This window comes from Mustela putorius, unplaced genomic scaffold (genome assembly GCF_011764305.1).
Source record: "Mustela putorius furo isolate JIRA1106 unplaced genomic scaffold, ASM1176430v1.1 tig00003909_pilon_pilon_pilon, whole genome shotgun sequence".
Taxonomy (NCBI): Eukaryota; Metazoa; Chordata; class Mammalia; order Carnivora; family Mustelidae; genus Mustela; species Mustela putorius.
Genome location: NW_025422057.1, coordinates 10,539,788 through 10,828,145, shown reverse-complemented (window position 1 = coordinate 10,828,145; position 288,358 = coordinate 10,539,788). Strand labels below are relative to the sequence as shown.

Genomic DNA, 288,358 nt, shown 5'->3' with positions numbered 1-288,358 from the left:
TTTGACCACTGCATGATCGAGTAGGCTATTCCAGGCCAAACAGACTTTCCAGCCTGCTAGGACTAGTGCTGAGTGGTATCCATCATTAATACCCATTTACCCTGTCTTTCTCTCTGAACCATCAGTATGAGGTCCCTGATACTTTTCAAATCTCAACAACATATCTTTGACCCGAGTTTCCATGATAAGGCCAAATGAATTACTCTTTCTTCCCAGAATTACCCTCATGCCTTCCCTTCATCGCCTGGCCCAGCCCAGCTGTCCGTTTCCTTACTGGCTTCATTTCTGTCCCTGCTCAGCTACTTCTTCCACATCTACTTAAATTTGACCTAAATCATTGGTGGGTTTTGTGTGTTCCTCTATGCTCTGTGTAATGTCCAGGTTTTTTCCACTAAGTGCTTTTAAAAAAAAAAGTTATATTTATTCATTTGACAGAGAGTGAAAGAGAGAGAGAGAGTGAGAGAGGGAACACAAGCAGGGGGAGCGGGAGAGGGAGAAGCAGGCTTCCCGTGGAGCAGGGAGCCCAATATGGGACTCGATCCAAGGACCCTGGGATCAGGACCCAAGTCGAAGGCAGACGCTTTAACGACTGAGCCACCTAGGAGCCCTCCAATAAGTGCTTTAATAATTAGAAACTCCTTTAACAGACTCCCCGAATAGTAACCCGCAGGGGTGTCCTCCCTGTCTTCTGGGACTTGACTCTCCGGTAGGGGCTGTGCTTCTTCTCGGGGCCCCGCTGTCTCTCGCATCCCACTCTGCTGTCCCACCCACTCATTGCTCCATGTGCGGCAGATACAGGAGCGCCTGCTGTGAGCGAGGCCTGGCTGTCACCCTGCAGAACGTAGGTAGCTGACACTTCTGTCTCCCCTTTGTAGGCTGAGTTCCACGTGGCGTGTATGTTTACACAGACGGAATCTCTCAAAGCAGTGCTGATACGCGGATGCCCAGTTGACTACCATGCAGGAGGAGACACATTTTCTGGGAGAAAGGCAGGTTTTCTAGCTGTTCCACGTTGGCGTGCTGTTTTGCTGCCTAATGGCTTGACTACATAGTAGCCTCGTGGCTGGTGTGAAGGGTTGGGCTCGCGAGATCTCCATCTTAAGATCTCCATCTTAAGATCTCCAGTCTGGTTTCTTGGCCGAGGTATTTTCAGATCCTTTTCTGAGGTGAGAACGGCCAGAGTGACCTTGAGCCCCTGGTCAAAGGCCAGGTGATGAGACATTGATGTCGCTCTAGCGGTGGAAGTCAAGCTTATAAATTCAGTCAGGGGTCTACCCAGTCTTGGCTCCAGCCCTGCCCTCCCCTGGGATGGCCCTTCGGACAGTGTGTAGGAAGGTGGGGTCCAACGACTCACATGAGGGGACACAGGAGCCTTCTTGGCCACTTGGACCATTTGGAATTTAGACCTGTCACTAGAGCCCCACTCAGTTGGGACTGGTTAAGGTTTAAGACTCCCAATCTGCGACAGCTGTTGTGTCTCTGGCTTTGTCCTTTCTTTATTCTACGTGCCTCACCCTCTCCAGATCTACCAGTTGGGTTCTTGAACTGTCTGTGGCTCTCATCAACCAGCACACTACTTGTCTTTTGTCCCTTCCCCGCATCCCTGTCTTTCCTCATCTCACTGTTCTTCCTCTCCCTCAGACATTTACTCCTGTGTCAGGCAGGCGATTGGCCAGGCAGAGAGTGGTCTGGTAAGGAGCTGACGGATTCACGTCTTATCAAATATGGGTATCAAAGAGTTGCCAATGTCAAGTTGCCTTGACATTGGGACTGGCCCGTCCAGATGATAGGAGATGAGAGACGATGGCAGAACTGAGGAACTGGAACAGGTCCAGCCTGACTAAGCACAGAGTAGGAAGGGGGGGCAGTCTGGGGAGTGATGCAGGAGGGGGAGGCCGCCGCTAGGACGTGCAGGGTCCTGAGGGCCATTTTGGACACTGGCTTAAGAGCAGTGGGGAAACCATGGTGACATTTGGGCTGAGAAGAGACATGGCCAGATGTGCGTTTTAGAAAGATTGCTTTGCCTGGAGTGTGGGCCACAGATGGTGGAAGGGCAGGAGTTGAGCCCAAGATACCTCAGAAGAGCTGCGGGCCCCTGAGCCAAGGGCTGGGCTCACGTATGGCGGGGCAGTGGGAATAGAAAGGAATGCAAAGATTCATGACATGAACAGATATTCAGGAGTGGAGCCCAGCACCCCTGGGGGTCAATCAAATGTGGGGCCCGTGGGAGTGGAGGAGGGTGCCTGCCTCGGAGGAGCTTGTGGCCTAACACAAGTGACTCCCAGGCTCTGGGATGGAATGCAGGTGCTAGGCGAGCCGGTAAGAACCTCTGCGGAGGGGTGTGTGGTTTTAAAAAATGCTTGCAAATGCTGATTTTATTTTTAAAAAATATTTTATTTATTTATTGGACACCCAGAGAGTGGTCACAAGTAGACAGAGAGGTAGGGGGAAGCAGGCTCCCCGCGGAGCAGAGAGCCTGATGCGGGGCTCGATCCCAGGACCTGAGATCATAACCTGAGCCAAAAGCAGAAGCTTAACCCACTGAGCCACCCAGGCACCCCACAAATGCTGATTTTAAATATAAACTATAGAAAGGGAAGTTTTACAAAACTGGGTTGAGATCCGTAGAGAAGCGTGCAGGAGTCACGGGTTCTAAAACGTATCAAAATCCTGGCGTAGTAGGAAGCCGAACCTTGGAACGGATTACAAGGCGGTGGGATCCATGTGTGGTGGGGACAAGGGGAAATGCTATTTTGAAAACCTCAGATGTTTCTTTATTCCATGATGGTAACAAAGCAGTGTTTGGGGGAAGAGAGCCCTTTGTTTTGGGAGACCCATTTGGCGAGACCCTTCCATGTGATGGAGGTCAAGGACCTCCTTGGTGTTACTGGGGGCACCTTTCTTCCTGGGATTGTACTTGGGATTCTTGTAACCTTGGGAGGAAGATATTCAAAGTTTTCATATTCCTTGTGTAGCCAGAGATGGAGGCATGACTTCTCTTAGGGCTCAGGGCTCCCTGCTTTGGGGGGAATTACTATTTGATGCATCCAGCTGTAGAGAAGATGAAACAGAAGCTGATCCTGGAATCGGCAATGAGGCATCCTTTGCTTAAGGACAGTGACTGCAGAGGGGACAAGTGACTGCAGTGATTACATGGCAAAGGGACCTGAACTTCGAGGTTATTTGTGAGGGTGATGAGTGAACCCCCTGCAACCTGACAGCTGGGGCTGGGGGAAAGGGGTCACTGAGCAGGCCTCATGAAATATTTGGTCCACGAGGTTGTGACAGAAGTCCCTTCCCCAGCCCCACCCCTACATTGAATTATGTCATGTGCTGCTTAAACTTTGGTAACAGGTCCGTGTGGTTTCTGAGGCTGTGTTCACGATTAGAGATGGAGCAGATCGCAGAGAGCTGGGGCAGGTGGCAAAATGGGTGGGAGGCAGCCAGGTGTGCCGGGTGAGAAGCTGGGGGCGAGTGGAATGAAGGGCCTGGCGTGACCTTCTGGAATGTTCTTGGGAGCACTGATAAGGGGGCCTTTTGTAGTGGTATGGGAGGGAGTTGAGGTTATTATGACTTGGTTATTAAAGGAAAAGTGGTCTCTGGAGGGCTTTAAACTCTGGTCTCACATGTTGTCACAGAGGACGGATTCCCAGGTGACAAGAGGAAGGAGTCACCAGCTCTGCCTTAGGAGGCAGTACAGAAGAAGCAACATTTTGGTTCCCAGAATATTTATGAGTTTTCTGGCCATGCCCACCCGTGTGTTTTTCACTGGAATAGAGACCCTCAGGACTGACTCAGTCTTTCAGTCTTTGAAGGTTATAAGTCAAAGGGGTCAGAATCTCGTTCAGAAGCTGTAAGAAGGGGTAATAAAATACAGAGAACATACCGGCATTGAGTGCTTCTGTGCCAGGCACTGTGCTGTGGGTTCTCATAACTTTTCTGCAGGGCTGGTGCTGCGAGCCCCCGACACTGGGGGCCAGTGGAGGCTCAGGGGAGGCGAAGGCTGCCTGGCTGCTGAGCAGGGGCCGTCTCCCTTGGACATCAGGTTCGGGTGGGGTGGGTTGACTGTGATTAAATGCTCAGTGTTTGGAGAAGTGAACCCAGGCAAGGAAGCTTCTGGCCCCAAACCTGGGGCCAAATCACCCACGTGTGAGAACTGACTTCCAGCCCCAGGGCCCTCTGCCGGGAGCCCTGCGATCCCCGCCTTCTGTCTCCACCACTGACCAATGGCCTGTCTGTCTAGGGGAGACCGAGGTCAAGACCAAGGTTTCCTTGGGTGGGCTTCCTGCCTGCTATCCAGGAATCCCGATGCACTCGTCCGCCTTGATGCCACCTCCAGCCTCTGGAGCCACAGGGGCGCTGTGCTGGGCCCAATGCAGGCGAATGTTCCTCCTGCGGGGAGGGAGCTCTTCAGAGAGCTTTCCAGCTTCTGCGCGAAAACAACAAATCACAGCCCTCCTTAAGGATGTTGTAAATTAGATCCCTTTGGCGCCTTTGGGAAATAGACCAGTTGGCAAATCAAGCCGCACAGGAGCACAGGAGCTGATCTGCAGTTAGAATGCTTACTGCAGAATTAATGGGCCTAGTTAAGAGATCTCCATAAAACAGGGATGACCCAGGTCCCAGGGGTGGAGATGGAGAGGGATCCCCGCGGTCGCGGTGGGGGAATTTCCTGAAGGCTGTGAGCTCACGAGACGATTTACAGAAATGTGTGAAGAGCTGGGGCTCCTGGCCACAAGGACCGCAGGCCTCACTAAGACAGATGTCGTTGAGGATGGAAGTTCAAATACACTGTCAGGCTTGTGAGATCGTTACCAGAAATACTTCGGGCAGTAAGGCTAAAGACAGCTGTTGGCTTTGAGGAAGTGTTTAAAGGAGATTAAGAATGATGAGCTTCGAAGAAAGGCAAAATGTTAACTTAGAGGAAACAGGAAACGTCTGTATGTCTTGAATGCCTCAGAGACAAGGAGCTGTATTAAATGTCAAATTAAAAGCCAAGTAATCAATGATAATAAATGCCAGTGTCTTTAAAATGCAGCAGAAGTCTGCCATGGGCTCAGTGAGACATGGATCATTTCTGTTCTACTGATCAAATTACCTTGGTTCTATCTTCTCAGGGACAAAAGCTGCCACATGTGGAAATATTGTGGTGAATGTCCTGGCCTGAGGTAAGAATTTGAGACCTGGGAAGGAGAGTGCTTAACATGCACACCCTTGTAGGGAACACACACACAGAACTGAGCTGCTTTGCGAAGTCTGATAACTTACAGAATGCCCCACTGCCCCTCCTTCCTTCCACACCATTTCCCTTCTCGAAGTTCTGAAAAATAGCACTTGATCATGCATCATCTGATAGATAGGACACATCTCTAAATAATGTTACAGAACCTCAGGATATATTAGTTGTGCTTCCTTTTATCCCCTGAGGTCCAGGTTTCTGTTTTGAAAGCTGCAATTTTCCAACAAATGCATATTCTAAAGCACAGTCTGGACTGATATTCTAAAGCACAGTCTGGACTGACGGCTCACGACCTCCCTCCAGCTGAGCGCTCCAGTACGTGCGAAGGAGGAAAACAAGAAAAGCTTCGCTTAGGGCTCATTAGCCTAGGGAAGATGCACGTTCTGTTTTCCGTGCACAGGGTTTTATGCGTCACCCGCATACTACCATGTTGAGCTTCGTGCTTCCAAATGAGTCCTTTGGAACTGGAATCCTATGTTTCCAAAGTTCTGCGTGGAGCGAAAACATGCCGGCAAGCTGTACCTGTGCTGTATGCTCCCTTCAGTGCACGTGCTCCTGGCTCAGACATTAGGAGGGGTAGTGCTGGGTCTTCCCTCGACACCCCAACAGTCCTGAAGGCCATTCAGACCTTGCTGGGAGGCCAACTGGCTGCGGGTCAGAAGCGAATGCCCATCCTTCCTCCTCTCTCTTTCTTGTTTCTCAAATCTTTCCCGTTTCCCTCTTGTTCAAACATCACAATCTGCAGGGCAGGTTGGATGGCTTTGGGCAGTGGTTGTGGCTTTGGGACTCCTCTAAATTGGCCTTGGCCCCAGTGTGCCCCCTCCCTTGCTTTCCAGAGGGAAACACACAGCACAATGGCAGAGAGAACCCTGCCTGGTAGCTGATTTTCTGTGTTCCCTGGACTGGGCTGAGTGGTGCGGGGCCCAGAGAGCCCCCAAAATACTTCCAGGTGTGTGTGTAAGGGTGTTTCCAGGAAAGATTAGCATTTGAATTGGTGAGCTGAGTAAATGGGGCAGCCCATCACATCTGGGCGGGGCAAAGAGAACAAAAGTCTGGAGGGAGTGGATTCACTCTCTGCTTGAACCAATGGTCCCATCTCCTCTGGCCGCGGACACTGGCATTCCTGGTTCACGGCCGTCCGACTCCAGCTGAACGACACCACCAGCTTCCCAGGCTCTGGCGGATGGGGGGTCGTCGCCATCTCTACAGTCGTGTGAGCTCATTCCTACAATACATCTCCTCTTATATATCCCTGTACATACTCTACTGGTTCTGTCTGTCAAGCTCTGCCTAGTCTACCCCTCTGACACTTGATTGTTCATTGGTCTTCGGACCTGAGACCCAGCTCAGATCTCCCTGGCAAGGTAGGTTTCACCTTACCTAAACCTGAACGGCTTCAGAGGAAAGATACGCAGCATTGCCCCGTGAGCCTCATACACAGAATCCAATGGCAAGAGAGCACCCAGTGTAGTCCCCATGCCCAGGGAAGTCATGGCCCGGCTGCTGTGTGGGCAGAGCACACTGGCCCTTCAGCTTAGAAGACACAGGAGTCCTTTTACTCCTGCAGCACTCGCCTCACCAGTAAGCGTGGCTCAGCCTTGCCCTGGAGGCTGACCAGTTGGCCCTAACAGAGCCTCCTCTCCACCATGGGCAGACAGGGATGGATGGAGTGTGATGGACAACCCTTGGGCTTCTTTCTCTAGAGGCCACTGAAAATCACCTGTCCCGTTTCTATTCTTTTAATACAATAACTGCCCGTTTTTTGAGGCTGTCACTTCCAGAATGGTGCCAAAGTCAGGGTTTACACAAACAACAACAACAACAACAAAAAACCTCGAATATTGTGTATTTTAGACACTGTTACAACATCTAATTAGCTATTGAAGTCAAAATATTCCCAACAAAATAGGGAATTCTTAAAATATTAAATGCCAGCTTCCATTTTTCCTTTCGTACATTAAAAACAACTTTACTAGTCCCATAATGTCATGTTGAGACATTATCTGAAGATGAGGTTGCCTTGTGAAGATTGTTCTGAAGAGGGAAAAGCACACAGCTTCATTTCAGAATCAGATCTGTTTTATGCAATCAATATTGAGGGCGCTGACCTTATTTCTTTGAATTTGCACCAGTGTAGTGTTGGTGAGACCTCAGGACATGGACTAATGGTTAGAAACAAGGTATTTGTTTTCCTCTCTGCTTCCTTGCCACTTCTCCCAGCCGGCCGGGCAGTGGCCGTTCCCATCCAGCCCGGAGACCCAGCGTCCTGCCAAGCCCGCAGGGGCCCCTGCGCAGAGGCCCCGCCCCCTGCGCAGAGGCCCCGCCCCCTCAGCACTTGCTGGTGTGAACTTCCCATCTGCGGTGACGAGGGACCGCTGCTGAGCCACTTAAAACAGCAAACGCGGCAGGTACAGGAGCTCACTGTAGGTCATTGGTCCCCATGTGGGGCTCCCTGGGCTAAGGTCAAGAGGTCAGCGGGGCGGCCTTCCTCTCTGAGGCCCTGGGGGAATCTAGTTCCTCGCCTTTCCGCTTCGGGATATTGCCTGCCTTTTCCTTCTGCTGGCTTCCAAGCCGGCAGCAGTAGGTCGAGGCCTGGCCACAGGAAAACTCCCGGGCCCTGTCTTCTGCTTCTCCTCTTTCTACCTTGAAGGACTCGGGTGATGAGGTGGATCCCACTGGGCCAGCCAGGATAAGCTCCTCTCCACAGGTCAGCTGGCCGACCGCCCTCGTGATGGCCTCTGAGCCCTCTGTCCCTTTGCCCTGTCATGTTCGCAGGTTCCAAGAGCAGGAAGTGGGTGTCTTGGGGAGGTACTGGGTCGCCGGCCGCACTGCCTCCAGGCATGTGTTTCTGTGTCCAACCTGCTGCTCCATCTAACTGTGTGGCCTTCCCAGATTCAGTGCTTTTCAAATGTGGGTCAGCTTCTCTACCAGGAGACCCCATAGCTGCAGCCTGGGGGAGCAGGGCCAACTGGAACAGGACCCTGAGATTCTGGGGATGGGGTGGTGGCTCAGGGCCTTTATAGGGAAGGAGGGAGAACCTGTAGGCCTGTCTGGTCTGGGAACTGACGGAGGCCATGGTCGGGGGAGTAGAAGTCTGGGCCCGTGCAAACTACCTTGGGTCATCTGCAGTGCCAAGAGGCCACTTGCCAAGGAGTGAGGCTTCTGCTGTGCTGGCCACCCGTCCCCACCGCCAGACTCCCCATCTGTTCCCCAGACCCCAGCCCCAGCTTAGGCAAATCATCGCAACAACACAGCAAACGCTGGGGTTCCTCAGTGCAGCCTGACAGTGGCTTAACTCAGGAGAATAATTTACTTAAGTCTGGAGGGCCAGGGGCTGGGTCTCCTCTTTCACACTTACGGGAAAATCTATTCTTGCCTGGAATCGATGTTTGATTTTTCCTTCTATACATTTACATTCCTGAAGGCGACAAATAGCCTTTCCGCAAACCCTGAATCTCTCTGGAATCCTGCTGGCCGCAGCCTTGTTTTCTTCTTCTTGAGCATTGACGAGACTCCGGCAGGAGAGATTGATCCGGCTTGTGTACAGTGGGGATCAGCAATTGATTTTAATTAAATCCTCTTTTCAGAAATCAGCAGAATGTGTCCATTTGGGGCCCCGCCCCTTTTCTCAGAACATTAATCAACTTGTTAAATAATTTCTTCTAATTTATGGGCCCCAATTAGCCTCTCTCTGGAGACCCGGAGAACTAAGTGAGACATACCGTTCATTTCCAATAACCTTGAGTCATTAATTTTGAATCCTCACATCCGGAGTTCGGGGAAATTATTCAGTAAGACTTTAGACCACTTTCCAGTTTTTTCATTTTGCATTTCATATGTCAGGGATTGGCTTTCAGTGAGTGGGTAAAGTGCTGCGAACTAGAAGCCCTTCGTTGAAAGGGGTCCTGCCTCTGGCCGATCTGTCCATGCTGGAGTTCTCTCTGGTGGTTTCTCTGTCAGGGAGCCTCAGGCTTGAATGTACACTAGAGCCACATGGGAATCTTGTTAAAACACGGTGTTACAGGCCCCTGATTCTTCTCGAGTGGGTGGAAGCCTGAGAATTTGCATTTCTTTGTTATTATTATTATTTTTTAAAATAAAAATTGTGTATATTTAAGACATACAATGTGATTTGATACAAATTGTGGGATGATTACTGCAACAAAGCCCGTTAACGGGTCCATCCACAGTTAAGCACGCTTTCTGGTTTTGCCACGGAAGGAATCTGAAATCCACGCAGAAAATTTTCAGTGCCGCCTCTCCACCCCTGGTATCTGCTGTTTGGATCTCTGGTTCTGTCAAATCAACTTTTTTAGATTCCACGTATAAATGAGATCATGCATTAAAAATTTTATTTTTAATGATTTTATTTATAAGAGAGAGAGAGAGAGCATGAGCCAACAGGGTGGGGAGGAGCAGAGAGAGAGGGACAGGCAACTCCATGCTCAGCCCAACACAGGGCTTCGTCTCAGGACCCTGAGATCATGACCTGAGCTGAAACCAAGAGCCGTGTGCTCAAACAGCTGAGCCACCCAGGTGCCGCGCCCCCCACCCCACCTCGTCATTTTATTTTGTTCGTTCCTGTCTGGCTTCTTCCATTTAACATGGTGTCCGCCAGGTTCATCCACACTATTGCAAATGGCAGGACCTCCTTTTCTTTAAGGCTGAAGCACCCATTATGTACACACCACAATCTCTTTGTACATGCATCCGTTTACGTAGGTTGTCTCTGTGTGTCTGTCGGGTGTCGTGCGTAAAGCTGCGATGGACGCGGAGCGCTGGTATCTCTTTGAGCAACTGATTTCAGTACCTTGAGAATTTGCATTTCCAACCAGCATCCGGTGATGCCATGCTGCTGGTCCATGGACCGCACTTCCAGCAATGCTGCTCAGTGTCACAGAATGTTTCTGGAGAGCTGCATGAAGACGGACTTGGATAGCTATGGGGAAGGAGGGTGAGGGGATTCTGGGTCATCAGACATTTTAATGCCCCAGATGGTTTGCCTAGAGGGCTACTTGTGGGGGACTCTAGGCAGAAACGTAAGACTTCAGGTCCCCAAAAGGGTAGAAACAGAGTAATGGAGGCGAGCTAAAAAAACAAATTCCTTTGGTAGTCTAGTTTTCTTTCTTTGTGATAGTATGTGATGAGGGAGCAGGAGGCTGCCTGAGGACAAAGCAGAAGCTGGCACCTTGTACCCCCTCTCCACCCGCTCCCCTCCGTAATGTGTGTGACATTCCTCAGGCACCCCTGACTGCCCTAAAAGAAAAACAAATAGTTAACTTACAGAGATCACAATCCTGCAAGACAGGAGTCTCCTTTGGTTTACCAATATCCTAGAGATACACAACAAAGAAGTTACCTTATCAATAGCACAATTTCCAGAGGCAAATAACTCAGTTCTTCAAGCCCTGAATAAAGTTAAAATTCTTCTAAACCCAGATCTCACTAACAAGGACACTTGATAGGAGAAAGGTGAAACTTTATCTCTAGATCTCCAAGATAGTGTCGAGAATCATTCCCAAGCATATTGCCCATTGATATACATCTAAAGGGTCTCACAAGAAGATTTTTACTACTAGTAATAAATAACCTTTCTCCCAACAATAGCTAGCCCCTCAAGGTCCTGGAGACCTTGCTTCCAAAATTCCTTAGAGACTAACATCACCCCTTTGTTCTCACCTACCCAACTCCTGTGTATATAATCAGCCACTCCTCAGGATAACAGGGCAGCAGCTCTTCCTGCCCAGGGGTCCTGTTCCCGTGCTTAAATAAACCACCATTTTGCACCAAACATGTCTCAAGAATTCTTTCTTGGTCATTGGCTCCGGACCTCAGCCCACCGAACCTCACCTACGTTCTGGAACTTAATCAGTATGCATGAAGAGTTTCTGTGTCTTATCCCTGGTTACTTCTTAAAGTTTCTTTTTACCTAACAGTTGCCCTTGCTCAGAACTTTCCCTGGTAATTCAGATTCGTTGAAGTTCATCTGTGTGTATTGCCTTTTTTTTTTCCCCTAGACTTTTTCAGCAAGCAGACTTTGGGGGAAGAAATAGAACTTCATTTGCGAATATAAATATCTTACAAAATCGCCTCCAAGGTAGGTAAAAATTTAATTGCCTTAATTTTCAGAGGTGCCTGAAAAAAAATCACTCTATCACCAGTTGATGTCAGTGATCAGGAAACCTTTTTGAGTTTGAGATTTCCTGCCTACACTTGCCACTTATTTTAAAAGTGTGGAAGCTGAAGTTTTGTCATGTTTGTGAAGGAGCAATAATTTGATGGAATGAAGCTCTTTTTAAGGCTTAATATTAATGATGATTATCAATGACTATGTATAATAGGCACATGCAAAATCTATAGAAGTTAGAGAGGGTAGTATCATGGTTTTTTCATACACTTAAAATATGACATATAAAATGGATTTGCAAGTATGCAAATGTAAGGGCCTATTCAGCCAGAGTGGCCCCACCCTGGCTGAACTGCCATTTTGTTGTAAAACTTAAATTGACTCCCCCTGCCCCCCCCCCCACCTAGAGGAAATTACTTAAAAGCAAGTCCCGGAAACCAGTCCCAGGTAACAAAGCCCAAGTACAAGGGTGGGTCAGGCCAGGTGGAGGTATTCAATCAGTGGGGGCGCATACTGTCTCCTAGCTACCAAGGAGTATGGGCCCCCACCCTTTGGGCACCTTTTGGGCACCCACCAATTCTGAACTAGGTAATAGGCTGGTTCAAATATCTGCTAGGGTAAATTGTAATTCAATTGGTCACCTAGCATCACTGTGGAGTTTCCCGTGTGTGTTACAGTCTCATTGGCCACCTGTGCATGGCCAGGCCGGACCGCATGGCCTTTGCTCTATAAAAGTTAGTCTGGAAAGCAGGGAGGGGTCGTCCTCTCTGTAGAGGCGGCCCTGACCGGTCTGTTTGACGGTCGGTTTGATTCCTGATGCTTGGCGCGAAATAAAGCTTTGCTTGACTTTCGCTTTGCATCAGTTTCGCTCCTTTATTCACGGACCCATTATTGGGGGACCCAATTTTGGGGAGACCCAACACAAATATTTATAGGACATTCTGTTTAGTCTGTAAACTATTGTAGTTAAGGGTTTTCCTTAAGCAGAAGGATGGCCATCTATAACATAGGATCTTGATTTACTTTTCAAAAGTTGGATAACAATATTTTTGGAACAAAGCCATTGTGAAATACAAGGTAAAAGTGTGCCAGGCAATCCCGGAGAGGGAGTAAAACAGATAGTCTTCATTAGGAATTTGTCGAATGTCAAGGATTTCTGTTCTTCAGTTACACTGACTGCAACTAAACACTAGTCTTTCTCCTAGAAACAAATTTGAAGGAAGAGGTAAAATTTAAAGAAAGGCTCTGGGCGGCTCCGGTGGAAAGAGCTGGGAAAATCTGTAGATGATCTGGGGCCGTGATGAGGAAGGAACTCCAGGAACAGTCAGAAGGGAGAAGAAGTGGAAGAGGGTATGGCCGGATGCATGCTGGCAAATTAGAGATCCACACGGTGAACGAAGCTGCTGTTCTCCTGCGTTTGCAACCCAGTTGTGGCTTTCTTTCCATATGTCCTCTTAATAGGCATAGTTGGTTATCTATAAGTATAATTCCAGATTCTTTTTTTTTAATTTTTTTTAAGATTTTATTTATTATTTATTTGACAGAAAGAGATCACAAGTAGGCAGAGAGGCAGGCAGAGAGAGAGAGAGAGAGGAGGAAGCAGGCTCCCTGCTGAGCAGAGAGCCCAATGTGGGACTCGATCCCCGGACCCTGAGATCATGACCTGAGCCGAAGGCAGAGGCTTAACCCACTGAGCCACCCAGGCACCCATAATTCCAGATTCTTAAAGCCGCCTCTACAAGGCTTTGTATAAACGTCAGGAGAGCCGGGCGGAGGGGAACCCAGGAGGATTCTTCAGTTCTCAGAGTGACGTCCTCAACCCCCAATGGCTCACTTCCAGGTTTCTTTAGTTTCTTTTTAAAAAAATTTTTAAGCATCTCTATCAGGAGCAGGAAGCTGCTTCTGGGCTCTAAACACAGAATGATTGAGCCAGTTCCTGTTAGAATGTTAAATGCTCACTGACCCCTTTCTTCTGGACTCTGGAAGAATAAAATATGACTGCCCACATGTTCGGGGGACCACGTGGGTTTTGGCTCGCAGCTCGATGACAGAAAAGCTGTTATCCACGCTCCATCCATTTCACGAGCGGGCAGAGCCTCTGGTGCCTCACCTCCAGATTGCTAATTCAAACCACACCACGGAGGGGGAGATCCAGGGTCAGCCTTGCTTATTAGAGAGAACTGGAGCATTCCTGACAGGAGCCCAGGGGCAGTGGCTTCAGACACTTAGAAAGCAAGGGGGGCTGAGTCTGGGGCTCTCAGACTTCTCTTCATTTTCTCAGCTTTACCCCTTCTTCCTTCCTTCAGTGATGACCTCCTACTGGGCTTTGAAGCTCATTTCAGAGGCATTCTCGGAGAAGACTCAGCAATCCACGCAAGCACAGTTTAGCCCTGTCAGTCTGGGTCACCCTCGAATTTTCACCCATGTCTTCTAGGGCAGCAGTGGCCTCATTGTTTTAGGCTGTTTGCTCTTCTGTGTTACAGCTCCTAACATCGTGCCAGGCATGTAGCATTTATTCAGGACATGTGACCGAATGTGCTCCCTCATCCATGTTCAACTTGTGTAACACAGATCTCAACACACCCTTCAACCTGACCAAGGCCGATGTCCAAGGGCACGAGTACTCACACTGAAACTTCATCCAGCTGTGTTTGGTCCTCTCTAGGAGGAGTCCAATTCTCTTTCTTTATAAAGGCCAGTGTAAATAGAAGAACGGCGGTGTCTGGAGTTAGGCTCAGATTCAAGTCCAGACTCTTCTCTTAGCCCTGGGAATTTGGACAAGCATTTCCCCCTGTCTGTGGCTGTCTTCATCTGTGGAATGGGGCAGAAATAGCATCCATCATGAGCTTAATGTGAGGATTACGTGAGATAATGCGTGTCATGTGCTTGGTCTAGTGACTGGCATTTCTTAGCATTTGGCAGTAGCTATTCTTAAATGGGAGCCATGGTGTGTGAATGCTTCCCCATCTTAAAAACTCTCCACAGAACTCACAGACACACACAGATACACACAGGGTTTTTTTTTTTTTTGTTTTTTTTTCTTTGTTTTTGGTTTTTTTTGGTAATGTGTAGCTCGATCTACTTGCTTTAAAACCATTTTGCTTTTCACTCCTAAATATGGTTGTCAAGGACATGTCCTTTCATCTTATTCAGTCTGCAGAGTTTGCTCTGGTCTTAAGAATGCTTTTCCAGTACTATCTTTCTGAGAAATGAATCTGTCTCCCTGATGCAGGAAGGGTTTGGGGCAACAGGTTTCCACTGGGGATCGTGCCCTCTTGGTTCTGTCCTGCAGCACAGATGGACTTGTGAGTTTAGCCATCTGGTGGCCTTGTGGGAAAATGACAGAATAATGGTGGATCCAGATGAATCTACCACTGAGACTGAAGAAAATGACAGAATAAAAATCAGCTGGAGCCACGGCAGTGGCAACAGCCTCGCTTTGCGTCATGCGTGTAACTTCCTGAGGAGGCTTAAGACATTCCTCTTCGTGCAACTGTCTAGTGTCCTAGAATGCCAAATTTAGAACTAGAAAGAAAATCTGTTGTCCTGAAGACCCCCCCCCACCACTTCTTCCATTTTACAGACAGTAAGACTGAGGCCTAGAGAAGAAAGGAAGTGGGCCACCCCGCAAGTAAGTGGAAAAAACAGGAAAAGAGGACCCAGGTCTCATGACTCCCTTGGATGTCATCTTTTCCATGGAATTTAAGGCTCTTTGGCCTCCAAGGTTAAACATGTGTTGAGATCCCCCAATAGATCTGGATTTCTACGAATGCCAAAAATGAAGAGGAGAGAAATCAGACTTAGATGACATTTCTCTTCCACCACTAAACTCCTGTTCATTCTCTCAGATGCTCCGTCTGCCTTGGGTGCTGGTTTCTAAGAGGGAAACCGCCACATCCCCTCTCTGGATGCTTCACCTCTCCTTATGGACTCAACCTTCTCAGTAGGTCTTAGTTTATGCCCCATAACCTCTTACTCAGACAGTGCTCTGAGCAAATATTAGCTAAAGGCATGGACGAACGTGTGAACATGCATTTCTCTTACCTCGTTTTTATAACACCTCATCTGATTACTTTAAATTGCTCTCGTATCCTATACGAGCTGAATATAAATACTTTGATATCATAGTGCTTTTGAAACGAGTAATAGAATCTTATGCTTGTCTGGGGATTTGAAGCAACTTATGGTACCCCTCAATTAGTATAAGTGTGTAAATTTAGATTTTTATAATTACACATATTCTTTAAATTGTTCCCTTAAAAACTGAATTCATAGAGTCTATGCTTTCCATTTGTGAATGATTTAAGATATTTGAATCTTGCTTGACGTTATGGATATTACAGCTTAGTGGCTAAGGGAAAGGACAAGGGAGTCAGACTGACTCTGTTTGGATGCCTGCCCGGCTTCTTATGCTCTATACAGGTGTGGAAACCTATGTAACCTCTCCCCAGGCTTCCATCTCCTCATTTGTAAAATGGAGACATAATAAGACCTACCCCATAAGATGATTGTGAGAATTAAGTGAACTAAAGATGCAAAATATTTGGCTAATATCTGCCATATCATAAATGTGTGATAAGGATGAGCTGTGATGATGATCATAATCAAACATGATAATTGCCGTCAAATGTATATGAATGTCAAAGGAGAAAAAGTGACACTGAGTAGGAAATTTATTCCTGGAAAACTGTTCCTGGAGATTCCCAGCAATCTGAGAAATGATTTCCATCCTTGTATTGGGTTTATATCATGTCACTGGCGGTGGAACTGTGTTTCCCAGAATTCCTTGCCATGTCTGATTCTAGTTTGGGGTTGGCCATCAAAGGATATTGTGCAAAATTTAGCAGCGGAAGTGAAGTGGCAGCCACAGTCCTCTGAAGGTCAGTGTTGAGTGCCCCTGGTGGTCCCTCGTCTTGTTGCTGAGTCACTGTATGGTGCTGGTGAGCTCAGAGCTCCTGTAGCTTTTGCTGGACCTCTTCTACCAGCTTCTCCAGGTCCTGGGGCAGGTGTATGTACAACTCTGTGGCAAAAGGAAAGTCAGCTTCTGCCAGTTACCATGTCATCAGTGTCAGTGTGGTGAGACAGACACATGTTCCAATTTTTGTGTGGGTTCCAGTTTGTCATTGTGTGTTCTAGGTGATCTTTGCATTTCCCAATGTATCATTTTCTCTCTCTCTTCATTTTTCTTCCTGACTTACATCCCTGTCACCCTACGGTGACTTCAGACCCATCGCAGATGGGGAGTCAGCCACCTTCCATAGATTTCTTTATCTGCTCCCATAGTTCTGGGGATAACCAAGTAATTGCTGCCATCAAATATGTTAGTGAAAGTAAGGAGTATAGTGGTTTGGCTGGTTGTTTCTAAGTGTACTGGATAACTTGAGGCAAGTGTTTCTTGTGTGTGTGTGTGTGTGTGTGTGTGTGTGTTTTGTTTTGGTTTTAAATCACAGAAATCTGCAGGTGCAACTGGGCAACACCAGATACATAACCACAGGCCATTAAGTGACCAAGTGACCTGAGCCACCTATCATAAATTAGGTGTCATCCAAGTTATAGATGTCATCCAAAGTCGTCCATGTTATGCTCAGCCATAAGGTTGGTTGTGCCGTGTAGCATTCCATCATCCCACGTAAGCAGTATATGTGAGACCGGGCTGGAGTGGATAAGGCGTCAGTAGATACCTCCTCATGGCATTTACTGGTTAACCATATCCGCTTTGTCCTGAAGCAGCTAACCTGGTAAGCCCTGAGTTGCCTTTTAGAGTATCTGTTTACAGTGCTGGTTGGGCAAAAACACCTTGTAGGCCTGGAATCATTTGCTCTAAATTCGGAGCCAATATATGGTGCTGTTTTCACCATAACCTTCTTGGGACTGGGAGTCAAGGAAAGAATATCAGGGTGGCTCTTCTTCTTCTTCTCCCTGGTGACCCAAAAGTGAATCTTACTTTCCATGTCTGAGACTTTTGTTTTGCTTGTCTAGAGGTCTTAGTTCCCAAGGGATGATTGCTTCCACCAGGAGACACAGCAGGGGTTCTATTAAATGGGAAGTGGAGACCGCCAACTGGCCACTTCACGCTCTTCATCACAGCAACTCAACAGGCAAAGAAGAGTTTCTGTACTGGCTGGGCTGAGTGTTCCTGACCATCAAGGGTTGCTTCTCTGCAGCAGAGGTAAGTACCTCTTGGTACCTCTTAGACTGCCCATGGCCTGTGATTAAAGTCAATGGAAAACCACAATGATAAAATTCAGCCAGGGCTTCTAATAGCCTAGACCCTTTAGAATCAAAGGTTGGGGTCATCTCACCAGCCAAGGAATCATGACTGGCTGACATGCTTGCTGGCGGCAAAATGCATATGGAGTAAATAGTGAAAGAAGGAAGTTCTACCAGCTATGGCAGAAATAAGTTACAGAAGCTATAATAGTTATGCACGTTTCTCCTCTGTGTTGACGTGTCCGTACTTGTGAACGTACGGTTTTATTCTCCTCTTCCTCTCCCCCCACCATTCTACATAAGATGTGTTAAATAGCAGTTAACTTTATATCTCAGTATTTAAGTTCCAGGAGATCAAAAGGAAAGTGTGACTCAAAAGAGGAATGAAAATGACCCAAAGTTGAATAGAAAGACCTGTGGCCTCTTTTTGGGAGTGTGTTTTTGATTGTTCCAGGAAGAGTAGCATGAAGGCAGGTGGAAACATGGTTTTGCTACTGTCTTTATTTGGAAGTTAAGGATGGTTAGAGGTGGTACATATAATGCTCAGGGGACAAGGGGTATACCATTGTGGCTTTATCCTCTGTCAGTTGGCCGAAGTTAAAGCCCTCAGTGAGCTTTCAGAAGATGAGATGAAGTTACTACACATTAAGCTGCTATAGATAGTTTTTGCAAGGAGACAGAATTTAAATAATTAAAATAACCCATTAAAAAGAACATCAGAATTTACTTTGCCAGAGTCTCCCAGATGTTCAGAAATGGGGAAAATCGTAATTCTGATTAATAAGTGATGTGGAAATATTGAGGTTTGGAGCAAATGGTCAGGAAAGAAACCTTGAGATGTCTTTGGGTAAAAAAAGGTGGTTTTACCAAAGCACAGGTGTAGGACCCATGGGTGGAAAGAGCTTCACCAGGCTTGTGATGAGTGGCTGATTTTATCTTTACAAGTTGGGATAAAACTTTGTTTCCAGAATACTATGTATTCTGGATTGTTTCCAGAATACTATGTATGGGTGAGGGATAAAGCAAACCTCCATAGTATTCTGGAAACAATGCTTCCAGGACCCTCAGTGGGGCTATCTATTGTTAGGAAAATGTCATTTATTACTGTTTAGTAAAAACTCAGTCTTGAGACCCTTCAGATGTATCTCAGCGGGCCATATGCTTGCAGGATGACTGCTGACATATATCTTGGGGGGGGGTCAAGACAAAGGAAGTTTCCAAAGGAATTTCTGTTTAAAGTAAACAAACAGGATCCTGGGGGTCGGGCTGAGATTTGCCCTTAGCAAAGTGTCAATATTGAGGCAGCTGAGCTCCCAGAGGAAGGTCACTCTGCATGGTTCAAAGACTTATCAATGGACTGTAAGTAGGAAGGAGATTCAATTTTTCCTTTTGCCTCTGTTTCCCACATCAATAAGCACTCAGGAGATGAAACAAAACCTGGTGAGTTAAGTTTTGGCAAAAGAAATTAGCTTCACGGGGTTGGGTATTGAATATAGGATTGTTTCAGAAGTCTAGAGAAACAGATGAAGCAAAGCAGACTCCCCACGGTCAGAAGCCGAGCTGAAAATGTGGAATATCCAGTGAGTGGAAGCAAAGTCAGGGCTGGGTCTACAAGTGCAAGGTGAACAAGGACCGTGAAGTCAGCTCCCGGGAGGGAGGTGTGAATTCAGCTCCTCTCTTCCTTGGCTGGGTGGGGGCATCTGGAGTCTGTAAGGAGGGCAGCAGCAGCCCTACGGATCCTCTGTTGTAACGTGAACGTTGAAAGAAGGCAAAAGAATCTCTTCGACAAATTGTGCTGGGAAAACAGAATTTCCTAAGGCTAAAGAATGAAGTTGGACCTTTGTCTTATACCACTGACAAACATTAACTCAAAATGCAAAGGGGACCTAAATGTAAGACATCAAAAATGCAAGAAGACATAGAGAAAATCTTCACAACATTGGACCTGGCAATGTTTCATAGATACAACATCAAAAGCACAAGCCAACAAAACCAAATAGATGAATGGGACGACATCCAGCTCAAAATCTTTGTGTATCAAAAGACATAATCTATAGAGTGAAAAGGCAACCTATGAAGTATGAGAAAATATTTGCAAAGCTCTTATCTGATAAGGGGTTAATCACCAGAATGTATAAAGCACTCCCTTAAGCCGACAGTAAAAAATCAAATAACCCAATTAACAAAATGGTTTTAAAACCGAATAGATATTTCTCCAAAGATTATATACAAATGGCTAATAAGCCTATGGAAAGATGTTCAACATCACAAATCATCAGAAAAATGCAAATCAAAACCACAATGGGATATTACTTCGCACTCATTAGGATGGTGACTACAACCCCCCAAGCCCCCCGCAGAAAATAACAGGATTGGCAAGGATGTGGAGACATCAGAACCCTTGTGCAGTCAGTTGGAGGGAATGTAAAATGCTGCAGTGTGGAGCTTCCCTGCAAAGTTAAAATATGATCCAGGGACGCCAGGGTGACTCAGTCGGTTAAGCATCTGCCTTCGGCTCAGTCATGATCTCATGGTGGGGGCATGCGGTCCCGCATCAGGCTCCCTGCTCGGCGTCCGCATCAGGCTCCCTGCTCGGCATCCGCGTCTTCCTATTCCTAGGCCCAGCCCACTGCTTGTGCACAGGCACACATGCTCACACGGTCTCTCTTTCTCTATCTCAGATAAATAAAAATTTAAAAAAACTTTAAAAAAACACATATATAATTAATAAAAATACATTATATATATGTATGCAGATACATATCTATATCTCCTAAGGAACTGGAAGTAGGGTTTGAAGAGACATTTGCCCACCCATGTTCACAGTAGTGCTATTCACAGCAGTGAAGAGGTGGAAGCAACCTGGGGCACCACCTAGCTCAGTTGGTAAAGCAAGGCTCTTGATTTTGGGGTCGTGAGTTCAAGACCCATGTTGGGCATGAAGCCGACTTAAAGACAAAAATAGTGGGCACACACGAGAGAGGTGAAAACAACCAAAATATCCGGTGATAGATGGATGGCTAAGCAAAATGTAGTATACACATACAATGACATATTACTTGTAAGGACCTATTTTAGCCAGAGCACTTCCATCCAGGTTAAATAATAACCTTGTTGTTTAACCCTTAAACTGTCCCTGCCTCTCTTCCCCCAGGGGACTTTCTCAAAAACAAGTCCCAGAAACCAGTCCCAGGTAACAAAGCCCAAATACAAGGGTGGGTCAGGTTAGGTGGAGACATCTGATCAGTGGGGGAGGTGCATACTGTCTCCCCAGTTACCAAGGAGTATGGGCCCTGCCCTTTGGGCACGTTTGGGCACCAATTCTGACCAAGGTGATAGGCTATTTCAAATATCTGCTAGGGTAAATTGTAATTCAATTGGTCACCTATGTATGACCTAACACGACTGTGCAGCTTTCTCTGTGTTACAATTTCATTGGCCACCTGTGCGTGGCCAGGCCCAACCACATGGCCTTTGTCCTTAAAAGCTAGTCTGTGGGGCGCCTGGGTGGCTCAGTGGGTTAAGCCACTGCCTTCAGCTCAGGTCATGATCTCAGGGTCCTGGGATCGAGTCCCGCATTGGGCTCTCTGCTCAGCAGGGAGCCTGCTTCCCTCTCTCTCTCTCTGCCTGCCTCTCTGTCTACTTGTGATCTCTGTCTGTCAAATAAACAAATAAAATCTTAAAAAAAAAAAAAAAAAAGCTAGTCTGTGAAGCAGAGAGAGGTCGCCCTCTCTTGTAAGAGGTGCGGCCCCAAACGTTTGGTCTGATCCTTGATGCTTGGCATGGAATAAAGCTTTGCTTGACCTTCGCTTTATATCAGTCTCGCTCCTTTAATCACAGACCCATTATTGGGGGACCTAACATTACTCAGCCTCAGAAAGGAAGGAAGTACTGTCATGTGTTATAAAATGGAAGAATCTTGAGGACATTCTGCCGCATGAAATGAAGCAATCACAAAAAACAAATACTGTATGATTCTGTTTATATGAGGCATCTAAAGGAATGAAATTTATAGAAACAAAGTAGACAGGACCCTGGGTGGCTCAGTCGGTTAAGCATCCAAATTCTTGCCACTCAGGTTGTGACCTCAGGGTTCTGGGGTGGGGCCCTGCCAGGATCTGCCCTCAGCCCTCAGCGGGGAGTCTGTTGGAGATGCTCCCTCACCTCTCCCTTTGCCCCTCCCAGGACCTTTCGAGTTCTCTCTCTCTCTCTCTCAAAAAAAAAAAAAAAAAAAAAAAAAAAAAGGAAAGTGGAATGGTGGCTGCTGGTGGGCTGGGGAAACGAGATATATAGAGGATAAATTTTGCTATGTGTTTACAACAATTTTTTAAAAAGGGAAAGATGGTGTTGCTTAGAGTTTTGTCTTCCCTGCAGTATCTCCTAAAGAGAAAGCTTTACAGAAGTCTTCCTTCTGCTAAGCCTCGGGGGAAACTGATTAGAAATGCAGCAATTCGTATGCAAAACACTTTGCCTCAGGGCATCTCACCTTCCTCCTCCAGCTGTTGCTCTTCTTGAAGGGCCCCGGTACCAGGTGCCATCTGCCAGCTCCCAGAACCCTTTTGTCATCGGTGCCCTAATAAGACTTTTGTCGCCTCAAAGTCAACTTGAAGTAGCTGTCGCTTCTTTGTACTGAGGCCAGGAAAACAGCTGGACCCCAGCAGTTCCCAATGATCAAAGCGTTTCGTGATTTGGGGTCCATACAAGAGCCTGTGAGCTCACCTCCCATCTGGTTGAGTAGATCTGGATGAACACGGGTCTAAGTCTTCTGTAATCTAAATTTGAAAAGCAATCAAATGGTGACCTCAGAAATAAAATGGAGTAAGCCTCATCTAACTGGTCTCCTTACCAAGACAGAATGTCTGGAAACCAATTAACGGGATATACTAAGTTACCCGAAGTTCCCCCTGCATTCTGTGTCATGTATGTAACAGATTTAAGTAGTATTACAGTGTATAGGTACCACTCTGCTTTGCAAATACAAATTCATTTACTCTTTACAACAGCCCAAGAGTTCGCTACAAATATGATCACATTTTACCGATGAGGAAATGTAGTACAGAGAGGTGAAGAAACTTGCCCAAGGGTCGCTCACCTACTCAGTGGTGAATCTGAACTCAAATCCAGGGAGTCTAATTCTAGAATCAGGTCTTATAGGGGAAGAAAAACAGAAGATCTCAAGGAAAGCAAATATCAAGGAAACAGATGTAATTTAAAAGTACATTTCTGCTTTGGGATTCATTTATTTTCATCTATTTCCTTTGTGAGCTATGGTATCCATAATAATGATTATTAAATCTTATTTTAGCTCATATTTCTTGGAGCCCTGCTATGGGCCAAGCATTTTGCTGTTTTTTCCATGCATTTGTTCCCATCTTACATTACAGCGGTTGAATCACTTGCTTTCATGCTCCTTTCACAGGCTGTAAAACTGAGGCTTAGAGAAAGAGAGTCACTAGCCCAGAGTCACATGGGGGACTGTGGAGAATCATGGAGCCTGACCTGCCTGCTCTGGGACCCCACACCACTTACACAAACTCTTAAACATCAAAGAGAAATGAGAAGTCCTGTACTTTTATACAGAATGAATGCATTCTTGAAAAATGGGGTAAGTGTGAGAGAGGGGCCACTGGTCCCTGCAGGGAACATCAACTGGAGTGGTGGCCCCATGAGAGGAACAGGCTGTGGACAGGGCTGGGCACGTACAGGGCCTGCAGTCGTCAGTGGAACACAGCTTTGAGAGGTGGCTGCCACTCCCCGCCATCTTGGCTGAAATGGTTGGCAGTGGTACCATAATTCATTCATCCATGCATTCATTCTTTCATTTGACATTTTTGGAGCACTTGCCATGCTCCAGGCAACGGCTCACACTCAGGAGGTACCTGTTTCCTGAGTCTCTTTGGAAGATTAAATGGGATAATACAAGTTAAAGGCTTCATGAGGTGTTTGACTCCTTGAAAGTACTCAGTAAATCTACTGATTAAAAGAGCCAATCCTCATTCCAAATTATGTATATTTTAGGTCCGCTCAGACAACAGTTGGAACTGCAGGACAGATCAACAGCAGCTGCTTCGGGAGCGGTGCACAGTTGAGGAGACTGAGGCACATAGAGGTTATGTAACCTGCCCAGTTTGCACAGTTTAGTGGAAGACATACCCGCATAGCTGACTGATCCAGGAGTGGAGATACCTTTCTCCATCAGGCCAGTCCAGCAGCTCATTTCTCTGCTAGGCTGGGAAAGTGGGGGAGACAGAGGTGAGCCGCCCGGAAGCACTCAGAATGATCTGGAACAGTGGCTGTGCTCCTGCACTTCCTACAGTTCCTGCCTCTTCTGCCTTTCCCAAGCCCTGGCTGTTCATTTCTGCCTTTGTTTCTGTAAGCGCTCTACTATCCTTCTAGAAAGAGCTCCCCTTTTGTTTTTCAGTTAGCTGTAACCAGATTCGTAGTTTTTGGGGTTTTTTTTAAGTTTGTTCTCCACCTCCCAGTGTGGAGCCCAATGCTGGGCTTGAACTCACCATCCCGAGGTCAAGACCTGAGATGAGATCAAGAGTGAGAGAGGCTTAACCAACTGAGCTACCCAGGCAACCCTGTAATCAAATTCTTTATTTGTATCTTCAATAATCTTAATACACTTCCCTTGAATTAAAAATGTCAGCCTGGACATTTATTTTTAGAAAAGGCCATGGTAAAGAAACACTGCCCAAAATGATTGAGAAACTACTTCATGCATATTTAAAGATTTCTAACTGCATGATGGCTTCTCTACACAGAGGGACTCCAGCTAACTATTTCCTGTGAAAATAGATTGGTCTTGCTTGTGAGTGCTCTGCATCAGGTACGGGTATAATTTCATTTATGTGACTTTGTCCTTTTTGGGAGGAAATGCTCTTTGAATCAGTGGAATTTTGCTGGTTGTGTTCTGCCTACTGCAGTCATAGCTCAATCACCACCCAGCCAAACAGACCTCAAGGACACTTACTTGGAGATAAGCATTATTGCCTGCAGTAGGGGCTACTATTGTAAGGTAATTCTTCGAGGTTAAAGCACAAGAAAATGAAAAACATCTAGGTGCTGGGAGATCATCCACTGCACAGGAGATGATCGGATAACTAGCTGTGTAACTTGGTCACGGAGCAGGTAGATTTCCGCATCTAGGGTCACTGGGCCATGTGGGTGACGCAACAGAACTGTTTACTCTCCAATATCGATGCATTCCCCCACCCCCAACTCCTGGCAGTTAGGCTTCCTGTTCTGGCCGGCGTGAGTCATGAGTTGAAGTGACAGATGTCACCCCTCGGCTGGGGTATTTAAGAGATGGCACGTCACTCTCCCGCTCTGGCTTCCCGTACCGTAGCAACTTGGTGGCGTCACATAACGGGAAGGTTCGGGTTGCCAGGTCATTACAGAAAGGACAGTCACCAGCCCGACAGCACTCTGCGAACCTTGAAAAAGTGTCAAGCCACTGAAAACTTCAGTTCATTCTCCCCCCTCTTATTTCTTTCCTTCCCTTCCTCCTTTTTTTGTGTTACTGCCTGGTGTTACCCTAATATGGTAGAAAATTCAATTTTCTCCAAAATTGTTATTCTGGGCCAGATATTTCCTTGTTATTGGGGGACTGTCTTGTGCACTGTAGGATGTCCAATAGGCCAGTAGTACCCATCCTCCCGCTACCTTTGTGACAACCAGAAATGTCGCCAGACATCACTGCATGTCCCGTGGGGGGCAAAATCGCCCCGAGTTAAGAACCACTGCCCTGGATAATGAACTACCTTTATATTTCTTGTATTAGCCCTACCGTCTCCTCTCTGCTGGGCAGGAGACCGGGACCATTATATCCGACTGCAGGGCACAGCACCGAGAACACCAGTGATCTTATTCAAGACTGAGAGCTCGGGCAGATCGCAAACATATTGTTAAGTTCGTGGTCGTAAGCAACGATAACGATGATTAACTGAACGCAGGAAAAACAGATCTGTTGGGAACAGACTGGAAGGGTTACAGAAGGAAGGGGGATTGAGGCGGTGAGGCCTCTGGAAGGATCTCAGCAGTAGGCGTGTGGGCTGTCCCTCGGTTCCAACAGCCTTCTGCCTTGAGTTCTCTGCTTGGTTCAAAGTTGTGGGGGACAGAAGGTCTGATTGGCTCTTGTTTTTTAGCGATGACCCTCTCTTAACTTAGGCGGGTGATGGCAGCACAGATGGCAGCAGCAATGTCCAGTGATTCCCAGCCTCACGGAAACCAAACGTGAGGTGCGTGGAGGTTTTTCCTAAGTGAGTGGGAGATGCCAGAATCTGGGAAGGAAGGGGAGGCTGGACAAGCAGAAAAAGGTGTCTACTTAGAGCCCTAGTTTGTTTCCTTCCTTCCTTTCTTTTTTAAGATTTTATTTATTTAAGAGCAAGAGCGCTTGAATGAGGGGAGGGGCAGAGGAATATAGGGACTCCCTCCTAAGCGAGGAGCCCCAACTCCAGGCTTGATCCTAGGACCCCAAGTTCATGACCTGAGCCAAAGTCAGATGCTTAACTGACTGAGCCCCCTGGGGTGTCCCAAGAGCCTTAGTTTCTCTCTCTCTAAGATGCAGGTGGTAAAACCTGTGCTTCTTGCTTCGCAACATCTTAAGGATCTAATGAGATGAATGTGAAGCGGTCAGTATCAGAGAGAAAACTTGGCATGTCAGAAATGAACATGACCCAGAGATCTGTGTTAGCAGGAGGCTGCCATGCCATGATAAGGCAGGACTCTGGGACATACTAGAACCTTCTCCTTCCAATGCTTGGGTATAGTCAGAAGCTTTGGTTTCCGGTGAAGTTGTGTGAGATTTAGGGCTTCCTAGGACATCTCTGGGAGAAGGGAGGAGCAGGCAGCACTTGCATCTGTTCTTTCCCTTCTTCGGGCTCCAACATCAGACCCGGAAACCAGGCTGTGCGGAGGACATACCGCACAAAGCAATTCTGTTGTCTCTTCTGTTTGGAAAAAAACACTATCCTGCCCTGTTCTCCATCCGTCCTTTCTGTGGACAAAGTATACACATGGTGTTAGAGGAAAAACCAGAGATTTCTAGAGATATACAGTCTAATCCCTTGGGGGTTTAAAAAAAAAAAAAGGTAAAAACAAACACAAAGCCGATAGGAGAAAGTTAATTTATATCCAACTCCAAATCCTGAATGCTATTGAAATCCAATGAATTCATGAGAACCAGGAGAAAGGGCTGGGGAGGTTGAGGATTGGAAAGCTGTGGCCTCTGCAGGCTGATTGTGGGTCAGTGCAGAGCAGAGCATGTTCACCTGAAATCTGTTTGGCTCAGGACTTAACAGGGAGTTCTGTTATTTCTTGACAATGATAAAATTAAATAAATGAAAAGTCCCTATTGTTGTCTCCAAGGTAGGAGAGGCGTAAATAAAACTAGCATCAGCTTTTCCCAAATCCTAAATGTATTTACATTCATTTGGAATGACCACTTTGATTCAATTTTGCTCTGTCACTCATTTGTAATCCCATCAGCCTAATTTCATGTACAGAAACCTCAGGCTCCAGGGAGGATTGCTTTGTAAAAATCCATTTAAGCCACAGAAGCAGACAGGAGACCAAGACAGTAAAACTAAATGCATGGAACGGTGGCAAATACCACAGCATGGGCATTTGATCAATTTGTTGGGGAGCCAAAGAGTAATCGTTAAAAGACATCATGGCTAAAATACATCAGGCACTGGGCCCTTCTGAGCACTAGGACTGAAGACAATTTCCCAGCACTTTGATGCCTCAGGTGGGAAGCTTCTTCTTCTTCTTCTTCTTTTTTTAAAAGATTTTGTTTATTTATTTGACAGAGAGATCACAAGTAGTCAGAGAGGTGGGCAGAGAGAGAGGGGGAAGTAGGTTCCCTGCTGAGCAGAGAGCCCGATCCCAGGACCCTGAGATCATGATGTGAGCCAAAGGCAGAGGCCCAACCCACTGAGCCACCCAGGCGCCCCAGGTGGGAAGCTTCTTGAGGAAGGGAGAGTAACATGTCCGATGAGAGATGAGAAAGCTAATATTGTCCATTTTACAATCTGTCCATATTGTTGTATCATCCCTGTGTTACCAGGCTAATTTTGTCACCCATCAAGTAAATGCCTATTGAGGGCCAACTATAAGCTAGATGCCGAAGACGCAAAATGGTCTGAGTACCTGTCCTCAAGGAGCTTATAGTCTAGTGGAGATCGATGCTAACCTCCCAAATCGTACAGTGAATGCAATACTGTCATTGTGACGGGGCTATGGAAGGACAGGCACGTTTTGCTCTTGGAAATTATAATGGCTCATTGACAGGTCAGCAGGGGTGACCTCCCTGAGAAAGAGAGAATTTAACTGAAATCCAAAGGAAGCGTTGGAATTCACTAGGAGTAGTGATTTGGAGTTGGGGGTGGAGAGAAAGGCCAGTAGGGCTGGGTTTCAGAGAGTCATGCTTATGTTGAGAGATTGGGCTTAGAGGTTGGTACTGTTAGGCTATGTAGAGCCCTGTAGGCCAAGTATGGAATTTTGGTCTTTATCTTATTGAAGGGTGTTAAGCTAGAAATTACATCAGATTTGCATTTTGAAAAGGTCACTTTGTGACATGGTGAGTGCCACAGCAGGAGGGGGATGCAGGAGCCAGGGTTATGCTCTGCAGAACCTTAGGTCTATAGGTGGACAAGAGAAATGCCCGGAACAAGCAGGCAGGCCCAGCCTGGTTGGGCAGGCGAGCACTAGGAAAGAGGGAGCTGTAAGTGACCGACTTCTGAGGCAGTGGTTATGCTGTCTGGCCATGGACAATACATCTGCCCAGGAAATGACCACAGGTGAGACTAGGAAAGTAACTTTACCTAGTGGGAAAGGAGATTTAAAAAGGACTGCCGGTTTTGTCAACCTCCCTGTTCTGATTTCTGACTCAGAAACCACGGCCTGCCTCTCCTCTGCTTTTCTTCTGATGGGCTTTGAATTTCTATTGCAGATCTAACTCGTCTTGGTTTACCATAGAAATCATAGAAAAAAAACTCTGCCCGTTACCGAGTGCTTCAGTTTAGAAAAGGAATTATGTTATTCCTGTAGGGAGCAGAGAACTCTTATTGAATAAAATTTGAGATGGCTTTTGAGTTGGAAATCGAGAGATGCTTAAAGGAAGAGGGTGAGTAGAGACCATGTCTGACCCCCAAGAAAACATGGAAAGCGCATGTCTTGAAAAGGGAAAAGGCAGAGCAAAGATAAAAAGGAGGAAGAGCTGTTTTTGAAATGGCCAGTGGTCAGATATGGGATTGAAAGAGCAGACAGTAGTACCTAAGGGCACAGACTATGGACCCAGACTGCCTCAGTGCCAGTCTCAGCTAGAACACTCCTAGACCTTGTGACTTCAAAGAGATTCCATTACTGCCCTGTGGCTCAATTTCTTTACTTATAAAATAGGAATAAAACCATTCGCTTTATAGAATCATTATGAGTACCAATTATCCACAGAAAGTGCTGTGTAAGTTTTAGCTGTTATTATAGGAGCGAGCGACAATATAATAAACAGTGGTCGAGTCTGTATCATGAAGGGGTCAAAGACCAGACTGGACAGTTTGCAAATAGCAAGGATATCCCAGATACTCTGTTATTTCTAATTTAATTCCCGACTGATAAGAGAATATACTTTGAATGACTTGAATCTGTTTAAAATTATTGAGGCTTTTATGACTGAGGATAATAGAAAATATTCCAATTTCATTTGAGAATGATGCGTTTTCTATGATTGTTGGGTAGAGTGTTCCATAAATCTTGATCAGGTCAAGTTGGTTGATAATGTTGTTCAGACCTTCTTTATCCATACTAATCTTCTGTCTACGTGTTCAGCCAGTGGTTGAGAGGGGAATTGAAACCTCCAACTATAATTATGGACATGTCTCTTTCTCCTTTTGTTTCTATCAGTTTTTGCTTTATGTATTTTAAATCTCCACTAATATGGGCATGAATATCTGTAATTGTTATATTCTCTTGATGAATTGATTCCTTTATCATTGTTAAATGACTTTATCACTGGCACTATTCTTTGCTCTAAAATTTATGTTAAATATGCCACTCCAGCATTTCTTAGTGTTAGCATTGTATATATTTTTTTCATGCTTTTAGTCCTTTTTAAGATTAACTTTTAATATTTAAAGCATGTTTCTTGTATATAACATATAGTTTGGTCTTATTTTTAAAAAAATCCAGTGTGATATTTGATTTTAGTATTTAGACAATTTGCATGTAATGTGATTATTCATATGATTAAGTTTAAATCATCTTGCTCTCTTTTTTTCTATTTGTTTGAACTGTTCACTGTTCTTTTTCCTCTTTTCCTGTCTTCCTTCAGATTAGCTGAATTTTTTTTTTACTATATAGTCTTCTCTGTTGGCTTATTAACTATACTTTATTTTGTTTTCTTGGTGGTTACTTTAAGGTTTATGGTATGCATTGTAACTTAACATAATCTATCCATATTAAAGTGGTATTATGTCATATAAGAACTTGACAATAGTATATTTCTATTTCTTTTGTTCTGATGCTTTTGCTGTTTTGTCATATGCTTTTGTTTAATGTATGTTATAAACCCCATAGTGCATTATTGCTTTTGTTTTAATAATCAGTTATCTGTTAAAGAAATTCAGCAATAAGAAAAAAAATCATATGTTTGCCCAGGAAGTTAACATTTCCAGTGCTCTTCATTCTTATATGTAGATCTGTATTAACAACGGGTATGTTTTTTTCTTCTGCTTGAAGGACTTTCTGTAACATTTCTTGTAGTGTGATTTTGCTGGTTATATATTCTTCCTATCTTTGTATGTCTTAAAAAGTATTTCACTTTTGTTTTAAAAGCTATTTTTTGCTAGTTGACATTATTTTCTTTCAGTATTTCAGGGATGTTTTTGTATGGTTTACTTGCTTGCACTGTTTCCTACAAAAAATTTGTAGTCAAAAGGATCTTTGATCCTTTACATTTAACATGTCTTTTTTTCCTCGGAATGCTTTTAAGTTTATCATTGGCTTTGAGCAATTTGATTATGATGTGGTTTTCTTCATGTTGTGTGTTTGTGTGCACAAGTGCTTGGGGTTTGTCGAGATTCTTGGATCTGTGGGCTCTAGTTTTCATCAAATTTAGAAATTTTTAACCATTATTTTTCAAATAGTTTTTCAGTCTCCCCTTCTTTCCTCTCTTTAGGAGTCTCCAAATACCACATATATTGGGCCACTTGAACTTTTCTCCAGTTTACTATGTTCTTTTAATTGTTTAAGTTCTGTTTCATTTTGGAGAGTTTCTACTGTGATATCTTTGAGTTCACTAATATGTATTTCTGCCATGTCTAATCTGCTATTAATCTCATCCTGTGTATTTTTCACCTAAGACATCATAGCCTCTAGAAGTTTAATTTTGGTCCTTTTTTAAAAAATATATTCCAGGTCTCTACATAGCGTTTAAACATATGAATTATCATTGTAATAACTCTTTCAATGTCTTTGCCAACTCTAACATTCATGTCAGTTGTGTGTCAATTTTGATTCCTTTTTCTCCCCCTTAGGGTTTATATGTTTCTGCTTCTTTGCATGCCTGGTAATGTTTGAATGTATGCTAGGCATTGTAAATTTTATTTTGTTGAGTGTAAGATTTTTTTTTTTAAATTTCTGTACATTTTATTGAGCTTTGTTTTTGACAAATTTAGGTTCCTTGAAAGCAGTTGGGCCCTTTGGGTCTTGCTTTTGATGTTTTTAGGTGGGACCAGAGCTATGTTCAGTCGAGTTTTAATTATTTCTCATCAGTAAGGTAGCCCCTTCTGTGTACTCTACTGAAGGTTTCATGAATCATGGGGTTTTACAGTCTGACTAGAAGAGACCTATTCTCAGTCTCAGTGAGTACTAGGCACTATTACCTCTGATCCTTTCAGGTGGTTCCCTGGCCTCAGGAAGTTTCTGTAAGCACATGTGCTGACCAGGACTCAGCTGGTACACAAAGAGAAGGAACACTCTGCAAATCCAGAGTTCTCTCTCTGTGCAGCGTTTTCCTCCCTGGAAGCTGAAGAGCTTCCATGTCATTCTATAGATGATATGGAAGCATCACTCTGTCCTGTGAACTATAGTTGCCTTGGTTTCTCTGGACACTGAGCTCTGGCTCCTCAGTTCAGGGGCTCTGCCGGGCTCTGTCTGGTATCCCTGGCCTGTGCCATAGACTGGAAACTCTCTACAGTATAAAAGAACAATTGTAGGGCTCACCCTATTTGTTTCCTGTCCCTCACTGTTCTTCATTGGCTGATGTCCAGTTTTTGGAAACCATTATTTCCTACATTCTGTGTATTTTTTGTTAGTTTGGTTGGGAGGGTGAATCCCCCTGTTACTTTAGCTAGGCCAGGAGTGCAGTAAGCCCCTTGCTGAAGAGCTTCCATGTCATTCTATAGATGATATGGAAGCATCAAAGTTGGAGAATGATGATCAGACCTGGATGTCCAGAAAGTAATTCTAGTAATGTTTGGAGGAGGGACGGGAGAAGAAAGTCAGAGGTGGGGAGGCTTTTGCAAACCCTAATGACGGGCAGTGAATACCCAGAGAAGGTATGAATTCAGGAGCCCCTAAAATTCTATATGGGAAATATCTATCCTAAAATAAAGTGCGAATGTCTAAGCTTTCATAACAGAAACAGCACATGAAGTATTTTGTTAAGAATTTATAGCATTTTGTGTGCCCTGCCAACACATATTGAAGGCTGGATTAAGGCAGAAATTGTTTTTTCCACAGTGCCTCCCAAACGCTAGGTACTTAAAACCCTTAGAATTGGAGAGTGAGGGGACTCATTGGAAGCAGCCCCAAAGGCCTCTGCCGATTCTGATGGCAGGAGAATCTATGGGCTTATGTAACCTCAAAGGACTTCCACGTGGGCCTTCTTGTTTGGACAACATTTTGGGCTATTTCCCATGAGAAATCATGATCTTTTATTCATGGGCATTTGTAAACTTTGTGAATAGCAGAGAATGTTTTCATATTTTAGAAGGCAAATCTCCACATGTGCTTATCACAAAGCCTTTGAGTGTTCAAGTCACATTGGAATGGTAATATTTTTCTTCCAAAGCACAGTCTAAATCCAGATGGGATCTTTCCATTTGAACATTGTGTTTCTCCAAGTGACTGGAGTGTTTAATGCTGAAATAATATATTTAAGATAATAAAATGGGGAATAAAAAAGCAAAAGCCATAGTCCAATATAATCAGTTTTGAGAAAATGTGCCTGTCCCACTTTGAGAAAGCTGGGCTTACATGGTTTGTCTTTAAACTTGGAGTGGAGAATGCTTGTCCAAGAAACAAGGATATAGAGAACATTAAGAAATTAGTGTTGGAGAAAGACCATTAACAATATCTCAGCATTCATTGCTCTCTGGAAGCAGTTCTAGTCTGAAAGATGCTCTCTCTGTGTCCTCAGGAATGAGGACAGGAAAGAACAGTGGGTGCCAGCAGCCTGTGGCTCTCTGCTGGCTTCCTTTCACTGTAGGAGACTGGGGCCAAAGCCACACGTTCACCTTGAATTCCCATAGCTTTCAGAATGACTTACAGTCCATCCCCCAAGATTCTTAAGGTCCCGTAAGGGGACCTCCAGGAAACAGAAACATCCTTATCCACAAACCCTTAACAAAGGGAATGTCAAACACCAGCAAAAATAGTTACCTTTCCAGAAGCTTAAATTCAGGAAAGAGGATCTGCTGTTTCTCAAACATTTATTTTTTTATTTAAAAAAAATTTAAAAAAAAAGATTTTATTTATTTATTTGAGAGTGAGAGCACAAGCAAGGAGAGAGGCAGAGGAGGGCAAGAAGCAGATTCCCCACCCAGCAGGGAGCCCGACATATGGCTCCATCCCAGGACCTGGGATCATGACCTGAGCTGAAGGCAGAGCCTAACTGACTGAGCTACTCAGGTGCCCCTCAGCGAAAGTTTATTTACTTACTTATTTATTTGTTTATATTTTATTTTCAGTTAGCCATCATATTTGTTGTAGTGTTCAACAATTCGTTTGTTGTGTATAACAGCTTGTGCTCATCTCAAACATTTAAATATGGTATCGCCTCTGACTGCCTGTTTTTATTATGAAGAGGGAAATGGGTGGACAAGGTGGCAGGAGAGAGAAGGAAGAATAACAGAGAACCTGGATACATCGGTAGAAAAGAAAATCCCAAAACTGCCTTTAGTGTGGTTACTGATAATATACGTTTGATGACCACAAGACGACGAAGACATTGTTAGTTTTTTGACAAGATTGCTATGACACCATTATCCCCTGGGTGGTACTTTTTGATGCTGGGATGGTGGAAATATCCCTGCCCCCCCCCCTTAAGCTCTTGACTTTGTTTCCCATCCTTGCGGATGCCCTCGGGGCATCTTGTGTGAAGGCTGGAATGATTATGGCAGCTACGGGTCCCCCCGCCCCCGCCCCTCCACCAAAGGTTACAGAGCTGGCAGGATCTAGGACTCCAGTTGCTGGCTGAATACAGGGGAGGAGAAGGAAGAGGCCACCAGGGAAATGGAAATAGGGGACTCCCAACCTGTTCTGTCATTTTGTTAAACACCCAAATGAAGCCTATCTCATAACAGATGGAGGGTTTTAAGAATTAATGCTTTTTTAAGAAGGCTTTGTAATTGCAGACACTTATTTCTGAGACAAATATGCTTTCTATCGCATGGGTTAAAACTATCACTCAGTAGCTTTCCCGTCCTCCTGTCAAGATGACAAATGACCCATATCAGAAAAGTACCAGCTGGCAGGGGCTGTCAGCTCATCATTTCGCCACTACAGAAAGGGCGGTGGCAGCGGCTGCCGCTGGCGGGCCTTGGTCCCTCCAGGAATTGGATTTCTCTGTGGAAAATTATCCCCGAACATCCAGTGTACATGGGTAGTTGGAACAAGAGCAATCCTCTTACATAATTGGTGAGGTTTACTAGAAATTGGCTGCCCTTGCTGTGGTTGGCTGTTCTACGTGGATTGTGTTAGCTAAGAAGAAAATGGAAATCTACAATTTCTGAGAAGCTGGAATTTAAATCATCCTGTAAACATGGGATTGGCCAAATCTATTACTGAATGAAGCAGTGAGATTGTTTGCTGTTGGTTTCGGTTTTGAGTTTGTGCGAGGATGCAGTGACGGTGGGCTGGGTTTCGGATACTTGAGGAAAAGAGAACCTTGTTCTCTATCATCTGTCAGGCTGATGCAGGGTGAAAGACACAGATTCATTCTCTTTGAGGGCCCTTCAAAGTCTGTGAAATTTGCTCTGTCCCCCAGGAATCTTCCTTTTCTTGGTTGGCTGAGAAATCCCGTGGCCCCCCCCCCCCCCAACCCATTATCTATCACGGTCACGAATGAGAAAGGTGAATCTTTTTCTTTCTCAGGCACACACACATACCCTTTGGAAGCACATTCTTACTATGTGGCCACATGGCAGAATAGTCAGAGAATTTGGAAAATGTCATAGAAAGGAGTTAGAAAGTTTGGCTAACTTTTTCTGTAAAAAGCCAGATAGTAAAGAAATTATGCAGCCGTGTTCCAATAAAACTTTATTTATAAAAACAGATGGCAGCTGGATTTGGCCCATGGGGCTTCATTTTCTTAGCCCTGGCTCGTCCTCTGCCCTAAATAAGGAACCTGAAAGTCAACATGATCTACCCTGCTGCACTGCTAGTAGAAGTCCATATTTCAGAACCCTGAGGCCCAATTCCCACTGTCTTCATAGCAACTTTTGTTCATAAGTCCAAGCAGGTGAGTTATCTAGGTCCTCCCCTCTCTGGAGAGCTAAATACAGGTGCAAGAGATGAATGTGCTGCCACCTGAGTATTTAGGACTGTTCCCACGTGTGTCCATGTGCTTAACGTTGGGCTATGTCAGGTCCCAGCCTTCAGGGGGGACCCAAGAGCCAGAGGGCAATGCAACATTGCCCCTTTCTGCTGAGTGAGAACTAAACTAGGCTCTAGTACACATCTCGTACCTGCTTATACAGGCCAACCTCGGAAACTGCACAGTTAATTCTAAAGATAATCCTGCAAATTCCTGCAGAGGGATAATTCTGCCTTCTAATGGAATATTCAGGACATGTTTTAGAGTCTCCCTCCTGTCTTCTTACTTAATATGCCTCAACACTACCCCAACCACATCACTCCGTTGTTTATCCTTTTAGGTAGTCAGACTTGCTTATCTCTACACCTTTACTTTTTATTTAGCTTGGCTGTGGCATTTATTATTTTAATCTTATCTCATGAATCACACTCCCCTGATTAGGAATCACTAGCCTAACTTTGCCCCAAATATTCTGTGTGTTCACTTTTATTCCAGAAGTGGAATCTGAGCTATGAATGGAAAGCCCATATCTTCTTTCCTCAACCTGGAATTTTATCTTAGGAAAGACTGAAACATATTTTATTAATTTAAGAATTTGCAGATAAAATGAATGTCAGGATCCATTTGGCCCATTTGATGTCTCTTTCAGCATGAATTGAAAGAGAATGAAATGCCATTAAACCTAATTCTGCTGATTTGTTTAGGGATCGTTTGGTCATAAGGAACAAATACAAAGCCAAGCAAACTTTTTTTTTTAATTTTTAATTTTTTTATTTTTTATAAACATATAATATATTTTTATCCCCAGGGGTACAGGTCTGTGAATCGCCAGGTTTACACCCTTCACAGCACTCACCAAAGCACATACCCTCCCCAATGTCCATAACCCTACTCCCCTTCTCCCAACCCCATTCCCCCCAGCAACCCTCAGTTTGTTTTGTGAGATTAAGAGTCACTTATGGTTTGTCTCCCTCCCAATCCCATCTTGTTTCATTTATTCCTCTCCTACCCACTTAAGCCCCCATGTTGCATCACCACTTCCTCATATTAGGGAGATCATATGATAGTTGTCTTTCTCAAAGCCAAGCTTTGTTTTAAAGCTTTGCTTAAAAAAGCAAAGATCAAGATGAAATTTATTGGAAGAAAATGGTGCAGACCACAGCAGACCAGCTAGGTGTCCATAGGGCCCTAACTAGAATGGGGCATGTTGGGGCCAGGATCACATCCTGCATCTTTCTGTGGTTTACAAAGAAACTGGAGGCAGCCTGGTCTAGAGCTCAGGTCTCTAACTCTCAGCCGCATCTTCTATGCTCTTTACCAGTGCTCCCCACACTGGGGTCTTCAGGAGTGCCATAGGCCCCTCTAAATAACTCCAGAATATCCAGACCAGTGAAGACATGGACCACCTGGAGAGCTCCTTCATCAATTCCTTAGCTTTGTATGTCTGGGTTCTCTGTAAGAGAGGCATTGGAAAAAGGGGTTCTGTTATCTATTTCATGCTTCCACTGAATCAGTACTGGGAAGAACTGTCAAAACAAACAACAAAACATCAAGAACTATAATTTATGGGGCAAATTTTTGGGTAAGGATGCTTTATTATATATATATAATATATATATTATTATATATATTATTATATAGCAAATGAGCTAGCTGTCTTTTTAACCTTTAGAATGTGTTTCCTTTTAGTTTCTTAGGACAAGAGTCCATTAGTTTACTGGCTCTAAATGTGGTGCAAACATGACTAAAGTGGGAGCCAGCAACTCTGGTCCTTGTACTAAATCCAAAGGCTGTCAATAAAGTTTTATCAGAAGACAGACATGGCCATTCATTTACATATTGTCTATGTCTACTTTGGGGTGACAATGGCAGAGTTGAATATTTGTGACAAAGAGTGTCTGGCTCACAAAGTCCAAGATATTTACTACCTGGCCCTTTACAGGAAGTTCATTGATCTCTGAACTGAAGAGATAAAACAAGGGCAATTTTTACTTCAGTATATCAGAGCTGTCTCAGATGGAGCCAAAAGAAAAATGGTGCCAAGAGTCTATAGGGAGGAAATCATAGGCCCAACTTCCCAACTTTTTGGTAAAATCTGGCCATGTGACTTGTTTCAAGAATATTAGTAAACCAGGGGCTGCCCAGGTGATGTGCTAGATCAGATGTTTTCAGGTACAGGCTGCAGTTCAAATAGTTTGACAAGAAATAAATAAGCTACAGGGAAGTGTAAATTATGGCCGGATTCCGGGTGTGGATTACTAGAACATTGCAAACTGTAGATTGACGTCTCCTCTCCTCTCTGCTGGAACTGGTGCATGTTCTCAGGTAAAAAAGATCTGACAGAAGGCCAAAAGAAAGTATGTACTTGACGGGTAATGAGAATACAACTTTTGGGTGGCACACTGGATGATTCAGACAGGAATTTTGTTATTTTTACTTCAGATACTAAGGAACCAATTTCGCTTGAGGCTGGCAAGGAAAGACTATATTGGTTTCCATGACAAAGTATAGCCACTGTTGGGTTTCTACATTGTTCTTTGGAGATGCTGTCAGAGCAAAGTGGGATCCCCAGGAGCACAGCCAGGGGAAAATGTTGTCTGAGTCCCCTCTTGCTTCTGGCACCTAGTTAGCGCCCCTAGTCTCTGACCTAAGGGGACACTTCCTCCTCATCCAATTTACATCTCTGTGCCTTCATTTTAATCTGAGAGACTGCCCATGATATTAAGCATTTCCCAAATGTCTCTTTATCGTGCGGTTTACCTTTTTAACAGTGTTCCTGTTGTTATTTTAATATTTGAATAAATGAGCTCTTTATGTCTATGATATCAATGCTAATGATACTAGTTATAAGCTGGTATTCATCTGTCAAGCACCTGCTCATAAGCCAAACAGTTGAAATACTTTATCTCATTTGACCCTCCTATTGGTCCTTGGGAAGTGAATATAACTATAATTTTTATTTTACAAGTGACACGGAGGCTTACGGAGTTTAATTTAATTAATGTATCCGAACGTTCAACAAATATATACTTGCCCTCTATGGGTGCCTGATACAGCACAGGGTGTACTGCAGTGAGCAAATAGTCACGGAGCCTGACGTTCTGGTCGAGTCAGGCAGACACTGAAGAAACAAACACGTAATTCCAAAGTAGGTTGAGGGATCAGTAGGAAAGGACGAGGTGGCAGGGCGGCAAGAGGTCACACCGGGTAGCTTGCGGCTGCCCGGCTCCCATGTTTGTTCAGACTCAAGCCTCTCTCCCATGTTTGTTCAGACTCAAGCCTCTCTCTGAGATCCGCATTCTTTTTCTTCTTCTTTTTTAAAAAGATTTATTTATTTGAGAGAGCAAGAGCGGGCATGGGGGTTGGCAGAGAGAGGGGGAGAGAGAGACTATCAAGCAGATTCCCTACTGACTGTGGACCCGGATGTGGGGCTCACTCTCATAACCCTGAGATGATGACCAGAGCTGAAATCAAGAGCTGGATGCTTAACTGACTGAGCCACCCAGGCGCCCCTTTGAGATTTCTGTTTTTGTACACCTGCCTGTCCTTCCTCCCTCAGTGGAACGTTCTAGCCTAGAGCTGGATGGGATTTTGAGATTTCCCTGGTCCTGCCCAATTATCTTACAAGGTGAGTTTCTCCATTATCTGTTTTTGTCTCTGTCTTTTGTAACCATGTTTTCCTTTCTCATTTTTAAACAAATGAATAAGTTCCTTCCTTCCATACATTATTTTATTTCTACCAGGGAGCATAAGGTATTTAATTCAATTCAGCAGCTATTAAAGATGCCTGGGGCTTCGTGGAGTGTTCTCCATAAATATTTATTGAATAAGTGAATGTACTAGGCTTAAAACAAATTTAAACCAGCTGGGTATCCCTGTCCTCAGGGACCACTGGCGGAGCAGACTGACCTGTAAGGAGCTCCTCAGAGTCTAACGCTGGGAGCAGCAGGTGTCGATGGGGTTCAGTTAGAGTGGCTCTCCAAAAATTCTGCAAAATTCCAAGAGTTTGGGTTTGTTTTATGATTCCATTAATAGCGCTTGTCGTTTGTCCCTGCATTGTGTCTAATGATCTTTTGACTCAAAAGGAGGACTTTTTTTCGAAACTCAGATCAGGCTCTGCTGGTCATTGTCTGGGATGAATTTAATTGCCCTGTTGCCGGCGGCATAAATGTGTCTGGGTGACGTTGCTGGCGGCGGTGAGCAGAGGGGTGACAAAGGGGAAGGGGAGTCTGGACGTGTGAGACTCACTCAGCCATGGGCAATCGATTTGGTCACATGATCAGTGTCCCCGAAGGCAGGGACGGCCGGTGGCGTGGTCAGCGCTCCAAGGAAGGGGAAGGAGAGCCGCAGTTGGGTGGCGGTTCATGGCCACAGGAAGCTCATTCCACCGTTAGAATATGCGTTCCCTCTCCTCCAGCTCCGCACAACTCCGGGCCTTTCTCAGAGATCAGGCTCTTCTCTCCTACCACCTTGTGTTGGTTTCCCAGGACTGCCTGAGCAAAGGACTAAAACTGACTTGGAACGAAAGACACTTAGTCTCTGACAGCCTGGGACCAGAGTCTGAGACCAAAGTGTCACAGGCCCCTGCTTCCCTGGAGGCTCTCGCGGACAGCCTTCCTTGCTTCTCGCAGCTTCCAGGGCTTGCTGGCATTCCTTGGCCTGCCTTGTCTCGGGGCTGCACCTGCCCAGCCTCCCTCCCCGCGTGTCTCTGGGTCTTCCATCTGTCTCCTGGTGAGGACCCCTGGTCGTGGAATTTAGGGCCCATCCTTAGCCTCTGTGACCTCATTTTGGTTGTATCTCAAGGACTCTATTTCCAAAAACAATCCTATTTGCAGGTATGGTGGGTTCGTCCTTGAACATCTCTTTCTGGGGGTCACAGTACAGCCCACCCAGCCCTTCCTCCTCTGAAATGTGTCTGGACTCTGAGCAGTAGTCATCATCTCTAGTATGACTGCCCTGGTCCCCACCACCGTCTTCCCTCTGTCAGGTGACTTCAAGCCTCCTGTAGGCTTCCCTGCTTTCTCCTGCCCCCCGCAGTCCACTCTGCCCCGCGGCCAGTGCAGCCTCTCTAAAGACAGAGCACGGGCTGAAAGCCAAACCAGAACCACCCCCACCAATAACCCTGCGGTGGCTTCCTGCCGATACTGGGGGGACACCAAGTCCTTCTGTGGACTCCCATTGCTCACTGCTGCCGGCCGTGGCCGCCTTCTGCTCAAATGCCCCGACCTGCTTCCCGTCTTCGGTCTTGGCACTTGCTGTGGCCTCTGCCGGAGACTCTCGGCATGACTTCTGCAAGTCAGGCTCCATCTTCCAGGTCTCCTGTCACATGTCACCTTCAGAGAGATCTAGAACACCTGTCCTGCCCCTGATTCCCAGCGGCTCCTCTCATCCCTCCATCACTTGCCTTTCTTCACAGCACTTAAAACCACTGCATCATCTTCTTGATCTAATTAGATGTTGTCATCTGTGCTTTCCACCAGAATGTCAATCCCATCAGGCAGGAGCCTGGTCTCTGGGGCCCTTTGTGTCCCCAGCACCTGGACAACGTCTAGCACAAGCAGGTACTGGAAATTATTATTGAGGGCAGAACAGAGGAATGAAGTGTGCCTTTGTTTCACTCACAAAACAGCTTTCCAAGTAGTTGGTGACATTGGGTTTTCTGATTTCCTAGATTCCTAGCTGAGAAGATCAAAGAGGGCTGTGAGGGAACAGGTCTGGGGGGTTGGGTTGGGGGGATGTGGAGCTGTGAGGGGGGAGCAGATGGACCCTATTGGTGAGGTGGGAGTCCAGGAATGGTCCGAAAGTGCCTCCAGAGCTCACGCGGGTGGTTTGATGGGGGAACATTTCATGGGGAGGGGACAGAACTGACCTCCCAACAGCTCACAGAAACACACGCACAGTGAAGTTGCAGGAGCAGCGGGGACATGATTCACAGGCTCCTGCCACCACCTCACTCCTGCTGTGACCCCCTCCCATGGCCCGCCGGCACCATGCCTTCCTGGTTTCCACTGGAGTTGCTCTGTGTGGCTGCTTTCTCTGTGCTGGGGGCTCCCTTTCCTCACGGTCCAAACCACTGGTCACTGAGGGGCCCTCTGTCCTGGGTCCCAACAGCAGCTGGAGGGAAAGGCCCTTCCTTTACCTCTATGGACCACGTCAGGCATGCCCATGACTCCTTCTCTGCACCAGGCACTTTATAAACTCTCCACATTTCACCAAGTCAAAGAGCCTCTCTTCCCATTCCACACATTCTAACTTCCTGCAGTCCGTGACATGGTCGAGCCAGTGACATCCAGCCTTCGGTCCTTCTGTCTAGGAGGGCACTATTCCTGCCTCGTCTAGGGAAGGGGCCCGGAGAGTTTATGTAACGTCTCATTTGTGGTGAGCTGCGATCGGGCCAGGGCCCAGAGCCCCGGCTCCTCATGGTCGCACTTTCTGCCACACCTGGACACCGAGCCACAGCATTATCTTCCCCTTCCTCCCGTCCGTCACGTTTGCGAGGCAGAAGCCTGGGAGTGCGCGCTGGCAAACAAGCTCTTTCATCCTTCTTAGTGCAACCAAAGAGCACCTTGTACCTCAACTCGTGCAGTTACTTGGAATATGGTCGCTGGGTCACCTGTTCCACAAATAGTCTGGCTCTGAACCCCAGTTTAACCTTTCCTGGAGACCTTGCCTATCAGCTAAGCACTTTTAGATGCAAGAAAAGGATCCTCTTGACCGCACTGACTTCTCAAGAGGATGTTCATTTTTTTTTTAAAAGATTTTATTTATTTATTTGACAGATCACAAGTAGGCAGAGAGGCAGGCAGAGAGAGAGAGAAGGAAGCAGGCTCCCTGCCGAGCAGAGAGCCCGATGCGGGGCTCAATCCCAGGACCCTGGGATCATGACGTGAGCCGAAGGCAGAGGTCTTAACCCACTGAGCCACCCAGGCGCCCCGAGGATGTTCATTTTTTCATCTATCTTGAAACCCTGGGTCCTAGCTAAGCTTAACTCAGCGGCTTAGTGATGCCTCTGAGCACACAGGTATCTGCCATTGTCAGGGTGCTGTCCGGGCTCTCCTTACTGGGGATCGCAACTATGTACAGAAAGGAGTCTTTATTTCCTTCTCGTCACTTTTCATTTGAACCCCAAACAGTAAAACTCCCAGTTACCCCACCTTTTCCTAATGTGCCCCAGAGTGTTCCATCAGCCAAGTTTGGGTCACATGTTCAGGCTGCAGTTACCAGGCAGGGAAAGCTAGTGCTTGGCCTTATCAGTCTGGACAGCGGATATTCAATGATGCTGAAGCTGATTGCCCAAAAAGCTTTAATTCAGCTCATTATTCCAAAGATAAGCAGACAGGGAAATAGTCTATATATTTTGAGAAGCATTCAGTCCTTCGTGCTTAAAAACAAAGTTTTCATCTTTATTAGTTTTCTGGAAAATTCATTATGTAGAATCCCTCATCTTCTGGTAATTTCATATCTGTTAGGTATTACTTACTGTAAGTGAGTGAGTTTCTCTTCCAAATCAGCCAATCATTCCAAAGAAATCCTAGTAAGCGATGGCAGATTTCTGAGCTCTGACAAATTTATGTAGTCCGGTCGATTCTTAAACAGACTTCATGGACTGCTTGTAAGGCCTCTCCACTTTCTCCTTTCTTTTGATTTTTCTAGCAGAGTAGCAATAAGTGGGTAAAAACTGAAATTTGAGTAATACCCAGACGTTTTTGCTTTGGCTGGAGTGTCGGTGGAATGGAACACTTGAGACTCATGGTTTCAGAGAGTTTGGGGCTTATTCTCCGTGGTTGAGTAAAACATGGCCTTGTGATTCTCAGATGACTATTACCAAGTTTATAGAACCATTATGTTTTATTTTTTCGAACCATTGTGTTTTCAAGAACGCCAATCACAAGTTCAGAAATTATTGCATTTTTTTAGATGAATGATTAAAAGTACACAAAAATGTTTGCTATTTATATAATCTTGAATATTTTTCTTGCTGTTAAGGAAACAGGCGTAGAGGACTCGTTGGAAGTGGCAGGTGGTTGCTGGTAGATCATGAACTTAACCAAAGCCCATTGCCACGCCCCCGCCGGGCTGGAACACCTAAGGAGCATTGTTGTATGACGACTTTTTCTTTGCCCTTTCTCTCATTTCCTTCCTGTGTTCTATCTGGAAATTCATCTGAGAAACAGAAACGCTATAAGCCAAATAATATTAATTATGAATAAGAGTCACTGTGGCCTCCTTATCAGTAAATTTGCTTCTAACCTTTATAAATGTACTGCCCAGAATGAATGAAGCTCTGGGTGGGTCTGTACAATCAGATTTAGTACCTCTTGTGACCTTATACTGGAAAACCTTATAGAGGCAGGTTTTCTAAGTATTGTGTATAGGAAACTGTGTAGAATATAAGATTTCTGTCAAAAGGCACTCAAATGATCTTTAAACAATTGATGTTCAAATATGAACCATTTAGGATCATAAATATTTACAAGGCTGACATTTGATTGTTTTTTATGAAAGTTGAGGAAGCACTTTGGTTGCCACCTAAGCTTTTGGAGAGAAATTTACCTTTGCATTTTGGAGATAAATGTGTTTATGGTAGCCTTTGTTATTGATTGTCTCATTGGTAACCTTCTTCTGTCCTAAGGCAGACACAAATGTCATTAACATTGTGGAAAAATGTACCAGTAGGTACATTTTGAGAGGACTTAGTAGGACTTCAGTAGAAGTCCACTAAGGTCACTGGACTATCTTTTTCATTCCTGTGAATCCTGCAGCACTTAGTGCTGTATTTAGTTAGCAAAAATTTGTATTAAGCCACTTCTATGGGCCAGACCCTATGCTATACTCTGGAAATAGGGATGGGGAGACACGTTCTCAAGCTCTCAGACTTCCTGGGCCTCAGCATCCAGCATAGTGTTGACCATGTCCATTGAGTTCCTTATCAAAGTCAGGATAGGAATGAAAGCCCTTTTTCCTCTGGTTATAATTTCATTAGCATACACAGCTTCAATGAGTAAGATGGAGTTCTCATTATCATCAGGTGCACTGAGTATTTACTCGTCACCAAGTACTCTCTTACCTTATTCTACTCATCCACTCAATAAATCTGAGAAGAAAATACTGCCAGTTACATCCCCATTTTGGAGATCACAGTTAGAGGCACAGAGTAGTTATATACCTGGGCTTAAGGCACAGAGCTAGCAAGTGGAGGAACTAAATTGAAACTCAAGTGGTCTGACTTTGTACCCTACCACCTCCCATTTTATGGGCTGTGTTCTCTTTTCACTCATTGGCTAGCTAATCTTGTCAGTGTTTGGCCATGTATTTGCATACCCATGTTTTCTTATTTGTGTTGTGGTTGGATGTTCAATTGCTGAAGAGGCCTGGAGAAGGTTGGACAGGAGAGGTATATGAGCAACAGATCCCTAGTCCTGCTGGGGAAACCTTGATCTGGGGACCCGGCTGTCCATTGAATGGGACATGGTGATGTTAGAGGAGCATCATGATGAGGAATGAGAAGCCAGGGTGTGCTGAGCTGACTGCTCCTGGTTGGTTTCCCATCTCCACATCTAGTGGCTTCCTGTGGTTTGAAACTGGCCATAATAGGAGTACTTACACCATGGAAATTAGTAAACTGTATAGATCAGTCCCTCCCCCAAACCAGAACCAGTCGTTAAATGTTTACTAGCATACCCCTGAAAAAGACTGAAAGTCCCCCCAAATCAGTTTAGATTTAATTCCATCCCAACAAGCAGGATGTCCTTCCTGTGGAGGCAGATGCCCAGATTCCAGCCACAGTTAACCTCTCGGACTCCTTCTTCATCAGCTCTGATCTCCTCTGCCTTCTGAAATTCCATTCTGAAGGTGCCTCTATCCTTTCCATCTCCATCCCAATGCTTCAGCCCACTTCTCGGTTCCCCTCTAGACAGAGGTAACAGCTTCCTAACTTTTGCCTATGGACCAAGTCTTGCTCTGTCTAGCAGCTGTCGATCTAAAGCTTAAACAAGGTGGGGGGGGCTTCCATCTACTGCCAGTCATCACCTATTTTATTTTTTTAAAGATTTTATTTATTTATTTGACAGAGATCACAAGTAGGCAGAGAGGCAGGCAGAGAGAGTGGAGAAAGCAGGCTCCCTGCTTGCGGAGAGCCCGATGCAGGGCTCCATCCCAGGACCCTGCGATCATGACCTGAACCGAAGGCAGAGGCTTTAACCCACTGAGCCACCCAGGCGCCCCCATCACCTATTTTAGAAGATCTTAGCTGCCCTGCTTTCTGTCCAGCTTCATCTTGGACTGGTCCTTTACTCCACCTTACATTTCAGCCTCACCAAGCTCTGCTGATGGAAGGGGTCCTCCAAGTCCCCATAGGATTTTGTGCAGACTCATCTCATTATTTTGAAATCCATGCATTGCTGTATCTTCCTCTGGTCTGTGTGGTCCTTGTGCCCCAGGAAAATTTCTTACTCAACTTGGTCAACCTGTTTACTCATTACCACTCCTTCATCTTTTGGGGGGAGCTGCTTATCTCACCCCTACTCAGTACCATTTCTGTGGCTCTATGTGGCAGCCTCTTTGAACCTCCAGCCAAGACATTGGTTCAAGATGGACCAAGCAGCATTGTCTTTGATATCTTGGAACTAGAAGAGAGTAAAAGCAAGGTAGATAGCAAGCTCCCTTTCTTGATGCCTGGGATATACGAGGTAACATTCCATGAACTGCGGGCAGCCATATTCTGAAGTGTGCATTCAGGATAAAGGAGCCCAGTCTTCAGCAGAAGACACAACCTGCTGTTGTAGATCAAAGCATAGGTGAGAGGCTGGGGAAGAGGGATCCCTGGCTGGGTTCTGTTTTTGAGGCTGGGTAGCCCTTGAAGTGTTACGATATTATGGCATCTTTCCAATAAAGAGACCTGTTTGCTTTAGCTAATTTGAGTTAGAATTCTTTTGCAACCTTGATGAGGTAGACAGAATAATGCCTGCCTCATGATAGCCACATCCTAATCCCCGAACTCTGTGAATATCTTAGTTACATAGCAAAGGGGACTATGGGAGCAGATGGCATGCAGTCAAAGTTGCTAATCAATTGATTGTAAGATAGGGAGATTATCCTGTGTTGTATGGATGAACGCAGTGTAATCATAGGGGTCCTTCAGAGTGGAAGAGGGAGGCAGCAAGGGGGGTCAGAGTGATGTGATGTGAATAGGATTCTACTGGGTGCTGCTGACTTTGAAGTTGGAAAAAGGGACCAGAAGGACACAGGCACCCTCTACAAATTGGAAAAGGCAAGGAAACAGGTTCTCCCCGAGAGCCTCCAGAAGGAACACAGCCCTGCATTCCTTGATTTTAGCTTAGAAGACCCATTTGGACTTGTCACCCACAGAACAGTCAGACAATAAATACATTCATGTTCTAGCAAGCTGCTAAGTTTGTTATGCAACACTAGAAAACCCATACTCTCTAGTCCCCTTATAATCACTGAGAACATCTCTACTCTCCATATCCCTAACTCTAAAATTCCTTTCTCTGAACCCTTGCCTCCATTTGTTTGCTGCGTGGTCTTAACAAGTTCCTTAACTACTCCTTATGTTCTTCAGTCTCTGCCTCTACACGCACATACATTTCATTTTCCTTCTACTTGTGCACATCTTCTAGCAGAGCTGCTGACACACGGAGAGGTCTCCAACAGAGTAGCAATAGTAATAGTGGTTTTTACTGTTATTACACCAAAGGGACTTACCTCTATAGAACCTAGAAAAATGCTTCTCTTATAAAGAATTCTTTTGGAAACTTTTGTGAAATTGAATTGAAAGTGTGTTGACAAAAAAACAAAGCAAAACAAAACCACGCAGAACCACTTCCTCAAGATTATGCTGAGTGAAATAAGTCATGCGGAGAGAGTCAGTTATTATATGGTTTCACTTACTTGTGGAGCATAAGGAGTAACATGGAGGGCATTAGGAGAAGGGAAGGAAAAGTGAATTGGGGGAAATGCGAGGGGGAGATGGCCCATGAGAGACTGTGGACTCTGAGAAACAAACCAAGGGTTTTGGAGGGGAGGGGGATGGGGGGTTTGGGTGAGCTGGTGGTGGGTATTAAGGAGGGCACGTATTGCATGGAGCTCTGGGTGTGGTGCATATACAATGACTCTTGGAACAGTGAAAAAATAAAATAAAACAAAACAAAACATTCCCTCATAATTTCTGGCAAGTTTTAATGAAAAAAACTTAAAAATATTAATTAAACCTGGTCAATCCCCTTTTTAAGTGTATATTATAAAATGGTGTCGCCATAAATGCCTTACATCTCTGGTTGATTTCCTTTTGAGAACTCAGATGTTTGACCTTTATCCTTCTTCTCTGGCTTTTTGTCTTTAAATACAAACTACATTGGTTTCAGTCTCATGATGTTTCAGTGACAAAGTGAAAACTATGTTTCTTAAAGGATGATGTGAATCCGTCAACACATATACAAATTGTTTAATTAAGAACAGCTCCTAATTTACATTCAGCTGACCAAGCTGTATGTCTTTAAGACCTTCATATTGATTTTAATTTTATTTTCTTCAACATTTTAAGAGAACAAGAGGCCCCTTGGCTCAAAAGATTTACTAACCTTTCCCTCTATAGGGTTTTTATTGCCTCCTGAAGCCCATCTCTAAGATCTTTGTCATTCGTGTGGGACCGTCACATTAAGAGCTTGTGAGAACTCAGAATATAATTAAATGTTGTAAACAGCAAATAAAGTCTTAATGTGAAATGAGCATTTTATTTAAATTTAATTCGGAGCTCTGCATGAGCATACTATAGATGGGATTAGGTTAATTTGCCTGGGTTTTAATTAAGAGGTCACTGAAATGAAAAGACATATGGTGAAATTTGTAGCCAGGCTTGGGGGCTGGGGCTCATATCTCAGTTCAATGTAATTTGTGATCTTAACCAAATTACTCGACCCTTCAGTTTTATGTTATTATTACTCTAATCTTTTTATTATGGGATGCGGCATATATAGCAAATATGCGGATAATATAGCAAACTCACTCTCCAGTTTTAACGAATCTTCTTTGCCATATTTGCTATAGATTTTTTTTTTTGTAAGAAATAAAACATTACCGATCTCTATAAACCCCTGCCTCTTCCCCTCCCCCACCCTAGTTTTTTCCTTCTTTCTAATGAATAACTTTTGTCATGAAGCTGGTGTCATTCTTATGCGTTAGATAATCTTACATGTTTTTAAACTTTGCATAAATGGTATTCTACTGTGCATAGAATTTTTCAAAACTTCCCTCTTTTATATAGTATTTTGAGACTTATCCATGTCGATGTAGTTCTTATTTATTCAGTTGAAATGCTTTGCTATTTACAGTGCCATGCTATCTACAAATATATCACAGTTTGTTTTTCCATCCTCCTTTCAATGGATTTTTGAAATTGCTTCCAGTTGTTCACTTTAAGGAAAAAAGTGCTGTAGCAAACATTTTTCTACATGACCCGAGGGAGACTTTTCCTAGACTAGAAACATAGATACACAGTTGTTAGGAGTTGGCACACGTACATCTTAAACTTCCCTGATCTCGTCACGTTGCTCTCCAGAATGATTCACACACAGCAGCTGTGTGTGAAAGTCCCGTTTCTCCACATTCTCACTGCTCCAATGGTACCCAAGATCACCCCTTGGTTCACTGATTTCCTAGAAAGACTCACAGAACTCAGAAATAGTTCTTACTATGGCTATTGCTTACTATAGTAAAAGAATACAAAGCAGGATCAGTAAAGGAAAAGAGCACGTGGAATCAAGTCTGGGAAGACCTGGCATGAGATTCAGAAGTCCTCTCCCAGTGAGTTGTATAGGACAGGCTTATTCGTTTGGCAACTAACTGCAGCAGTACCTGTGAAACATAGTCTGTCCTGGGAAAGCTCACTTGAGCCTAAGGGTCTGGAGATTTTATTTTATTTTTTAATATTTAATTTAAAAAATTTTAATAAACATATAATGTATTTTTATCCCCAGGGGTACAGGTCTGTGAATTTGCCAGGTTTACACACTTCACAGCACTCACCATAGCACATACCCTCCCCAATGTCCATAACCCCACCCCCCCTCTCCCAACCCCCTCCCCCCAGCAACGCTCAGTTTGTTCTGTGAGATTAAGAGTCACTTATGGTTTGTCTCCCTCCTGACCCCATCTTGTTTCATTTATTCTTTTCCTACCCCCAAAACCCCCATGTTACATCTCCACTTCCTCATATCAGGGAGATGATGTGATAGTTGTCTTTCTCTGGTTGACTTTCTTTGCTAAGCATAAGACCCTCTAGTTACATCCACATTGTTGCAAATGGCAAGATTTCGTTTCTTTTGATGGCTGCATAGTATTCCATTGTATATATATACCACTTCTTCTTTATCCATTCATCTGTTGATGGACAGCTAGGTTCTTTCCACAGTTTGGCTATTGTGGACATTGCTGCTATAAATATTTGGGTGCACGTGCTCCTTCGGAAGACTACGTTTGTATCTTTACAAAGATAAAAACAAGATGCAGTTGCTGGGTCATAGGGTAGCTTTATTTTCAACATTTTGTGGAACCTCCATGCTGTTTTCCAGAGTGGTTGCACCAGCTTGCATTCCCACCAACAGTGTAGGAGGGTTTCCCTTTCTCCACATCCTCGCCAGGATCTGTCATTTCCTGACTTGTTGATTTTAGCCATTCTGACTGTTGTGAGGTGGTATCTCATTGTGGTTTTGATTTGTATTTCCCTGATGCCGAGTGATGTGGAGCATTTTTTCATGTGTCTGTTGGCCATTTGGATGTCCTCTTTGCAGAGATGTCTGTTCATGTCCTCTGCCCATTTCTTGATTGGATTATTTGTTCTTTGGGTGTTGAGTTTGATAAACTCTTTATAGATTTTGGATACTAGCCCTTTATCTGATATGTTATTTGAAAATATCTTCTCCCATTCTATCAGCTGTCTTTTGGTTTTGTTAACTGTTTCCTTTGCTGTGCAAAAGCTTTTGATCATGATGAAATCCCAATAGTTCATCTTTGCCCTGGCTTCCCTTGCCTTTGGCAATGTTCCTAGGAAGAAGTTGCTGGGGCTGAGGTGGAAGAGGTTGCTGCTGTGTTCTCCTCAAGGATTTTGATGGATTCCTTTCTCACATTGAGGTCCTTCATCCATTTTGAGTCTATTCGTGTAAGGAAATGGTCCAATTTCATTTTTCTGCATGTGGCTGTCCAATTTTCCCAACACCATTTATTGAAGAGGCTGTCTTCTTTCCATTGGACATTCTTTCCTGCTTTGTCAAAGATTAGTTGACCATAGAGTTGAGGATCAATTTCTGGGCTCTCTATTCTGTTCCACTGATCTATGTGTCTATTTTTTTGCCAGTACCATACTGTCTTGATGATGACAGCTTTGTAATAGAGCTTGAAGTCTGGAATTATGATGCCACCAACTTTGGCTTTCTTTTTCAATATTCCTTTGGCTATTTGAGGTCTTTTCTGGTTCCATATAAATTTTAGGATTATTTGTTCTATTTCTTTGAAAAAAAAATGGGTGGGATTTTGATAGGGATTGCATTAGATGTGCAGATTGCTTTAGGTAGCATAGGCATTTTCACAATATTTGCTCTTCCAATCCAGGAGCATGGAACATTTTTCCATTTCTTTGTGTCTTCCTCAGTTTCTTTCATGAGTACTTTATAGTTTTCTGAGTATAGATTCTTTGCCTCTTTGGTTAGGTTTTATTCCTAGGTATCTTATGCTTTTGGGTGCAATTGTAAATGGGATTGACCCCTTAATTTCTCTTTCTTCTGTCTTGTTGTTGGTGTAGAGAAATGCAATCAATTTCTGTGCATTGATTTTATATCCTGACACTTTACTGAATTCCTGTACAAGTTCTAGCAGATTTGGAGAGCAGTCTTTTGGGTTTTCCACATATAGTATCCTATCATCTGCAAAGAGTGATAGTTTGACTTCTTCTTTGCCAATTTGGATGTCCTAATTTCTTTTTGTTGTCTGATTGTTGAGGCTAGGACTTCTAGTACTATGTAGAATAGCAGTGGCGATAATGGACATCCCTGCCATGTTCCTGACCTTAGCAGAAAAGCTTTCAGTTTTTCTCCATTGAGAATGACATTTGTGGTGGGTTTTTCATAGATGGCTTTGATAATATTGAGGTATGTGCCCTCTATCCCTACATTTTGAAGAGTTTTGATCAAGAAAGTATACTATACTTTGTCAAATGCTTTTTCAGCATTTATTGAGAGTATCATATGGTTCTTGTTCTTTCTTTTATTAATGTATTGTATCACATTGATTGATTTGTGGATGTTGAACCAGACTTGCATCCCTGGAATAAATCACACTTGGTCGTGGTGAATAATCTTTTTAATGTACTATTGGATCCTATTGGCTAGCATTTTGGTGAGAATTTTCACATCTGTGCTCATCAAGGATATTGGTCTGGAATTCTCTTTTTTGATGGGATCCTCATCTGGTTTTGGGATCAAGGTGATGCTGGCCTCATAAATGAGTTTGGAAGTTTTCCTTCCATTTCTGTTTTCTGGAACAGTCTCAGGAGAATAAGAATTCTTCTTTAAATGTTTGGTAGAATTCCCCTGGGAAGCTGTCTGGCCCTGGGCTTTTGTTTGTTTGGAGATTATTGATTGTTTCAATCTCCTTACTGGTTATGGGTCTGTTCAGTTTTTCTATTTCTTCCTGGTTCAGTTGTGGTAATTTATGTGTCTCTAGGAATGCATCCATTTCTTCCAGATTGTCAAATTTGCTGGTGTAGAGTTGCTCATAGTATGTTCTTATAATTGTTTGTATTTCTTTGGTGTCACTTGTGATCTCTCCTCTTTCATTCATGATTTTATTTATTTGGTTCCTTTCTCTTTTCTTTTTGATAAGTCTGGCCAGGGGTTTATCAATCTTATTAATTCTTTCAAAGAACCAGCTCCTAGTTTCCTTGATTTGTTCTTTTTTTTTTTTTTTTTTTTGGTTTCTATTTCATTGATTTCTGCTCTGATCTTTATGATTTCTCTTCTCCTGCTGGGTTTAGGCTTTCTTTGTTGTTCTCTCTCCAGCTCCTTTAGGTGTAGGGTTAGGTTGTGTATTTGAGACGTTTTTTGTTTCTTGAAAAAGACTTGTACCGCTATATATTTTCCTCTCATGACTGCCTTTGCTGTGTCCCACATATTTTGAACAGTTGTGTTTTCATTCATTTATTTCCATGATTTTTTTCAATTCTTCTTTAATTTCCTGGTTGACCCATTCATTCTTTAGAAGGATGCTGTTTAGTCTCCATGTATTTGGGTTATTTCCAACTTTCCTCTTGTGATTGAGTTCTAGCTTCAGAGCATTGTGGTCTGAAAATATGCAGGGAATGATCCCAATCTTTTGATATCGGTTGAGACCTGATTTATGACCCAGGATGTGATCTATTCTGGAGAATGTTCCATGTGCACTGGAGAAGAATGTGTATTCTGTTGCTTTGGGATGAAATGTTCTGAATATATCTGTGATGTCCATCTGGTTGAGTGTGTCATTTAAGGCCTTTATTTCCTTGTTGATCTTTTGCTTGGATGATCTGTCCATTTCAGTGAGGGGAGTGTTAAAGTCCCCTACTATTATTATGTAATTGTCAATGTGTTTCTTTGATTTTGTTATTAATTGGTTTATATAGTTGGTGCTCCCATTTAGGGGCATGGATATTTAAAACTGTTAGAGCTTCTTGTTGGACAGACCCTTTGAGCATGATATAGTGTCCTTCCTCATCTCTTATTATAGTCTTTGGCTTAAAATCTAATTGATGTGATATAAGGATTGACACCTCAGCTTTCTTCTGATGTCCATTAGCATGGTAAATTGTTTTCCACCCCCTCACTTAAAATCTGGAGGTGTCTTCAGGTCTAAAATGAGTTTCTTGTAGGCAGCATATTGATGGGCTTTGTTTTTTTATCCATTCTGATACCCTGTGTCTTTTGATTGGGGCATTTAGCCCATTTACATTCAGGGTAACTATTGAGAGATATGAATTTAGTGCCATTGTATTGCCTGCAAGGTGACTGTATATTGTCTCTGTTCCTTTCTGATCTACTACTCTTAGGGTCTCTCTTTGCTTAGAGGACCCCTTTCAATATTTCCTGTAGAGCTGGTTTGGTGTTTGCAAATTCTTTCAGTTTTTGTTTGTCCTGGAAGCTTTTTATCTCTCCTTCTATTTTTTGATGGTAGCCTAGCTGGATATAGTATTCTTGGCCGCATGTTTTTCTCGTTTAGAGCTCTGAATATATCATGCCAGTTCTTTCTGGCCTGCCAGGTCTCTGTGGATAAGTCTGCTGCCAATCTAATATTTTTACCATTGTATTTTACAGACTTCTTTTCCCAGGCTGCTTTCAGGATTTTCTCTTTGTTGCTAAAACTTGTAAATTTTACTATTAGGTGACGGGGTGTGGACCTATTCTTGTTGATTTTGAGGGGGGTTCTCTGCACCTCCTGGATTTTGATGCTCATTCCCTTTGCCATATTAGGGAAATTCTCTACAACAATTCTCTCCAATAAACCTTCTGCTCCCCTCTCTCTTTCTTCTTCTTCTGGAATCCCAGTTATTCTAATGTTGTCTTGTCTTATGGTGTCACTTATCCCTCGAATTCTCCCCTCATGGTTCAGTAGTTGTTTGTCTCTCTTTTGCTCAGCTTCTTTATTCTCTGTCATTTGGTCTTCTATATCACTAATTCTTTCTTCTGCCTCATTTATCCTAGCAGTAAGAGCCTCCATTTTTTATTGCATCTCATTAATAGTTTTTTTTATTTCAACTTGGTTAGATTTTAGTTCTTTTATTTCTCCAGAAAGGGCTTTTATATCTCCAGAGAGGGTTTCTCTAATATCTGCCATGCCTTTTTTGAGCCTGGCTAGAACCTTGAGAATCGTCATTCTGAACTCTAAATCTGACATATTACTAATGTCTGTATTGATTAGGTCCCTAGCCTTTGGTACTGCCTCTTGTTCTTTTTTTTTTGTGGTAAGTTTTTCCAGCCTTGTCATTTTGTCCAGATAAGAATATATGGAGGAGAAAATAAAATACTAAAAGGGTGGCAAAGACCCCAGGAAAATATGCTTTAACCAAATCAGAAGAGACCCCAAATCGTGGGGGGCGGGGGGGAAGGGGATAAAAAGAAGTTCAGAAAAAAAATAAAAATAAAAAAAACCCCAACAAACAAATAAAGAAAAAAATATATATATATTAGACTGGTGACTAGAACCAGGTTACCCACTTAATTTGGGGAGTATTTTGGTCTCTTAGAAGAAACTACCTCCCAAAATTTTAAAGAATGAAAAACATACATAAGGATAAACACAATGAAGGGATGGAATATGCCTATAAATATGAAAAAAAATTTTTTTTTAATTTCTAAAAAAGGAGTTGATAAAGTAAGTTGGTTGGGAGAATAAAGAAAAAGAAAATGGAGAGAATTTGCTTAGGCTGGAGACTAGAACAAGGCCAGAGTTAGAATTAGGGTGTATTTTGATCTATTAGAAGAAGTTGTACCCCAAATTTTTTTAGAGGAAAAAACCCTGTGTGTATACAAAAAATAAATTCAGATACAATGAAGCATAAAATATGACTATAATAATGAAGTTTCAAAAAAGATCATTTTTTTTTAATGAAAGGTATTGTTAAGATAAACTAGTTAAAAAACGTTAAAAAAGGAAAGGGTAAAAGTTTAAAAAAATTTAGCAGAAGAAAAGAAATAAAATTTTAAAAAAATTAAATTAACTGCAAGACTAAAGAATCATGGAGAGAAAGCCATGAGTTTCATGCTTTGCTTTCTCCTCCTCTGGAATTCCGCTGTTCTTGGTAAGTGAACTTGGTCTTGGCTGGATTTCTTGTTGATCTTCTGGGGGAGGGGCCTGTTGTAGTGATTCTCAAGTGTCTTTGCCCGAGGCAGAATTGTACCACCCTTATCAGGGACTGGGCTGAGTAATCTGCTTGGGTTCGCTTTTGGGAGCTTTTGTTCCCTGAACGCTTTCCATAGAGTTCCGGAGGAAGGGAATGAAAATGGCGGCCTCCCAATCTCTGGCCTGGAGGAACTGAGAGCTAGGGGCCCCACTCCTCAGTGCGCCCTCAGAGAAAAGCACTCAATCACTCCCGTCTCCCTGGCCTCCGGCCTCGCTCCGAGCTCACCGTGACTGGTTCAAGGTAACCCCGACTTGGGAGCTCAGTCCTGGCTCTGTCTCTGCAGCCGGCTTCCGGGCTGTAACACCTGTGAGCTCTGCGACTCAGACACCCACGATCATTCTGTGACCCTGTGGGACCTGGGGTTATGCAGAGCCTGCGTGGGCTTCACCCTGGTTTCTCCTCTGGAGCCATGTCCTCCATGGAGCGGACTTTTAAAAGTCCTGATTTTGTGCTCCGTTGCTCCGCCGCTTGCCGGGAGCCAGCCCCTTCCCCGCCATGGTCTATCTTCCCATCGCTTTGGATTCACTTCTCCGCCGGTCTTATCTTTCAGAAAGTGGTCGATTTTCTGTTTCTAGAATTGCTGTTCTTCTTCTCTTCAATCTCCCATTGGATCTGTAGGTGTTTGCAGTGGTTTGATAAGCTATCTAGCTCATCTCCTGCTACCTGATGTCGTCTCAGCCTGCTACTTCTCCGCCATCTTGACTCCTCTCTCCAGGTCTGGAGATTTGAATGAGGGCTGGCGATGTAGGCACATATTGTCTTTATAACTAGCTATAGTTCCTGAAACTCCTGACCTGCAGAAGGAAAGTGGACTTGCATCAAAATTCACACTGTGTGCACAAATTACCTAGAAAGCTGGTATATAGCACGTCTAGAGTATGTAAAATGCCATCTCACTTAAAGCATAAAGAAGAGAGGCCCCTGGGTGGCTCAGTTGGTTAAGTGTCTGCCTTCAGCTCAGGTCATGATCCCTGCCTCCTGGGATCAAGTCCCACATGGGTCTCCCTGCTCAGTGGGGAGCCTGCTTCTCCCTCTGCCCCGGCCTCTCTCTGTCTCCCTCTGTCTCTCATGAATAAATAAATAAAATCTTTAAGAAGAAATGTAAAGAAGATTCCATTGGCCCCGTTCTCAGAAGCCAGGTCATGTTAAGCAGATCCTCATAAGAATGTATAAGAGTTGAGCAGTCAGGCCGGCTAAGTTAATTTTCTGCACACTTGCCAACTTGATATTTTCATTCAAAATTTTTAGCCAATTTGATGAGTGTGAAATAGAATCTCATTAGTATTTTAATTTGCATTTTCTTGATTGCAGGTGAGACTGAGTGGGTTGTCTGTTCTGTGAATCGTTCATTTTTGTACCTTTTTTTCAATAGGATTTTGGTCTTTTCCTTATTGACTTGCAATTCTTTCCACATTGTGAGTATTAATTCTACAGCAGATATGTGTTTTGAGTGTCTTTACCCCATCTGTAACTTGACTTTCCCTTATATTCCTAGTTTTCTGAAAGTTATTTTCTACAAACTCATGTTGAATACTATTGAATGTATTTCTTCCTTGGGGCTGTTGTGACCCAAACCTGATGACTCAGAGCAACAGAAATTCATTCTCCTCCTTCAGTTATGGTGGTCAGAAATCTGAAAGCATCAGCAGGTGTGTTCCTTCTGCAGGCTGTAAGGGAGAATCCATTTCATGCCACTCTCGTATCTGCAGTAGTTGTCAGTGGACTTGGCAGCCTGGGCTAGGAGCTGCATTTCTTTAATCACAGAATCGATTTTACCATCACCATCTCCTCTGCTCTTTCTTCTCCTTGTGTTTTTTAATAAGGATGCATCATTGGTAATGCAGGATGATCTCCTCATCTCGAAATCTGATAATTGTGTATGCAAGGACTTTTTCCAAATAAAGGAACATTCACAGGCTTGGGGTTAGGGCAAGGACCTGTCTTTTGGGGGATCACCATATAGCCCAGTACGATTGAGAGGATCCTTTCATTTTCTTCTTTAATCAGACAATGCAATGTATTTCTAGATATTGTAACATTGAACCATCCTTGCTTTCACAGGACAGATCCTATCTGGCCCTAATGTTTTCATAGTCTCTCTCTCTTTCTCTGTGTGTGGTAGAGTCAGATTCAATCCTCCTTTATTTAGCATTTTTGCCTCTGTGTTCATAAATGAGATTAGACTGTAACTTATTTCTCAACCAGTTTTGGTTTCATGGCCTTATAAAACAATTCAGAGCACCTTCATTTTTGCCCCTTAGCATATAGAATAGTTTGTGTGAGGCAAGGAAACTTGCTGTCAAAGTCACTTGACCATCCTGAGGCTCTGTTTCCTTTTAGGTCAAAGGAGAATACATGCTGGTACCAGCTCTGGGGGTGGTTGAGGAGGTTTAATGAGGCTTTTGGTGAAGGGGCTGACACTCAGGGGATGTTGGTACTGAAGGTGACACCTGTTGGTACTGTCGGTACTGAAGGTAACACCTGTTCTGAAGAATGCCTGACTTGGCAGTTGTCGATGCCTCCCCAAACTGTCCTCTCTGGAGATTTCTCCAAGGTTAGCCCAAATTTGAAGGGAGAAGTGACTGGTGGTGAGGAAAGAACACGGACCAGAAGACAGAAAGTTCGATGTGGCTGTTTACTGCCTGGGCAGCCCTGATCATGGCTCTTGTCCTGCACTTTTCTGCTTTGGGACAGTTTTCTTTTCTGTTTTCGAGCAGTTTGAGTTCTGTCTATGCTGCTTCCAGGAGTCAGCATGAGTAGGTGACTCGGGGAGATAGTCTTTTACAAAAATAGCTCTAAATCCCACAAAATGTTCCCAAGAGGCTTTGCTGCTATCTACATCTTCGTGCATTGTCTCCCTGCCCGAAGAGCCAGCCTTGCTGGTCACTTTGTCCCCATCCCCTCCATTCCTTCCACTCAAGGAGGACTTTCCTCATCCCAAGGGGACAAGAAACATTGTCTGTTCATGGACCAAGCAGATTTGTCTTTCAAAAGTGTTCAAGTGTGATTAGGAATGATATTTAATGAATAATAAGAACTAACATTTGTTGAGACCCTGTTCTGCTCAATGTACCCTGAGCTCATTAGAAAAATCCCACCAACCCCCAGAGTCCTCATTTTATCAATTGGGACACTGGTACTTGGAGAGATGAAACAACTTGGCTAAGGTCACAGAAATGCATACATTTATTTAATTCTTACATTTATTCCCCTAATCTCTCCAAACCACAGACTTGCCCAAAAGTAGCTGGTGGAGATCCCAGAAGGTCTCATTCAGAGAAGAAGAGTCTGGGTGCTTCAGGCATCTGAGCAGCCAATGGAGTGAGTGGGGGTCTAACCGAAGGCAGCTGGAACATCATGGAATCCGCCAGGTGAGTGACCTGCTTACTGATCTCTAGTTCCTCCATGCTGCTTGCGATGCAGAAGCTCCATGTACATTAACTCGCTTGATCTAAGCATCAGTGCTAAAGAAATAGAGACAATTGGGATCATCCAGTAGAATCCAAAACAATAACTAGTTCAGGCTAGTAAAGCACGAGTTAACATCCTAACCACACCTAGCGTCATCAGAAACATGACACACGAAATAGGACAGTGATGGTTCAGCCTGCTCCGAAGGTCAACAGACCCTTCGCTGGTGTCCCCAGAGCTCTGAGGCCTGATTAATGTACCTCATTAGCCAGTGTAATTGAGTCTTGTGAAAGGCACAGCCTCAGCCACAATGGGAACAGGAGGCACCCAGTTAAACGTGGGCATTGACCCTGTTATTAATGAGGCTCCCAAAAGTTTTCAGGCATTTTCCAAAATTGCAACCTAACTTCTGTTTGGGTTGGTTTAAGGAGAAATGAAAACAAATCAGACTGTCAGACTAGCTCCTTACAACTGGTAGAAAGGATTCAGAAGAAGTCATTACCCAGTCGCAGAAGCTTTTCCTGTTCCGTCTCTTAACAATGGTAATGAGGGAAACAGATGCAGAAGGAATGGCTTAGTCATGATGTATGTCATCCTGAAGCCTTTTTATCACTGAGTGACAGGATGCCTGAGAGCCTGGCAGTATTACTTCTGGAAGGCAATTCTTCAAGGAACCAGGTCGCTTTAATTGCTATTTGTTTAAAATAGCATCTTCTACTTACCTAACCCAATTTGGGGGGGCCACGTCTCCAGGCTTTCAGAGTGACCCACACAGCGTTTCTTTGGGATCGTCTCCCAAAGATGATCTCCGCTGTCATCAGAGCTAAGATGATCTCCGCTGTCATCAGAGCTGGTTTCCTTAAGTGTTGATTGAATGACTCTAAGATTCCAGAGGTTGTAGCCCACATCTGATTTGGTTCTGTGTCCCCCACACATGGGGGAAGTTTGCTGAGCGTGGCTTAAAGTTCTGGAAGAGAAACTTAGTCTAGATTGCTTTCTGTCTCTGAGATGGGGGCTCGGTACCATCTGGGCTGCAGAGATGCCGAAGACATGGTTCTGCCCTTCCAACGGCTGAGCGTTCGAGTCAGGCTGAGAGATAGGCTCTGCGTCGCATGCTGCCAACGTCTGGTTGGTTGGCAGGTTGTGGGTGTCTGGGGTGCAGCGTTGAGCAAATGTTGAGATCTGGTCTGGGCTCCATGGGGGAAGACACTGTGCTCAAATGTGACCTCTATCATGAGCAAGCGGGTGGCAGATGTCCGAGTGCAACCTATTTCTCATGCCGGGTTCAAGGAGCATAAAAAAAGGCAGGGCGATGCGGCAGGTGTCCAGGAGCGCAGGAACCCTGTAAACACTGCTCAGTGGGCATTCCATCGAGGGTGGGAAGACCTTCCCCCTCGAGGGCCCGTGGTTATTCTGGCCTCTCCAGACAGACAGCCTGCCCGTCTGGAGGCAGGACATAGCCACCTACACAGCTCGGGCACACGTGACGGCCGCTGGCCCACGGAGATGCCCCCGCCGTCCAGGCAGAATGGCTCTTTGGTCACCTTGCAGCGACTCCCACACCTGCTTCCCACTGCTGGCAAGCCCTGGACGCTGCTTGCTCTTTGTCACCTTGTAGGATCTGTCACACAGCAGAGCTTGCCAATTCAGACCTGATGAGGGGTGTTGTTTCTTACATCCAGATTCAGCTTTGAGGAGCCCTCCGAGTTTGTTGAAGGGGCTGGATTCTTATGGGGACTGTGTACACCGAAAACCTTACCATACTGTCCAGCGTATGGAATTCAGAATAAGACTGGCATTAAACCATAGAATAATTCATTTTTTTGAAATGACATGAAGCTTGCCCACCTGCTGGAATGTAAGCAGTTTTTTGTGGAATTGTAAAATTTCCTTTCTGCCTCCCTGCTCTGCCGGAGATGTATTTGTTTTGCTCTTTGGCTGTTTAGTCCTGGCTGTGGTCCTCCCTCTCAGACAGGTTTGGGTGTGACAGACAAAGAACAGCGCTTTCTCTCATTCTTCTGGTCTTGCCCATAATCACTCCGCACTTTGGCTGTTCTCACTCATCTCTGAAGAACATGCTTTCTGGAATCTCTTATCCATGTTGTTCCCAGTGGCTTTTTTGCTCCGCCCCCCAGAGACAGCTGGGGAGGAGGCTAGGGAGGGAGGGAGTGGGGCAGGGGCCATCAGCAGCACAGACAGACCAAGATCAGCGATGTGCTTGACACCCAGAAAGAGCGGGACTCATCCCCACTGCTCTGCTGCCAGGAGACCCGAGGCTGCCAGAGTAGGGCCTCTCCGGCTGGTCCGGTAGCTTCTCAAGCTGTCCCCACACTGCATGAAAGCCGTCTTGAGTCCTCCTATGGCCCAAAGCAGTGTGTCTGCTCAGCTGAAAAGAGGGGTTGGGGAAATTCCTTGGCACGAAATAATTCCTGTTGTAACACTCTGAAAAGACAGATTTCTCCCCTTCTGTTTCAACAAATACAAGAAGTCAGTTCCATCTGCCACCCTGCCCTTGAATAAAGAGTTCATTGGTAGCCAGCACTTCTGATGTCTACCTGTGGAAGCCGAGAATGTTCATGGTGTCACCTGAGTTCTTACCCAGAGAGGTGAAGCTAGAGGGCTGGGTGGAGGTGCTCTCCTGGCCTCTGACTTATTTTTTCCCCAAGTGATGTCAAAAAGCTTGTCTCTGCCTTCGTGTTTGTTAGTAAAACGCATGACTGAGACACGCTCATGCCAGCCATGAGACTCAACACACAGTTCTTGTCCATGGGTCCTGGCCTGGGTGGCACATTGGGAATCCAGAGGCGGCTTCTGTCCTGGGCATCTCGCAGTCCAGTAAGCGGGGGAGAGACATATGCATGTGTGCACCAGTGCGGTAAGGAGGGATGGGCCCTGAGCCATCCTTCACTTCTTTCTCGGATGTTTCCCTGTTTCACTCATTGTCAAACCCAGTGTCTTGCGAATGGCCAGCCAGGCTCTGCATCCTTCCCCCCGTGGGGTCTCTGGAGCTGGTGTCTTGCTCACTCTCTCTGCTCCAGCTCAGTGTGCCTCCTGCCCTAAGCCATGTCACCATCTGTTGCTCAGCTTGGAATGGAAGGAGCATGGTTGCTCCTTCCCTCCCTCAACTTTGTGCTCACATGTTACCTGCTCACTGAGATCTCCCCTGTCCCCCTATTTTAAATTGGGCGCCTCCTCCACACTCCCCTGCTCTGGACCCAACTTTCCCTGCTCTGTTTCCCTCATTGCTCAAATCACTGTCTGGCGTACTCTGTTTCCTTCACGTGTTTGTGTTTTGTCTGTTGTCCCCAGCTGAAGTGTCCCCTCTGCACGGCAGGCACTTTTGTCCATCGGTTGCTGGGGTGCCCGGTATGCGGTAGGTCCTCTGCGAGGATTTGCCAGAGGAACAAGTGACTGGAATGACTGCAGGAGGGCGACGTCGTGTGGGAACAGGGAGCGGCTATCATGAGGGACAGGTGGGCATGTCGGAAAGGTTTTGGTCGTGAAGACATGACTTCTGAGCTGGGGGCTTTCCAGGCGATGGCAGATGAGGACAGGGAGCAGCTGGGTTGCTCCCAGAAAGGCCCAGGGGCCTGGAAGAGAAAATGTAAGAGCGCATACTTGTTACGGTGACCATTTCAGGACCTCTATGTAGTGTGTCCCCAGACTTTTTATTTTAAATGACTCATCATCATCTTATAAAGTCTGATGTTTTTTGTAGGCTTAGCTTAAACTGTATCGAATACTGCTCTGTAAACCAAACTTTATATCAGAAGTTTAAAATTTGAGGGACACCTGGATGGCTCAGTGGGTTAAAGCCTCTGCCTTCGGCTCAGGTCATGATCCCAGGTTCCTGGGATGGAGCCCCACATCGGGCTCTCTGCTCAGCAGGGAGCCTGCTTCCCTTCCTCTCTCTCTGCCTGCCTCTCTGCCTACCTGTGATCTCTGTCTGTCAAATAAATAAATAAAAATCTTTATAAAAAAAAAGATTAAAATTTGTAACTTGAAAATGTAGGGTATTCTCATCCATTCTAGACTGATTCCTCAGATACCCAAAGGCATAAATCTCCACACATAAAACTGTAGAGCTGGAGACCAGAGACTCAGATTTGTTGGGTATTGATTCTCACAGGGAAAGGGAATGAAACTGTCAGTGTTGAGGCAGCTGGCTGGGCGGGGGTTGGTGGAGGGGTTCTCTGGCGACTGTCAACCTGACGCCTCTCAGAGGGGAAGCTGGCTGACACAGCGTCTGGGCTGTGTCTCTGAGTAATGGGACGAGGTGCTGTACGAAATGTTGGCTTGGCCTCTCACTCCTCGGGAGCTCAAACATCACGGATGCAGTGATTGCAAATTCCTTTAGGATTCTCAAGAAAATTAAATAAAATGTCAGGAATTCAATGTCTGCTATTTCAAAAACAACAAAACTTTGCAAACTTGTCACGTAGTGCAGGAGACAGGGCACTAGATTTTGAGGTCTACACCCGGGGTTAAAATTCTGATTCCATCCCAACTAGAGGATATTATGCTGAGCGAAATAAGTCAATCAGAGAAAGATAATTATCATATGATCTCCCTAAAGTTGAGAGGCAACATGGGGGGATTTGGGCGGTAGGAAAGGAATAAATGAAACAAGATGGGATCGGGAGGGAGACAAACCATAAGAGACTCTTAATCTCATGAAACAAACTGAGGGTTGCTGGGGCGGGGGAGGGGGCTGGGAGAAGGTGGTGGGGTTATCGACACTGGGGAAGGGATATGTTATGGTGAGTGCTGTGAAGTGTGTAAACCTGATGATTCACAGACCTGTGCCCCTGGGGCTAATAATACATTACATGTTAATAAAAAAATAAAAAATTTAAGAAAAAATTCTTAAAAAATTCCATCCTTCAGACTTTTGACCAAATGACTTTTCTGAGTCTGGCTTACCTCCGATCCAAACAGTAGGCCTGGTGTGTGACAAGGCCCGACACAGGCGCTTGAAAACCATTCGTGAAATCGCAACCTGGAAGTTATAATTCAGGCAGACACGCATGAGCATTTTGTAAATAAAAAGGCAGCTAAATCTAGAAAATATTAGTCAAAATGATGGAGTGCAAAGATTACAGAAAGAGATGCCAATGACTGGAGAACAGCATTTTATATTCTCTAATGTTATTGATGAAGTTGGTGTTCATTACTACAGCACTGATTCACTTGGGATTGAAAAGGGATTCCATATGCCATGCTACCGGAGTGAAGTCATCATTCATTACTGTTAAAATAAAATCATTAGGATGACATATTGCCAACAGAAGGAACACAGTCACAAAGATCCAGAAAAATAAAGAGTTCGTGAGCGAGCTCCCATTGGTGGGAATGCCTGACTGATTGTGATCCCGCGGCCCATTCTTTACCCCAGACTCAGCACCAGACACTGGAAGGAGAGAACAAGAAGGGGAAAGGTAATGTTTGGGGAGAAAAGACAGGAGCCCTGTGTCCTTGAGTGCCCTGCTGTCTTTAACCTCTGTGCTGGACAATATGTCCTAATTTTTGGCTGACAAGTATCCAAACCCCTTTCCATGTTTCAAAAATCCCCGACTTTTGGTGGCTGGGGAGGAGGCAGGGTCCCTTGGGAGAGGATGACAGGGCCATGTCCTGTTCTTGAAGATCCCGATGACAGAGCTCGATCTCTGGTCTCATCGCTTCCTGGGAGTATGAGATAAAGACCAGCTCATGACTGAACAGGGTTTAGGGAATTTGTGGGACGGGGTACTTGCTGTTGGCAAGACACCTGTATTTACATGGAAGTGTGATGCAGCATGTCGAATTTAGAGAATGAAGTACGCTGGCTTGGAGTGTGGTTTGCAAGGGAATCAGTGATGGGATTTGGCCATAAAATGAGGTAGGTCATACAGAGGAGAGCGCTTCCCGAATTGTAAAGTACTAGAAACATGCTGGCTCATTTTCATCTTCTACTTTCCATGATTATTTACAGACTAAAGGAGATGGTATCTACCTAGGGTTGCCTTGATGATGACGTCCAGTGCTGGCAAAAACATGCAGGAGAATGAATGGGGGCCTTTGATAACTTGTAGGAGGATGGGAAATTGGTGCTGCTATTCTTAGAGGGCATTTTGTCAGCCTTTAAGGAAATGGAATATGCACGTACTCAAAGACCCAGCAGTTCCACTCAGGGGTATTTCTTCCCAAACCAAGACCCGTGTACAGAGATGTCTAGCACAGCATTGCTTGAAATAACAAAGGGTTGGAAATAAGCTATATAGCTAGCAGCAAGAGGGACTAATACATGTGGCAAATGTGTAAAATCTCCAGAGTCTCTACAAGAGTTAAAAACAATCATCTATTTACTAATCAAGCCCAAAAAGAGCCCACAGGAAAAAAAAAGATTAAGACTTGAACAGTCACTTCATTCAGTGGCTGAAAAATGTATACGAAGATTGTCAAGTTCATTGGTTATCAAGGAAATTTAAAGTAAAACCATATTTTACAATTATGACATTGACACAAGTTTAAGTCCGACCATATCAAGCCTTTGAGAAGCTGGGAGCCACTGGGACGCTCATCGTGTTCTGGGGGGACTGCCAGTTGCCTCAGCCCCTTTGGACGTCAGTGTGGCATCAAGTGTAAGTCGGAGATGTGTACTTCTAACCCAGCCATTCTGTTTTGTGGCATAGAGATGCTCCTGCGTGTTTGCTTAGGAACGTCCCTATAGCTTTGTTTGTCAAACACTGGACACAGTCCAAGTGTCTGAGGATGAAGAATGGATAAATAATGATGCAGGGTTACGAAAATTAATACATGGCAGTTATAAGCATCTGCGGGAAAGAATTATGCATAGACTATCGAATTCTTTTTTTTTTTTTTAAAGATTTATTTACTTGACAGAGAGAAAGAGATCACAAGTAGGCAGAGAAGCAGGCAGAGAGAGGGGGGGGGGTAGCCGGCTCCCTGCTGAGCAGAGCCTGCTGCAGGGCTTGAACCCAAGACCCTGAGATCATGACCTGAGCCAAAGGCAAAGGCTTAACCCACTGAGCCACCCAGGTGCCCCTAGACTATCGAATTCTTAAAAGTTGTGTAAAAATGCATGTAATTGCCTTTACGTAAAGTTGAAAACCATGAGAAACCAGACCATAGATTATCAGGAATATATGATGTGTCTGGCAAAAACTAATAAAGATAAGGAAAGGATAAGCAAGAATTTAGGATACAGTTACTTACAGAGGAAGAAAGGTTGGTTGAATTGGGGAGTCACCCTGGGTTTCTGTGATACTAGCTATCTAATGGCCGGTGGGGGACTGCTCTGTGTTCATTTTCTTGTCAACTTCAATACTCCTTATATATAATAGAAAAAAAATTTATAAAGCTCAAACATGTAATATTTAATGAAAAAAGTAAAAAGTCAAATGAGATACCCAGCATAATCTTGTTTGTGGGGGAAAAACCCACACTAGTAAATAATTGTTAAGGATGCCTTTAGATGTAAATAAGGTCATTCAGGAAAGTTATATATTCGATCGGAGTGTGAACATGTAGTGGAGTGGGAATGGAATTAGGAGTTGGGTAAAGGGGATCAAAATAAATTTTGAAATATTAAGGATAAAAATGGGGATGTTGATGCTAATATGCGAGAAACTGATGAAAGGGGCTCAGAGAAGCACATCACAGTGATTCTGTGCATCCGAGATTCCAAAGGATAGAAAGATAGCTTTGCAAACTGCAATCACCAAAATCAAACTTTAATTCTTAAAATGAGTTGTGCTTGTTGTTAGGTGGAAGTGTTACACCATCGATTAAAAGTAGAAAGTATATGGACCACATTTTCCTTATCCATTCGTCTGTTGAAGGGCATCTTGGTTCTTTCCACAGTTTGGCGACCGTGGCCATTGCTGCTATAAACATTGGGGTACAGATGGCCTTTCTTTTCACTACATCTGTATCTTTGGGGTAAATACCCAGTAGTGCAATGGCAGGGTCATAGGGAAGTTCTATGTTTAATTTCTTGAGGAATCTCCACACTGTTCTCCAGAGAGGCTGTACCAACTTGCATTCCCACCAACAGTGGAAGAGGGTTCCCCTTTCTCCACATCCCCTCCAACACATGTTGTTTCCTGTCTTGTTGATTTTGGCCATTCTAACTGGTATAAGGTGATATCTCAATGTGGTTTTAATTTGAATCTCCCTGATGGCTAGGGATGATGAACATTTTTTCATGTGTCTGATAGCCATTTGTATGTCTTCATTGGAGAAGTCTCTGTTCATATCTTCTGCCCATTTTTTGATATGATTGCCTGTTTTGTGTGTGTTGAGTTTGAGGAGTTCATTATAGATCCTGGATATCAACCTTTTGTCTGTACTGTCATTTGCAAATATCTTCTCCCATTCCATGGATTGCCTCTTTGTTTTTTTTGACTGTTTCCTTTGCTGTGCAGAAGCTTTTGATTTTGATGAAGTCCCAAAAGTTTATTTTCACTTTTTCCTTTGCCTTTGGAGACATATCTTGAAAGAAGTTGCTGTGGCTGATATTGAAGAGATTACTGCCTATGTTCTCCTCGAGGATTCTGATGGATTCCTGTCTGACATTGAGGTCTTTTATCCATTTTGAGTTTATCTTTGTGTACGGTGTAAGAGAATGGTAGAGTTTCATTATTCTATATATAGCTGTCCAGTTTTCCCAGCACTATTTATTGAAGAGACTGTCTTTTTTCCACTGTATATTTTTTCCTGTTTTGTCGAAGATTATTTGACCATAGAGTTGAGGGTCCATATCTGGGCTCTCTACTCTGTTCCACTGGTTTATGTGTCTGTTTTTATGCCAGTACCATGCTGTCTTGGTGACCACAGCTTTGTAGTAAAGCTTGAAATCAGGTAACGTGGTGCCCTCAGTTTTATTTTTGTTTTTCAACATTTCCTTAGTGATTCAGGGTCTCTTCTGATTCCATACAAATTTCTGGATTATTTGCTCCAGCTCTTTGAAGAATACTGGTGGAATTTTGATTGGAATGGCATTAAAAGTATAGATTGCTCTAGGCAGTATAGACATTTTAACAATGTTTATTCTTCCAATCCAAGAGCATGGAATGGTCTTCCATCTTTTTGTGGCTTCTTCAATTTCCTTCATGAGTGTTCTGTAGTTCCTCAAGTACAGATCCTTTACTTCTTTGGTTAGGTTTATTCCCAGGTATCTTATAGTTCTTGGTGCTATAGTAAATGGAATCGATTCTCTAGTTTCCCTTTCTGTATTTTCATTGTTAGTGTATAAGAAAGCCACTGATTTCTGCCAAGATGTCCTTCAACAGACAAATGGATAAGGAAAATGTGGTCCATATACACTATGGAGTATTATGCCTCCATCAGAAAGGATGAATAGCCAACTTTTGTAGGAACATGGACGGGACTGGAAGAGATTATGTGGAGTGAAATAAGTCAAACAGAGAGAGTCAATTATCATATGGTTTCACTTATTTGTGGAGCATAACAAATAGCATGGAGGACATGGGGAGTTAGAGAGGAGAAGGGAGTTGGGGGAAATTGGAAGGGGAGGTGAATCATGAGAGACTATGGACTCTGAAAAACAATCTGAGGGGTTTGAAGTGGCGGAGGGGTGGGAAGTTGGGGTACCAGGTGGTGGGTATTACAGAGGGCACGGATTGCATGGAGCACTGGGTGTGGTGAAAAAATAATGAATACTGTTATGCTGAAAATAAACAAATTAAAAAACAAAACCAAAAACAAACAAAAAACCCTCCTTAGATTGTTGGTGGAAATGCAAGCTGGTGCAACCACTCTGAAAAACAGCATGGAGGTTTCTCAAAAAGTTGAAAATAGAGCTACCGTATGGCCCAGCAATTGCACTACTGGATATTTACCCTAAAGATACAAATGTAGTGATCTGAAGGGTCACGTGCACCTGCATGTTTATAGCAGCAATGTCCACAATAGCCAAACTATGGAAAGAACCTAGATGTCCATCAACAGACGAATGGATAAAGAAGATGTGGTATATATATACAATGGAATACTTGCAGCCATCAAAAGAAATGAAATCTTGCCATTTGCTACGATGTGGATGGAACTAGAGTATATTATGCTTAGCAAAATAAGTCAATCAGAGAAAGACAATTATTGTATGATCTCCCTGATATGAGGAAGTAGAGAGGCAACATGGGGTATTTGGGGGGTAGGAAAAGAATAAATGAAACAAGATGGGATCAGGAGGAAGACAAAGCATAAGAGACTCTTAATCTCACAAAACAAACTGAGGGTTGCTGGGAGGAGAGGGGAGGGAGAGAGTGGTGGGGTAAGTGGGGACATTGAGGAAGGTAAGTGCTATGAAGTGTGTAAACCTGGTGATTCACAGACCTGTACCCCTGGGGCTAATAATACATTTTATGTTAATAAAAAAAGATCCTCATCATGAAAAAAAAAAAAAAGTAAAAAGTAAAGCTCTTTGCCACTTTGCCTTGACTCCTTAGTCACAGATCTGTCATAGACTGAAATGGGTGCTCAATTTCCTTCTCCCCTCTTTTTAAGATACTAGGATTGAGTCAAAACAGAGCTCTTCTCATGGCTTTGTGGTCAATGACACCACCAGCATTCAGAGCCGGGGTTTCTGTTGGCTCTGCCTTCTCTTGCCATAGTCCAACTTTTGCTCACCTAGACTCTGTCTCGGGATTCTTCTGCTTCTCAGTTACCAACAGCCGTTGTCCCATCACACCCAAACTAGATGTGGCTTCTGCTGTTTACTCTGTGGATAGCTGCTCAGTTCCTAATTGATTCATTTTCAGCCTGGCCTCAAATTCAACACCAATATATTCTTTCTAAAGAACATTAAAATAATTTAATAATTACCAAAGTGATAAGGCAGAAGGAAAACCCGTTATAATAATTAGGAAAAATGAAAGTGTCCTTATTTTCAGGAGATAGATATTTAGAGAACCCTGGAAAATTAAGTGGACAGCTATTAGAACTAATAAGACAATTTGTTCAATGGGGCGAGGCAGATCAAAATAAATGTATAGATATCAAAATCATCTGTAAATGCCAGCACAAGGTTAGTTAGGAAGCTTGATGGGGAAAGTGCCATTCTTTTATTTTATTTTTTTATTTTTGACTGCTTTAAGAATAATAGCAATAACATTAAAAATTGTTTATGTCTCCTGAAAATAATGTAAATATATGGGAAGCACTTCACTTATATTACCCCACTTAATCCTAACATCAACATCATGTGGTTATTATCCCCATTTACAGATGAGAGAAACCAAAGCTCAATGAAGATAAGTCACTTGCCCAAGGCCACACAAGTAATGAGGACCAGAGCCAGCCCACGGGGCCACACTGTCTTACTCAGGACACTCTGTCCTTTGTTTTTCCCCAAATAGTATTTTTTTCCCTTGACTTTTTAAATTTAAATTCAATTTAGTTAACAGTTAGGGTATTATTCGTTTCAGGGGTAGAATTTTGTGATTCATCAGTTTCAGATAACACCCCAGGGCTCCTTCCATCAAGTGCCCTCCCTAATGCCCATCCCCCAGTTATCCCATTCCGCGCCCCCTTAACTGCCACCTTTCCTGAGCATGCTTGTCTGAGTCCAGACTGTCCCAAGGTCCCTCATGAAAATAATCCCATCTACTTTGGGCCCCTCAGCCCCTAACCCCGGGCTGGACCCTTTCCAAAAGGCTTGGGGGGGACCCTCCACTGTCCTTGACACTTTTTTTTCCTGCACTGCCTGAGAGCTGCTCTCCTGCTTCCAGCAGAAAGCTTTAGCATTCTCCCGGGGCAGTTCCAGCCCCTTGGAGTCACATTTCCAGCCACATTGCCAATGCAGATGGCCCTGTATTTACATTGCTAAAAGGCCCCTTTGGCTGGCTTTCCTAGGGAAAGGGATCAGTCTTCACAGATGGACCATTGAACCCCTCTCCCCTGCCATGCAGAGATGGCTTATTTAGAGCTCTCGAATGACAGATAAAATTTTTTTTAGCCTAAATGTTTCAAAAGCAATAGTTCTGGGAAGAATTCTATAGGATCATAGAAACTCAATAGTCTTGGCTTTTGGGGGTGGGGTTGATTGAAAAGGAACAAGAGAGGATTTTCTGGGGTGACAGAAATGTTCTTGTTTAAGGAGGTGCTCTCACAGGTGTCCACACCTGTCAAAAATTACTGAATGGAACACTTAGAATCTGCACATTTTGTTGTATGTAAACCATCCGTTGATTAAAAAATAGAAATCGCTCTAAAAAACTAGGATGCAGGGCACCTGGGTGGCTCAGTGGGTCAAAGCCTCTGCCTTCGGCTCAGGTCATGGTCCCAGGGTCCTGGGATGGAGCCCCACATAGGGCTCTCTACTCAGCAGGGAGCCTGCTTCCCTTCCTCTCTCTCTGCCTGCTTCTCTGCCTATTTGTCATCTCTGTCAAATAAATAAGCAAAATCTTAAAAAAAAAAAAAAAAAAAAAAAAAAAAACAAAAATCTAGGGTGCATCAGAATTGGCCAGTGGGCCATGGATAGGGTGGAAGCAGTTGTGCTTTTCAATGGGTACTTCTGGTGATTCATGGGAAACACCGTCTTAGGCTCTGAGTTTCATTCAGGGCACCCTCGATATGGTTCTTGGAATTGATAGGCTCCAGGGCAGTATCTAAGCATCCGGTGGGCTGGCTTCATTCCCCCCACTGTACCCTGACCTTGCTGGGCACCCATCCACATGGAGGAGTCTATAGGCACATTCTAGTGACAAAGGCCTAGAGTCATTGGCCACCTCTACTCGGGACAGAAGAGAAGTCATAGTCACAGCTAAGTCAGAGGGATTGGGTTACCTGCAGGAACGATCATGTCAATTTGCTCTAACTTTCCAGAAAATAGTGACGTCTCAGCAGATGTCCTCACCATTCTTCTGAGTGGCTTTTGAGAAGTTTGCCCCAAATCAGGTCTTCCTAACCTTTCCTTCACCCACGATGATGTACAGCAGGAAGTTTCTACTCTTGAAGTCAGTGCTACAGGGTGAGATGCAGTCTCTTTCCAGTAGACCCCTGTTCAAATGCGAACAGGAAAATGGCAAAGAGCCAGACAAGGCTATGGGCATCAGATGCATAAAGAGATGTCAGGTTGTCTAAGTAGAAAATAATCAGCACAGGCGAGGAAGAGGGTGGCCACACAGTGGACCAGAATCAGTAACAGGCCCAAAGCATAGGATAAAAAGAGCCCACTCCTGTTGGAGAATCACACATGTCTTGGGAAGAAGGAAAGGCTGTAAACTAAAACGGGTAGCCCCAGAAGCCCCAGCCGTTGCGCTCAGGGTTTCTATTAGTTGTGCCGTGCTATATAAAAAAAATCACACGAGCATGGTGGTTGTTTTTTTGTCCTAAAAACATTCAAATATCACTTCATTGTCATTTTCCCTGTGTGTAGGGATTATTGAGCAGCTTACTGGATGGTTCTAGCGAGATATCTTATGAGTCTTAAGGCTATGGTCACCACGTCAGCTGCATTATCTGCAGACATGACTGGGCTGGGCAAGAGGATCTACTCCCACGATGGTACAGGATTTATTGGGAGGGGGTCTTCGTTCTAGGTAGACTTCTCCCTAGGGTGCTTAGTTCTTGGTAGACAACATGGCAACTGGGCTTCCCCCTGAGCCAGTGACCTAGAGAAAACAGCAAGGAGGAAGCCATGGTGTCTTTCGTGACACAGTATTGGGAATCACATCTCCTCATGTCTCCTACGCTCTATCTGTTAGAGGTGTGTCCCTCAGCAGAGCCCACAGTCAAGGCGAGGGGAATTGGGCTTCACTATTTTGAAGGGAGGAATAGCAGAAAATTTATGGATATAATTTACCACTGGCACAGGCTCTCCCTCCCTCCTCCATCCCCCACCGAGCAAGGCAGAGAGGAATATAAATGAGGAGGAAGTTATCTACAGTTTAGAGAGGTAGGCATCTGAATTAACCCTAGGTGCTACCCTTGTCATGAATGAATCTGTAAACTCTCCCCATCATTAAAGACCTCTTGGGCTGGCCACACAGCTGGAAAACATGCTAATGAAACAGAATGCGACAAATTAGGACTCATCACACAAGTGGGCAGGTAGGGTAGGGGTCAGCAAGGGAAGGCCCTTGTGCTCCAGAGAGGTGGCTCTGCTCCCAGCCCACGGGAATGGATCAACGGTGGTCATTACACCCCCCTTGTCAGTTCCTTGACTGAGATCAGTGGTTCTTGAACTGGAACAACAGAATCCGCCTCACCCTGAGCTTCTGAGTCAGCAGGTCGAGGATGGGCTGAGAGATTGCATTTCTGAGGTCCACATTTTGAGAACCACCAAATTAGACCCCTGAGAGGGTAGAGGGAGCAGTCTTCTAGGGGTGTCCTGGAGAAACTTACTACATTTTAAAGAAATCAAAGAAAAAGCAGGGTTTTGTTTGATTTTTGCTTTGGGATGTTAGTGTGTGAAAACATGCTGCAGGAGACATCCTGTGACCGATCATGGTAGAAGTGAGCCAACAAGCTGATGGGGGCAGAGCAGGAGGGTGGTGAGGACCTGGGCCTGGGAGGACATTATGGGGTTTCTGAAGGGACCAGCCTAAAGCTGGTCAGAAACCTTCTACAACTGGACCCGTGTTGTGACATAATGAGTTTTCTTATTGATCAGGTCATTAGGGATTGTGTTTTCTGGTTTCTCAGCTGGAAAAAAAGATCTCAAGTTCATACATATGTAAAATTTTAAGTTCATAAAGTGTGCTGACACAGTGTCTTACAAAAAACTGTATTCATTTACACTGCCTGCATTGGAGGGTCAGAGTGCTTGCTTCCCTATACCCTTGTCAACTCCTGGGTAATAATAACATTTAAAAAAATTTGTACTCTCTGGAGCGCCTGGGTGGTATAGTGGTTGGGTCTGACTCTTGGTTTTAGCTCAGGTCATGATCTCAGGGTTGTGCGATCGAGCCCCTCATTGGACTCCACCCTCAGCAGAGTCTGCTTGAAATTCCCTCTCCCTCTGCCCCTCCCATTCTTGCTTTCTCTCTCTAAAATAAATAAATAAATATTTTAAAAAAATTCATACTTTTATGGGTGAAAAATGACATCTCAGTGTTAATTTGCATTTCCATGTTTACTACTGAGCTTGAGGATTTTTTTTAATACTCATTCTTCTTGAAGTGGATGCGTTGTAGACAAGAGACTATAAGCATAATATCTCCATGATAATCACCATTCATTACTTCTGCTTACTCAGGTGGGACCAAAAAAAATGTGGCTTAGGCTATTAACTCTGATGCAATCTGGGATCCACTGTTGCACTTGGCAATCACTGTGTTTGGGCAGAGGCTTCAAATCTGTCTGGATAACTGCCAAAAAGAAGTGTCTCATCCCTGAGTTTCATCTTCTCCCTTTGGGTCTTTTTAGCCTAAGATATGGGCTTCTGTGGATACTATTTCTCTCTTCATGAAGGTGGCAAAATATAAACTGTGCCAACAAAGACTTCCTTTCTGACCACTTAAAAATTCATTCTAAAAGCAAAGAGGAAATCCTCAGACATTTTACTGCTTTGTAAAGAAACGCCAGCAGATGACTAAGAGCAGACATGTATATGGTGGGAAATCATTACTCACAGCAGGCTCCTAGTGTCCAACTTGTTCTCTAGTATTACACATTAGAGTGATCAAGCTCGAGAAATAATGTTTCTGACCAGGATGGGTGGGAGCCTGGAGGTTGGACAGTTTCTGCCTGTTCCCTGAAACAAAGCTTTGTCAGGAATCTTGTTCACCATCTGTTCCTGTTGCTCCCCAACCCCCATATGGGTTTGCAACTGGCAGCAGCTTGCTGACTAAAGACTAAGAAGTGTCTTCATTGAAGAAGCCAAGGTGTTGGGTTGAATAAGACACAATGAGGGCAGAAGTTGTATTTTCTTTATTAATATGACACCCACATGCACATGTGTGCACGCGCGCGCGCGCACACACACACACACATACACTCTGCTTGGAAGACACCCCGTGCCCCAAACTCTACTTAGAGTGAAGGAATGAAAAGTACATGGACTTATCGTTCAACACGGCCATTCTCTCACTGACCTGTCATATGGTGAGAGTTCCATTACTGGCACAGCTGGTGTGAAGCTCCCCGGCTCATCGAATGATTGAATTACTGAGTTCTCCATGATGACAGTGGAAAGGTGAGGCTCCAGCCTGGCTAAAAGAATGAAAGTGGGGTGGTTTACTGCCCAGGGATGAAGGCTAATTGGTGGGCTGGTTCAGAAGGGCTCATAAGATGATGATATTTACTGCTTTTGCTGTGATGGAGAAACTGGGCATCAGCTGTATGAGTGAGAAATTTCTAATGTGCAGAGACTGCTGGTATGACTGTCTGTCTGGGGTGACTCAAGGTGACCAAGCATACAAAAGGTGATTTATTTATTTATTTGACAAACAGATCACAAGTAGGGAGAGAGAGAGAAGCAGGCTCCCCGTTGAGCAGAGAGCCCGATGCGGGGGTTGATCCTAAGACCCTGAGATCATGATCTGAGCTGAAGGCAGAGGCTTAATCCACTGAACCACTTGGGCACCCCCAAAAGGTGCTTTATAAAAGCAAAGTCTTTACTCATTTACATGGAGGAATGCAATTGAATTACATGGCCAGAATGATCTCTCCGTCCATAAAGGCCCATTGGGAAGCCAAATTATCATCTGAAAAGTTGTTCTCCAAAGTTAAAGAAGGATATGTTGGGCAGAGACAGAAGCACTTGGGAAACAAAGCCATGAGAGAGCTTCTCCTGTTGAAAAAGCTACAGTCACTCAAGCACTGTTGGTAGGTGAAGGACCAGGCTCGACATGGCAGGGGATGAAACTGAGGGGGATAAGGAGGAACCAGATCCTGAATGATATATACAGTGTTCAAAAAGCTGGAGTTCCCAGCTCCCCTTCTCACAGAAAGAAATTCCTTTATTTATATCTATCTACTATAAAAGCAATACATGTTCATGACAAGAAACAACAGTAAGAAGCAAAAAGAACACAAAAATGGCCAACCATGTCTTCCAACCATGTCTTCCAACCCAGGAAGACTAATCTTACACCTTGATACTTGTTCTTCAATGATGAATGATAAAATAGTACTTTCTGATTAGCATTTGTACTTAACAATATATCCCATAAAAATATATTTTTATGTCAGTTTATATATTTCTGTAACATTTTGTAAAATGAGACAATGTATTCTATTGTATGTATGACTCAGCATGAGTGGAGATCATTTAAACCATGACAGCTTTTTCCTAATATAAGTAATGCTGAGAGGAATCACCTTTTGCATAGGTTTTCAGCAAATGATTGTGATTTCCATTGGATTAATTTCCATGAACAAAGCTTGTGTGTCACAAGGCATGAACAGAGTTTGGACTTTTTGTCTTATCCGTATCTCTTCAGTGTTTTCTCTAAAATATCCTCATCATCCATTCTGAAAGCTGAGTCCAAAGTGGCTATCCAGGTATAACATTATTTTAAAGTCTTGGGTTTCCACTTAAAGTTTTATGTAACTTACATGTAAACTCCATGTTATATACACAATTAAAATGTTTTCCCTCCCAAATCTTTGACCAAATTGTAGCTTCTGGAAGACATTTGGTGTTTGTTCCTTGGCTTCCTGTAGTCTTGGCACAACTCTGTATGCACTGGGGAAGTGTACCCCAATATTAGAAGCTTGGTGGGGACACTGAGCAGACCCCAAAGCATGTCCATTGGACAGTGATGTGATCAGGTGGTTGGACTGGCCAGCAGAGAGAGGAACAAGAAGGCCCTGGGATGGGAGGCTTGGACAGAGGGTTCCCACAAGAGTGAAGGAGTTGAAGTGGCCACATGGGAGTTGAGAAGACAGATGGGAAGAAAGAGGGAGATGCCATTGTCAGGCTTTACCTAACTGGTCACTAAGAACAAGGGACAGTGAGGAATGTGAGATGACAGGTGTGTTTCCTTCCTTTAATTTGACAAATGACCAAATGAGAATTATGTTCCCATCATGTTTCTAGTTTTGCTTTGACCAAAAGAAAGCTCCTAGGTCAGTTCATGGTCAGTACCAGTATTTGTATTGTTTGTTGTGGTGGTTGATGTCGCTGGTTTTAATTTTTTGTTTCTGGAAGACATCTCTGATACATAGTTGAAACTAGGCAGCTCTCAGTATGTAGGTAAATAACAAATGAGTACAAACTGGGTGTTAATCTGGACAAGTCCTTCACGCATGACTTGAACCCAAAGGGAGAGGAACAACCAAGCATTTGGAGTAAAGCCAAGTTTAATGAAGGGTGGGGGTTGTTGTGATGGAGTGAGTGGACAGACCCCTAATCTCAGATAAACTAGTTTGGCTTTTTTTTTTTTAAGATGTATTTATTTATTTTAGAGCGAGTGTGAGCAGGTCAAGGGGGTGTGGGCAGAAAGAGAGTGATCTCCAGCAGGCTGCATGCTGGATCCCATGAACTTGAGATCGGCACCTGAGGGAAAACCAAGAGTCAGATGCTTAACCGACTGTGCCACCCAGGCAGTGCTGGTTTGAAGCTTTTAAAGTTTTGAAACCTGATCAGCCCTGCAACTCTTTCTTCTTTCCTCCCTGCTAACCAAATAGCCAGTTTCGCTAATTTTTGACACTTCAAAATATATCAGCTAAGCTCTCTGGAAATCTGCCTTTAATCATGATCTTAGCTTATTTTAAATAGAAACTGTAAATTAGTGACTGGAAATGTGCAGATTTCCTTTTATTTGATTTGATTCTCATGGGGGCAGCCCTCTCATTTACTTGTGTTTTTGTAATCTTCATCTTTTTATTTTCTCTTCTCTTTCCTTATGTCTGGAGACGGAAAGCAAGGCTCCCGCTTGACGCCAGGGCACTTGAAGCCTGGGACATGGGGAAGCAGCTGCTTGTCCTGAGGCGGGCATTGGATCTTCCTTCTTTATTTCCTTTTATTAAAAAAAAATGTTTTTCCCCTTCCTTAATGTTATCCTGGATTTTATTTTCAAAATTGCAAAAAGTAAATTGGATTTCCTCCAGTGAGCATGCGAAAGATGATTGCGTGGTTCCCCCCCTCCCTCCTTCCCCAATTTCTTATGATGTTTGCCCTGCTTTCCCTTTGATATTTCAATTTCTGTTTTGTTTTGTTTTGTTTTGTTTTTCCTGAGGAGGAGATGGGCCATGCAATTTTTAAGAACTCTGCATTTAACCCTAAAGAAAAGTCGATCCCAGTCACTCTGGCTTCTATGTGTTTCCCCTTCACCTGTTTTGGATTTGCTGGGCTCCTTTGGGCAGAATTGTTGTGATACCTGATACTTGCCTTTAGTCATGTCTATTGGTTCAACTGGGGAAAATCAGCAGCTTATTGGTTCTAAATAGGATGTCTGTGCCTTGTCCCTGAGTATTAAAGAGATTATTCTAGAAAGGGTTGAAGTCACTGCTCAGATGATCTATATCCTGATGATCACGTGATCTATGTATGGATATACTGATACCTACAAATGAAGAACTCCTTATGTCTTTCAAAGGCTTCCAGGAGAGTGGGCAGCTCATTAGCTACCAAAGTGAAATATCTTAATTATAGCCTTCGACCAGCCCAAGACAGTGTCAACATTTTGTGAGAAAATATTTGGAAATTCTGTTATCTTTTGAGTCTGTCATAAAACTTTGTTCCCTGGTATTTTGCTTCTGTTCATTTGGTCATGTCTCTCTCCGGGGTGAAGGGACTAAACTTATAATAAATATAACAAATTTAAAAATATAAGGGAGGCAATTTGTCCTGGTTAGGGTGGTATATACTTACTACAAAGATCTCTGTGGGGCTCTGTTTTTAAATTCATCTTTCAGTTATTTAATTTCTTAAGACCATGGATAAACACTGCATGAATCACTAAATCTAAATATTGCCTTGTTACAAAGGCTTTCATTAGGAGGATTCCAGATCGCATGGAAAGAATTAAACATAATTCCAAATTATTACAAAAAAAAAAAAAAAAACCCACCCACAAGCCTCCAGTCATCTGGAGCATTCCCTGACCAAGCAAAAAAGCATTCCAAGCTCCTTCTTGAGAGCTGAAGCACACACACTGGTTGGTCTCCTTCAAGGTCAATCACAGGTAAATACAGGTTTAGGTTGTGTCTGCACCAGTGAATGTTGGATGTTGATTCAAAGGACCTCTAGAGATACCAGTTCAAAGGAGAGAAACAGGTTTTGGAAAATCTAAGGAAGTCCTGTTTTTTTCTGAGACAGCGTCAGCGTGTGGAATATTGGCTAGACCCAAAGAGGGTGTCCCCGTCACCAGGTGGGAGGATGAGGAACAGTAATCAACTGGAAGGTGAAGACGGAAAAGGCTGTGAGATTTCTTTGGCTTTATGAGGGTCCAGAGGTGAGCGCTGTCACCAGGCTTTCCCGATGGCAAGTGTTTGGCAATTGATGCCCTAATGTTGCAATGAATCTCCAGTACTAAGCAAGGCCAAGTGTTATTATTAAAGCTAATTAAATCACTCTGGATTACAGTTTGTCCAGGGTGTTACCTACCAGAATGATCGGCATAAAGCCTGGAGAAAACAAACAGATGAAGATTGGTTAGGCAAGGAGTTTTACTGAATTTTTTTTTCACTTTAAAAACAAGCTTTCCCCCAATATCAGAAATTATTATTAAGTCTCACTGTGCTTTGAATCTTACTAGTACTGCACACCGGCAGACGGACCCATGTTTGCTGTGGGGAAGCAGGGATGGATTTCCTTGTCTCGTGGTTTTTTTTTTTTTTTTTTCTTGAATCGCAATTGCCAAAGTAATTAAGCAAGAGGTTAATGGCCATCAAATGTCCTGCTGCATTATAGTCACAGCTTCGATACAAAATAGCTTTTCTCTTTTGCATCTCAATATGGCAAAATCATTGGAGGGATGGGCAGAGGGCAGATTGGTTTTCCAGGCTCTAAACAATAACTACATAATGGTCTGAAATGAAAATGCAAGTTAAATATCATCATTTGAACAAAAAAGGGAGATGTAATGAACCCAGAGGCATCATCCAGAGAAAAAGTAATTTAAAATGTTCACTTAAAATATACCCAGTTTGGGGAGGAAATGAGCAGAAAAAGGCTTATGGAGCAAACACATTTGAAAGTTATGTTGTATTAGATTTTATATATGTGTGTGTGTGTGTGTGTGTGTGTGTATATATATATATGTATATATATTTATATGTAATAGGTCTATATAGATAGATATAATGTGTTGTAAAATGACAAGTTGGCAAAATGAATGAAATGGAGAATGGGATTAATCAAATTAATTTTTATGATCTGTGCAGCTTGCCGTATAATTCACTTTGCGGGATTATGGCATGGGGGAAAGGTTTGAAACGAATTGTTGTGTTCTGCAAAGCCTGTGATGATGGTTAATTTTATGTGTTAACCTGGCTAAGCCATAGCACCCAGTTACTGAATCAAATGCTAGCCTAAGCGTTGCTATGAAGGAGTTTTTTGGACATTGCTAATATCTACAGTTAAGTGACTTTAAGTAAAGATTACCCTTGATAGTGTGGGTGGACCTCATCCAATCAGTTGAAGGTCTCAAAATCTGAGGTTCCCCAGAGATGAAATTTTGCCTCAAAAGTTGAGCATCAGTTCCTTCCAGAGTTTCCAGCCTGCTGGCCCTATGGATTTCAGACTTGCCAGACCTCGCAACTGCTTGAGCCAATTTCTTAAAATAAATCTCTGTAAATTCTGTACATACATATATTTATGTCTACCTTCTGTTTCCTTAGAAAACCCTGGTTGATACAGTCTAGGGTAGCCTTCTATATACCAGATAATCTAATCTTCCTTGTACATTTCCTGATTTGAATCTGAATTTTCAAAGACCTCACTGGATTCATATTTAAATAATTTTAAATTCATTTAAACCCAAATATGAAAATGTGGATGGAATTCTGAAGAGCGGTTTTATCAGGAGGGAAAATAGCTGAGATAACACAATGCCATTCCATATTGTACTTTTTCTTCAAAGATGCAAATTTGGGATTTCTTTTTCCCCTTGAGGCTTTCTTTCTGATATAGAAATGGAGGGCAGGCATTTTTATGGTGATGCCATGCAGGCAACTCTTAGACTTTCTGTGCACTTTTTAAGAGAAATATGGTATGGTCAAAAGCAAATAGGTAGGAAGCCAGGAGTTTTGACTTCTGCTAGGGGTTTTGAGTTCTTTGGTAGGAGGCATTACATGAAAATTGTTTCTCTACTCACAAAACTTCTGACAGCAAATGTGTGGGGTCTCCACACCAAGCAGTTCTCCAGATTCTATGGGGACACCAACTGGGTGTGCTCAAATTTAGTTCAATTCTGACATTCACTGCTCAGAGTAGTGCAGTCCGCACAGGTTAATGGTTCAGTCCCACAAGACTGCCCCTCACTTCAGATCCCAACTGCTAATACTGGGTTCCCAGGTGACCCACACTTCCGTCTGACTTGGCTACAAACTGGGAATTCCTATGACCACCCCCCGCCCTGCAGTTTCCATAATTTGCTATAACAGCTCACAGAAGCCAGGGAAAGACTTTATTTATGATTACCAGTCAATTACAGAGGCTATTACAAAGGATACAAATGAAAAGCCAGAGAGTGAGGGGAGCAGAGGGTGAGGACCCCATGGAGTTTGGGATGCAGCACCCTCTCAGCTCAAGGATGCATAAATCAACCGAGAAGCTCCCCAAAGCTGTGCTGGTACGGTTTTTATGGAGATTCTACTATGTAGGCGTGGTTGATAAGATCGAGCACTGGTGATTCTCTCCATCTCCAGCTCCTCCAGCCCTGATGAATTTCAGCAGAAAAGGAATGTATGGGCAGGACATCAGGAGGCAAAATGGGAAAGCTGGAAACTTACACTCGGAGTATGGCCTGGAGCAGGGGGCTTTGGGCAGCCAGAACCAGTGGTCACCCACAATTCCAGCCCGGTTAGCATTCCCAGATGCCCACTGGTTCTGGGGTTTCGGATGTGAGCTCTTGTCCCTGAGCCTGGGACATTTGGGGCCTTGCCGCATTTTGTTTCTCCTGCTCCTGCTCCCGAATCACAGCACCTGAGTAGCTGAGTTTAAGTCAACCTTCTGCTGCCTCAGGGGCAGTGGGAGCAAGTGAGTAGACTTTGGGGCTTGACTTTACAGCGAGAAGTCCTTGCATCGCACCAGTCCTCAAAGAAAAGCATTGGAAAAAAGCGAAGAAAAATCGCCAATCTTGCCCCCACTAAGGCTGTATTACTGCATTTAATCTTCATAGCTGCTATTATCAGACACATTTTACAGATGAAGCCATTGAAATTCAGAAAGGTTATGTGCCTTGTCTGTGGCCACACAGCTGAAGAGTAGATTTTAAAAAGGTGAATTTGAACCCAGATCTGTTTGAATTCAAACCCCCAAGTACCAAACTACTCCAACAATTGCAATCTTAAGTTTCATTCAGTATTTTTAGGGAGACCCTTATATGATTAAAACTTCCCCTAGTCTGTGAAACAATCTCAAACTCAGACAGCTCATCTTCTAAAGGTTTCCAACTATTTTTCAACTTGGCAATGGCAACTACTCACCCCATAGTTTAGAAAATCTCTTAACGTTCAGCTGAGGATGTGTATGTATTTTTTGTTTGTGGATTAGAAGTGTTCTGTACGTTGCTGAGTCACCTCTTTGGTGTTTATCCAATGCTCAGGGCTTGCCAGTACGGTGAGATGAGATTAGAAGCTGTAAATCCAAGTCTAACCATATGCACCCCAGAAAACTGAGTCATCGCAGGAAGGCTCCCTAAAGCCCCTTCCTCCTCTTCTCTCGCTGTACTTTTACTGGATGTCTGCAAAATCCCAGGATTAAGTGACTCTCTCGAGCAGGTCTGAAAATGCACCAGATGGAGACAGTTATGTTTAAAATGAATTCCCCTGATTTATAAAATAGTGTTAATTAAAAAAGAAGAAAAACCCACTCTGCATTTGGCCACCGGGTGATTTTGCCTCCCATTTGCTCATTCCTGGGTTTTTGGAATTGAGTACGAGGCAGGTGACACCTTTGTACTCCTACACAGAGTGGGCGCACTCTGCAGGGTTTACGCTCTGAGGAGGCCCGAAGCTTCGCCCTGCCCACCTCTGAGAGGACAGCCTCATGTCCACACATCTCTGCCTGATCGAGTGTTCATATTTCCGACCTGGAGGGTGACTGCCCCGCCCACATCTCAGTTTGGTTCAGAGCAGAGCCCAGCAGTGAACTCACCTCACGGCTGTGTCACCATAGGAGGTTCCCATGAGTGTCCCCTGCTGTTGTGCTTCCCGAAGCCAATTTCACGGGCCCCTGGCATCCAAATCATGGGGTGTTTGTTAAAATGCAGCTGCCCAGGCTGGCCAGTACAGTGTCATCAGAATCCTGCCTCAGTGCCAAGTTCCCTGGGGGTGATTTGATACCCAGGAGAGTTTCAGAATGATTGCTGCTCCCGAGTCAGTAAAGCTCTCCTTGTCTTGCCATCCAGCCAGTCTCTCTCAGGCTGAGCTGAAATGTATTATTTTAGGGTAATTTTGCTAGGATATGAATGCTTAAGGATTCCCTTTAAACTTTTTTTTCCCTTTGAATCCAGTTCTGCAGAGCTAAGGGAATGATCTGAGTTCATGTAATTATCTAGAAGTCAGCCTCCCGTGATTTCCTTGGAGATGGATGTGGGTGAAACTGTGAGTAGAAAACCCACTCCACCTCCAAGTGGCTCTCCGGCAGATGTAAGCATTCTGCTGGAAATCCCACCCCTTCGTGGTGGACAGCATGACTGTCACTCCCATTGAGCATGGGCTGTGACGTCCCTTCTCTAGGGAACTTCCTTCCTTTACCTTTTTGCAGCAGTCTGAGCCTCCTTGGCCCCTAAAAGCCCCAGTTGAGCAGTTTGTGTGTAATCCTCTTATTTGTTTAATAGGAGATTCCGTTTATTTCAATGTAATATACATGGGTTATGTCTCTACTATGGGTCAGCATCATGCAGGGCTTGGGGGAGGGGGCGGGGGAAGAGGACGACTGAATAGATACAAAGGTAATAAAAAGAGGCCTCTGCTGCCTGGGAGCTGCCCACTGACTGAGGGAGACATTGTTGCACAACTGAGCACAGCACAAAGAAATAGAGAAAGCGCTAGGTGGAGATACAAGCAAATTGGAGGGGGTTTCATTCACAGAGGAGGGAGGGCTGCTCGGCGGCAGGGCTGTCACTGTGGGGCAGGGTGGAAGAAGTTGACCAGAAGTCAAAGGGATTGTCAAGGGAGCAGGGGGAATGACCAATATGGCAAAAGCTCTGTGCATAAAAGATGTCACTCTGCTTTTTTGTCCCAGGTTGTAGCTTATACATCTGAAGACAGTAGGACAAATGGGCTTTGAAAAGCTCAGTGTCTGGAACCCAGGTTGTTAAGTGAATACTATTTGGTGTGCAGCCAGCTGTGTTCACCAGAGCCCTGGGCCAGCTGGTCTCAGTTCTTTTCTGTCATTGTCATCAGCAGCCAGCATGCTGTCCACAAATTCCAAGTGTGACAAATGGGGCAAGTTTAGTGACACCCTGGCTTAACCCTCTCATTTGCCAGAAATCAAACTAGTCATCTAAAACTCACACGGTGCACAAGTACTGAGTGTGCTTGGGATCGGGAAGGCAGGAAGTGCTCTGGGGTTGCAGAAGCAGCGTGGACTCATCTCTGCTTCTGGAGCCTGGGGAGTGAGAATGACACATGGTCATTCCACACATGGTCTTTCATTTACAGTGATACCTTAAACTTCTAGTTGCTAGGCACTGGTCAGATTTCCTCTCACTTTTTGGGACTTGTATGCTCTACATTTTGTAGTGAAGTTTCTTGGTCCATTTCTACCTCCTTTGATGGTACACAGTGCATTAATGCACAGATGTGAAAATTCCATGATCTTGTCTATCTGGAAAGAAACCAAAACACACACCAGCCTACATAGAAATCCACTTCTGCAGCCCTAGAAATCACACTATCACATGTTGATTGGAGTTGACTCTTAAACCTTGCGATGTATTTGAGCTAGACAAGATATCCTACCTGTGTGCTCACTGTTGCCAGTACCAAGCATTTACAAACATTACAATATACTTGTTTCAGTGAAGAACATTTTGACTGTGAGGAACAGGGAACTAACTAAAACTTACTCAAGTTAAAAAATGAGGGCCTTAGGTGCCTGGGTGGCTCATAAATCCTCTGTCTTTGGCTCAGGTCCTGATCTTGGGGTCCTGGGATTGAGCCCCGCATCGGGCTCTCTCCTCAGCGGGGAGCCTGCTTCCTCCTCTCTCTCTGTCTCCCTCTCTACCTACTTGTGATCCGTTTCTCTGTCAAATAAATAAACAAAATCTTTAAAAAAATGAGAGCCTTAACTAGGAATAGAAGTAAATCAACTAAACTTAGTAAAGACAATATATGAAAAGGGTATAGCTTACATCATAATTGTGAAAGACTGAGAGCTTTTCCTCTAAGATCAGAAGTAAGATAAGGATGTTTGCTTTTGCCATTTCTGTTTAACATAAGTCAACTATAAGTTCTAGCCAGAAATATTAGTCAAAAAAAGAAATAATAGCCATTGAGATTGGACAGGAAGAAGTAAAAGTGTCTGTTTATAGGCAACATAAGTTTATGTGAGAAAAACCAGACAGATTGCACCCACACACACCTGTTACAGGTAATAAGCAAGTTCAATCAAGCTGCAAGATACAAAATCAACACATTAAAAAATCAGGTGCATTTTTGTATCCTATTAATGAACAACCCATGAAGGAAATGGAGAGAATAATTTCATTTACAATGCCACCAAAAAGAATAAAATTCTTAGGAATAAGCTTGGAACCAAGGAGATGAAAGTTGTACAACTGAAAACTACAAAACTTTGCTGAAGGAAATTAAAGAAGACACAGATGAGTGGAAAGACATCCCATGTTAATGGATTCAAAGACTTAATATTGCTCAGAGGTCAGTAGTACCCCAGGCACTCTACACATTTAGTGTAATTCCTATTGAAATCCCAAGGGTGAGTTTTTATTTGTTTGTTTTACCTTTTTTTTTAAATTAGAAAAATGTATTCTAAAATTCATATGGAATCTCAAGGAACCTTAAATAAATAGTCAGAGGTAGTGAAGAAGAACAAAGTTGGAAGTCTCACACATTCTGATTTTAAAAAATCATTTTGCAAAGCTGATTTCTTACAAAGTTTCAATAATCAAAATAGTGTGGCACTGGTACAAAGACAAACATATAAACCAGTGCAGTAGAATAGAGAGCCTAGAAATCAACCCCATGTGTATGGTCAAATGATTTTCAGCAAAGCTACTAAGACCATTCAGTGAGGGAAATGAAGTCTTTTCAAGAAATACTGTTGAGAAAACTGGATATCCATGTGCAAAAAGATGAAGTTGGATCCTTGTCTTACACTGTATACAAAAATTAATTAAGGGGATCAAAGACCTAAATGTAAGAGCTAAAACTGTAATGATTTTACAAGAAAACATATGGGAAAAGTTCATGATGTTGGATTTGGTAATGATTTCTTGGATATGATACCACAGCAAAGGCAACAAAAGAAAAAATAAATAATACTATATCAAAATAAACAATTTTTTTGCATCAAAGAACATAATTGACAGAGTGAAAGGCAACATATGGAGTGGGAGAAAATATTTGCAAATCATGTGTCTTACAAGGGGTTAATATCTATGATGTATAAGCAACTCCTACAATTCAACAATAATAAAAGAACAAACAACTCAATCAAAAAATGGGCCAAGGACTTGAAGAGACATTTCTCCCAAGAAGATACATACATGGCCAAAAGCACATGACAAGATGTTCAATATCACCAATCACTAGAGAAATTAACATCAAAACCATAATGAGGCACCACCTCACACAGACTAGGATGACTACTATCAGAAGAAGAACACAACTGTTGGTGAGATGTGGAGAAATTGGAACCCTGGTGCACTTTTGATGGATATGTAAAGTGGTGCAGCCACCGTGGAAGAAAATGGTATGGTGACTCCTCAAAAAATTAAAAATAGAAATATCATAAGATTCAGCAATTCTACTTCTGAGTATACACCTAAAAGAATTGAAAGCAGGATCTAAAAAAGATATTTGTACGTCCCTGTTCATAGCAGCATTATTCACAATAGCCAAAAGGTGAAGCAAGGCCAATGTCCATGGATGGACAGATGAATGCAGGCATATGCAAGTCATAGAACACGATTCAACCTCGAATGGAAAGGAAGGGAATGCGGACACATGCCGCAACGTGGATGAACCTTGAAGACATGGTGGTCTGTGAAATAGCCAGTTATGAAAAGACAAATACTTGATCATGCCACTTACATAGAGTTCTTGGAGTAGTCGGAACCACAGACAGAAATAGAATGGTGGCTGCCAAGGGCTGGGTGGAGGAGGAGATGGGAAGTTGTGTTATGAGCGCCGTTTCAGTTCTGGAGATGTTGGTGGTAAGAGTTGCACAACTGTGTGAATGGACTTAATGCCAGTGAACTACACGCTTCAGAATGGTCAAGATGGCATATTTTATGTGTTTTTTACAACAATTAAACAATTAATATGAGCTTTACTTAATACAGAATTCAGGAATAGATGTGGGCTTTCAAACAATGGCCTTGGGAATTTGAATCTCTCAACCCTACTTCCTCTGTGTTGCTTATTCTCAGGGTGGTTCTTGCTATCCCAGCAGCTAAACTGGCCAGTGGCATCCCTGAGCTTACATGGTCCTCCTATCAGCCAGTCTTAAGTGTATAAAATATCATGGGAGGACTGTGATTGGTTCTGCTTGGACCACATGACTTTGTGCCCAATCATGGAGGGCAGGGAAAGTAGACCTGAGTTACCCCTGTCACTATGGAGCAGGTGAGGCTGTGGAGCACCCAAGATCATCAGGTAGCAAGAAAGGATGTTCCCCAAAGAAGGGGTGTTGGATAGACAACCCATGACCTCTTAACGTCTGGGCTCTATCTTTCAAAATCATTTTCACTGTTTGAAGCAGGGCACGAGCTCTTTGCCTGAGTTACGGAGATTAACTTAACTTTTTTCCAGTTCCATGCTCCTTTTTTTTTTTTTTTTTTTTTTTTTGCAAGTGATCACAGCCGTCCAGATGGTCTCCAGGTTCACAGCATACCTGCCTCCCAGAGGGAAGAGGTTTCTACCCCAAGTCCCTGCCTTGGCTTTGAAATTGGGTGTGGCTCTGAATAGGACAAGACAGGCACTTTACTGATGGTCTGATTGATTTTTCAGCTCCAGTCCTGTTAACCTAATGCTACCTCTTGGGACATTGAATGATGCCCACCAGAGTCCTACATCTACCCACTTAATTTCTGTTTGAGAGATTTATGTGTGAGGTTGGATACATTATTACCCTTGTGGAGACAGTTAGCAGTGTTTGTGAATTAAGATTGATTACATGAGCTGCCACCTACACAAATTGCTTAAAAGTCGTTAATTTGTGGCTGGCATTAACATGTTTGATGGATGTCATCAGATACAAATCGGGAAGGACTCTCAGCTCATTTCAGGGACAATGGGGGTCTGTTGCTCCTAGCATTTCTGCATGATGGATTACCCTGCAAGTTTTCCCCACGTGTGGTCCCCTCTACTCTCCACTTTCCAGGAACCTGAAGAACTGGTTTAAAATATAGGTTCCTGAGATTTACCCAGATAAATGGAATCAGACTCTCTGGGGATGGAACCCAGGAGTCTATATTTTTTATCAAGATTTCCCAGTGGAGTTTGAGGGCCCTCCTCGGCAGTTTCCATATACTGTTCTGTGGCTGTTTCACAGGGTAGCAAGACGCCAGTGGAAGATTTTATTCATACACGGAGGGACCAAGAAATTGTTTGGCTGAGTGCATAGCCCGGCAATTGCAAAATCACGGAATGAGGAAGAGCAGAGCTTTGTGGCATTTGCTTTTTCTCTGTTGTCTATAGCTCAAAAAATCCTTATGCCAAAGTGGCACATTTTGGGGTGGTATATTCTGGCCTTCGGCAAGGGCTCTCTGTCACTCTCTCTCAGTCCCATCTCTTGGATTGTCTCTCTCTCTCTACTCCTTATGACCAGAGACAATCTGGTGAGCATCACTCTCATTCCCTGCTTCCTAAAAGACTGTGCTTGAATTGGATTTCTGGAACCGGTGACATTAAAGTACATGCCAGAGCTCATATTCTGCATGGATTTTAGACATTGGAGAGATCTTAGCAGTCATTCCAGGGTAGTGCCTCTCCACCCTCTGACTTTTTTTGTTTGTTTCAGATGCTGCCAGTCAGTCTCTGCACTTTCTCCCACCAGGCTTGGATGCAGATTCACTATCCTTTTCAGAATAATATGAGTTTTGATTGATTTACAGTGAAGCTTATTTATACCCTAGATCTAATCAAACTTCAGCATTCACTTTTGGAGAAGTGTAGGCTCAGGGAGGAAAGGTAACTCGCTCAAGGCCCATGCAGGGTCTGGGAATACCAGTACCCTGGCTGGAAGCAGAGGTTTTTTCCTTGCTTTAGTGAACAGTCAGTGTTTAATCATAGTTTCCAGAAATGTTGGAATTGGAGCATACATTTTAACAGCTAAAATATAAATTTGCCTATATGAATGAAGATTCCTTAAGTGTTATGGGAATTGTGAAGGACTGGGTATGTAAATAAACCATTGTTTTTTTTTTTTTTTTTTTTAAGATTTTATTTATGTATTTGACAGAGATCACAAGTAGAGAGGCAGGCAGAGAGAGAGGAAGGGAAGCAGGCTCCCTGATGAGCAGGGAGCCGGATGTGGGGCTTGATCCCAAGACTCTGAGATCATGATCTGAGCTGAAGGGAGAGGCTTTAACCCACTGAACCACCCAGGCGCCCCTAAACAAGCCATTCTTAAGTGACAAGTCTGAACACTGACAATCTGCTGGCTCCCAAGAATAGTTAGCAGGTTAGTAGATTCCACACTACCTCTATATTAGAGACTAGCCAGTGGTTCATGTAATTTGCAAAAGAAGGGGGCATGAGATACCTTTATTTGCAAATACTCAAGTACCTGACATTTACAAAGAATAGAGTACCTATCACTTGGTTGAACCCTCATCAGCCACGCCATAGGCCAACATCCCCTAATGGGTACATTTGCTATTATTCCGATTGAATTTACAGTTCTCATGCTGGGGAGCTGCTTTGTTATAGTCAGTAACCAAAAAAGATATAGTGTCCTGTCCAAAATGGTAAAATGGCCGAGTTAACAGCAAAATCAGAGGTCCATAGAAAGACCTTTTGTTCCTAATGCAATCCAATGGGCTTTCAGCTGTCATATGGAATGCTGCTTTGTCTACTCTCCATCAACATCAGACATCAAAAGGCAGACTTTAGAACAAATCAGTGGAGGGGAGCCCTGTTGCGGGTGGCAAGAAGTTGGGCATCCTTCCCTATGCCTGGTATCAGCGCCTCAGCGGACAGCAGTTCTTCCTCCTCATCTAATCTCTTCCCCCACTCTCCCACTCTCCGTAGCTGTTACTTCTTGGCCAACCCCTCAAGCTGGATTAATTTACAACTTTAATAATGTGGTAAAGAACCTAGAGTTATTTTGCCTGGAGAAGGTGTATAAAGTAGGTTACATAGTTTTCTCTGGTGCTTCCCCCGTAAGCAGCCCGTCTGCTTACTCATTGTTGCTGTTGGGATTTTAGCCTTTGCATTGGAAAGTACTCACATTAATTTGAAATTCAGGGATAATTAAGTATATAGAAGGCATGTTTGTTGCTTTTTGAGTTAAAGTAGTAAGAAGAAGAGAACATGGGAAAACAGGGAGAAATGTTCTAGAAAATTAATTCAAAGTAGATCTAAAGATTCTGTGGGGATAGGGGGCACCTGGCTGGCTCAGTCAGTAGAGCATGCAACTCTTAATGTTGAGGTCATGAGTTCAAGCCCCATGTAGTGCATAGAGATTACCTAAAGAAAGTATTAACTCCTTGCCCCCAAATTCTGCAGGGATATCAAATACAGTTTCCTAAGGCAACTTCTGAATAAGAAAAATAGAACAGATTACATCAATTTTGAAAAAGAATCTTCTTGCCAAAGAAAATATCATTTCTGTCTTAATTTTTATTTATTCTCAGCTTTCCAATAAGATGTCATATGTAGATACATACATATGTATCTCTCTATATATGTATATATGGCATTTTATTTATATATGTATACACTGAGAGACCAACTGGGAAAAATTTGTAGGCTAAGGCAGTTAAGATCTTACGGATAGTCTGTTAAGATTTAAAATTCACATAAGGCAGAGATATGTTAATAAATGTAAGTGGATTCTTTATTTGGGCTTGCATAAATTGGAAAGCCTATAGAGTTAAAACTGGAAAACTATGCTTTTCCTTCTCTTTAGATCAAATTCAGATTTGCTCTGAATTGAGCCCCTGAGTCATCCCATAATGCATATATGAGTTCATACCTTACAAATTGCTTTCCTATCTGCTACAGCCTTGGATGTTCCTGCAATTCAAAGTGTTTATTTAATTTTCTACCTGTTCCAGATGAGGAAATAGTGTTCCAGAAAAGCTGACGTCTGTTTAGCATGAGGCAGCCAAAGCATCACCTTTGCTAGTGTTGAGTACTGAGTGAAGGGCGTAGGTTGGACACCAGCCTGGGCACAGAGGCCAAAGGCAGTAGAAACAGTCCCTAGCTCCACGGAGCCCTCAACAATGGAAGGTCATGATCTTAGGGTTCTGGGATCGAGCCCTACATCGGGCTCCTTGCTCAGTGGGGAGGCTGCTTCTCCCTCTGCCACTCCCCCTTCTTGCGTTCACTCTCTTGCTGTGTCTTTCTCTGTCAAACAAATAAAAATAAAATCTTTTTGCGTTGAATCCGGGAAGATTTGTGGATTGATTCTATCTAAGAGGTGGCAAATGTCCTGTAATGCCTCCCAGAGTGAAAGTCCACTTCGGGGTTGATGAGAAGCAGGACGGTTGGGATGGGGAGTTTGAGGACAGAGGGCAGAGGTCCACATGCCCAGTGGGTGGGAAGACACAAATTGTCCACTGTGGCTCAATCCACAGTTTTGTGCTTTTTGAACATTTTGATTCACTAAAAGATGAAATTAGTATAGAGATCTGTCTTTATTTTGTTCCAAACCATACAGTGGGACTAGAAATCCCTAAGAACTGGGATTTCTTATTGATTTCGGAAAGACTAATTCTCATGGGGCCCAGCTGGATAGTTACACTCCTGGCTCTTACAGATGCTGTCAATGAAGAAAACTTGTCTCCTTGCAAAGTTTCTTTGACATAAAAAGGTAAAAATCAACCCAAGAAGAATATTGGCAAACTCAAATCTGTCCTTTTCATTAGCATATCAGTTTGAATAATATGTATTTACATATTGCTTTGTGATAGGACCACAAAAAATGTTATAAATGGTATTCTTAAATTGTAATGAAATTGCTGTCCAATTTTTTGGGGTTCAATATTTCCTGAGCAGTGGGTGATAACATTCAGAAGATCAGTATGTGCAGTTTTTTCTGGGCTCTGCTGGAATGATTAATAGTTTAGACTTGATTTGAGTTGGGAAAGAGGTATAAGGCGAGATCAGTTATGGGGGAACTTGGACTTCATTACTGCAATTGCCCATGTAGCATTCTTCTCTGAACATACACGCAGGCAAAGGCTGGGGGAAGAGAGTGTGGAAGGCGTGGTCTGGGCCGTTGGGCTGCCCATGCACAAACAGTGCTTGCAGTAAGGATGCCCTTTTTTTTTTTTTTTTTTTAAAGAGAGCGTGCAGACATGTGCCTGCGAGTGGGGGTGGTGAGGAGAGGCAGAAGGAGAGGGAGAGAGAGAATCTTAAGCAGGCTCCACATTCAGTTCCGTTCAGCCCCACGTGGGGCTCCATCTCACGACCGTTAGATCATGATCTGAGCTGAAATCAAGAGTCCAATGCCTAACCGCCTGAGCCACCCGGCACCCCAAAGTGAAGACGCCATCTAATTGAGCCAATACTACAGTGTAAATTCCTGGCCTTCTTAGAAGCGTCTTTTGTTTATTTTTCTGCTTACAAAAGTGTATCCTCACTGCTAAAAAATTCAGGTATCATGAAATATCTGACTGGCCAAGGAGGGTTCTGTGGAATCACTCCCCTTCTCCCTCGTCTCTGAGGAAAACCACCGCCAACAGTTGTACCTTCTTCTTGGAATTGTTTTTGGCTCCTTCTACCGCTTATTTATTTATTAACAGAGAAAGATCAAGGAACATATTTTGAACTCAGTTTATAATTTAGTATCTCTGTGTGTTAAAACAACCTCCACCACCTCCATGGGCCTGGGCCTGCCTGGCTCTCCTGCTGTGCCTCTGGTCAGCAGCTGGCCTTGACCATGCATCCACGGTTCCCCAGTAAGGGCTTGTACAGATACCAAAATAGCATTGTTCCAGGGGTAGTGTTTTTCTCAGAAACGGAAGCCACATAAAAGCTCTGGGCATGAGGTGGGAAGCTTGCTCAGGGTCTGGCTTGTTCTTGCCATGTGGGCCTTCTGAACTGGAATCCTGTGTGGGTGTTTTGGGGGATCTTCTTGCTCAAGGTTATTGAATGGTAAAGTAGGTCAGAATATGCCTTCTGGAGTTGGCATCCATATTTCTTAACCTAACTAAGCTTCCATTTCCTTGCTTGTAAATGAAAGTAATAATAGTACCTACGTTATAAAATTGGTTTTGTGGGGATTAAATGAAATCCTTTACGTAGGGCACTAGCCCAGTGTCTGGGATGTCGTAAGTGTGACAGAGCCTCTTGCAGGCTGTGCAGGCTCAGGAGGACAGGGACTCGTTGTCTTTCTCCTTCTGTATCTCTAATGCTTGGTCCATGGAAGATTCTGGGTAAATACTTATGAAGAAATGAATTCCTACTGGTTGCCTCTGTTGTCCCCAGTGACAAGTCAGTCCTTCAACCTGAAAAGAGAATCCAGAACGGAGAGTTGGAGGGTCAGAGGAGAGTCATTAACCAGTCCTCTGGAAGTACGACCCGGGTAGAAAGTCGGAGCTTGCTGCCCAAATTGGGAAGCTGCCACACGGATCCCTCTGCTGAAGGGGGACCTCCAAGGAAGCTGGGGATGACATCTGTGGCCATCCTTCTCTCTCTTGGAGACAGTCCTGTTGGCTAGCGGGTTGACATTTAGGAAGAAGATTTGGGTGTGTTTTGAGGAGAGAAAAGGAACAAATCAGAACCCATCCCCCCACTCCGACTTCAGCATGGATTCCCCTCATCCCATGACGACCTTCCGAGAGCAATAGCTGTTGCTTCACTCCGGACTTGCAGGTCTTCAGCACATGTCTCCTCTGGTGAGCTCTGCGCTGGATCTAGAAATGCGGTCCCAGGCAGCCACGTGGACTCTGTCAATGAACCATGATCTGAAGCCAATTCCCGTGTCTGCCAGAATAAGACAGAGCACTTCCGTCCTCTGGCTGCTGATAAATCCCGCGGCTTCCTGCCAGAGCGTCCCGACAGCCAGCTCTACCCTGCTAGTCTCCTTCCCCCGGTGAATGGAAGGGCCCACTGCCCAGGACAGATCCGCGCAGACTTCCGTTGTAGGGGGCCACCACCGAGTATAACGATGCTGAAGCTTATTAGCTGTTGCAGTGGGCAAGGTCTTCTGGGATTTCTTTAGCCTATAATTGGCTTTTACTGGTGTGGGTTCTGTGAGTGTCAGAAATAATGAGATGACATTTGGATCTGACACGGCGTCGTTAGAGGACTGCTAATGTAGATTAGGAACATGCATTCACAGAAGGGAGAAGAATAAATCAAAAGGGAAAATGCTTGAGGAGTCCTGAGGGTTGTGTCCAAATATATACACTTTTGGTGGATATTAACGCCAGCAATTAATAACCCATGGCTCTATCCTCCAGGGGCTTGTAGGTCCCTAGCTCATGTAACATTTCTCAGGTCTTTGAGAAACCCCTGGTGAGGGACTTTGTGAGCGAGTCTGTGCCGTGTATGGGTTTGGATGGGATGCAGGTTAATCCAGAAGGAGCGGGAGGCAGGGCCTGTGATATCCCACCTTCCCAAAACAGGGATACCCTGAGCCCAGTTTTATATGCCTCTACACGATTCCAGTGATATCACGGTTTTCGAAAGAAAATTATTTAGCAATTGGTAACAGTCATTAAATTGCTATGACTTACGGGTGAGCGGCACCATTCCCCCATCCCCCTTGAGACTCTGCAAGCTATATATTTGACCACACTCAGGAACAAACGAATGCAGATGTTTGTCTCTGGCTCTAGAAATCCTCTCCTCATTCAGAGAGTTTGCACGGCTCTGCTTATTATGAAATGCCGAAGCCGCAGCGCCATTGCTCACGGACAGCAGGTGGTCAGAAGGGAGGGGGAGGGGGAGGGGGACAAAGCTTGTGGGTCGCCTGTTGCGTGCCAACCTTTCCTACAAACAGTTGGAATGTCAACTCAGGGCTTGTAGTTTCAAACATCGTATCTTTCATCCCCAACCCCTTATCTCTAGCTGGTGTGTTTAATACCCCAATGATGGCCACGTACCTCATGGTTTTGGAGACGGTGGGTTGTCTGTCAGTGCTGCCCCTGTCTGCCCCTGTCTGCCTCCATCTGTCTCAGCGTAGTTTTCTCTGTCTCTGCCCACTTTCTCTGAAACTCTCTCCTTACCTTAATTTTTTTTTAACATTGAAGGGAAATATACATGCAGCAAAGTGCCCATATCATAAGTGCTCAGCTGAGCGAATTCTCAAAAACACTAATCAGCATCCTAGGAGCCCCTTCATGCCTTGTCCTGATCACTGTCTCTTCCCAAGACCAGCCATGTCCCCTGATTCCTAACAGCACAGATGCATTTGCCGGTTTTTGTGGTTTAAATAACAGGAATCCTGTGGATTCGTTTACTTGCTATTTTGTCTGTGAGGCTTACTCACATTGTGTGTAGTTGAAAACTCATTCTCATCACTGGGCACTCTTTCTTTTTTTGCAAATACCGTGGTTTGTTTACCCATTCTGCCTCTGATGGGCACTGGGAAGTTTCCAATATGGGGCTGTTATGGGAAGTGCTCCTGGGGACATTCTGGAAGTCGTCTTCTGTTAAGCATGTGCCTCTATTTCCATGGTGCCTGATTTAGAATAAGAAATGCAAGCTTCCCTTTACTTTAATTGTAAGTTTCACCTGCCCTGCAACCATTTCAACATTCGCTGAAGTGGAGAGGGAACCTGAGCAGAGCTTAGACCATAGACTCATGTGTATAAGAAATAGCACTGAAGTTTTAGAAATTTAAACCTAAGTTTTAGCTCCAAGTCCTCATATTGCCAGGCTAGGGGAATCCCATCTCAGTTGTGGGATTCCCCCCACACCCCTTGGTTCCTATGACCAGAGCTGGGAAAGGAAAAATTCTCCAGCCACTGTCTGTCCCTCTGCTGAGCAGCTCATCCTTCAGAATGAGGGACTGTTATATGCTGGGTTAGGAGCTGGAGTTGTGGGGAGCCTGGGACACTTGATGCTTCTGAGGATATCCTTTGGGGTCCTTTCTGGGTCCAAGTGTCTCTCTTCAGGATGGGGGAAGAGGGGAGGCCAGATCCCTGCTGCTCTCCTTCCACGGGAGGACCCCCCACCACCACCCTGTTTCGTGGAGCCCCACTACCTCTTCCGCCAGCTCTGTCCAACTTTGGGCTCAGGATTTGGAAAACAAAAGCCAAGAAGTTTTAGACTGGTGGTTTTCTGCTAGCGTATTCCTCCCCTGAAACAATGAAACAGAGACTGTTTCAGTGGGGAAAGGTGACAAAAAAATAGAAATCATCTTAATGTATCACAGTCTTGGCTTGATGAAGACATTGGGAACATGATGGCCATAGACACATGTGACCTGTGTGGTGACAGTTGCCATAATCTGCTGTCCATGGCCTAAAGGGTCACTGGGAACCACCTGGGGAGGGTGGTTTCTCTCTCGTGGGACTCTTCTGACCTCTCGCAGGAAGTGGGGAAAGGGTCTTGGGTGGAGAGGAGGGAGGCAGGAAAGACTGAGTGTGAAGAGACACATGGAGAGATTCTTGGGGAGAAGTCACATTATTGAAACACAGCAATTACTGATGCAGGACTGAAATGTCTGACATACTGACAATATGACAGAATGAGAGTCTTGTTTCCTAAGAGATGCCAGCAAGCTCATGTGGTGGGAAAACACTCACCCCACATTCATGTCCTAGGGCTCTGGGGACAAAGTGCCACAAACTAGGTGGCTTAAAGTGACAGAAATGTATTCTTTCACAGTTCTGGTGTCTTGAAGTACAAAATCAAGGCATTGGCCTGGCCATGCTTCCTCTGAAGGCTTGAAGGAAGAAGCCTTCCTTGCCTCCTCCTGACTTCTGGTGGTTGCTCACAGTCGTTGGTGTCATTGGCTTGTGGATGCGTCACTCCAACCTCTGCTCCCATCCCCTCTATATCTGTCTGTGTCTTCTCTTTTTATAAGAATACCAGTCATGGGATTAGGGTCCACACTATTACTCCTTATCTTACCTAACAACACCTGCCAAGACTCTATTTCCAAATATAGTTTCCCCAGTCCCTCAGTGGATTGCATAATGCACACCACACTGCGGAGGTCTATCTGCTCTATTCAGTCCACCAGTTCAAACGCTGATCTCTTCTGAAAACATCCTCACAGACACACCTGAAAATAATGTTCAATCAGATATCTGGGTATCCTATGACCTGAAAAAGTTAACACATAAAATTATATGCATCATTATATAATTAAATTACTGTTTTTTAAATTACACAAGAATCTTTATTTCGACAAGTGCAGAATTAAAAAATTGACCTGAAAAGCAGGCAAAAATCAATGTTTACAAATTAGTGTAGAAATGAAACAAAATGAGGGAAACCCAAAATGTGTTCAACTCTATAAAGCTTCTTCCCTTGCAAGAAAAGAGGGCTAGAACTGAAGACCCAGGTTGTTTTTTCTGCTGAAAAATGTGCAAGATAACTGAGAAAACCTGGCTGAGGTGAATGGCACAGGCCCTGGGGACTTGGTTAAGGGGCAGTTGTTGGAATCTGGTGGGAATAGTTGAAGCTGGAGGGGAGGACCTCCCAGCAAGAACTGTGGCCTTTGGTAGAGGGACCTGCACAGTGCAGAGACTGCAAGTGAGCCAGGGGACATAGATAACACAGTGTCACTTTCCTCTCTCCTTCTATTGCCTGGCAGTCATAGAGAATCAAATAGAAGAGGGGCACTGAGGGCCTCTAGCACACAGTGCAGAGTAGAGGAGGCCGGAGGGTAGAGCGGGAGGGTCAATGGAAACCATCCAGACATGGAGCGGGGCTTCCTCTGCTAGTGTGAATGTGGGCTCAAGACGGTTCACCTTACCAGCGTCCCTGACTGAGGAGGAACAAGCCCAGAGAGTGCGAGGAAGTCCATGCCACCGAAAAGGTCCACCTGCAACTAACGAGTTACAGTTCATTATGGTGCGGTTTCTATAGGGTGATTTCTAGTTTTCAGTCAACAGAGTGAGTTTCATTCTTTCCATTGAGGAAAAAGCAATATAGACCTTTTTGAGTAGAGACTTAAAGAAAACACCAAAATCTTATGGCCATGATTGGTTGTGCCAAGAGCTGGAAGAATCCTAGAATAGAGATTGACGAAGATCCTCCAAAGATACCTGATGTGATTGTATTACATAAGGAATTCAAACCTCAGATGGACTCCAAAAATCTGAATATTTCAAATGGGTGTTAATTGAATTTAAATTATCTGGAATAATTAACTCAAAACTTCTCCTCGAATTATAGTCTCCTCCCTCCTTTTTTTGGATGAAACATCTCATTTATGAGAAGTGGAATTAAATCAATAGATTTTTCAGGAATATGCACGTTATTTTTTTCCTTTTCTCCTCTTGACAAATAAACTCAAAGGTGACATACATAGATGTGGGGTTTTTTTTTTTGTAGGCATTTAAAATACATTTTTCTTGTGTAAGTCAAATGAAACATTACATATTAATTTGTACAGTAAGATTTATTGAGGTTTCTGAAGCTATTAGGAGTTTTCAAATATGTGCTTAAAAACTTCTGGGTCATTTCTGTGATTTATTGTGAGGTAATACATAAATACACATTTAGGTGCCCATTAAGAATAGATTCGAGTCCCATAATATGGAAATTACTCAGCTCTTCATACTTCATAATACATCACATTAGCTGGCAGTGTGGAGCCATTATGATATTAACATAGATTTCAGCATAATAGAAATATATTTACAGGAAGGTTAAAAGAACAAGATCTTCTAATGGCTCTTTGAGCCACTTGGAACAAGGTAATGCTTTGTTGGCATATTTGTAAAAATCTGAATAATAAGATGGTAAGATTTTTAAAATATTAATTTCTGAGTACTATTTTAAAATACCATTTCTTGTAAAATAATAAAAAACGTAAGCATTCGAAATAGTCAGATGGGGTTGTTTTTCTCGTCCATTTTGAAGGTGAAGAGGGGTCTGTGAAACATTACCTTGAGGAAGGCTCTCAGAGAGCGTGTTAAGGAGCATCTCCTTTGCCTTGCTGGATCCGGATGGGTGCCGGCCGGAAGTTGGCTACCGCAACTCCGGAAGTCGTGGGGAAACAATGGTGGGGTGTGCAGAGCGAAGACTGACGGACTACATGGCTAGAATAGGAACAGTGTAGAGGTTGAATTTTACCCCGAGCATCCACTAAAGCTCTAATAGGCTGGTGGTTCACATTTCATTTCAGTTTTTACCGTGTGGGTCACGTTAGTACTATTCCAGCAGCTGAAGTCTTTTGTGGCCAGTCTCCATTTCCAGACTCTTCGTTGTGGTTGAAACAGTGGGTAAAGTGATGCAGAAATAGAGGCAAACACAGAGGGATAATTGCAGATTCCCCACTCCCTGTGCCAGGTTAAAAACCATCTAAAGATTGGAGTTACTAGGACCCAAGCTCTGCTGGGTCTTGAGCATACATTTAATACAACATCTCATTGGTTAAAAACAATCCTTGGGGGCACCTGCATGGTTCGATGGTTTAAGCATCTGATTCTTGACTTCAGCTTGGGTCATGAGGTTGAGCCCTATGTCAGGCTCCACCCTCAGCAGGGTGTCTGCTTGCAATTCTCTCTCTCCTCCCTCTGCTTCTCCCCTTGTTCATACACGCACACACACACACAAACACACACACACACACTCTCTCTCTTTCTTAAATAAGTAAATCTTAAAAAAAAAATCCAGTCCTTGGTATTTATGATATTTATTTTCTTTCCCACAGGCCTTGAGATGACGAACTATGTTGACTTCCTCCTGGCATTTGGGAGAACCTGTAGTGGTTCTTGGCTCTGGATGTATGGTGGCATCATTTAAAGATGTTTGGATAAACAAGTATCAGTGCACAACCCTGCCTCCAAACCTATTGAACAAAAACCTTTCAGACTAAGTTTAACTAACCTGAATCTAGAAGGTGAGGCCAGGCATCTCCCATTTCTTTTCCCCAAGTCTAGGGCCCTGAGTTACTTCTCCAGAATCCACCTTCTGACAAACTACTCCCAGGAGGCCATTTCTCAGGTGTGTTTAGCTGAGTGGGAAGGTGTGGTGTGGAGAAAACAATTGGGCTGGGCTTGGTCTCTGACATTGGTGCTGCTCATCTGACCTGGACTGTCTGAGCCCCATGGAGAGAAAGGCTATGGGGGAGAATGGGGCAATGAGGGGTGAGCATGGCACGGCTTTGGGTGGGAGCCATGACCACGGTGTGGAGAAGAGAGGATGTCTGCTTCACCTGTGTGTGGCATACAGCAGGGCTTCAGAGCTGGAAAACACCCCACTCTGCCCGGACAAGGCTGGTGGTACCAGGAAAATGGAATGTCTGTGGGTCAGCGCTGTGGGCACTGACCTGCAGGATAGAAGAGAGGGCAAGAGGTATCATGAACCTATGTAAAGACTCTCTGGTGACTCTTCAAAGTCAGGGTGTATGTGTATGGGTGGGAGTGTGTGTGTGTGTGTGTGTGTGTGTATGTACCTACACATGTATTTCTCAAGGGGTTAGAGGTCCTGCATCATGAGTCTGGAAAAGGTCCAAGGATACCTGGGCTGATGTCCTTCCTGTGGACCCTTCACTGTAGCTATTGGCTGGGATGCTAGGATCACAGGTTGATCCAGGCTTGGCTCCCATCCCATCTCTGGGTGCACATGGCCCGCAGTGACTAAGGGGTGAAGGAAAGAAACCATTAGCATTTACACCTGTCTTTGGAACCCAGTAAGTCCATGTTCCATGAAATGCATATAAATCCCAAGTCTCAGTGCTATACTTTGCCTAAGATCCAACTCTCTTGTCCACCAGCAGCCATACGAAATCATCTTCTCTGAAGACCAGATCAAATTTTGCTTTCTTCAGGTATCTTCCTTGATCTCCATCAGCTACAAATCTCTCTTCACCTTCTCTTTTGTGGGGTCCATCATTTTGTGGTTCTCTTGTTGGAGTTTACCACTTTCTTCCCTAGGTAACTGCTAATCATATTTGTCTGTGGGACATGCAGTAGACACTCATCATTTATAGTCTTCCATTTTCCCAGCAGATGGAAACTCCTTGAGCACAGAGCCCAGTTGTCATAGTCTGTCTAGATTGCTACAACAGAATACCATAGACTGTGTGGCTTAACCAACACTTACTTCTCACAGCTTTGGAGGCTGGAGGTCCAACACGAAGGTGCCAACAGCTTTGGTATCTAGTGAGGACACGCTTCCTGGTTCATAGATGACCATCCTCTGGCTGTGTCCTCAAAAGGAAGAAGGGGTAAAGGGGCTCCCTAGGGTCCCTATTTTAAGGGCACAAACAACTACTCATGAGAGCTTCACCCTCATGACCTAAGCACCTTCCAAAGACCCCATTTCCTAATGCTATCATATTGGGTGTTCAGATTTATCATTAGAATCTGGGGTGTGGGGGCGTTCAGCCTATGACACCCACTCTTAGCCCTCCTACAAGTCAGTGCACTCAGGAAAGGCACAGGAACATGTTTGCTGGACATGAATGGTTAACCCCCGCGTCCTTCCAGCTGAACTACCATGGGCATTTTGCTTGGAAAAATAGGCTTCATAAAGAGACTCTTCTTACTGTTTAAAGAGTCATTTGTGCTTAATGTTGTTTGGCTTAGGCACCTGTAGGGGTCTTTTCTGATTAGACTTTGTATCCCCCTGAGCCAGTAGGCATGGAGTGCATGGAATTCTCTGCTGGCTGGTTAATTAAGTAAATATTTAGGGTTTGGGGCAAAGCATCCTCACTGGGTACCCAAACAAATTGACTAGACAAGCAGTTCCCAACTTCTAAGGAACTGAGGAGCAGCCTATTTTAATGGTAAAAACTTGCACAGATTTTCACTCTATGGTGGTTGTGCTTTTCAGAATCTGTTAATTGAGCACCTATATAATGACAAAATGCAATGGATAAGTTAAGGAATCGTTTATGAGTTTTTTGTTTGTATTTTTTTTTTAAATTTGTTCAATTAATAAACATACAGTACATCACTGGTTTTTGGTGTAGTGTTCTATGACTCATTGCATGTAACACCCAGTGGTCAAGCGGGTTAATCTTAATGGCACCTATAGGCATGTATCTGGTGTCATTTTATTTTTTACAACTAAATGAAGATAAAAATGGCAGTGTTTGTTGCCATGTGCATTTGTAGAGTCTTTGAAATTGCTCCTTTCCCCGCAAGATGTGTGGCCCATGGATTGCCAGTCACTGCATGAAACTGTCCTTTTGATTAAACCTCATGGTCAAGGATCAGCACTGTGGCAGATGAGATCAAGAGAACCACAACCTCTTAGCTTCCTCCAGGTGCTTTACTTTTTGTGCATAAGCACAGCTGAGAACCAGCCTGTCTACAAAAAGAAAAACGTGAGAGGATATCTGTTTGAAGAGAAATCTCACCAACAGTATCATGCAGCCTAAAGCCAGACTAGAAATAGTGCCTTGCCCCCATCACCAACCCCCATCCTGCAACTGGAACTTTCTTTGATCTGCTCCAGGATGCACTCCTTCCCTCTCCCACCCGTCCAACCTCTCGATGAGCTAACAAATCACTGGGGTTGTAAAAAGGGAGACCTGATATTTATTCCTCTAAATTAGAATGAAGGGGAACTGTAGATAGTCTTATGTAAATAGAATATTGAAAAAGAAGCTGCCCAAAGCTCGTTTGTTTACTGAGTCTGATAGAGATCATAGAGGTCAATGTTGGACAAGCCAGGGGTCTGAGGGGTACTTTACGGGCATCGGTCTTTTCTTTCCAGTCAGACTTGAGAACTTGGGAAAGGGGAAGTGTGTCACAACCCTAACAAGATTCTGAGCATCCAAGGGGTTTTTGTCCACTTGTTTCTAGAAGGAAAATACTACTTCTCTATCAACTCACTATGCAGAGCAGTATCCATGGGATAAATGATTTTAACAGGAGTCAAAAGCAGAAAGAAAGTGCTGACCTCAGCTCTTAGCAATTTGGGGAGATTTCTCTGTCCTTGTGTGATATGCGTCTGCCTCTGGGTGCTCGGGCAGAATGGTGCTGCTGTGTGCTTGGAGCTTTCTGTGTTATCAGATCACACAAATCTGTTTCAATAGTTCAATCATACCCAATCACTTTATCTTTCATCCTCAGCTGTTTCTGATTTGAGTCAGTGTTTCCTTAATATAAATTTCCTAAGTTATTTTATAAAGTTGAGGACCTAATACAATTTCTGACTGTCACATAATCAATATGTCCTTGCTGTTGCTATGGTGAGATGGAGGAAGGTTTCAGTCATAGCCCGTGGGTCAGAGTGCCGGTGGCCTGCGGACGCCCGAGCTTGTGGCTTGTGTGCCAAAGGAGAGCTGTCTTGCTGGGGACTGAGCCCTTTAGCTGTGGAGTCTAACTCCAGAAGGCAGTCTGAACTGTGCTGTAATATTGTGGGAACCAAGTCATATTAATGGTGGATGTGGAGAGAGAAGGCATGGGCTCCCCTTCCCCCCTCCTCCATATAACTAGGGTGGGTCTATCACTTGCAGATCAAAGAAACTCTGGACGTCTGAGCAGGGAAGGAGGCCATCAGAGTTCCTCCCGGCTGAAATCTTATTGGGGTCCACAGATTCCTGGCTCCCCAAACTCTGCAAGCCCATAGACCCTGCGTGAGCTCATGCCATTTTTCCATCCCCTGCCCTGAATCTGGCTTAAGGGTGCAGCCTGACCCTGTCTCCTCTCCCGGACAGCTCTGCTCTCCACCTGGGCTGCACTGGATACCGCACTCACACCAGAAGGGCCTCGGGCTGCCTCCTCAAACCGTGACTGCAAGAGGCCGGCCCAGGCTGCCATTATGTTAGGTTCTTCTGTAGCCAAAAATAGAATTTTTCCTTTGGCTACCTTTGGCCCATATGTTCATGTCTTTGGTGTTTTTCAGTTTTATGTAATAACAGGATAAGAATCTTACTATCTCCTTACTGCTGTAATTTCTAAATATTGAAGACTGAATTATGGGTTTCTGGGGGAAGCCAATGATTTATATCTCCAATATACACTAATGGATGGTACAATTAATATTTAATTAGAATATTTTCTGGAATATTTTCCAGAAAATTTTAACTTAATTTTAGGTATAAAAAGGTACAGGCTTTTAAAATTTTTTCTTTCTTTTTTTTTGTGGCATTCATTTTTTTTTTTCTTGCTCTTTTTGGTTCCTTATGTTATCGCTGGATGTGATTCATTGGACTGTCAGTATTGGTTTAGCTTTCTTTTTGGTGAATTTAGAATATCTTCCATTGATTTCACTCATTTAAGCTATGTGTGTAAAAGGGTTAAGGGTATGTGGAAAATTTTACCTGGTCATCTGTCAACCCCAGGAATCTTTAGGGATGGAGCCTGCTGTGAGCTTTTGGGTATTTCTGATGATGACCAAAGCTGGAACTGCAGCGCAATGCTGCACAATTCCTCTAGGCGCATGTTTTTGTAATCACTGCTCTGTCCCTCATAATTGGTAATAAACTGAAAAATAAACCAAAAAAGGAGATGGTAGTTCTTCGTTCTAAGAGGCAAGAAGCAGGGGGCTGGTTTTTTTTTTTTTTTTTTAAGATTTTATTTATTTATTTGAAAGAGAGTGAGAGAGAGAGAGAGCAGGGGGAGGGGGAGAAGGAGAGGGAGAAAAGAGACTCCACAGTGAGCAGAGAATCTGACCCCTGGGACTCCTGGGATTGAGCCCCAGGAGCCCAGGATCACAACCTGAGCAAAGGCAAACATGCAGCACAACAAAGTGGGCCAGCCAGGTGCCCCGGGGGGCTAGTATTTTATTTCTGAGCCAGGTGTGGGCTGGAGAGAGGAGCCCGAGATGGAACTGGGGGACATCACTGGAGAGGACAGAACAGAGTAGCGTTAGCCCTGCAGACTGGGGGCAGAGGTGGCAGGGGGGGGGGATAGGAAGCCCTTGGGAGGGTTTAAAGAAGATGGAAAAAAAGACAAAGGAAGAAAGGAGACTTCGGGGAGCCACCAGCAACAGCCTTCAAGGGCTCTCTTGGGCCCCCCCGCCACCCCACAGTCAGCTCTCTGGACCTCCAGTGAGTAGGCACTTTGCACTGACACTGTAAGCCCCTCTCTGCTGGGCATAACGTGTTTACTGTGGAACTGTCACTGGTGTCCGTCACCCCAGAGCTCCCTCTCAAAACTCCAATGACACGTAACCTACATGATTTTCTCCAAGTTAGAGCCAGGGAATAATTTGCTTCTGATGCTTCATGCAAAGTGACTGGTCAGGCCAATCTTGTCCTGTGACCACCTGCCAAGCCTGGCTGACATTCCAACCTGGGACCCCACGAGTGCTGGAGAGACAGATCAATGCCGGGAACTTCAGAGTACCGGCAACGTAGAAGCTTGTACAACTGAGATCTCAGCAGGCAACAGACTTTAGGTTTTGGTAATGTTGATGCACTCTTTAACCTACAAGATGAACAGATACTGATTGCTAAAAATTCTAGCCCAGACAAGAATATAAAGTAAAGAGTGGGTGTCTTGGATTCCAGAAACCCCCTCTTCTAGTCCAGCTCCCTACATACAGCACTGCTAACAATTTGGTGTGCATTCTTCCGTACCCTTTGCTATGCCCATGAACACACACACACACACACACTTCTAGGACTTTTGTTCTTTTCATTTTGATATAAAATGTGATAATGCAAGACATTTGCTTTGCTGCCAGCAGTTTTACCAAGACTCCTTACATGCTCGTGTAGGCTTACAATTGGCCTCTCGCCTCTGTTCCATAGACTTGCTCTGCCTTCACTCATTGAACATTTCCCTATTGGTTGATATTTGGGTTCAGCTCTACTTATTTGATCACTCAATAAATACTTCTTAGGCATGAATTAAATGCTAGTCTCTGGGGTGCCTGGGTAACTCAGTTGGTTAAGCGTCTGCCTTTAGCTCAGGTCATGATCCCAAGGTCCTTGGATAGAGCCCTGTACTGGGCTCCCTGCTCAGTGGAGAGTCTGCTTCTCCCTCTCCCTCTGTGTTCTCTCTCTTGCTCTCTTTCAATTAAATAAATAAAATCCTAAAAAAAAAAATTCCACCTCTGCTCTAGACCAAGATCCCTGCCCTCATGGGGTTTGCTGCAGTGGGCACACATGTGCCCCCTTCCTGATTGTGGGGTAGGTTTTGGAGTATAGTGTGTCAAAGAGCTTGAGGATTTTACATGTGGTTGGGTCCTGCCCAAATACCATGTACCTAACTTTAGATCGTATCTTTTAAAATCCTAGATCTTTTTTATTTCTGTGCAGAGAGAATCAGTTCTTTTCCAGAGTCCTGTCTCCTGTGGACCCCCTGAAAGCGATTATATTTTAATCAGAAATGCTGGAGGAATAATTGAAGTCATAATGGAAGAGCTCTTCTGTCAGGGAAACACTGATGGGATTTCTCACTTGTGTTTTGGCTACTCTCCTTTCTCAGCAAATGTAATTTAAACTGTGCAAAGAACCATCATCCCCACGCCTCCTTGGGCTCTGAAGTGCCTGGAGACTGATGGAGGTCTCCTGTGAAATCTGACCTCTTGCTAGAAATGCTGAGGAGGGAAGGAGTCTTTTAGAAATCCGGAAGTCTGTTTCAGCCTCTCGGCAGTGGAGATTTCAGCTAACTCTCTCAGCTTGTGTGGTGGGATAAGGCTGCCCTGAGAACAGGGAAAGCAGCTTTGGAGAAAGAATCTTGGTAGGGTTTCTGATGTTTCCAAATGAACAGACTCTACAGCATTAATTTAAGTCCAACTGGTGAGGTCTATACAATGTCTTTCTTTTGCTCAGTGGTCTCTGACTTCATGTTTCAATGTTTTCAGCATCTCTGGCTCTAGAGCCAAATAACTGTTGCCATCTGCACCTGCCACGAGTGCAAGGAAACCAGGATGGCTTTAAGAAAATCAGGCATCAGGTTCTCTAGTCCCTTGTTCTTAGGTGTTCCTGGGAACCTCTGCGTGAGGAGGGAGGAGAGGGATACTGGCTACAGGCAGAAGAGGGGAATGTTCTATGGGAAAAGGGGTCAAAGGCGTAGGAGTCCTATAGCCAGAGTCTTGAGGTCAAATACCAGGAGGACATTAGTAATGACGTGACTCTGTCATGTTACTGACCTCCCCAGGCCTCTGTTTTCTTGCCCATGGAAGTGGATAATAATGCCATGCTGCACAGGGCTGTTGTGAGAGTTTCTAGATTTCTAGCCACTCCACTGGCATTCAGCTGTGGGTTTGGTGCGCCGTGTTTAGCTGTAGGACCGATTAGGCTGGAGGGCGGGAGAGCTGGGGAGGGAGGTCTGTGATGTACTCCATTTATGGTCCATGAGGGCGTGCATTGCTGCTCGGGTCTCAGCCCCGGACCATGGTTTCCTCCATGTGGCTTCTGGCCAAGTCATTTAACCTCTTTGAGCCACTCATTCCTCGGTCAACCACCAGATGTGACTCCGCATCTGAAGGGTGTCCGTGAGGACCACACAGGACAATGCCTGGGGGTTCTACACCGCCGCCAGTGGGGGCCTCACCCCTTGATGTCGTTCCCATCCTCATTCCTGCCAGCGCCTTCTTTCAGCTTCTGCTTGAATTCCTGGAGGCGGACGAGTAACTGTAGCCAGCCAGCCAGCCACACGCCCATTTGGCAGAGTGAATGAGGAAAACCATGGTCCTTTCCCATTGTGTAGGCATCAGTTCTCTGTCTTCAGCCCAGAGAGGCAGCCAAACCTATGGGGCAATTTTCTCAGAAGAAACACTACCTGTGCTGAAAGGGAAATGATAATTCTTGTCAGAGATCCCTTATAGTTCCAAAGGACAAATCAATGCAGAAAACTTCACTGAGCAGTTTTATCTAAGTTGCTTGGGGAGCGTTTTAAACTAGTGTCTACGGGGCGGTGCGTCCATGTGCTTTGTTCACTCACTATCCTCGTAGCCACAGCTCTGGCCCTACCGAGATTATTTTGTGAAAGGCTGGGTGACCAGTAACTCTCTCTTTACATGTTCCCTAATACAAATGGTCTTCCCCTTGCCCTTTGGTGCAGGATGCTGGGATTTCAATCGGTGGGACATGGGCAAGTGCAAAGGTGTGTGTTCATTCATTCCCTACTCCTCCATCCAGCAAATGTTTACTGTGCACCTGTTACACACCAGGCACTCATCCAGGTCATGAAAACACAGTAATGAGGAAGAAACATCGTGCCTGTCCTATGGAGCCTACAGAGCAGCACGTGAAAAACAGGCATCCGATAATCACAGAGCGAACCACTAAAATACAAGCCATGAAAAGTGCTAAAGAGGAGAGACGGATGGTATGTCATCTCTAACCTGTTCAGATCTGCTCTTTCTGTGCAGGAGAACTGATTTTTCAGAAGGGGCAGGGGAGGCTTTGCTGGGGAAGTGGTACTTGAATGGAAATCTGAAGGGTGAGGATGGGCTAACCTGGTTCAAGGAAGAAGAACATTCCAGAAGGATGGAGTGGCAAGCTTAAAGACCTTAGGTGAGAGAGCATGCATGCTGCAGAAATTGAGAAAAGGCCAGTGTGGCAGTGAGTGGGGGATGAACAAATCAGGATGCGTCTGAGGAGGAGACCCTCCCACAGGCTGTGCAGCACCTAGAGGGTGCTGCCGGAAACTTCTCTTTTTTATTCTAGTACCAAATGGGAAACCACTGTTGGAAGGTTTTATGAACGGGTGTTTGTGTGTGTATGAGTATGTGTGTTATATGTGACTTGATTTCCATTCTGGAAGCACCTCTTGGCTGCAGTGTGACCAGGAATGGGAATGGGGGTGCGGTTAGGGAGAGCAGTTAGGGAACCAGGGAGGGATGGTGGGCAGTTGGCCTGAGATGATTGTGGAAATGCCCAGGCCTCTGAGAGCATTCAAGAGATAAACTTGACAGGATGCAGTTCTGGATTCAGAAATGGAGGGTTGGAGAAGTTAGGGTTGACATTCGAGGTCCCAACTTACAAAACTGGGTGAATAGTGGAGCCATTCACTGAGATGGGAAGCACTGGGACAGAGTCAGGCAGGCAAAGGAGATTGGGTGGAGGCAGCATGTGGAAGGCCCTGAGTCCTTCCTCACAGAACTCTCTGGGCCTTGCCCCTGTCCCCCTGTAGCTCACGTCCCCACGGAGGAATCTCCTTCTGAATTCTGGGCCATTCTCAACTCTACCAACAAGCTTCAAGATTTCTCCTCATTGAACATCACCACTTTGCCGTGTTTTCATACTCGAGGAACTCAGTTCAACCTCTGGAAGAAATGCAATTTCATCTAGACCAGGTCAAAGCCAAGTTCACTCTCCTTTTGGTAAAAAATAACAGGATCAAGAGCCACCATTCCTTGCAGGGCACGGTGCTTGGTGCCTAATATTTGCAACCTTATCTGAGCTCGGGACTAAGTCAGATATCCAGCAAGCGATGAGCCTGGTTCTGGTTCCAGCAGTCAAGGAATTAATTGATTGAACAGACACTCCATGCCAAGAACCTACTGTGCTATGTTTGGCTCTTGGGATACAAGATATGGATCTGCCCTCGGCATGGGGTGAGCAAAAGTGGGGAGACCTACATGAGCTACTGTGCCCTGGCTTGAAAAATGACCTGGCAGGGAGGACACACATACGGAGACCTGACTAGAGGCAGAATGAAGTGATGTAAGGAGTAGGTCCTGAATTACAGGGGAGAAGGGATTCACTTACAGGGAGGATTGGGCAGGCTTCCTGGAGGAGGTGGCACGCTGGGGGTATGTGGGGTGAATAAGAGTTCAGGATGTGGAGTGGATGAGGGAAAGATATTCTGGGCACAGAAATCAAAGTCAAAGTGCAGGGTAGGTTTGGGGAAAGGCAGGTGGAAGGGGCTGCCGGGATGCATGGCACGTGATGGGGAAGCAGTGAGAGAGGAGGCAGAAGTTAGAAAGGGCCAGACAGTGGAGGTCTTCCTGTGCTAAGGAGTTTAGAACTGACTCTGCAGGTGGCCACAGCTGTGACAGGTTCCCGAGGAAAGGGAGTGGGAGAACAGGGCCTGTCATTTAGAAAGATGGCTTGGGCGGCAAGGGGAAAGAATGGATTGGAGAGGTGAGATGTTAGAGGCAAGTTTCCAGATTTAGGTCACTATTATGGGCTGCATTGTGTTTCCCCAAACACCCTAACACCCCGTACCTGTCATTGCGATCTTATTTGGAAATAGGGTCTTTGCAGATGTCATCAAGGTGAGCTGAGACCATTGGAGTGAGTCCTAATCCGACGTGACTGGGGTCTGCATAAGAAGAGGCAAATTTAGACACAGTCACACACACGAAGGGCGCCGTGTGACAGTCATGGAGGCAGGGAGTTTTGCTACGCAATGGCAAATGAGGGAGCGCCAAGGAGCACTGGTGTTGGAGAAGCTACGAGAAAGGCATGGGATAGATTCTCCCTTGAGTCTTAGAGAGAGGGTGTTCTTGCCAACACCTTGCTTCTTGGACTTCTGGCTTCCAGAACTGTGAGAGGGGAGATTTCTGGAGTCTTAAGTCCTCTGTGCTGCCCTGTGCTCCCCTGAAGCCCCAAATTGCTCCTGGCCCTGGAAGAGCCGTTATAATGGCAGGGGCAGCAGGGGCAGAAGTGACAACACACTATGGGGAGACTTTATAGCCCAAAGGTTGGTCCCTCCAAGAGCTAACTTGGAGTCAGATTTGCCCTGTGCCTTGCATGAGGAGGCTGCTGCCTCCTGTCACTGACTCAGTGACAGTTTAAAAATGAAAATGAGAACCTCACTCCATAATTAAAGAATGCAAATCAGAGCAACAAAGAGGGCCATTGTTCATGCACTGAATTGGAAAGAAATTAAATTAGGTGTTAGGGACAGGGGAGGGAGGCGGTGTGTGGCAGTCAAGCTGAGAGTTGTTGATGGGAGTGGAAATGTGTGCAGCCTCTCAGGGGGACCGTCTCTCACGTCTGTCAAAATGTTTTGTGCAGAGACAGGGTCCTGTACAGCGTAGGCGAGTTCCTATGCTGGTACATGTCTAACCTATGATTGTGCTTGCAAAACTGTGCTAATTTGTATGTGTAAGGATGCTCACTGTAGCACTGTTTGTAATGGAAACACTAGAAAAAAGGGAACTAATTTTATGGGTCAACAGGAGTAGACTAAGGGATGCCCAGATAGCTGGTAAAATATTATTTCTAGGTGTGTCTGTAAGGGGGTTTCCAGAAAAGAATGGCACTGGAGTCGGCAGACTGAGTAAAGATGGATCCCATCAAAGTGGAGGGGCAAGTCCAGCCTGGTGAGAGCCTGAGTAGAGGCACAAGGTGGAGGAAAGATGGACTTGCTCTCCACATCACCTGGGTCATCCATCTCCTGCCCTCAGACATTGGCACTCCTGGTTGTTGGGTCTTTGGACTCAGACCAGGACTTACGCCATTGACTCTCCTGGTTCTCGGGCCTTCAGATTCAGGTTGGAAACAGACCACAAGCTTTCCTTCCTGGGCCTCTGGTTTGCAGACAGCAGATGGTGGGATGTCTCTGTCTCCGTAGGATTGCATGAGCCAAACCCTCATACTCAATCTCTTTCTGTGTATCTCCTGTTGGTTCTGTTTCCCTGGAGAACTCCAATACACAGCCTACAGATTGTTTGGTAGGAAACAGGGTAATTTTATTACGTACATCAATACAACGAATTACTAAAATTAATTGGGAGACTATTCTGGGGTAACTGTACTTCTTGATGGAGTATAACTTGGTACAAGGGCTTTTTTAATGTTTTAAACTAAAATAACTTAATTTGAGCTGGAAACATAATTCTATAACTTGGAACTATTAAGAATGAACAAATGTTTGCCAATATAGCTCTCCAGGTCTACTTCTGTGTGTATTGCCACAGACTTGCATCATATAATCAACAAAAGACAGGGGCGCCTCAGGGTGGCTCAGTGGCTTAAAGCCTCTGCCTTCAGCTCAGGTCATGATCTCAGGGTCTCGGGAGCGAGCCCCACATCAGGCTTTCTGCTCGGCAGGGAGCCTGCTTTCCCCCTCTCTCTGCCTGCCTCTCTGCCTACTTGTGATCTCTCTATCTGTGTCAAATAAATAAATAAAATCTTTAAATAAAACAAAAGAATGTTCCCAACAGCTCCATTTATAATAACCCTAATGGAAACCGATGCAAATATCCAAACATTGTAGACTGGGTCAATGAATTGTGGAATCACAGATTATTGTGATTATCATCAGATTATTGGAAAGCTACGCAGTGATGAAAGCAAACTACTTCTCTATGCAACAACCTAAGTAAATCTTACAGACGTAATGTTGAAGTAATGAAGCCAGACATAAAAGACGGTGTAGTAGTACACACCACATGATTCCAGGTGTCTGAAGTGCAAAATCCTGTAAAACCAAATGAGTGATAGAAATCCAGGTCGGGGCCAGGTAATGAGCGGGGTGAGACATGGTAGAGTCTGTTTCTTGGCATAGGTGGTGATTATTTGCATGTGTTCCCTTTGAAAATTCATCAAGCTCTGCATTGATGGTTTTGGTGTTTTATAAATGTAATACCTCAACTGAAAATTTACTTAAAAATAGATATCACCCAACAACAAAAAAGAACAAACAACCCAACTAAAAAGATGGGCCAAGGACTTGAGTAGACTTTCCTCCAGCTCTGCACATGGGCAGTATCATAACCAATGAGGTTTATCTGAGGATCGATTATTGCTAATTGAGTAGACATTCCTCCAAAGATATATGGATGCCCAATACACACACAAACAGATATTCAATATCACTAATTGTTAGGGAAATGCAGATCAAAAATGGAATGAGATACCACTTCCTTCCCCTTTAGGACGACAATGGCTTGAAAAAAAGAGGGAAAATGACAGGTATTGGTGACGATGTGGGGAAATTGGAACACTTGCTCATTTCTGGTGGAAATGCAAAATTGTGCAGCTGCTGTGGAAAATGGCCTGACAATTCCTCAATTACCATATGATCCAGGTCTTCTACTTCTAGCCGTATCTCGAAGAATGTAAAACAGGGATTCAACCGCACTTGTATAGGAATAGTCAGAAGATGAAAGTAACCCAAGTGTCCATCCAATGATGAGTATGTCCACACAGCGGAATATTATTCAGTCATAAAAAGGAGCAGCCACAACAGGGGTGAGCCTTGAAAACATTACATGAAGTAATGAAATAAGCCAGATACAAAAGGATCAATATTGTATGAAATCCCTGTGTGTGCGGTACCTGAAATAGAAAGATTCATTGAGACAGGAACTAGAATGGAGGTTACCATGCTCTGGGGGGAGGGAGAAAGGAGTTAGTATTTAATGAGTGTGGAGTTTCAGTCTGGAATGATGAAAAGTTCTGGAAATGGATAGTAGTGATGTTGCCTATGGTTATGCATCTGACAGTTTGAATGTCCTTAAGGCCACTCAACTGTATCCTTAAAAGGGTAAATTTCATGTATATTTTATCATGATAAAAAAGAACTATGCTATAAATAAGAAATAGAGATCTATGTGATTTGAAATGATCATTAAAACATATTAAGGGAAAATCCGAGAACAGCATATATAAAGAACCTAACTCTAATTGATTATTTTAAAAGCATATGCAAATAGATACAGTTGCTTTAATATTTTAACCAAAGGATGTGCAAGAAAAGTTGGTGATGCTTATCTTTACAGAGGACAGGAAGTGGCAGGGAGAGCCGTGGTCCTTTTTTACCGAAACCTTTCTCAGCTTCGTCTGAGATCTTCTTTCCCTCCCAGGCACAGGTATTGTCTTTATTCAAATAACCTTACCCGGGAGGAGGGGGTGCCTGGAAGTTCCCTTGTATTCACCTTCTCCAGTTTGTAGGTCAGTCCTCTGGGCAGTAATCCCAAGCTGAGCCCCTGGGTGGGAAACAAGCCAGCAGACCACTGGCTTTAATGCGCCCCTGCTCCTCCCCAGGACAGTGTGACATGGGACAGGCTGACCACCGCATTTAGGAATGAGCAAAGCTGGTTAGCCTGGGGCTCTGGTTTATGGAAGACCTGGTCCAGTTCATTTTTATAGACCAAATTATAGAACTCTTCACCTTTGTTTTATGCAGTTGTTTCGATAATAGAAACTGAAGTACTTGTCCAAGAGGGTAAGGGAGAGCGAACCAGGTATGATTTTGAACAATAATCTGCTGTGTGCTTACTGCCTGCAAATTACTGATGTTAGTGGAGTTGGTTCCCGGAGGAAGCGTCTACGCTCCTAGATGGGTTTTGGACTTTCTAGAGACTCAGTGGAGCTGTTTGCATTAGTATCACCGTGAAGCAGAGTCATTATTCCATCTAATCTGTGACAAGGGTGACAATGGAGCAGAGCCTTGATGTCCCCTGACTGCCTTCTTGGTGGAAAACGAACTTCTTGGACCTGAAGTATTTGTCCAAGGAGCTGTTTACTGCAGTACCTCACAAGCGTGCAGGAAGAAATCCCACATCTTCCCCGAATTCAAGGAACATGGTTGTCACTTGTGTCAAGTAGCTGTAGAGTAGCTGTCCCCAGGAGCTACAGAGTGTTTTTACTCTGTCAAGGGGGCCCAGGAGACCTGAGACAGAGGCCACTTCAAAACGATGGGGCGCTTGGGTGGCTCAGGGGTTTGGGCCTCTGTCTTCGGCTCGGGTCGTGATCTCAGGGTCCTGGGATCCAGCCCCACATCGGGCTCTCTGCTCAGCGGGGAGCCTGCTTCCCCCTCTCTCTCTGCCTGCCTCTCTGCCTACTTGTGATCTCTCTCTGTCTATCAAATGAATAAATAAAAATCTTAAAAAAAAAAAACCAACGATGGGGACAGGGTGTTAATGAAATACCTCATCACTGAGAAGTTTCTAGTTGATTCCAACGTGTAGCTTCCCTTTGGAGGAACATTGCTAGTTTAAAAAAATTAAAGTGTAATCAGTGGGAAGAATCCTGTTGCTCAGCAGTGGATTCCAAAGCTGGGTGTAGCAAGGCAACGAAAAACATTTTATTTCAACAGAAACTCTTCATCGTACCCAGTCAAGGGCATTTCACAACATGATTTTGTGTCTGTCTTATGACAAAGAAGTCTCTGGGATATGATGTGGTGGCTTCCCTGAATGATATCCCCATCCGGTTGGTTCCAGCAGCTGTAGACCCACTACAGTCTCCAGCCGGCCTTGAGCCATTGCTTCCATTGGTCAGTAATAGAGCCGACAGCTGCTGGAATCCTAGGTTGTGGCTAACACTCAGAGGTGTAGGCTTTTCTGTGAGGAAGGCTGTGCTCATTCGTCTCATTTGAGAAGGCATAAACACCAAGTAATTGCCACTTCTCCATTTCCACTCCATAAGGAGGGAGTCTAATCATCATTTATCCCTCTGGAGTGTGCATTGTGCCACCAGCCCTGGGATGAGCAGGTCTGGAATTAATCTGGTCAGAACATGGCATCCTTGCCATCTAGCACTGGCTAATTTCCTCTCTCTTTCTCTCACAACTGGAAGCCCGGAGCATATTGTCTATCGGAATGTGGAACACAGAGGGAACGGACTAGGATATGCATTTGGGGGGAGCCTGGAAGATGACAAGACCAAATTTGTGTGATACTGAGACTCTGAGGAAATCCCAAGAGCAGGCTCATACTTCCGTCGCCCCAATCTTATGAGTGAATTCAGGAGGAGATGGCAGGAAGGTAGTTGATGACTGGGTTGGAAGAGAGGACACACAGAGGCTCCTGCGAACCAGGCCTGGCCTGCTGCCCACAGTTGATCTCATGAGAAGGACACAATGGGCCTATTAGCCCGCATACATTAGACTAATGTGATAATGATTGTCTTTCAGTTCTTTTAGGAAGTATACCAAGATACATGTAGTATATCCTTTTTTTTAAAATAGAATAATCTGGAGACAAATCATGATTCATTTTCATGTGTGGCTTCATCAACCATGAGGTTCCCCTCTCACCTTCTGGATCTGATAAGCTGTAATTTGCATCATGTCCTTGTTTCTATCAGCCTTGTTTTATTTTAGACTGAGCAGTTCTGTCTTCTCACTGATTCAACATTTTGCCAAAGAAGAAATGGAAGAGCAGACACTTTCAAGGTTTAGATCCATAAGCTGAAGGTGGGAGCCGACTCTCATCGCCCATCAGGCAGTGTCCTAGGATCGCCCTTCTTGATCCTACCCGAGTGCCTTTGCACCTGCTGATCTCCTGAACAACCCTGTCCTTGCTTGACACACCTGGGGCCCCTCTTCCTTCTGATGTCTCTCCTGTAAAGTCTCCCCTGTCCCAGACATCTATCATTTAAAAACATTTGAAATGATGTGCTGGGCACTTGCTAGGGCACTGGGGTACCACAGTTGGCTTAGCAGCCCTAGCATCTGTCTTCCTGGAACTTAGAGTTTAGTGAGGACCCAAGATTAAAAAAAATAATAATAATAAGTAAGTAAGCAAACACAATTATTTAAACAGAGGTAGGTTATAAAAAGATAACCAGATGCTAAGAAGGGTATGATAGAGGAACTCCCAGGCAGGGAAATTGACAGAAGACCTCCTTCCATAGGGGACCTGTAATCTGACCCCTGGAGGACAAGTGGGAGCCAGTTGGCCCTGGAGCAGGGGAAGGGCATTTCGGAAGCTGGCAAGGCCAAAGGAAGGAGCAGGGCAAGTTCTAGGAACTGCAAGAAGCCAGCAGGACTGGGGAGAACATGGATTAAGGGCTCTCAGTCCATGCCCTCAGAACCTTTTGTGCATGCTCCCAATGTAGGGTAACTTGTGGTTCTCTAAGTTGGGTTGTCTGCTTCCTGTCTCGGCTCTAATCATCTGGTGCCTCCAGCAACGTGGGCCCTACTGGGCACACAATAGTTGTACAGTATGTGTTTGTTGAATGCAGAAGTCCATGACTCTGGTCTTGTCTTTGCTGGATGCTTGTTACGTGCCTCTGTGTAAGCTGATACATGTGAAGGAGGGCGCAGCGGTGCAAATCCCCCTGGCGATGGCATCAAGGGGCCGTGGGTCACGGTTTCCAGTTGCTGGGATTTTCCCGGTATTCTCTCTGGACACAGAATTGCCCAGACCCTGTTTCATGGCTGATAGATTGATGTTTCTACTTGCAGTCCTTGCTCTGGTTAATTCTGGTTGCTTGAATAACTGCAGGAACTTTGGCCTAATGTCATCAATGAGTTCTATAGTCCGGGATGTAGATAGCCCAGGCTTTAGTCAGGAATAGACAGGGGAGATCATCCACTCAGTCTTCTCATTTTATGAGGACCAAAGGAGAAAGGGAGCTATCCAAGATCACACAACAAGCTAACGGCTGGAAGGAGACTGGCTCCTGGAGCCCTTGCCTCGCAGGCTTTGCTGTGTCCACTGGCCATCTGGTTTCCACTTATGCCTCACCTCTTTGGGTTCCTCCACACACGAAAGACTAGGAGGGTGAGGCTACAGCCTGGGCTCCAGAGCCGGGCTGCCCCGCTGCTGATGCCACCTGCACTGCCTAAGCCTGGCTCCCACACTGAGCCAAGGCCTCTCAGTTCTCCCATCTTCAAAATGGGGTAACAGCTAAATTTATCATTCGGTGCAATGGTAATTCAGTTAAATTAAGTCATGCGAAGAGCCTGGCACTTAGTAAGAACTCCATAAAGGTCAACTATGATTATCCTTTCTCTAAACTCTATTCTGAAGCGAGCACAGGCTCAGTGCGCATTTCCAACCGTTCTTTCCTTCATGCATTTGGGGTTTTGTTTTTTGCTTTTTGTGGGGGTTTTTTTGGCCTTTTATTAGCTACTGAACTGGATTTTATTCATCCATCTCTCCCTGGGCTAATGTCTCCACTGTTGAAAAAATTATAAATCCCCAGCTATCCTTTCCTTATTAAATTTTAGAAAATGACACCACAGTGCTCATGATATGTTCTTGCCCAGCACTGACAGTGTCGGGAGGAGGATTATTTTGATTAGAGAAATTAATTAGTCATGTGCAAGCAATGCAAATAGCATGGAGGAGAAGGGGCCTCTGTGGGGAGAGCCATGGCTTGAATTGTGGTCTTGAAGATGAGATTATAGACGAGACAAGGGATTTACATGCATAAAATACATCGTGATAGAGAGAAACCGGGAAAATGCAAATGGGAATGAAAACGTTTGAAAGGCTTCAGTGGTCTAAATGCAACGCTAAGCTTCCTGTCTTCTATCTATCAGATGCTTAATGAGGATTTAAATGGAGGGGTGGGGGCGCCTGGGTGGCTCAGTAGGTTGAGTGTCTGACTCTTGGTTTTGGCTCAGGTCATGATCTCAGGCTCCGGTCGTGATCTCAGCATTGTGAGGTGGAGCCTGTGTTGGGCTCTGAGATCAGTGGGGAGTCGGCTTGAGATATTCTTCCTCTCGCTCTCCCTCTGTGAACCCTCTTCCCCCACTCAAATAAAAAAAAAAAATCAGTAAATCTTTAAAAAAAATGAGATAAATGGAGGGGAAGTAGACGGGTGAGTCGTAGGCAGGTGGGCGGGCCTACAGGTGGACACGTGCAGAGTGGGCAGCGGGGGGGGGGGGGCTGGGGGCGTGGCTGGATCGGTGGGTGAGGGGGTGGATAGCCAGACAGGTGGGTGAGGGGGTGGATAGCCAGACAGGTGGGTGAGGGGGTGGATAGCCAGACAGGTGGGTGGGGCTGGATGGGAATGGACAGATGGAGAAGTCAGTAGGTGGGCTGGCGGATTAAGACAAAAGGTTCACCCCATTTTTCACATTAACTCAGCTGGAGCTCCGTGAAGTACTGTCAGTAGTAGATATCTGCGTGAAGTTACACGTTTTCTTTCCTCAGATATCAGTAAGAAAAAAAAAAAAAACCAAAAACCAAAAAACAAGTACAAATCAGCCTTGTAGAGGAAAGGCAGAATTATCTTTTTATTCTCTGTATAGAAGATAACACAAAGTTCCTGTCATAGGAGTAGGAAAAAAAAAGGCAGGGAAGAAGTAATACAAGTTTTATCAGGCAGCTAATTAAGAACAAATCATGTGGGGTGTCTGTGTGTCTCAGTGGGTTAAAGCCTCTGCCTTCGGCTCAGCTCATGATCTCAGGGTCCTGGGATTGAGCCCCACATCAGGCTCTCTGCCCCGCAGGGAGCCTGCTTCCTCCTCTCTCTCTGCCTCTCTGCCTACATGTGATCTCTCTCTGTCAAATAAATAAATAAAATCTTTTAAAAAAAAAAGAACAAATCACATTACTTTTCTGGATTTTATGATGTTAAAATTATGATTTATTCTCTCATTCTTAAAAAATATTCACTTTTGTTTTTAATTTTATTTTTGTGATATTGTAGGCTTTTTCATAAAGAGGGTGCCCAGAAGTGTTTATGTCTCAGACCCCACAAAACCTGGTTTCCTCCTAATGGTGCAGCATAAATGTTACCTTCCCGGTCCCCACTCTGCCCTTGTCCAGTCACACCTGCCACTCTCCCAGCCCTGATAAAAGCGGACCGCTTGTCTGCGGACACGCCGGCCCCTGAGAGGGGCTGGGAGAAGATCCCGGACTTTAATGGCGATCTTGGCACTGCTCCGCCGCGTGCTGTGTGTTCTTGGTAAGCCCACCATCCCGTAATTGTCCATGACGATGTCACACTCGTGCTTTCCTCAGCGCTCTAACATCTGACCCTGTCCACTTTCTTAGCTGATGACTTCCGTTCTTTCACTGCGAAAATAGACAGGAACCACCCACCTCCCTCAACCTACCAATCTCGGTCCTCTGCCCTGTCCTTTCTGGAAGACGCAAAGATCTGAGAGTAACGGGGACTTGGGTGTCCCACCCTTCTCCTTGGCCCACTGTGAGGCCACTGGGGACAGTTCTCTTTCAGTCCAACATCCTCCTGGTTCTCTGCCCAAGGGGGTTCTTGGGTCATGGGTGTGGGGGCATCTGGAAGAGCTGAGAAGCTGTCAGGCAGTAGGGGCTGGGAGGGAGTGGAGTGCTCTCCCTCCGTGGAGCAGTTCTGATTGGCAGCAACCCCAGCCGGGTGGAACCCCAGCGTCTGCAGCAGCTAACGCACGCACCCTCTGTGGACCGTCTCCCCTTCCCTGTCTCTTGCTCGCACTCTCACTGTGCTTCATGGGATCCAGCTCCCTAGTAAGCTACCTACCCTGGAATCTTTGCTCAGGCTCTTCTTAGTCTTCAAATTGCATCCCAAACCCATTGGGTCCGGATCCCCTACACCAGCAGCACCCCGGTCTAAGCCACTCTCACCTCGCACCTGCAATATTGTGGGAGCCTCTCTCTCTCTCTTTCTTCGCTTCTACTGCTGCCCCATGTGGCTATTCTACCCAGAAAAGCCGGAAGATCTTGATCTTTCAAGTGCATAAACCAGATCACGGGACTCCCCCGCTTACAATCCTTGCATAGTTGCCCATCCCTGGCTGAGTAATATCCAAGCAGCTCAGCCCAGCCCCTCCACTTCCCTGGCTCCGTATTATTTCCTGACCCCTCTTCAGCCAAGCTCTGTTCCCACAGGTCTTTGCTCTGGAACATGCTGGGCTTTCTCCTGTCTCAGACCCTGTGCTCAAGCATTACCTCCTCAGAAAGGTCCTCTCTGTGATAGAAGGAACAGTGGTCCCCTAAACATGGAACATCCTAATCCCCAGACCCTGTGAATATTGACCTCGCATGGCAAAAAGACTTTTGTGATGAAATTAAGGATATTGAGATGGAGATACTATCCTGAATTGTTTGGCTGGGCCAGTGAAACCAGCATGGAATCCTTCTAAGAGGGAGGCAGGAAGATCAGAGTGAGGAAAGGCAATGGAATGAGGGAATGGGAGAGGGAGCCAGCAGAGAGGAGAGAGATTGATGCTGTGTTGCAGAGGACGGAATCAGGAACCCAGGAAATGGATCCTTCCCCAGAGCCTCTGGAAGGGGTACACCCCTGCCGACGCTGTGATTTTCGGGCCGCTCCCCACTCCGCCCCATGAAATGTAAGAAAATAAATTTTGTTTATGTAAGACACTAAGTTTGTTTTCCTTTCCTATGATGTGATTTGAAGTTGGGGTCTGAGAGCGAACAGCCAGGAGAGAATTCTTGAGAGGTTTTTGGTGCAGAAAGGTGACTTTATTATAGCACAGAGACAGGACTCATGGGCAGAAAGAGCTGCACTGGGATTGTGAGGAGTGACTGATTATACACTTTTTAATTAGTGGGGGTTAGGGATAGTGTTAAGTCTCTCAGGAATTTGGAAGCAAGGCTTCTAGGACCTTGAGGGGCTAGCTGCTGTTAAGGTAAGATTACTCTTCGTCTTAATAAAACACAAAAATGAAGGCATTAAGGCAGCTATGAGTTCCTCCAGGAATATCATGCTGTGTATGTTTCAGGTATCTATCAGTTGGCTGCAAGCTGTAAGGAAATTTAATTTTGGATACATTTCTCTTGCCTTTCTTCTCATCAGTTACAGCAACAACAGGGAACTGAGCAGACCCTCTGTAATCTTTCCGTTGTGCTTTTCTTCCCAGGGCTGAGCACAATCTAATCATACCATTCGTGATTTGTTAACTTGTGTACTCTCTAAGACGCCCACTGGCTTGCAAGCTGTATGAGGGCCGGGAGTCTGTGTTCCTCACTGCTCTGCTCCCAGCAGGGCCCAAGGGGTGGGGTTGCCTCTTTGCAATGTCTGTGCCCCTGCAAGGTCCCTGCCCGTGCCATGCCTGATGCCACTTGTTGAACGCATGATGAAGACTGTTTCCCATCAGGACCGTTGAGATTCGCTGTTCTCTGCCTACAGACACAGACTTCCCCTTGGCTGCACATGCCATGTGAGTTGTTCTGCTTCCCAGTATTTGTAGGTTTGCCCTTAGCCAGCCATACCTGCCACTTGCTTCCTCATGGAACCAGTGGCACTGGAATGGGTCTTTTACTTGTCAGGACAATTTGGGTTGCCCCCAGTAATAGGAACGATTGTAAGTATACTTCCCAATTAGATCAATCCTCATGGGGACCAGAAAGACATTTTCATTCACTGTCAAGTCCACATTATTATACTCCCCAATTCAAGGAGGCAATTCACCAGGGTGCCTGGGTGGCTCAGTGGGTTAAAGCCTCTGCCTTTAGCTCAGGTCATGTTCCCAGGGTCCTGGGATTGAGTCCCGAATCAGGCTCTCTGCTCAGTAGGAGGCCTGCTTCCCTTCCTTTCTCTCTGCCTGCCTCTCTGCCTACCTGTGATCTCTGCCTGTCAAATAAATAAAATCTTAAAAAAAAAAAATAAGAAAGAAAAGTCAGAAAAAAAAAGGAGGCAGTCCACTTCTCCCTTGTCTGAGGCTCAACACTCTTGGTGATAATCCCTCCTGCTTATTTTGCTACCATGAATTTCTTTCTACTCTATCATTTCTGCTTCCCCATAAGTTTTGTGTACATGAAATTTTTACCATCTCATGGTTTCTACCACCTTATGATGACTACACTCTTTCAGAGGGGATTAAATGCTTGACTTAGGTACACCAAGTTGGTTCCTTGTTGCCAGCAATATAGGAAATGCAGGTTTTTAAGGTTTGCTATGAAAGCTACTGTTGATCAAATTAACATAAATTATTGAGGCTGTGAACTGAACAGTTTACATTGGGAGTCAGAAATTTACCAAGTCATTTCCTCATTAAAGGAGAAATCACCTTGAACAGCCACCACAGGCTTGGTGATATTAGCATTTTAAAACAATTGAATGCATTCTTTCATCTTTTATGCTGTTATGGACTTTAATGGAGTAAACATAGCAGGAAAAAAGTTAGTAAAATATGAAAGGGAGAAATTAGGCAGAGTGCTAATCCTTTAGCAGAATTAAACGCAGACGCCTCAAAGGTATTTCTGAGCTGCTTTACAGAAAAATAACTAAATAATTAATTCACTTTATGTATCCTCATGTGGCAGGAAATGCCAAATCTCTTTAAAATGTTGTTACATTTGTTTCTGAGCTCCTCTGTAAAGTTACATGAGGAAGGGCTTTCAGGTGGCAAAGTTCAGATTCTCTAAAACCTTTAGTCTTGGCTTCAGTCCCGTCGTTTAGAGGAAGTAAAAAATAATCTTGGCTGACTGGGCTGCCATCCCTGGCCCCGGGGGAATGCTAGGGTCGGGGAGTGGGGGGAGCAGATTGCCATCACTCTGGTTTCTAGGGGAGGAATGTCTTCCAATGACAGAATGGCAAAGGGGTGTTGAGTGTGTGAAGCTATAAGCTTGGCTCTGGACATACGTATGGGTCTGTAGGTGGGGAAATGGGAGAGTCACCAAAAGTAATCCTGGAGAGAAGGTTGGGCCCTTACGTGACCAGAACCATTTACCTAGAGCCAGGCATTCGTTCATAGACATAGGTCTCTGAGCACCTACTGTGGCTGGTGCTGTGCTGGGTCCTGGGGCGAGTTGGTGGTCAGCATGCCAGACTTGGTCCCAGCCCTTTTGGGGCCCGTATTGCAATGGGACAATAACTGAGCCCCAATTATTTTTGAGAAGAACTGAAGAAACAAAGTGTGTTGTGACAGATGTCAGCAAAAAGGGGGCAAACATAGTATCAGCAACTGTGAAAGAAGTTGACAGAAAGATGAAAACCTCTCAGTCTTTGAAGAATTTGAATCCTGAATGAAAGTCATCCAAAATAGGTGATTCCGTGAGGTTTAACGGAAAGGGCTGGATGAAAGCATATGGAACGAATGTTAGCAAATGGTACTCACATCACATGAAGGTGAATTCAAAGCCAAGGATTAAAATCAGGCAAAAGTAGCACTTTGTTATAAAGGATATTATCCCCAACGAGACCATAACGATCATACATCTAGATCTTCAGGTTGTGTGGGAGGCAGAATAATGCCCCCTTCTCGCCCCCCGCAGATGGTCATGTATCATTCCTAACACCTGTAAAAATGTGACCATGACAGAAGGGACTTCCTAGATGGGTTGAAGTTGAGGATCTTGAGATAGGGAGGCTATCCTGGATTATCCCCATGGGCCCAGCGTCATCACAAGTCATCCTAAGTGGAAGAGGGAAGCAGCAGAGTCAGAGACTGAGATATGATGTGAATGGTGGAGTTTCTGGCTTCGAAGATGGAAGAGGGCCACAAGCCAAGGAATGTGGGCAGCCTCTGGAGCCAGGAAGGCAAGGAAGCAGGTTCTGCCCTCGAGCCTCCAGAAAAATGCTGCCCTGCCAATTCCTTGGTTCCAGTAGGGTGAGTCTTCAGGCCCCAGAACTGTAAGATAATACATGTGTGTTGTTTAAGTGCCTACATTTGTAGGCATTTGTTACATCAGCCATACGAATCCAGCACAAGTACCAAATAACAAAGTGTCAAATTATGTAAAGAATAAAGGGTAGGGACTACAGAGAAATTTACAGAATCAGGAAAGAGAGTTTAGCTCATACCCGTTAACATACAAAATTGGGTTTGAGATTGCTAGCTGCTCATCAGAATCTTTGGTCTTCTCTACTTCATAAGTACACAACTGGACTACATTTCCCAGCTTCCTTTGTAACTAGATATGGCTATATGACAATTCTAGCCAGTAGGATATAAAACATTTCGGGGCCAACTGTTAAGAAGCTCACTCTGTCCCCTCCTCCCCCAAAACAGTGATAAGGCCTTAGGAGATGGAGAAATCTTAAGGTGGAAAGAGCAGGGTCCTTGAATCATCTTGTGACCAGTACATTATATGAGAGTGAGAAATAAGCTTCTATGTATTTGAGTCATTGTATATTTTGGGGTCTTTTTGATACAGTAGCCTAGTTTAAGGATTAGGAGATATAGAGAAAAATATTTAAGAATTTAAAAGGTCTGAAAGTTATAATTAAGAAAGAAAACAATCAACAAAACCAAAAGGCAACCTACTGAATGGGAGAAGATGTTTACAAATGACATATCCAATAAAGGGTTAGTATCCAAAATATATAAAGAACTGATACAACTCACTAGCCCCCAAAATAATCTAATTAAACCATGGGCAGAAGACATATACAGACATTTCTTCAAAGAAGATAGACAGATGGCTAGAAGACACATGAAAAGATGTATCACTCACCCTCAAGGAAATGTAAATCAAAACTTCACACCTGTCAGAATGGTTAAACCCCAAAACACAAGAAACAACAAGGTTGGTGAGGATGTGGAGAAAAAGGAACCCCCTTGCGCTGTCAGTAGGAATGCAAACTGGTGCAGCCTCTGGAAAACGGTACAGAATTTCCTTGAAAAATTAAAAATAGTACCACCCTATGATCCGGTAATTTTTCTACTGAGTATTTCCTAATTCAAAGGGATACATGCAACCCTGTGTTTATTGCAGCATTATTTACAACAGCCAAACTATGGAAGCAGCCCAAGTGTCCATCAGTAGATGAATGGATAAAGAAAAGGTGGTATTTATATATTTATACACACACACACACACACACACACACACACACACACACACAATGGAATATTACTCAGCCATAAAAAGAATGAAATCTTGCCATGAGCATAAACATGGATACAGCTAGAGAATATCGTGAGAAGTGAAATAAGTCAGTCAGAAAAAAGACAAATACTGTAGAATCTCACTCATGTGTGGAATTTAAGAAGAAAAAAAAATAACAAGCAAAAGGAGAAAAGAGCAAGAGAGGCAAACCAGGAAACAGGCTTTTAACTAGAGAGAACAAAGTGATGGTTACCAGCGGGGAGGTGAAGGGGTGAAATAGGTGTTGGAGATTGAAGAATATACTTATCATGATGAAAAAAACTAAATTAAATAGAAGATCCAACAGTTGTAATTAATATATAATTTGTTAATACTAATAAAGTAGAATGACTAAATTATAAATGAGATTAATAATTATAATAATATACATGGGCATATCCACTGATGGAGACTCCTCCTTATGGATAAGTAGTTTTTCTACATTTATAAAAATTAACCATATACCCGGTCATAGAGAAAATCTCCATAAATTGCTTTTGGTCAAAAGTATAAGATTTTATTTTCTAATCACAGTAAAATAAAATTAACTGACAAAAAAAATAGGCTTTCATTTTTCCTCCCAAGTCCCGTACCTTCACAAAAAAAAAGAGGAAAAGATTTCTTAAATTGCTCTTTATTTATTTTGGAATTAAATTGCTCTTTATTTATTTTGGAATTTCTTACTTGATTCTTACATTATTTCTGAAGAATTGGGGCAATACCCCTGCAGGGGTAGGAACCAGATGGCTGATTGTCAGAGACTGGGGATGGAGGAGGGTGACCCACAGAAGGCAGGAGGGAACTTTCTGGGGTGCTGAAAGCGTTCTGTATCTCCACCATGGTTCCAGAGCCTTACTAAATGCACTGAACCACATACCCCAAACAGTGTACATTTTTTTTAATTTTATTTTTTTTCAGCGTTCCAAGATTCATTGTTTATGCATCACACCCAGTGCTCCATGCAATCGGTGCCCTGCTTAATCCCCACCACCAGGCTCACCCGCCCCCCTCCCCTCCAAAACCCTCAGATTGTTTCTCAGAGTCCACAGTCTCTCACGGTTCATCTCCCCTTCCGATTTTCACCAATTCATTCTCCTCTCCATCTCCCCGTGTCCTCCGTGTTATTCCTTATGCTCCACAAGTAAGTGAAACCGTAACAGTGTACACTTTACTGATTATAGATTATACCTTAATAAACCTGAATTTAAAAAACTCAAGCCCAAGTAAACTGAGATAATAGAATAAATTTACAGGCCATGGGACCCTGGATTATTATTTTTTATTCTATTTTTCTTATCAAAAAACCGCACTAAGGTTTTTGCATATGTATGCCTGTTTGAAGTGAGCAGTCACGGAATCATCCGGCTTTCAAATCCCGCGCTGTGGGACTTAGAATGACCACCGCAAGCTGGAAAACTGTCTGTCTTACCAGTATCTGTCAGAATGCCGCGTGCCAATACCCAGCCCTACCGCTCAATTCTAACATGAGGGAACGACTGGTTGTTCTCTCATTTGGAGAAAGAGGCAGATCGCCTCTGCTCTTCCCGCATCCCAAACACTAGACTATGCAGAAGGAAGAGAAACCCTTCAGGGCACATCTCCAAGCCTGGCATTTACCCCCTTTTGTTAGCCAGGCCGGGAGTGTCCAGGAGCTGACCCCTGACAAGCAAGCCTCCTGGTGCTCATTACCTAGAACTTTCTCAAAGTGGGTCATTTTATTCTAGAAGAGAATGTCAACAGGGGTCAGGTACAGTTTTAAACAGTGTTTAACAAATGTGATAGCTCCCTCCTTGAACACATACATACATACATTGGTTCATTCATTTGTTCATTCATTCATTTAAAGATTCTATTTATTTATTTGAAAGAGAGAGAGCACAAGCAGGGGGAGCAGTAGAGGGAGAGGGAGAAGCAGACTCCCCGCTGAGCAGAGAGCCTGATGTGGGGCTCCATCCATGACCCTGAGATCATGACCTGGGTGGACTGAGCCACCCAGGCACCCCTTCCCCATCACCTTTCAATACAACATAGGATGCTAAAATACTACTCAGTGCTTTAGAGGGTCAGTGCTAAAACACCAGTTGACATGCTGGAATGCTATGGAAATGGTGTGAGGTGGGGGTCTGTGTCTCCATGCCGGACCCCACCTGCCTCTATTGTGTCATCTCTGTTCATGGCCACATCCATCAACCCTCATGCTTGAGCCAGGCCCGTCTGCTCATTTCAAATCTCCATGCACTGACTCATGCTTTTCTCTTGGCATCCACAGCTCTGCCTCGATACCCTTGCTCATCCATCTGTCTCCTCCAGGAAGCCTTCCCAGACTCTTCTGGCTCACTGAGGGCCGCTCATTTTTATATTTCTTTCCCTATGCCTCTGACTATTTTTATCACTCACCAGAGAGTACTGAGATGGTGTGTTCCCATGTCAGTCTCCTACACTGCCCAGAAGCCCTAAGATGGCAGGTTCTCTGTCTCACTGGCTTGTCCTCCAGGCTTTAATGTGGTTTACAGTTGCCATGAGGCTTGAAGAGCTTACTGAGCTGAAATGGGAAATGCTTCTGTCCTCCCTCCTAGGCTGTGCTCTCTTCCTCTCTCTTTGCTGTCCACATGGGCTGGGCACAGAGTAGCAGGTGCAGGTCACAGTTGATGCTGGGACAGATGAGGAGGCCAGGGGTTCGGACACTGGTCAGGACACCGGGGAAGGGTGAATCTGAGAACCAATTGTGGCTTTGCCCAAGCATCCTGTGAGTTAAGACATTATTTTATTGATGCCACCACAAATTCAACCAAGCAAAAATGACTTCGCCCTCTTACATGCTGAGCTAATCTGTTTTAGAATCCTGGAAAGAAAACAAACAAAAATAACATGGACAATGTCTCAGGCACCACAGAGTGGGGGGAAATTCCAGCATTAAGCTTGAGCATAATCCTGTTAGGGTGATGCTATGACTGCCCTTATCTGGTCTACAGATCTGCTGAGTTTCTTTTCAGCTGTGAGACCAAGGGATGGGATTTTGCCTTGCTTCAGGTGAGGTTAAGAAGCCTGTGGACAAGGAAAACAAAGTACATTATTTGGTTGAAAGTAGTCCCAATGCTGAATGTTGGGTGTGCAGGCAGGTGTCCTGAACCTTGGATGAAGCTCAAACGCCAAGTCAGGAGTCAGCCAAGAGTCAGAATACAAGAACCACTGACCTGAGTGGAAGGGGAAGCAGACCAGGGCAGGCTGGAGACTCTGGGAAGATGGCCCAGATGGAGCTCTGTGGCTGGTGGCGTTTCCGGCAGTGTGGGTCAGTGTCGTCTTTTTACTTCTCCTCCCAAATATCACGAATCAGAATTAGCTGAGTGTTCTTTCACAACATCCCCAATAATTCAAAACATTTATTTATATTTGTGTGTGTACATGTGTATTGCGTGTACACGTGTGTAGCTTCTTCCCTTTTTGAAAAATATATAAATAGGATAATTCTTGACACAGTGAAGGGTCACTGGGCCTTTTTTTCACTTGGCATAATGTCTTGTGGATCTTTACATGCCATCGCATATTGATTAAAATCATTAAAAAAATGGTTCCAGAATATTCCACACCAAAATGTATTTAGCCCATTTCCCTATTGATAAATATTTGTTTTTCATTATTCAGTTTGGGGCAATTTGCATAGCTACCTTTCTTATACACATGCCTCTCTACAGCTGGCCAAGTATATTGGTAAGAAAGACAGTTAAAGTGCAGTTGTTGGGTTGAAAAGAGGGTATACTTTAAATTCTGCAAGTTGCTTATAGCGAGCATGGATTCTGCACATTGCTTTTAAGAAAACGTACTAATTTTTGCTCCTATCTTGGTATGTGGCCTGATTGTCCACAACATCCCTAAGGGATGCTCTTCTGAACCTTGAGGCACCGGTGTTCAGCGCGCCTTATTTCCGGGATTGCCGGCACATCACCTGATGAAGGAAGGACCCCCTTCTCCTGCTAACTCCCGCACCCCCCCCCCCCAACACCGTTGCTTAAATAAGTGTGGCTTCTTCAGGCAGGTCTCTCTGAGACTCCAAATTGGGCTCGAGCTCTCTATTCCATGCTCACATCATAGCCTGTCCCTCCTTGTATTTATGTGGGTGTTAAATAATGATTTGTTTCCTGTTTGGAGTCCATCCTAGACTCATTCATTCATTCATTCATTCATTTTTTTAAAAAAGATTTATTTATTTACTTATTTATTCGACAGCGAGAGAGAGAGACACACACAGGGAGAAACACAAACAGGGGGAGTGGGAGAGGGAGAAGCAGGCTTCCTGCTGAGCAGGGAGCCTGATGTGGGGCTCGATCCCAGGACCGTGGGATCATGACCCGAGCCGAAGGCAGAAGCTTAATGACTGAGCCACTCAGGCGTCCCTCATTCATTCATTCTTACGTCTTTATTCACTCATTCATTCAAAGGGCTGACTGACAAATCGAGTGCCAGTCTAGTGTAGGGTTTAAGAGCACAGACACTGGAATCAAACTTCTTGGGTTCAAAAATCAACCTTGTGTCTTACTACCCCGTATAGTATGACCAGGTTATGCAGCTTCTCTATGCCTCTATTAGTACCCGCTTTGTAACATATAGGGATGGTTAATTGGGAGAGTGCATGTGAAACACTTCGAAGGACAACTGGTATATAGTAAGGGCTAAATAAATTCTATTCTGTCTTATTATACGCTAGGCAGCGTGCCACGGGCTGGGGATCCATCAGGCAAGAAGACAAAGAACTGTCTTTAAAAACATCAGAGTAAAGTCACATCAGCTATAAGGGAAATATATGTAGGATGGGCAGGGAAGGAGGGATTTCTCTTAGAGGAGTTAGCGGAGGCCTCTCTGTAAAGGGGACTTGTGAACTGAGGCTAGAAGGATAGGGGAGGAATGAGCTCTACGAAGAGGAGAAGATCATTTTCGGCAGAGGAAACAGTAAGGGCAAATGTCCAGGCACAGGAAGGAGCATGGCGCGTAAGAACAGAGCCTACATGATGGGATAATGGAGAACAAAGGTGAGAGGTCAGGTCTGCGGCCCATTCACCATGGCATCCCAGTGCCTAGATATAGCATATCACTCTATAGGAATTCGGGAAATTCATAGATAAATAAAGGAGTAATGAATGTGCGAAGAAAGGACAAGACGACATAAATGGGCTAGAGGCGGTTCTGCTCTTGTTACCGTCTGCCCATTTCTATTCACTCCAGGCTCTAGAAAAGAAGCAAACCAGTATCATCTTTGGCATCTTTACCTGTGGGAGAGTGGGGCAGGTGGGTTGACGCTTTAGTCTGGACAGGATTTGAAGATCACACATGGCACCTGGTACAGTCATTCCTACCAAGAAACCAAGCTGTCTGGAAGAAGGAATTTCTGCGGATCCCATACAGAAAGAGTGACAATGGAGATTTTTACCAGATAAGCCTAGAAGAGTTTCCAAAGAAACCTTCCATTTCCCATAGGACTCCCAGTGAAGTCATTTGTTCTGAAGCAAACTCAGTGCTGAGGGCTCCATTGCTTCTTTTTGGCAGCGCGGGGGTGGGGGTGGGGGGGCAATCTCTTCTTGTGTCAGCAAGGCCTGGGCTGTCCCCCTGTGACTGGTGTCCTGATGTTGTGCTCACCTCTGGAGAAACATGTGTCGCCAAGTGCCCATAAACATACCCGCTGTACAAACTTCGCCCTGGTCTGAGCCTTTGGGTGGATGTGATTGCCTAAGGCAGCAGAAGAGGAATATTAAACATCCATGTAGAAGAGAAATAGGGCCCAGGTTAGCAAAAACATAAAGATCTGTTGAGATTGATTAAAGAAACACTGTGGGTTTTGGTTTAGCACTTTAGCTTTTTCAAACTAATGTTAAACATAGACTGTCTGATTTATTACAACCATCCTCAAATGGGGGAAAAAAATAGCTTACTAATGGCATATGCTCCCAGACTGAAATCTCAAGCTTTCCCCACTAGTCAGTGTTGATGTTCTAATCATAATTTACAGTACACTGGAAAATCCATCCTTCAGAGACACTTTATTTTTCTAGGCATTTTTATGGTACAATTAAACACATCTATATCTAGATTATATTTACTTATAAGAGAAATCAATTTTATTTAAAAATATATTCCTTTCTTCATATATTCAAAATATATATTTTTTGAACCAACTGCTTCCCAGGGCAAAGGTGAATGTGGTTTTCCTATTTTCCTGCTCATATTTACCAGTCTTCAGAGTCTTTTTATCTCGCTGCTGGCTTTACGAGAGAAGTCCTCCAAAGAAAGCACACTCCCCCAGGGGCTGAGTTGGCCTTTTTTTTTTTTTTTTTTTTTTCATAAAAAGGGTGATCTTGCTCATGAAACTTTCCAAATTTGAAGGGCAAGGTTGCCATGGCAACCAGGGTGGACAACTCCTATAACGGGATGAACAGCTGCCTGGAACGTACCTCCCACTGGGGGGCTGCCTCTGCACCCCCATCCCTGCAACCATTGCCTTATTGGGGCTTTGCAAGAGCTCAGGTCTATATTCCAACCCCCAAAAAGATCAAACCTAAAGACTCTGTCATTTGCAATGTTGGGACAAAATCTGTGCGTGACTTACATCTAGCATTTTCACCCACAGCTTTTATTGGCATCTCAGTAGAATGTGCCAGCCAGGTAAGACTTGCATGATGTTGGGATCAGTTTTCTACTTGGGGAGATGAAAAACAAACAAACAAACAAAACTTTTCTAGACCCATGGGAGCCTGAAGATCCAGAGGAAAAGATGAGTAAAGCTCAAATTTTCTTTACCTTTTACAAGATGGATGGCTCTAGAAACATAACCAACCGTACTTGCTGACAGCGGGTATGAAGTAGGGACAGGAGCATGGGCAATCACTCACTTAACAAATGTTTACTGAGCACCTACTATGTGCTGGATGCTGGGGATTCAAGTTTCTGGAGGCTCCAGTTAGCATTTTGCTAACCATGTGTGAACATGGTTTGTGCTTTGTGACTTTCTCGGTGGAGAGAGGGCCCTGGAATCCATCTTGTATGGTGTTCTGTACACAGTAGGTCCTTAATAAACATTGCCAATGACAGTCATGAGGGTGGGGAGCAGCAGGCTGAGATAGAAGGAGCAAGGAATTTCAAACCAGGAGGTCTTGGGACCCTAAGCAAGTCACCTGGGCTTTTCTGAGCCTGCTTCAACTGTCAAAAAAAAAAAAAAAAAAATAGGAGGGGGGTAATAGTAATATCTCCCTTGCAGAGGTGTTGAGAGAATTTAATAAGATGATCTCCCTGGAAGGGTCTACTGCTGTGGCTGGCAGGGAGGAGCTCTCTGGAATGTCTGTAAGGCTAGAGCAGGTATAGAGAGGAGGATAGAGAAGTAGCAGGGGCCAGATCATACAGACCACCAAAGGGGTCATATTAGCCATTTTGTTCCTTCTGCTAAAACCAGGAATCCCCAGAGGGTTCCAAGTTGGGACAGGAGTGGCTCTGCCATTTTGGAAGCACCTTCTGGCTGCAGTCTGGAGCTGGGCTGGACAGATGGCAGGCTTCTGCGCTGATGCAGATGAATCATGATGACAACCTGAGCAAGGTGGTGTGGCCTGGGCTGAAAAGCAGGGGGTGGTATTTAGGTGGGTGCCCTGGGAGGTAGAAGTTGCAGGACTTGGGGTCTGGTAGATAAGGCTGAGAGGAAGGGGCTGTTCCAATGCAGACAGGTCATGCTGGGATCCCGAGTTTTTGCTTGTACAGCAGACTGGAGAGTGGTACCTCTCATCCCAATTGCTGAGTAATGGTGGAGGAATGTGTTTTTTGGACAAAATGTAGACTTTAACCTTTCAACACGGAGTGTGAGGGGTCTTCAGGCTGATCCTAGTGGGAGGCCCAGGAGTTTGCACCAAGCCAAGAAGCCCCAAGGGAGAATGTGTTTCTCCAGTGAGTCTGGAATGGACTGATCTGGACTTGTGTCTCAGCCACATGCTTCACCAGTCCCATCGCCCATGGTCCCACAGATACTATTGAGCACCAAGCCTACAGGGCCACAGGTAAAAGGGACAGATCTGGACTCCTGAGACTTTCTGTTGCAGCATTGGAAGACATAGAGGACACACACGACCAGGATATGGACAGGATAATTTGCCCCCATTTGAGAAGTGACGGTCAAGAGGTTGGAGTGTTTGACAGTAGCTGGTATGGGTGGGTGGTGGTGTGACTTTATGTAAGGTGGTCAGGGAAGACATTTAAAATCAGGTCGGAAGAAGGAAAGACCCTGGGCAAGTTGCGGTGTCTCCTGGAGCCTCGGGTTCAGCATTTTGTGTGAATGATGGTGCTTTCTTTCAGATCAAAGGATACCATCCATCAGTGCAACTTTAAGCTCCACAAACGTGCTGTTACCCAGTAACAGTGGCGGCGTGGGGAGGTTTGGGCTCTGTCCCAATGTCCTTGAAGGCACTAGAAAGAGAGGAACATTTGCTTACTGCCCAGCATTTTCCTTAGAATCAGAAGTCCTGGCCTGGTGAAGGAGTCAGGCTTTACCTTAAGACTCTGAACCCCAACTCTTCCGGGACTGGGGTGGGGTGGGGTGGGGTGGAGGGGTGGTTAAGTCCTTGGTTGTACTGTCCTTTGTGGCCACAAGAGGGCTTACAGCCAACAAACGTTTCCTCCAGCAAATCTTACACGTTCTCTTTTGACAGTTTCACTGAATGGGGCCAGATCCAGTAACATTTGAAATTGCTCTTTAATTATGCATGATTGCCAGATGATTATAAGCATTTCTGTAATAGCTAAACATTAATTTTAGCATCATAATTTTATAAATGTTTAAAAGTATTTCTCATGCAGAGTTATTCAAATGCAAAGAATTAAATCAAATGATTGCCTTTATAATTTTCTGGAGGTTTTTAAACTTCCCCATTAAGAGTCTCCTTTTGTTGTACCCTCCAGTCAGCTGTTGGTTCACGTTCATGGCGGTCATTGTTCTCTCCCAACCATGTGCACGTTGTGCCTTCCTCTCAGCCGCTGAATTTCTTAGGCACCTGTATGTGCATAGAGTTCTGCTTCATGATTCACTGTGTGATCCTCCAGTGTCAAGCTGGAAATGTGCAGGAACAGGACTCTGCAACAGTGGGAACTTCTGGAACTTAGCAATGTGCATCTCGCAAGATTCCACAGTGAGATTTCCAGGTTGGCACCAGCGTAGGCTGGGACATTTGGATGCAGGTCCATCTTTTGCTTAGATGGAAAAAACATTCGATGTTCGTGGTGATGTCTACTGTGGATAGGAGGTCAGCAGACAGTTATGAATTTCCCTCTCTTGAGCATACTTTCCTGTGTGTTTCTCCTGAGCATTGGTCGTGCTAAGAGGGGTATGCCCAAGGCAGTCACCAGGTGGAGAAGTTTCCAGCCTCCAGGAGCATTCAACCATCATTACTGGCCGCAGGACCGCCATCACTTACATATCTGGATGGGATTGGGACCTCAAGTTCTCAGAATCCTTCTGAGTAGAGGAGGCCTTTACACAAGGCTGGTGACACTGACCCCAAGGAAAAAGACTTCAAGAATGGATGTCTTTTTTTTTTTTAAGTATTATTGACTTTAGTATCAGGTGTACAACACAGTGATTGGACCACTCTACATTATTCAGTGTTCACCCTGAGCACAGCTCCCATCTGTTACCATTGGATGCAACAATACACGGACTATACTCCCTATGTTGTACCTTTTGTCTCCGTGACTAATTTTTTCCATAACTGGAAGCCAGTAATTCCCATCTGCCCTTGTCCATTTGGCCATTCTCCCACCCCCCACCTCTCTGGCAACTACCAGTTCGTTCTCTATACTTATGGTTCTGTTTCTGTTGGTTTGTTGGCTTGTTGTTTCAATTCCACATATGAGTGAAGTCATGTAGTGTTTGTCTTCCTCCATCTGACTTACTTTACTTAGCATGATACCCTCCAGGGCCATCCGTGTTGTGCAAATGGCAAGTCTGATTCCTTCCGACGGCTGAGTCTTACTCCCTTGCATATATACCATCTCTTCCGTATCCATTTGTCTATCAGTAGGCACTTGGGCCCCTTCCATACCTTGGCTAGTGTAAATAATGCTGCACTAAGCATAGGGGTGGATATATCTTTTTAAACTTTTGGTAAATACAGGAGTAGATTTACTGGATTGTATGGTATTTCCAATTTTAATATTTTGAGGAACCTCCATCAATTTGCATCTCCATTGGTTGTGCCAATTTGTATCCGCAGCTCGAGGGTTCCCCTTTCGTCACATTCTTGCCAACGTGTGTAATTTCTTGTCTTTTTTTTTTAATTTTTTAATTTTTTATAAACATATATTTTTATCCCCAGGGGTACAGGTCTGTGAATCGCCAGGTTTACACACTTCACAGCACTCACCAAAGCACATACCCTCCCCAGTGTCCATAAACCCACTCCCCTTCTCCCAACCCCCCTCCCCCCCAGCAACCCTCACCATTCTGACAGGTGTAAGGCAATACCTCCTTGTGGTTTTGATTTGCATTTCCCTGATGATTCAAGAGGAGATGTCTTTAATGCTAAATGATCTCCGGATCTCCCGAAAGAGGCTTGTTGGTGCCCTGCTCACCTGGATACCTTGCTAGCTGTTTTTATGCTTTGGCACCTAGGCTAGCGGGTCATCAGGACCTCGGCCCACCTGGCACGGTGGTACGCTTGTTCCAGGCGGCCTCAGCAGCTGTTGTGGGTGTTATGGATTTGGGAGGGAAAGGGAGGGCATTGTGTGAATCTCAATAGCAGAAAAGATTCTGCCAGAGATGTAGAAGTCAAAAGAGGGCTTGTCCCTGGCCTAGACTCAGCCAATCAGATACCTTCCCCTGAAGTTGTGACACACCGATGCAGGGACACTTTGAGGTAACTCTCAATCAATGGTAGCTTGGTGAGGGACAAGGTGCAGTTGAGGGTCCAAGGATAATCCAGACCATCCTTTGGGTGTGACAGTGTATTTTCTGTTGCTTCTTTCTCATTTGTTTTTGCACTTCTTTCTTTGTTTCTTTTTTTCTTTCTTTCTTTCTGAGACTGGTTCTTTATCTTTTCTGTCAATGTGATATAATCCATCCAAAGAACTACTTATTAGGTTAGCCAACTTTGCTTTCTGTTCTTTGCAACCAGGACTCTTGTGCTCCCGGTAGAACAGCTCATCTTCTTCACTCCTCAGTTCTTTTTTCTCATCTGAGACAGAGTTCGTTTTCAGCACCAGCAGCAGACCTCAAGTTCCAGCCCTTTTTTGTCTAATGCAGATCAATTTCCTGGCCTCCAAACCACAACATTTTCCTAGCACTTAATGAAACTTCCAGCCGATACCTGCTTCCTGGCCCTCCCTGGATATTGTTTATCTTCAGGCCTACGTGCTCCCTCTTCCTGGAAACATAGGGCTCGGGAGGGTGGATTTTCAAGTCAGAGTCTCAGGGTTTGACTCCCTCCTCTGCATTCACCTCTGTGTGTTATTGGGCCCAATGCTGAATTTCTTTATGTCTCAATTTCCTCATCTGAAAGATGGGCATAATACTGAGTAGCCCTTCTAGTTGTAATAATAATTAAATTCCTGAAGACCTGTAAAGGGCCTAGGACACTGCTTGGCATGTGGGGAGTGCTCGTTAACAATAACCATTTTATTAGCATTGCCTTGTCAGTTTGTTGTGAGGATTAAGGGAGGTGACAGGTGTACCGCGCTCAGCATAGTTCCTGGCACATAGTACTCAGCTATGGTTAGTTATGATTGTCCTTTGTCTGATGTATCTTTCTCATCCTTCAGATATAGTTCCAGTCACCTCTGTGCAAAGTGCCCCAACTTTACTTGCCACTGGTTGACTTAGCCCAAAGGAGCAAGTTGGAAGAAAAATGAAGTGATGGTGGTTTGGGTCAGAAATTCAGATGACATAGAAAAAGACTCTTTCCATTAACTGGGCTCTCTTCAGTCGATGATATCTGTCTTTAGGCAGCCCAGAGAGTTCATTTTAATGGAAAGAAACCAATCAGCAGGTACTTGTTGAGCTTGTTGAGCTGGTTTTCTGGGGTTTGTAGTTTTTTCTCTGATTCGATCATGTTTATTTTCCCTTTTCTCCCACCTTTTCTCTCTCCTTTGGTTTTAGTACAGTTTTGGCTGGAAAATTTCCGCCTGCTTGGGAGGACATAAGGGAAAGGTGTGTGTCCAAGAACAGGAGAGTATCACGTTTGAAAGGCCAGATCAAGGTGGCTCTGGAAGGGCAAAGGTGAGGAGTTTGGGGAGGGGTGTGGGTGGAGGCAGAGGGGGGTCTGCCTGGGAAGGGCCCCATCCTCCTCCTTCATCCCTGTCCCAGTCCAAACTGCTCTCCTTCCTACCCCATGGGCTCCCCCCACTCACTCTCTTCAAAGAGAGTTGGAGAAGGACCTGGCTGCAAGTATCTATTGAAAGGGTCATCTCTACATTCTAGGGATCTTCAAAGCCAGGGAGTGATGCTCTAGGATAACAGTAGGGCCATGAGAAGAGGGGTTTGGCCAGGCAGACACATATTTTGAACAAGATGGACTTGGTCTACACCATTTGCCTGGGTACCCTCTGACCTGTAGAACTGGAATAACTCTTTTTGTCTTAGAATTCCTATTGAGGACATAATCCTTTTTAAATATTGCTTATCAGGACACCTGGGTGGCTCAGTCACTTACACATCTGCCTTTAGCTCATGTCATGATCCCAGGGTCCTGGGACTGAGCCCGGAATCTGCTTCTGGCTCCCTGCTCAGTGGGAAGTCTGCTTCTTTCTCTGCCTGCTATTCCCTCTTGTGCTCACTCTCTCTCGGTCTCTCTCAAGCTAATAAATCTTTTTAAAAAATCTTAGGAATCTTAAAAAAATCTTAAAAAAACCCTTCACCTATAATTTAAAAAATAAAATAAAATATTGCTTATCAAATGCTACCCTACCCATAAAGACAATGGCAGGAATAGCACTAGCGTGGACATAGCTTAAACGTTCTTCCCAGGTCAGCGTTCTAAGTGTACTCTCCCCATTTAGTCCAGGTAACACCTAAGAGATTAATCTCAGTATGCCCATTTTGCAGATGTGGAAACTGAGATTTCAAGAGGTTCATTGACTTGCCCAAGGCCCCATAGGCAGTAAATTGCAGAGCCAGCATTTGGTCCCAGGTAGGCTCTTGGAGGGCTAACTGATGGCAGGGAGTGGACATGCAGTTTTTACTGTGGTGTGCACTGGGTTTGCCTGTTCCTTTCTAGTCCGGTCTTCTCAAATCTAGAGTGCTTGCCACAGAACACTGGGCCCTAGTCCACAATTTTAGATTCAGTAGATCTGGGGTGGGCCCCAAAATGTGCATTTCTCACATGTCCTCAGGTGATGCTGAGCCTGTTAGCCCGGAGACCATGTGTTGAGAACCATCGTCCTAGAGCAATATCAGCCCATGACTGTGTGTTGACCGGAAATACTCGATTATAAGGACTTTGTCAGTTTGGACCCAACTTGTTGAGATTCCGCAATCATGTGACTAGGGCTGGGGTATCATTTTGCACAAAAAAAATTTAGGTCTTTTCAGTGAGTTAATAGCACACATGATTGTCAAGAAGAGGTTTAAACTGTGAGGGGAAAAGAAAAAACCCTGCCCTTAGCTACTCCTAGCCTGGGTGTGCTAAGCACAAAGCAAAAATTTGTCAATAGGTTCTTTTCCTAAAAGGAACCCTAATTGCACCTTTTATGGCATTAAATAGCATTGATCCACGAAGTAAGAAAGTTACTCATTTTACAAATCTCTTTCAGTTCTGGTGATGTCAGTGTGGAAGCTCCATTTTTCTACTATTTCCTTGAACACTTTCAAAAACTGCTCCTTCATCTCATCCTGCAACCAAGAGAGAGGAAGCCCGAGGACAGGCCACAGTAACCAGAATTTAATACACTGTTTTTATGGATGTACTTTCTTTTGCCATTAACTCATCTATACTGTATTTAAATAGCTTGGCGCCAGTTATGGTGACAGACTGCCGTGGCTTGAACTAGAACTGCCACTTACCAGCTGTGTGACTGTGGGCAAAGTTCTGAACGTCTCTGGGCCTCAGTTGCTTTGGTTCTAAATGAGGATAAAAATAGTCTCAGCTTCAGTGTTGTTATAAGGATGAAATGAATTAATATTTATAAAGCACTTAGGAGATTGTCTTGATCACAAAAGTGCTATATAAGTACTTGTAATTACTTAAATCAGCAAATAATTCACAGAGGTGTGAAAAGCATTGTCTTAAAGCAATTCAGCAGCAGAGAAGGGGTTACTGGAAATCTGAGGCTGTCCTGCCCCTCTCAACCCATGTCAGACATTGCAAATCCAGGGAGGCCGGTCCTGACTCCGCCTTCCCCTGGCCACAGCCTTCAAGGTATCCACAAACAACCCCAGATATTTAGACTCCAGATGAAGACCTGTTGGCCCACCCTAGTCCAGACACTCCAGTGGACCTGGAATGGGGACTCTGGTTGAACAGGGTGTGAACACGCAGCAGCTTTGGTCAGGGCAACCCCCATAGAGGCGAGGTCAGAGAAGCTGAAGGAGGACCGTTGACCCCAGCATCCTCTCCAGAACCTTCCCATCTCCCCAAACTGAAACTCCAGTGCTAGGTTGGGTCATGGGTTTTTTGGCCCTCATTAACTGGGTCCTGAGGGAGCAGTGATCTATTGTCCCCCTCAAAGCCAACCAGTGGGAGACTCTCAGACAATGGAAGCGGGGAGTTGGGGCATGTTTGCTCCACACCTGGACAGTCTGGACATGAGATCCTCCGGACCACACATGAGCTTCGTCTTATCTGCCATCTTGCCTCCGTCAGGCCTTTGCTTAATTATCTCTGGGGCTTATTTAATAAGAAGCAGACCCAGGGCCAGCACTCCCTGAAATTCTGAGTCAATAGGGCCTTTGTTTCTGCAATAAGCACATTAGAGATTCTGTTAAAGGTACTTCATGAGGCACGCTTTTGAAAATCTTGTTTCTGTCTCTTTTTAAAGGGAGCTATTCCTTCGCTTTTATTGTTTTAGGATCTTCTGTGTAATTCTTCGCTGACACCAAAGTCCCTTTGAAAGGAAGAAAGTGAAAAAGATGCCACAGTTAGATATGGGTGATGGCATTAAGACAAAGAATGAATTTATAACATTAGAGAACTTTGAAACATTGTCCCTTTCTCTGACTGACCTTTTCAATTTCTTCTGTATTATGAGGAATTATATAAATTGGTTATTAACAGGAAGTTGTGTGTGCCTAAAATCTTTAACTGAAAAAAAAATCAGAGCTTTTATTATTCTATATTAAAAAGTTCAGCCCAATATGAGTTTCTATGCCAAAATTTTAAAGTAGGAAGCCAAGAAAGTTTGAATATTATAACTGTTTTTGTTTTAAATTTTCCCCCTTTCTTCTTACATCCGGTGGAAAGTCTGCTCCATTGGGGCTTCCAACTTAGAAAAAGTCAGTGGTCAAGGAAGTACACCAGTCAGCTACAGGAAAGAGGAGGTGAGCATGCAAATGAGAATGCAAATGTATGCAAATAAAATTTAGAATGGTGAACAAGATGAGTTTTGGGGAATGCTGGGAATTGTTGCTGTGCTTGGTTCTTGGGTTGATGTAAAGAGATTAAATTGTTCCCACAGGGGATTTTAATTTTTGTTGTGGTAACTACAAATAACACAGCATTTACTACTTAGATTCTTCCTACACGCACAGTTCTGTGGCATTAAGTATATTCATACAGCTGTACAGTCATCACAACATCTACTCCAGAAGCTTTTCATCTCCCCACACTGAGACTCTACACCTATGAAACACTTCCTTCCCTTTCTCCCCTCCGCAGTCCCCAGCAGCCACCATTCTACTCTCTGACACTACCAATTTGACTAGTGTAGGGACCTCATCGGAGTAGAGTCCCCCAATACTTAGTCCTTTCGTGTTGGCTCATTTCATTTAACTTCATGGCCTCTAGCTTCATCCTTGCTGTAGAGTGAGTATTTCCTTTTTTTTGAGGCTGAATAATATCTCCCCTCATTGTGCCTACTCGTTCATCCCTGGGTGGATACTTGCTTCCTTTCACCTCTTGGCTATTGTGGCTACCATCACTCTGAATGTGGGTCTACCAGTTGTCCAGCAGCTGATTTTATTTTTTTATTTTTATGTTTTATACTTACTGTAGTTTTAATGAGTGAAGCACAAAGCTCTCCCCTATCTTTCAACACATATGTTTACAAACACATATATCTTAAGGAAAGAAGGTTTTACTTGAAAGGTAGATCACACACATTGTCGTTTCGCTGAGTTGAGCATATGGCAATTTCCAGATGCTTCTACACTTAAGTTTACAAACACTTATATCTTAATGAAAGAAGATATTACTTAAGACAATGATTATACACAGTGCAGTTTCAATGAGTTAAGCACTGAGCTGTTCCCATCCAGCAGGGGGTTTTAATAATAAAAAATGATGACTCTCTTCTACCTCCCCCTGCTGAGTCTGGTCTGGTATTCCAGAGCTGGCAAGGGACTGTCCGTTGCTGGAGAGACGCTCATCAGGAGATGGGCTGACACTCTTTATGGCCAAGCTCTTCATAATTTCACTTGGGGCCAAGTTTTCTTATGAAGTCCTTCAGGCTAGAAGTTCTCAGCTTTTCCCCTGCAAGTAGGCACTTAACAAATCCTGTCAGTGGTGTTTTTTTTTTTTTCCCCAATTGAATGAATTCCAAGAATTCTATTACATGAAAAAAAAACTCCATCACAGGATTTGAAACCACAGAAAATAGTAATAATGGGGATGGGGACAATAATATTATTGTTGGCTTCAGTCTTTTGCATTAAATGTCGCTCCCTGTGTGTGTGTTGTTTTCTCACAGTGTGTATTTGCGGTCCGCTAAACCATGGTGGAGTGGAAAGGAATTCCTGGTGAATTTTATTTGGTGTGCAAGGGGGAGGCATCTGCTGCTTAACTGTCCCATAGATTTATTCTGTCGTAGGTATGAGAGTCACCAGGTAGCAGTGACCTGCATCATGGAGGTGGGGTTGTTTCTGAACAACCTGTAGGGATTTCCCCCTCCCGCCTGCTAATGGATTTGTAGGAGCAAGAAATCAGATGAGAATCATAGTGTTCTATGCCTCCCGGTTTCTGAGGCTGTGACGGAAAGGAATGGTTGTCAACCTATTCCGTTTGAAGCGAAGGTTTTCAAAGTTGTAGAACTCTCCAGAACAGTGGTGGGTGGTTAGACCAGAGCTCCTGCCTTAAAGGATGAATTTCCTTCTGGTTTTGGCCCCTTCAGGGTGCCTTGATCTCATTTCTCCCTTAAAACTGGCCAACAGAAACCCCTGCCTCCTCATCCCCAGGCAGCACTTCCCAGGAGGCTGGGCTGTTTTCAAATTCAGGTTTTGAAAAGGGCTTCGAAGACAAAAAAGAAATGCCTTCTCTTCATGCATCTCCCCTCTTGATTCAATCTGGTCTCAGCCTCTCCCTAAAAAAACTGGCCTCAGCCGCTGCAGCGGAGATGCTGTGGGCCCGCCGCAGCTGCCCTCTGCCCGGCCTGTGGCTGTGCTAATCCAAGAGGCGAACCAGCCTTCCTCCCCAAAACCATCCCCTTGGACCTTCAGCCGAGTCTCTTCTGAGCTCATTCAGCTGGTTTAGAGCTTCTGTAACGAGCAGCACTCGATCCCCAGCTCTGCCGGGGCCTGGATAATCCAGATCATGGAAATCGACTCTTCCGGATCGTGAACTTGGACGCTGCTCAGGGTGCTTGTTGGCAGTCTTTCAGCAACCACATTACGTGCTCATGTTCCTTCTAAAAGAGGAGCTTTTAAAGCTTCACGTGATTACTTTAGTGGGGCCTTCGTCGGGAGGCCGAGCAGGCCACAGCGGGGCTGCCCCTGCCTGACCTCCCTGAGCGCTGACGTGTGGGGTGTTTTCTGTGTCTCATCTGCCACGGGATAGAAAACAGAGTAACTGAGTAGTGAACATCGCACATGAGAATGAATATCACTGACATTTGGGGGAGTGACGAGGACAGAGCTTCCCAAGTTTGTTAGCTCCGGGTTTGAGGGCTGGGTCTACGACATACGGGATGGCCTCACGGGGCTCATCATTCAATCTCTGTACGCCTCAGTCTTCTCATCTGTAAATCAGGGGTGAGGTTGGCGTGAGGATCCCAGGAGATGTCGTGGGCAAGGTGTCTAGCTCCCAGAACCATTATTAAAACTCGTGGAGGGGGAAGTAGCAGGTCCTGTCCCAGCCCCCCGACCCCTCCTTACTCATCATCTCGTGTGTAACGGGTCTCCCGGCTTCCAGCTATGGACACCTGCAAGCCAGTGCTGATGTCTCTCTGGCTGTCGTCGCCTGCTTGGCTAGAGCTCAGAAAAGGCCAGAAGTGCCGAGAAATACCCTCTTGCTGTCCCAGGGGTGATGCCAACTGATAGATGGCAGAACCCTGGCTCCCGGGCCGGGTGGGGGTGGGGACGACTCTGGGCCAAGCTGTGTTGGAGACCCCAACAGGACTGCCCGTAGCGTCACCTGCTTGATGTCGACCTTGCATTGGCTGTCCTCCCTGTTCTAGCTCATGTGCTCACTTTCTCTCGGACTTCCTGGGATCACTTCCTAGATAAGCTGCAAGCCCTCAGCCCCTTGTCTTGGGGTGGGCTTCTAGAGGAACCCAAACTAACGATGTTACGACTGCTAGATGCTGCCTCGTTTTTCCCCTCAGCATCCCACTCACGCTGTGTGTTTTTTGGATTGCACGACAGACAAAATTCTCTTTCTGCACGGAAACATAGTTACAAACGCTAACAAGGGATTTTTAAGACCTCAGTCTGTGGGGGCCTGGGTGGCTCCGTCAGTAAAGCATCTAAGTCTGGATTTTGGCTCAGGTCTTGATCTCAGGGTTGTGAGATTGAACCCTGCATCGGATTCTGGGTTCAGTGCTGGGTCTGCATATCCCTCTGCCTCTGCTCCTCCCCCAACTCATGCTCTCTCTCAGATAAGTACATAAATCCTTAAGATCTCATTGTGCAATCACAGTATTTTTTCCTCAGTTAAACTTCCAGAAGCAGGAGAGATGGGTAGTACTTGTTTTCAGAACTGAGTCATTAACAAGATCTTATAATGACTTGCTGGGGAAGGTCATGGAGAGGATGTGACCTCAGGTTCACCGGAGAGCAGGACATCGAGAAGGCTCCTCATCCCCTCTCCTGTTGTTGGAAGGTGCGTTCTGCATGCTGCCCTCCCAGTGGGGCCCATTTTCAAGAACACAGCCTTGAGAGAAAAGGCACATGTGACTGAGCTCAGTTCGGGCCTCTGGGTAAACTTTTAAGATTCTGGTGGGCCGGTCTGGAGAGCTTCTCCTCTCCCAGCTCCCGAGACGTGGCTGGCATGTAAGTTCCTTTGCTTCTCAAACGTGCTGCCTCTTCCTTCCTGCTCGTCCTGCCCTCCAAGGAGTGGGGGCCAGTTTCAGGTTTCAGTGGGAAGACCCAGAGGTTTGGAACCAACACCACTTGCACTCCAGAAGTCTTAGTCAAGCAAGAAGGGGTGAAACCTTCTGGAAAATGAGAAACCTACTCATCAAGGGTTACCTTGATGAGATGTCTGTCCAGTTTGCATGGTGGGAATGCCTGTGCATTCACCTGTCACTGCCCAGCTGACTGCTGCCAAGTGACCAGGGCACGCACGGGGCAGACAGTGGTGTCCTCGTTGGTGCATTTGGTGCAAAGGAATGTGCAGAGGCCAGAATTTGTAAAACGACCAGCACAGGGTGCAGCACTCCTAGTCCCTGACACCTGCCTGCGCAGGTCAGATGGAAGACGGGGTTTTCCCCAAAGTTTGCATGAAAATGACCTTATGTGGCTGCAGCAGTTCACACACTGGTTTTCTCCGATGTGTTAAGATTTATTTTATTTTTTTTAAGATTTGAAAGAGCGAGAATACGCATGAGAGAGAACATGGGCAAGGTGGAGGGGGCAGAGGGAGAGGGAGAGGGAGAAGCAGGGTCTCCATTGAGCAGGGAGCCCAGTGTCATGGGGCTCTGTCCCAGAACCCCCAAGATCATGACCAGACACAAAGGCACACATGGCTTAACCCACTGAGCCCCCCCAGGAGCCCAGGGTGTGTTAAGATGTAGCATGTGACTCAGGCAGGTGTGTGTACTTTCTTATTGCAGCTTTGAAAGTGGTTAAAACGTATTTTAAACCCACACCTATTTGACTGCAGCCCATGAAGCGGAGGCGGGTTTGAGACGCTCACACTTGGGCCAGCGGCCTGCGGAGACGGCAGCCCTGCTTCCTTCCATCTGCAGCAAACGCCGCTCCGTTCTCCCAGCACTGACCATGAGCCCCGCGCCGTGCTCAGCACCTACGTGCTTCTTCTCACCCCGTGCCCCAAAGGCTGCACGAGGCGGCTGTAATGACCACAATCATTTTATAAAGACCGCAGCACAGAGAGGTCAGGTCACTTGCCCAAGGTCACACAGTGAATGAGGGACAGAGCTGAGCTTCAAACCCAGGTCTGTCCCATTCCAAGGCTTCATCAAAACCACGCCCCTGATGGGCCTCATTGCAAAGCGTGTCCTCTTCTCTTTCCCTCTGTGAATTTATTAATCGTTCCTAATGGCACAAATGAGCAAAGGCTGAAAATGAGGGACATTGTCCCCTGGGAACAGCGTCTTTTTTGTTGAAGTCATGCAGGTAGGACTCGGTAAAAACTGGGAAGAATCATGTGCAATCCTCTTCTCTTTCCTTTTTTTTTTTTTTAAACAAGCCATTTGATATGTAGAATCTATAGCATCTTTCTCCCATAGAGGTCCAACCTCCCCCAATTTTTGTCTATTGCCAATAAGTCTTTGGGACTGTGAGTGTTTGCAATAGAAACACCAGGGCAGTGGTCACTGGTGCTGGCCAACACCCCGTGGCCACCCCATCCCCAAGGGCCCTGCTTTGGAGATGACTCTTAGTGATTACAGGAGCCTCAGGCTGCCCTACCTGGTGACACAGCTGGGAACTTGGTCTTTCTCATAGGCCTGTTTCTGCTTACCAGGACAAAACCAGAGCAAGTCTTCTGGGTTGTGGGCCTCTCCCTGTTGTTTTTCCCCGTGTATATTAAAGATGTTGTCAGTGTTTAGATCTAATGATGAGGAACTTGACAAGCAGGGAGGGCTGTCACCTTGCCACTTGGACAAAGGTTGGGAAGAGGGGAGACATGGCACCCATTTTCATTAGCATCCTTTGCATGGAGAAGGGGAAAACATCTTGTGAATATCACTTATTACTCAAGTGTCAGAACATCTTGTGTCCTGGAAAGTTAGAAAACAGACCTGTGAATTGAATAAGGAGATGACGTTCAGGTAAAATGGGTAGGGGCCAGCTTCGGGCTGCTGACATCAGTCTCTTCTCCTTTCCTGCATGGACCATTCCTGATCATGCACATGATCACTAGAGGCCATGGGGGGATGGAGTCACTCTGGAGTGGGATTTTATTCTATGACTCGTGGATGGACAGAATAACCACCTTCAATGCTTTTCCCCGTGTGTACCATTTAATGTAGGTCCCAGTCATTAGCTTCTTGCTTTGTGGGTGTTGATCTTGCTTTCCTAACGGAACCCTGGTGGCCTGTCTACCGTCTGTGTCCTCCACATATCCCCCAATGGTCCTTGGCACATGGCATCACACTGTGATGGGTATAAAGATTCAATCAGGTCTCAGTGACAGAAAAAAAAAATCCCAATAAAGCTGTCATAAACAAAACCAGGGAGGTGATGGCCCACATAACTGGGAAGTCCAAGTGTTAGCCATGTTAGGCAGAGCTTGTCTCGAGACCTTGTAAGATGGTGGAGGTGCTTGGTTCTTCCAAATCTTACCTCTGCTTTCCTCCATGTTAGCTTCGTTCTCGGCATCCCTGTGATGGCAAGATGCCAGATTTCTGAGAGATAAAAATGCTATAGCCTCATAGAAAAAGAAACACATATTCCAAACTTTACAAACAATTTATGGGAGTTTCATGTATCACTTCAATCCCAACATTACATATATATCATGATTAGGGAACTTTCTAGCTTCGGGAGTCACCTGTGGAGAAGTTGGCAGAACGTCAAATAAGGCAGACCTTACTCTCAGGAAGGAAGTAGTTTTGGGTTCTACGTCTGAAAAGACTGTACAGATACAGGACCATAGCTCTGGAAATCCCGAGGCCCATGCTGTTTGGGACCACTGTGCTGACATGTCTGTCTGTCCATCCATCACAGTTGTAAACACATTTTCTCCCTACCGTAGACTCTCCTTAATTTCTTTAAGGGAGAATAGAGAGTGGGAAGAAGTTTTTAGAAGCTGGGTTCCAAAATGCACTCAGATATATATGAAGGGCATATCTATCTATCTATCTATCTATCTATATCTTTATGAAACTCATTGATGTCACCTATACCATGACAGAAAATACCATGTTGTCTCCTTTAAGCTCAAGGGGCAAATGGATGTTCAGACAGGTGAGACAGGTGTAGCTGCTGGGTGTAGTCGTAGACCCAACTCTTCCCTTAAATCTGGGTTTGCTGAAGGAAGAGACGAGCAAGACAAAATCATATAATACCATAGTTAGCAGATTCCCCTGATGCTTGAAGCTGCATTCACTTATATGTCACTCCACACGACAAATACTGATACTTATGGAGAAGCTACGCTGTGCCAGTTATTTTTCAAGGGAGTGGAAGAACAGTCCTGTGCTAATGATGACCATCTTCCCGTGAGATCTATGTGGTGGGCATCTTGTGTGGTGGGCATTTGAAATCTGCCTTCCCAATATCTGTTCACCCAAAGGAATGGACTTTAGCTTAAGGCTTTATTCCTTTTCCACTTTCAATCCCCTTGGTTTGAGAGATGGGTCTATGACCCAGAGTTATCCTAATTAGCCCAATTACACCCCAGATCTTTAGCCACAATGGTCTTGTGACCCACACTGGTCCCATCAGAGCCAATGTGAGGATTTTTGCCGGAGCTATTGAGACACACAAACACACACACTTTCTCTTTTATCTCTGCTGAACTTGAAGCTGAGAGGCTGTAAGCTGGAGCCGCAGGAGAGAAGAATCTGAGGATCGAGAATAGAGCAGTAGCTCTGAGTGATCGTGCCAGAGACACTGAGGCTTCATGCGTTGTTTGAGTTCCTGATCAAGCTGAGCCTGATCGCAGAGTTCCCCTCTGGAGACTATCGTCCGGGTCCACTTGAGTGGGGTTTCCTATCAATCACTTCTAGAGAAATCATAATTGATTCATCTGCTGACCTTGAAGACTTGAAGTAGCTACAAGGCTATTCTGAGAACCTGGCATACACAAGGTTCTCAGAGAACAGATAAGCCAACCTGTGGGGCAAGTGAACGCGGAACTGGTCACCCCTTCCTTCCTGTCATCAATCCCTGCTACCTACGCCCCCATCCCCCAACCCACGCACCCTTCCTCCCTTCCCCAGGCACCGGTCCTGGGTTCCAGGTCCGCTCCCCGCACTGGAGAGTGCGAGCCAGGGGCATGTCCTGCGGCGAAGGGCACTGACCTCTTATGGGAAAGCTTGTCCTGGGCTTCTACTCTGTGCCTCTCTGTCTCAGTGGTCTGGGTGGGTCATGCAACTGCCTGAGTTTCATCTTCAAAAAAAAAAAAAAAAAAAAAAAAAGTGGCTCTAACAATAACAACAATGAAACATCTCCCACAGGAGCTGGTGCTGAGGGTCCCAGGAGTCCATGCACGGGGCAGGGTGCTGTAAACAGCAGACTGATAAGGAGAAGACATCTTTGTTCAGCCTAAGGTGTGAGTTCACTTGGGAGAATTTGCTCTTCAAAAGTGGATCTTTGTTTTTTTTTTTTTTTAAGATTTTATTTATTCATTTGAGAGAGAAGAAGCGAACCCACAAGCAGGGATAAGGGCCAGAGGGAGAGGCTGAGCAGGGAGCCCAACATGGGGCTTGATCCCAGAACCTTGATCATGATCTGAGCTGAAGGCAGACATCTAACCAACCGAGCCACACAGGCGTCCCCAAAAGGGGGTCTTTGAAGAAGAAAAGCCTCATTGCTGCATGAGTCCAGCTAGAAGGTGAAATGACAACCTTCAGCAAGGACTGATAAGGGTCAGAGACCCTGCCTACCTCCACAGGCACCCTGTGTGGACACCTCCTCCCCCAGCCCTGGCTGACTGGGCGCCACAGCTGACGCCATTCCTAGGAGAGTGGTTATGGCCTGGAGCTCCTGCTCATAAAGGGGAGCACTTCTCTTTCCCGGGGTGCCTGTTTTTGCAACGCTCTCAAGGCAGAGGTGGTGCGGAGGGAAAAGGACCGAACAGGGTGAATGGGGTGCTTTCCCTTGACACGAGAGGATGAAGGTGACGTGGCGTGGAGCCGTCCATGCCTTCCTCTGAAGGTAGAAAGGCGGCCAGCCCGTGACGATACCAGCAGGAAGATTTCTGGATATCAGGGCTAGGAGCTTGGAAAGACCCAAGAAACGAATGAAGGTTACAGAAGGGAGGAGGGTGGGGGATGGGGTAACCGGGTGATGGGCATTAAGGAGGGCAGGTGTTGGGGTGAGCACTGGGTGTGACATGCAACCAGTGAATCATTGAACACTATGACAAAAACTAGTGCTGTACTATATGCTGGCTAATTGAACATAATGAAAAATAATGAAGAGTTTTCCCCAAAGGAATGGCAGGAAATACCAAGCTTACCAGTACGATCAGGTCAGCGGTGGAGGCAACAACTTCTACTACGATCGGTGTGCCTCCGCGCAAGGTGCATCGATGCAGCTTCCCGATATTTCCTAGAAGCAACACTACAGTTTTGGTCTTCGAGAGACCACCATGGCGTTTTTTGTTTTGTTTTTTAAGATTTTATTTATTTGACACAGAGAGATCACATGTAGGCAGAGAGGCAGGCAGAGAGAGAGAAGGAAGCAGGCTCCCTGCTGAGCAGAGAGCACTATGCGGGGCTCCATCCCAGGACCTGGAGACCATGACCTGAGCCAAAGGCAGAGGCTTAACCCACTGAGCCACCCAGGCGCCCCGGGTTCTGCTGAAAGTATCCGACCCCGCAGCAGGCAGGATACTCGGATGAATGAAGGAGTTGTCCCGGTTTGCTTGAGGGATCCCACTGAGTATTTCCTCTGTATCCTCTGACCTATTGGTTTTCTTTTGTTCTTCCTCTTAAAAAAAAAAAAAAGAAAAAGAAAAGAAAAGAAAAACCGAGTCGTAATGTACACACGATGAAATACATGCACAGGTTGAAAGTGCACAGTCGGATGAAGGCTGACGAATGTGTGCTCCCTTGTACCCAGCATCTCAGTGAAGTACAGACTATTTCTAAGACCTGCAAATTCCCCTCGTGCCACTTTCTTGCCTCTACGTAGAGATAAACACCAGTTTGCTTCTATTGCCAGGGCCCAGTTTTGCGTGTTCTAGAAGCTCTTATAAATGGAATCATATGGTATGCTCTCTTTCATGTCTGGTTTCTTTTGCTCAAAATTATGCCTTTGAGATTGATTCCTGTATTTGCATGTATCAGTAGCTCCTTCATTTTTATCAGTGAATAATGAGTATTCCATTGCGTGAACACACCGCAATTTATCCATTCTCTTGCTAATGAGCAGGTGCGTTGTTCTCAGTGTTTGGTTAGAGTGAGTCAATCTGCTATGAACATTTGTGCACATCCCTTGGGCTTGGCTAGCACAGAGCAGGACCCCGAAGAGATGGGTGGGGAAATGAAAAGAATCAAGGGGAGCCCACGCAAATCGCCACTTCTCGACAAAGCCGCCAAGGCCATCCATTGTGCAAAGATAGTATTCTTTCCAAGTGAGGAGGGAGCCACTGAACGTCCTAAGGGGAAGAGGAACCTCAGCTCTACTTCATGGCATGTGCAAAAAATTAATTCAAGGCAGAATATAGACCTAAATATAAAAGCTAATATCACAAAGCTTCTAGAAGAGAACATAGGAGAAAATCTTCACAGATGTGGAGTAGGCAGAGATGTCTTGGGACACAAAAGTAACAACCATAAAAGAGGAAATCCATAAATTGGGCTCCATCATGATTACTAATATGTGCTTTGCAGAAGGTACTGTTAAGAAAATGCAAAGTTAAGGCACAGATGGAGAGAATATATTTGTAAGGGCGTAACTAACAGGGGACTAATGTTCAGAATATATTGAAAGTTGCTTCACATCAATAACCACAAGTGGAAACCCAATTTTAAAAAATTGGCAAAAGATGTGCATAGGTTCTTCCCCAAAGAAGATGGCAGTATGGTGCAAACATGCATGGGAAGGTGTTCAACATTACTCGCTATCACAGAAACACAAATCAAAAACACAAGACGATGTCAACCAAGATGCAGCTGGATGTCATCAAAGGGGCGTGACTATGAAGGACAGACTGGAGTTCTGGTCCTGCCCCTGGCCCTGACCCTGACTCCCCGGGTGGAAGCAAGGGAGCAGAACCAACTCTGTCCTAGGTGTTTAGGCTTCTTGATCTTCAATTTGTTTTTTGCATTAATATCCCAGGATCCCAGTTTGTGCCACAGCATCTTTGTCAGCGAGAATCCTGCAGGGGGATCGCACACAGAGGGTTGTCTTTGGATGAAGTAAAGGCAGTGATATCCTGACTTTTCACATGATGAATTTGAAAATAACGGACAAAATCCTGCTAGGAAAGAAACTTCTTAACTTAAAAACTTCTAAGAAGTAAAGGAATATTTTTTCCTCTGAAAACATCATTAATTCATACATTTTTCTCCTTAGACGGAATTACAACTAGTCTAAAGACATGAGGGGTTAAATCATTTTCAGTGTGCTTTATATCTTTCCTGGAAGCAGGAAAGTTTTCTTTCATTAGGTAGAATTTGGCTTAATACACTTCAGTGTTAAATCTATAGAGCTAAATCCTCAAAGGTCTTATAAATATTACGACTTGAAAAGGTGAAGGAACTGAGAATATTTAGTTTGGCAAAGAGAAGCTTCTCTGTCTCTTTTTACCTTTCTCTGTCTCTCCTCTCATTCACCCCACCCCATCTCTGGGTCTCCATCTCTCTTTCCAGTTGTAGAATAATTAAAGGGCTGTTGTAATGTAAAGGAATAGGCGTTAAATTCACTCCATGTGGTCCATAAACCACCATTTGGACCTATGGATATAGGCTGTTTCTCCTCCAACAAACAATACCAGATCTCTCCAGAAATGGAATGAGTGGTGAGTGAGTTCTACATCCCTGGAGGTGTTCAAGAAGACAGATACTTAGTAACTCTTAAGGAAGACGTTCATGGACCAGGTTGAACTTGATTACCTCTCCTGAAATTCTTCCTGGCTCCTTGGTGTTTTAGGCACGTCAGCAAGTCTGTACCAGGCAGCCACAGTGGAAAGCCCAGATCTGTGGGTCTCCAAAGCTGAGGGTCACCGTGCTGGCTGCCCGAGCCATGTCACACTCTTAGAGCGGTTAGGTAGCTGTCATTGAGATACAAAGTGTAACTTATGGAAATGAGGTTATAAGACATTGTTGCAAAGTTGTGTTCTCCAAAGGTGGTTTTGGATTTTGGAAATAGCTGAAAGTCTGGCCAATATGGGATTATCATACTGCATGATACCATTTGAGGATTAAACAAATATCCAAGAGCAGAAGCAGGGTTATGGAGGGATGACGGGGACTTTCTTGACATGCTCAGAAGCTCAATATAAAACATGAGAGCTTTCCCCAGAGTGGCACTTTGAAAATGTATGTGGTCACAAAAGCATTGGGGGTGGGGGGTAGGGGCAGAAGCAGTGGTCATTTGAGTGTTTACATCCTGATGTGATTTTTCAAAGATCAGGCTCAGGCATGACAGTTATGGTCCTCACTATGTCTAGGCAACAGATAGACATGTTCATGTTATTTCTTATGATCGAGTGAGACTCTAAGACTGCTTGAATCTCCGAGAGTGCTGGAAGCTCTTATCCAGGGTACATCACATTCCATGGGAGTCCTAGGAAGACCCAGCAGGAGCTGCTAAGCTGATACCCGGCTGCTTTGGCTGGATTGCTCTATTATCTGACCTGCTTTCGTTTCTTCTCTCCCTTGTCAGTTCATTTATCTGCTGGGGTGGCAACATGGCACTTCTGGAGAGCTCTAGTATTTAGCATGCAGCCACAGCTGTATGGCTGCTGGAGCCAACCACCTCCAAACCCATGGAAGTGGCTGCCTGCTCTGTGGGATGTGGGACACCAAGAATGTCATCGTCAGTCACGTTTCACTGGAGAGAGAACTTGCCTGCCCTTTAAGAATGGCCTTCCTTAAATGATAAATTCTTCCATGAGGCATAGCCCACCATGTGTACGGATCCCGGCTTATATATTGAAGAAGGCTAGAGCTTTCCCTTGAAGCCAGCTTTGGTAAATGAAAAAGGAGATCCTTGGGGCAGATGACAGAGCTGCTGATGGGAGTACGGAAGGAGCGGGGGAAGAGACTGGGTGGCAGAGGACAAGCCTCGGGTGACATCAGGGCTTTGATTAAAGGCAGTCCTGCAAATCTGTATTGACAAAGGCAGGCGTACCCAGGATAACTCATTCGCTAGTGCAAGATCCTGGGCGTAGATGGGAACTCATGGGGCATGTGAGTGGTCTTCAGTCTGCCTGTGTCTGGCATGGAAGGGGGCGTGCTGGCCATTGTTGCTTTGCTCCACATCAATTTCCCTACTCCAAAGTATCAGTCCCTGCGTGTTGCCCGCCTGTTCCATTCCAGCTCAGGGGCTTAGTGTGAAGTTTCTACTCCTAGCTTTGGGATCGAGCCTGTGACTCAGACTTGAAACCATCCCTCCATCATGATTCCCTGGCCACTGTGATTGCTTCAGGTGGGGCGGTGCCAATGACCATTGGTGACACTTTTGCTGGGAGCGCTGGGGTCAAGGTCAAGGTCGTTCCCACCAGATTTGATCCTGAGAGCATGTAACACTGGGATTCTTACAGCCAACTTGAAACTACCAACTACCTAGGAACCTGCGATGGAAGCCAGTACAGTGCGGCTGGAACAGACAGGTGGGAAGAACCAATAGAAAAGAGTCAGGCATCAGATAGGAGGCTGAACTGCTCACCTCTTTAGATGTGTGTGTTTCAAAGTCACTTCTTTTTTTTTTTTTTTTAAGATTTTATTTGTTTATTTGACACAGAGAGATATCACAAGTAGGCAGAGAGGCAGGCAGAGAGACAGAGAGGGGGAAGCAGGCTCCCAGCCGACCAAAGAGCCTGATGCAGGACTTGATCCCAGGACCCTGAGATCATGACCTGAGCTGAAGGCAGAGGCTTAACCCACTGAGCCACCCAGATGCCCTCAAAGTCACTTCTTAATGACTACAGCAGTGAGATCACTTGCCCTTTCAAACTCCCTCTGTAGGCATCTCAAATACAAACACAAATGATAAAGAGAATGTGGCACAATGATTCGAATTCTGTGATCTTGGTGATGGACTCCGGTGAGCAGCACACTACCACTAACTCCGCACCATGAGCCTACCCTCACTTTGCCCCTCTGCTCCTCCAGGGAGGGGGACTGACTGTGCCCTCCAAACTCCTTCCAACCTTCTGCACCTACACTCTTGCCCTCACCCAGGATCTCCTCCTTTAGTGTTATCCTACTCTGCTTATAAGAACCAGCTGTCCTCTACAAGGCTAGGTCCCTGACTGTCTCAGACCAAAGGAATGACTCTTAACTTCTGACCTCTGAGTGATCCAGTTTTCTGAAGCACTACTTTGGACTTGGTAAGACTGGTTTGCATAGTTCCTTGGCATTTCTTCATGACTCCTTGGCTCCCGATCTTCTTGAGGAGGATAGGGATTATGATTTTTAGCACCTAGCACTCAGCATTGCACCAGCTGCACTTGGCTGATGTTTAATAACATGGACTCTTGTTAGTATCCTCTCCTGGAGCATGGCTACCTGCAGTCTCATTCTGGGTCATCAGAGTTTACTGGGTTGACTAGGGCATCATCTACTACATCATTTTGCCAACCGATGGGATTCCAATTGTATCCAGGACGTTGCTGGGCCCAAGACACAGAGGAGACAGACCACACCTCTTCCCTCCAAGTTATTCTCACTCCCCCCATACCTGACACCTCAGATGAGGCATATAGTGTATTCATTCATTTATTCACCGAAGACTCACCAAGAACAGTGTGCCAGGCCTTGGGTATCCAGTGATGGGCAAATCAGATGCAGTTCCTGCCTGCGGTCTTGATATGAAGTCCCCTCCACACAGAACTGGGATTGCTTTTCCTCTGCCTGCTTCTCTGTCCCTAGACCCTGAGATGTCTGGGCTTAGGTACTTGCTTGGGTCTGTCATCCCCTTGGAAGTAGGGTCTGTCTGTCCTTTGCTGATGCAAGAACCCTCCTTGGAAGGTCTTCTTTCTCCCTCCCTACCTATTCCCCCTTTTGTGCAAGACTGAGATACGGCTCCTCATTCCCAGGGACTACCCTCTAATCCATTTCTCCTGCTCACAAATTCCTGGCTAGGTCTCTCCTAAAACCCATGAAATCTGGTCTCCCCAGGGACAAATTAATGGTTAGTTTGAACTTTGCATCTTGAGTGTCCATTTGGTTTAAATTAGTAAACCTAAGGAAATACACTTAATCATGACAGGTGATGGGAAAATAAAGCCAAATTCCCTCTGGGCTCTGGCTTGAGGCAGTGACTCCCAGGCCACCAGCCAGGGGTGATGGTCTGGCCTTTGACTATGAACCCCAAGGATAACGCTCCCGGTCTAACCTGCAGCCTCAGCTGCCTCAGGTGCTCAGGACTGAATGCTGTGTCAGCGACCAGCGACCCGGATGGCCTGTCACGGGCAGGGATTGTGCCAGTCTCTTTTTTTGATTTTCACAGCGCAGCGGCCCAAAGATGCTGAGGGTGGGGGTCGGAAGAACTCGTCCCAGGGGCTGCCTGGTGCTGGTGGCTTGGCGAGGAGCCAGGCTCACCTTTGTCCCCAATCCGTGTGTCAGGGCGTGGAGCCTGGCTGGCAGTTCTGAGGCAAAACGAAGCTGCGAGTCTTCTCAGGGGAACTTCCTAGGGAAGGGAGGAAAAAACCGAATTTCAGGTCGGAAAGGAGTAGGGAGAGCAAAAAGCGGGAGGGAGGGAGCTCTGTTCAGCAGGGTGCCGGGGCTTCCTGGGCCGGAGTCCCCTAGCGCGCCTCTCCCATCTGCCCACGTGCGGGCGGTAGCCCGGAGCCCGGGGCCGGAGAGCGGGAGTCGGAAGCCGAGCCCGGAGCCGCAGAGCAGCCGCAGGCGGGGACCCAGCGAGCGCGCTGCCCCGGGAGCCGAGCGCAGGGGCCGCCCACTGGCGGGGGAGCCGGGGAGCGCGCAGGGGAGGCGGCGGCCGCCGCGGTGGCAGCGGGGCTTCCCCGGGCTTCCCCTCCCATCCCCGGGCCGCGGGCGCACGGCTCGGACCAGGGCGCGGAGGCGGCGCTCGGCGCCAGGGCGCGGGGAGTCCCCAGGGCGCCCCCAGCTCGGCGCCGGGCTGCGGGGCGGGGAGCGGCGGACGCGGCGTCCGCGAGCCCCGGGGCCCGCGGCGGCTGGCGGTTTGGGCTGAGCCCTCCCCAGCGCCCGCCCGCCCCCGCCCGGCGCCCGCCTCCCGCCTCCCGCCCCCGCCCGCGGCCTGGAGCGCGCCTCCCTCGCCGCCCGGGGTCTGGCGAGCCCGCGCCGGTCGAGCTGCGAGAGCCGCCGAGAGCACCACCGCCGCCGCCGCCCCGGGAGCTGCTCCGGCCGCACCATGCGGGAGCTGGCCATCGAGATCGGGGTCCGAGCCCTGCTCTTCGGGGTCTTCGTGTAAGTAGTGGCGCGCCGCGGGCGGGAGCGCGCGGGCGCGGGGACCCACGGACCGAGCATCTCTGCGCCCCAACTTTGTTTGCGCCACCGCGTCCCCTCGGGGCCTGGATTCGAGGGGTCCTCCCCGCCCAGGGCCGGTATGTGTCCTACGGGACCCTCATGATCCCCTTTCTGGGATCCGGGCCGCGGAGGGACCCGAGTAAGCCGGGCTAAGACACGCTCCCGCCACCCCCACCGCGCCAGGGAGCGGGACCGGCCGCCGCTCGGTCTCCTCGCCGGCGCCGGTCGCGGGCTGCGCACCAGCTGCCCGGGGAATCGGGGCTGCTCCCCTGGAAGCGGGCGCGCAACCCCGCTCGCGCCCTCGGGAAGTTTCTCCTTGGGTGCGATCTTCGGAGCCCGACGTTTGCAGTCCTTCCTCCTGGCCCTTCTTCTAGAGCCCCTCGCCGTGCCCGGGGTCGGGCTCCGCCTCCTAACCTGTGCCTGGCTTTGGTGCCCCAGGGTTCAGGTGAGCGTTTTCCAAGGAGACGTTTGCGGTAGTTCTCCGGCTGGAAAACTGTTGCTGCGGGGGCTCCGGAAGTCGGGGGCCGCAGCCCGAGCCACCGGCTCCCTACGCCCTGAGCTCAGTGCGGAGCCGTTGTCCGCTTCGGGTGCAGGCGGGGGCTCTTGGGGACAGCAGCAAGATGCCCCTCCTGTCTCCGAGCGGCTGGTACCTGGAAATAGCGATCTTGGAAAGAGGAGGGGGCCCTGGCACAGACTCTTTCAGAGATGTCTGAACCCCAGGGCGCCCCAGGGACCCGCTACCCACTGGCCTCCCGGGCCCAAGCGGCTGGGAGCGGTCGTGTCTCTGCCTTTCAGCTGCAAACCCTGATCACGCCTCATTAGCTCAGACCCACTCCACAGTCCCTTTGATCTCTTGTGACAGAGGGGCCGCACCTGCACTTGACCCTCCATTAGCTGGTCAGGTTCTCTTTTCCCATCTGCCCATGGTTGTTTTCGGACAGCGCTGTAAATATTAAAGTTGCATGAACTTTCTGGACTCGCTGTCTTCTTTTGAAAAGCCCAGGCAGCGGTTCCAAACAGGAGGCCCCTCTCTGGATTCCTGCCCCAATCTGGAGTCATTGATGGCAGGTGGGAGGCTGTGAGTTGACTTCTGTTCCTGCAGCCCAGGGTATACACATGGAAAGAAAGACCCTTTCTTGCATGTTTTCCTTTCCTAGGGATCAAATTCATCCAGAGTATTTATTCACAGCATCATAAAGGATGGTGAGTTCCCCCAGATGCGGACAGGCCCCCTCTCCCAGCTTCTGACCAAACACTGCTGTTATTCAGTGGGAAAAAGGAATGAGAATTTCAGTTGGGTATTGATGCAGTTGGGAAAACAACAACAAAACAAAACAAAAAACACTTTTCCCTTCTCCTCGATTTTTCTACCTTTGGAATAGATATTAAAACTAGTGATAGCGTGTGATCAGATGGGGACAGTTTCCAGTTGGCAGCTAGGCTAAATCCCATTAAATTATTATATGATAGAAATGATAAAACAGTGTTCTGTACACGGTAGGATTTAGCATTTATTTGGGGAGTGTGTGTGTGAGTGATGCTAAAATAAAGTGAGGTAGGCTTGCAGGTTGCCTGGTTTGATTGTTGCTGGGAATTATCAGATTAAAAAAAGACACGATGGTGTGCAAATATTTATATTGTTTATAGATTTCCCTTCACATATTCCCAAAAACATTCATGAGCTGTTTACAAATAGATGATGGTCTGTGTCGTGGATTTGAAGATGTGATAATTATTGTTTTACATGCTTTTTGCTTCCTCAAAGAATGTTATGTAAAAATCAGGCAGGCAGTTTATATTCTTTTTTCCAAACTTCCCCTTTTATTAATTAATGGGGGATCTGCTCTCACCCAAAGGGAAAAACCTGGGCATTGATGGCGTTTTTGGATGATTCCCTGACTTCATATCAATTGGGCATATTAACAGTGTGTCCAACGTGTGGCTCTTTGACCTGCGAAGACCAGCTGTGGTGTCCGTGGGAGACTCCCTGGGTGGGTGGGAATCTTGGATGTTTAGATGCTGTTATCATCGAGTCGATAGCCACTGTCGAAGGACAGACTGGACGCTCACAGATACAGATGACCCTTTGTTTTCTTAGATAAGCTCTGGTGAGATGACAGAGGCTGACTTTTGGAGGAAGTTTTATTGTTCCTTTTGCCAGTGCTGGTCTGATGGCAAGATTCCAAGGTTTGTACCCAACTCCGCTCGTGAAGGTGGAGATCTCGGTAGCAGGCCCTCACCTGAGTAGGTGGAAAAATTTCTGGGCAAGCTGCATCTACTTTCGCTGCTGCTGAGAAATTCATTATCTGCTCCTGCTTGGCGTAGGTCCCCTATTTCTCAGGTTAAGAGAATCATCTTTTGGGGGAAAGATACCTTGCTTCTCTGCTAACTCGTGCCTCTGGGGGAATAGCACCTGTGCACACAATTGTTCTTGGATTATATTTGCTCTGAGTGAGAGCAGGATCCCACCAGCTGATGCCCACCTGCTCCTAGGAGTGCAAAGTTAGCTCTAATGAAATGCAGCTTTGGACCCTTGGGTTGTAGGTTATATGTTATATGGCTATATGCTTTTTCTTTTTCCTTAGGGAACCAGTTCTCTGTCTCTAGACCAGGTGTAGTGCTGAGGTTCGGTGATTCAGGGTCCCAAGAGAATGCTCTCCAGGAAAACCCCATAGATCATCCAAGAGGTGCACACTGCCTTTTGGGCAGCCCTGCCTAAGAAATTCATGCCACTGGAAGAAAACTAGGAACGGGTACTGCAAAGCAGGGCTGGCACATAAAGCTTAACCTAACAGGAAATAAATTGGTTAGAGGACCCCAGTGTTTAGGAAAAATCAAAGTATAACGTAGCTTTGAGGCTGCATTTAGTGCTCGGAAGCTGGCGTGGAGACCCCTTTGCTCTTTCTTGTGGACCGTGGGCGGAGTAGCCAGCAGGAGCTCCAGGGGGCTGCCTCTGTCCTGCTGCCACCCAAGACTCCAGCAGAGATCCTGGGAGCTTTGGTGGACATGTGAAGCCGGCCCGGGACCTTGCTGAGCCAGCACGGTGTGGATCCGAGGAGGTCAGCCAGCCGCCCCGCAGGCAGGTGCCCTAGGACTGGAGTATATTACCTCCCCCCACTGCCCTCACTGGCACGTAAGTGCTGTTTATTGAAGACTTAGTATGTGCCAGGCTGTCATGAAGCCAGTCACACGTATCACCGAAGCCTTGTACATGCCCGATGGAAGGGTACATTGGCAGCTGTGCTCATGCATGCAGAGGTCGAAGCGCAGACTGAGGACCCGCCCCGGGCACAGAGCTAAGAAGGGCAGCTCTGAGATCTAAAGGTGCTCCTTCTGTGTCATCGGGACACTCCATGACCTCACTCTACTGCTCCAGAAAAAATAACTGCCCGTGAGGGGCACTCGGGTTTACTGTGCAAAAGGCGTTCTGTGGGATTTCTCTGGTCTCACTGCGCTTGAGATGTTCTCCCCACTTTACAGGTAAACCAACGTTTACAAAGGGTAGGTAGCTTGGCCGAAGAGACTCAGTGGCAGGAAGTGTAGTCTGGGTCTGAACAGGCGGTCGGCCCCGTGTCCCTGGGCTGCTGGCCACTGTTAGGGAATGGGTCCAGCACCAGGCTTCCGGGACTAGAGCAAAGGGGACCGCATTCTAGAAGCCGTCTCCTTCTACAACCCTTTGTCTCCGGGGAAGCAAATGAATGCCCTGGAATGATGTGTGGAAAGGGCTGTCACTCTGGTTCTCACATTGGAGTCTCAGGGCAACATTTCAAAGGGAGGTGGTGGTGGTGAAAGTTCCCGTTCCCTAAGAGTTAACAGATTTTGAAAGGTCTTCCTTAGGTCTCTGGAGCCCAGCGGGCGAGATGTGGAGAGAAAATTGCAAGTCAGAGCCTAAATGGAAGGCTTTAGAACCGATAGTAGACCAGTAGGCTTGTGTACCTGTTGGCCTTTGGCTCCAGGACATCAGTCTGTCTGGAAAACCCTTTGATTCTAGCACTGCAGAATGGGCTCTGGAAACATGAGAAATGCTGCATCAGAAATGCAGTCGGAGGGGGAAGGTGGCCTACCTCTTTCACCCGTGCATCTGTGTTTCCTGCGGTCCTCAGTCCTGCCCTCTTCCTCCCCTTTGGGGTTCCGGGTGACTCCCCGGCTGGGATGTCCCTCTTGGAGCTATGGGTCTGCTTGGGACACTGGGTTGCTCAGGGAATGAGCGGCGTTTGCCTCAATTCAGATCGGTCCTGCATCCTTCTTGGAACCCTTCATGGGTTGGGGGCCTGTGCCGGGGGCTGGGGATATTTGAAGAAGGAACACTGGGGGTGGGGCGCCTCCCCAGAGCTCACGGTTTGGTCAGGTGAGCACAGAGTGGGCCGCTGTTTGCTCTCTTCCCTGCTGTCATCACTGGCTTTGAAAGTTTTGCCTTCAGACATTTTTCTGGGGGCGGGCACTTGTGCTGGTTATTTTCTTCCCCTTGGTTGGTACACTTCCGTTGGTAGGATTCGAACAGACCCAGGGAAACCTGGCACTTCCGCTGGTCCAGGCGGTTTGTTTGAGGGCACTGGCTGTCAGGTAGGTTTTTGGAGTATTGGCAGAAGGGAGCACACTTTCATTATTACCCCTCAGAGTCCCGTCTGGGGCTGTAGGCCGGGGACGGCTGTGGTCGTAGGACAAAGTGCTCAGTTTATGGAGAGGGAGGGAGTAATGAGTCCCGGGAGGGAGAGGTGGAGGAGGCGGGGGCCAGGGAAGGCTGCCCAGAGCTGGCATCCCACCGAGTCTTGAGCATCGAGTGGCAGGTGTGGAGGGCCTGGCCCGAGGACATCCCTGCGGACAGTGTGTCCGGGAGCCGAGGCTGCAGGGTTTGGAGGCGTATTTCGGGTGGGGATCAGGTCACTAGGTGTGGCCTCAGCACAGAAAGTGGGTTTGGAGGTGGTTGGTAAGAGTGGCAGGAGGAATTTAATTCAATTTAAATTTAATTAAAAAAAAAAAAGAGTAGCAGGAGGTGAGTCTGGGACGAGAATGTGGGTGCCCTGACAGGGCACCTTAGAAGGTGCCCTTAGAAGCAGTGACTGCGGAGCCCCGGGAGGTTTGAAACGAGCAAGCCTCGTGCTCAGATGCTTGCCCAGGATGGAAAGCGATAGCTCCTTTCGGTGCAGAGGCTGTTTGCTTGTGTGACAGTACCCAGCTCTGCCGCCGCCGCTGTGTCCCACTGGGGGCCTGTGTTTTCTTCTGCCTTGGGTTGTGGTCAGCCGCCTCCATGGCCAGTTCCAGACTGCTGACTGCTGGTTGGTGGGGGCTGGGACTCTACTGTTATCTTCGTTGTTTTCTTTGTACTCCCAGCCAGGCGGCCTTTGGCATGAACGTGGTTGGTGCCTCCTGAGTGCCCTCCGGATTGCACGCGATTTCTGGTGGTCATCCAGCCCTCCGAGCGATCAGCTTCAGTGCAGGGCGAGGCCTCAAGTGTGGTTTGCTGACCACCTGTGTCAGAATTGCCTGGGGCTCAGTTCCCACTTAACTGAATCAGCATTTGGGGATGGTGTCCTGGGAATCTGCATTTTTAACAGCAGCTCCTTCTGTCCATCATAATCGGGATCTCCTAACATGCAGTCTACACCCTCTTGTGGTAGGAGGGTCTCCTCTGGTTCTTTTCTCCTTTCTGGCCACACAGAAGACTACCCTTCCCAAACCCCTGCTGTAAGGTGGGGCACATGTGGCACATGTGGCACATCGTACATCCTGTAGTGGCCTGTCATTGTCCCTCTCTGACAGTGGCGAGCACGGAGCTCCGTGTTGCGATGACAGAGCTGCAGCATGCGAGCTGTGGAACAGCAGCCCCGGAGAGCCATGCCCTTGGCCATGGCCTTTGTGGGATAGAAGGAGATTTCATGTTAATGACGATATGGGGGCTTGATTAGCTAATGGAAAACAAGTCTGTTCTGTCTGGCTGATATACCTGGAACAGTTTTGCTTGCTCTCTAGAAACAAAGAGTCACTGAGGCAAAGTGGGATAAGGGAAGCCCATGGACTTTGTATGTTTGGAGTTTGGCTGTGCCCAGTGATTAGCATGTTGCCTAAAATTTCTTCATGTGGGAAATGGGAACCATACTCAGCGTCAACTGGACATTGGTAGATAAGATGCTCGAAGTGCCGACAGTACTCAGAACAAAGATTAGATGCTTCTCCCCACTCCTGTGACTCTCAGGACCCATGAATGAGAGTGTTAAATGAGGGCATGTTCAGCTTAGCACAGGTGCTCAGCAAATGGTAGTTAGGACCACTGTCCTTTTATTGAGATGAATCCTTAATGTACACTGAAGAGAAATGCTATAGGCAGTTAACGATACTCAAGATTCAAATGATTTACTGCAGGATTTCTATAAAATAATAAACTTGTTTAAATATGTTTCAAGGGATTCCTTTTGCCCCCATCAGTGATGTACATGAGTTGCCATGAGCTCATTCAATGGATCGTCCCCCCCCCCCCCCCACATAGAGCAGTATGGCTGGCTCCCTGTTTAACGAAGGGGTGGCCTTAGCACTGTGCTTTCTCGTTGGTCACTTCAATCGCCGGCTGTTTACAACAGTGATTTTAGGACATTGAATCAGAAGGGGTGTTAGCAGAATTGCCTTGGGCCATGGGGAGGGAAATGCTGCATTCCTATCCTTTACTTCTGAGTCTGTGCTCATCACCCAGGGCTCTGGGAGAAGCCCGGCGCAGGGACTTTTCCATCAGACACCCTGTTCACCCCCAGTCGGTGCTGGGCTGAGTGTGCCGAGTGCCTCTCCCCTCCCTGGGGAGGCTTCTGCCTTGTCATCTGATAAATGAAGCAGCCTTCTGTTTGAAATATTATTCGCCACTGTAAAGTGAGTCTGCTGAACCCGGAATTCTGAGAATTGATGATGTTTTGCCACAGGGAGATAAATGCTTGTAGCTTGGCAAAAAAGGAGAGCATTAGTTTCATAACTTGTGGGTAAAGTTATCTCAATTAGTTATAAGGATTATGCCTTTTATGACCCACACAAGGCTCATAAAAGCTCCCTACTTTTATTTTTCTGTGATAGTGTTTTTAAATATGAAAATCATCTTAGACATAGTTATTTCTTTAAAACATATAATCTTGGTGTTCCGTGGATGGGTTAGGAGCCCTGGTTCGTGGCGAGGAGCTGGACTCACACAGAACCAGACCTGTCCATGTGTTCTCATTGATCAGCTAAAGGCACAGAGGTATCGAGGGGCTTGGAGATGTTCGTGAGCAGGAGGCAGCTCTGCGCCCAAGGATGGCTGCATCACCAGCTTTCAGGATGACTGTGAAAAACCATCCTGCAGAGCTGAGGGATGAGTTGTTTTTCTGTCTCCACCGAAGACGAAGCAATGAGAAACAGGGTCAGAAGCCGCAGGAGCATCTAGGTTGGTTGTCAGAGAGGTAGCAGTCTGCCAGTCAGTGCTAGACGTTTCCTTTCTCCTTTACCAGCGGGTTTTAAAAACATTTCTATTCAAGCGTTAGTTTGAACCATATGCAGTTGCTGATATTTGACTGTCTTGACCTACAAAAAGAGGAATTGCATTTAGCTCAACCTAAAAATAATATACACAAGAAAAAAATGCATGATTTATAATTGCATGGCTTCCCAGAATACGCTTTACCCATCAAGCCCCATCCCCCCCACCGGGGCGCCACCTCCCTGACTTTGAACATCATTTTTGAACTCCGTGTAAGTAGAATCATACAGTGTGACCTCTTGTGTGTGACCGTCGCGCTCAGTCTGTTTTAGAGGTTTATCGGTGTTGCACTTGTAGTTTGTTAATTCTGATCATTGTAGAGCCTTTCCTGGTATGACGGTACGTCTATCTTCTTTCACTTTTTTTGGGCGCTTGGGTTATTTGTTGGCTTGGGTTAGCAAGCATAATGCTGCTGCTGTTTCTTGGGTGAACATACTTTATAATTTCTGTTGGGCGTATACCTAGGCGTGGAAAGGCTAGGTTATTCATTTGAGGTTTTTAACAAACGATTTGGCCTTTCTTTATCTACTTCTGACATAGGGATGTAGTCTGTATCCTGCTTTACTCTCCATCTGTCGAGCAGCTATTCTGTGAGAGTCCATGGTGGGTCTGGTGAATGACATGGGGGAGCCAAGGGCTGGGTCCCCACTTGGCAGGCGGGCGGGCAGCGTGGCTCAACAGGAGGGCTTGGGAATTATTTCCTGACTGCTGATTCTAAAGACAAACCTTAGCCTTCTCATCTGTAAAGTGGGGACAAGAGTATCACCCACCAGGATGCTGTACCGTTGAAATAATGCAATGCGTGACAGGTGTCTCCTACAAAACTGACACCTAGGAAGTATTCAAGCCAATCTCCGTCCCTTGCTCCATCTTCCTTCCTGTGGGGAGGTGGAGTTGGTGGTCAATGCAAAAAATACCCTAATACCCCAATGAAATAATAATAAGAAGAATGCAACTGGCAGCCCCACAGGAGAGCTGAGCCTTGAACTAGGATTTAGGAAGTTTCAGGGGACCATTCTAAATAATATTCCAAGAAATCATTGAGAAGAAGACATGGCCAGTACATACACATGTGGAGGTATCTTTTAACTGAGCTGTATCTCCAGCTGTAGAGGGAGGAGAGAAGACAAGCTTTATCGCTTCCTGTATATCCGCTTTGCTCTAGGCCCTTGTCACGCCTTGGATGATTTAATCTTTGCAACTTCCCAAAAGGCTATATTGTTGTCCTCATTTATAGAGTGAAGAGTTAATGCTGCTCCTATACAAAAAACTCTCACCAATCAATAAGAAAAGAGCTCTTTAAAAGAAAAATGGGCAGCAGAACTAACAGGGAACTAACAAGTATACAAATAACTAATGCGCCTTTAAAACTGTGCTTTCCATAGAAATGCAAAATACGCATCTGAAAAGAACAAAATAACATTACATATAGACTAGCACATGATTTTTATTGTGCCAGGACAAAAGAATGCACCACCATTGGAATTAGTGAGGTAGGAAACTATCTGTTGGCGTGGGAAGATACCCATACACCGTCGTTAAGTGATAAAAAGTAGGTTCCGTAAGTGTGCATAATGTTACTTTAACGTGGTAGTGTAATAAAATCAATTTGTGTTTACATCTGTAAGAGAAAAAGCTATAAAGATATACAACAAAATCTTAATGGTGGTTATTTTGTGCGGATGGGTTGTATAACATTTACTTTTTTCTTCATACTGTTTATTGTCCGCATTATTTTACAGTAAACATTTATTACTTTCATACATTATCAGAAAAATCAATATAGGAGTTTCCTGTTGTGGGGGGAGAAAGAAACTAATGAAATATCCTTCCATAGGGCACTGGGTGATCCTCTGGGGACTGCTTTAGAAATATCTGAAGTGGGAATGTGTTGAAGTCAACCTTTCTATATATTTTTTTAAAAGATTTATTTATTTGAGAGGAAGAGCACGACCAGAAGAATGGGGGGCAGAGGGGCAGAGGGAGAAGGAGAGACAGAATCTCAAGTGGACTCTGTGTTGAGCGTGGAGCCCGACCTGGGGCTCAAACTCATGGCCCTGAGATCGCAACCTAAGCTGAAATCAAGAGTTGGACATTTAGTCATCTGAGCCACCCAGGTGCCCCTCCCCCTTTCTGTATTTAACAGCAACTAAGATATCTAAAGGAAAACCAGAAAGTAAAGAGTAACATCCAGATGTACAAGACTGTGGTGAAGCAGATGGCTGCAGGCGGGATTTAAATAGACATAATTTCTTAGAAGAGTGGTGTTGCAGTGCACGGACAGCCGTGAAAGTATCCTGCCCTCTGACTTGAACTCTTAGAAAAATGTCTTGAGGCACTGAAGTAAAAATCCTCATGTATGAAGACATTCATTGCTGTAGCCCATACAAAGCACATCTCTTTGTCAAGCAAAAATAAAATAAATTAAAACTCAAATGGTCAACACTTGAAGAATAGTTTGATAAATTATGAACATAAGAGAATACTATATGCTATTTAAAATAATAATTTTGAGAATCAGAAGAAACATGGTAACATTTTACGGTGTGATCGTTGAGAGGAAAAAGTACTATATGAGAATCAATCTCAGAATCAAATCTATGGGGAATATGTTTGATTTGCACAAATATTAGGAAGGATTACACAAAAGTGCATGTGTGTGCAAATGTTTCTCCTCAGGTTCACATTTTCTTTAAATTATAAAATAGTTGTGAAAGTTGAAACAATACAAAAGCGTAAAGACCTGCTTCGCCTCTGTGCCAGTTCCATTCCCTTGACTTTTAATTTTGATTTATTTTTTTACAACTTTTTTAAAGTAACATGGGGCTCTACATGGGGCTCAAACTCATGACCCTGTGATCTACAGACTGAGCCAGCCAGATGCCCCTCCTTTCACTTTTTAAAGTCAAATTTTTAAACAGTGTGTACTCTTTTGTGTGAGTATTTTGCTTGGCACATACCTGAGATTCATTCATGTTGTGCTTTGCTGTAATTCATATATATATGTATATATTACATATTTTACTTAATATATACATACAATAAAAGTATCAGTACACATAACATAAAATAAAAACGGAATAAAAACTGAAAACACATTTTATATCTATAGTTGAAATTTTTTTACTTAGTTTACATCTACTTGAGTCTTTTTACTGGCTGTGCAGTGTTTCATCATATTAACCTATTCATGGAATTTGCAGGTGTTTTCATTTTTGCCTGCAGCACACAATGTTACGATTGTGCTTATGCTCTGTAGCACACCTGTTAAAATATCGCTGTGATAGACTTTTGCAAATGAAATTTCTTGGTCAAAGGGCATGTGTATTTTAAATTCTGCTGGACACTGCCAAATTGTCCGTCCAAAGGGATATATACACGCCTACATTCTGTTTTTCGACATCCTTGCCAATACTGGATGTTGGTAATGTATATTTATACAACATTTTTATCTTTTCACGCTGGTATTGGCTATTTTTCTTTTTTTCAATTAGGTTTTAATTTTAATTCCAGTGTAGTTATCATACAGTTTGGGTCAGGTGCACGCCATAGTACTTCAACAACTGCATACGTGACCTGGTGCTCATCATGACCCGTGCCCTCCTGACGCCCCGTCAGGTGACTACATCGCCCACTCATCTTCCCTTTGGTGACCATCAGTTTGTTCTCTATAATTCAAAATCTGTTTCTTGGTTTGTTTTTTTCTCTCTCTCTTTCCTTTGCTCATTTATTTTGTTTCTTAAATTGCACCTATGAGTGAAATAATACGGTATTTGTCTTTCTCTGACTTATTTCTATTAGCACAAGACCCTTTAGTTCTTTTCACATCGTTGCAAATGGCAAGATTTCATGCATTTTATTGCTGAAATTAGGTCCCATCATATATATATCACATCTGCTTTATCTCTTCATCTCCTGATGAACAATGGCTGAGCACTACCCTTCTGTTTACTGTCTCCGTGAACTTGGAAGTCCCTTTATCTCTGTCCTCCAGTTCCCTGTTCTTCAGACATCTGTTGTAAAACAATGTGAATATCCTTAACACTCCTGAAATGTACACTTACAAATATTAAGACAGTCAATTTTGCTATGTGTTTGTTATCACAACTAAAAAATAAATTAAAAAGAAATACGTCACAAAAAAAAAAAGAAGAAGTTGAATGGAATATTAACAAGTATTAGCCTAAAAGAGGGGCTGCTGTGATTTCTGTGTTTTGTAATTTGTTCTGGTTTCCTGTGTGGTCATATACGTGCGCAATTTTTTGTGAATTTATACAGCTTGAACATAATAGTCTGTGTTTGGTGGTGACAGAGCTCTAAATATATTAAAGCAAGTTAACTGTACTATGCAGATCCTCTGTATTCTCACTGTACAGAATTCATTCTTCTTAATTTGGTCTTTTCTTTGTTAAGTAATCTCTACACTCAACGGGGGCCTCAAACTCATGACCCTGAGATCAAGAGTGGCATGTTCCACCCACTGAGCCAACCAGGTGCCCCTAATTTGGTCTTTTTAATGTGAAGATAAGCTACCTCTCAACCTAAGGTAGCTAGAGCATTTACATTTTGGGGGGAAATAACTAATATTTTGTCATATTGCTGCCAGCTTGTTCTATGTTTACTTTTCGTGATACTCTTGCTCTTTCCCCCCTGATTTCTTGCTTTTGGCTGAATAGTTCAAGTTTGCTTTGCTGTCCTTTTTTTCCTTTAGTGATTTGGAGATCAGAATTCCTATATCTATCTGTCAGGTTAGTGTTCTTAAATCTTATCTCCTTCTGATGAACCTTTTAGTATTACGAAGTTTTCATCTTTGTGTTAATATTCCTTATCTCGAAGAATGCTTTATCTAATACCTGTATCTAATACCTATATATCTAATAGCTACATTATATTTCTTGAGATTAATGTCTGCACAGAATATATTTCTTATCCTTTTACTTGTAACCTGTGTTTTTTTTAAATTTTTTATTTTTTATAAACATATATCCTGTCTGTGTTTTTAATGTATCCCTCTTATAAACAGCATTTAGTTGTACCTTTTAATTTTATTAAATATGGTTCATCTTTAATGGGAGTGGTTAAGCCACTTACATTTGATGCAATTATTGATATGGTTGAGTTTAAGTTTACCAGTTTGTTGTTTGTTTCTTATTTGCCCTATCTGCTTTTTGTCTCTTTTTTCGCTTTTCTTTTAGGCTAGTACTTGTTAATATTCCATTTAACTTCTTTTTTTTTTTGTGACGTATTTCTTTTTAACTTTAATTTTTAGTTGTGATAACAAACACACATATATACAGCTGTCTTAATATTTGTAAGTGCACGTTTCAGGAGTGTTAAGGATATTTACGTTGTTTTGCAACAGATGTCTAGTACTTTTTTCATCTTCCAAGAATGAAATTTTTTTTTAATTTTTTATTTTTTATAAACATATATTTTTATCCCCAGGGGTACAGGTCTGTGAACTGAGAATGAAATTTTATTTCTTCTTTTGTGAATTTTGGCAGATTGTTTCGGAGAATTGGTCCACTTTACCTCGGCTATCAAATCTGTGAACATAGAGTTGTAGTTGTTCATAACATTCCTTTAGTCTCATGTTAAGTTTCCGTGGAATCTGTAGTGACATTCCCTTTTTAATTTCTGACATTACTAATTTGTGTTCCCTTTTTTTCTCAGTGAGGGTGGCTAGAGGCTTATTGATTTGATTAATTTTTTGGAATTACTTTTAGTTTCATTGATTTTCCTCTCTTGATTTCTTATTTTTGATTTCACTGATTTCTTTTTTTAATTTATTTTTTATTTATTTTCAGCATAACAGTATTCATTATTTTTGTACCACACCCAGTGCTCCATGCAATCCATGCCCTCTCTAAAACCCACCACCTGGTTCCCCCAACCTCCCAACCCCCACCACTTCAAACCCCTCAGATTGTTTTTCAGAGTCCATAGTCTCTCATGGTTCACCTCCCCTGCCAATTTCCCCCAACTCCCTTCTCCTCTCTAACTCCCCATGTCCTCCATGCTATTTGTTATGCTCCACAAATAAGTGAAACCATATGATAATTGACTCTCTCTGCTTGACTTATTTCACTCAGCATAATCTCTTCCAGTCCAGTCCGTGTTGCTACAAAAGTTGGGTATTCGTCCTTTCTGATGGAGGCATAATACTCCATAGTGTATATGGACCACATCTTCCTTATCCATTCGTCCGTTGAAGGGCATCTTGGTTCTTTCCACAGTTTGGCGACCGTGGCCATTGCTGCTATAAACATTGGGGTACAGATGGCCCTTCTTTTCACTACATCTGTATCTTTGGGGTAAATACCCAGGAGTGCAATGGCAGGGTAATAGGGAAGTTCTATATTTAATTTCTTGAGGAATCTCCACACTGTTCTCCAAAGTGGCTGCACCAACTTGCATTCCCACCAACAGTGGAAGAGGGTTCCCCTTTCTCCACATCCCCTCCAACACATGTTGTTTCCTGTCTTGCTAATTTTGACCATTCTAACTGGTGTAAGGTGATATCTCAATGTGGTTTTAATTTGAATCTCCCTGATGGCTAGTGATGATGAACATTTTTTCATGTGTCTGATGGCCATTTATATGTCTTCATTGGAGAAGTGTCCATATCTTCTGCCCATTTTTTGATATTCCATTTAACTTCTTTATTGTATTTTTAGCTACACCTCTTCAAAAATGTTAACAGTTTCTCTAGAGATTATAATATACATTTTTTAACCTGTCACTATTAAGTCAATATTACACCATTTCAAGTACAATGTAAAAATCTTATCACAACATATTTTCAATTCTTTCCTTATGCCTTTGATACATTGTCATAGAATTCGCTTCTATGTATAAATCACATAAAACATTTGTCTTAATTGATATACTTTTATAGAAATTATATAAAAATATTTACCCACATACTTACCATTTCCAGTGATCTTTATTACTTCTCTCAGATTTGGTTTTTCCTTTAGGATTATATCCCTTCAGCCTGAAGAACTTCCTTTAGCTTTTCTTGGAGGGCATTTTTGCTAGAAATGAATTCTCTTGGCTTTTGTTCTGTTAGAATTGTCTTTTTTTTTTTTTTTAAAGATATCTTTGTTAGATGTAGAATTCTAGGTTGACAGTTTTCTTTCAATAATTTAGAGATGGCTTTGGAATTGTCTTGTAGATTCCAATTATTTCTGATGAGAAGTTACCTGTCATGGTCATTGTTGCTTTCCTGAACATCGTGTGGTTTTCTTGTTGGCTGCTTTTAAGAGTTTATCTTCATCTTTGGTTTTTAGCAGTTAGACCATGGTATGTCTAGGTTGGTCTCATTGTATATTTCCTGCTTGGTTTCCTGGACTTTCTCAGAGCAATGGTTTGATGTCTTTCATCAGTTAAATATTTATAAGACATTATTTTTTCACATACTTCTTCTGCCCTGATCTCTTTCTCCTTTCTTTTTGTTTTTTTCAGTTATACAGATATTAGACAGCTTTTATTACTCCACAAGTCTTGGATGCTGTGTTGCATCATTGTTGTTGTTGTTGTTATCTTTCTTCCCTGTGGCTCAGTTTAAGCTAATTTCTACTGACTTATTATCACATTCACCTATTCTCTATTTTCTACTCTGTCTATTCTGCTGCCAAGCCCAAGCAATGAATGTTTTATTTCCAATGTTCATTTTTTTCAGTTACAGAATTTCTATTTGGTTCTTTTTTAGAGTGTTAGTTTTTTTGTTGATGTTTTCTTCTTATGCATCCATTCTCTTCATCTTTCTCTATAATTTTTTAATGTATTTATAATAGAAAGCCCCTTTCTGCTAATTCCAATATCAAGGTGATCTATGGTTCTGATATTTTTTCCTGTGGAGTGTGGGCCATATTTTACTGCCTTCTTCACATGTGTAGTAATATTTTGTTTCCTATTGGACATTATGGATCATAGATCATAGGAACACTAGGTCATTACTGTCTGTTAAAGATTATTGGATTTTATTCTTATAGGAAGTTGATCTACTATTAGGTCACTTTCATCCTTAGAACCTTGGTTCTAGGCTATATTTGTGTAAGTCTGTCTTGGTTTTGCCTTTGATCCTATGGTGCATCCTTTAGTTCTGGGATGTGCTTTTTATTACTGTACTTTGGCTCTTCTGAGGTTTCAGTAGAAAGTCTAACTTGGAAAAACTTCAAGTTGGGACTGGCTGGCTGCTGAAATTTCTGCTTCACTTTTAGACTGTGGCTGTTACGTCCCAATGGGGTCTTTGGGGTCTTGTCTTACATGTTGAAATATCTGAGTTAGCCAGTAATTTAAAGGGAATTTGTACACAGAATTTTAGGTTTCCCTTTTCTGGCTAAACTCCTTTTCAGGAAGGTTTCACCTTTGTTGTATTATCTGGTATTTTATTTCTATCTGCTTTTTCTTTTTCATAGTTTTTTTTTCCCCTTCTTCTGCTTTGCTGATTGTTATACCTTAAGGCTGTTCAGACCAGCTATGGATTTCTTTAGGTTTTCTTTCTTTTCAGTGGTGTTTTTTGAGAGGAAAGAGAGACAAAATGAATGGGTTCAATCAGCCATCTTAGGCTGGATGTCTTTTTAAAAATATTTTGCAAATTTTTCTTGGATACAATGTTCATGTTTTTTAATACATAAATTATATATATTTTTTAAAAATTCATTGATTCTTACTTTTACCCGTGAATATTTTTGTGGTTTTCTGAGTCAACATTCACCTGGCCTCTTCTTTGCCCACCTAAAATCCTACAGGTATTTTCCAAGGCTTGGCTCAGAATTTGCTTTTTTGTGTTATCTTGTCTGAACCTATTAGCCCTGAATGAATATGTATATATAAAATGATGATGACAGAGTCATATAGAAGACCCACATTTATCTTTTCACTTAATGATGGAAATATTTTGTTCCTGAATGTGTTATGCTTTTTTTTTTTTTTTGGGTAAAGATTTTATTTATTTGACAGAGAAAGAGAGACAGTGAGGGAGGGACTACAAGCAGGGGGAGTGGGAGAGGAAGAGGCAGTCTTCTTGCTGAGCAGGGAGCCCGATGCGGGGCTCGATCCCAGGACCCTGAGATCATGGCCTGAGCCAAAGGCAGATGCCTAACGACTGAGCCACCCAGACGTACCATGTGTTGTGCTTTAATTGAGTTTTGTGGACCAATGAAAAGATTTCAGTCATGTAGGGAGAACATATTAAACCTTAAAAATATGAACACGTACTCATGAAAAATAACATGTAACATAGATGCCTTGCTTTGATTTTTTTCCTGACACAGAAGATGTTGTTATTATTTGCTCAAAGTAGCCAGCTGGGGGGGGGGTTTGGCTCTGGGGGCTGATGAAGATGATAACAACTAGTATTTATTTAGCACTTACTGTATGCTGAGTAGTGTGCTATGGCACTTTGGACTCCTTATGCCTTCACACAGCCCTGTGAGATAGAAATTTACAATTCTTCTTATTTTTGGATGAGAAAACCAAGGCTCAGAGAGGTTAAAGAACATGCCCAGTGTCACACTGCTAATCAGTGAGATGAAAGTGCTTTCTGTGAAAAATTTAAATTGAGTATTTTAGGAGCTGGAACTATGCACAGCAGATTTGGGCACAGAGGGGATGCGAAGGGATCGGTAGTGTGGCTTTCTGATAATGAGATGACCCTGGCAACCCCCATGAAGTCACGGACATGAAGGGGAGAAAATGGAACATTGACATTTTACCAGAAGGCACCACAGAGTGGATTATATTATACCCAGTGTCTGACCTGACTGGGCTCTAGGCGTTGCTCATCCATCTTCCTCTGTATTGTCTCCCAGATCCTCCTTATGGTTTAGGAGCAGAGCTTGGCCTAGAACCTCACTCTCTTGACTCCTGGCCACAGGCTGCTGGGGCGGCTGACTTCCTGTGCTGCTCCTGCGGCATCAGTTCTCCACAGTCAGGCTGGTCCGTTCCCCACCCTGTTGGGATCCCTTGAATGCAGCTGTATTTCTTTTCCTTTTTCTTTTTAAAAAGATCATTTATTTGTCAGAGACAGAGAGAAGGAGAGAGAGCACAAGCAGTGGGGAACGGCAGGCAGAGGGAGAAGCAGGCTCCCCTCCGAGGAAGGAGCCTGATGCGAGACTCGATTCCAGGACCCTGGGATCATGACCTGAGTCAAAAGCAGACACCGAAGTGACTGAACCACCCAGGCATCCTTGCACCTGTGTTTTGAAACAGCCTCTGGAGGGCAGCTGGAGAAGAGAGCTGCTTTTTATCAAAACAAGCTCTTGCTCAAAAGGAAGTCCTTTGGCCAACACTGGTTTCCCTACCACCATCCAGGTATAAGATGAGTAAGTTCTGGAAACCAAGGCACGGCGTAGTGGTTGTAATTAACAGTACTGTATTATGTATTTGAAGGTAGCTAAGAGAGTAAACCTTCAGTCTTCTCATCACAAAAAAGAAATGATGGATCAGTGCCATGATGGAGGTGTTAATTAACACTAGAGCATAATCATTCTGTAGCACGTAAGTGTATCAAAACAACACACTGTGTCCCTTACACATACGCAGTGTCCATTAGATCTCAGGAAAGCTGGAAAAAAGTCCTGACAGTTGACAGTTCCCCTCTGAATTTATCACACTTCTGTGGCACACGTGGGAGAGACGTGTCCACAGTCCCAGAGCACGTGAGGTGACAAGTGAGTCGTGCCTTCAAGTTTGTCCTCTCCTCATGGTTTCTGTGACCTAAAGTTTCCTGTGGACTTTGTCTTAAGTATCAGGACAAGGGATGAACCTGAAGTTCAGGGGTAGTTGTTTCTGGAGGTGTTTTTTTATTGTTGTTTTGTTTTTGTTCTTTGTTTTTAGTGAAGTCCAGCTTTGAAAGCTGGAGGGCACTGGCCGTCACACTGAGAATACCTACACTTTGGATGGAGTATCTACGGATGGTGACACAGCACTTTCCCTGGTCCTGTTCCCTTATCCTGGGAGCAGCAGTGGGTTACACGGGGGCCGAGACTGCACTCCCCTCACTTCAGATGCTGTAGAAATCACCCCCATCCTTCACTCCGGCAGATTCAGATGTGCACTGGTTGTGTCCCATACCGACCCAGGCTTGAGAACGTGAGACAAGGAACAGCACACACCTGCCTCACCAGGCCGTTGGGACACAGCAAGGCTAGTCCTTCTGGCTGGGGAATTGGCGTTATAGGGGGACTGGCCAGGAGGTGGGAGGGTCCAGTGGAGTTGGGGTTTGGGTGGGAAGAATGGCAGTGCTCAGAGATGGGACACCAAATGGAGTGAGGATGTCTGGGAGCAGCGTGGCCCCGGCCAGCTGTGCCCTCCTCTGGGCAGACCTCACTCCTGGCTCTCCAGCCTTGGGGGCTGCCCTTAGAAGTGCTTCTCCAAGAGTAACAGCATCTTTCTTTTTGGATGCTTCCTCTGTACCAGGTGAGGGTCTTTTTCAGCACAAGCACATTTAATTCATTTTAAGAAAATCTAAAAAGTGAAAAATCACGCCTAAAATCAGAATGACCTCATTAATATCACTCAACATCAGAAAATATCTTTATTTTCGCAAAGAAACTCAGCAGGGGTAGCTGGAGAACAGCACAGCCTAATAATTTCATTGGCCACGTTTTTCACTGTCAGATCGGTTTTGCAAAATACCGTCTAATGACTATTGTTCCACATCGCTGTTTTGGATGACCTGGAGAGGTCTCTATGGAAATTAGTGAATAGTCAGAATATAGGATTATTTAAAAGAAAGGCAGCTTTACGACTTTATAGAAATACAGTAATAACAATCCTACGTTTTCACAGTGCAACCGGGTGAGGTTCTCAGGCTTTGTGTGCAGTTAGCTCATCTAGTCCTTATGACACCAGCATGAAGTGTGAGGCGAACGTGATGACCACTACACTACGGAAACCGGCCAGACACCAGCATGAAGTGAATGCTGTTACCTCTCCTCCTTTGCAGGTGGGGAAGGGCAGGGCGGGGTTGGTGATCTGTCTGTGCTCATTTGCCAGTAGGCGGTGGAGGTAGAATGGGTTCAGATCTGCCTGGCTTGGGTAGCTGGCGGTTTCTGTCTCTCTCTTGCTGAGGTTGGGTGGGGTGATAGCTTCGTCTGCAGCCACCCACACATTGGTCTCCTGGACACTGTGCCCGCCAGGGGTCTTGGTTGTAACAGATCCATGGTCAGAGGCCGGGGGGTCTCGTGTCAGGGATCCCCGGGATCTGGAGCCAGACTGCACATCAGATGCTGTCTCCATCTCTGCTTAGATTCCTTCAGTCTCTCCTTTCTCAGTTTGTGAATCTGCAAAGTGGGGAGAAAAATAGAACCTACCCGAAACTGTCAGGGAATAAATTCTGGCGGGCTGGTGCATGGCCGGCAGGGCACGTGCTATAAACGTAAGCCATCATCATCATGGCGGTAGGCATTAATCTAGAAATTTCCCCACCCTGCTTCTGGTCCCATCTTCAGAGAAAAATGTCTCTTTGGGTGCATTTCTCCCAGGGGTCCTCTGGTCACCTTGACCTCATCTTGTCTGTGAGAGCCACATGTTTATAAGGTAAACCTGTTTTAGTCTACCATAATTGTTGTTTCTTTCTTGAGAAGAGAAGTAGAGCTTCTCCATGTTGGAAAACAGTGCTGCCTTAGAATAAGCCAACATAAAAAGCATCAAGAGCCTTGGGTGAAGCTTCATTAATTATCTGTGTACTTGATGCCTCAAATATGAATCATGGTTTTCATTTTCCTCTCAAGAATGTGAGCTGCCTGCTTTGAATTAATACAGGAGAACAGTGTTTTAAAAAATTTCCCTACTGCTTTGTCAGCATTCAGAATTACTGCCTGAGGGCTTTCTTCTTCCTCTTTGGAGAATCTAAAGGTAAGTTGAGTACTTTTTGGATTAAATTTAATTATTTCAAGTTTGAAAAAAAGAAACGAACAGAACTTTGTGAAGGGGGTACTCCAGAAAAAAGTGTTCCCATTGTCAGTTTTTTGTTTCTGAGGTGTTTTTAAAACCAGGCTCCTGGGTTTTTCTGCTGGCTTTGTGGGAAGTCATGAGCCCCTGCCTACAGAGGGAAGTCGGAAAGCAGGTCTCATTCTGGAGTGAGCCAGGTGCGACTTCACGCGGAATGGAGTCAAGTCCTAAGTACAAATCGATGTCAGATAGAAGTGAGTCCAGGCCTCATTTCTCTGTGTGGCTTCGGGTTAGGAAAGCATTTGTCCTATTCCATTGCGAGCTTCTTGAGAGGGGGGCTCTGACTTTTGTGTTCATCACTGTCCCTCCCACCCCTGATACATGCCTGGCACATAGTAGGTGCTCATGTAATATTGAGCTTTTGCTGAAATCACCTCACTACAGCTGGCACCTATGTCAATTGTGGGAAGGGACTCTTCCAGTTGGGATCCCCTGGGCCTATATACAGGAAGACAGAGGTCAAGGCTTGCCCTTTAGATGTACAGAGAAGCTCAAAGGAGAAGTCGAGGGAGACCATGGGGCACTCAAGTTGGACCACTTTTCCTCCTGAGGGAGAAATACAGTGAGGAAAAGTCCAGATGCTGTAGTGAGATACCCTGTGGGTTTGTGGCTCTGTCAGGTCCCCAGGAAAGGTGACTTCTGACCTTCTTCCACTGGGCTCTGTCATTTAGAGGCTGTGCAGGCTAGCACCAAGCAGGGAGATAGCAAAGGTGACGGTGCGATAGTGTGGCCATGTGTGTGTTTGATTAAATGTCTGGGCACACACTGTCTGCCAGGTTTCCATCCCTGGCAGGGCCCATGTCCATAGCGGACTCTCCACAGCCTTCTTGTGTGGAGTCCTCAGTGGGGTCAGACCCGTTTCCTCAGGCGCAGACTTCACACTCAATTACTTCCCATCTCTTCCTAGGGCATGGGCTTTTTCACATGGCTGTGTTACCTCTTAGTCAAAGGTTACCTCTTCCAGAACTACAGCATTTCAAAATGTTACCTTTGCTAGAATTTTTTCCTTTTATTTTCAATAAGCAATATTTTAAGATTATAACCCAAATAAATATAAGCTCAGTGCAGGAAACTTCTATAATATGGAGAGGAAAAAGGGAGGAAATTGAAATTATTTATGATCCTACTAGCCAGAGAAAAACCACAGTTAACATTTTGGTTTGTATTCTTTTAGTGGTTTTTTTTCCTTCTCCTCTGCCATAACACGTAATACTTTTCTGCACAAAAGCTCTGCCTTGTCTAAAATATAATTTTGTAACCTGACTTTTCCATTTGGCATTATACCCTCATTATCTTTCTATGCTAATAAATATTCATCCTCAACTTGTTTTTGTAAAAGCTGTGAAGGTTAGCAGGATACACCACCCCAAAATATGCCACTTTGACATAAAGATTATTTGAGTCGAAGGCAGCTGAGACAGATGAGGAAGGCTCCATGCCTTCCCCCTCTTTACCTAAAAGTGGGGCATAAATTTTCAAGAGTTCCCCCCTTCCTTCTGTACCAGGAAGGTCAGAAATTAGTCACTGGAGACAGCCTTGGACGCTATCAGTTTGGAGATGGCATTGGAGAAATTCACATAACAAACCACCACTAGCTTTTATGTGCCATTAGTTTTCTCTCATATACTGACCTTCCTGCAGTTTGCTGCCCTTGAAAGTGCTAAAAACTCTTTTCCTTTGTCCTTTCATTTCTCCACAAATTTATTGTTCTTTACAGGGGATGCTGTACAAGCTGGAGTTTTAAGCACAGCTTTGAGCTACTCATTTTTCCTTGGGTATCTCCCATGTGAAACTATAGGATACATGTTAATAACCTCTTTTTTGTCTTTTTGTTGTTAATCTGTCTTTTTGCATAGGGGTTCCAGCCAAGAACTCAGAAGGGTATCTCCCCTACAGCTGCAACACAGTCCATTAAACTAAGGCAAATAATTTTATACAGTCAGATTGCTGGTGGTGGACATCAGTAGGCTGTTCCTGGGTTCAGGTTGATGTGAACAACACTGAGTTGAACCTTCTGGCTCATGCGTTTTGTGCACATCCCTGATTATATTCTTAGACTTAATTCCTGGATGAGGAATTTCTGGGACAAAGCGTGTTTTTTCTCTACTTCTGCCAAAGGGCAGAAAGGTTATATCAGTTGACATTCCTCTTTGCAGTGCCTAATCTGTCTTGTTCTTCTAATCCTTTCTGCTCAAATGTCCCCTGCTGGAGGAACCTTTGCTGAACATTTTGTTCAGTGTCCCATCCCCCACCCTATTGCATTATCATATCCCCTGTTTTAGTGTTTGAATATACTTATTTTAATCAGAAATGATGCTGTCCATTATATATTGGCATCCCTGTTTGTTGTCTGTCCCCACTCAGCAGGTTGTAAGCTCTGTAAGTACAGGAACCTTGCCTGTTGGGGTCACTGCTACTGGGTAAGGCCCTTCCAACCCTTTTCCATTTCCAACCTACCTGTGCATCTTGGTGTGCAAGACAAGTTTGCTGAATGAATAAATGTTTCCTCACACTGCAAATAACTCATATTATGCATTTTTTGTAAAAAGTTGTTACCTTTATTCTAAAACAAAGGATGAAAAACATAATATAATTTATTGCTGGTGACCAGGGGCCTCAGGTGGTTCTGCGGTTCTTTTTGGTGTACTAAGGTGTAAGGCACCTTTCTCATGCACTAATGGAGGGTTTTAATTAATGTGGTTTTTTTCTTATAGTTTACATGTTTTTCTATCTATGAGAAAGGCTATGGACACTGTTTTCTTAAAGCAAGTGATGTTTCTACTATAATTTGCAGCTGCTAATCTGCAAAGGGCCTTGAAAGGAGATAGTCATCTTATTAGAACTGTGTGTAAAGTAAGAGTGACTAGGTTTAGCTTCAGGTCTAAATAGCTCTCCTGTGGTTAAGTGCTTGAGTATGGGGCATGCCTAGAGGCTTTTTAAATTGTTCACTGGTTCTTAGAGAGGAATGGTCTTGATAGTTGTGTTCTGCATGAGTGAGATACTACAGTTCTTGTTACTGAGTTTGTGTTCCCCTGGAGTACAGCAGGAGACTATATCATCTGGCTACTGTAGTAGTTAGAGGTTGAACAAGTAGCCCATCCAGAGAATACAAACAGTGGCCATGCATCTGGGGCACAGCTGGGCGACGCTGTCAAGCCCCATGCCTCAGGACTCTGAATCTGACCTGCTCTGTCCAGGGTTTTATCAGCTACTTGGATAAAGACATAGACAGCAGGCTTATCAAATTTGCGAATGACACAAAACTGGGATGGAAGTCTAATATGTAGGATAATAGAATCAAGATTCATAAAAATCTTGGCAGGAATGATGGGTCTGAAACTAACAAGGTAAACCCTAACAGGATTACATGTGAAGCCTTGCAGCTCCCTTCTGCAGGGCCAGCAGCAGCTGCCAGCAAAGGGAGAGGCCTGGCTCAAAGGCATTCTGAGTACAGAAGACCAAGCAAGGACTTCAGGCCTCCTAGATGCTAATTTTTAAAATTAATTATGCCTCATATGCTTTATAAAATTAATTATGTCTTGTATGCTATGGATAGCAGTAGGACCTCGAGATCTGGAGGATGGTAAATCTCCTCATAGCACTTCTTTCCTGGAGTACTTTTCTGGTTCCTCTCTCCCACCGTCCTCTCTCAAACTGTACTGGCTTCCAGCCCCCAACTGAGCTCTGACTTTCTCTGGGCAGCTTCCCCTGAACCTGCAAGATGGACAGCGCCCCTTCGTCCCATTACAATGCTCACCGAACCATGTGGCTGTTGTCTGATTGTCCATCTTCTGCTTTGCATCAAGGACACATAGGGCCTCTCTCTGCCTTATTAGATGCTCCTCCCTGAGCAGTGGCCCTATGATTGGCTCACAATAGATGCCCAGTGGATGCTCTGATTGTTGGTATGACCCCTCTCAGAGTACGGGGCAGGATTCTAGACCTCACGCCATTGGATCTTGTACCCCACTTGCCAGTGACAGGTTTGCAGACCCTGTGCTGTGGGGAACAGGGCATGGAATTATAGATGCTTAACTAGACCATGCCCAGGTGTGGACCGCCAAGGAAGGAGAGTGTAGGCCATCCTGGGGGTTCCAGGACCTCATCGAGGATGTCAGAAAGAAAGGACAATGCAGTTCGTCGAATGAAAGAGCTTTAAAACAGGTGCCACTCTCCAGCCACGTCCAGCTGCTTGCCTGGTGGGCACCACCGATTAACCAACTGTGAAAGTGGAGTGCTGGAGGGGGAGTTGAAACCCAGTGATCGTAACAGCCACCACATCAACAGCACACCCTGCCTGGACTCTCCCTGGCTGCCAAACACTTTGTGTCACAGTGCCCCTGGCCTCTGGGTGGGGTTTGGTGCTCCTGCTGTCTGTATGGGACAGATGAAGACACTGAGACCTTCTTCCAAGCCAGCTAGTAAGCCCCTGATAACTGAAATCTGCTCCTACTCCAAGGGACACTGATGCTATGATTCTGCGGCCTTGGGGTTTAGTAACAGCCCCTCCAATGTCTTTAATTACAGAACTTCAGCGGCTGGGACTTTGTGCCTGCTTTGTAGAGGCCCCTTCTGCCTCCTTTGTCTGTTTTCAGGTGGGGAGCTGACCCTCCTCTAGTGCCTCAGTGTATGATCCTGGGAGGCTGGTGCTGGATTCCCCTTTTCTCCCAGGATGGCAAGTGACCCAGCTCATCTGCATTAACACACGACACTTGTCCTCTGCAGGCCTTGAGGTGGTGTGGGGTGATGGCTAGAGCTCCCAGGCCCGAAGCCAGACAACCCTGGGTTTGCGTCCCCGCTGCCATGTAACTAGCTGCAGAATCGCCATCCGATCACTTAAACTCTCCGAACCTCAGCTGTGAAATGTGGAATTAGTCTCCTGTTCTGTAGAGCACTTGACCCCGGAGCCCACTTGACAAAAGATGGCTCACGTTCCCGTCTGCTTCCAGGTTCTCAGCTGTGTGGCCCATGGGCGAGGTTGTTAGAAAGCTGTTGTCTAGATGAGCTGAGCCTTTCCATGAAAACTGGCTGACTCCGGATTTCCACCTGTGTGGGGCTTGAGGGGCTTTTCTGCCTTGTAGGGGCGGAGGGGGTGGAGGGAAGGACGGAATCAAATCCTCAAACTCTCCCGACCTCATGCAGCCCAGGTCAGGTCTGTGTCCAGGCCTCTCTGCCCTTGTCATCCTGGCCTGGCCATGCTTGGCCTTCCCAGTTGTCACGTGCATGTGCGTGTGTGTGCCTGCGAGTGTGTGTGTGTGTGTGTGTGTAGGACACCTACCTCATTTTCCACAACTCTCTCTCATAGCCAGAACTATGATTACAGACCATTTGTGGGAGGGGATATCAGCAAATGTATGAGTGTTTTCTTTGTTGTTTTTGTTTTTGTTTTTATTCTGAACTCGTGGACAGAGAACATCCGTTCCCCAACAGATTCTTTCCTCTGTTAGACGCCAGGTGAGAACTCTGGGTCCTGGAGACATAGCAGCAACCAGACGGAGAAAGTCTTTGCCCCTGTCGAGCTTGTATGCCAGTCCAATGAGAAAGACTAAAATAAGCACAGAAATAAAAATATAGTCTGTTGGATGGTGACGAACGGTTGATGAAAAGGAGGAGAGGGAGGACTGGTTCGCAGCGGGTGCTGCTGTTTCATGCCGAAGTGTTCGAGAACACTGGGCTGACAGGATGCTATTTGAGCACCAGCGTCCCAGTGAAGCAAGTGAAGGGCGAGCCTTGCAGGTGTCTGGGGGGTATGCTCCAGGTCGAGGAAATGGCAAGGACAAAATCCCCGTGTCGGGGCACTCTCGGCAAGTTCAGGGGCCCCGGGGGAAGCCACGTGGCCGGAATCAAGCTAGAGAAGCACAAGTCCCTGAGGGATGTGGATTGGCCAGCCTGTGGATTCCAGACCCTGGGGGGAGGGCCGGATGCCATCCTCACCTCTGCTAGTCCTCACTGCTGGGCCAGTGACAGCCCCAGGATCACAGCTTCAAGTTACAGTTCAGGGTCTAGTGTGGACGCACATGGCTCCCAAGTCCTTGCCGTTCCCGCGGGCGGGGCTGGAGCACGTTTTCCCATCGCTGTCCCTGACCACATCCTCACTGTCCTGGTTCCCTGTGCCCCTGCCCCCAGTTTGGCGGACTCCTGGCCTGCAGAGGGGTGTCCCCCCTTCCCTGAGGAGCGCTCCCTGCTAGGGCTCCATGTCATCTTCATTCAGGTGAGAGTTGGGATAAATTAGACATATTGTTCAAGTTCAGGACAGGGAGTAGGTGCTGTCTTCCATCAGCAGAGGGGGGGCGACCGTGCCAGCGACCTTTCCCAGGCCCCACGGTCGTTTTGAGTGAGGTGGGCTGGAGTAGTTTTGCTCAGGTGCAAACAGCAGAGCTTAAAATAATGCCGAGCTCTGTGGGGATTGTGAAGACTGAGTGCCGTGGCGTGTGTGACGCACTCAGGAGGTGCAGGGGCAGCGTGAGTCCTGTCCAGTGTCTGCCGTGGTCACCATGGGGGCCTGGGGTGGAGGGACATAGACACGGGCGCTGTGCTCACGCAGCTTCCAGCCTGGCGAGACCCCAGCAGTCCCCGGATATCAGTGTGGTAGTAAGTGTCACACAGGAAAGTGGACAAGTGTGATGTCACAGTGACTGGGCAGAGGTCACCTGTGTTATCATTTTGGGGACTTGCTTTGCATCTCTCTTCTTTTCCTGTTCATGTTTGCATGTCATGTCAACAGCAACGACAAAATAGGGGCGCCTGGAATCTTCCCTTTACCTCGCAGTGCGTCGTCACAGTTGGTCACCAGCATGTGGCAGCATGTTGGCCAGCATGTGGCAGAGTCATGTTCTGCAGGGACGTCCACAGCATAATCCCTGGAAACTGTGGATGTGTTACCTTACGTGGCAAAGGGATTTCAGGTCCCACAGGTAGGTAAAGCTGCTCATCGGGTGACCGGGTGTTGGGGAGTGTTAGCAGGTGGGATCTGTCTAATCATGCACGTCTTTGAAGCTGAAGGAAGAGGAGGCAGAGGGGGGGCCGGAGAGGTGCGGGGCGCACAGTTCCAGACCTACTCTTGCTGGCCGTGACGTTGAAGGGGGTCATGAGTTAAAGAATGAAGAAGACCTCTAGAAGCTGGGAAAGGCAAGGAAGTGTTTGTCCTCTGAGCTTCCAGAAGGGAATGCAGCCCTGCTAACACGTCCATCTAAGCCCAGCGGCGAGATATGCAACAGACTTTTTTTTTTTTTATTTTTTTGCGATTTTACTTATTTATTATTAATAAGGGAGAGAGAACACTCACAATTTGGGGGGTGGGTCACGGATGGAGGGTGAGGCAGAAGGACTCTGAAGATATTCCACACGGAGCCCAGAGCTGGACCTGGGGTTTGAGCTCACAAGCCTGACATCAGGACCTGAGCTGAAACCAAGAGTCCGGAGGCTGAACCAACTGAGCCTCCCAGGCACCCCCGCATCCCACTTTTGACCTCTAGAGCTGGTGTTGTTAAAGCCACTAAGTTTGTGACCGTTTGTTACAATAAAAGGAAACTAAAACGGTTGGGTTTCAGCCCCTCCCACCCGCTCCCTGGCTCCCTGGGGATGCGTACTGTGCCACGTTCACTCCGAATTCCCATGCCCGGGGCTGCTTTGGGCTCCGCAGACATTTATTAAACTCTTCGCACGTGCTCCGGGTTGTGCCTCCGAGGTCAGGGCTGGGGTGTGTCCCTTCATCTCTCTCTCCAAATCCAAACCCTTCTTGATGCTGCCCACTGGGAATGGCGGCCAGAGCTTAGGGACCTGCTGCTGGCCCAGGCCAATCTCAGCCCAGGACAGGGCAGCGCAGACCCTGGGGACGCGGTGCTGGCTTAGCTCATGGCTATTGAGGTCTTCGGAGGGGACTCCCTGCAAAACAGAAGGGTTCACGGGTGGAATGCAACACAAGCACACATGTGTTTTGGTGCCGGAAGCTGGATTCCTTGTCACATTTTCAGAAGGACTATTACGGATTGAGAGGTAAAGACAACATCAAAGAGAAAAAACACAGAAAAGAGAAAGGAGCAGAAGTTAAAGGAGATGTGTCCCGTGGGCCCCTCGTAGCCTCCTGCCTGTCTTTTCCCTGCAGAGCGGCTCCAGAGCAGGGACACACCATGGTTCCCCAGAGATTCAGTTTGGGCTGGTCTGGGACAGGGCCAGGCCAGGGGTATTCTTACAAGTTTCTCGAGTGAGTGTGATGTGCAGCTTGGGGTCGAGAAACGTCCCCAGGACCTTCTTGCTCTGTTCTGGTTTCACATCAGAAGCTCTTCAAACCCTAGAAGTCGTTCCGTGGTATTGCTTAGAGGCCACCCAAGGACTTTACACATGGAGAAATGGAGGTTTAGAGAAACACGTGCCCTCTGGAAGGTTAGGAGGCATGCTGGTGGCCTCATGGAGAGCAGGGCCTCCATCTGTAGACTTCCTGATCGGCGTTGCCAAAAACCTCTGACCATGATGTGCCACCAGCTTCCCTCGGTGAGTGGCTTTCTTTCCGATTCTTTAAGGTTTTCTCACTTCTTCCCAAATCCTCCTTTAAAAGAACAGCTGACCCTTGGATGAGAACAGACCCCTCTGTCCCAACCTTTCCCTTGATGAGGCAGGAGCATCTGGTGAGCATGAGCATGGGTTCTGAAGCCACGCAGAGGTGGCTCAGAGATCTGGCGGTGCGGATGCTGCGTGGCCTCTGAGAGCCTCAGTTTGACCCTCCGTAGAATGGAGGGAATGTTAGTCATACTCCAGAGGGTTTGTGTTTTTTTTTTTTCTTTAAGATTTTATTTATTTAATTGACAGGGAGACCTTGAGCGAGAGAACATAAGCAGGGGGAGCAGCGGGACAGGGAGAAGCAGGCTTCCTGCTGAGCAGGGAGCCCGACACGGGACTCGATCCCAGGACCTGACCTGAACATGAACATAATCCCAGCAACGTGATCTGAGCCAAAATCAGATGCTTAATGACTGAGCAACCAGGCGCCCCTTACTTTGGAATGCACTTGGTGGTGGTCGGGCAGTGTACGCACATTGACCTGACGGGGAGTGAGTCCTGTCCCAGAGGGAATGATTGTGAGTTTCCAAGTGCATGTAGGGTTCGAGGACCTCTGGCTTTGGAGCAGAGGCTCCTTGGGCATTTGCACCTCATTTACACCACCTGTGCTGAGGTCCATCTCCTGTAGGAGCCCAGGCTCCCCGGGAAGAGCCGAGCCCCCTTGCTGTAGGATTCAGGGGATTGGCTGCCTTCTTCTGCATGTCTCTATTACATAAAAATTTTCCAGGCAAGTAATTGCAGAATGGGGTACCAAGGAGGATAATAGGGGGAGATAATTGTGAATAAATCAGCTTGATTACACTTTTCCCCAAACTCGATTACCCAAATTTGCAGTGCTGTGCAAAATCTCGAAAGCCAATTAAGACCTTCCAGTGAGGACCGTGGAATCTGGGGACGCCTCTCCGATAAGTCCAGCTGGCTGCCCAACAGGTTGAGAATGGCGAGAATCCCCCTTCTGTTTCTGCTTGGTTATATTTTGGAAACAGCCTGGAAGTTTTATTGTTATGTTTTTGAACAAAGCGATTACATGCACTGGTGAGAAGGTCCTGTCTCTTCTGCTGAGAGTGTGTAGAGCGGTTTAGAAGCACCTGCGGAATTCTACAAGGCAGTCATTCTTCTTCTTTTTCTTTTTCTGTGTGCCGCATCTCTTTTTTAAATTTTAAATCCAATTTACTTAACATACAGGGAATTATTAGTTGCAGAGGTAGATTTGAGGGATTCATCCGTTGCATAAAACACCCAGCGCTCATTCCATCACGTGCCTCCTTCATGCCCATCCCCCAGCCACCCATCCCCCCCTCCAGCAACCCTCAGTCTGACTGGCAGTATTGCCCCGCTGCAGTGGGTACTGATTCATGTGAAGACGCATGATAACACTCATAAAATAGCCAGCTCAAAGACTTGGAAATCATTTAAGGCAGAGAAGCAACAGTTGCCTTCTTTAGCAGTATACTGTTAACCTCCTTTTCCAGTATTCCTTGGTCTTTATGCTCAGTGTTTTCCTAGCTTTACTGAGCTATAATTGACACATAACAGTGCATAAATTTAAGGTGTATAATATGTTGCTCTGGTACATTTGTATATTGAGAAATGATTTTCACTGTAGTATTAGCTAGCACCTGCACTGTGTCACATAATTAGTGTCATCTTTTTTGTGGTAAGAACATTTAAGATCTATCTTAGTACATTTCAAGTCTATAATATAGTATTATTAACTATAATCACCATGCTATACACTAGATCTCTAGAACTTATTCATCTAATAGCTGGACATTGCTACCCCTTGAGCACTGTCTCCCCGTTTCTTCCACCCCCACCTCCATCCCTTGTTAACCATCATTCTAGTCTCTGTTTTTGTGAGCATGGCTTGTTAGATTCCACATATGAGATCATACAGTATTTGTCTTTCTCTGTCTGACCTGTTTCTCTTAGCATAATGCTCTCAAGGTCCATCCATGTTGTCACGAATGGCAGATGTCCTCACTCTTATGGCTGAATGGTATTCCATTGTGTGTGTGTGTGTGTGTGTGTGTGTGTGTGTGTATATATATATACCACATCTTCTATCCATTCATCCATCATTGGACACATAGGGTTCTTCCCATATCTTGGCTATTGTGAATAATGCTGTGGTGAACATGGGCGTGCAGATGTTAGGGGTGAAGATGTCAATTTGGAAAGAGCAAGTTGGGCTGGCATGGTCCTGGGTATACATGTTGTCCCCACTACAGAAGAGCCCAAGTCCTGGGATGGCCTCAGGGAGGGCCTGGAGGGGAGGGAAACTTGGGAAGAAGCAAGTGGGCAGGGAGATGGATCAGAGCATAGGAGGATGGTGGCCCAGGAGCCCAGGGTTAACACTAGCCCCTTTGAGTAGGGTCACAGAACCTTCTCCTTAGGCAAGATGGTGAGGCTTGTTGAATGCACGAGTGAATGAAGGGGGAGTAGAAACTAGCATTTATTGGGCCTGCTTCCTCTATGCCAGTCATCTCATTGATAATAATTCTTTTCCAGATGAGAAACTGAGGCACACAGAAATAGAGTGATTTGGCCAAGGTCAAACCAAAGTATATGTATTTCAGAATCTGTGCTTCTCATTTAACTACCCTGCTGTACTGCAAACGAAGGGATGAGTAAGTGAATAGATTTCCATTTTATTGATAAAGAAGAAATGCCACTGTAAGGGAGATCTTCCTACAGTTACAAGCTAATCAGCTCTTTTGATTCTTGGTCCAGTGTGCTGCTACCTAAAGCCAGGCTGATTCCCGTGTTCTGCTGGCAGACTCTGGGTCTGTCTGCTGCTCCCGGCACTCAGTGCTGCTCTCTGTAGCCTCCCATGGTTGGTGTCCACAGCAATGTCCTCTAGCCCATACTTCCAGAAACAGGGACCTTGGAAATAGCCCAGGATCATGCTTAGAATGCCTGAGTTTGAGCTTCAGTCTTGTTGCTTGTCCTGCTGAATACCCTTGGGCAGGTCAAGGAGGCTCTCTGGGCCTCAGTTTCCCTCTCTGGACAATGGGGACGGCAGTGCCTACTTTTTCATTGTGAGGAGTGATGGAGGGGAGGTGTAACGCGTGCGCAGCAGGCTCCCGGCAGGTAGGAACTACTCAGGCAGCGATCAGCTGACCCATCCTCCCACGCTCGGCTTGCGTCTTCCCCTCCTTTCTGTCTGGATGCCTCTGAAGACAGCATCTCATTGACTGTGTTATTAGGAACCATTTAGACAGTCTTTGTGGGATCAAACCCAGTTCTCAGCAGTGCCAGCGGCTGGGGCCATGATGTCGCTTGCGACAGAGGAGAAAGTGAGGCAAATTGGTGTTTCGGCGGGGGGGGGGGGGGGAGCGGTTGCTGATGGTGCTGGTGGGGGTATAGACACGGCTAAATACACAAGTGCTGTGACCCTGTTCGTCCTAACAAGCCAGTCAACAGATGAGCGCCCCACAAATCCAGGCTCCCTGAGAAGAGAGGGACACACTTGTCCATTGGGGGCTCTGGCCTCATAAAGTGGGGGATCCTGGAGACTGTGAAGTGACCCCCACTCGGGGCCCAGCCAGCGGTCAGCCTATAGCAGCCACAGAGATGAGCCCAGATGTCACATTGTAGAGTCGAGCTGGGGGGATTCACAGCCACAGCGTGAGTGGGGGCAGGTGTGGGTGCTGGACCCCGGGCAGGCTTTGCCCTCCCAAGTGGGCAGTTTCTTCTTAACTCCGTTGTCAGCGGGTTGCCCTGGAGGGATGTGGGCCTGATGTTGCCAGATCAAATTCTTCACTGGAAGCCAGAGATTCAGATTTTGCTGTAAGAGCTCCTGGTTTTTAAATATTGGCCATGAATTATACATTAAAAAAAAAAAGAAGAAAGAAAAAAAGAAAAAAACCACTGAGCTGCCCAGACCAAATGTAGCCATAAGTTGCTTTCAGTCCAAGGGCAGCCAGGTGCCAGCCTCTGGCTGAGGATTCCGTGTGGCAGAAGATTGGGTCTTTATAGAAACAGCTGCCATGGGTTTGTTTAGTCCTGATGCAACATGTGTTTATTGAGCACTTACTGCATGCCAGGCACTGCCCTAAGCCCTGGGGCTACAGCTCTGATCAGAAGCGGACGAGAATCCCTGGTGCCCTCTTGGAGCTGGTGTTGTGCTGTGGCCCTTCCACTCAGCCCGAAGCCGCTGTATCTTTGCAGCAGCGGTGATGACCCAGCTGTTCTCAATCCTTCTTTTAGGATGGTTTCAAGCGAGCAGATGGATCCCGGCCATAGAGCCGAGTCATACTAACAGGCAGCGATTGCTAGGTCCTTGATTCTAGCTGGCCATCTTTGGGGCCACAGAAACCAGCACAGGGGTGTCTGCGACTGTGCAAGGTCAAGCCCAAGTCCACAGGCCAATTTGACTCTGCATTAAGGATTTGAGGGTTTGTATGCAAGTGGTCAGGAAAACACTTAATGATGCCTACAGACAACCAAAGGCTTTGGGGACCAACGTGAACATCCTTTATCTGCTTAAAAACCACAGGCTTGGCCATGCCTCAGGGTAGAGGGGAAACGTCTGCCTTCCCCAGACCTCAGCTGCCGAGCAGGTCGTCATGCCAAGGGCAGGTGTACCCCAGTGTCTTGTCTCATATGCTCCCCACATGCTCTCCACCCTGGCCCCTGCCATCAGCCTTTCCTCAGATCGTGGCTGCCCCCAGCCCTTAGCCTTCCAGTCTGTGGCTGTTTCGTGTCACGCATGTGCCTCCTCTCATCTAGCAGCCCAGCTGAAGATCATTCTAGAACGTGGACAAGCAGGTCATGGAGAACATGGTCAGGGGCTTCGTTCAGGTCAGGGCTCTGCTGCTGTCTGCCAAGGACCTGGGTAAGCAAGGCCTGCTGCCTTCCTGCCGGCTGCCGACTGACACCAGGAGGAAGTCCTATGAGGCTGGAGGGAGGGAACAGCTCAGAGACACTCCAAGGGCCCCTGGCTGGTGTGTCTGAATGAAAATTCCAGCCCAGAAGCCCCTTCAAATTAAGTTCTGTCTTCACTGGGTTTTGTCCTGAGTGTGGAGTGGCATTCTGTTCTGCCCCAGTGTTCTGCTCAGTGTGGCCTGGTCCATGCAATGTAGGGAGAATGTTCCAGAGTGCTTTACGCTCTGGCTCCATTCCTGAAGACTTATTTAATCCAAGAGCGAATGCTTCACTGGGCATTCTGGAGTCAGAGCTTAACTGGAGACGAAGTCTGTTAGCAAAGAAATATATGCTTCCCTCCTGCTTCTTTTACTAGGTTGTTTGTTTGATTGTTTTTTTTTTTTTTTTTTTTTGAGCGGCTTTTGTTTGCCTATGGCTCAGACACCGTGTGGGCAACATTTTCTGCTTGGAGATGTGTCTGGCTTAGAGGATGTTCGTTGCAGAGGGGAGAGCTTTCCTGGGGGAGGGAGGACTCTGAGCTCCAGGAAGCCCTGCATGCAGCCAGTGGAAAGCAGATTCCATGGGTTTCCTGGAGTCCCAAGCTCGGTGGCCTGGCTCTACCCATAGTCACCTGTCACCCACCGCTCCCTGTCACTGACCTCTCACCACCCTAGTTTTTAAGAGTCTGCTTCCCGACATCCAGTCTGGGCAGCATCTGGGCCAGGAAGAGGACTCCTCATTCCCTTGAGCTTGGGGCCCCTCAAGCTGAGGTCTAGGGGTGCAGGTTTTGGAAGGAACCTCCTTTTGTGAAGGATGTGACCTCTTCCCTTGTCTCTCCTTTCTTCTTGCTGAGTTTTTTTCATTATTCTTTGTGTTGTTAGACTTGCCTGAAATGATGCTTTCCAAGGGCATCACTTGCTTTTGTTGATAAAACACTTAATTTGGTAAGTATCTTTTGGGCCAATGAGCAAAATCATTAAAAAAGTTTTTTTGGTGTGGAAATTGTCAAATACCCTCCATCAGTTACCAGCACTTTGATTTCATCCGTTTCCCCCTCCCACACTATTGGTGGAGTATTTTAAAGCAAAGCCCAGACATGGCATCATTTCATACGTCAATGCTTCGAAAACCTCAACCAATGAGAACTTAAAACAACAACAACAACAAAACTGAACCAGTTCCCCAGGAGCAGCATACCATTTGTAAACCCTGATCCAAAGAACACCAGATTTCTTTGAATCAGGACCCAGATAAGGGCCAAACATTCTTATGTGGTATGCATTTTTTTAGGATTTTTTTTTTTTTAAATCTGGAGTTTTCCAGTGATCAGTAGTCTTCATGCCAATCGTTGACTGCTTCTCATGGACCCCAGTTATGATACCCCAATTCTCACGACATTTCAGGTGAGTGTGCTGCTCATTTTACAGATAGGGAGGGGCCTCAGCCACTTCTCCAGGTCATGAAGCCCCAGCTGGACCCAATGTATTCGCTTTTGCAGGCTGCGTATGTGTAGACCAGGATTTTCTGTTTGAATTCAGACAATTAAAATGTTTTCTGCCTTCTGTTTACTTCCAGAGGGGAGGCACCCTCTGCAGAAACGTTCCGAAATTGGTGGATTAAATGTTTGGAGTTCCGGAGTGATGTGAATAGTTTTGAATATGGTGCTTCTGCAAAATAGACTTCCATGTATGCCCCTGCTCTGTGGCAGGCGGGTTTGGGTGTGTCCTGCTTTTTCCATGCTGTGGTTTGAAAATGCTGTTGTGACAGAAGATGACTCTTGGGTAGGGAGCATCTGCTGAGCACAGCACAGTGGGATCTATGTGGAGGTCCTTGTGCACGACCTCACTGTTCCTTCCTCAGTGTGGCCCTGAAGGCGGGGTCGGGGTGGGTGGTGTGCGGGGTATGGTTAGCTGCACTTCTAGAGAGGCACCCAGGGCTCAGAGAGCACGTGTTCTGTGCCTAGGGTCACACAGGTCATAAGCGGCCAAGGTAGAACAGAAGCTTTTCAACTCCCCAGCTCTGCTAACACTGTATTTCCATTGCTCTGTTGCCTCTGTGCTCTTCCCCCCTTTGGGGGTTCCTGCTCCTGGACCCCTCTATACCAGCCTCTCGTCCTGACCAATTTCCACTATACAGAAAAGTTGAAACAGTAGAACGATCTTCCATCCACTCCCCTTAGATGGGGCAATTAACATTTTACGCTATTTGCTTTATTCTGTAGTTATATGTTTTATGTACAATTTTCTGAGCTATTTGAGAGGAAGTTGCTGACAGATCATTATCCTAAGCTCCCTAAATGCATCTCCTAAAAACAAGGCATTCTTCGCCATATCCAAGTGCTATGACACTGAAGGAAATTAGTACTAGTCCCTGATGAGCACCTGATACCTGGTTTGGTCCAGTCCTTGTTATTACCTTAGTTACCCTCTAAATTTCTTTTTATGGCTTTTTTACTTTTTTGACCCAAGATCCAGTCAAATATATGTTACATTTGGTTGTTTTGTCTCTGCAGATTCTTATAGTCTGGAATATTCCTTCTAGCTTTATTCCAGGACTTGTCTAATTATTTGTTTGAGGGTATTTGACTTGTTCTCCTGCCCCTATACTCTGGAAGTGGGATCCAAACACTTGATTAGGGTCAGAGTATACGTATTTGGGAAGAATGTTCCTTGAGGTGCCATGTACTTCGTGCGTCAGAGGCACACGGGTGTCTGTGGTTGCAGTACTGGCAACCACAGGTGGGGGAGGCAGGATAGGGCTGTGTTCCTAAAAGCTGAAGAAGAGCTGGCATGAACAGGGAGTCTTGGGGCGGCGGCTTGGTTTTATTCATGCTGCCTCCTCTGGGTCCTTTCTTGTCCTTCCTGGAGCTGGGTAGGTCAAGGACATTCCCAGGCGTGGCCCACATATTTCCACCACGGTCTAATCCCATAATGTTCAAGAGGGCCTTGGCCAGAGGTATGTGCTCTGATACCCTGTCTTTACCCCATTGACGAGGAGGGATTCCTACCCTGGGGTTTGGGGATGGCTGTACGTGACACTGAAGATGGGACAGAGAGACGGACGGAGTTTCCTGGTCACATATACTCACAGCAGGAGGGGAGGATGCTGCCGGCTGGGCAGGGCCAGGATCTGGAGAGCAAACCAGCAGGGCCTGGGGGAGGCGGGCTCTGTAGTACCAAGAACGTGGGGTGTCCCCGGTTCCTGCAGGAGGATGTGGTTGGCCTATTCCTGGGCTGGGAAGGGCTGGAAACCCAACACTCCAGGATAAGCAGAAATTGCACGTGGTCTCTTGGTAAGGAGGATTGTTTGGTGGGGGGACCTTACCTGAGGAAGCAGAGGGGGCGGGGAGCTTGTGGTCAACCTGTTTGAAGTCCCTGTGGTTTCAGCTTTGAGGGCAGGATGTGATACTGGGCTGTAGTTTAAGGCTTTCCCCCGCAGGCCAACAACATATGCCCGTGCCCTTCTAGCACTTCACATCTTCACCCTGTTTAGAATCTGTCCAAGCCCCCTGAGATAGGCGTTCTTGTCAGCACTACCTGGCAGAGGAAGAGACCAAGGCCAGGAAGGGCGGTGCCTTGCCCAAGGTCACGCAGCCAGTAAGGGAGAGTGGAAATCCAGCCCAGGCTGCCCCTCCGGAGTCTGTGCCCATGGAGGGGGAAGGGCATGAGTGTTGGAGCCAGGCTCTGCCTGCGCCTCGGCCCCGGGTAGCAGTCGCCCTCGCTCAGCCTGCCTTCTATCCTTCGTGAGGCTCGCTGCAGAGAAGAGAGAGCCGTTCCTCATCTGGCCAGGCTGGTCTCCTGGATGACATTCTCCCAGGGGCAGGTGAGTGGCAGGTAGCTCTGGTGCAGGGGCACCTGCTTGTCCCAGGAGCCGGGAGGAAGGGGCTGGCGGAAGCAACTTCTCGGGGGCTTCACGTCTCTCGTGATTTCTTCCCTCCCCTCCTTCACGACAAACATCCAACTGACCTCAGTCTTCCCCCTGACTGAGAACTGATATCCCGTGTTGCCTTTCCCAAGAGTAAGGCTCTATTTCTAATTGTGGAAAACGATACCTCTCACTAAAATAATTGCAGATGTCTTTACAGTGGTGGGCAATGCCTGCGTGTGCGTGTGTGTGCGTGGGTGTATCTGCATGTTCCTTCCTTAAAGTTCCAGAGTGTGCTCAGGAGGACGTGCGATAATGGACATTCCATGGCACGTGGAGCTGTGATGACTTAGGCAAGAGACCCTTCTCCTTGTGGCCTCAGTTCCCCCAACTCTAAAATGGGGATAACAGCAGTTGCTGTCTCACTGGGCTCTTACGGAGAGTAAATGAGTAACGTTGGAAAGCGTCCAGTCAAGGGCATGGTGCAAGATGGCTCCGAACATGGTAACTAGCTATTTTTTATAAAAATTGTTACTCTTGTCTTTGGGGCAGCCAGTGACCAGACTCAGGAGAAGGCTGTTCGGGGGCACGTCCCTGGCCTGCTGGCTCATAGAGATGATTAATCAGCATGTTCTCTCTGTAGCTTCATTTTACCCCAGCCCCAGGACTAATGGTAAATCCAGTCCCCTCCTCCCTCGGTAGTAGCTGCCTGTCTGCTGACCACATCCAAAGCCCAATTGTCCATGGTTTCCCTCTTGCATGAGAGAGGCCCGCTAGAGAGGACAAATTGAACTAGAGAGTTCAATTAAGAAATGGGCTTTACTTTGTTCTTGCTTGGAAAACTTCTCTCTCATGAGTCTTGATTTTCCCTCCTGCATGTTGCAAGGTTCAGAAGTGACTGCCCAGGTCCTTGTTGGCTCACAGAATGGCCCTGTGGTGAGTGGTAGTTGTTGACATCCTGTCTGATTCTCTTCCCTGGTAGGGGATCATGGGAAGGGGTATCCTTCTCAGATCCACAGTGTGTCCTCAGCTCTGTTCATGCCCACGTTGCAGGAAGAGCATTTGGTTGAGGCATCCAGTGCCCCCAGACACCATGCCAGACCCCAACTTTTCTTACCACTAATGATAGCAATATTATTACTGCCCTGGAAGGTACGGTCATCCTGGGAGGGGTTGCGGGGGGAGGGATATGAAGTCTCAGAGAGGTTAAGTGATTTTTCTCAAGCCACCCAGTGGGCAAATGCCAAAGCAGGGATTTACACCAAGTTTAAGGGTCTGGTTAAGTTCATTTTTCAGTATAATCGTGTGTTGTTTTCGGTTGGGAGTAAAGGAGGTAGGAATCTGTGTCTAGTATGTGACTGAAGTGTTAACCTTTTCTTGAAAAGGGTATGTTATCAAGGTCCATGACTTTAAGATCATTGGCAAGTCTGTGGAGTCTTTTAGAAGATAATGGGGAGATTCTGGGCCTTTGAGAACTTGACTTTGGGTTAGAAGAGGTATGGGGGACAGAGGCATCACTAAATCCTTGCTAGTGTGATGTCAAGATGAGCCATTCTTCTGGTTTCCTAACTCTGGGCTAAATCTGTTGGCACATTCGGTATGTGAACAGTGATAGATACACATCCTATAACATTTCCAGGGGTCAAGGTTCTTATAAGTGGCTCTAGGCTAGAGGCTCTCTCTTGGGTCCAACTACTGGAACGCTCCTAATCTGGCATCTCCTCAGAGCAGGGTGGGCTGGTGATCTGTGTAGACAGCACTCTGATACCTGTAACTGAAGACTTCAACATCTCATTCCCCAATCAGTTGGCACTGAGGGTCCCCTGACTGTAATCTTTGCAAGAGCGGGGACCACATATGTTTTGTTCACCAGGGTTCATAGAGCAATACCAGGCATATCACAGGCACTCAGTAAGGGTTTGCTGAGCGAGTAAACAGTAGGCAGAGTTGATGGTCTGCTGTCTGTCCCCTACTGCACTCCTTCCTATACAAGCAGATATCATAGGCTGTTTGAAGTCATGCTGGACTGTGGAAACAGGACTGGCCACCAAGAGAAAAAGAAAGACAGGGGGGCGCGGGGAGGAGATAGGAACCCAGCCTAAGGAGGACATACACATTAATTAAAGAGAGAATTGCCTAGCATAAAGTTAGAATAACATCTTTGAATCTTCACAGTGTATGCTTCCCAAGTTCTTCCGACTGCATTATCAGAAAGCTGGGGAGAAGGCAGAAACACGGATCTCCTTTGCCAAGAATTGATAGGGAGTTTGATTAAGATAATTGTCAAATTCAAACAGCCAAGAAATGAAAGAAGCATGACTTGGATCCACATCCAACAGCAAGTTACCTGACTTTGGGCAGTTAGAATCTTCACAAAAGAAAATGACATGTTTACTTTAGTAGTAACTCCTTTCTTTTCCCATCAAAATGTTTTGACCTGCTTCCATGACCACAGCAGTGCTGGAGAGAATTTTATGGGCTTCGTGAAGTGATTTCAGAGGACAGATGGGGTGTCCCCACTTCTGCACTCATGGTGGGGGCAGCTGCTGTTGGTCTTCCTCACCTGTCCCTCCGTCCTCGCTGCCTCGCGGGGAAGCTCTGGAGGTCCTTCAGAGAGAGGGCAGGCGAGACTCCCAGGCAACAGTGCCGAAGTGGAATTTAATAGCCGTATTTGGTTTTCATTGTATTTATTTTGACGTTTACCAGCTGTTTATGGAGGGAATGCTGATTTCATAATTAAGCCCTGACATGACGTTTCTTCTAGGCTTTTAGTTTACAAAGTCTCACGGAGAGTCATGGTCTGGGAGGAGGGGGGATAGGGCAAAATTGGCTAACTTGGTTCTTAAAAGGCCAAAACGGGGAAGCACCCCATTTCCTGCCAGAGAGCTGTGTGTGTCTGACTCTAGGGCTCCTGTGCATCCCCTAGGGGTTTTTATTAAAAATGAAGTTTCTGATTCAGTAGATCTGGGCTAAGTCCCAAGATTCTGCATTTTTCATAAGTTTCTTGCCTGTGAGGTGGATGCCTTAGCCCCTTGTGAATCAAAGGTTGACCACAGGTCAGCAGCACTGGCACCACGGGGCAGCCGGCTGGAGTTGCCAGCTCTCTGTCCCCTCCCGGGACTGGTTGTTCCGTAAGTACAAGACTTGTGCCCTGAAAGCTGGGTTTCTGTTTCCTGGCGTCCAGACCACCTCCAGAGAGCTTGTGGAAGGGGGTTTCCAGGCCTGCGATGTCCTTTCGTGGTCACCACCCTCTACCGTCTCCAGAACTTTCCATCTCACCGCGGGCCCATCTCTGCCCTTGTTTGCTTTCGGAGACCCACGTCCTCTGCGTAGCTGCCTCACTGTCTGGATTCCCGCAGGCAGACACTGGTGGCTGGAGCGTGGCTGGAGAAGGGACATCTATCTTTCTTGGCTCTGCTGCTCCCGGAGGATATAATTTGCTTGATAAATGCGTTCTGGCTGCAGCTCCTTGGGGTGGGATGTGGAAGTGTGCAAAAGGCTGGCTGCATGAGGCTTTATAAAAAATAGCCAAGAGGGTCATAACATCTGGGGGACAAGCCGGGTGAAGAGGGATGTGCTCCGTGGTTGGCCGACTGCGTGGGGAAGGCGCGCAGACCAAGGTCCCGGGGCCTCCGAGAGGGGAGCCGTGGGCCCATTGCAGTGATGACAGCTGGGGGGTGGCATATCATTATTTTAAACCCAATTTTGTCATCTTAAGCAGCCTCTCTCTGGTGGGACCTTGCTATATCCCTGCCAAGAAGGGGCATCCACCCCCCCCTCTTGAATCTGGGCTGACCGCAGGACTCACACGTCACCAGATGACACAAGACCTCTGAGACTAGGTCTGAAAAGACATTCAGCCTCTGCCTGGCTCTGTTGGACCCCCATTCTGAACTGAGTTCGCCAGCCGGAGAACTGGGCTGGTGGGTCAGTCTGACAAAGCAAACCATACCCCTGCGGGCTCTGTCCCCCCGGCCCCCTTTCTGCCCCGTTTTCCTCTTGGCGGTGTTTGCTTTCCCTCCGCCTGGGTGTTGTGGGCTCCTGGGGTGTGGGAGGGGTTGGGAGGGTCCTGAGAGGAAGATGTGGGTGCATAATGCTGTCTGGTTTCTTGGCAGCAGCCCCAGAATCCTCCCCGTGTCTCTTTTCTTTTCCTCCCTTCCTTTCTGTGCTCCTCCTGCCCAACCTAGTCTTCTCTGGGAGGCTTTTCTTGCTCACTCTGCCCCCTACTGGTGGAGAAGTGTCAGCACCATCAGGGGAAGGGAGGGAAGGAGCCCTTGGTTCTTTTGTAAGGTGGTTCCTGGCGCTCCTTCACCTTTGCTCCATGTTGAGCACATTTCCTTCCCAGAGCTGCGCTGCTGGCCTGGCCTTGCCCCACTCTGAGACCCCCCCACCCCTATTCTGCCCTTCGGCTCCTAGTTCACTTTGAAGTCCGGACTTCTATGGTCTTTGTATGTCAGCTTTGCCGCTGGTCCTTCATGCCCAGAATTGGGCTTTGGCGGCAGGTGCTGACAGAAGGTTCTACAGAGTCTCAGTAATTCAGTTCATGTTCCACTCCCAGGGCAGCCTGTTATTCCCTTCTCCTCCCCCAGAGGCTGGATTCTCCACCGAGGGCCTGTGGCCGTGGCCTTCTCGGGAACTACAGGTGACAGATGAGCACTCAAGCCCTCACGTATCTGTCTTTGTTTTGTTTCAGTTTCACAGAATTTTTGGACCCATTCCAGAGAGTCATCCAGCCAGAAGAGATCTGGCTCTACAAAAATCCTTTGGTGCAGTCTGACAACATACCTACCCGCCTCATGTTTGTAAGTACTGTGATTTCATGGCTGATTTGACCAGTCTCCCAAGTATGAACCAGATGGGTTTCCGTTTTTGCTCTTCTGTCCCCTGGCTGAAGACTGTGAGCTTTCCAGAAGAAAGAGGAGGGGAGCAGCCCATCACATGAAACTCAGTTCCAGATCATGACGGACGCTGCTTGGTCATGTGAGAACTGGTAATCGACCTGCCACTTTGGAAAGAGAAGGGACCCACTTACCTGAGCTGGGCCGAGTTGTTTCCCAAGTATTTACAGTAAAATCAGACCAGAAACCGATTTCCCTGCTCCATCTCCTTCTAGGATAAAACTCGATTTTACCAGACTCAGGCACCATCGAGGGTGCTGTGAATGGCTCTTCTGGTTCTAGCTGGTCAGGCATCCACGGATGAGACTGCCTTGTATGACTCAGTCCCAAGATAGTGTTTTGTGTCTTTCTGCCTCTAGAGTGAATGGCCCAGCATCCAGAGAGCTGGTGGATATAGTGGCCTTACTTTTACCTCTTCACCTTGACCCCCCCCATGGCAATCAAGGCCTTTTATATTTCATTTCCGATGTGCCGGACCCTTTGTTGAGAGCTTGGGAAAGAAGATTAGCTCATTGAATCCCACCCATCATTCCAGTGAGAAAGTGGTTAGTCTTGTCCGCATTTGCAGGTGCAGAATTGCGTCCCAGAGAAAGGAGGGAACGTGCCCAGATCCACACAGCTAGTGAGTGCCAGAGCCAGGATTCAGATCCAAGCAGCCACCTCTGAGCCCGGTCTCCGCCCTGAGGCTGCCTTGTAGAGTAGGGGCCCAGTGTCCAGGACTCCTTGTGGATGCTGATCGCCTCCTGGGGAATTGCCATCAGGCCTTTCTGTAGCAGAGGAAATATTTAAGCTCCTCTTTGTTACAGAACAGTAATATGACTTTTGGGTGGCCAGCCATCTGGCTTGAAGTTTATCCCTGCTGACCAGCCATTGTGTCTTGTGCCTCTGGGAACGTAAGGGATGGGGCCAGAGATTTCTTAGGGCACACGAGGAATCTTTTGACATTTTGAAAGAAATCCCTCCAATGTTATGTAAGGAAATCTTATTAATTAGTGATGATTAAAAGGATCTTTGTGTCTGCAAACATCCTGAAATGCTCAGAACATCACATCAGCTTTGAAGTAGTATTTTAGTATTTTTTTTTAGATTTTATTTATTTATTTGACAGACAGAGATCACAAGTAGGCAGAGAGGCAGGCAGAGAGAGACGGGGGGGATGCAGGCTCCCTGCCAGGCAGAGAGCCCGATGCGGGGCTCGATCCCAGGACCCTGAGATCATGACCTGAGCCGAAGGCAGAGACTTTAACCCACTGAGCCACCAGGTGCCCTTTAATTACTCTTTAATAATTGCTTTTCCACTGGAAACTAAGCTGGGTTTTTGTAAATTTCAGGGAAATTGAAGAGTTTAGGCATTACCTAACACTTGAATATGAAAATTAGACTTTTTCTATTTCTGCTCCAACTCAAATCTCCTATAAATCCTAGCCATAGAGGAATTTGCATATGTCTAACTAGTTTACTCCATGGTTTTGAAAGGGGGAAGATCCTACTTCCCACTTATCCACATTCCTCCCAGGTTTCACATTTTATGTGCTATAAAACACAATTTGGAGATGAGTGTTCATGTGGGATATGGTGAGAAATTTATGCCTGTGTCCTAGATTTATGAACAATGGATTGTTTTGAAGTCTAGATACCAATGCCACAAAAATTCTGGCTGCAGATACGAGTAGGAGGGGGCGCATTTGCATGTTGGCAGTGGAGGACCCAAGGCAGTAAAGGAGTTATTCAGTGCTGTGATTCTCAGAGAATAGAAGTGTATTCAGCCTCAAATCCTGATTCCTACCCTCGAGTCCCCTAATGAGATAAGTTCAACCTTTCGTTTTGTTAATAGTAGTTGATGCATTTCATTCATTGGGTCACAAGATTTAGTACAATTCCATTATAACCCAAGGAAAGCAGTAGATATTTTTATAATACACGTAACACAAAGAGGAAAAATACTTTGTTACCGCATTAATTAGATTTTTTTCCTCCTGGATTTTAGTAAACGTTTAATATAAAATATCATTTGTTTGCTTTGATCCTTTAAAGCCTTCAGATATTTATGGAAGACTGTAATAAAACATGTTTTTGTAATTTTTTTAATAACTATGTTGGTTTCATTAGAAAGCTCAAGTTTTGCTACTTAATAATAAAAAAAGTCCTGGGGTCTCTTTTACTTTTGGTTGGAATGTTTTAATTTAAAGGCAACATTTTTCACTTTTTAACCAAAGTGTTACTGGAAGACAGCTCGTAATTATCCAGATGTCTTTTGATTGGGAAATTAGGCCTCTGGAGGGGTGTGTGAGTGTGTATGTGTGTGTGTGTGTGTGTGTGTGTGTGTGTGTACATGTGTGCATTTTAGAGGAGCAGAGTGAATGGTGATCATATCACCCAGAAGCCCCTTCATTTGTTCTGTCTTTGGCACTTTGAGTGAAGATGACTATGTCTGTCAGCCTGGAAACTGAATGTAGTTGGGTTGTTTGATTCTGAGAGTTTGTTTCTCTTGATGACTCTGGGTTCCTGGTGAGCAGAGAGACAGACTGAGATTTCTTTTCACATATACTCAGTCTTGAATTAGCATTTCCTGGGTGTTCACAGACCATTAGCTGTCTTTATGGAAGGCTGCTTCCTTATTCAAAAGATGTCATGGTTCTTTCCTGAGTGTGTGGGGTTTATCATATCATCTTTGGAAATCTTCTTTTTGGTGTAGGGAGACTTTGTGCTGGATTTTGCTTTTTAGAATACTTTTTGTTGCTCTCTTAGTAGTTGTGTCTTTGTACATTCAGGGGACACTCCAGGAACCTGCTGTGGGTTAGGAAAGCCATAGGAGCTTCAGGTGATGGGAAGTCAAGTGAGAACTCGGAATGGGGGGTTTCTTTAGAGATATCCTTAGAGGGTATCCTGGGGGAGATTGCACTAAAGAAAAACAGAATTTAGAAAGGGCTAGAGGCTCATTCAAACTTATAGGGAGCCTCATCGTCACCCTTACCCATATCATCATCACCATCATCATCACCATCACCTCTATCATCATTATCATCATCTACCATCATCATCACCACTACCATCACCATCATCAGCATCATCACCACCACCATTACCCATGTCATCATCCTTAACTATCATCACCATCACCGCCATCATTACCATCATCATCACTATCACCCCATCATCACCACCATTATGATCACCATCAACATCATCATCATCACCATCACGCCGTCATCACCACCATCATCACCATTATCACCACCATCATCACCATCATCACCACCATCATCATCATCATCACCATCATCACCATCACCACCATCATCATCACCATCATCACCACCATCATCACCATCACCACCATCGTCATCGTCACCACCACCATCATCACCATCACCACCACTACCATCATCACCACCATCATCATCATCGTCACGGCAGTAATAACAACATCTAACATCTCTTGAATACAGGAATTGTGCTTGACACTTTGCAGTGGCATCTCAAATAATCTTCTCACCATCTGTTGAGGTCAGCACTTTTGTAATCCCATAATTTCAATGGAGAAAATGAAACTGCAGTGAGATTTAGCAACTTGTCCAAGGTTATACAACCACCAGTTACTAGACCTGGATCCGAATGCCAGCTGCCAGAGGGCAGATCCTCACAGTCCCATTTAGCTGTGATGTCTCCGTGAGAACTCAGGGGATGTGGAGAGGTGGTGAGTAGCGGACTGCACATAGAAGGGCTGGTGTGTAAAGGCACAGACATGGCAGGGGCCATGTGGGCGCAGTGAATAGGAGTGTGTTTAGTGTATCTGTGTGTAAAGGGGGCAGAGGAAGGCAGGGATAGAAGCAGACTCTGGACAGCTTCAGGTTAGTTAATTGTTACTTAATTAGACTGACAGTTAGAAAGCACCTGTCTGAGCCAAGCATGGTGCTGGGTGCTGGAGGAGCACTGCTGAACAGTAGATGGTTCCCTGTCTCATGGGGGACACAGACGTGATTGGATGGTCACAGCCAGGCTCTGGAACAGGGGAACTCAAGTAGTGAGTTGAAGGAATGATCAGTGTTCCCAGTTGCTCTCCTTGGTTTAAAAAAACAAGTCTACCCAAGACCTGTCCTTTGTCCTGGCCACAGCAGGTCCAGAAGATTTACTTCTGTAGGATGTTACTGACATCGTGTTGATTTGATAACAGGGTTTCCTATTTTAGTAGAGAATGCTTCTGAGGAAGACAGAAAGTCAATTTTGCGGGGAGGAGGAAAGAAAAAGAGACAAAGCTGGCTCGTGATAGACAGTTTAATTTTTAGACTTTTTGGTTAAGTCTTAGACAGCTCTTTTCTCTGCAATGGGCTGTCATTGTTTACCCACAGCAGGCCCTTTCAGCTGTCTGCACTGCTCATCCTGAATTGTCTCTATAAGCACTTTTCAGCACACCTTTCTGTCAAAAGCCAGAAATTAAGGTACTTTGCGCCCATCCATTGTTTGATATGAATGAACCCCAGTGACAAGCTCTTCTCCAGCAAACATCCTAACATCAGGGCACTCTGGCTTTGACCCTTTGGTTGTTAAAAGTTCTTGATATACTTATGCCCCTCCCACTCCAGATGTGCTAGTCTGGCTTTGTCATTTTCCAGAAGCATCCTGGCCACACTGTGCCTCACATCAGCGCCCTGGGTGGGGACTGACAGCACTTCCTGGGTTAGTTTCATTGGCCGATGCACAGGCAGGTCCTTGGTGTAGATGTTGGTCATGTAGGGAATGGTAGAGACCAGGCAGATGAGGCTCTTCCCTGTCCCTGACCTCCAACCTGACTGCTCAGACCTAAGGGAAGAGTGGGCGGGAACTTAAAACGCTTTGTTCCCAAATGTCTGGTCTCAGGATCCTGGTTCTTCTTTACTGGTTTGGATCATTTGTTCAGTTTTCCCTGGGAAATAATGACATTGTAGCCAACAGCCAGCATTCCCTGGAGGCTAACTCTGCTGGACTCTCTGGGTGGGCAGGTTCCAGAGTGGATGGCCTGAGATCAACTTTGTAGCTTTGTGGCTTGGGAGAATGACCTCCGCTCTCAGTGCCTCAGTTTCCTTGTCTATAGAAAGGGGCTTTAATAACATTTGCCTCTCCCTCCTATGGTGCTGAAAGCTGGGGCGATAGACTTACAGCACTTTGCTTAGTGTTTGGGACATAAGAAGCATTCAGTAACTGCTGGTGAATTCAAATCTTAGCAACAATACTTGTTATGGATGTCATTATACCTCATCTTATGGATGAGGAGACTAAGTCTCAGAGGGGAAGAGGTAGAGTGACTTGCTGGTGGTCAGAAAGCTGGTAAATGTCAGGGCTGGAGCTTGACCCTGGCTTTCCTGAATCTGGGTCTGTTCCTTACATTTCCCTCTGCAGAGCTCTGGCTTCTCAGCCCGGTGCATAGCATCGTGCAAAACCAGCTGCGCACTGGATCCTGCCTGATGATTTATATGTTATTCTGACGTGTGGGCTGTGTGGAGTACGATTAATCAGTAGCTTACAATTTTTTTTTTTTTTTTGAAAAAGCCTATAGCACCCAGTATTCCCAGGCAGTCTCCCATCCAAGTATTAACTAGGCCTGACCCTGCTTAGCTTTCGAGATCAGATGAGATTGGGCACATTCAGGGCACGCTCAGTCCGTAGAATACAAAGTGTTTCTCAATGCAAGAATGACCTCAGCCTCAGTTTTCTCATCTCATGCCAAGATGAGGCTTAGGCGATCCCTGTGATTCAAGACTCCAGTTCCTGGGCCCACCACGTGCATGCCTTCGGGAATTCACTTATTGCTCAGAGTTCTAAGTTTTGTGGGCTGTGCAAGAATAATGTTTCCTTCAAAAGAGTTGGGGCCCTTCACATGTACTAGGTGCTTAATCTGTGACACCTGCCACTGACATTTCTGTGGCTTATCTATGTTCCTGGACATGAGCCACTTACTTCCTCCTCCCATTTCTAGAGAAACGGCATTTACCATGTTTTATTAATGCTTCTTACTTCTAAGGTGAGAACTGCTATAACATCATGGTTCAAAGCACAGAACTTAGGGGTGCTTTGGTGGCTCAGTCATGAAGTGTCTGCCTTTGGCTCAGGTAGTGACCCCAGGGTCCTGGGATCAAGCCCCACCTCGGGCTTCATGCTCAGTGGGAAGCCTGCTTCTCTCTCTCCTATGCCCCCAGCTTGTGTTCCCTTTCTCACTTTTTCTCTGTCAAATATATAAATAAAATCTTTAAAAAAAAAAAACCAAAAAACTCTGACTTATTTTTAACATTAAAAAAGATAAAAGCACAGAGCTTCATTTAAACAGTCTAGGTACAAATCCTCACTTTACTACTTATTAGCTGTGTGACTTTCAGCAGGTTGTTTAACCTCTCTGTGCCTTAGCTTCCTATCCATCAAGTAAGGATGTATTAGTGTGTATATTTGCCTCAGGTGCCTAGAACAGACCATGGCCTTTCGTGAGTTTTCAGAGCACCGTAGCCCGGTTGCCTGACTTATGTACGTATAGTGAGCAGCCCCTTTCTCATAACTAGTGAGGGAAACTCAAGCCTGAAGAGAGTTCCCTCTGTCCCCTGCATCCAACAGCAGTGACTGGCTGGTTGTTCTGTTCTCTCTCAGGTCCCATTTAAGAAGCACTAACCATTCACTGTCTTTCCACTGGGCTCATTCCCAGGATTTTCAAAAGAATTTTGAAGCCATGGAAAGACTAACCCGAGGGAGAACTGTACCAGGGAAATTTTCCTGCCCCCTTTTGCCCTCCATCTCCACATCCGTTTGGAAGTAGAAGTAACCATTCCCCGCCTCCCTGTCTCTGTGTCCATCTTCCCCTCATGGGCTCGGGTGGCAGAAGAGCGGCCTCTAAACGCTTGTGTGGGATTGGGGGGGGGGTATACCAGGATTTGGGGGGGGGGCGGGACACGAGGTGTAATTCAACCTGGTGTTTCAGGTGAAAGGAGAGTTCATTTCTCTTTTATTCAGTTCAGAGGTGCTTTTGCCCAAAAGGAAGTTGTTTTCCTAATGTGTTGGCTTCTGGGGCTAATCTCTTAACTCCTGTCTTCTAGTTGGAAAATATTAGTAAAAAGGGGAGCTCATGGTTGATGTAAATGTGTCTCTGTCTGTGCTGATTTGAAGACCATGCTGTCTGAGGATACGACAGCTATGTATTCGGGAGGAAGAATTGGGACTGGAGCCCAAACATCATTAGGATGATGGCAGGAGAGAAAGATGGGCGTGCGGTCATGCACAGAGATTTCTGTAGCCTTCTGAGTGGGAGCTTCGTCTGAGGGATTCCCTCTCGGGGAGCTCATGAGCTGGGGAGCCCTGGCCCTTCGGGCTGCCTAGCACTGGCTCAGGAAGCCATTTGTCAGTGCTTCTAGAAGAGAAACCAACATGAATCTACCTAGGAAAATCCTAGTCTGGGTGAAATGAAGTGCAGTCTGGTTGGGCCATCAGAGTGAGGATCTGGTGGAAGCAGGGGAGCTGGGGCAGGGAGCAGTGCTCAGGGAGATCCCCTCGGCCACTAAGCTGCAACCTGGAGCCACTGGGTAGCTGTAGTGCCTTCTCCAGCCCCTCTTTATGGGCCTGGAGCTGTCGGTCTCCCCTGTGGTGTCTCTGTCCCCTCTTGGCTGGTATATTCCTGCTCATGATCTCCTGTAGACAGCCTCCGAGGTAGGGAAAGTCTTGCCAATTTATATCTTTTCTGGGGTTTTATTCACTCTAGCCTTAGAGTACGTCATCTGGGATTGCCTTGGAATGTTTCGTTCAGTCGCACGTTGTTCTCATCTTTGACTGTCAGTGAGGTCATTGCCAAGCTGTTCACTGTTCAGTGAGCTGCTTTCCCCTATTTGGGAGTGTGCGGCCTGCTCGTGCTGCACGCCTGATGTGAGAGGAAACAAGGAGGTGGGGGCTTTTTTGACCTTAACCATAACTTTGGATGTCAACAAGCAAGGGCTTTAGTCATCACTCTTCCACCACTGAATGTGTTATTCAAAACTCTGACGCAGTGATTCTCAGTCACCAGCACCAGCATCATTTGAGATGCTTGTTACAAAGTGTCGATTGCCAGACATGTCCTGTGAGTATACTTGAGGGACTCAACATTGTAACAAGCCTGACTGTTCTTCAAGGGTGAGATCCACCGAGGCACTCAGGGGAGCTTGCCCGTGTTTGCCGAAACTATTAATTCTCAAGTGAGTCTTGTCTTTTCCAGTTGCCTTTGGGGGAAATTCTCTGCTTTAGTTCTGAATTTCTTCTTCTAAAGCTGCCCTTTGATTTTTATTCTTCCAAATACCCTCCATGGTGATAGGACTTGCCCATTTGGTGTTTAAACAGCTGATTCATTTAGGGCCACAGCTGATCAGGAGGCTCAGCAAGCTGGTGACTACCATTGTGGTGGGAAAGAGACCGGCCAGTAAGGAGAGGGCTTTTCTCAGGTCTCATGAACTGCCTCCAAAGACAGTTCCTAAAGGGGAGACCCCAGGATGTGCTGAGCTCTGGCAATCTGGTTGTAGCAAGTGTGTATCACATCTTTAGTCATTTTGAAAGACTGTGTTCATTTGGGTGATTTCTGTTTTTGTAACAGAAAAGTGTCTCCCAGCGGTGCCTTAGTCGGATTAGAAAGCCCCTTTCCACAAAGTGGCATTGCATTTGAGTACAGGTGGAGATTTCCAGAAGTGTGAGCATTGGTTACCATACCTTACCTTTCCTGCCACTATTGGGCCAGTTGTGGATTTGCAAGATATCGAGTCACTTCTGATACTGTTATCCTGAGATGTTATAGTCATAAAGATGTAACTGAAATACTTTTTCTTCATTGTTGGAATGTCAAAAGCGACTTACTAATTGTAGAATGCTGAATAAAGGCAAGATATGGCAGGCAGAAAACCTGATCTCCAAAGCCTAGCCTTGCTACTCACTAGTTTTATGTCCTTGGGCACATCACTGAGTCCCCAAACCTGCAAAGACACTCACAGAGTCATCAGAGGATTTAAGAGATGCCAGTACCTGATGCTACCCAAACACAGTTCCTGCCTCATAAAGGGTTCTATAATGAGTGCTGCTTGCATCTGAATTCAACCAGCTTGATTCATTAAACACTTACTGCACTTTTGTGTGCTTTGCGCCAGGGGAGGGAAGGTGAGGGAGGAAAGGAAGAGAGGTGGCGAGCGAAAGGATTAAACTCTGCTTTGAGGAGGAAATGAAATTCAACAAAAGAACACCAAAGAAATGGATGAAATGGATGAATTGACTGTAAGCAAATCCACCTTACTCCCATGTTGCCAGAGAGCTGGGGATGCGAGGCCAAGGGTTCTTGCACCGTTCTGCTGGGGAGGATGTGAGGGGGGTTGCTGGCAAAGCTGAGTCATCATGATTATAGGCTATGCGTTTCTGTTTAAAAAGCCACCACTTTAAACATGGCTCCCAGCAATTTCAAATCAATTATAACCCACAATCAGATCTCCAATTTTTTTTTTTTTTTAAGTCTTCAGAGTCTCTAACTATAGATATAAATCCTCTTTCTTTCTTTGAGGTCAGGAGTTCAGTAAGATCATTCAACTAGTGAGTTTGAATGAAACTAACTTGAACTAATTATCAGTCAGCCCTCTGATAGCAAACTGCTGTCCTCATAAGGGATTATTTGTTATTTTTTTCCAGGCAATTTCTTTCCTCACACCCCTGGCTGTTATTTGTGTGGTGAAAATTATCCGGCGAACAGACAAGACTGAAATTAAGGAAGCCTTCTTAGGTAGAGTATTCACAGTTCCTGCTCTAGGGGATGGGGCTGGACTTAATTAGATCAGTAGATTTTAAAAATCTCTGTTGCACCCAACTGATTTTTCTCTTGGTCAAATTAAGCTTGGGAGAAATAAGGAAAGATAAACTTTTAACCCTAAGAAAAGCCAATGCAGAGAAGTAAGCATCTTACCTTTAGGGGCAGTCTTGTCGCTGTCCATTGTGCTGAATGTGAATGTCCAAGTGTACCTCTGAGCTCTGTGCTGCTCAGACACCGCAGCAGGGTAGCTCTCAGCCATGAAGCAAAGAGAATCTGAAATTGTTGCCATTGACTGTCCAATCCCACGTCTGTGGCTAATAAGTCTATATTACGGGCAATTCAGAAATCAACTATAGACTTCTTGACCAGTCATCATTGGCTAGAGGCACAAAGGTCAAAAGCAGATGTAAACTATAATAGAAATTGGAAATAAACCCCATAGCTCATTTTTTGGGGGAGGCATTTTGGCAGTTAAGCAGTTGTTATTGTATAAAGAGTGCCACAGTCTTTGCCATTGACTATGATACCATTGTTAGAAATTCTCTCCAAGCTAAGCCATAGCTGCATATAACACGAGCTTGACATTTTTAAGAAAAAACCAGGGACGCCTAGGTGGCTCAGTCCCTAAGCTTCTGCCTTTGGCTCAGGTCATGATCCCAGAGTCCTGGGATCGAGACCTACCTCGGGCTCCCTGTTCACGGGAAGCCTCTTTCTCCCTCTCCCATTCCCCCTGCTTGTGTTCCCTCTCTCACTGTATTTCTCTCTGTCAAATAAAGTATTAAAGAAAAAATGTTTTTTAAAAATAAGATAAAAACATTTTTATGGTCTTCATATTAGTTAAATGAGTAAATGACAGTATTAAGAGAAAACAAAGCTAATTCACTTGCTTAGTAACCAAAATAAACTACCCAATAGTCAGGTTTTCAGCTTTCTGATCATTAGAAGTACTGAATTATGTTTATTTTTTTGATATCCCAATAAAAACTATCCAAACCCTCACATAAACCACTTTTGGTATATTGTATAGACTTACCATTCATTCAGTAAGAGATATCTGAAAAATGAGATTTCCCACCTCCAAGAGTATGTTTGTAAATTACTGGGCTTTGAGGAAATGGAAATGTAGCAAAATGTGGTCTTCTCTTTTCTTGGTACAGGAGTGGGGGTGGTAAGGGCAACATCTGGGGTATGCAGAGCAGCGAAGGGGATTTGTGCTCTGAAGCAGAACAGGGAATATTTCTTACATAACCAGGCTTTGGTTGGGCTCTAACTGAACAGAACAGAATCACTCTCCAATTAGCTCATATAAATTAGGGGTTAGTTATAGGACTGTATGAGCAATCTCCCAAATACCCAAGAATGGGGGGAGAATGGACAGAAGAGCTTCGTGGGGACTGGAGTTGGGAGCTGGGCCAGTGGGGGTGGAGACACACTCCTCTCTATAATATGCCTTCCCTCTTCCTGTCACACATCCTGCCTAATCCTGCCCCTGCCTTTGGTTTCTATGAGGTTTGGGCTTGCAGGGGTGGTTGCTCCTGGCCCACACCCGTAGAACCATCATCTCCAGGACCCACCTCCAAATAGCTCTTCGTCTCATAGATGAGTCTTCCCAGGCAGACCCTCTGGCTCGACTCATTTATCACACTTGGACACAACAGTCACGAGTCTCTGGTCAGCTTGCCTCGGGTCAGATGCGTACCCAGGCTGCTTATCTGTGGTTTGGGGATTTGGCAATCACATGCTCAGATTCCCCTCAGCCGAAGTGGCAGAAAGGTCAGGTTTTCCAAGGAGGGCATAGGTGCCCTCCCCATGTAGCCCGAGCAGCCAGGGCAGTGTTGGGATAAATATCCCGGTGGTGTCTCCAAGGTCCTGCTGGCAGCTCTCTCAGCTGACCTGGAAATCCCTTCGCCTCACTTGTTATTCTAGTTGTTTCCCTGGCTCGGAGTCCCTAGATGATCTGACTATGGGTAAGAGCTGTCATTTGTGGTTATGGTTATAATTTGCTGCCAGCTGTTGGAGTTGGGTGTTGTTGTGGCAGTAAGTTACTTCTCTAGACTTTTTCATTTTCCACGAAATCTCCCTTAGATGACATTTCAAAATTGCAAACCACACCCTGCCTTGTATATGTTAACAGAGAAGGTTAGAGTCTTTGGATGTTCTATTTGCTTAAATAGATGAAAGCCTGCCTGGGGAGCCTCCTGTTGTACACGACTTTTTTGTTTTTTAAAATCACTTCTTTTAGGAATCCTCAGAAGTAGGGGGTGAAGGACTGATCTTTAAAAAGTCAGGACAGAAAACCAGGTGTCGCATTTCCAATGTGATCTAGAATTCAGGACTTTCTCAGTGAGAGTGATTTGGTGCTCAGGTCCCTGGATCCCAAGACTGCCTCGTACCTACACGTCCACAGTGGCCACCTTCACGCTTCTGCTGCAGATGAGACGGGTGAGGCTTGTGCCTGTGCAGCATCCTGCTTTTAGGAATTTCGGCTGCAGAACAGCCAGTCGATACAAGAGTCTCCTGTTACAGAAATCCTGCAGCTCCAAATTCTCAACAACAAACAAAGTAACAACAGAAGCTCTCTAACCTCTGGGATGTGTATGACCAGTAGTGTTCTCCATACAGGCCACTTGTGGGCTAACTCACATGACACATTATTTTGAATTTCTTTATTGGACACAGCCTGGTTTGTCGGTTTGCCTGCTCTCTCAAACCCACAGTGCTGTGGGATGTTGTCAGCATGCCTCTTATGAAAGAGACCCACTGGGTTATTGTTAATCGGCAAGCATTCCTGATTGGGGCTGTTCATTTCCTGCTCAGGCAGTCCTTCATGCCTCTTGATCTGGTCTCAGCCTACCCTCTGCTCTCAATGAGAGCCCCCTTAGTGGTCCCCTAGGGGTTGTACTATTCAGATGAAAATAATCCATTCGGTTTACTTCCAGAATGATGAGAGGACTTTCACCCTAAATGTTGTCAGTCAGTATCTCCGTTGTTTTCTGTCTCCTTCAGGCTTCTGGATCAGAGAGTGAAGTTGCCAGCTGTTGGCAGTTACATCACATCTACAGGTTTTCTAGCTCAGTTACTTGAAACTTTTCAAAGAACTGCTCTTTGCTAGAATAAAGCCAACCCAGTGCTGAGACTGGGGATGTATATGGTGTTCTGCATTGATGTAGCAGTCTGTGAAGTTCCCCAAGGGCATTGGGAGATCAGCTGGCGATGCTTGTTCCCAGAGACCTCCTCTGTGCTAAGGCCATGCTAGGACCAGGATCAGAAGGAGGCCGGCCCTGCTGGGGAAAACACAGCCGTGAGCCCGCCGAAGCGGCTCTACCAGGAAAAGACCCCAGTCGTGCTGGGTGATCTCACAGCCTGTTAATTGTCCTGGCTCTGGGGAGAATATGGCAGTGAAGAAAGCCCAGGGCATTTTCCCTCCTCTCTGCAAAGGAGACCTCTCAGGGGGGCTCTGAGCTGGCTAGAGAGAAGGAAGGTCAGCATTTTAGAAGGAAGGGTCTGTGCATGCAGAATTCTATCAGTAGATCTCTCTGAATTCCTACACACTGGTTTCCAGTTTATCCGTCCCAGTTGCCTGCTTGGTGTGTTAATGGCAGTGCTGGGCTGTGACTCCTGCTTGGCTCTCCCCACACCATCCGTCTTCTTGCCACACTCAGATAGGGCCCATTGGGGCCCATCTCACGCTGAGGTGATTAGTTTTCCTTTTGACAAAGATATTCATTTGAACTGGCCCCTCTGTTCTCTCTGCTTCCCATGACTTGTTAAAAGCAGATAGGTTTTGTATCAGTCTCTGTGGCCTGTGCCCTTGGTGACGGTGGTGGCCATTGTGCGGTACTTTCTGTTCGGAGAACACGTTTGTCTCCCTTAATAGCCATGCATTGCTCTAGGCAGCTGCTTCCTGGAAATATCTCTCCAGCTCTGTTTTCTTACATAAATCTCAGCTACTGTTGAACAGTCAATGGCTGCCAAAGGGAAATGGTAGCTCACGTGCTTTATTATTCAACAAAGCATTGGAATGGGGCTTCTGTAGGTTTGTATGCAAGGCATTTGACCTTCTATCACATTGATTCACCCTTTGTGTGGTTTTGATAAAATAGGAGAGACTTGTGAGGTACCCTTTGAATGATCTTAGTTTATCTAGCAATGTCCTTCCAAGCTATTAAGAAAAAGTCCCCAGGCTTTAATAACATAATTAATTAATAATAATAATAATTAATAATAATAATAATAATGGACTAATAACATAGTCCAGAAGTTCCTACTGCCTCAGGTGGCAAAAAGCACCACCTAGGCAAACCTTCTCAGAACCCAGGGAGGTGTTGGGACTCTTTACTTTCTCAGAGGGTGATTTGTTTGGTAACAAAGGGACAGCGGTCAACAGGTGATGGTCAACACAGAGATAATCGCGGAATGGGAATGTCCTACTCTAAAGGAGTCCAGCAGCTGCTCTGATTAGAATTATGTTTGAGAAGTTGCCAGAAACAAATTAAAAAGTTATGTTTTGTAAAGAACATGGGAAAGAAACTCGACATCCTGTAGTATTAAATCTGTTCATATCAGGCCAAAACATAATGGATAGTTTCCTTTCCAGTATTAAAAATTTTAGTCAAGGAGAATAGATAAATTTTGTGTCCTAGAAGCTTGGGATTTTATGAGCCATTCTCCAAAGTCTTGCCTTAATGTATTTTACTCTCGCCACTCAGACTTCCCCGTCTTTTAAACTATTGGCTCTTATGTCCGTAGTCGTAATGAATAGTATGATGATGTAACAGTGATGATGATGATGATGTTGATGACGATGATTGTGGTTTGAGAGCCAGCTGGTTATTCTTCTGTCTGTTGGTTTTTGTTTTGTAGCGGTGTCCTTGGCTCTTGCTCTGAATGGAGTCTGCACAAACACTATTAAGTTAATAGTGGGAAGGTAAGTTCCAGGAAGAAACCAAGGGTGGCTAAGACTCTCAAGGTCATCTGTGGATTGGCCTTTGAGCTTTGGCTTAAGGAACACTTCTGGTTGCCCCCGGGACATGATTTCTGTTCTCCATGTATCTTGCCTTTTCCCTCGACTGCTCCAGAAGTGAGCTAGTTTCCATAGAGATGAACTGTCAGAAAGACCTGGATCTGAGGCCTGACTTTGGCTGTTGGCCTTGGACAGGTTAGCTCCCATCTCAGAAGCTCAGCATTTACTGATTATCGGCCTGGGGGAGGGTGCTAGCCAGGCACCTAGGGGGAAGAAGGTAGCTACAAATTGGGCAGTGCCTGGCCGTGGAGCAGTGGTGTTCTCCCAACTTAGTGTGTTAAGAGTTGTCTTGGGGCCCCAATAAAATGCTGGTTCCCAGGCCTTGTCTGCTCTGAGGTTCTGGTTCAGTAGGTGAATAACCACACTTGGAGAAGCAGTAGCCAAGTAGGGGGGAGAGATTACCCCAGAAATTCTGAGAGATTTTTTGATGATGGTCATTGATATTTTATTGATATTGATAGATTATTATTAGGCCTAGATCTCAGGACTGGAAAGAGTTGGTGTGACCCACTATGTGCATAAAAGGGGCCGTGTGTTTGTAGCACCAGCAAAGCCTTGCCCATGGCTGGCCTTCAGCAAATATTAGCTGAATTAGTGGGAAGGGATTAGCCATCACCCATCTCTGTGAGAATCCTCACCCAGAGGAAGGCAGAAAAACACGGGGTGAAGTGTGTCAGTGCAGGAATCCAATCACTGGGGCGCAGGCTTGCCTTTTCCACTTGCTGGTTGGATGTGACCTTGGACAGGAGTGTAATCTTTCTAAACCTTCATTTTTGCACCTGTCAGATGAAGGAAGTCCCGGAGTTGACATAAGAATCACGTAATATGATGGGGGTGCCGTGCTTGGCACTGTGTGTGGTACCTGGTGATGGCTCCATAAGTACCAGCTGTGCCTGCGGGAGGGGGTTCAACCTTGGGCCCCACTTCTGCCCATGCCCCGTGAGGTCTGTGTCCCCAACCTGGGCCAGGGAGGCCAGCCTACCTGGCCGTGCGCTCTGTACCATGGAGCTGAGCTGTTGGGTTCTCGGTCTCAGTGAGGTTAGGTGAGACCCGCTATTCAAAGAGGGGCAACTGACCATCCAAATTCAAGATGTGGGGACCTGAGGAGCCTGGAGTCTGGGCTTCTGGAAGCAGCCGCTGAATGCGAGCTGTCGCTGGAGGCAGGAACTACCTTCTCCGTTGGCACCGTGCTTAGGTGCCTCCCATTAGTCCACTCCTCCAGCCCTCACGACCTCCCCTTGGGGCAGGTATTCATCTCCCCTTTTACAGATGTGGAAGCTGAGGCTAGGGGAGGCTATGGAACCTTCCCAAGGTCTGAAAATGAGTGGCAGAGTGAGAGTTCCAACTCAGAGCTTTCTGACCCAGAAACCTGAGCTTTCCCCAAGATCACTGAGTCTGGAGTGGTGCCAGGGGAGCATTGGTGTGGACAGCAGGAGGAGGAGCTGGGGGCAGCAGGGAAAGGTGGGGATCAGCTGGGGGTTCCTTTGTGATGGCAGCATTTTATATTGAAAATGTCCATGGTGTCTTTTGTAGACCTCGCCCCGATTTCTTTTACCGCTGCTTTCCAGATGGAGTGATGAACTCGGAAATGCACTGCACGGGTGACCCTGACCTGGTGTCCGAGGGCCGCAAAAGCTTCCCCAGCATCCATTCCTCCTGTAAGTTCCGAGGCTGGGATGCCCTTTAATTCCTGGTCATGTCTCCTGGCCACTTCCCTTGGGAGTTTCGGTGGAGAGGAAAGTGCTGGGACACGAGTGTTGAGCACATTTCATGTTTCTTTCCCTGTAGGCTTAGAAACACAAATTCAACAGAAAGTAATAAACCTGGGGATGAGGCTCTATAGAGTTTACAAGATATTGTATATGTTGCTTCTGTGAGCTCAGTGGAGCCTGACATGGGACACTTGGCCCTTTGGCAGGATGATTCAGGAGCTTAACAGGGCAGGGCAATTTACCGTGTTCCCTGGCAACTGGCTTTTCAGCTCCATGTTCCCTCTGGCGTATTCTTTCAGCGATGGTACTGTGTGTGTGTACATGTACATACACACAATACATACACGTGTGTGGGTGCACGCCTCACTGTGTAGTCTGGTTATAGATATGTGGGCTGGGACCAGCCTTAGAGCCAAGACTAAATATTTCGATCAGGTGTAGGGTGTGTAGTGGAGAGGACACAGGTCTTTGTAGTGACAGACCCTGCTCTTCCAGGTCTTAGCTCTGTGACTTACCCACTCTTTCCTCAGCGCCTGTGGTGTACCGTGGGAATGATGATGCTTCCATTCCGGCTGGGGTGAGGGTTAAGAGAAGGACTGCTGGTCACTGACATTTGGAGCAGCTGCTATGCCAGGGCGTGTAGGGCATTATCCCATCAAATGTAGTCACTGTGTATGTGAAGTACTCAGGATGCTGCTTTAAATCAGCAGTATGTACCCATATCGTTGTCTGTAACCAGAGCTGAGGTTCCGGAGTGTTCTGGTTCATTCCAGCAGTGTTTTTTGGGTGACTGAGGTGCCAGCGGTGCTAGGTGTTGGGAACACAGAGATGACTAAGGCATAGCTTGTGTTCTGGGGACTCTAGAGGCAGTGGCACACTGTATATTTAGGTTGGTGACCCTGGGATCATTGGAAAACTGTGGCCACAGGCGGCCACTTGGGAGAGGCTGTTCTTATGGCCTGAAGTCCTTGATTTCTCACTGGTGTGACATTGTCAGCCATTGGCAGGCCTGTTACCTTGATCTTGTCTGTTTTTTCTAAGTGTGTAAGACATTTCCTGAAAGTGGCTTGATCAAAGAGTCTTTGGATGCCTTTTCCTGCTGTGTTTGTTGAATATTTTTCTCAGAGCCTTTAGAGACTGGAGCCCTATCAACAAGATATTGGGGTGCCAAGCACTCGACGTGAATGACTGTTAATCTGTACAATGGCCTCACCAGGGTGGGTTATCCCCATTTTTAACGTAAGGACAGTGAAGCTCAGACAGACTCTGTAACTTGGTCAAGGACATTTAGTTGAACTTCCTACCAGCCTCTAACTCGATAGTGTCTCAGGGCTTACTGTGATGAAATACAATGAAGTATCCCATGTTCATGTAAATAAATAACTTGTCTGGTTTGTTGGGCTATAGGGAGTTGAATAATGTTCCCCCTAAAGATATGTCCGGGTCCTAACCCACGGAACCTGTGAACGAGACCTTATTTGGAGAATCACCTTCGCAGGTGTAATTGAATTAAGGACCTCAAGATGAGATCATCCCGGTTTTAGGGTGGCCCTAAATCCAATGACAGTCGTCCCCATTAGAGAAAGACATAAGAATATTTGAGACACAGAGACATAGGTGAGAAGACCACATAAAGATGGGGGTAGAGATCGGAATGGTACAGCCACAAGCCAAGGAACGTGGAGCCTCCAGATGCTGGAAGGGGCAAGGAACGATCCTCTCCTGGAGCCCTCAGAGGGAGCATGACCCTGCCCACACCTGGATTTCAGACTCCTGGGCTCCCAATTTCTCTGTTGTCTTAGGGCATGTTTTGTCCTCCCAGAGGCTCAGTGCCAAGCTTGAAGGGGCTTCCAAAGCTCAAAGCTGAAAGAAGTGAAATCCTAAACGCTGGCTTTTAGATGGTTGACTGAGGCCTACTAGCACAGTTCAGTGTCCAGTGCTGCATTTGACCTTGGGCTGGAAACAGCTGTCGTGTGAGTAACTTAGCCCAGAAGACTGCTGGTCCTGGAGAGTAGAGCCCAGGCCCCACAGAAGGGTTCCTTGTGGAAGCACACCTTCCCTATCAGATCGTTTTCTGAGGGCTACCTGCCAGCTGCCACGTCAAGTGCGTGGCTAATGTCCCATCTGTACTCCACCAGCTTTTGGACAGAGGCTGTTACTAGCTTCTGCTTAAGACACTGTTTAAAATGTTATGGATTTTTACTACTTGGCAGACATGGAATTCTACCCAGCCTCTAGGCTTCGATGAGAGTATTTTTATCTGTTCTCTTTCTTTGTTGTGACAGGTCAGTGATTGCCTTACAGGGAGCTGTGACATCCACTTAGAAAAGCCATCAGGGCTGTTGTTTGGATTTTGTGGCTACCAGGAAGTGGTTGGCATGACTCTTGGCTCCTGGAGGAAGTGCTGGACTCCGCAGATGACTTTAGTGGACCCCTGTGGTGATACACACACTCCTTCTCCCTTCAGTCAGATCAGCTTTGTAGGTTGCGCAGGAGTGAGTGGGCACAGGCATTCTGGGCCACAGGATCTCCGAAGATGAATTCCTCATGCTCAAGAATCACAGGCTTGCTTTGTAGATAACCGGTGACAGGAAGGTAGTCGATGTCTACATACCATCCTGCAGAGAAATTGGTTTTCTTTGAACCTAAGAACCAACACTGGTTTCTTTTAGAAACAGAAGATCTTGTGTTTAATTGACCAGAAGCAGCCAAACAGCGCTCTACTAACGTGCTCAGGTGGCTTCCAGCCCTCCAACGGCCATCTTGTGGTACTTGCTCCGTAAGGAGTCCCAGGCCTCCTTTGTAGGAAAAATAGAGTCAAGAGCAAGTTGAAAAATAGAGTTTCAAAGAGCAAGTGGCTTCCTCCAGAAACCAAGAAGTTACCAGAAACTTGGGATTTATTTTTTTATTGTTTTTGAAGATTTATTTTGGACAGAGAGAGTGTGTGTGCATGAGCAGGGAGAGGAGCAGAGGGAGAGAGAGAGAGAAATCTCGGGCAGGCTCCCTGCTGGGCGCAGAGCCTGACACAGGGCTTCATCTCATGACCCTGAGTTTGTGACCAGAGCCGAAACCCAGAGTCAGACACTCAACCCACTGAGCCACCCAGGTGTTCCCAGAAACTTGGGATTTAAAGCAGAGAAAGGCAATATAGCTTTAAAGCAGGGATATTCTGAAAATATCTGCAGTCTTGGGCTTTTTGATCGGGCATTATTTCACATTCTAGAAAGAGGATAGCTTTCAGAGAGAAGAATAGAAAGTAAGTGTTCTTGAGCATTTATTCTTGTAGGTATGGGGTTGGTAGTCCGGGAGGGTGCAGGACGGCCAGACATGGCCAAGTCCTCTTTAGGGCAAGGATGAATACCGGTTACATAACCACAGTGGTCCAGAACTGGGGACTAGGAATTCCAAGGAGGGGACAGGAAGAGCTTTGGGAGGAAAAGCACTTTCTCCTATCATTTCCTAGGAGAGGATATATGAGCTACAATGTTTTGAGATACTTATGTTTGAAGTGTCTTTTTTTCCATTCTTTTGCTGGATGCAGAATTCTAGGTAGAAAAATCATTGTGGCTCAGGATTCTCATTTAGAGAGTGTTTGAGAGAAGCCCTGTAGCATTCCTTTCCTTGATTTTATTTTTCTCTCTCTGGAACCTCTTAGAATCTTCTCTCTGTCTCTGGCTATCTGAAGTTCCACAGTCATGTACCTTACTGGGATTCTTATTTAAGCTGGAAGCACTAAGCTAACAGGGTCGAGCTCATTAATTAAGCTTCACTGAAGGATGAATGGGGGAGTGAGCCAGGTTTTCTCTGTTTGACCCCGAGTGTTAGCATCTGGCCTTTTCTTTGAGGTTATTTCTTTCCCCAGCGGAGGCTCCCTAGGCTCTTGGCAGGTGGACCTGCACCTGGCATTCTGGAAGCTGGGCTGGGAGGCTGGGGTTCTTGTAGGTCACCTTGCGGACTAAGCCTTCACCCTCGCTTCTGTCTTGTTCCTCAGCCCTGGGCTCTACTTGCCTGCTTTTCCAAAAGTGCGGAGCCTCACATCGTTTAACCTTTTATCTTTAAGAATCAGGGAGGTGGCAGTTTTCTTCCTGGTTTGTAGGATGGGTGTAGAGCTTGACTGGTCATAATAGAGACTTCCCACCTGGTTCTCATCTCCATCCCCTGCCTTCCCCTCTCAATCTGCAGTTCCCAGGGCCTCCCGCTCAGAGCTTTGCAGGCCCCCGCTGGTGAATAAGGGACCTCCCACTTCCCATCAGCACCAGCCTCGGCAGGCTTTAGACTCCCCTTTTCTGGCTCTGGGAGGTATCCTCTCTGCCAGCTGCTTACCTTGGCATTCGTTGTGGTGTGGACTCCAGGTGCTTCTAGCTTCATCTGAGGTAGAATGTGTGGTCCTGTTTGCATCAGTCACGTTTCTACAGAGAAACAGAACCGACAAAGAGTATGTGTGCGGGGGGAGGGGGGCAGAGGAGAGGAAGAAAAGGGAGCAGTTATTTTGAGGAATTGGTTTGCATGGTTTTGGGGGCTGGCCAGTCTGAAATGTGTAGGGTCAGCCCGCGGGCTGGAAGCTCAGGTAATGGGCAATATTATAGTCTTGAATTTGAAGTGGGCAGAGCCAGTCAACAGGCTGGAGAGTCAGGCAGGATTTCCATGCTGCTGTCTTTTGAGGTAGAATTTTATTTGGGAAACCTCAGTCTTTTCTCTGAAGGTCTTCCATTGATTGGGCAAGGCCCAGCCCAGCTGGGGAGTGTGAGTGAAGCTCCTTCAAGTCCACTGATTGGGAGTGTTCATCACATCTAAAAATACCTTCCCAGCGACATCTAGACTGATGTTGACAGAACAACTGGGCACCAGGGTCTGTCCCTGATGACACATAAAATTAGCTGTCTCACTGTTGTTCTTTCCTCCTTCTGACATTTAAAAATCCGAAACACCACCAAAACGCTCAAATACCTCAGTTACAGATATACCGCATGTCAGAAGGTTCTCGATCAGCCTCGGTGTTACTCTGATAATAGAGTCCTTGAGAGTGGAGTGCGCCCACTATGGCATCTTTGTAGGCTGAACGTCTGGGAGTTTGCTTTCCCTGAACAAATCTGAATGCATTTTAAGTATGGATTGCGAAATGATCTCAGGGTCCCATGTATGCTAACTGGCCAGGTGTGACTCCACGAAGCATGAATATTCAGGATTATAAACCAGCTGGTTCTTCAAATGTTAGGCGAGTCTTTGCATAAAGACACAGGAAAAGGAAAACAGGAAATTCTAAGATTCATTTCTTTTGCACCATTGAGTTAACTGGAATTACCATCCAGGGGTTTTGCTGGGTGGGTTTGAGTAGATGAGAAACTTGAAAAATGCCCCTTTCTCTTCTTTTAGAAACGGTCTATAATGGCAGGGCTGCTGAGGTCATTGTTCTGGCCAGGACCGACCCATGGTCATGTGTCTGAGGTCAGCTCAACTTGTGTGGTTTCCATTAGAACTTAAAGGAAAGCTTCCGGCATGTCGAGGGACAGCCTCAGACCCAGCAAGAGCCCCTCATGGCTTTTTCCCTACATTTGTATTCTCCTACATCTCAAGCTTTGAAGGCAATTTCGAAGGTTCTGGGAAGTAACGGCTTCATCTGCCACATCTTTCTCAAGCAGAGGAAGACTCCCCTTTCTCTGGGGATGTTAGACGCAGGGAGGGAATGATTGCTGTCAGGAGGACGCTAGACCTCTTCATGGGAGAGGTTTCTTAATCTCTCTTCCATTACTACTCCTCCTCCTGGTTTCAGATCGTTCTCCCACGAATTCCTCCTTTCTACTGTGAGAGTTTAATGCCACCAATATTCTGTCTGTGTATGTACCACGGCCCTTTTTGGGGGGGCCACCAGCAATGATAATCCCTAAGACTTTTTCATCTCCCCAGGAGCCAGTTTTTATTCCCTTGGCGGGGGGTAGTGCTGTCCTGGTTGAGGATGCCTGGTTTGGGTGGGAGTTATCAACTTTACAGTTTTACCCACCGGGAGACTTTCGGGAATGTCTGAAGAAAGTAGTTTTCACAAGTCAGTGGCAGGGTTGGGGGGACGGACCGAGAACGTCAAGTACACAGAGGTCACCCGTGCTGCCAGACATCAAGACACAGGCCCCATGAGGTCACCCGTGCTGCTAGACATCAAGACACGGGCCCCATGAGGTCACCCGTGCTGCTAGACATCAAGACACGGGCCCCATGAGGTCACCCGTGCTGCTAGACATCAAGACACGGGCCCCATGAGGTCACCCGTGCTGCTAGACATCAAGACACGGGCCCCACGACACAGACTTAGGTTGGTCCCGATGTCAGTAGTGTCCGGGCTGAGAAACCCTCGTCTCAGGGAATTAGGTAGACGTGTGGCAGAAGTCAGTCACTCACATGTGAAATTTGTCCCCTTTCCAAGGTCCCGGTCTGAGTAAGATAGGTTGAGAAATGGGCACTGTATTAATGAATTCAAAATACTCTCCCCCTAAAACTCGACCCACTATTTGATTTCTATTTAAAAAGAAAAAAAAAAAAGGGAGGGTAAGAGGGAAAGCTAGATACAAGCTGAATGCCTTTTTCTTTCTTTCTTTCTTTTTTTGCTTTTTTTAAAAAAAGATCTTATTTTTATTTATTTGACACAGAGAGAGAGAGACAGTGAGAGAGGGAACACAAGCAGGGTGAGTGGGAGAGGGAGAAGCAGGCTCCCTCAGAGCAGGAAACCAGATTTGGGGCTTGACCCCAGGACCCTGGGATCATGATCCGAGCCGAACACAGGTGCTCAATGATTGAGCCATCCAGATACCCCTCTTTTTTCACTTTTTATGATACAAAAGTTCAGACCTATAACAGAAGACAAATTGACTGAATACCCACGGTCCCGGCATGAGGTCCTGCTCTTCTCGCTTTCTGCTTTTCTTTGTCCATTTCCTACCACATTCAGTACTAATGATACTTTGGAAGAAATTATTTTAGTAATTTAAGGTAAAATTTATATCACAGTGCTAAGTCATCGCCATTCAGTTCCTTCAGGTGCACCTATCATGTCACCCTATTCCTGCGTCGATATAGAATATTTCCATAAACCTAGAAAGAAAGTTTGTTTACGTCCCTTTTCGTCCATCCTCATTCCCTCAGGATAGCCGCTGCAGGTTTTGTGTTTTTGTTTTAGTTTTTAAACTTCTGATTTGTTTTGCCTCTTTCAAGACTTCATATAATTGGAATCGTGCGGTATATCCTTTTCTTGGCTGGCAGCTTTTGCTCAATATAATGTCTTGAAATTCCTCAGGTTGTCATGAGTATCAGTAATTTCTTTTTTAAAGATTTTATTTATTTATTTGACACACAGAGATCACAGGTAGGCAGAGAGGCAGGCAGAGAGAGAGAGGAAGAGAAGCAGGCTCCCTGCCAAGCAGACAGCCCGATGTGGGGCTCGATCCCAGGACCCTGGGATCATGACCTAAGCCGAAGGCAGAGGTTTAACCCACTGAGTCACCTGGGAGTCCCCAGTAATTTCTTTTTATTGCTGAGGGAAGAGAAGGAGGGAGCCCTGTGTTCTGGGCTGTTCCTGCCTAGAGTGGCGTTTTCTATCATACTAGGGTTCGAGTGAGGAGGAAGGAACAGGTCAGGTTCAAATGCCGCAGATTCTTGCTGTTCTTGCTGAGTTTTAGTGCATTTTCTTGAGTAAATATTTATTTAGTTTTTGTATATTCTTGGGACCATCCACAGACTTAAAAAGTTTTTTAAAAAATAATTTTCTTCTGTTTCACTTGGTAGTGGGTCCACACAGGTCCTCACATTGCCATCCTAGAAGTGGAATTACCTTATGTCAGTTTTAATCACATTTTCAAGGAACTTATACCTTTCATCTAGGTTGTTGGATGTATTAGGATAAAGTTGTTTATAATATTTTGCTCTTGACTTTTTTGATGTCTGTACGAGCAGTGATGACAACCCTCTTCCGTTTCTGTTATAGTAATTTGTATTTTCTCTATGTTTTTCTTGATTAATTATATGTTGGGCTTATCAATTTTATTAATCCTTCCAAAGAACCAACTTTTCTGTTTGTTTATTTTCTCTGTTTTTGTCTCTTTTTCACATCTTTGATTTCGGCTCTTGTTTGTATTATTCCTTATTTTTAATTTTTGCTTAATTTTCTCATAATTTTCTAATTTCCTAAGTTGGAAATTTAAATCATACTTGTTTAAGACTTTTCCTTTCTAACTTAAGCATTTACAGCTATAGATTTCCCTTAAGCTCTGTGTTAGCGGTGCCCCCACAATTTGGAGTATTGTATTTTTTATTGCTGTTATGCTCAAAATATTTTCTAACTGCCCTTGTTTTTTGTTCTTTGATCTTTGACTCTGTCTTTGACCTTTTTTATTTAGAAATGACTTTTTCACTTTCCAAATGACTTTTCTAGTTTAAGTCTTAACTTTTTCTGGTTTAAGTCTTAACTTCATTTTATTATGAACAGAAAACATGTTGAGTATTTAAAAATTTATTGAGGTTTGTTTTATTCCCTACTGAAAACTTTTTCTTAAGGAACTTTCCATGCACACCTGAAAACGTATTTATTTGTGCACATGTTAAGTATGTCCTTCCATATGTGTCCATTAAGTTACCATGGTGTCGTTCGAAAATTTTTGATCCTTGCTTTTATTCTTTTTGTCTCGGTGTTCTCTAAGAATTCTCAGTGTTACTAAGAATATGGTGTGAAGCTCTTCAACTAGGACAATAGAGTCATCTGTTTCTTCTTCTAATTTTACTGGGTTTTGCTTCGTATATTTAAGAGGTTTGTTTATAGGCACATACAGATTGATTGTTGTGGATTCTTGGTATTTTGACTCTTTAATCATTAGGAAATGTCCTCTGTTCCTCATCCTACCTCTTCCCATATTATGTAATGACTTCTTATAGGTGCAGGGCTCTTGGGTCTATCAACTGTGAAAAAAATTTTATAGTAGATACCTTGTTCTTAGCCCTTGGAGAGGGAATAGACTTGAATTGTAAAGGAATTATTCAATAGACACCTCTTTTGTGTGGGCTCCTTTTATCTTTATATCAAACCATTGACTCTTAACACAGTCTTCTGAATATGGGCCCAGAGACCATTCAAGATGGTAGTTGGATTCCAAAAATAGAAATTCAAATCATCACATATCCTCTGTAATGGATATCTTTCAGATATGTATGTATGGATGGAAAGAGACAAAGAGAAAGGGAAAGAAAGAAAAAAGGAAAGAAATCAATCAACCAGTTGATCATGAGCCAACACTGTTCCACAATCCCCATCTCTGGAAATTGTCCCATTTCTGAGTGGATACCCTTCCTTAGATGGGGCCCTGCCATGGAAACATTACCTTCAGAACCACCAGCGTTTTTCTTTGTGTCTTCTCAGATTCACATCTAGCATGCATATCCTTACTACCAGTGTGTTTTCTCTTCCCTTCTGGGTAGAACTCATAAAAGTATGTAAGTTATTCCTGTGGGGGTTTCCACAGCAAAGTTTTCAATCCAGTTTTGCTTCCTATGTCTCCCGGTGGGTCTGGGGGCTGCCTCTCCTACCTCTGTTGGCATCTTCTTGGGAAATGCAAAGTCATTTGAATGTTAGCTGGAGCCAACTTAATTAAGAAGTGAAGTCTGCCGAAGGAAAATGAAACAGGATGATTCTCCAGCCAAGTCTGGGCAGCCTTCGGATGATTCAAACCAGCACTTCTTTGCTCCCATCAGTCTCTGGAGTCTGCTAATTAGTGCTAAATAGCACCTTCCTTCTGGGAGTGGATTCAGCTCTGGGGATCTGGAAGCAGGAAAAGCATTTCAAGCTTTTGAAGAGTATGACATTCTAGAAAGATGATGTCAGGACACCCCAGAGCTTCAAACTCTTCAGTGGCTTCCCAGGCACCTAAAGGATAATCCAGGCCTGGATGATGCTCTGGCCCCGGCAGCCTCTTCAGTTTCACGTCCTTCACCCCGCTCCCAGCCTCACTTCCCGTGGTCTAGCTGCTCTGTCCTTTGGATGGCCTGCAAACAGCTGTCATTTATTGAACACACAAAATGTGTCAGGTTCTGCATTAACAGCTTTAAAGGACTTATCCCGTTGAATCCCCACAACATACCTATGAGGTCAGCACTCTCATTTGTCCTCTTATGCAGATGAGGAAACTGAGGCTGAGGAGGAAAATGATTGGCCTCCACACCACACAGCCTGCGTGTCACAGGGCTGGCATTTATACCCAGAGTGTCTGACTTCAGAGCCAACTTTTTTTTTTTTTAAGATTTATTTATTTGAGAGAGATAGAGAGCATGAAAGGGGGGAGGGGCAGAGGGAGAGAGAGAATCTTAAGCAAACTCCCCACTGAACGTGGGGCCCTATGTGGGGCTCCATCTCACAACCCTGAGATCATGATCTGAGCCAAAATCAAGGATTGAACACTCAACCAACTGAGCCCCCCAGGTGCCCCTAGACCCCAACTTTTGACAGATCCCTCCAAATGAGACATTCTTTCCTTTCTGGGCATTTGCACTTGCCCTGCCCTCACTTCTCAGACCCTGTCAGAAGCCTGCCCACCTTCCTCCAGCACTCACGGTGCCATGCATACCCATCCAGTTCTCAGCCGCCAGCCCCTGCTTCTCTCTGCCTGTAGGCGACTGGGTGTGCCAGGAAGGAACGTGCACCTGTGCCCTCCAGCAGCCCTCAGCCGCTGACTCACACGCTGGTGTAAAACTGTCCTGGCTCCCTTGCCCCGTAGGTGGACCAGGGCCAGAGGGTGGATTTTACTGTCTCCTAGAGCCCCAGCAGGAGTGGGCTCCTGCCTCCCAGAGTGGTAACCTGTGTTAACAATGTCATCCATCTATGGCTTCCTTCCCATCCGGGTCTTTCTTCCCCACTGGTGTTTTGAATCATCTTCCTAACAGACAACTTGCACTTGAATCCACCTCAGGATCTCATCCTGAGGGAACCCAAAGGAAGACATTACCCTGGCTAACTCTCATGACTTCCTTGAGTTTCAGCGTCTATGTGGCCTTAGGAAAGCAGCCATCCTGAACACCCCAGATGCTCTAGCCACCGTTTTTTGTTGTAGCACTTAGTTGTGTCTGTACATAACCTGGTGGTTTCCTTGTTTTTCTCTACTCCTGCTCTGTGAGGGCAGGAGCCTTGATCCTCTCCAGCACTGATGTGTCCCAGGGCCCAGTACTGTGAATGCTCAGGATTGGTGCCCCAAATAGTTACTGAACTAACCAATCTATTGTCTTAACTGAATAAAGCTTTAACAGAAGCCATGTAGATGCTACAAATGTGTGAGCAAGACCCCAAATTCATCATCGATGCCAAGTCCCCAGAATACCCCCACACTTTCCTTTGTTTAGAGTGAGAGAGACCTGAGCTGTTAGGGTCAGGTGCTCAGCTGTCCTGCCCCCCAGCTGTGAAGTCTAGCAGCAAACCCTTGACCGCTCAGTTTTCCCCTTGACTCGTAGAACATGAAGGGGTAGGGGCGGGATAGGATGGCATAGCTTACTTTGATTTTTGAGGCTCTGTGGTTCTCCCTTGGTGTCATCAGCTTTCTGAGAGGGTTCAGCTTCTCTGCCAGAGAAATTCTTGTGAGATTGAAGGGGCTAAAGGTGGGGAAGCACCTTGCATGGCGGCTGGCTCGTAGTCGTAGTCCGCCTCCTCCGATGGAGCTGGGAATCTTGCTAATGACCGGGAAGACCACTTGTGTCACTGGCGTCTGGAAGCCTGAGCAGGACCTGGGGACTTTGGTGCGTATTGAGGGGGGAGACAAGTTAACTTTAGTTCAGAGTGTTGACACTCACGACTCCTTTTTTTTTTTCCCCTAATAAGTAGACATTCAGAGGTTAAACGTGTTTGGGGAGCCTCTTCGTGCCTGTTTCTACCAGTAAATGGACTCGGTTTCAGGCTACAGCTTGTTCTTTTCCATAGGATTATTTCCCTTTGTTTTTGAGTTATGAGGAGCTCTGCAATATTTCATCGAGAAGGAAGGAAGAAAAGAAAGAAAGAAAAGAAATATTCTTTTTTAATATTTTGTTTATTTGATAGAGAGGGAGAAGCAAGTAAGGGGAGAAGCAGGCAGAGAGAGAGAGAGAGGGAAGCAGACTCCCCGCTGAGCAGAGAGCCCGATGCGGGGCTCGATCCTAGGACCCTGAGATCATGACCTGAGCCAAAGGCAGAGGCTTAATCGACTGAGCCACACAGGCGCCCCAAAAGGGAATATTCTTGAGAGCTTCTGCCCGAACCTCTCCACATCCCATGGTGATTAGTAACCTTGTAAAAAATATGGATATTTCTGTCCTTTACGAATATAGCCTTTTGGTCTAATGTTCGTATATTTTGCCTGGGTATTACTTATCATACCTTACAACTAAAACAAGCTTCCATTTATTTCCTTCTGGAAAAGAAAAGTGACAGGCATTTGCTGACTCTGGCTAGAGTGGGGAAGCCTCGTGAGCAGCTGCTCGTTCCTCCCTGTTCCTCCCCACGGCTTGGTGCCACGGCCCCAGGGTTTGTCTCCTCCTGCTGTTGAACCTGCTGTCCTAGCTGCTGTGACAGGTGACATTGGGGACTTTGTCACCACATCTAAGGGAAACCTTCCAGGACTCTCTAAATGCTTTATAAAGTATTTACTCATTTCTGTCATGAGTCAGTCATTTAGTGCCTACGCTTTGATTGGACACCGAGTTCGTGCCAGGCCTGTGCGTGGTGCAGGAAGAGATGATGGGGGGTAAGACAGACCCAGTCCCTGTTGTGGCGGAGTTCAAGGCCAGGGCCTCTGTGAGCCCACAGGGTACTTATGTCACTGAGGAGAACGAGTCTCTTTCGGCAGATGCAACACCAGGTACAGGGTGTAGAGGGCAGAGGGCAGCCTACCCTTGTGGCGGGGCGCTCCGGAGCCATGAGCATCCCCAACAGCCATTCCTGATAGCCCCGATGGACAGCACTGGCCATTAAACAAAAGGCCATTTAATGACACTCCTGACACACTGGGAGTAAAAATATATAATAGCTGGCAATTAAAGTGGTGTCTCTTACATAATCAGAGGCGTCTGGGACGGTTCATGTTAGGGGAAGTGTGGGGCAAGATCCGAGAAAGAGGGGGTGAGAACATTTCTTACCGGAAAGACCCTGAACTCATCTGTCCCTTGTCACGACGCGTGTGGAGGAGAGGGCCATGGGTTAGCTGCAGATAGGGAAGAGGGCCAGCACGTGTAGATCATTTTATGACTTTCGGATTCCCACTCAGAGTTCCGGGCATTCATTTATTTCCTCTTTCTCCATATGTTTGTAGCTACATATTGTTGGATGTCAAGAGTGCCATTTTAAGAGCTAGCCTGGCACTAAAAATGGCTTATTTGTTTTTGTAATCATTGGATTGCTCCACATAAATAAACACTTGCACGTTTAGCATTTCTGTATTGACTATGGTAGAGAAGAATGATTTTCAGACCCCGACAGACCCGAGTTTGGCCTGGCTCCAGTCCCCACAGTGTCGCGCAGATCATTTCAAGACTGTGTGTCTCAGTTCACGTATCTGTAGATAGAGTCCCAATTCCTACCGTTCAAGGTGTGTGTGGGGGGGCGTGAAATGAGATCCTTTATTGCCATTCCCCCTTGAACTCTGATTCTGGGGAAGATCGGAGAAGTCTGGTCTCTGTCCCCTTTGGCAGATGAGAAAACAAGGGAGAAACAGAATCCTCTGTCCCCACACCAGGTGTCCGCTCGAATGTGTCGGCTCCTAAGGCAGCCGTGACCGGACCGGACCGGTGCGGACCAGACCTGCGAATGGACCTCCGAGGTTTATTTCCCTACCACAAGGAACGGGTCTGACGATTATATGATGTGTGACTTCTTTCCTGGCATACGTGTTGCTGTGAGAGCCGTGTGATAAATTCAGTCAACGCAGGCCTTTTGTGTTGGTTCTGATGTTTACACCTACAGTATTAATTTGATCCTAAGTATAGATCTACATGCTTCAAAAACACAGTGTCTTACAATTTTTGAAAAGAAAGTAAAACATTAAAAAAAAAAAATCATTCCCCGGGGCGCCTGGGTGGCTCAGTGGGTTGAGCCGCTGCCTTCGGCTCAGGTCACGATCTCAGGGTCCTGGGATCGAGTCCCACGTCGGGCTCTCTGCTCAGCGGGGAGCCTGCTTCCTCCTCCCTCTCTCTCTCTCTCTCTCTCTCTGCCTGCCTCTCTGCCTACTTGTGATCTCTCTGTCAAATAAATAAATAAAATCTTTAAAAAAAAAATCATTCCCCAATTATGGTCTGCATTTACGAATGGCGATGTGCCATTTTTGAACTATTCTTGAAAGCTGTCCTGTGCTTCGGAGAGCCTCTCTTGAGCTGGGCTAGGGGACGTGGCACAACATGGCACCCTGGCCTGCCAGCCTTGGGCGTGGAGGTGGGGAGGCCTGCTGGAGAAGTTCATTTCCAAGAACATCAGTTAATGCACACCTAGAAAGGTCACAGAGGTGGGGACACCCAGAGTGAGGTCTGTCTGTGGGTCCGCCACCATGGGCCCAGACATAAACTGCTGGAGTCACTGCCTGACCTTAGATGGCCCAGTTGAAAGTCATTATGCTGTTTCCTTCATTGTGTTGCTCACTAGAGGTGGAGAAAGCCCAGGAAGAGAATGATCAATCCATTTGTTAAGTGAGTAACATAGTTTATCAAGGCGGTTGCTAGAGATGCAAAGGTAGCCTCTGGGTCCAGCTGGGCCGGTTGTCCACAAAACTGAAAGGCAACATGAGAACCACTGCTCCCTGAGCCTCCCCCAGTCTGTTTGGGAGGTGGGATTCGGAGCAGCATGGGGGTGATGACTTGAGTCTGTGGCAGAGGAGCTGGCTGCCCATGCCAGGAAAGAAGGTGCCCCTTGAAGGGCTTTGGCCAACGATGGGGAGCCGTGTGAACCTCAGCAAGAAGTGATTTTGTGCAAGTCTGCTCGGTTTCTGCATCTAGCAGGCGCATGCATTCCTTAGCTGGTGCCGAGAAGTTGGCCAGTAAAAGCTTTCCATGCGGTGACAGCCACCCCAAACCCACAGTCGTACGACCGCCGATGCCACTCCCTCCTTGTCTCGGTCATTTGGAACCGTCAGACACCTGCTTGCTGGTAAATGATGACCTCATTTTCCAAAGTCGTCAAAAATTCTCTCGGACATGTGCCACGCTCACTCAGATGGAGTTTTTCTTCTCCTGGGGCACTCCGCATGCTTTTATCTTAAGTGAGGCTGCTACAGGAATTCTGTCCCCAGAGGATATGAATTGTAGGAGGAGGTGAGGAGGCTCGCTTGCCTCTCCACAGCTTCCAGCATCTCTGGGACATGGGACAAGCGTGGGTGTGGGCGTCAGGGCTGGGCCCCCTTGCTGGGGACAGGCGTGAGGAGGAGCTGGGGGACCCATTGGCCCCAGGGGTGCCCTCTGCGAGCCGAGTGAGTAATGTCACAGAGTTGCAGAAACCTGGAGGCCCCAGGGACACCCAGGGGATTGGAGTCCGTGTCTGAGCACCATCAGCTTCCAGATCCTTCTTGTCTGAGCAGCCCTGGGCTTGTGTGTAGATGGTAAGGCAGAGCTCAGGTGATCCTGCCACCGACCGTTATAGCTATTGGCCATGGGGTGCTCTGCCTGGGTGGTCAGCCTGTGGTCGCCTACCAGTTCCTGTGGTCGGAAGGGCCAGAGCCTGCGAGGCCCCTGAGACCCAGAGGTGGGTCCCCGGATGTTGTCTCTTCCCCTCCCTCTGCCCTGGAAGGGGCCGTGTGGCATAAAGGTGTCTGGATAGAGGCATGGCTGTCCTCCAGTGTTTCATTTCTAACTCCTGCCCAAGAAGGAGCTATCGGCCTGGATGCTGCCCCTTCCCCGGCCCCCAAATGCCCCTCTCGGCCTTCCTTCTTCTGTTCCCTCCCCAATGCTGGCACCAGAAGCACTAAATGCTCTTGAGAACGTGGAGACCTGTGTCACCCACGGTCACTCACCAGTTTCTGTAAGAATTTCTTGGGGAAGTTTCTTCTGGGGTTCTTCCCAAACCTTGCTTGAACCCGCGTGAGTGTCTTCTCTGATGAGGGTTCTCCAGAGAAGCAAAACCAAGAGTGTGTATGTATAATGAGGATTGGCTTACGTGATTATGGGGTGTGAGGGGTCCCGCGATCTGCCGTCTACACGCAGCAGACGTGGGACAGCTGGCCACGTGCAGTCTGGTCTGAGCTGGAAGGCCTGAGAACCAGGAGCTCTGATGGTGTGCAGCCTGGTCCGAGGGAAGGCGAGAACGGACGTCCCCGCTCCAGCTGTCAGCCAGAGAGGAGAGTCCCCTCTTCCTCTACCTTTTGTTCTCTCAGACCCTCAGATTGGATGATGCCTGTGCCCACTGAGGAGGGCTAGTTTGGAAGCTGCCTCACAGACGTTCTCACGAGTAATGTTCAGCCAGATATCAAGGCTCCCTGTGATTCTGCCAAGTTGACCCACAATATTAGCCACCAGGCTCTCCTGCTCACTTTGGGGGAGAGCACGCCCCTCTCCTTTCCAGCACGTACCCTTCCAGCCAAGCAGTCTCAGACCCCCACAGCTGCTGCCCTAGCCTATGGCTCACTGTCTTCCCCTCCAAGTCATGCCTTCCTGGCTCTTCCCATATTCCCCTTTCAGCCCTGCCTGGCACAGAGTAGGGCTGAGAAAGTGAGTGCACAGCCTGCTGCCCCATCTTTCAAGGCCGGACTCATTTTCCCAGGTCTTCCTGCAAGCCAGCTGTGGTGATGAAGTCCCTCATTCCCTTCTCCATCGTCTTCCACCTTGTTTCTCTTGCAGAGCGGCCGTGTGGATAGTGCTAGAGAGATCCCAAGAAAACCGTTGCCCATTGTAAATTCAGATGCAAAGAAGAACACAAAAGCACCGTTCTGTGTTTTTAGCATGGCATGATTTGTTCTGTGCATTGAGTAAGAGGTGAAATGAACAGCAGCCGTTTACAGGGAATAGGACTAACATGTGTATCCGGTTTCCTGCTAGAGTTCAGGGAAGCCAGACAGTATGTATTTTCCTAAAATGGGTACTCCTGAAATAACTGCCTTTTATAAAAACAGTCTTTAGGAATGATGAGCAAAGATAATGGGAAGGAAAATTATTTTTCTCTATTGTCTAAAACAAGACACTCAATAAGAATAATACTGAAAATAGCATTTAGTTAATCCCTAGTATTTTTTAACTAAGACAAAATAAATGGTTTTCAGGGACGCCTGGGTGGCTCAGTTGGTTAAGCGGCTGCCTTCGGCTCAGGTCATGATCCCAGCGTCCTGGGATCGAGTCCCGCATCAGGCTCCTTGCTCGGCAGGGAGCCTGCTTCTCCCTCTGCCTCTGCCTGCCTCTCTGTCTGCCTGTGCTCGCTCTCTCTCCCTCTCTCTCTCTGATAAATAAATAAAATCTTTAAAAAAAATAAATAAATGGTTTTCAAAGAAATGTCTAGAAATGAGAAGGCAAAGCCTCACTCTATGAGGACCTATTACCAAAACAATGGAGATGGCATTTTGATCCAACACCGCACGTCACAAGCTTGCAAGGGACATCTCCCTTCTTTATCAATCACAAGTTTTGAAGTGAAAGTTGAAATTATATTTATTTTAAAAAATGGTAATTTGGAGGAGAGACCCAGTAGGCAATGATTATCAAAAAGTCAAAAAAGAGCTACAACCATTTAGACTTGACCAAAGTGTTGCTTCTGTAATTTCCACCAAAATAGTATTTTGTTCAGTATGGTGTGCCCCTTCATGGCCATGTGAAAAAACCGAGGGACATCTTTTCTTCTTATGTTCCTTTTTCCATCTGCATTTATCCCAGTCCTATGGGGAGCCTTTCCAGAGGCAGGGTGCCCAATGCTGGTAATACGATCCTGAGTCATTAACTCATGGCCACTTTGAGGCTGAAGTGGGAAGTACACAGGTGTTGGAATCAGAAGGACGTGAGTGTGAATCCAAAATAGCTTTTGTGTCTTTGGCAATGGCTAATTTCTCTAAGCTTCGGTTTCCCCATCTTCGAAGTAGCTATAATAATATTTCATATTATTGTTAGGACTATTAGATCACTGAGTTTTCAAAGTGAACTAATCTTTTCATGTGGTTTAGTCACATGCTGTTGAATTTCTTAGGAATAACGACTGCATGCGGGCCAAGATGATTGGTGTTAGATTTGGGGATTGCTTTTCATGGCAACGGTTGTTTAGATTTATTTATTTATTTATTTGACAGACAGAGATCCCAAGTAGGCAGAGAGGGGGAAGCAAGCTCCCCTCTGAGCAGAGAGCCCAATGTGGGGCTCCATCCCAGGACTCTGGGATCATGACCTGAGCCGAAGGAGGCCCCACTGAACCACCCAGGCGTCCCTCAACAGTTGTCTGGAGTACCAGAACTTTGAGATAAAAGACTTGCAATTCCACTGGACTTGCCCTTACTTGTTATTTCTTAAGATTTATAGAGTTGATAAACTCCTGGCAAGACTGATAAGGGCTAATAGAACACACAAATGACCCGCATCAGGAAAGAAAGCAGAGTGCCTCTTAAATAGCCTGAGGACATTAAAAAGATAATAAGGGCATTTGTGGACAGTTGCCCGCCAACAATTCAACAATGCATGTGGAATGGTCAAATTCCTTGCAAACCGTTGCTCATCAGAACTTATAGAGATGAAACAAAAATACAATTTGTAGTTCAAAACCTTTGTACAAAGAAATCTCTAGGCTCAGATAGTTTCCTTGGAATTTGCAGTCAAACATTTAAGAAGTAATACCAAGCTTCCACAAAACTTTTGAAAAGATAGAACACCTCACAGCTAGTTCTGTGAGACTATACAAATACGGTTATAGAATAATCCTGATAACAACATATGACAGAGATATTAGGGAAGAAAAAATTATAGACCAATATCTCTCGAATATAGACACACAACTCTTAATAAATTAACAAGTACAGAAATGCATACAAAAGAATTGGAGTTTATCCTAGGAATGTAAAGTTGATTTAAAAATTAAAAATTGATTGTTAAAATTCACCAAGTTAACAAAATATTGGAGAAAACTATGTAATCACGTCAATAGATGTAGAAAAAACACTTTCATGGTAAAAGCTCTCATTGAACTAGGAATAAAATGGAACTTCTTGAGTTTGATAAAAAGACATCTATGAAAAACCTACTGTTAACTTTATACCTACTAGTGAGAAGACTGAATACTTTCCCCTTTGGATTGTGACTATCATAAGAGATTGTCTATTGTCACTGTATCTGTTAAAAGGTGGGTGGGGGTTCTAATCAGTGCATTTAAGCAAGAAAAAAATAAAAAGCAAGGAAGAAGTAGTTCTTTTTATTTGCAGATTACACTACTATTTATTTAGAAAATCTTAGGAAATCCATAAACAGAATTAAATAAGCAGTTCTGAGAGATCATGGATACAAGGCCAATCTAAAATTCAACTTTATTTCTACGCAATAGCAAGAAAGAATTAGAAAGTGCAGATTTTAAAAGTACCATTTACAGTAGCATCAGCTTATGAAAACACAAGAATAAACTTAACAGAAATTGAAAAAGCTATATATATATTTTTTTAATTGAACTATAGGGTTTAATTTAGAAAAAACTCAAAGGGCCTAAAATAGCCAAACAATTTTGAGAAAGAAGATAAAAACTTGAAATAGTGATAGAACTTGATTTCAAGATTTCGTAGAACTCTGTAGTAATCAAGCTAGTATGGCTTAAGGATAGGTAGAGAATGGAGTGGAGCCAAGAAATAGATCCACACATACGTGATCAATTTATTTATTTAAAGATTTTATTTATTTATTTGACACACAGAGAGAAAGCATAAGCAGCGAGAGTGGCAGGCAGAGGGAGAGGGCTCTGCACTGAGCAGGGAACCTGATGTGGGGCTCGATCCCAGGACCCTGATATCATGACCCACCCAAGGTGAAGGCAGACCCTTAACCATCTGAGCCACCCAGGCACCCCAGGTCAATTTATTTTTGACAAAGATGCCAAGGTAACTTAGTGGTGAAAGGAAAGATTAAAATCAGTGATACTAGAAAGCCCGAATAAAGTATGAAAAATAAATTAACCTTGACTCCTACCTCATATAATATGTACAAATTAACTGATATGAACCATATAATAGAAGTTAAATCTAGAAATCATCTAGAAGATAATGTGGAAGAATATCTTTGGTATTTTGGTATAGTAAAAAATTTCTTAGAAGAAACACAAAAACACCGAAAATAAAAACAATGACAGGGGTTGGCACCTGGGTGTCTCAGATGGTTAGATGTCTGCCTTTGGTTCAGGTCCTGATCCCAGGATCTTGGGATCAAGCCCCACACGGGGCTCCCTGCTCCGTGGGGGGCCTCCTCCTCCCTCTCCTGCCCCCCACTTGTGCTCTCTCTCTCTGTCAAATAAATAGATAAAATCTTTTAAAAAAATGATAAATTGAACTTCACCAAAATTTAAAAGTTGTGCTCTTCAGAAGACATCATCATGAAAAGAAAAGAACAAGTCACAGACTGATAGAAAATACTTGGAATTTAAAAAAAAAAGGAAAAAAATACTTGCCATTCATATGTCATACAAAGGACTTGTGCACTCATATCCAGAATATGTAAAGAGCTCCTATAGATCAATAATAAAAAGATAACCTCATACAAATGCAGGCAAACAGAAGACTGCATAAAGAAAGGCGTATGACTGTCAGTAAGCATGTGAAAAGGTGCTCAGTTAAAACTTATTAGGGAAATGTAAATTGAAACCACAGTGAGAGACCACTTCTTAGCCATTAGCTAGTGGTTAAGTTTAGAAGAACCGGCCACACCAAATGTTGACGTGGACGATGCAAGTAGAGCTCTCATGTATTGCTGGTCGAAATTGGTGTAACTGCTCTGTAAATTGGCAGTCATTTTTTTAAAATAAAATTAATCATATAGTTACCCTGTGACTCAGCAGGTCCATTCTAACATATTTACCCAAGAGAAACAAAACCACATGTCTTTGAAAGGACTTAGATTGTTGCAGCAGTTTTATTCCCAATCAGCCCAAGCCAGAAACAACGCAGGTGTCTATGAGTAGGAGAACAGAGTCAACTACTGGTGAATATGGCAGTCTAGGTGCACCTCAGAAACGCTACGCTGAGACCAGGAAGCAGGACACAGGAGAGTATCCGCTATAGTATTCTGTTAACGAGAAGTTCAAGAACAGTCCAGACTGGTCTAGGGAGTAGAAATCAGAGAGGTTTGTTCTGAGTGGGGCATCTGAGACTGGGGAGGAACTCACTTGAAATGGTGGGAGTATCTTTGGGGGATTTTCCTTATGTTCTTATCTGCGTATCTTTGCCCACAGGATTGAAGATCTATGCATTTCAATGTGTATAAATTTTATCTCAGTGAAAAAAAGCAAGGCCAAAAGCAGAAATTTTCAGACATGCAAGATGTACTGTCCACATACTCGTGAATCTCAAGGCTATTTAGGAACAGCTTGGTCACTGAGGAGCCTTTCCCATAGCATTTATTTTAACTTGAAAACCCAGCGGACTATCAATTGTGATTACATTCAAGTGGCATTTGAAATGACATTGGAAAATAATAGGGTCACCTGAGGTCACTGTTGTCCGCTGACACAGTGATTCAGACCTGTGGGCTCTTACTGTCTTCTGCTCATCATCGGGTCATTCACAGCAACCAATGGATTTGTGATTACTCTTTTTCTTCAAAAGTGTTAGAATAACTGTGTGCCACAAAGCCCTATAAAAATCTAGCCCATGGGGGGCCTGGGTGGCTCAGTCGGTTAAGCATCCTACTCTTGATTTCAGCTCAGGTTGTGATCTCAGGATCATGGGATTGAGCCCTGTGTTGATCTCCAGGCTCAGCTGCTAGGGATTCTCTCTCTCTCCTTCTCCCTCTGCCCATCCCTGCCCAGCTCTCTCCCTGTCAGGAAAAAAAAAAAAAAAAAAAAAAAAAAAAAAAAATCAAATCCATCTCCTGCCTAACCCTCTAGCTTCATCTAAAGCCATGACCTACTCCAGCCACACTGACCTGACCGTCCCTGGTTGTGTCAACCGCTCTGCCTTTCGGGGCTCCACTGCTGTTCCCTACCATGGACATTCTCTCTGATGCTCTTTGCTTATCTAGCTCTGTCTCATCTTCCAGATTTATACAGAGAGGTTTCTTTGCTGACCCCATCCATCTTCCTCTCTTTCAAAAACCTATTTTTTCCTTTCCGAACAGTTCACAGTTTATAATTATTTTTATCTTTAGATTCCATAAGACCAGGAACCAAGTCTGTTTCTTTGTTCCCCAGGGCTGAGCATGACACCTGGTCAGGCATGTAGCAGGAATTAAACAACTATTTGTTGAAGAGCTTCATGATAAAACTCTCAACCTCATAACCCCACGTGGTGGTGGTGATCATTACTTCTAGTAAATGTGTGTGCGCGCGCTTCTGTGTCGTGTGGAGTCCACAATTTCTCTAAATCCTGCAGGCCAGGGTCTTATTCAATGACAGAAACTTGTGTCATCATAGGGAATAAAGTCAATTTTTTCTAAATTCAGATATTCAGCCGCCGCCACTTGCAAGACCTTTCATTGAATCACAGCATCTCTAATGGCTGAAGCTAAAATCAGGGCACCGTGTCATCGTCCCTCCTCCGGATAGAAAATTGCAATCTGACTGGATTGCAGGGTTTTGACATTTTGCCCCCTATTTTATCAACTTGTTCATCAAAGAGTGTCTTGGGAAGATTCAGGAACTTTATCATTCCCTGTATCACACATGCACCCTTTATGCTCATTCCCAGGAAAGCAGCCGCTGGTGGACCAGATGGACCATTTGACTGAATTGACAAGGACCAGTGGCTGGCTCCTCCCATTCTTTCTCCTCCTCTTCCTCCTCCTTCTCTCCGTCCTCTTTCTCTTCCTCCTCCTCTTTCTCCTCTCCCTCCTCCCCCTCCTCTCCCTTCCCTCCTCCCCTCCCCTCCCCTCCTCTTCCTCCTCCTCCTTCTTCAGCTGAACTGACTGACTCCATGACCTACTTTGGCACAATAGAACACAAATGAGCTTTCACCTCTGGGCTTCATTTCCCCAAAGCTGTAGGCTCGCATCAATGATTGGAAAGGTATCTCAGCTATGCTGATTTCTCCTCTTCCAAGGAGCTGAGTGATTAGGGCAGCAGCTGCTGGAATCCACACAGGAAAAAGCCTTCAAAAGCTGCAATAAAAAGAAGCTGGGACCCCGGCCCTTAAATTCTCTTCTTCTGATGATTGGTACAGTATAGACTGAGCCCACTGCATTTGAGAGGAGCAAGGACATCGGGGTGCTCAACAACCAAATTATTGTTATCTGATTCTTTGCAATTAAGAGCTTCATGGGGAAGCTGCCATCAATGAGCTATAGTAGTGAATCAACCACTGAAATTAATCTGCTCTCAAACATCTATGCTCTTGGTGGGAACCTGCCACCCCTGCTCGGTTCTCAGTGGTTATTGGATGTCTTAATAGGACAGTATGGTGCCAGCACATTGCAGGTGGGTGGTGGAGGCAGACTGCACATCTTGAGAAAGATTCAGGATTTCATGAAATCAGTGAAAGTGATGTTGCAGGACTGCTGGACCGAAGAGACCAGTTTAATGATTGAGAAGAGGCAAATCCAGTAGGATGAGGCCAGTAGAGTTGCTTCAGAAGAGACAAATTTGAATATCAAAGGATTATGAAATGGAATTGGGGGGAAATGATGAATACTACTGATATTTCTATAACAAATGAGCAGAAAGTTCCTCCTAGTGATTTGGAGGGCAGAATGGGCACTATTGCTGCACACTCTTATTTTCTACATTGTGTCAAAAACAACCAAAACTTGATTTATTGTTTGTTGTAGAAATTCATTTCGTTGCAATGGTAACCCAACTGTGTTAAATATAGATAAAGTTTTCCTAAGTTGTAGTTCAATTTTTTTGAGCTGGAACCTCAGTAAAACTCTTCTGCACTATTTAATATGAAAAGTCGCTTTCTGTTGTGAGTAGATTCACTTTAAGTAACTTTTTGTTGCAGTGAGATTGCCTGTCCCTGAGAATAAGTTTCAGACCTCCTGAGGCCCGTGGAGGTCTGAAGCTTTTAGAGAATCACAGGGAGGTAGAGAGATAGATCTGACATGGCCTGAGCTGCTCTCTTGACTTGGCCACTCCCCCTCCCCACCTGTTCATCTGGATGCATGGCAGCAGGCTCTGCCTACCTACTCTGGGCAGCATATGACTTCTTCCTGCCTTTAGGAAGTTATGAGAGTGCTGATAATCTCCTAGAAGCTGTTGGTTAAACTGAGTGCCAAATTTGGAAAGTAGGTGTGGAAGGGAATGGAGAATAGTACCAGTAAGGGAGAAATAAACCCAAACCACGGTAAGAGGCAGGACCCAAATAGCAAAGCCCTTAGTTTTGCTTCTAGAGAAAAAAAGAAAAACCTAGCCTTTTTGTCATTTACCAAAATAGCACCTCACACCGCTCCCCACCCCCAGCCTCTTGCTCACTCTTAAAATTCTCAGGTGAGATTTTGGCAAATATACCTCATTAAAATTTAGACTCACTGAGAGTGTCATTGTGCAAGGCAGAAAGCATGGGATTTGGGAAGTCTGACTAGCTTCATGCCTGCTTGAATGAATGAAGGAATGAAGGAATGTAATTTGGGTTGCATGTCTGTCACTTTCAATGGTGACCTTGACAAGATTGACATTCATTCACCCAAAGGACATGTATTGGCTCTTCCTGAGTGCCAGGCACCGAATTATGTGTCGAAGCCCAGTAAAGAAGTCAAGACAGTGTAGGAAGGAGCCTTCCAGAAGACCGACCAGGCTGTAGAGGTGGGCATCACCCCGATCCTTGGCTTCTGTAGACGAAGGGCTTGTGTGACTAACTCCCTCTCTTCTCTGCCTTGGGAAAATGGTGAGCACTGTCAGGAGATCACACTCCAGGCTATGAAGATTGCCAGAGACCAATGGCAGATGTTTCCATCATTCATTTCCAGAATTCCAATTTTCTCTTTAAGCCTTTTTTTTTTTTTAATTATTTCCAGGGCACCTGGCAGGTGCAGTCAGTTAAGCATCTGACTCTTGGTTTCAGCTCCGGTCATGGTCTCAGGGTCCGAGCATTGGGCTCTGTGCTCAGTGTGGAGTGTGCTTGAGATCTCTCTCCCTCTCCCTCTGCCCCTCCCCTCGTTTGCATGTGCTCCCTTCCGCTCTCTAAATAAATAAATAAATCATAAGGAAAAAAATTAAAGTCTTTGCTTGTCATCAGGCTTCTGGCACCTTTCTTGTTTTCCATGTTTTAGCCAAGTTTCCTGGAAGTCCTTTTCAGTCTCATAGGGAAGGGTTTTCAGTGTTTAGGGAGTAATTGTTCCCTTTTTTCATCTTGGAAATCACAGTGGGAAAAGAATTGTTAAATTATTTCTGGGCCAAGCACCTGTTTATGGGTGCAGGTTGTGGTCTAATTTCATGGGTAGGACATCAGATGGTGTGAATATGAGTATAAAATTTAAGCTTGCCATTTGCAATAGAAGGGACACAGGGAAGTTCATTTGGCTGTGGAGGATTTTGAACTAAGCTTAGAGGTTTTCTCCTGACTCTATACAGCTACCATTTCTTGAGGATTTACTATATTCTGGTCATGCACTGAATTGTTCTAAATGCATTGTCTTGGTCAATCCTCAGGAATACCATACCTCTGTATGGTAGATATTCTTATAAATCCCATTTTGCAGGTGAGACCCATAGGGTTAAGTATCTTGTCCAAGCTTCCAAAGATAGTAAATAATGAAACTAGTATTCAAACCCAGGCACTTAGATGTTACTTTGCATCAATACTTACCTACCTTATATCGAATGTAAGATGTTAGCTGAAAAAAATCTCCAGTTGATCATGTCTGCACAAAGTAGTTGTTTTCTTCCTCGAAAACTTTGTAACAAGATATTTAATGTTCATGTTTGTGGAGCATGCTTCACTGCTAATCAATTTCAAAGAAAATAAACAATCCACGTCCTGACTTAGGGTATTTCTGAGCCTGTGTAGATCTGGAACAAAAGACACAGAGTTGTAGTTGTGTGTTTTGGATGTACAGGAGAAAAGGGATGAGGTCTTTCTTTTCACCCACAAGAAATAGTTACATTAGAAAAATAAAGTAGCAATGAAGCTTGAAAAACGTCCTAGTGTAAAATCTGTAACAGGCAGCCTGGCCAGTTTCATTTATTCTGTATTTATTCTCATTACAAGCCTTGAGCGCTCCCTGGGCTCTCTCTTGCTAAATCAATGTTTTCAGAATTCTCAGTGGCTTGGGTTTTATAATCTGAGAAATCAATCAAGTGCCTCGGGAGAATGCCGTGTCTTATTCTACTGGCAGCCTCCAAATGCCTCTTGTAATTAAGTATTAGTTGGAGTTGGTTGCACTTGAATAATGAGGCGATGTTCGGGTAGGTTTCCTTTGTTGCTTTTTCTTCGGGAGCATTGCTTCTGTTTTCTAGTTAGCAAATCACTGTTGTCATAGAATTGCAATAAAGTCTCCATTATTATGATACTTAGCATCTCCTAAAACCAAATCCAGTACTTTGGGTTCCCTGGTGTGTGACTCAAGCTGACACCCATACCCTGGTGTGCACAGTACCTGCCCTGTGGTCATGGAGCTTTTATAGGTAAGCTTTCCAGTGAAAGGAGACCAGGGCAGGGGACTTGAACTTGGTGTCCCTTTTTTAAGTAGCCTGACTTACTTGATGACCAAATGAATGGCCGAATAGTTCACAATATATGGCAAACAGTTTGGTGGCTGTCTCTGTCTGGTCTGATCTGCACTTGTTTCTAGACTAGATCATTTTCTTAGTACCCTGCTGTTGTTTTATAGGGATGGTTAGTTAACAGTGAGATACATGTACAGAGTCACAAATAAAACATATCTGTATGGTTTTGTAATAATATTAAATTTAGTAATAGTTACAACAGTAATAGTAATAAGTTAAGTAATAGCATTAATAAATATTAAATGATAACGGTAAACAGACCCTCGTGTGACCCCCAAATAGAATTGAAAAATACTCTAAGAATTCTGGTAGGATCCTTCATGGTGCCTTATTGTTCTCTCTTCCACTGCTGCCATTATCTTGAGTTTTTAAAAATAAGTTATTTCTTTTCCAGATAGTCTTGCACACATGCACACACACACACGTATGCGCACACACACACACATACACACACATCCCTAAAATTATTGCTTAGTTTTGCCTATTCTTGAACTTGACATAAATGGAGTCATATAGAATGCATTTTTGTGATTTGTTTCTTTTGTTTATCATTGTTTTTGAGATTTTTTTCTTTATTAATGCAGATTGCAGAAGTTCATTCATTGTCATTGCTGTGTAATATTCCAGGGCATGAATATCTCAGTTTTGGGGAAAAAAAAATCATTCTGTTAACGGACACTTGGGTCATCTCCAATTTGTACCAATTATGAACAGTGTTGTTATGAACTCCTGGTGTACTTATTGCAAAAATAATTCTTAGATATATTTCTGGCAGTAAGATTTCTGGGCGTTTGCTCATCTTCTGAGTTTAAGAAATAATGCCAAAATGTTCTTATAATCTCACCAGCAAGGTAGGAGACTTCCTCCTGCCCACAGCCTAGTCTGCACTTGGGGCCATCAGAATGTAGGTTTTATTGGTCTGGGGGTGGGGGTCTGGGGGTTACCATGTATATCTTCCTGATGACTATTGAGCTGGACCATCTTTTCCTCTAAGTTTAATGGAATTTAGATTTAGGCCTTATAAGACATTACTCTTCCTGTATTTTGCCTATTTTTCAGTGAGGTTGCCTGCTTTTATTTCACTGACTTCCAGGTTTTTTTGGAAAAAATATTCTAGATATTAGTTCTTTGTTGGTTATTTGTGCATTAAACCTCTTCTTCCTCTCTGTGCCTACCTTTTTCATGATCTTTTTGTTTATTTGTTTGGTTTTGCCCCCCAGATTTAATTTGTATGTTTATTCTTCTATTAATTCATTCATTGTAATAATTGTTTTGTTATTATAGAAGTAGTACATGCATACAATGGAAAGTTACTACTTCCTAGAAGTCAGCAACATTAAAACACCTTCGTGCATATTCTTCTGGGTTGGACAATGTGTGTATGTGTGTGTGTGTGTGTGTGTGTGTGTGTGTTCAAAATGAAAATTCAGTCAATAATGTCTCCCTTTCCATTTGAGTACATGTTCATCTCATGACATATGCAAGCCATCTTCAGATATTTTCAGTGTTCACTGGTGGTCAAGCCAGTATCCAATGCAGGATTTTAGATGAACCAGATGCTCAATAATAAATGCAGTCAGTTTTATCAGTCCTTTCTTTATGATTAGTACTTGTGGTGTTTTTATCAAAATACGTCTTCCAACCTCCAGCCTCTGCTAACTTCTAACTGCTTTCCATTTTGTTGTCTTTTTTAGGTTTGTAATCCATTTGGAATTGATTTCTGGGTATGGTGTATGCTTTACAATAGAGGTTCAGTTTTATTTTTTCCATATGGATCCCCATCTTTCCCAGCGCTAGTTAGTGACTTACACTGATCTATAACCCAGGCTGTGCCATATTTCCTGTCCACACAAGGATGGGTCTTTTCTTTGGCTCTCTCTGTTCTGACCCATAGATCTTTTTTGCTTATTTCTATAGCAGTGCTACAGTGTTCTAATCACTCTGCATTACAATAATGTGAGATTTAGTGGAGCAAATCCCCATGTTGGGCTAGATTGGGCTGTCTTTTGAGTGTAAATTTCAGTGGCTTAAAACTTTTTAAAGAAGATTTTCTTGGGGCCATCTGGGTGCTCAGTCAGTTAAGCATGTGACTCTTGATTTCAGCTCAGGTCAGATCTCAGGGTTGTGAGATTGAGCCCTATGTGTGGCTCTGTGCTGGATGTGGAGCCTGCTTGAGATTCTCTCTCTCTTTCCCTCTGCCCCTCCCCACCCCACTCATGTGCATACTCTCTCTTAAAAAAAAAAAAAACGTGTCTTGCTTATGTGACATGTATAACTGTAGTCACTCAGGGCCCAGACACTTTTGTCATCTCACTGTGTGCTCCCACAAGGGAGAATAGAGCTTGGAGGATCATGTCTTAAATACTTAGAAGTGGCACATGTCAGTTTTGCTTGTATGTCATTGGCAGAACTAGTCACATGACCACATTTAATTTCAAGGGGGTTGGGGAATATAATTCTTTAATCATTAGAATTAGAGGATTGACTACGACATCTCTGACCTTGTTCTTCTTCAGTAGTGTTTTGGCTGTTCTCAACCATCTGCTCTTCCATATGCATTTTAGAATCAGCTGGTCAAGTTGCATGAAAATCCTAATTAAGACCTTGATTGGCATTTTATTGAATCTGTGGTTCAATTGGGGAGCTGTGATACCTTCCTGTCTAAGTGCATGGTATAATTGTGTATTTCAGTCTTAATGTCTGTGAGTAGTTTTATTTCCATATCATTTAGCACATTAATTTTAGATAGTTATATTCATATTGCTACTGTAAATTTTATTTGTTAAATTGTGTTTTCTATCTGATTGTTTTCTGTTATCCAGGAATATAATTGACTTTGGTATATTGATATTTTAATGCAGAAATTCTTTCAAACTCCCCTAGTAATTCTGATTACTTATATGTAAATTATTTTGGGTTTCCTACAAAGAAAATCTATTTACCTATAAATAATGACAGTTTTATTTTTTCCTTTCCAAATCTTAAATCTTTTTTTTTTTTTTAAAGATTTTATTTATTCACTTGACAGAGAGAAATCACAAGTAGATGGAGAGGCAGGCAGAGAGAGAGAGAGGAGGAAGCAGGCTCCCCGCCAAGCAGAGAGCCCGATGCGGGACTCGATCCCAGGACCCTGAGATCACGACCCGAGCCGAAGGCAGCGGCTCAACCCACTGAGCCACCCAGGCACCCCCAATTCTTAAATCTTTTTTATTTCATTCTTTTATATTCACCAGCTAGGACCTCCCTATAGTGTTTTAGAAGTGGGGATAGCTAGCATCCACGTCCCATTACTGATGTAAAGGGGATGTTTTAAACATTTTACTAATAAATATGACTTTTTGTAGACATTTTTTATTAGGTTCCTTTTATTTCTAATTTGTAGCAATGAGTTTTGAATTTTGCGCGTCAAAAAGTTGTGTTTTTCTCCTTTAGTTTGCTAATGTGGTGATTTATAGTCATTAATTATTAAAATATGAAACAAGTGTTAATTCTTGTAATTAACCCATTTTGGTTAAGCTGTGTTCCCCTTTTTTCTTAATGCTAGATTTGGTTGATAATATTCTGTTAAAGACAAGAATATTAATAATTGGTTAATAATTGGTTAATAATTCTCATTTCTGGTACCGCAGTTGTCTGGTTTTGTAATCACTATTACCAAAAGCAGACTGGAGTACAAAAAAGAAAGACAGGACCTACAAAATCCACCAAAATTGTTGGAAGCCTTATTCTTTATTTCAGTGACTGACAGGTCAAACATAAGTGGGAAAATATAGAAGATCTGAATAGCACAGTTAAGCTTCATAAAATGAGTTTTCCCTCATGTTTAATTCTTTGTAAAGAGTCTGTGTAAGATGATTTATTTCCTTTTGGGATGTCTGACAGGTAGGCCCATAAAATATTTGGTCCTAGAATTTAAAATACTGAATCAATTTACAGTTATAAAGCTCTTTTGTTTTACCTGTTTTTTCTTGAGATATTTTTGATAATTTGTATGTATTTTTAGAGTAGCTTAGTCCTTTCACATAAACTTTCAAATCTATTGATACAAAGTATTTCATAATATCCACTTGTTCTCAAGTAATATCTGCATTACTAGTTTTTATATTGGCTATATGTGCCTTCTTTCTCTTTCTACCCTGAATTCTTTTCTTGTTTATCTTGTCAGAGTTTAATCTGTTACTCTTTTCAATATGCCCATTTCCTATGAGCCTCTGTGCTATGTGTTTGCTTTACTTTTCATTATTCCTGTTGCTATCTTTAGTATTTCCCACTTGCAACTTTCATTTTATTCTGCTCTTTTTTCTTTTAACTTACTGAGTTAAAATTATACACATTGCTGTTCTTTCTTCCTTTTCTAACTTAAGCGACTTAGGCTGTGAATTTTCCCATAAATTTTGCTGAGCTACATTCTGTAAGTTTTAATACACGGTTCTCCTTAAATTTACTTTTGAAAATTTTCTAATTTCCATTTTTTTCTATGACTCATAAGTTGATTACAAGGGCTTTTTAAAAAAATCCTGAACATATATTTTTCTTGTTATATTTTTTTAAACAATTTATAGTTTAATTGCATTGTGATTGGATTATGGGATCGGAAAATTACCAATCCTTCGATCTTGAGGCTAGCTTTGTGGCTTAGTATATGGTCTGTTGTCATTTCATATGGCTTAAAAAGGAATGTAAATTTTAAAATTGCAAGATCTAAAGCTGTACCTATGTCCAAGCTTGTTGTGGTAGCCAAATCTCATGTGTCTAATTTTTCTGTTTATGCTTAATTCATTAATTACAAAAATGTACATTAAAAAGTTCTACCCTCAGAGTAGATGTCATAGTTCTGGGGTCTTATAATTTTGAATATTTTTGCTTGTATACTTTGAAGGGCTGTGCAAACATAGTTTAGAATTGTCGTATTTCCTATTCTACCTTCTTCTACCTTTATAATTAAGCCATGACTGTCTTTATCTCTAAAGTTGTTTTTATAATAAACAGTATCAGACTTTACCATTGAAATAAGCTTTCTCTTGGTTAATATTTACTTTTTACATCTTTTCCTATTCTATGCCTGTGCTCTGAGTTTAATGTATGTATTTTTTTAACTTTTAGCTGAGGAGCTAATTTTAATTACAGATGTTGTCATTACTTCTATGTTAGGGTTTATTTATATCATTCATTACATAGTGTTTTCTCCTTCCTTCCTGTACAATTTTTAGGTTATAATTTCATTATTTTCCTCTTTTCTTCAGAGGTTCTATCAATTCTCTAGTTTAACACACATAGTTAACCAAGTCTTGAGTCATTTAATATCTTTGGTTTTCCCTTCTGAACATTTAGTACGGAGACACTGAGTGCTTTTTCTCTGACAATTGCATTCTCACTTACCTGGTAGATCTCTAGTGTTTTCATTCGACCTTGATTCTTTCTCTCTCTCCCCCAACAGAACCACCAACCAATGTGTGTGTAACCCTTGTACAACCCATGAGCGTGTAACCCATGTACAACCTGGGTGTGTGTGAGCCATGTACAACCCATGCATGTGTAACCTGTGTATAACCCATGAGCATGTAACCTGCAGACAACCTGTGTGCGTGTGACCCGTGTGTGGACCGATACTTCTGCTTACCATCCCTTGTCCACCTCAGCCCGTCCACCTTCTGCCTCAAACAGAGCCATTACATTTCCTTCTTTGATATTCTTTTTTTTTGGATAAATACCTTGTTTTTGATTTTTCTAAATTTCCTTTGTTTGACCTCACGCTTGGCAGATGGCTTTACTGTGGAGTTCTAATTTGACAGTTACTGTCTCTCTGAACTCGGACGATTGTATTTCACTGTTCTCTTGCTTCAATTTTTTTTTGGTGTTTTTGTGTGTTCAGTTGTAAGTCTTACTGCTGTTCCTTTGTTAATACTGTGTTTTTCCATCCCGGGTCCTTTTACCATCTTGCTTTTCTTGTGTGTCATAAAGTTTCATTATTATGTGTCTTGGCATGGATTTCCTTTCACATATCTTGTGCAAGATTCACTGAGCTCCTTAAGTCTCAGGTCTGTGTCTGTCAGCATTCTGAGAGGCTCCTGCCGTTGTCTCTTGAACATTGCTCCTCTCTGTTTTCTATCATCATTGCCTCTACTCTGGAGCCACTGTCCGATTTTCTCACCGTATTATCCACGTCACGTAACCTGTCCTGCGAATTCTGCACCCCACCCCCACCCCCGCCTTCTAACTGCATTCTGGAAAAAAATTTGAATCTGTCCTCCAACTTATTCATTTTCCATTCAACATGTCTCACATACTTATTTAATCTATCAAGTTTTTAAGTTCAATTACTCTATTTTTTTATTTATAGAATTCTATTTGGTTCTTTTAAAAAAATCTGCTTCATTATTATTTTTTTATAGTACATGTTCTTTGTCCTGCTTTTCCTGGCTTCCCTATAATTTCCTTAAATACACTGCAAATAATTATTTTATATTATATGCCTTATAATATCTGAAGTTGTTATGAGTCTGTTTTTCCTATAAATACCCTGAAATCTTTTGTGTTTCGAGCTTTCTTACTCTGGTTTTTTTTTTTTTTTTGGAAGATTTTATTTTTTTAATTTATTTGAGGCAGAGAGAGCAGGCAGTGGGAAAAGGGAGAGAGAGAATCTCAAGCAGACGCCTACTCAGTGGGGAGCCCCGTGCAGGTCTCAGTCTCACGACCGTGAGATCAAGACCTGAGCCAGAATCAAGAGTCAGGTACTTAACTGACTGAGCCATCCAGACGCCCATTAACTGGGCTTTTAATTTTTTCCTAAAGCTTTGTTTGAAGGAATATTTTTTATGTCTGGATTGAGGGGGAATTTTTCCAGAGATCACTACCTGCTCCGGGTCCATCCAGACTTAGTTCTGCCCATTATGTTGTGTGGGGACCATATGAGAAGCACAAATTGGACACTAGAATCTTGCGAGAGGCGTGTCACGGTTGTGAGGTCTCCACACAGCACAAAGACAGAGACAGGCAAGGCTCCTTATTGTTTCTCCCTTCTTTACTCTGAGTAAGCTTTATTCTGGGGTCTCCTGTTAGACTTACCAGCTGGGTTAACCCTGGGTTTGTATCTCTTTACCCCTGGGCCTCATGGCGACCTCAAGGCAGGGGCTCCAGGTCTGCTGGTTTCTGTGAACACACTCAGGGCACAGTCTGACTTGGCCGTTTCCCTGTATCTAAGACCCATCTTTCCTTTCATTTTGAGGGAACTTGCTTTCATTAATTCTTCTCTGCGTGTCAGTTCAGTGATAAGTGGAAAAGATTGCTGCTCGCTTTTGTATTTCACTCAGCATTTAGTTACTTCCATCAGCAATGAAATCCTGGGTTGGGGACGTGTCAGCTCTTTTCTGTGCTGGGGAAGGAGACTCGTCCCGGACCGAGAAGCAGACAGATCTGGGTTTGAGGCCAGCTGTGGCGTTTCTCATCGGTTTCCCCAGCGTCTCTAATGCCACCTTTCCTTTGTATGGTGGATTTCTGTTTACCAAGTATTTTCACAAAAATCATGTTGAGACTTGGGTGAGACAGATCATTGTCCCCATTTGGCAACTAGTAAGACTGCTGGTGGGCTCCCCACTCTGACCCGGAACCCAGATCGTATAACACCTGGAGGAGTTCTACTTTTCTTCTATTTTGGGTTGATTCTGAGCCCCGCAGGTGGGATTCAGTTTGCTGTGTAGAGCAAGTTGCCACTTGGATGTTGTCTTAAGGAAGGTCTTCTGAGATCAGAGATAAGGCCCGGGAGCTTCTGTCTGCATGGAGTTGAGGTCATCCTCCTGGTAGGTTCACCAGCCTGGGAGCTCCCTGAACCCCACAGTTTGGGGATTTTCATGGAGGCTTGATCACGTAGGCATGATCGATCACCGGCTCTGTTTCCAGCCCTTCTCTCCTTGCTGGAGAATGGCAGGTGGAGCTGAAGGTCCCAAGCTTCTCTTCATGGCTTGGTCTTTCTGGTGACCAGCCCCCATCCAGGAACCCAGCCAGAGCCACCGCACTAGAACAAGAGATGCTCCTAGGGCTTATCACCTGGGAGTTTATAAGGGCTTTAGGAGCTCTGTGCCAGGAACCAGGGGCAAAGACCAATATATACATAGTCTATCATCTCACATGTTCTCCTCTTGTGTGAGCTGAGATCTGATCCAGGCTAGTGCTGGGGTGGGTTAGAAGGCGGTTTTCCCCAACAACTGCAGGTAGTGTAATGTCCTTGACAGATAGCTGGGCAGTAGCCATCGTTAAGACTTCAAAGCCTTCTCCTGAAGTTCATGCGCCCCATGGAAGGCTGATCCAGTGAACACACTGGGCATAGTCATGGCGACTGCCTTTTTAGTTGCTTCTCTAGCGCATGCATTGCTACTGAAATTTCACCATCAAATTTATGTTCCGCTAAGGCCTTTGGAGGCAAAATAAAATTACTTTTCATTAAAATGTTATCTTGATCTGAAGCTGGCCCCTGCTTTTATCAGCTCCCCTGATAGTGTTATGGAAAAAGATAATTTCCCCATTTTGAGGGCATATTTTTATATTTATGTTTCAGATCATTGTGGCATATAATCACAGTAAAAAAAAAAAAAAAAAAGCCAAAGTTGTCTTGGCAACTTAGGCCTTCTATAGGTCAGGGTGCTCTGACATGCAAAAGCACTTCCCATCTTGGTGACTGCTCATAGCTCTATCTAGGGTGACGAGCACCGTTTACGACTCCTAACAAGGCTTTGTCATCAAACAGTGTAGGGTGGGGTGGGGGGGCGGATGGGGGAGCCAGAGTGACTTCTGTCATTTAAAACTCCTTACTCCTCCTCTGTTGTTTCACCTGTTCCCAGGAGGGTGCCTCCGAGGACTAACAAAGGGACCGCCACCTTCTTCCCCCAGAGTCCCTCATCTCCCAGCCACTGGAGCTCCCCCCGCACTTCTTGTGCATCGTGCCTGAGCTGGTCGTGGGTTCTTTTTCTCAGAACAGAATCCTATTTGCAGATGCAGGACTGGGGTTACACAAGGAGCTCCCAGTCTTTCCCTCTTCTGTTTGCGTCTCCTGTCCCTGACATTTGCTTTCAGACTAATTATGAGCTTTTTGGTTCCTTTCCCCTTTCCCCCCCATTGCTCTTCCTCAAACAAGACAGGACTCATTTCTGTCATGGGATGGGAATCTCATCTGGCTCAGGACGTTTAAGTGTCTCTCTGCCTAGAAATAGGGGAGGAAGGACGTGACCTTTCATGGCCATCATATTTTTCTGACCCCGAGGACCTTGGCCTGTTGCCGGAGTACTTGATAGAGTTCCGTTAAGTTTGTGAAATGAACAAATGGTCTCTACCATTTATATATTCATTTGGTTACCATGTGTTGATCACTTATCTTGCCAGGCAGTATGCTGCTTCCTCGGGCTTTGGTGGTGACCCTGAAATGTACACACCTCCCGGGGGTATCAAAACAGATAGGCAGTTAGCAGTGCCGTAACTGTAGTTATGCTAAGAAGATTGTGATTTCTTGTTCCATGTAGAAATAATTCACTATTGGGTGCCCAGGTAGGAACACATTAATGAAAGGAAGGAACTCAGTTGGTTAATCACCCAACTCTTGAGTTTGGCTCAGGTCGTGGTCTCAGGGCTGTGAGTTTGAGTCCTATATTGGGCTCTGCCCTGGGCGTGGAGCCTGCTCAAGAGTCTTTCTCCCTCTCCTCTGCCCCTCCCCATCAAAAGAAATAATTCACCCATTTTAAGGGCTGTATTAACCTTCAGTTAGTAATTGGACCTGTCTGGGCCTCCATTTCTCATCCATAAAATGGGCCTAATACCTATGTCACTGTGTTGTCCCAAGGATGAAGTAAGGCCAGTAATGAAATCCAGCACAGTGCCTGGCGGATGGAGTCCCTCTGCACCTGATGGTCTTGCCGTCCTGACAGAACATTCTTGGAACCTGCTCAAGTCAACTCGGGGTCCTCTTTCCTTCCTTTCTACTTTACTGAAACACCGCTCCACCTGTCTGCCTTTCAGACACTTGGAATCTTGTGTTGCTTCCCTTTCTATAGCTTCACTTCATCTGAGAACACTGTGAGCATCTCTCCTTGTGCCCTGGAACCTAGCCCAGATATCTGGGGTGGGGGGCGGGTGCCTGTCTGTCCCTGGGGAACAGAGGGACTTCTGTTCAGAAGGCTCCAGGAGGATTCTGGGGTTATCCTTGTAGGGAGAACCTTGTAGGAAGTGTGTGTGAGAGACGAAGAGAGACTGACTATGTATATTTCTGGAGGGCGGGATATAGCACAGAAGAGCTGCATGAACCCTCCAGCTTGTCTCCCTCACATATGCTATTCTGAGCCAGTGCCTGACTCTACCCCTTCTCCATCACTGGGTGCATCCTTGCCTCCTCCTTCTTTAGTGAAAGCTTCCCCACGTGTCAGAACTGCAGCCACTTATTCACTGTGCACACTTATTGAGCACCTAGTGAGAGCAGGCACAGGGAGCACAGCCTCTGCCCACAGAGAGCTTCAGAATCCAGTAGAAGGAAGATAGATGCTAGGCAATCACATATAAAGAAGAGTGTGGTGTTAAGTGTTATGAAGGCATAGTAAGAGCCCAATACACCTGATGGGGGGCCCCCGGGAGGGCCTTGAGGAAGTGACATTTAAGCTAAGACTTGAAGAGTGAGTAGAGTTAGCTAGGCAGAGAAGGGATGCTCAACACTGTGCTGGCATAGAGCCCCCTGATCTGGCTTTTGTCTTATCCTACCGTTCCTTCCTTTCATTAATGTGTTCCTTCACTTGTATTTTTTTGAGCACCCATGACTTGTTTGGCACTGTCCTTGGTGTGGGTCATATAATAGCAGAAGATGTAGACACTGTCTTTGTCATGGAGCCTTCCTGGTGCCACGGGATTCACACCCTTGTTACCTTGGTACGTGCATCTGCTTCGTTTCCTCTTCCACACTTGCAGATTCACTTTGGGAGGCAGCATCCTTTTGAGAAAGAGCATGAGTAGGAAGGAGGAGGGATGGGGAAAGGGATCAGGCGATCATAATCATGCCTGCCATGCAGTTTGTCCAGTGTGTCGTGGGCACACTGTGATTGGTTCTTATAATCACTCTGTTGGACAGCTGCTGGCTTGTCCATTTTACAGATGGTGAGCCTGAGTTTTAGAAGTTAAGCATCTTGCCCTAGGTCACACAGGTGGCAAGTAGTGAGGTCAGGACGCATACATCAGTGCACTCAGCTGGGCTACACAGCTCTTCTCACCTGTGCTTAGATCTTCACTCCATCTCTGACTAGCTGTAGGTTCTCAATTCATGTAGCATCTCTGGAGTTGTATCCAACAGGTCTGCGTGGCCAGCTGGCCTCCTGTAGTGGGTCAAGGTGGTTCTCTCCATCCCTCTGGAGCAGACAGACAGTCGGGTGGTGCTGGCTTCAACAGTCCCAGGCCCAGCCTGCCTTCCCCAAGCTGCTTAGGATCTACCTAATCTCCTTTGGTCTAACAGATGGCTTTCAGTTTCTCACCAACACACCAATTCTTATTAAATCTTAAGGCTGATAATACTTAGAGTAAATCATTCTTCCTGAGGCTGACACAGCCACTGTGACCATGCGTAAACTCACAGGCAGTTCAATGACAGGGTTGAATGATATTAGCCCCTGGATCCCAGATAACTGAGGTGGTTTTGCAGAAGTCTTTCCTTCTGTCTGTCTGCCAGCCTCCAATTTTATTTCCTCCATGGAGCTTCCCTTGTTTTCCCCTCCAGACAAAACTCCTCCAGGGCAAGAACTGAGTCTTATGCATCTTCCCACCACTGTGGTCCAGCAAAGTCCGAGGTTCCTTGAGGCTATCGGTAGATAGGTGTTGAGACAGTGAATGAAGGAATGTGTGACAATAATATACCTTTGTGCTAAGTCCTTCCTCCATTCAACACATACTTATTGGGGCCAATCACTGTACTGTAGGACTGTACAGATCCAAGGGTGAAGAAGATAGTATTCCTGCCCTCATGGAGGTTATGGTCTAGGGGGATCTAGGTCCCAACAAAGAAAGGAATTATGTGTAGATGCTTATTAAGGTAAATCAGGACCTAAATCCTTTCCCTTCATTTGTCTAGTTGAATTAGTTGATACTTTTGGGGCTATTGAATTATATTGATTGTGATGAACTCTTGTCCTTAAAAGAAACTTTAGAAGAATCATTGATTGATATAAGATTAAAAATATTTTAAGGATTTTGACAATCTCTTTCTTTCACCAAAAAGTAGACTTTTTGCCTCCTTCATCTGAGCAGAAACAATCTAATTGCTCCTTAACTGGAGAGAAGGCAGGCCACTTTTTAAAAATCACTGTGGTGGGGCGCCTGGGTGGCTCAGTGGGTTGAGCCTCTGCCTTCAGCTCAGTTCATGATCTCAGGGTCCTGGAATTGAGCCCTGCATAGGGCTCTCTGCCCAGCAGGGAGCCTGCTTCCCCCTCTCCCTCTCTGCCTGCCTCTCTGCCTCCTTGTGATCTCTGTCTAATAAATAAATAAAATCTTTTTAAAAAAAATCACTGTGGGTACTGAGTCTGCTCTGTGGGTTTCATCAAAATTGACCCTTGAAATTGTAACCCTGTTTGGGTAGTGAAATCCGATGTTAATGATCTTCTATTGATAATTTTATACAGAATAAATAGCTGTCATTCCTTAAATTCCACTGAATGGTTTTAGGCTACAGATGCACTGTAGATCCACATTCTCTTTAGGATTTGTAGCAATCTACATTCATCTTTTTTTTTTTTTAAGCAAAAATCTCTTAACCAATATCTTAGAGTGTTAATGAGTCTAGCTTGTCATAGAAAACAGAACAAGCATCTTGGCTACGCTGAACTGTGAATTAAGAAACTATGACATCAAAACTATGGAGGAGAAACTAGTTACATTAAGACATCAGGGGCCACAGGGACATCAAAGTAGGTTCCGAAACAATGAAGCTTGTTCCTAGGGAGTCTTAGGAGAAAAGCTCTGTGATGGGTCGCTTAGCACACACACAGCCTCCTGGCTCTCTGACCCTCTCATCTGAGAGCTTCAGGCATCCTGCAAAGAGGGATCAGAAAGATATATCCCCTGACTCATCTCCCCGAGTCTTCAAATCTGTTCATTTTACTGGCTAAGATCATTTTATATCTACTGAGAGCCTTGGGGGCTGAAGAATTTTATCAGCCTGATACCTAGCTCTAGAACTCTCTCAGAACAAGCATGCACTTATATAACTGGAGAACTGCAGATTATAAGAGTAGACTTTGTGAAGGTTTTTCTTGCAGAATGGAACTTTACGGAACCAAGGCTATGGGTTAGGCAATGATCACTTGGTGCCAAGGACTAAGCAAAGCATTATACAATGCCTCATGAACTAAATTGCAAGATAACTTTGTAAGGCAAGGGCTAGTAACCCTATTGCACAAATAAGGAAACTGAGACCCCAAGAGGGTGAGCTTTTATGGGAGTTAGGTGCACACAATACAGATTTTCCTCAACTTCTGATAGGGTTACACCTCAATAAATCCATGGTAAGTTGAAAATACCATAAGTTGAGAAATGCATTTAACACACCTAAGCTACTACACTTCATAGCTTAGCCTGCCCCCTCGCCTTGACCATGCTCATACAGCTGGGCAAAAACATCTAACACAAAGCTTATTTTATAATCAAGTATTGAATATCTCCTGTGACTTATTGAACACTGATCTGAAAGTGAAGAACAGAACGACTCTAAGTGTGCTGGTGGTTTGCCCTGGGGATCATGGGGCTGACCAGGGGCTGCGGCCGGTGTCGCTGAGCATCATGAGAAAGGATTGTATCGCATGTCACAAACATGGGAAAAGGACAAAATTCAGAAATTGAAGTGTGGTTTCTTTTGAATGCATGTTGCTTTTTCACCATTATAAAGTAAAAAAAAAAAAAAAAAAAAATGAAGCTGCACCCTTTTAAGTTGGGGACTGTCCGTAGTCCCTGCTGTTAAATGGGTTCCTGTGTCCCAAATCTCCTGTGTCACTTAATTTGCTGTTGCTATTGGTTTAAACAAAATCATCCCAAGCTCAAGTACTTCTTTGCTTTAGTGTAGAGAGCAGGGACAAATGGACTTGTAATTTTCAGCTCAGGCACAGGGGGGATTTAACCAGATGGCACTGGAAGACAGGGGTCAGGTGACCTGTCAAATTGGCAGTCCGCAGATCCAGCCGTGTTGGCTCATAGATAAGCTTCGTTTGGTCTGCACTGTATTAATTTTTGATGAGCTGTTAATATGTTAAAACAGAGACATTTACCGCACACATTGGGATTTCCCTTCTCTGCAGAAGATCAAAACTTCTAGGACCACAGAGCCCACATTTCTACGTGGCAGACACCAGCTGCATTTTTAAATGCGGGTGCATTGGACATGGCAAAGCTGCATCTTTAAATAGGCAGGTGCTCCCCAGTCCTCCCCACTCCCAGCTGTTGTCCCACCGTGGGGTCAGGTGTTAGTTATCATTTACCATCACAAATGAGCCATTGATTTTTTTCAGAAAGTGAAGTGTTATCTGTGTGCCTAACAATAGTGGAATAATGAAAGATAGACCCAGAAGGTTTTTCTGCTGCAAAAAGTTGCCTCTAATACCAGTTTACTTTACTCCTGTTCCCTATCTGCCTGACCTCCATGGGCATGACTTGGTGGCCCCCATGGTTCAGTCTCTCAATTTACAGACCAAGCTGTGGCCCAGAGAGGGAAAGTGACTTGCCCAATGTCATGTATTCAGTTCATGACAGAGCCGTGATGAGAAATGTCCAGGTACCGACCAGACATGCTCGTTCCCATGTCCTGGTTTTGGATGGTCTTGCAGAGATGCACTGATGTTCTCAAAACCCCCTTCAGTATTAAGATTTATTCAGCCATCTGGTATTGCCTTTCTCCCTCCTGGAGAAGAAAATTCTAGCTGTTTGAGCATCATAAAATGGAAAATTTGTACAGATTACCTCATCAGGGTACAATTCCATTTATGGTGCCAGGAATGATCAGTTTGCCTGGGGAAATTCATTAAAATTAGCAAAAGTGAAAAACACAACACGCAAAGCAGAATCTGTTCCCCCAATTCTTATCTCATTTTATTTTGAAATCTTTGTGTTTGTGCATGCCAATTTTCTCATTTCTGGCAATCACTGGGGTCCGAAAGTCTTCAACTTGCTTTAAAAGTCAATGAGGGGGATGGGTGGGGAGGGAAACCACATTTATCTCACCTAAGCTAACTCCATAAGTAGAACTTTCTTTGCAAAGAGAGAGTTATAAACCTGTGGCAATTGGTCTATGAAGCCTGGGAGAAGAACCAGTGATTCCCTTTCAGAATCCCCAGGCAGGCCGAGAGTCCTGTACAGGGGAGGCGACTTGAGATGTCCTGGGCCAGGAGTTTGTATTGCGATGCTTTGCTTATCTCCTCTCTTTGAGGACCATGCCAGGAGTGTGGCTGAAAGTGCCAGAAACAGGGTGGGGAAATCATTCTCCTTCATCTGCTTCCTAGTTTACAGGCTCCAAGAACATTTTTGCTTTTCACAGCCAGATCAACATATAAATATTTACAACAGCTGTTTCTAGCTCAGACAACCTGCTACCGGCTCTGAAAGCAAGGGGCATATGCTCTTCCTCATAGATCACTGTGAGAGCTTGTGTGTGTTTCAAACTTTGGAGAGCAAATGAACAAGTTTGGAGTCCGAGGGACCGCTAGAATCGCAGCACCCTCTTGCCCACGTGCTTGGGCGCGCTCTAATCATATCTCTGTTGTTGATGATGTTAGCACAATGGGAACACATTTCCCCTATTTTATGATCTCCGTCTTCTGAAATGTCCGTCGCCTTGACTGCTCTGCTCTTGGTTCCATTTCTTAATCATGCTGGAAGGGTGGGGGGAGGGGCTGTGTTTAAGGGGAGAGGCCGGCAGAATGAACTGGGTCTCACCTGTTTTACATGAGCATAAAAGGTTTTTCAGCTCTGCAGGGTCTCAAGTGCATGTTTCTTGAAGAAGAGAATAGGGTGTTGCTTGGCTCGCCTTGGAAAGCCTTTCTTTAAAGGCTTCCCTGTTTTCTTTCTCTCCCAGTTGAATCGAATCTGAGCCCCAGTGAGCCCCAGGATCCGAGAGCTGGACGGCTCCCCGGAGATTATAGGCTGGTCCCCAACCCCCAGCCCTCCCCGCCCCGGGAGGAGGCGGCAAAACAAAATGCGGGATCCTATGAATTCAGTGCGGTTTGGCAGAGGCTAGTTCTAATTCGGACAGTATTCGGGAAAGCAGAAATGCAAAGTGCCCGTTGTGTCCGTGGCTCCCATGTGCCTTCCAGGCCACAAGGCAGAGCCTCCAAAGCCCTTTGCCAAAGGACGTTCTGCTGGCTCAACAGCTGCCGTGAATGCCACTGAGAAAGTAACAACATGACGTTTAGCATGAATTTGGAGCCTGTCGTGTCATCTAGAAAAGTCAAGGCATAAAGTGCTGCTTTAAAAGTGTTGCCCAAAGGCCCAATAGAATATGTAGAAAAGCAGCTCCTGCTGGGTGCCCGCAGGATCTGGACAGTCGAACCCAGCCTTTAAAAATGCCTGTGAGTCAGCATAATCTCTTCGAGTCCGTCCATGTTGCTACAAAAGTTGGGTATTCATCCTTTCTGATGGAGGCATAATACTCCATAGTGTATATGGAGCACATCTTCCTTATCCATTCGTCCGTTGAAGGGCATCTTGGTTCTTTCCACAGTTTGGTGACCGTGGCCATTGCTGCTATAAACACTGGGGTACAGATGGCCCTTCTTTTCACGATATCTGTATCTTTGGGGTAAATACCCAGGAGTGCAATTGCAGGGTCATAGGGAAGCTCTATTTTTAATTTCTTGAGGAATCTCCACACTGTTCTCCAAAGAGGCTGCACCAACTTGCATTCCCACCAACAGTGGAAGAGGGTTCCCCTTTCTCCACATCCTCTCCAACACATGTTGTTTCCTGTCTTGCTAATTTTGTCCATTCTAACTGGTGTAAGGTGATATCTCAATGTGGTTTTAATTTGAATCTCCCTGATGGCTAGTGATGATGAACATTTTTTCATGTGTCTGATAGCCATTTGTATGTTTTCATTGGACAAGTGTCTGTTCATATCTTCTGCCCATTTTTTGAGATCATGCTGAGTGAAATAAGTCAAGCAGAGAGAGTCAATTATCATATGGTTTCACTTATTTGTGGAGCATAACAAAAAAGCATGGAGGAGGACATGGGGAGTTAGAGAGGAGAAGGGAGTTGGGGTAAATTGGAAGGGGAGGTGAATCATGAGGGACTATGGACTCTGAAAATCAATCTGAGGGGTTTGAAGGGGGGTGGGGTGGGAGGTTGGGGTACCAGGTGGTGGGTATTATAGAGGGCACGGATTGCATGGAGCACTGGGTATGGTGAAAAAATAATGAATACTGTTATGCTGAAAATAAATAATTTAATAATAATAAAAAATGCCTGTGAGTCCCTGCTTCTTTTCAAAGCAACAGACACTCCCACACTTTGGAGGGCTGTGGCGTGGGTCCCAGGGCATGAGGGAGAGTGCCTTTTACCTGCTCTCCAAAGAATGAGTGCCAGCCTGTGGCTGCCAAAGCTGGTCAAATTCGAGTTCCAGGGGGACCAGGAGGTGATCTAGTGCAGCCTGAGGGCCTGGCCTTGAGCTACCTGCCCCAGGTCTTGAACTTAGAGGGTTTTCAGCAGCCCCTTTCCTTGCCCGTGTTGTGCCTCAAGGCTCAGGTGGCTGCTTGAGCTAGGACTTGTCTGTCCTAAAGTCTCCGAATCAATTTGTTTTACGGGGACGCAGACAAACTCCTGCCCTCATTGGCCTTGTACTCGTGGATGTCCTCTTTTTGGTTGTGTTTCTTTTCCCAAGAGATGCCAGTTTGGCAACACTTAAGGCTGCCTCTCTGATTGAAATCTTGGAGACTTTCATCCATAACCCTACACAGCCCCAGGACAGTTCTTTTATGCTCCCACATTCAGCATAATTAGCCAGATAGACTTGCTAAGCTGTCTGGTTTGAGTGAATTCCATTACTCCCCCTTAAGAATTCAGGATGAGGCCAGTACCCACCAGAGCCAACTGTCCAGCCTCCCCCTCCCATTCTGCTACTGCAGAGGAGGGTGTAAATGGATAGAAGAAGCCGAGCAACGTGTGGGTAAGGACGGGAAATTAAGAACCCATCATGCTTGCTAGGATGGAGGCCAAAGGGGACCACTCTCGAGTGCCTGTAAATCACTTAAAAACCTTCCATCATAGCAAAAATGTAAAACAGGCCTGGACAGTGAAGCTCCTTACATATTCTTCTTTTAAATGGAATATTTAATATGCATGGGCACTGCTTTGCTGTTTATTTAAGTGCTAATCATTGTTCAAAAATGTTTAAGTGCTTCATTTTTATTCCTGAGATAAACTTGATTTAATATTGTTTAAAAAGAAAAAAAAAAAAAAAGCAAAAACCAACCCCTTTCACTTACCTTAACTTGGTTGTTGGAAACATTCTTACTTTGGCCTAAGCTCATGTTTGTGCCTGGGGGATCCCTTTTAAGAAGACACATTATGGGGGCCACCTGGGTGGCTCTGTCAGTTAAGCATCTGACTCTTGATTTAGGCTCAGGTCATGATCTCAGGGCCGTGGGATCCAACCCGGCACTGGGCGTGGAGCCTGCTGAAGAATTTTTCTCGTTCCTCCTTGCCCTCCCCAACCCCACTTGTTCTCTCTCTCTCTCTCTCTCTCTCTCTCAAAAAAAGATACATTGTCAGAGATAATTTGGTAAAGCTACAGTTTAACCATTTTTACATGCTGCGGCCACGATTATCTTGAACCTACAATTTGAGGTCCAGCTTTTTCCCCTTAACATGGTACCATGAGGATGGTCTGTCGTGCCATGTGAGCTGTGGTTTTCCTGGGTGCGTCACAGTCCACTGAATGGAAATATCACAGTTTGCTTCTCTGTGCCTCTGCATTCCCCATCTTCCATTGTTCCATGATTATAAATAACTCGGCCGTGATATCTTCTAGAGCTGTCCATATTTTTGGATTACTTCCCTGAGGTGCCCTCTTAGGGAGTCTTAAAAGAGGCTGAGTGTGTTTGGGGCAGGCCCGCAGACTGGAGAGTGCCCGCTGGTCTCTCATGGACCCTGTGAGATGCAGAGTCTAACTCCGCAGGTCTGGGCCAGCCTGACGTTCTTTATCTGTTCCTAACTTGGGGACGCTGAGGCTGCTGCTTGGACTCCGGCAGTCTCTCCACGCCGTGGGTGGCCTGGCATCCAGAGTATTTGCAAGACGGTTCTTACCAGGTCCCTGTGGGGACTAATTACCAAGCAGTCTGCCCCTCTGCGGGATTTTCTCTCCAAGAGGAAAGCTTTGATTAGGCTGGTGTCTAGAGGAGGCAGGGGCTGCGGCTTCTACGAGTGTGCAAAGCTCAACCCTGGCTGGCGCTGGAAGCACTCGGGGAGTACACGCATGCATAGTCACACACGCACACACTCACATATACATATGCTTATGCACACACATGCTCCTACGTACACACACACGCACACAGACATGCTTGCTTAGACAGACGTGCACATTCATGTGCACGCACATATACATGCTCACACATACAACTTATGTGTACTCACACACTCACGTGCATGCACACATACACCCTCAAACATACACATATACCCACACACATACACGTACAGACACACTCACACCTATACACACATACTCACATATACACACATGCATGTACTCAAATATACACACACACGTACACACTCATACACATATACAGTTATACACATTCACATGTGCACACTCACTTATACATGTACACACACACACACACTCCCACACACATACATTCTCACACACTCACACTCACACACGTGCTTTAGACCAGCAGACCGGCAGCTGCAGAATGTTCAGCAGCAAGACAAGCTATGAGGATTTTGTAAAGCTTCCTAGGTTTTTTTAGGTTTTCACCTTCCTACTCCATGGGTAGCCAGGGTTGCAGATCACTCTAAACCCACGGAAGACTAAACCCGCACAAAACTTGCTTTAAATCTCACTGAGTTCCAGTTGTGTTCTAAACCTGACTGGGTAAGAAGTCTTGGAATTACACAAGCTACACTTGATCTTTACACTTTCAAAAACAGATTTAGTGTAGTCATGAGTTGTCTTTACAATTCTAAAAATCAATAGCCATAGTTTTTAGAAGAAAACAAGGCATTCGTCAATGCCAATCTCTCCATCAAACTCACTGCTCCATAGTTGTGCTGAACCCATCTTACTGAGCACCACCAAGCCCCAAATCTCTCCCTTTCCCTCAATCTTCAAATCTAAGGAGTCATCACAGTCTTATATTCTGTGCACACTTTTTTCTAGAACCCAACACATTATATTGAAATCCTCTCTACACATGGCTGTGTCTTTCAACCAGACCTTGAGACCCTTGACACAGAAAGAGCATTGGACACACTTTGATATTCCCCCACCTAGAGCAGTGTCTGTCTAATGCACAGTAGCTACCCATTAAATCATTGTTGAGTGTATGAATGAATGAATGAATGAAATAGAATAGATTTTGATCAGACACAAGCCTGGAAGGTCATTCTCATTGTTAAAAGTTTCATACCAGCATGGTTCTAGCAAGAGCACAGATTGCCTAGACCGTGCCTGGTGCCAGTATGCCTTGGCCCTGGGGTATGCAAGATGGTGGACAGGATGCCCAGGACATGCTGTGTCCCTGCCGCTTACCACCTGCTAGTGTAACACCTGCTGTTTCTCTTTGGCAGTTGCCTTTTCTGGCCTGGGCTTCACGACGTTCTACTTGGCTGGCAAGCTGCACTGCTTCACCGAGAGTGGGCGGGGGAAGAGCTGGCGGCTCTGTGCCGCCATCTTGCCCCTGTACTGCGCCATGATGATTGCCCTGTCCCGTATGTGTGACTACAAGCATCACTGGCAAGGTGAGTCCCTGCCCAGGGCCTGCCTAGTCCTCATGGTGTCGTCTGACACTCTCCTGAAGGGAGGCGTGTAGAAAGGTACCCATTCAGGGAGAACCAGCTGCCCACTGTCAGACCAGTGTAGGTTGAAATAACCACAGATTCAGTTTTAGAGAAAACCTGCCTGTTCGTGTGAGCTCTGACCTCCATACTGCCCTTACTGGAGGTAGCACGAAAGCCCCTTTTTTCCCTCTGTGCCCAGGTTCCAGCAGGAAGGCAGACCCTGGGCCTCAGACCCAACCGTGATCACCCTGCTCCATCACTTGCCTCAGTCTTTAGACTTGGTGCCAAATGGTTTTTGGCTCCTCTCACATCTCACATCTGTCATGCAAGAACGTATCTCTCACCACAGATGCACTTCCAAAGGACGGGTCCAGCCCAGGGATCAATGCCAGTGGCGTTCTGAGCCGCTGCTATGAGGCCGTTGTGAGTTTTACCTGTACGTGACTCCTGGAATATTGGAGACAAGGGAAAGTAACAGCCAACAAATGCGGGGCTGGAATAAAACTGCAGCACGCCCTGTCCCCCAGCAGATAAGCTGCGGCTCACAGCCAGCTGACCGTCTCCAGCACCTGCCATGGCAAGCAGGGAGCAGGGCCGGAGGGGACGGCCATGGGACTCTGCGCCCCCAGCAGCGCAGGATGGAGGGCCCCACGTTCCCCACAGGGCGAGCCTCAGGTCACCTTGACCAGGCCACCCTGACACAGGAAGCCAGCTCCGGGAGTGGGTCTGGAGCGGTGGCCAGGCGTCTGCATTAACATGCAAGTCGGTTATTTCTGATGAATTCTGAGCGGGGAAGAGCTGAGTGGGGAAGAGCTCCAGTGTGTCGACTTTAAGCCAACAGACTGAATTATACATGTGCCAAATCCAGTTTCCCGCGATCTGAATGACTTTCCCCATCAGCCTGTGGTCTGCCCGTCCTCTCCCTGGCCATTTCCGGCTGCCCGCAAGCGGTTCTCCTCCTCCGCCTTTCCTGTCTCGGCAGCCAGCTGCCTTGTGTTCCCGCACACTTCTGGCCTCTTCCCAGCGATTTACTCCAGGGGTGGTGATGCAGCAGATGAGGCCAGACGGGAGGGGCGCTTCTAGCTGGGGACATCATCTCCCCATCTTTCCTGGGGCCTCCCACTCCTCCTGGTTCTTCTGCAGCTTCTCCTGCTCCTTCCCTGGCCTCAGCTCCACTCTCCAGCCTCCTGGAGCTCGTGCTCTGGGCTCCCTTCTAGCAGCAGCTTTGAGCTAAGAGCCAAGGCTTCGGGGTAAGGAGAGAGACTGATGCATGGTCTCCGCAGGTGGATGGGTCAAGTAGGGATCAGGGTCTTGAGGCCCTCCTGAGGGGGGCAGTCACTAGAAGCCATAAGGCTGAGCCCTGTGCCCTCCCTTGCGATCTGCTTTGAACCACGACTCGGACGGAGCTCCAGATGACACAAAGCTCCAGCAGGGGAGGGCAGCAGGGGCAGAGTCGCCGGGCCAGCAGCCCCAAGGCCTACCCACCGCGCCCGGCACTGGTTTCCAACAGAATCATTATTGCTCAGATGATGAGGGCGTCTCTCCATGAAGAACCGGACGGGCTGGCTGGTGTCTTATGGACGCCTTTTTATTTATCCCTTGGAGCTGAAGTTTCTTCTGAGCTTGGGAACAATCACCCCCCAGTACTTCAAATGCTTCTTTACAGACCGAATGAAATCATGGATCCGAATGTATCTTGTGAGCGAAAACATACTACACAAACGCAAATTTGTGTTGTTGTTGCTTCCCGCATTGTTTCTGGAGAATGATGGGTTGTGTTTCCCCAACAACTGATTTAGAGGCAGACGTGATTTTGGAACGTGGTCTGTTTGTAAGCCGTGAGTCCCCGGTTTGCGCTTTGATCGGGCACTTTGTATCTGTGAAACGATGAAGGGTTTCATCCTTGAATAGAGCGCTGCTTCATCTTACAAGGCAGTCAGAACTTGACCTGAAAACTTCAGACCTCAGATCGGCCTCTCTTAAATACTTGTGGTCCTGATTGGTTTTCCCTCATCACCTTGCTGGGGCCGGTACATCAGAAAAGGTTGAAGACTCATAGTCCCAGGCTTTCCCGAGGTGGTGGGCTCATGATGCAGCCGGGGCCTTAGAGGCCTGCTAGCAACAGGGCTTGAGACCTGTCTTCTCCAGCTGACGCAGAAAGGAGCCTGGAGCAGTAGATGGAGACTAGGGACGCTCTGTGGGCTGGTAGGAAAGCAGAGCAAGAGAATTTATGTTCGGTGATGTTTAGGGCCAGACTTGAGCTATACTAGACTCCCACAGGCAAAACTGAATGTACGTGGGGTGTTCTAGGTCATTGGTGTGGCCCAAAGACCAGTTCACTGGTGTCGTCTGTTCAATTCTTAACCCCAGAATCAGCCAGGAGAGGAGCATGCGTGCTTTTCCTTGGACTCTTTAACGGGCTCAGAAATGAGTCTGGCTCATTTGACCTGAATTCCCTTTTATGAGACCGTCTGTCCCTGTTCACACCCGTGGTCTCAGCAGGGGGTGACTGTACCTCCAGGGGACATTTGGTAATATCTGCAGATATCTTTTCGGTCTGTACAACTGGGGGCTGGTGGTGGTAGTGGTTGCTCCCGGAGCCTGGTGGGGAGAGCCCAGGTTTACTGCTAAACCTCTTACAATGTACAAGACGGTGCCTCCCTCACAGCACAGACCTCCCTGCCCCTGGATGGCTGCTACTGAGGTTGAGAAGCCCTGATCTAAGGTGCACCTCAGCGCCATCTTTTCTCCCCCTTATTACATGGTAAGAAGCGGCGGTGTCCAACGAGCGGGGAATTTTATTCATTGAACACTCACTCATTAAGGGAGTCACCAGGGAAGCCTCCCAGGTTTCCAGCTTAGAGAAGGGATGGGCAGTGTGGGTGTGCGTTTGAGGCAGGATGCCTGATGGAGAGAAATAAGTTGTTTTCCTTCGCAGACTGAGCCCAGTGACCGTGGGCAGGCGCCACCCGTCACGGTGGGAATCCACGCAGAGCCCCGTAGGCATCAGCAAAACCCAAATCCCTCTCATTATAGACTTTAGTTAACAGCATTAATATTATGAGGTTTTTATGACTCCATTTCAATTTTGACTTACATAACTGTGTCTAATATAGAAGTACATCCAATGACTTGATTATATATTCTTATCCAATAAATAGCCCACAATCCCGAATGCCTCCCTCTTTCCATTACCATGGTTATTTTCTGTTATCAACACCCTTCTCGTCTTTTCTGCCTTCCCAGCTCCACTCCAACCATACAAGCCTGTTGTTTTACTAAGTGGAGAAGATGGAGGGCACAGGCCATGGCAGGAAGAGGCCTGTGAAGCATTTAGCAGGACTTGTGCAGAAATAAAGCCAGATGGTTGGGTCCCAAGGCCGTACATGGCTGAGAGTCTCCGTGTCTTTGTGATATGCTGCCTTTCAGGTCAAATGGAAGCTGCAGGGTTTCATGGGTGATGCTAACTGCCAAGCCCAGCACCTCAAAAAGAGGTTGACCTTTGTGATTAGCCACATGTTTTCAAGAGTTAAAACTTAGGGAACTCCCCTGCTGAGAAAAACATGTGGAGAAAAATGTAGAGAAAGGGCAGAGCTTCTTACTGAACTCACTTCTGCCTCAACTCTCATAGGCTTGTGGGTTTAGGATTTCTAGTCGGTGAGAAATCACAGGAGTGGCAGGAAGGTATTGTTTGTTATGTGACTGGACATCATCGTGAGCTCACTCTGCCCCTCAAATTCCCGTATCTGGATCTAGGCTTTCCTCATGCGACTCCACATTTGGGAGTAATCTTCCAACCGACACTGGTTTCTGGAATCATAATGTTGTTTAAGCGGCCCTGGGTGCTTGTGTGGTGTTTCACTCTAAGAAAGAGCATCCCCTCTGAATGTAATACAGAAAAGTGGGTCTCAAGGGAGGAAACGGTCCTTCGTTCCCACCCAGCCCGAGGTTAGCAAGCATCCGTGGCCGTCACAGACGCCATATTTGTCCCGGGCTGAAGTGTTCGGGGGCTACCACTGCCTACCCCATGTTTCCCTGACTAGGCTGTGAAGGGTTTGTGATTTGAAATGAATTTTTGTGTAGTTACCAGACTTTGGGAGATGATCGGCCCTGCAGATGAGGTAGTTGGGAAGAGCCAGGAAGAGGCTGCTACCCCTTCCCCGCTAAACACACACACACACACACACACACACACACACACACAGTTGAGGGATACACTCTGTTGACCAGGTGTTTCCTTGGTCTGTCAGAAGCAGTCTCTAGATTTTCTAAACAAAGTGACTTGAAAAGGAGCCCTTGGCACTGGGTGTGGTGCATAAACAATGAATTTTGGAACACTGGGAAGAAAAATTAAATTAAATTTAAAAAAAAGAAAAGAAAAGAAAAGGAGTCCTTGAAATTATATTTCTGTTCCTAACAAGATCCCACCGCCTTGAGTAAAACAGAAACACTGATATTCTCCCACAGATATTCTCAGTCTGGAATGAACTGATTTCAACCCATTTTCTCTCCACGGTGGGCTGCCCTCTGTGGCAGGGTCCGTATTCACGTTCAGCATCACCTGTGGAATGTTGCTCAGGCTCTGGGAGCCTCTCGCCTCTTGGCCTTATGAGTCTGCCCACCTCTGCCTTCCTATCCTAGGCGTCCCGCACAGGAGGGCTGAGGCTGTCTGCCACCCCTGGTCGTCTGCCCCCTCCCTCAGAACCCACTGGACGGCCAGAGGAGCATGAGTCAGGCCCTCTGCCCTCTCGGCCTCCAGGCTAGCCCTGGCCTTCCGCTGTTGCTCGGTCCCCAGGGAAGAGGGAAGTTGGCTGCTCACAAGTCTCGCTGATGACCTCCAGGCTTCACGTCCTTCCCATCCTTCTCCCTCTACTTCCCCTCATTTTCTCTGGTGTCTCTTGTGGGTTCTCTGTTCAGGGTATTTCTAGAATCCGACTCCCTCTGTAGGTGGGCCTCGTTCCCTTCCCCCTCCTAGCTTGGGCTCAAGTGTCCCCTTCTGGGTGAGGACGTTTCGTGATGACCGCTCTTGGAACCGCAGCGCTTTTCCCACGCTCCCTGTCGCGCTCATCGTGCTCACGCATCTCCGGCTAACCACGTAGTTTGTGGTGTGTTGATCATTGTTTGTCCTTATCCACCAAAACAGAAGTCTGCAGGCTTTTTCTGCAAAGGGTCAGACAGTAATTATCTTGGACTTTGTGTGAGCTGGACGGTCTCTGTTGCAACTCCAGGATTTGGCTGTAGTCGTGTGCAAGTAGCCATGGACAACATGGAGCTGGTAGCTCACGCAATGCGTAGTTGGGAAACTCCGCACTAGAGTCCAGCCTCCATGCGGGCGGGGATTTTTGTCTCTTGTTGCCGTGACACATAGTAAGTGCCTGTGTTCATTTCCTTAGGGTCTATAAAAAGTTCCCCAGACCTGGTGGCTTAGAACAATAGAAATGGTCTCACAGTTCTAGAGGCTGGAAGTTCAAAGTCAAGGTGTGAGAAGGGCCACACTTCCTCTGACACCTGTAGGGAGAAGATCCTTCTCTGTTTCCTCCAGCTTCTAGTAACCCCGGATGTTCCCTGCCTTATGGCGCATCATTCCCATCTCGACCTCCCGTGTTTAACTTGCGTTTCTTCCCATCATCTTCCTTCTGTGGGGGTCTGTCCCTATGTCCAAATTTATCCTTTTTTAAGAACACCAGTCACAGTAGATGAGAGCCCACCCACAGGATCATTTTAACTTGATGACCCCCGTATAGAATCTGTACTTAGATGAGGCCACGTTCTGAAGTACTGGGCTTAGGACTTCAACTTATCTTTTTTACAGGGTGGGGAGACACAATTCAACTCCTGCCCAGTCGACATGTTGAATGAGGGAATGAATGAATGAATGAGTCTTACTAAATCATGTTTCTTTCTTAGTAGCATCATCTTTTTCTTCACACTGGTTTTATTAAAATTTGGGGGTGTTATTAAAATTAACCTTTCCTCTCTACAAGTTCTTTCCCTTCAAAAATGAACAAAAAAATGTGACTTGAAGCCTTCATTCCGTCATTATGTCACTTGTGCCGGTGTCCCAGACATATTCTCCCCCCCGATGTGTGGTGTTGAGAAAGACAGACATGGCGGCCGCCCTTCCAGCTCCCGGTACACCAGCCAGATCTTCTATCATCTGTGCTGTGGAAATTCTTTCATAGAAGCTCAAAGCCACAAAAATAGGAAGCTTCACTAGTAGTAGAATGAAAGGAACAGAAACTCTCATGTGGGGTTGTTGAGTTTGTCAGAGCTGATTTTTCCTGTAGTGTCCTGGGTCATACAGCCCAAGGCGTACACGTTCCCAAGTCAAGGTGGCTCAGTGATATTGGATGTCGCCATGGTGACAGAGAGGGATGTGTTCCCCCAGGGGACTTGACAGCCCATCTTCAGAGCCTTTCTGTTTGTTTGTGCCAAGCCCAGTGGGATCCTCTCTTGTCCTTTGACCTCATGAGAAAGGGGGAGGGGGTCATGCCCATTTTATAAATAAGATTAAAATTCACGTTGCCTGATGCAAAGCCTCTTTCTACTACCACTGGAGCCCCTCTAGTGTTGTCTCCCGCCCCCCCACTTTGTTGAGGTATAATTCGTAACTTAGAATTCACCCCTCTTAAAGTGCACAACTCTGTGGTTTTTAGTATGTTCAGAGCTGTGCAACCATCATCACTATCTAATTCCAGGAAATATTCTTTACCCCAAAAGAAACCCCAACCCCAGCCCCTGGCAACCACTAATCGTTCTTCCTTTCTCCATGGATTTCTTTATTCTGGGCACTGCACATACATGGGATCACAGAGTGTGGGGCCTTTTGTGGCTGGTGATGTCGCTGGTTTAGGGTTTCCATCTCGTCAGTATGGGTCGACGCGCTCCGGCTCACCGGACATTTACCGAGTAATGACTGCTGGGCTCTGCGAAGCGAAGACAAGGGAGGCCATCAAGGGGAAGTGAGCCCTAAGTGGTAGGTGTAGGTTAAGAACTGTGCACAGTCTCCCAGAAAGCCAGCGGGGTCCCTGGTCCATGCTTGAGGGTACACGGACTACCTGATGGTCAACTTCTGTCCTACGGAATGATAAAGACACCAGACCTTTGTAAAAGATGGTCGGTCCTTCTGTTCCCCAAATTTGCCAAGCCCCTTCCTTCTGTTCTCTGCCTGGAAGACTGTAGGCATGCTTGCTGTCTCCACTTCTCACTTCTCCTGGCTCACGCCTGCCATCCTGTAGGCCTGGCCTGGAGGGCAGGGGGTGGTGCCCTCCATGAAACTCACCTAGTCCGACGGGACTAGCCTGGGTTGTTTCTCTGGGTGGTCTCATAGACCCACGCTTCTCCTTCGAGATGTGTATCACGGCTGTGGCTCACGGATAAGCCTGTCACTAGTCAAGGTCCATCTGGCCCCTTCGGACTGTGAGGTATCTGTGTTGTTCAGCCTCGTGCCCGAGGGCCAGACATCGCACCGGACACCTGATACCCATGTGGAACACAGACGTGGGAGGAATGGAATAGCACTGATGCTGAGTAAGGAGACCGGCATCTTGTCCTTCAGGGACGCCGAGATCCATTGATTCCCCTTTTGAACGCTCCAGTCCCATGCTGCCATATGTAGGGTAAAGTCAATCCCAAGCTGTTTTTCCCATAATAACGTCCTGCCTGTCCCCTGCCTGCTTTTCTGTTAGCACAGGCCGGTCAGGATGTGAAAGTGATTTCATCATCATAACAGTGGCCCACTTGAGGCACTTGATGACCATCTCCCTCCTAAAGGAAGTGAGTTTTTGGATCTCGTTCACCACCTTTGTGATAAACAAAGTGCCGCATGACCCAGCCGGGAAGGCAGCTGGCCTGGACCTTGTGTTGCTCTTGTTATTTCTGGTGACTCCGGTGGACCTGTGATACCACGTCCCCCTCTTCCCGTTCACTGGGAAAGCAGCGTGGGTGGCCCTTGCCCCGCCCTCGCGTGCTGCTCCACCAGTAAGCCTGGAGAACATTCGCTCCGGATGATTCTATGTCCCATGGCCAGTGGTGCACCTAAGGAGATGCCCTACCCCAGAAACTTGCCAGCCGAATGACATCATTTGTAGGCTTTGCTCTTTGGTCTGCTCAGTAAGTCGGTGACTCAAATGCAGGTGCCGTGGGTCACTGCAGACTCAAATAAGAAATCAATGCCCCATGCTGCTGCTCCCTGGTGTTAGAGAAAGATCAAAACCGCAGTGGAACTCTCCGACCTCAGACCCTGGAGTCCTGGCATATTTTTATAGGCTGCTGGCCACAGGCGCTGTGAAGAGCTTCTCCTTTTGAGGAACTTGGTATAATCCTGTTGATTATGCCTTGTCTTAATTTTATTTTTCCCTCCCTTCCCCATGATCTGTTTTGTTTCTTAAATTCCACATATGAGTGAAATCACATGAAATCAGAAAGGGAGACAAACTATAAGAGACTCTTAACTCTAGGAAACAAGCAGGGCTGCTGGAGGGGAGGTAGATGGTGGGGGATGGGGTGGCTGGGGGATGGGGACTCAGGAGGGCCCTTGATGGAATGAGCACTGGGTGTTATATGCGCCTGATGAACCCCTGAGCTCCACCTCTGAAACTAGTAATATGCTATGTGTTAATTAATCAGATTTAAATAAAATAAAATTTAAAAAAAGAAAAATTATGCCTTGTGACCTCAGTCAGGAATCCGTGATGCTATTTGCCTCTAAGAGGTCTGTGCAGCCCAACAAGATTAAAAATGTGGAAGCAGAAACCCCAAATGGAGAATGACAGTTCATCCTGGCAGAAATCTTCGAAGGAGTCCCCAGTTTCTTTTGTTAGGGAAGGTTTTCCAGTGTGCTAGGGTCTTTCTGGCAAGAATAGCCCACAGACACAGTTTAAAGTGGCAACACGTGCACATCCACACACAGGAAGTGAGGGTTGCTGGCGTGGACTGCTCCGATGCGGTCTCTGTTAGGCATCAGCCGAATGCCTGCTTGGGCAAGGGGCTGCCCCCCACTGCCCTGCCGTGGAGGGGCCTGTTCTGGCTGCAGATGCCCCCTCCTGCCTCCACCTCCGCAACCCTCTCGATCCCCCAACTTGATGAGATGCTGGAGGGACTGAGATTCTCACAGTAGAGACATGTTGAGTTGCCAGGCCTGGTGCGCCATAAAATGCTGACATTTGAGACTCCGAAGTGTATTTCTTCCCTGAGAAATCACTGACCGCAAGGCAGAGACCGCACGCCCAGTGGGTTTCCGTAGCTCTCCAGCAGTGCTGGCCTCCAGCAGGAACTTGCTGAAGGATAGGAAAGCACAGCCCCCCACCGGGGTGTCTCAATTCTATAGACATGGCTGGACTTCTTCCAGAACCTAGAAGTGGTTTTAACATCCAAGAATGCAAACCTGAGTTCATGCGATGTTTGGGACCATATTAAAGACCTAAGAGCAAATCAAGGAAGCATTTTCAAGGAATCTTTATGTCCTTGAAATAGAAAGATCTGCAGAGGCCACCAAGATCTAAACCTCCAGCGTGGTTTCTCTTTGCTTTAGTCTCTCAAGGGGTCCAGCAAGCAAGCCACTCACGGCAGCAGGTGAGCAGAGGGCTTTCTGGAAAACGCAACGGGCCACATTTGAATGCGTCATAACACTTTTCTCCCGTTTTGCTCTTTCTGCCTAGATTCGTTTGTCGGTGGAGTCATTGGCCTCATTTTTGCCTACATTTGCTACAGACAGCACTACCCCCCTCTGGCCAACACAGCTTGTCACAAACCCTACGTCAGCCTCCGGGTCCCGACGTCGCTGAAGAAGGACGAGCGGCCCACCGCTGACAGTGCGCCCAGCATGCCTCTGGAGGGCATCACCGAAGGCCCCGTATGACCAGGGTCTCCGGGGGACGGACGCTGAGCCCGGGGCACGCTCTCCCGCCCCGCACCCTAACGCAGTAGAAGAGGTTTTTCTGTAGCGTGTTTCTCATCCATTGTTTCTCCAAGTTTTCTTCTGTTTCCATTTTGCTGGTGGTATTCCTGCTACTTTAAATGTGTCTTCTCAACTTTCCCGAATTTGCAAAGGGAGGACGCAGGGAGAATCTATGAGAGACCTAGGGAAGAAGGCCGCGGGGACAGGGCGGGTGCGACGCGGTCCCGTCCTTTATCTGAATGTTCGCTGTAACCGCCACCGTCCTGTGTTTTCATGGTCGTAAAACCTAATAAAACCTCCCACTTGGAAGACACGGTGTGGGCTGGCCAGGGCAGCCAAAGTCATTCGGAGACGCCGAGGCCGGGGTGGGGAGCGGGTCCAGGTCTGGCTGTGGGTCATTTCGGGCGCCAAGCTTTGGAATCTTTCTGGAAAGTCAGCTTACCAGGGCATAGGCCCCAGAAATGGAGCTGAAGTTTGAGGCTCCTGCCTGGTATTTCCAGAGCCTTTGAATCCTGGAATTCAGAAGGAAATGAGATGAATGAGTTCACACAGAGGCTGTCAGCAAATGCAGGGAAAACAAAGGGGCCTGAGGCCAGGATGGACAGGAGGTCACTGCGGTTTTCTGAGGTTCTGAGGGCGGGGGGGGGGGGCGCTCTGGAGCCTTCGCAGGGAGTGCCTGGGGGACCTCTGGCAGTAAGAGGTGGCCTCCGGGGAGGAGTTTTTCCCTCTAGGACCTGAGTTTTGCAGGGCTCTGCTAGAGGTCTTCCTCAGAAAGTGGCACCTTCCCACTCCAGTCCGGCCAGTAGCATTTCAGCACGGTAGCCAGGTTCTTGTAGGAAGTACAGGAACAGAATCAGGAATGCCCTGTTCTAACTCAGCCTGTCCAGAACCCTCATCAGTCTGAGAGCACAGCCTGCTGCTCCTGGGCTAGTTTGTTCTTTCCAAGGCAGTGAGCCTTCCCTTCGTTCTGTTCTGAGCAGACACACCTGTGATTCTCCAGGTCCCTGAGCCTGCAGCCAAGGGACACAACTTTGATGACTAAGGACTGTCCCCTTGCAGCAGTTGCTGCCACAAAATGTCTCTGGAAAGACTCATGTGGCTGTACAGATAGATTGTTGCCTGGCAGCTCTGGGCTGGGGGTGCCAGTGAGAACCACCAGGATGTTCTGATCAGCTGTCTACACTGAGAACTCAGGCCTAGAGTGCACACACCACCGTGCGAAGCGAGCCCCTGTGCGGCCCTCTCCAGCTGCAGTCCTTCCAAACTGGGCTCAGCACAGGGCTGTGGGGAGACCCTCCCCTTGTGGGGTGGGGGAACAGAGGGCTTGAGTTGGCTTTCATCTAAAGTCAGACTTTTGATTTCAAAAAATTACAGCAGTTACTACACCCATAAACAACTTTGAAAACAGATGTGATATACTTAAAGAGCTTAATCATAGCCGTTTATAAGACATGATTTGAAATCCAGAGCTCAAGTTCATATAATATTACAAGATTAAATAGTCTGATTCAACTAAATGTTTATAATTTTCTAAAATAGTTGAAAATAAAAATGCAGGAAAAGGAGCCTTTGCTACTGTTTAAAAAACACACATACACACACAAAATCAAAACTACCTGATGTATGTCAAATACTTATTTGATTCTATACTTACCAAAGTTCTACTTATTAAGCAGGAGGAAGGTAAGAGTTATACTTCATACTGAGGACTTAAAATCCTGGGCCACGTAATGTAAATTTAATATAAATACTTATATTTAGAGATCAATGGAAGTATTCTGAAAAGTAATGAAGAACAGAGCATTATTAATGCTAAAAATTGAATGGAAATTTCTCTGATGGGCCATGTCAAAGCTTTCATTAAATTATAAAGTGACAGAGGATGTGATAGCATGGAGCTTTGCACAGATTATCACTGTGTCCGTTCACAGAAGGGTGATTTTGTGAATCCGTATATGTTAATTTCGTGCTCTTTGAACGTGAAGGCTCAGTAACATCGTAGTGCACGAATGAGGCATTTCTGTCTGCCCCAGTCTCTTCTGGACACGAAGGGCTCCTAATGCAGGCTCACGGGCAAAGCAGGCGACACAGTGTTGCCAACAGATTCCACCCTGAAGCTGTGGTCCCTGAGATGTTTCTTCCTCTAATGAGTAAACCTGCTCAGATCAATTCAGAGACCAGCGGTCACAGGTCAGATTCCTGCAGGGACTAGCAGAGGAATGACCTGAGAGAGGAGGTCAGGAGTTAGGAGTGGAGGAAGCCTTGCACAACTCAAGCACATGCACCCCAGGTAAAAGGAACTGGCTCTCTTTAGTTCCGGGTTGCTGCCAGGTAGGAAGACAAGCCCAGTGTTGCCAGATCATCTGATTTTTCGAGAGAAGTCAAGAATCTGCATTCTCATGTAGAAATTCTTGGTTTTACATCAGATTGCTATTTCCACTAAGATGCTTTAGGATGCAAGTAATAAAAAACCCAGTTGAAAATAGCTTGACCAATAGGAGTTTATTAATATTATAAAAAGAAACTGGTGGGGCACCTGGATGGCTCAGTGGGTTAAAGCCTCTGCTTTCAGCTCAGGTCATGATCCCAGGGTACTGGGATCGAGCCCTGCATTGGGCTCTCTGCTCCGCAGGGAGCCTGCTTCCCCCTCTCTCTCTGCCTGCCTCTGCCTACTTGTGATCTCTGTCTGTGAAATAAATAAATAAAATCTTTTAAAAAAAAAGGAACTGGGAGGTAGGCGGCCTCAAAGGCCCCCAGTCCTTCCCATCCTCTTGCACGATCATCTCTAGTATGCCAGTGATCCTCTCCTCATGATCACAAAGTGGCTGCAGTATCCCCAAGAATCACATCTCCATTCAGTCATGCTCAGATGTAGGAAGAAAGGAATCCAGTCATGTGACAAGATAAATGTTCTCATGAGCTTCTCTTTAAAAGGAAGAAAGTGTTTCCCAACACTGCCGAGAAAAATTCCCTTTGCCTACATTGACTAGAATTGTGTCACATGGCAATTATGGCAATTAAATCCCCTAGATTTAAGGGGAGCTTGGAAGGGAGAGTAACCATTTTCAGCCTGTAGGGTGCTGGGAAACACTTTTTTTTCCTTACCAGAGTTGCTTTCCATTGCTATGACCAAAACTGCCTTTAAAGAATTTTCATTTCATTAGTCACCACTCTCCAGAATTGGAGGGACTGTTTACAAGGAGTTTGCAGAGATCCTATCAATGACACCAGGTTTCAAGTTCCACTCCCAGCTTTCAAACTGGGCTCTCCAAAGATGAGCCCGTCCATCATGCAAACTCCAGCTGGAAATTTCAGAGACTTCCTGGCAGGTGGTAATCTAAACTGGGACATTCCCCAAGTCTCTAGTGGCAGTGGCGGGTGGTTCCAAACTCTGGTGCACGCACTGAGCAGAAGAACACCCAGCACAAGCTAAGACAAGGAAGACAAGGAGGAAGTGCTGAGGTGGTGCTTTGATCTTGCTCTCTGCCCCCTCCCCCACCCCTGTGCAAAACAAAACAAGCCTCCCCACATTTCCTAGGTTTAAAAAAGTGAATTGCTAATCTCAGTGTAAAATTTCCCATGAATTTTAAAGATGTGGTGCTTCTCTGAGGAGTCTTTTTCCCCTTGTATGTGTATATTTGTGCTTTGAGAACTTTGATGGGCAGGGGCTGGCTCTTTTCATCATGCCTCTTGCTTGGGGATATGGTAACCCCACTATTATCAAGCAGAACTATTGATATATATCAAGCAGAAATATTGATATATTTGAAAATGACCTTGATACCCGTGAATACCACCATCCTAATGCAAAGGAATCCAATCTCTATTAGAGTTAAAATTCAGGGTGATTCATACCGGTGCTGCTATCTGGGGGGCAGAGAAGATTGAGTACTAGAAGTCCAGGGGAAATTCTTTTGGGAGGGAAGAAAAAAGAGAAGATGTAACTGATATTATACTGACATTTCCCAAAGGGACTTTCACAGAACTGGTCTGGCTTTGTGAAAATACAGTATGATATGATACATACTAAATACAGTACAGTATAATACAATACCATGTAATATAGTATGACACAGTATAGTACAGTACAGCGTAATATGCAGTATAGTGTAGAGTATAATGCAGTATAGTATAGTCTAATACAGTATAATACAGGAAGTATGATATATGATACAGTATAGTGCAATACAACACAGTATAATATAGTACAGTGTAATACAGGTGGTTTAACTCCCCCATAGTATCTAAAATGTAGTAGCATATTAAAGGCTCTGAGAAGTCCTGCAGTAAAGAAACTGACCGTTTTCATTCTCAGTGACACCTTTTGGCACCAGTTCTGGCTGCAATGTGCTCATGACTGCTGGTGGATTTCTGCAGATAATCCGTAATAGTAGTTCTCCCGGGGAAAATGTGAGAGACACCTTCATACAATGAATGTTGTGTGGTGGGTGAGCCCCTGGGGATGACCCTGCTATTCTGGTACAGCGTCTTATCTTGATCTGTCTTAGAAAGCTCCCTGGACTGGTGACAAACCACAGGCATGGATGCCCTTGGCTCCTTCCACACCATGATTCTGGACACCTGCTTTTGTCTGCATACTTGTGCTTAGTCATCAACAGATGCTCACCCCTCCAGGTGCTGCGGGGAGAGTAGGAAGCACTCAGAATGGGGCCAGGCAGCCCTGGAGCAAATGGCTTCAATCTCGTTGAAACTCATTGCCTGCATCTGCAAGGTGGGAACAGCAGCAACCTTGGGAGACTTTGCAGGATGGCTTGGGAATCCAGAAGGTAAGAAGCTGGACCATGACAGCTGTGCTGCAGAAATCCTGGGGTTTCTGAGCAAGCAGTCTGGGATTAGAGAACCCCTTGAAGACTATAGGATCACTGTAATGCAAATAAGGAGAGCTTTGCAGGCAACACTGTGATGACCATCTAGTATTAAGGCCCTGAGGTATGAGCCTTCTACTGATGGCTGCTGCCACCAATAGGCACCAGCTGGTACAGTTTATCCTCTTAGGGAGCCCAGATCCTCACCTAAGAAGCTTGAGTTAATATTATAGTAAGTTTCACTGTTGGTTTTTATAAGAATTTGTATCTCCAAGAGGGGCTCACAGTAAGTCATATGTCGCTGCAGTGGGAGAGGAAAGCCAGCCCTCTGTAAAGGCAGCATCGGCACTGTGGGGAGAGACCTGTGGGCCCTTGTCTCCCCGCCCAGGGAAAGGAGAAGAGTCAGGAAGGGGGAGGGAGGACCCCTGCCACCCTAGGAAGAGGAAGCAGCGGAATGGGTGGGGGGGGGGGGGGAGCAGGTGGAATTACTGGAGAAAAGCATGGAATTAGGAAAAGCTACAGAAAGACTCAAAGGCTTGGGAGCTTCGTAAGGGTCGCAGAATGTTGTGGTTCACATGGAAACAACTCTGGCAAAATCATGCTTGTACCTGTGTGCCAGGTACGAAGAAAAACCTTGAGCTAGAGAGTGGATGTGTCTGCAGAGGGTCAGGAAAGGGGAGTGTCGTGAAGCGGCGGCCCAGATTTATTTTAAAAAATGAGAGTCAGACCCCCTTTCCTGTGCATTTGCACGCCCCCCCTCCACTCCCCCCCCCCCCCCCCTCCACCACACACTGGAGATTGTCTGAAGGTGCGGCGGTTTCATAATCCTCACCTGGGCCTGCTGCTGCCTGAAGCGGAGGTCGTAGAACATTCTGATCTTCGGCTGGTCATCCTGGCCTGCTGCGTTACCTTACATCTGCACCTGGTCCCAGGAGGGACACTTGGACTCGTGGCTCACTGCTGACATCTCAGAGGAAATTTAAACTAAAGCAGCGGCTGCCTTTTGAGGCAGACTTGAACAGGTGCTAGCACAACACTGTATTAAGTTCCACACACACAACAGGTAGGAGTTGGCTCTGGGCTGTGCTTGGGTTCAAGTCTAGCTCGAAAAGCTCCATGAACAGGTCACAAAGCCCTTTGAAGTCTCAGTATTCTCATGTGTAAGATTGGGTTTTTGTCAGCATTAAATGAGGAAAGCGTATACAGAAAGGTCTTACTTAGCGCACAGCTTGGTACACAGTAGGTGCTCAATAAGTGTACGTTACTCTTGTCCTTTGTGCTCTGTCACTGTGTTGTGTGAGGCATGGGGTGTTCCACATGACTGGATTTTCCTGAAAAAGAGCATCAGATGTCGTTCTCACCTGGTGACCATTTTTGTTTAAAATCTTTGATAGATGAATTCTATACCCTGAGCTCTCCTCGCCCAGAGGTTGTGCCCTAAAATATTACCTTTGCTTGAAGAACCCGGTGCCATGATTTTGAAGAGCACTTGAATACTGTATAATGGGTGATACCAGGGTCATTCATACAATTTCTACCACTTTATAGATGAACAAACTGGGGCTCAGGGAAGGCAAACCATCTGCCCAAGGTCACACAGCTTATGAAAGGAAAGTGTTGGCATCCAGGCCTGTGTGACCGCAGAGCCTGTGCTCCTTGTGGCTCTGCTGCAGCGTGGACAGTGTTGTCTCTGTGCTGTGGATCTGTCATCTCCCACCTCAATGTCAGGAGGAAGGGCCAGGCTCCTGGGGAACAGACCGCTCAGATTCCAGGAGGAGCAGAGGAAGCAGAGATGGCCTGGAGGCCACAGGAGGGACTAGCCGGTGCTTTCTTTCCGCAGGAGTCTCCAGATTGCCAAATGGACTTCCAAAGGGGCCGGATGTGGGCAGATGACTAGGGAGAGGCGGGGAAGAAGGTTCTCAGGGGAAGAAGGGGGTGGGTCTCCCTACCCAAAGAGCTGAGCCGGGGTTCCTCAGCACAGAAGTTTAGGGTCTTGTCCAGCCTAAAATCTGCACTCAGGAAAGGCCATCCAGCTGGTGATATCTGTGTGGCACTGTGACTGGGGTGTCCTGTTTTCCTCCCTCGAGAAATGGTCCCTTTATGTGATTACTGCTCCTCAGACAAGCCTGACCTGCTTTCCTTGTGCCTCTGGCCGCTGACTACCCTTGCAGCACGGGGCAGCCATCAGGGCCCGGAGGGAAACTCCCGACTCCAGATGGGGATGGGGGTGGTCCGGGAGGTTCAGCAACAGGTGACCAGGGGCCTTGTGACCAGGGGGGTGGGGCAGGAGTGGCTTGACACAGCAGGCTGCTGGAAAGCCCTTGGAGCAGAGGGGGTGAAGAGTCACAGTAACATAGCTCCCTGAGCCGTCACTGTGTCCAGGGCTGCCCCAGGGGGCCCTCGCAGGCTCTCCGACACATGTAGGACAGCTTTGTGGGGGAGGCACTGAAGCCACCACCGGTGTGCTGCTCAGGACTGGGAGGCACAGGGAGGTTCCGAAACTTGAGCTGTATCACACGGCAAGGGAGGATTTGAACCCAGCAGTCTCCCCTCAAACCCACCCCCCGAGCTGGCACGTGTACTCACGACACACACTTCGGGCCTGTGGCAATTCTGCGTGTCCTCCCGCCCGCCCAGCCGGTCAGCGCTCCGGCCTCCCCAGGGTCCCCGTCAGCTGCCCCCCGCGGGCGCGTGTCGGAGCAGGACAGGCCGATGCGGTCCATCCCAACATGGAGCGCGCACGATACGGCTGAGCGCGACCTTTCTTCGGCTGTGTCCCCCTCTCCGACTTTCTGGGAGGGGCGACTGGCTGGTGGGTGACTCCGCGGTCATTGTCACAGATGTTCGGGAGGGAGCAGGGTGAACACAGAGGCTCAGCTGCTGTGCCGGGGGACCACTCTCAGCTCGCCTGCCTGAGCCGGACTCCCTGACATCGCCCTGCTGCTGTCTGTCCTTTGTCAGATCCTCAGCCAGACCTCGTGGACCTGCCCTCAAAACACACCCCTCGTCCCCTCCTTCCCGCCTGCGCTGTCGCCTTCGTGCAAGCCGCTCTCCCCCAAACTACGGTGATGCTGCTCCATCCCCCGGCCACATCGCACTCAGGAGCCGAGCACGTGCCCCGTGCGTGTGCGTGTGCCTGTGCGTGTGTGTGTGTGTGCCCTTTCATTAGGTAGTATTTACGTGGAAGAACCGTCACCGATATTAAGTGTGCTGTTTGTTAAATTTTGATCATTGTAGACAGTTGTGGAATCGTCCCAATCAAGATCTAGAATAGCTTCCTCATCCCAGAAGTTTCTTCTCGTCCCTGTGCTCCCCACGGCCCTCTTCCTGCCCCTCGTGCCCAGTGACCGCAGATCTGCTTTCCCTCAAACTTACCTTTTACAGAGCATCATGTTGCTGTTTGTCTCTGACTTCCCGTTTTGATCCACTGGCCTCATGGCCGTCTCCTCGCCCCTTTGCCTGAGAGGCTGCTTCCTCTCTCTTCAGTAACTACGAGGCGGGCAGTTCCTCGCCTCTGCCCTGTGTGCCCTCCGCACCCGCGGCTCTGCCTCAGCTTCTTCCTGCCCAGCTCTGTCTTCAGGGTTCGGTTTGACGCCCCCTCCTCAGCGCTCCCGCCCCAAGCCGTCCCCCAACTCTACCACACACACATTTATTTTTCTCCTGTATTTTCCCATTTAGTTCCTTATTTAGTTCCTATTTTCTTAAATAGTTCCTTATTGTTCCTTATATTCTTATAAGTTGAATTGTGTCCCTCAAAATATATATTTTGAAGTCCTAACCCCAGGACCTTAGAACGTGAGTTTGGAGACAAGGTCTTTACAGAGGTAATCATGTCAAAATGAAGTCATTAGGGCGGGTCCTCATCTAAGGACTAGTGTCCTTTCTTGTAAGAAGGCTAAGACAGGGGCACCTGGGTGGCTCGGTGGGTTAAGCTGCTGCCTTCGGCTCAGGTCATGATCTCAGGGTCCTGGGATCGAGTCCCGCATCGGGCTCTCTGCTCAGCAGGGAGCCTGCTTCCCTGTCTCTCTCTCTGCCTGCCTCTCTGCCTACTTGTGACCTCTGTCTGTCAAATAAACAAATAAAATCTTTAAAAAAAAAAAAAAAAAAAAAAGAAGGCTAAGACAGACATACACAGAGGGGAGGCCATGTGGAGGGGGCCATCGGCAGGCGGAGGAGAGAGGCCTGGAACAGCACGTCCTTCCCTCCCAGGCCTTGAAAGGGTCCAACTCTGCTGACACCTTGACCTGAGACTTCCAGCTTCAGACTGTGTGTGAGACAATGCGTGACTCTCGTTTAGGGCATTCGCATTGTGGTCTGGGTTACAGCAGCCCTAGCGAATGGATATTTGTTTAGTCCCCCTTTCTACCCTCACCAGAGGGTGGCGCTCATGGGAGCAGGGATCTCCTCTGTCTCCTCAGTCTGTCCCCATGGCCTGGCACAGCTGGCACAGAAGGGGTCCTTGACAGGTGTCTGAATTAATGAGTGGGCACTTCTTTTGTTTTTTCTCACCATTACCTCTATAAGCTTTGCTCATCACAGTTTGGTTACCCACTGAAGGTGGCACGGCTAAAAGCAAGAAAATTCCTGATTCTTGGTCCTGCGTCATCTCAATGACTCCATAGTTCCCCGGGGTCCTTCCTGAATAAAATAAAATCTCCTGCCCTTCCTTCTACAGGCTCTGGAATACTTATTCTCTGAACATGCTTCAGAAGGTTCAAAGCCATTTCCTTTGGACTGTGGAGGCAGAGGCCAAAACCAAAAACATAGCAACCAAACCCAGACACAAGGTTATTTACCTTAAAGCAAACCAACTAACTTGACAAAAGCCTTCTTTCCTTAACTAAGTGTTGACCATCACACTGATTGATAAAGCAACACCCCAATCCGATCCCATATAATTTATTAGAATTTGATTTACAGAGATCTTTCCAGAAGCTGTCTGTCCCACACGAGGAGCTGCAGGCCCGTTGGTTAAGACACACCTGCACAGCAGGAGGCATTGGCTGCAAAGGTCAGGAAAGGAGATGCCAGCGCAGCTTTAATCCAGGGCCCAAGAGCTGTGAGGAGGCAGGTCCTAAGCATCGGGTGGCTGAGCAAATAGATTCTTTCTCCAAGTGGCTGAGCCTTGAAGCGGGTTTGCTGTAAGACAGCTCATAAAATGAAATCATTTTTTCTAAGCTGCCTCAGTGGCATGGCCACTGCTTTAATGCAAAATTAGTTAACTTTGGGGAATGACAGAACAGCTAACTGGTCGTGCAGGCCTGGTGTGTTCTAACTCTTGCTGTTTGCTTTTCAGCGGTGCCTTGTCTGTCTCCATGTCCTTCAGAAGTGCCTTTTCTGGGACTCTGTGTGTCGCCGTGTGTCTGTGACTTCTACACTCTGTCACCTCTCTCCCCACTTCTGCCAGCGTGTGTCTGCCTCTGGATGTGGCGCGCTCGCTCTCTCTCTCTCTCGTCACTTTATCTGGCTGCCTGAGCTAATGGGTGCTGCGCTTGTCAGGCTGTGGGGACCCTCATCCGCCTCCCCCACACAGAAAGCTGTGCTCTTGTGTGGAACAAAAGAGCCCTGTGGAGAGTAAAAAATCCCTTTAACTGTGTGAATGGTCTCATTATCCTGGGGCTGAAGAGAGGAACCTCTCAAACTTCGTCATTTTAGTCAGAAAGACGTTTGAAAGCTATAAATGACCTTCACACACGTGTCTGTTCCCCCAACGGCTAGGAGATGGGTAAATAGTGCCAAATGCTCATTGGCTGGTCCATGAGGGGTGGGGCGATTTATTGAGATACTACTTTGGGTTCTGTCTTTGCTGCTGAAGAATTAGACAGTATGAGTGCCTTTGCCATTCCATTTTCCAGGTTTCTCTCTCTCCCAGCCTCTGAGAACCTGCTTTTCTTGATGGCCTGGGGTCACTGTGAGGATGGGGTTAGAGAGGCAGGAAGGACCTTCTGGAGGGGGCAGCAGTCTGTGTGCCAAGCTCTGACTTAGGCACTGGGAAGGCGTCTGAGCACAAAACATTCCTGCACTTGTGCTCCTCATACTGGGGAGGTGACGATGAACCATGATGGGTTCAGAAGGGGGAAGAGGACCTTTGGGTAATGCAGGAGGCAAGTGGAGGTTTAGCTGGTTGGTCTGCCCAGAGGAGAGGGACACGTATGCCTGGGAGCCCTCAACCTCAGCAAAGACTGATGCGTGCAAGAGAAAGCAGCAGAGTTTCTGCATCCGAGTAACCATGTAGGTTTGGGCTGTGGTGGGTCGGCAGATATTCGAGCAACAATGAGACCCTCTCAAAGGTTCTCCAGGGAAGACCCCCGAGCCTTTCCAGAGTGCCAGGTAGGGATCGGCCCCCCATTCACTGAGCCAGTCAGGCCAGGAGAATTGGGGTGGGCGCCCTGAATCAAAATTAAAGATTTAAAGAAGATAAAAGTAACTTGACAAGTCTTGTCCATTTAATTTGTAATTTCCAAGTCTTACCCAGACTATGATGAAAGTTGTGTGCTTAGCGGCACTGTGTAGGTGGGTAATTTTTTCGCTCTTCTCAGTATTGTCCCTTACCCCCCATATATTTGTCAGCTCAAGGCTGGTTTGGTTGGAAAAATATAGCTGAGTGGGTGGGTTAGAGTGACGGTTCTAGAATCATTGCGATGTTTGCTCAAACACAGACTCAAACCCACAGATTTATATCCCAGCCCTACAACATGGCCTTGCATAAGTTACTTAGATTCTCTTCCCCTCAGTTTGTCCATCTGTAAAATGGCAGTGAGGACAGTATTCACCAGAGGGGATTATTCTGAGAATTAAGTAAACAGTGCGTGGAAAGCATGTTGAAAAAGTGCTTGGCACCTGACAAGTACCTGAGAAATACTGGCTCTTTTTTTTTTTTTTTTTTTTTTTTCTATTTCTTAATACTCTTAGAGAAAGGAATTAATGACCACCTACAGGGAAGCTTTGAACCAGATGATTTCTGAATCTCTGTCCTTCTCTGAATGCCATGGACATAGGGCCTAACATTGGGTAAAAGCCATGATTCCAAACTGGACTAACAATGCAGTGGCTTAACACTTAAAGAGAATGATCTTGGGTTCACAGAAGACCAACCAATAATCCGAGTCACGACAGGGAGAAGATAGGGCAGGGTTGGGTTGTGTGTACCGCCGTAACCTCAACAGAGTTCACAAGCACATCTTTCCTCCTTTGGAACACTGAGATCTCCAGTAAGCAATGATAATTGCCCCAAAGAGTGAGTAACAAAGAAATGAAAAAGAAGAATAAAAGAAAAGGGAAGACTTTAAAGCAAAGAAGGTGGTTCATAAACTCACAGAAGAAAGTTTGCCAGAGGGTGGCTGCATAAATTCTAGGTGTCTGTTGGCGTGGGCATATTCAAGGGCCCTTTGGCCACCTTACATGTTGGTTCCTTGTGGGGGATGAGGGACAATGGTTTTTCAATAGGCTTAGAGTGTGAGACTGTGCTATAGGAAACATGAAGAGAGCAGGGGTGGTCACGGTCCTTAATATGCAGATGATTTTGACTGATGGGAATTTGCAGAGCAGACCCAACTCAGTCTCTTCCGTTGCTCTGAGATGAATTCCTGAAGCGCTAGAGGGTCCAAGATGGCAGTGTGAGCCTGGACAAGCCTTGTCTTCCTACCTGTAGGCTGGCATGGATACCTGCCCTGTTTAACTCTCAAGGTGACTTTCAGGCATGTAGGGGTGACGGAAAATCCCTTCCACCCATCCGGGTTCTCAGCTAAGCAGACTAAGAAGAGTAAACAAGTTTGTTACCATGTGTCATGCACAGGTAGCACGTGGGAGTGCCCAGGGGTGAGTGGCTCAAAGAAATGGCTTAGAATCCAAGCATATATAGCACCTTCAACAAAAAGTAAGTTTATAGAGAAATGACAGGACAAAGGAAAGCGGTTTTAGGCTTCTGAGGGCAACAAACTGTGAAGTTCAACATAGGGAAAACTAATGTTAGATAATGCCTCGCTAGTAAAGTTTTTTTTTTTCCTTTTTCAGGGGGCAGGAGAGAGACAGAATCTTACGCAGGCTCAGTGTCCAGTGGGGGGCTTGATCTCACAACCCAGAGATCATGACCTGAGCCAAAATCAGAAGTCAGACATTTAACTGACTGAGCCACCCAGGCACCCCTAGTGAAGTTTTTCATGTAGATTCCTCTGTCTGGTGTTATCACCACATTGATAATGGTCTAAAGCTGTCTCCCTTCCTGACAGAGACAGCGAAAGAGACACTTTGTAAATTTATGTCCTGCTTTTAGGGAGATAGGGAAGAGCAGAGAGCTTTCTTTTGGTAACTGCTTTGTCTTAATTGCCTTGCTAAAAACAAAGCCATAGTCCCAAGGTGTTGTCACTCATCCCCAGGACAGAAAACCAAGATTTAATTGCAGTTTTAACCTCTCCAGTAGTAGAATTTTAAGCCAATCAATCTGGAATTTTCTGGTCAGCACCAAAGAGGTAATCTGTCACATGGACTCTGTCCATTTCCCAAACGAAGGTGAGGTAATGCACTTGATAAGACCCCCTGCCCTTATCCCTAAGGGAAGGTGACGTCGCCTGATCAAATCCCTTCTAGTCTTTTGCTATTAACTTCTTGTCCCATCCTCTTCCCTATAAAAAACTTCCATTTTGCACAACGCCACAGAGCTCCTCCCTACTTGTTAGATGGGATGCTGCCTGATTCATGCATCCATTAATAAAACCAATTAGATCTTCCCATTTATCTGGTTAAACTTTGTTAATAGTCTTCAGCCTTAAGTAGTTGTTATGCCAAAGTCACATTTTGAGGTGACATTTTGGTTTCCTTCAGGCTCCTGTGAAACCATAGGACTATGATCAGAGGAGACTGCATGTTCTCTCTCTCATTCACTCATGCCCTGATATCTGTAGTCAGGTGTTTGTGGAATGAATGGCCAGATTAGGAGTGGAACGGGTAGTCAGAAAGAAGAGTATGGAGGTTAAAGTGACACTTTTGGCAGTGCCAGCCAGGGCCATGCCTACTAGCCAAGACTGGTCTCTCTTACTTGACCCTGAACTGCTGCCTGGGAGTCACAAGAACTCTTTGCTGTATAAACATCACTGAATTCTTCCATCAGTTGAAACAGCCATATGGCAGGGACCTGCCTCAAGGGAACTTCTGCCCAGAGATGGAATTATTATGAGTCAGTAGGAGTGACTAACAGATTCTAGAGAGAAGACATTTCCTCTTGGCC

General features: G+C 45.5%; 1 protein-coding gene across 8 annotated transcripts; it reads left to right on the top strand.

Annotated features, from left to right (window-relative positions):
• The first annotated feature begins 55,518 nt into the window (after positions 1-55,518).
• On the top strand, positions 55,519-274,622 carry PLPP4 (phospholipid phosphatase 4). Of its 8 annotated transcripts, none has more exons than XM_045068860.1 (8): positions 55,519-55,579; positions 58,571-58,710; positions 199,924-200,032; positions 209,777-209,867; positions 214,758-214,821; positions 216,451-216,575; positions 264,202-264,372; positions 274,071-274,622. In XM_045068860.1, exons 2-8 carry the CDS (start codon positions 58,697-58,699, stop codon positions 274,268-274,270), a joined length of 774 nt encoding a protein of 257 aa, XP_044924795.1. In that variant the 5' UTR covers positions 55,519-55,579; positions 58,571-58,696; the 3' UTR covers positions 274,271-274,622. The 8 variants fall into 8 exon arrangements, with proteins under 8 accessions (XP_044924795.1, XP_044924794.1, XP_044924799.1 ...); XM_045068859.1 differs by lacking the exon at positions 55,519-55,579 and adding an exon at positions 56,839-56,988; XM_004751815.2 differs by lacking the exons at positions 55,519-55,579; positions 58,571-58,710 and adding an exon at positions 157,224-157,426.
• The last annotated feature ends 13,736 nt before the right edge of the window (positions 274,623-288,358 follow it).

Bases quoted from the DNA above. Each gene is read 5' to 3' on its own strand.
- PLPP4 (XM_004751814.2), top strand. From the start codon at position 184,746: ATGTTGGCCAGCATGTGGCAGAGTCATGTTCTGCAGGGACGTCCACAG. The intron at 214,822-216,450 runs GTAAGTTCCAGG...TGTCTTTTGTAG, and splicing joins ATTAAGTTAATAGTGGGAAG to ACCTCGCCCCGATTTCTTTT. The intron at 216,576-264,201 runs GTAAGTTCCGAG...TCTCTTTGGCAG, and splicing joins CCCCAGCATCCATTCCTCCT to TTGCCTTTTCTGGCCTGGGC.